We start from the raw sequence: 288,358 nt of genomic DNA on the forward strand, positions 1-288,358 counted from the left end.
AAAGTTTTGATAATTAAAGATCAAAGAGCTTGCAGGATAATTCTACACTCTGATATAAAGTTCATAGCAGCACAGACAAGGTTGCCAAAACAATGCAGAGTTCTGTAGAAGCTATTCTAAATGAAAACTTAACATCAGTTAAGTCAACAAGCATTTTGGATGATAATACATGAAAATTAACAAATGAAATAGTTTATTGTTGTTGTATTTAAAACAAATGTCTTAAATAACAAAGCATTGAAGCACCAATAAACACAGTAATTATTGTTGTCACTTTTTATGCTATACTTAATTTTGATATTGTGAAATGATTTTGAAAATCCCGGTGAAGACCCACAGTGTGCCTGCTGAGTCAGCTTTGCTGGCTAAGTTTATATTACTTTCATTATTATATATATATATATATATATATTTTTATAAGAGTTCATTATAAATATTTTGACCATAATAATGGTCAATACATTTAGCACAGACCCATACAGTTTTAGAATTCTTATTTTACTTTATGCAGATTATTACCAGTTGTAGTTTGAGGCCTATGCTGTTTGTAGGCTTGTTTCAATTGCTATCTGTATTGTAAGCAGATTTATTTTTTCTGTTAGCTCATTTGCAGTTTAAGTCTTCTCATCTAGACTAGTTACAAGGCTATGTCCAGGTTTTCAGTTTTCTCATCTGCGGTTTACTAATTTCTTAGTTATTTTATTTATTTATTTATTTTTACATTTACATTTCATTATGTAGAGGTATCTAGATTTATTTTTCACTTTTACAAAGAGGGTGCACCATCTGGAGATATATAGTGGTCTATTTTGAAGTTTTAGGTTTGATGTTGAAGTCTGTCCAGGCAAAATATTGTAATTCAGCCTGTCATAGTAGAGGGCTATAGACTTTCAAACTCTGACCAAGTGGTGAGATTTCAGAGTTATTAAAATGCTGTGCCCCTTTCTTTCACTCACTAAAAGCCTTGTTGTCTTATAAGATGGAGGAGGAAGGAACCACTGCTTTGGATGAAATTCTTTTTAAAATTCCTGCGTAATTAAGGTTTGGCTCAATTTTCAATTAGGCCTAGAATGTAATATTGAATTATGATGTGACTGAGTGTTTATTAGTAATTGGCAAAAAGAGAATAAGTTATTTTGACAAGTTCAGAGAATATTCTATCAGTGTGTTTCCTTTCATCAGTGATTTATGCTCTTCAAATGTGCTTAGTTGACAAAAGAAAGCAAATTTTTTTGCATACAATGTCCCTTCACTGGTGCCTTTCAAATGTCCCTTTTCAAAATCCTTTCATAATACAGAATGCAGTGTAGTGCAGAAATACAATATGATCTTATAGTATGAAGGTGGTGTAATTTCAATCCTATGTGTAATCCAGGCTAATTGGTTAAATCTTATGGCTGGTGTGCCTTAAGTTTTTACTTTTGCATTTTAGTTTTTCTTTAAAGCATAAGTACAGATAAATTAATCTGTATTTTTTTCTTCTTATTTCTTTGTTTTCTCTTTGTCAGTTAACCTTTTTACTGCACTTTCAAGCTCAACTAAATGATCATCACAGACATGAGGAGCCAATGTTTTCATGGCTTCGGCCAGTTGAAAAAGGTAATCTTTATTTTTCCCGCTTGGTCCCTCTGCTTCATGTATCTGCTGGGCCATTAACTCTTTTGGTGCTGGTCCAAGGAAAAATGAATTTTCCTTATTTCCTACATAAGTCAACAAATCAAATGGTACATCATTCTCATTCCAGGGATAAAATTTAATGGATATTGCATCATAGCCATCTTTTTCTCGGTGATCCAAATAAGCCTTCACCTCACTGACATGTGCTGAAGGAATTTTGTATGCGACTCCCCATACACAGTCCTATGAAAAGGAAATGCATTAAAATTATTTTCAAATTAAACATTTAAAATAAGTGTATATATATTTCAGGAATATCATCTTATTTTAAGTTTATTATTTTAATGTAATGTTCTAAGCTATAATTCCATTATTTTATCGAAGTGTCCAGGCATCTTTGGTATTTCTTATTTTGATGCTTCACTTTAACTATAAAATAACTATTTACACTCATTGGGAAAAATCTTTCACTGGACATTGCTAGCCTCAAAGGATCAGCAATGCCTGATGAAATAATTCAGATGAGAACTTTGAATTTATTTTAATAAATGTAATCTGTAGTAGTACCTTCAGCCTGGAAATCAGAAAAGGTTCCCACTCTCCCCATTCATTATTTTTTGGGATGGGATGCATAACATGCCTACCAGAGTTTCTGCTTGAAAGTTAAAATATTACCGAAGTTAATATTCAGTCTTTCTCTGAACAGAGTACAGTAAACCCTCAATTTAATGGATTTCGGATTTAACGGACCAGACAAATAATAATACAGTAATGTACATATTAATCTCGACCATATTATTTTTTTCAGGTTATACAAAACTTCAGTGTTATTATTATTTAAAAATTAATAATTACTATTTCCATTATTGTTTTGATAATTACCTACTTTTATTTTTATAATCAAATTCAGGAAATTGTTTTTTATTCTTTCTGGAAACGTGTTCAAATAACTGTTTTCCCAGATTACAGATATGAGCAGGCTGTGACTTGCGAGCTGAACGTGACTCAGGACACTAAGCTGCAGGTTTACCGACTCGCTTTGTTTCGGTCTCAGTCTGCCTCAACCTATCATGCGGTCAGGTTGTATACAAAGTGTTTCTGTGATTTCTGAATTGTGACTTTATTTATTAAATAATTTTGCAATCCTTACAATTTAAAATGGCATCAATTGATAGAGGAGTTAAAAGAAAGTGTGTGAACTTAAATGTGGCACAGAAATTAGAGCTAATTAAGAAATTAGAACAAGGTGTCTCAGTAGCACGTGTTTGTGAAATTTACGGTGTAAAAAAACAAACTGTTTCTGATATCCGTAAATCAAAGGCCAAATTGCAACATAATTTTATATTAGAGTACTGTATATTGTATTAAAGCTTTTTTTACATTAAAAACAATAAAAAATGCTCTCCCAGATTACATTCGATTTAACGGACTTTCAGTATTAATGGACACCCTTTCTCCCCTATTAGTCAGTTAAATTGAAGGTTTACTGTATGTAGAATTTTAAATAATGAGATTAGGCCACAACAAATCTGATTACTACACCTTCACGCTAGCAAACTAAAATCACAGAGAGAGAGAGAGAGAGAGAGAGAGTTTATTTCAACTAGATGAGTACAATATAGAATTAATTAACACTGCAACTGTCCCATAATGGCCAAAGACCAGGAGCATTATCAGAATGAATTAATTAGTTACACTATTTATAAGATTATAAACTAAATTAATATAACACAGATAAAAGATGTTAAGCCATCAATGTCCAGTCTACTAGAGGAGACCAACCTTTGCTTTCACGAAGGTGACTAGAGTGGTCTCAGATAGTTTTTAAATTCTATGCAATGGGATCAACTGATGATGTTACCAACAGCAAATTCTAAGTGGGAACCATTCAGGGAAGTAATCTTGAAAGCTACTAGGCTTTTTATCTCAACTAAGAAATACTGTTCACTGTTTAGGCCTAAATGGATGTCAGATGAACTAATGAGACTCGTGGCAGATAAGAAAAATACAGGGGGTGCATAAAAATTATCAGGTGACACAGAAAGCTATGGTAGATATAAGCCAGTCTGTAATCAAGTCACAAAGGAGGTTAGACAAGCAAAGTCAGATTATGAGAAATCTTTGGCAAAGGATGCAAAGACGTCTTTACTTATGTAAACTCTAGAAGGAAGGGGAAGAATTAGATTGGTCCGCTTGATATTGATGGTTTAATTGTTGATGATCCTACTGAGGTAGCTGACAAACTGAATGAGTAATTTGCACCTACATTCACACATGAGGAATTCTGTATGGAAGTGGAGGGCAGAAGTTTACCAAACTAGCAGGGAGCTAAATGATTTTATAACAACTCAAAAAAGAGTGCGAAGTGGAGAAGAAATTATTGAAGTTGAACATAAGAAAGGCACCTGGTGTGGATGGGAACTATCGAGTTATATTAAAGGAGGCAGCAAAGAAAGAAGCAAGATGTATCAAATAATGGTGTCACTGGTTAAAGAAGCACTGCAGGATCGTCTCGACAACACTGCACAGTTATAGTTCAGAAACAGCATGGGTTTATTAAGGGGAAATTTTGTCTGACCAATTAGATTGGACAAAACGTTAGAGAGGCAACCAGAGAGGGTAATACTCTTGATCTGGTTATCAGCAGTGATTATTCATGCATTAAGAATTTGCAGATAAAGGAGACACTGGGTGGCACTGATCACAGTGTACTGATGTGGGATTTACTTAAAGATATTACTACCATCAGGGATAAAGGAGAAGGGTTTTTGCTTCCGTAAAGGTGACTACAGTGGGACCAACTGATGATGTTACCAGCAGCAAATTCTAAATGGGAAGAACTCAAGAAAGTAATCATGGAAGCTACTAGGCTTTTCATACCAATTAAGAAATACTGTTCAAGGTTTAGGCCTACATGGATGTCAGATTATCTAATAAGACTCATGGCAGAGAAGAAAAATGCATGGGATGCATATAAATTATCAGGCGATGCAGAAGCCTATGATAGATATAAGCTAGTGTGTAATCAACTCAAAAAGGAAGCTAGGGAAGCGAAGGCAGATTACGAGAAATCTTTGGCAAAGGATGCTAAGAAAAACAGCAAGGACTTCTTTAGTTATATAAACTCTAAAAGGAAGGGGATGAATCAGATTGGTCTACTTGATATCAATGGTCCGACTGTTGATGATACTGCTTAGATAGCTGACAATCTGAATGAGTATTTTTCATCTGCATTCACACATGAAAAGTTATTAAGGGAGGAAAATGCCAGATGTTTATCAAATTGTAACAGGATGTTTAATGATTTTGTAATAACTGAGAGCAAAGTGGAGGAGAAATTGTTGAAGTTAAACGTAAGAAAAGAACCTGGGGTGGATGGGATCTATCCAGTTATGTTACAGGAGGCGGAAAAGGAAGTAAGCAAACCCTTAGTCATAATTATGAGAGTATTCTTGGACTCTGGAAGTCCCCACAGACTGGAGATGTGCAAATGTATCCCCAATACGCAAAGGGGGATCTAAGGGTGTTACAGACCAGTTAGTTTAACTTCTATTTCGGGGAAAATAATGGAGTCAGTGGTTAAAAATGCATTGCAGGATCATCTAGACAAGACTGCAGTAATAATTCAGACACAGCATAGGTTTGTTAAGAGAAAGTCTTGTCTGACAAATTTAATTGAATACTATGATGTGGAGGCGCCTCCGTAGCCAGGTGGGAAGGAGCAGCAGTGCGTAGCACACGCTTCTTGATTAGACCGGGGTTCGAGCCCGTCACCACCAAATACGGAGGATGTGGAAAGGTCAGGGAATGACCACCGCATATCCCGGAGCAATATGGCCTTAGTTGCTAATGCTCCTAAAAACCAAATAACAACAACAACTATGATGTGGTTACAAAGGAACTGAATGCAAAAAATAATTTTGATATCATATACTTGGATTTCAAGAAAGCCTTTGACACTATCGCACATGGAAGACTACTGTACAAATTGGAGCAGTATGGTATTAAGGGTAAGTTGCTACAATGGAAAAAAAGGTGGTTGAGTGAGAGAAGACAGAGAGGGGTAATCAATGTATGCTGCTCTTCGTGGACTAATGTTATTAGTGGAGTCCCACAGGGTTCGTTGTTGGGTCCATTGTTCTTTTGTATATTTATCAATGATATTGATGAAGGTACATCAGGCTTAATGTCGAAGTATGCAAATGATACAAAGGTTAGCAGGGTTGTTAATGACAGTAATAGCAATATGCTACTGCAATAGGATCTAGAAAATTTGGGCAGATGGGCTGAGAAGTGGCAACTGAAGTTTAAAATTGACAAATGCAATGTATTACATATGTGTAGAAGTAACCCCAGAGAAACATACCAGCTGTTTGGTAGTACATTTAGGGTTGTAGAAAATGAAAAAGACCTGGAAGTAATTGTGAAGTCAGATATGAAATTTTACTGAGCAGTGCAGACAGGCTGCCAGAGCAGGTCATGGGGTATTGTCAATGATATACAGAAATTTTGCTAGTAGGGAAAAGGAGATGATTATCCTTTTGTATAAGGTAATGGTCAGGCTACACATTGAGCACTGCGTTCAAATCTGGAGGTCTCATTTTAGGAAGGATGTAGAGTTGCTTGAGCGAGTACAGATTTAAGGTCTGCAAATTGCAGCGTCTCGAAACTAGGCACCTGCGAGGTGATCTAATTGAGGTGTATAAAGCCTTGAATGGGTTGAGCAGGCCCAATTCTGATGGGATTCTTCCTCTTGCTCACATTACGAACCTGAAGGAGCATAAATTCAAATTAAGGAAAGACAGTTATAGGAAAGAAGTGCAGAAATTGGCCTTTAGCCAGTGGTTAGTTGATTGCTGGAACAAACTTCCATCTGTCGTCATGGAAGTTGATAGTTTAATTAATTCAACAAGGAAATGGACAAACGTTTAGAGAGAATGGATGTGTGAAATGGTTGTTTTTTTTTTTTTTTTTTTTTTTTTTTTGGCTGATGCTACATAAGCTTGCTTTCTTGCATCACATGCCTCTACTATGATGTGATCACAAAGGAGTTGGATGCAAAAAATAATTTTTATATCATACACTTGGATTTTAGGAAAGCTTTTGATACTGTTACACATGAAAGACTGCTGTACAAGTTGGAGCAGTATGGCATTAAAGGTAAGTTGCTGCTATAGATAAAGGGATGGTTGAGTGGGAGAAGACAGAGAGTGATAATCAATGGACACTGGGTAGCAATAACCCCCAGAGAAACCTTACCAACTGTGGTACTAGACTCAGGGCATTGGAGAATGAAAAAGACCTGGGGGTAATTGTGCAGTCAGATATGAAGTTTTCTGAGCAGTGGAGATAGGCTGTAAGAGTAGCTCATGGTGTCTTGTCAATGATATACAGGAATTTTTCTAGCAGGGATAAGGAGGTGATTATCCACTTGTATAAGGCAGTGGTCACGCCACACCATGAGTACTGTATACAAGTCTGGAGGCTTCATTTTAGGAAGGATGTAGAGCTGCTGGAATGAGTACAGAGAATGGCAATAAGATTGGTGAATGGAACAAAGTGTTACTGTTACCCAGAAAAGCACAAGTTCTACAAATTGCAGCATCTGGAGACTAGGCACTTTTGAGGTGATCTGATTGAGGTGTATAAGTCCTCAAATGGTTTGAGCCAGCTCAATGCTGATGGGATTCTTCCTCTTGCTCAGATTACTCACCCGAGGGAGTATAAATTCAAATTGAGGATCGATAGTTGTAGAATAGATGTGCAGAAATTTGCCTTTAGCCTGCAGGTGGTTGATTGTTGGAACAAACTTCTATCTGTTTTAGTGGAGATCGACAACTTAAATAAGTTCAAGGAAAACTAGACAAACATTTGGAGTGAATGGATGGGTGAAATATGAGATGGGAAGGGTTTTTTTTTTTTGCTGATGCTATATAAGCTTTCTTTCCTGCATCATATGCCTCTACTAATGCTGATGCTAACAGAGTGCAAAACATATGCAGTAAACTCTGTATAATTCAAAATTCTTTAAAATCCAGCATATTTTACAAAAAAAGAAAATCAATATTTTACAGTCCAGAAATATTAATAAAACAATCCAACACTCTTATATTAACATTTGCATGTCTTTAAAAATCCATGCAAAAAAAAGCACTATTTCAAAACTGTGTGTGTGTGTGTTGGCAAGAAGAATTTAAACTGCATAAATAATGCAGTGGTCTAATTCTCACAGCAGAAAAACTTGTCTTTGCACTGCTTTCAAACATATTAACTTCTCCCAAAGTTTACTGGTCTGTCATAGTAGTCCTATTTTAAATGAGACTGTTATGAGAGCCTGTTTCAGGATTAACTGGGCTCTCGTTAGATAGCAGGTGATCACTAGTGATAATCACCAACAAAACAATTGTAAAGAAGTTGTTCAAAACAGATGTAAATAAGTTGTCAAGAAGTTGTTGAAGCTGCCATGCAGTGAACAAAGTCAGGTTTCAAATTTGTAGCATAGCTAAAGCTATCTGTTAAAAGTAGTGCAATAGCAGAGCAACTAGTTAGAAAGGCAAGTTTGTTCTTCTCTAAGAATTAAGACCATTGCATTATCTATGCAGCTTAAATTGTACTTCATGCAAAAACACATAAAAGGATAAGACAGAGACAGTCATTATATATGTTTGAAGATGTAAATAAGTTTGATTGTTTGTGCTTAATATTTATTGAAATTTGCTCCTTTAAAACTTCTCAATTACTAGGTATTCTTAATCCCCGAGGGTACTGAATTTTGAAGAATTTACAGTATATAGGAAATCAATTGAGTATGAAATGCTGTCCTTTGGTTTGTCATCTATACTAATAAAGAAAAGGCCAAACGCATCTGTGGCATCAAGCAATTCCTAGCAACAGATGAGCTGGTCCAGGGTGGATTAAAGAAGCTAAAACCACATTTGCATAAGTTATTTTGGAGATTATTATATCCTGAAGAGAGATCTTGGATTCTGCAGAATTAAAATGCAATCAATCAACACTTGCCTTCATTTCTAACAGCACTATATAATCTGTATATACAGTAATAATAATGATCCAATTTTTCCATTTCACTAAACTTTGCTAGCAATTTACATTCTTTTATATAATGGTCCTTAAATTATAAAAATAAGTGGTAATGTATAGTAGTGGTGAAACTATAAATTCAGAATTTATAGATTTGAAAACTATAAATTGGATAAATAAGTTATCCAATCTGGTTAGCTTATTCCCACAGGAAGCTCATCCTCATTTGTTTAGTAGCCATACAGCTGGCTACCTACTAAGAGGTTACACAAGGTGAAGAGTGGGTGGGGACTTCAGTTATTTCACCACAAAAGTAGCTTAAAAGATGGAGATCTCCACCTGGTTAGAATAGCCTCAGGGAATAAACATATTACCTTAATTCCCAAGCTCTATTTAGAGTAATGACAGGTAGCAAACAAACAGTTCTGAGCCTGAGTACAAAAAGTTGTAAACGTATTAGTTTATAAATTTCCTTTTTTTAAAATTAAGTACAAAGTGTTCCAATAGTTACATCTAAAAGCTTTCCACAACTGAGAAAATTATCACTGCCACTTGCAAGTTTGAGCACATTTATAATTAAATATTGCATCCAAATATGAGAACCAATGAGAATTAGTGTATAATATTTGTATGCATTGGATAAACTTTTGATCAAAAAAAAATTAACCTTGTTTTATTATTAGCATTCATATGTCAGCATTCTGGTTGTTAATATTTTTAAATTTGAGCAGTTAAACTTGAGTGGTGTGATTTATCAGCTCACACACAATTCAGAGACTGATACTGCTGAATGGTAGGAAATCTCTCACTTGCACTGTTTACAGAGTTGGATCCATACTGTTTTTTTTGGGAAGGAGGGTGGAGAAATTATACGAAAATGATGATTATGTGAATGACAGTAATACAGTTTTGTATTATAAAACCTAGCATTTGTTCCAGTGACTGGAACTCTGTGTGAGAATTCCCCCATGGATTCATTGCTAATTGTTTAATATTTATACTCTACCAATTTATTTTTTTTTTACTTTAGTGGCAGGTTCAGTTAATAGGTGCTTTCTTCACTGAGTTTCTACTACATATAAAACTTTGTCTTCTCTTAGTGATGTACTGTACAGATTTGATCAGCTGTTGTCTCTCCTAGTTCCTGCCTAAGAGTTTTCTGTGCAGTTCCATTCTGGTTGTTAGATTATATCATATTACAACTATTTTCTGTGAAGTGCCAACAGGTGATAAAGAGGACATAGTAACCTTCAATGATTTATCAAACAATCATTTGTAAGAATAAAGAGTTTAATTCTACTATATAAGACAACTGTGAAGACAGACTCGAAGTACTACATCCAGATATCAAGGCCACAAATAAAAAAAAAATAATAAAAAACACACCTTCTTGAAAGAGTTGAAAGGTGAGCAACATACTTTGGTGAAATTCAGAGCCATGATGAGGTATTTTTATACTTGAGGTAACTATTCTGAAGTTTGCAGCTATTCAGAAGTGTGCCACCTAACTACAACTAATTATATCATATTATAGTTTACAGCTATTAAATCCTTTAAAATTTTGTGCCTTTTCAGACTTTGTGCCCAAGACAGGTGCCTCATTTGCTATGCCCTCATTCTGGCTCCGGGCATCCATTCTGCATCCATCTCTTTGTATGGATGCAGAACAGCATCCATACAGATTTAACGGTAGATTTACTGTTCATAACTTGCCGCCATTGTTATACGACACAACGTTATATCCCGAACAAGATAGCTTAAGCTTAGTATAGTACAGTATATAATATAATATTGTAAATTAATCAGTAAAATCTATTAATTTTGTTAAACTTCGTTGTCAATTAAATTGTACTTTTAATTAAATACATATAATGACTTAGATTACAAACGTAACATAATTAATTAATATATAACTTGATACAGAAGATATATAAACGAAACTCATAGATAATACTTGATACTGAAAAACATATATAGTGTTATAACTGTGTTGGGATACAAGTTTAGGGTTATAATTTTGTACTGAAATTGAAATTAAATCGAAATCATGACTCAGACCATAGTAGTAAAGCAAAAGGCTCAAGCTAATGGGAGTGCTGTGGCTCAAGGAAAAACTAAGGGGGCAGTTGCCCTCTGAATCACAGTCTTTTAAAATGCACTGCTTGCATGTTTGTGGAGAAATCGGGTACGGGACATGATATTGCCATGGGGGATGTCTTTGTGTGTGCGCGATGCAAGGAGTGTAACAAAATCAGGCAACAACTCAGCGTTGTTATGGGCCTATATGAGAGCTTGAAGGACAGAGTGGATGCCCTGGAAGGATCTAAATTGAGGGGCCCCATCAAGCTCTCAGCTGTCCACATTAACGCCAGAGCTTGCACTTGCCCATCACGCAACACAGCGGCAACCCCCAAGGCAGAATGCACTGGTCCTACCGGAACTAGTAGTGGTTGGTGACTCTATTGTCAGGGAAACGGGGAACATGCTTTGTAAAAAGGATAGGTGGAACAGGACCAGGGCATGTCTGCCAGGGGCAAAGGTTGATGACTGTGTAGAGCAGATATCATCTTTTAAGGGCACAAAAGGTGATATAATTGTACACGTTGGCACTAATGATATTAAGAGTAGGAGACTCTTAATATCATTAGTGCAATACAGGTCACTGTTGAAAAAAAGCCGTGAATTAGGGTTGAATTTGAAAGTGTCTGCAATTCTGCCCAGACACGATAGGAGGGAGTATATGATGACAGCCTTGTCGATCAATTTGGCCCTGGAAAGATTGTGCAAGGTTCAAGGGGTAGAATTTTTTTCAGCCTGATCTGTACTTGTTAACAGGAGAGACTGCTTCTACAGGGATGGGATACACTTAAATAGAAAGGGTACAAGAATATTTGCTGATGCTATCGAGGCATTGTTAGGTGGGCCAGAAAACTACTAGCTTGGGGGATACAAGGGCTAATAGATTAACGGTAGCCACTGGCAGAGGTGAAAGTGATTCTTGCACTGCTTCTATTGGTATGAGCAGAAGCCTGGAAAACAAGATGCAGGACATTTCAGAGACTGCTGGGAGTCATTGTGGTACAAGTAAACACATGGGTTGTGTTAGGGTAGCTAAGAATAGGAACAGGTGCATGTATACTTGTGTGTGCACCAATGCTAGGAGTTTGGTAAATAAATTTGATGAATTTGAGGTATTGCTCAAAGCATCAAAGGCGGATATTGTTGGGATATCAGAGATGTGGTGTCACACAGATATAAGGAATGCAGAACTGGAATTTGGAGAGTACAATGTGTACAGAAAGGATAGGAAGGGAGGAGGGGTTATTTTATTTTTTTTTATGAAAACCCCAAACACGAAAGGTATCAAAAACATATAGTACTTAGTACCGTGCATGGGTTGAAGGAGAAGTATGGGGGGGAGGGGGATGCAGGAAACTTTGCTCTAGAGACTAAACATGGGTTTCACCAATTCAAGCCTCCAATAAGTAAAGTGGTGGTATTTCACCGATTGATGAACGTCATCTACCACCTACAATGCTATTAGTTAAGAAACACAAAAAATCCAAGGAAGTGAAGCCAGTCGACATCGCTGGACAGTGCAGTGTCGAGTCAGTTTGGTGTGACACAAGCATTGGGAGATCAAAATTGAGAGTAGGAGTGTGCTATAGGCCTAATGACTCTGATGAGTATAATAAGAAAATGTACAGGGAAATAGAGTGGGCCAGTAAATCAAAGAGTCTTATAATAGGGGATTTTAATTTCCCAGGTATTGACTGGAATTATTTCTTGGATTTATTGGATGATTGTTTTCTACATCAGCATGTTCGGGAGGCAACTAGAGGGAGTAATATTCTTGATTTTATTATCAGTAGTGATTCTTCATGCATTAAAAATCTGCAGATAAAGGAACCACTACGTGGCAGTGATCACAGTGTGCTGAAGTGGGATTTACTCAAAGAGATAACTACCTCTTTGAGAGCTTCCTTGGACTCAGGGGAAGTACCCATGGACTGGAGATGTGCAAATGTGACCCCAATTCACAAAGGAGGATCAAAGGGCGACACAAGTGATTATAGAACTGTTAGTTTAACTTCTGTTCCCGGAAAATTAATGGAGGCACTGGTTAAAGAAGCACTGCAGGATCATCTAGACAAGACTTCAGTTATAGCTCAGACACAGCATGGTTTTGTTAAGGGTAAGTCTTGCCTGACCAATTTGATTGGATACTATGATGCAGTCACAAAAGAACTGGATCCAAGTATTATATACTTGGATCTTAGAAAGGCTTTTGATACTGTTGCACATGGAAGACTGCTGCACAAATTGGAGCAGTGTGGCATTGGAGGCAAATTGCTGCTATGGATAAAGGGGTGGTTGAGGGGGAGAAGACAGAGTGGTAATCAATGGACACTGCTCATCGTGGACTAATGTTATTAGTGGAGTCCCTCAGTGTTCAATACTGGGTCCATTATTGTTTTCTGTATTTATAAGTGATATTGATGATGGTATATCAAGCTTAATGTCCAAGTTTGCAGACGATAGGAAGGTTGGCAGGGTTGTCAAGGACACTACTGACACTATGCTACTGCAACAGGATCTGGAAAGGTTGAGCAGATGGGCTGAGAGGTGGCAAATGAAGTTTAACATTGACAAATGTAAAGTACTACATATGGGAAACAGCAACCCCAGGGCAACGTATCAACTCTACACTGACAGTGGTAGAGAATGAAAGGGACCTGGGGGTGGTTGTGCAGGCAGATTTTTCTGAGCAGTGCAGATGGGCTGCAAGAGTAGCTCATGGTGTATTGTCGATGATATATAGGAATTTTTCTAGCAGGGATAAGGAGGTGATTATTCCCTTGTATAAGGCAATGGTCAGGCCACACCTAGAGTACTGTATACAGGTCTGGTGGCCTCATTTCAAGAAGGATGTAGAAATGCTGGAACAAGTACAGAGAAGGGCAACAAGATTAGTGAATGGAACAAAGGGGTGCTCTTACGAAGAAAGGCTTAAATTTTGCAAATTACAGTGTCTGGAGACTAGGCACCAGCGAGGTGATCTGATAGAGGTGTATAAAGCCTTGAATGGTTTGAGCATACTCGGTGCTGATGGGATTCTTCCTCTTGCTCAGAATGATCGCCTGAGAGGGCATAAATTCAAATTGAGGAAGGACAGATGTAGGATAGATGTGAGGAAATTTGCCTTTAGCCAGCGGGTGGTTGATTGGTGGAACAGACTTCCATCCCTTGTCGTGGAAGTTGATAGCCTAAATAAGTTTAAGGCTCAGCTGGACAGGTATTTCGAACAAACAGAGGGGTTAAGTGGAAGTGGTTATTTTTTATTTATTTATTTATATTTTATTTATTTTTTTTTGGCTGATGCTGCATAAGCTTGCTTTCTTGCATCAAATGTCTCTACTAATGCTACCATCAGGGGTAAAGGGAAGGGTTTTTGCTTTCGTAAAGGCGACTACGATGGTCTGTGACAGTATTTAAATTCTATACAGTGGGACCAACTGATGATGTTACCAACATCAAATTCAAAATGGGAAGCATTCAAAGAACTTATCTTGGAAGCTACTAGGCTTTACATACCAACTAAGAAATATTGTTCAAGGTTTAGGCCTAAATGGATGTAAGATGAACTAATGAGACACATGGCAGAGAAGAAAAATGCAAGGGATACATATAAATTAACACATGACACCATGAAGTGGAAGTTTTTTTTTTTTTTTGGCTGATGCTGCATAAGTTTGCGTTCTTGCATTATATGCCTCTACTAATGCTAATTTCAGTTTTAAGGCATTTTAGTTTTGCACTCCACATGCCCTTGATTTTTAAGTCCTCCAACTCCATTTCAAATTTTGCTTCAAGTGAGCTAAAAGTTAAACAGCCGCAGTTACATGTTCAAAGAGCGGCATGCAGCTTGCAGGCTGCAGGTTGCCGACCTCTGACCTAGGCATATCAACCAAGGAGGGTAGACAAAGCAGTGGCATCTGCCAATTACTGCTTTCTTCCTGTCCAGTTGTTGAAATATGGGAATCACAACTTGTCAATCACTGCTTTCCCACTGTTTTGCTTGCCGTCATGTTGGAGGGTGTACACCGTTCTGGAGTTTTACAGTGATATTTATTTGATCTTGAGCGTGCCGTGCACTACAAATACACAGGTAAATAATTACATAGTTCATTTCCTGATTAGATATCGACCAGTGTGTTTTGACAGGCGTGTCTTTTACGTATAAAGGATTTGACTTACTCCATATACCTCTACATTTTATGTAGAAAAGGGTGCATGGGGGGTAGGCGAAGCCCCTCCTAGTAGATATTAAAGAAATTCAACATTGGTCCTGCAATGGAGTAATGTTGAATGATGATAAGCAGTTTCAAAAAGAAATGATTAATAATACCCATATAAGTAGCTTTTAATTAATATATGTGCACTGACAGTGGTAGAGAATGAAACTGTCTTATGTAAAATTGTGTTTTTTTTTTTTTTTTTTAACTAACCTTCATGTTGACTATTTATCCTGTGTGATATGAATGACATTATTTTACTTAATGCTTTGCCTTTGTAAATCCCTCTGGTCTTGGCCATACACAGTTTATTCTGAATTAACATTATGTCCCATAATATTTCTGTTACTAATAAATGGATATTTATTTGTATTAATGTTGTCCTCCTGTCTCTTCTATTGCAGACTTGAGATTGTGCAGGCCTTTGACTGTGCAAATGATAATTTAAAGTAATGCAAATAAAATGGGATTTTTTCTCATTATTTTCCACACTTTAATGCTAGATTAATGAAAAAAAATTGAATCCTACAATCCTATAATATTTCTTCATGCCGTTAAGGAATAAATTAGCATTGCTAATGCATTCCTTGTTGGCATGAAGAAATCCTTTCTGTTAATTGTAGGAATCAATTTTTTTCATTAATCTAGCATTAAAGTGTGGAAAATAATGAGAAGACATCCCATTTTATTTGCATGACTTTAAATTATGATTGGCACAGTCAAAAGCCTGCACAACCTGAAGTCTGCATTATGCAGACTTCGCAATAACAAGCCGACTATTTATTTTTACTACATCGTGAGACTCAAGTTTGATGTGCATGCACATGTAGAATTAATCCGAATTAAAACCTGTCCTTGGAAATCTTTCAATAGTTTAATACATATAGGCTATTGATTTATCGGAATATTCAAGATAAAGAAAAATGACATGCATTTGTTTATTATTATTATTATTAGCCAAAAAAAAAAAAAAAAAAAAAAATTTAGCTACCCTGAGTGAGAGAGAAAGAGATGATATCCATCTCAGGACCTTGGGTGTGCCAAGCACATATTCACCAGATGTGAGCCCCTGGGATTACGTGATATTTATTTAATATTTTTTGAACTGAAAGAAAGCAAGAAAATAAAAACACAAAAGAGGAAAAGAGAAAATAAAAAATGTAGGTTAGGTATTATTTGTACAACTATTACTACAAAGTATAACAGAATATACAGTGAAATCTCGTTAATACAAAGTTCAAGGGATCTAAATTTTCACGTTTTGTAATAACGAGGTTTGAGTGACAAGGTCCCCCAAAAGTGTCAAAATTTTACCGTTTATTTTTTTATTTTTTTGGTACCTTTATTTTTATTATTCTTAGATATACCTACTGTATATCTAAGAATAATAAAATAAAATAAAAACAAAAGCCTTGTCGAACAATACAGTAATAGGAAAAACATATTTTTTAAAGATTTTATTTTATTTGTAAGATAAACTAAGAGAAAAGCAATATTAACGGAAATAAAAATATTGTACAGTATATATTTTGATGTATACAATATTTTAGTATCACAGTAAAAAGAATTACAATCTTAATATAAAAGGAGACATACAAAACCATTAACTTTTTAATAAATTAATTAATTTAAAGAAAGAATCCAATGTTCTTTGCACAGTTTTTGTCCTATATGCATTTTTAACTACAGCACAGACATTGTTTGTTTGTTTGTTTGTTTGTTATTTAGTTTTTAGGAGCATTAGCAGCTAAGGCCATATTGCTCTGGGGGGATATGTGGTGGTCATTCCCTGACCTTTCCGCATCCTCTGTACTTGGTGGGCACGGGCTCAAACCCCAGCGCCAGCACAGACATTATCAAATGCAATAGTTGTTTCTTTATCAATGTTACTGCAGGCCAACACATTCTCTATTATGTTCAATGCATTTTGGGTATCTTTTTTGGATGGCAGTATGTGTGCTTCTTCACTTTCGCTGTTGCTGGTAACAAAAACATCATCGTTTTGTTTGGTACCCAGCAGCTCTTCTGTTGTTGGCATTGCAGTGGTAGCAACTTCATCATCCACCTTCACAAACTCCTCAACTTTGCCAATAAAATCCATATGCTCCTTCAAATTCCTCCATTCCTCACTGTTGCTATCACATTCGTCTGCTCGACCATGTTTTTTGATGATGTTCTCTCCAAAGTCACTCTTTCTGAAGCAGTTGATTATTACACTTGATGTAATACTTTCCCAAGCAATAACAAGATTATGGATAGCATCCAAGACATTCCAATTTGGCTGAAAATTGTTCCCTCCTATGTTGTGGATCAAGTACCTTATCAGGTGGGTTCTATATGCTCTCTTGAGGTTATAAATAATGCCTTGATCCAGCGGTTGCATTAAACTGGTGGTATTTGGGGGAGGGGGTTAAAAACAACAGCCATATATTTGTCAACTTAAGTGTGTCGGCAGAATGTGCTGCCGACACACTTAAGTTGACAAATTCTAGTTGGCTAGAATCATCAAAATGTTCCTTTTTTCTGAAACCATTTTTCTGTCCAATTTTGATAACCAAGACTGAAAAATTTTGACCATAAGCCAAGCACTTCTATTGGCCTCATAATCACAGGGAAGTGGTTAACTGCTTTAAAACATCTTGGCTTGGAAAACTTACCAATCTTAAGTGGGCATAGTTTTGTACTGCCATCTGAATTGCAGAATAACAGAACAGTGAGTCTTTGTTTACTTAATTTTCCACCATGACAAGACTCTCTTCGAACAGCAAATGTTTTGTTTGGCAGGAAATTATAAAATAAACCTGTCTTGTCAAGATTAAAAATATCCTTTGCCTCATATTTTTCAAGGATGGACCGTATGGAACACAACCAGTCTGTAGCCTTTTCTTTGTCGACTAATCCAGACTCACCACAAGCATTTTGCGAAACCAAGTTATTCCTGTCTTTAAATCTTTGGAGCCAGCCACTGCTGCATTTGAAGTTGCTAATCCCATGTTGCTGAGCTAGATAATTTGCCTTTTCTTGCAAAATTGGACCCAATATTGGCAAATTGGATGCATGCATTTTTTGATACCACTCGAAAAGTTTTGTTTCAAGCTCCTCGCGTTTTGCACCACAAATTCGTTTCCTGTTTTTCATATCTGCTCCAGTGTCATGCACTTCTTCAAGTCTTTTTCGATTTTTCAGTATTGTAGATAAAGTAGGTAAAAGGACGTTGCATTCCTTTGCAATGTCCATTTTGCTTCTTTCCATCCTATCAGCCTCTTGTATAATTTTTAGTTTAATTTCCAGGCTTAATTCTGTCCATCTACGTTTTGTCGCCATAACACTGCTAGATAAGATTTAATATAAACAAAAGACATCAGCTCAAATAAAATGACACAAAAAATAGATTGCTGTATATGGTATGAAAACTCTTTGAACTGGGGTAACAATTGCAACTGACCTTATTCCCGTGGGGAACGGGGGAGTACATGTAAACAACTTAGAAAAACTTTTTATTATTTTGTTAATTTAACAACTCATCTTTCAGAAAGATGTTTCTCAGAGTGCACTTGACATTGTAACTACCATAAACTGCTTTTGTTTACACAAAGCTAATTTCTAACAAGTCAGTTCCATCTTTAAGGAAGTAGGGAGCCAGGTGGCCGGGGGCAATAATCGGATTGCACTGCCAAGATTTGTATTAAATATACAAAATGACAATATTTATTTCTCACGGGGTGAAAAAGAACTTTGTAATACATATTAACCGAATTTTGTAATAAACGAATATGTTTACATAGAAAAGCCTATCCTTTCGCAGGAGAATGTTGTGTGTGCTTCATATAAACGAGTACTTTGTATAAACCGAGTTTGTATTAATGAGATTTTACTGTAATTAACAAAGCATTATTAAATGAATAATTGTAATTTATCCCCTCAGTAATGTATACATTAGAAAAAGTACATAACTTTTTTAGGAGGAAAAGTTATATTTACCTCAGGATTAGATGAAGGGACTAGTGTGACTACTCTTCCAGGCTTAAAAACAAAAATTATAAAAATTAATCAAAAATTCAAGTAAAGTATGATATGTATTTTCTGAATTAGAGCAATATAATAATTGAAAGCAATTTCTGGAAAATGTCATGTAATTAACAAAACATTTCCAACTGAAGTGCAAGTTTTCCATTACATAAGTCAACTTTTATAATACAAAAACTATAAGAAAACATATTATATGGACAAAGATGAACCTACTAGGTAACAGAGGAAGAAATCATTCATTCATTTTCTTATACTTAATAGTACAAATAGGCAGCAAGTAAAAAATATATTTTTTCAGGCCATTAACTAGTGGCTTGTTCATCCGTACATATGCAACTTTTTTAAATTGTTATTTTTTAAAGTTTGTAAATGAAATCAAATCCTCTTGTATACTTTTGCACCAGTATTCTCTAACTGGTTACACACTATTTTCTGCATTTTTAATTTCATTTTGATACAGTATACTCTCAATTATCTTGACTAATGGAGGGGAGGCTAATGCATGGGGGTTAATGCTTGGCTAATGCATGGATAATTGAAGAACATGAATAATCTGAACTTCTGCTTAATCTAACCATAGTGGATCCTACTGTATATTCATACATGTTATTTAATCAGATAATCTATAATTTTTGCTTGTTTTTGAGACTCCCTGAGCGTTTACCTAATGTCAGTAGTGCTGTGCTGTGATTTGATGTGCCTGTTAAATTCTTTTTCTTCACTTCTTCCTCTTGGGGTTGATTAGCAGCAGAGGTAACAATATCTGCATTGCTCAACATATTGAAATCCTGATTTATGTGAATTAGGATTTCTTTGTCAACATTTTCAAACCTTCTAAATCTAACAGGATGCAAATCGGGTTAAATCCATTATCTCAGATATTTCACTTGCATATTCTTCATTAGAACTTGATAAATCTTCTACATTTAGAATTTTCCTCCAGGATCAAGTGATACTGGTTTTAGTATCACTAGAGTCACACCATAAATAGCAATCTAGTACTGTAATTTTTTTCCAGAATGCTATTGAAGTTGTCATCTTCATTAGCAAGAGTTCCGAGAGACCAGCATGATAATGTCATTTCATTGATGAAAATACTCCTTGATCCATGGGCTGATTTATGGATGTAACATTTGGGGGCAAAAATTTTACAAGCATGAGACCATTGTCTGATTTCAGTATGCTTTCATTTGGATGCAAACAAGCATTGTCTAATATTGCTTTTTGTGACAATCCTTATCTTTCAGAAAAGACTGAACTTGTGAAATCCATTTGCTTTAACAAAAAAAATCTTCAAAAATCTCTCTATTTATGCAAACTCCTTTCTGATTATAATAATGCACAGGAAGATTTTTATCTTCTTCATTGCCCTTAAATGATCTTGGGTTTTTTTTTTTTTATTTTGCTTTTCCAGTCACCAAAAGTTGTTTTATGGTTTCCCGATGCATTTCCCACCACAAGACTGTCAAACATTCTTTAAATTACTTATGTCCTGGAGTAGATTTTTCTTTTGCAAAAGAAAGTTTTTTGTAGGAAAGAATTTCCAATATAAGCCTGTCTCATCAGCATTATTGATTTGACCAGGCTTCAAATTTTATTCATCCACATATTTCTGAAATTCTAGGTGAAATGCATCAGTTGCTGCAACACAAGCACTGAGCTGTTCCCCCATGCACAGAAAGTTCATCATTGCTTAAATCTGGTTAGCCATCCAGATGAAGCAAAGAAGTTACCTTCCGATCTCAGTGCTTCGTGAAATAACTTGGCTTCATATGTACACATTGTACTGGAGACAGGTATTCTGCTTGTTTTTGACTGAACCATTGAATTAGGACTAAATCCAAGCTTTCAGAAGATGACTTTTTCATGTTCTTTTTCTTGAAAGGACCTACACCACTATCACAGTCTTGTGAAAATTCCTTTAACTTCCTTTTGTTAATGTAGCAAACAAATGTCATATTTTTTTGCAAGTTTTATTGCAGATTTTCCCTTTTCATATTTTTCATTTAACTGAAGCATTTGTTTTATACTGTGCACAGGTTTCTTCCATTTTTCAGAATATTTACTCTATTTATATTTATTTACTCTATTATGTCATTAAATTACCATGCTAAGAAGTACACCAGCTGCTCCTTTAGCTAGAGAGAGACACTGAGAAATGTGCTCTATTCACACACTTCCGACTCCCTGTGTGTTAGTACATGTTCCAGGAGATGAGTCACACAGGGACATATCCGCTTTTATGAACCAAATAATCTGTGTCTATATATAGTGTGTAATTTTAAGAATCAAAGACTCGGTAAATAAAGAATGAATCATGCACAGATAATCCGCAAACCAAATAATCAAGAGTAGATGCCAGATGAGCAAAGGCATCTATCTTTCTTAGGCAACTCCCATTTCCACCTGGCATCTGTGAAACACCAGTAACAGGCATGTAATCTTTCTGTCGAGTTTTGGTTTTATCGGCTAAACAAGTGACAGAAATACAGATGTTCACATTGCATCTGCCAGATACTATACAAGCATTATTATTATTAGCCATATTTTATCCCAGGAGCTCACATCTGGTGAGTATGGGCTTGGCACACCCAGGGTCCTGGGCTGGATATCATCATTCTTCTCTTTCTTGGTGATTCCTTTCTACTTCTCTCTCTATCAGGGTAACCTGGGAATTTTTTTTTTTTTTTTTTGGCTGGTGCAGCATAAGCCTCAGACTTCTTTGCACCATATGGCTAATAATCATAATATGGTGCAAGGAAGCCTGAGGCTTATGCTGCAACAGCCAAAAAAAAAAAAATTCCCGGAGTTACCCTGAGAGAGAGAGAGAGAGAGAGAGAGAGAGAGAGAGTGTCAGAAGTAGAAAGGAATCACCAAGAAAGAGAAGAATGATGATATCCAGCTCAGGACCCTGGGTGTGCCAAGCCCATACTCACCAGATGTGAGCCCCTATTTATTTCATTCCAGGGGAGGGGATGAGTAACCTTCTAACATATTTTAGTAGGTTATATCTATCCAGATTTAATTTAATGCCCAAAAAATTGCTCTTTGTGTCAAGAACTGATCACAATCTTTCTGCAAAATAAACCTAAATGTTTTTGTTTCAATGCCATGGAGAAAATCTGAAGGCTTTTAGTATTACCTGCTGCAAATTATCTGCAATGGTCATCTATAATAGCCACCACCTGAGAGTTGGTGCTAGGAAAAAAATAGGTACCTTGACAAAACAAACATCACTCCCCCCCCCCTTTTTTTTGTTTAAAGCTGTTGAAAGTAATTGAACAGTATCTATATGCTTATTAGTGCTTTATTCAAAATAATCAAGTAATATTAATAAAGAACTAAATAAAACAACAGAAAAATAATCGAAATTTATGTATAATCAAATATTTAATCATAGACTGCACTCTTGTATTTTATTTTTTGTTATTGCATATGTGAGATATTAGGGAATTGCAATAGTTATTTTGTTAAATAAAGAACACTTTAATTTTGTTTAATTCTTTTGAATTTTAATCATGCGTGCCTTCATATATATCAGCAATATGGTAAAAAACACAGTGAGGAGAGCACCCTAGAGTTTTTTCTGCAACAATATTGGTATGAACCAACTTGTTGACATGGTGACTTATCCTTTTGTTGCATAATAAAAAAAAGTGAATTACTTCAAACTTCATCACTGTTTCTTTTTTTTTTTTTCCATAAGCACTGTAGAAATTAAAAAAAAATTCATCTCTCTTCTTGCAGTAATTTGATCTTCTTGCAACAGTTTTTTGATCAAAAGCCAGCTGAGATGATCACTTTTTTTTTTTTTTTTTTGTTTTGTAGAGGGCTATAAATATCCAACGATGGAATCTGCAAAGACTCAGAAATACAGATATTAACCAGCAGATTCTTAAACAGGGGACACCCCCTTGCTACAATAAACTGAATTGGGGTACAAGCTAAGGATAGACTGTTAATGGTTACCTGTAAATGTTAATGGTCAGATACACTGTTAATGGTTACCTGTTGTGTATCTTGCTATTAATAAAATATAATAAAATAAAATAAAAAGATAGGATACAAAAAACTACACCAACCAACAATAGTAACATCAAAAAATACTTTATTTCTGTCCCATACGTTGAACAATGGCACAAGCAGCTTAACAGATTCTTTAAAGATACTGAATTTAAGATTGTGGCCAGACCAATAAGGAAATTACACGCTATACTGAACAATCGCTCAGTCCTTTCCTTTTTCAGCAGTGAAGTGTACAAATTAAAATTTGTACACTTCACTGCATCTGATTTCAATCGAATGCAGTAAGGCCTTTAGGCTCACACTAAAGACCCAAGCCCTGAATACTTCACTAAAGTTTTGGCATATGTTGAACTTAGAGACAAATACCATTGTCTATGGTTCTTCTTAAGTTTCTGATATCCTTTTAAGTTATACAGCATCATCACAACAGGTGATGCTATACACTTAAAAATCTGAGACATCACCAGGACTGGTGTTTCAAAGCTTACTGGTTTCTCATCAGCTGGCAAGCATCTCTAAGTGAACAGCCAAACAGCACACAGCAATAAAGCTTCAATTAAAAACATAACCATTATGTTTTTAAATGGAAACGTTAAGCCATAGAATTGGACTGTGTTTGCCATATGCATTTAAACAACAATCTTGCAATACAAGTTTGCAAGATTGTTTAAATGCATTAGTTGAAAAATTAATATTTATATGCTTTCATCATCAGCCATTTTCAATCCACTACAGGTTAAAGGCCTCTCCAGCAACTTTCCAGTTCCTTCAGTTTGTGCAATGGCCATCTGTATTTACTACCCACAAACTCATGAATTTCATCTGTCCATTTCAATTGTTGTCGTCCAGGTTTTCCTTTAGCACCTCTTGGGTAACATTCTGTTATTTTCTTAGTTGATCTGTCATGTCTTTGAGCTATGTGTTCTGCCCAAGTCCATTTCAGCTCTTTAGTTTTGATAAGAATGTCCATTACTCATGTTTGCTACTTAATCCACGTTTATCTTCTTATCCAACAGTCTGATTTCTAATATAATTCTTTCCATTCTTCACTGTGTAGTTTCCAGCTTCTCCTCCATTCTTTTGGTGAGTTTCACTTCCATAAATCATGGTGGGGAATATACATTGGTTCGTTCTTTTACATTTCAGACAAATTGGGATATTGCTCCTCAGTATACAACTATATTTCCTGAATACTATCCATCTGAAATTTATTCTTCTCTTGACTTCCAGCCATTTATCATTATTACAGCTAATGACTTGTCCAAGATAACGATATAAATCTGCATTTTCAATTTCTGCTCCTTCAATGATTATATCCCTTCCTGTGGCATACTTGTTCGTCTTTAGTCCGAAATCCTTATTAACTCTGCATAATTGATTATGATTTTCCTCTAATTCTTTTTCTTGTTTCAGCCAAGCTGATGATATTCCAATTCATTTTTGTTTCTTCATTTTCTTCAATGAATGTTCTACCTCATCAGGAAGGTTATTGGGTATGTCATATGTGTGTTGTCTTTTATATACTTTACCTGTGTTCAATTTTTATCATGGGGAGACTTTCTGCTCTTACTGAAAAGGTTGTAATGTTCAGTCTTGCTGTACTTTTGTTAAGTAATGGTGTAATATTTTGTTTTCAGTAATGACTAATGTCTTGCTATACTTTTGTTAAGCCAAATACTGTTATCCACAGTTCTGCCTAAAACCCAAGTGGTAAGTACTTGGTCTTCACAGATTGACATAAATTCACTCAGAGAGACTACCGGACAACTAATGAGAAGCCAGTAAGCTTTGAAACAGCTATCCTAGGTGTCTCAGATTTTTAAATACACAGTGGATTTGCCAATTCTAGTAATGCTACACAAATTAAAAAATGTTGGAAACTTATGCAGAATCATGGATAACAGTACTTGACTCTAACTTGAACATGTAGGATTTAGGACTTAAAACCTCAGACTATGGGAAGAGTTTACTGTCATATTAAGTCAATGCATTAGCATCATTTCTAGAAATGATGCACTAACTTACATGGCTCTAACATGAACATGAGCCCAATCTTTAGCACTGAGTACTCTGCACTCAATTTTCAGCAAGAGCGTAAAGTCTCCTTGTGTTCAACATCGAATGCGGGTAGTATATGAATTTTGATATGCACGTGTAACAGTCAATTATTTATATCAACAATTCCAGTTTTCAGTGAAAAACTGAAATTGATATAAATCTTCATTTTCATGTTTGTGTTTCATTTAAATTTTAGTTTAATTACATTTAAAGTGCAAATACACTTAAAAGAGCAAGTTTTTCTTGAATTTTAATTGGCATGCAATTTTATGTTATAGAATGCATCTTAGGATATTTTTATTAGTTTCATAAAATAAATTTTTTGTTTATACTCCAGAATGACTACATGGTCAGAGGCATTCACAAGATATGGAGGGAATAAGCACCATGTTTAGCAGTCATGCTGGCTTGAAGCACATACTTTTGCATCCTTGAACTTGATCACTCTAGTTGCAGTGGCCACTCTTGCTAATGGAGTAATATTTCAGAAGTTAATGAGTTAGTGACTTACACATCATTAGGACAAGAATAAATGTGTCTAGGGGTTAAACAGGCATTAACAATTCATTTAAACCATTATCTATTGGGTTTATCGAACGATTATCGAAGGGCTAACTGTAAAAATTGCATTTTTACAGTTTGCCCTTCACAGCACAGAACTATAAGGAAATTAAATTTTCTGTTTGTACTCCACAGTGACCACAAAGTGTGGAGCTCATAAGACAAAGAATACACATAACAATACTGTATTTATTAGTCGTTTGTGCTTGAACTGCAGTCACTCAAGTGCATATACTTCTACACATATAGCATATGTTAGGTTGTTATGGGTATACCTGTATATCTGCCATCACTGTTAATGGGATAGTTGCTTGTTGTAAAGAAAACCATTTTGTTTTTGTCCTGCAGACCACTTTCATAAGTTACATGGACCTTAAGTTTTCATAGACAACAGGTTGGGAAACATTGGCCTAATGCACTTGATTCTATTTCCTTTTTCCTTTTTTTTTGTTTATTATATATATATACACCTCTCCTTCAATTCAATTCTTACACAATTTTTGTTTTTAATAGGCAGTCACATCATATCATAAACTGTGTTTAAGTGAAATCTGAATTGTGTTTCACCAATAATTCTGCTTCCAATGTATAAAGTAGGAGTGCCACATTTTAAAATCCAAAAAAGGCAATGCCTACTCTACAAGTTACTGTTGATGGTAGTAGTTGTACAGGCATATGACGCAAGAAAGCAAGCTTATGTAGCATCAGTAAAAAAAAAAATAAAATAAAATAAAAACTATTTCACACATTCAGTCCCTCTAAACATACATCCAGTTCCTCCCGGGTGCCTAGTCTCCAAACGCTGCAATTTGCAGAACAAAAGCCTTTCTTGGAAAGAGGACCATTCATTCCCCTCACCAATTTTGTAGCCTTAATCTGTACTCACTGAAGCAATTCTACATCCTTCCTAAAATGAGGCCTACATACCTGTATGTAGTACTCAAGGCGTGGCATGTCAATTGCCTTATACAAAGGGATAATCACCTTTTTCCCCACTAGAAAAATTCCTGTATATCATTGACAACACCCCATGACCTGCTCTGGCAGTTTGTCTGCACTGCTCAAAGAACTTCATATCTGACTGCGCAATTACTCCCAGGTCTTTTACATTTTCTACCACCTAAGTGTAGTACCCCACAGTTCAGTTGGTATGTTTCTCTGGGGAACATCCTTTGTAAAAAGGATAGGTGGAACAGGACCAGGGTATGTCTGCCAGGGGCAAAGGTTGATGACGTTGTAGAGCGGATATCATCTTTCAAGGGCACAAAAGGTGATATAGTTGTACACGTTGGCACTAATGATATTAAGAGTAGGAGACCGGCGGAATTACTCAACAAGTACAGGTCACTGTTGAAAAAAAGCCGTGAAATAGGGTTGAATTTGAAAGTGTCTGCAATTCTGCCCAGACACGATAGGAGGGAGTACATGATGAGAGCCTTGTCGATCAATTCGGCCCTGGAAGGATTGTGCAAGGCTCAAGGGGTAGAATTTTTTTCAGCCTGGACTGTACTTGTTAACAGGAGAGATTGCTTCTACAGGGATGGGATACACTTAAATAGAAAGGGTGCAAGAATATTTGCTGATGCTATCGAGGCAGTGTTAGGTGGGTCGGAAAACTGCTAGTTTGGGGGGATACAAAGATTAATAGTTTAACAGTAACCGCAGGCAGAGGTGAAGGTGATTCTTGCACAACTTCTATTAGAATAAGAAGCGACCTGGAGCGAGGGGTGTTGGGGGTTTCAGGGACGGATGGCAGTCATCATGGAATAGTTGGGTATATGGGATGTGTTAGGGTAACAAGGAATAGTCATAGGAGCATGTATGCTTGCATGTATACCAATGCTAGAAGTATAGTAAATAAATTTGATGAATTTGAAGTGTTGGTCAAGACATCAAAGGCGGATATTGTTGGGATAGCAGAGACGTGGTGTCACAAAGATATAAGGAATGCAGAACTGGAATTTGGGGAGTACAATGTGTACAGAAAGGATAGACAGGACAGAAAGGGAGGGGGTGTTATGCTGTTAATTAAGAAAAACATAAAATCAAAGGAAGTGCACCCAGTTAATATAGATGAACAGTGCTCTGTTGAGTCAGTTTGGTGCGAGATAAGCACTGCGAAAGGAAAAATAAGGGTAGGAGTGTGTTATAGGCCTAATGACTTGAATGAGTACAATGAACAATTGTACAGAGAAATAGAGTGGGCCAGTAAATCTGAATGTCTTATAATGGGGGATTTTAACTTCCCAGATATTGACTGGAACTTGTGGGTTGGTCACTCACACACCAGTCAGACTTTTGTGGATTTATTGGATGATTGTTTTCTGCAGCAGCATGTTCGAGAGGCAACCAGAGAAAGTAACACTCTTGATCTGGTTATCAGCAGTGATCATTCGTGTATTAAGAATTTGCAGATAAAGGAACCACTAGGTGGCAGTGATCACAGTGTGCTGAAGTGGGATTTACTCAAAGAGGTAACTACCGTCAGGGGTAAAGGAAAGAGTTTTTGCTTCCGTAAAGGGGAGTACAGTGGTCTCAGACAGTTTTTAAATTCTGTACAGTGGGATCAACTGACGATGTTACCAACAGTAAATTCTAAGTGGGAAGCATTCAAGGAATTAATCGTGGAAGCTACTAGACTTTATATACCGATTAAGAAATATCGTTCAAGGTTTAGGCCTAAATGGTTATCAAATGAACTAATGAGACTCGTGACAGAGAAGAAAAATGCATGGGATGCATATAAATTATCAGGTGACGCAGAAGCCTGTGGCAGATATAAGCTAGTCTGTAATCAGGTCACAAAGGAGGTTCGGCAGGCGAAGGCGGATTACGAGAAATCTTTGGCAAAGGATGCTAAGAAAAACAGCAAGGATTTCTTTACTTATATAAACTCTAAAAGGAAGGGGATGAATATGATTGGTCCACTTGACATCGATGGTTCGACTGTTGATGATCCTGCTCAGATAGCAAACAAACTGAATGAGTATTTTGCATCTACATTCACACGTGAGGAATTATTACAGTTTGAAAATGGAAGAAGGTTATCAAATTGTAGCAGTGTGCTTAATGATTTTGTAATAACTGAGAGCAAAGTGGAGGAGAAATTGTTGAAGTTAAACATAAGAAAGGCACCTGGGGTGGATGGGATCTATCCAGTTATTTTAAAGGAGGCGGCAAAGCAACTAAGCAAACCCTTAGCCATAATTATGAGAGCATCCTTGGACTCAGGGGAGGTTCCCACAGACTGGAGATGTGCAAATGTGTCCCCAATTCACAAAGGTGGATCGAAGGGTGACACGAGTAATTACAGACCAGTTAGTTTAACTTCTGTTCCGGGTAAAATAATGGAGTCACTGGTTAAAGATGCATTGCAGGATCATCTAGACAAGACTGCAGCAATAATTCAAACACAGCATGGGTTTGTTAAGGGAAAGTCTTGTCTGACAAATTTGATTGGTTATTATGATGTGGTCACAAAGGAACTGGATGCGAAAAATAATTTTGATATCATATACTTGGATTTCAGGAAAGCTTTTGACACTGTTGCGCATGGAAGACTACTGTACAAATTGGAGCAGAATGGTATTAAGGGTAAGTTGCTACAATGGATAAAAGGATGGTTAAGTGGGAGAAGACAGAGGGTGGTAATCAATGGGTGCTGCTCTTCGTGGACTAATGTTATTAGTGGAGTCCCACAGGGTTCGGTGTTGGGTCCACTGTTGTTTTGTGTATTTATCAATGATATTGATGAAGGTATATCAGGCTTAATGTCGAAGTTTGCAGATGACACAAAGGTTGGCAGGGTTGTTAATGACAGTAATGGCAGTGTGCTACTGCAACAGGATCTAGATAATTTGGGCAGATGGGCTAAGAAGTGGCAACTGAAGTTCAACCTTGACAAATGCAAAGTACTGCATATGGGTAGAAGTAACCCCAGAGAAACGTACCAACTGTGTGGTACTACACTTAAGGTGGTAGAAAATGAAAAAGACCTGGGAGTAATTGTGCAGTCAGATATGAAGTTTTCTGAGCAATGCAGACAGGCTGCTAGGGCAGGTCATGGGGTTTTGTCAATGATATATAGGAATTTTGCTAGCAGGGAAAAGGAGGTGATTGTCCCTCTGTATAAGGCAATGGTCAGGCCACGCCTTGAGTATTGCGTACAAGTCTGGAGGCCTCATTTTAGGAAGGATGTAGATTTGCTTGAGCGTGTACAGAGAAGAGCAACACGATTGGTGAGGGGAATGAAGGGATTCTCTTACCAAGAGAGGCTTAAGTTCTGCAAATTGCAGTGGCTGGAGACTAGGCACCTGCGCGGTGATCTGATTGAGGTCTATAAGGCCTTGAATGGGTTGAGCACGCTGAATTCTGATGGGATCCTTCCACTTGTTCAGATTACGAACCTACGGGGACATAAGTTCAAATTAAGAAAGGATAGATGTAGAATAGATGTGCGGAAATTTGCCTTTAGCCAGCGGGTGGTTAATTGCTGGAACAAACTTCCATCTGTCGTTGTGGAAGTTGATAGGTTAAATAAATTTAAGGAGGAACTGGACAGGCATTTGGAGGGAATGGTGTGATGATTTTTTTTTTTTTTTTTTGGCTGATGCTGCATAAGCTCCTACACTTGCTTTCTTGCATCATGTGCCACTACTACTACTACTACTACTACTTCTACCCATATGAAGTACTTTGCATTTGTCAATGTTAAACTTCAGTTGTCTCAGCTCATCTGCCCAACTTTTCTAGATCCGTCATCATTATCATTGATAAATATACAAAACAACAGTGGTACCAACACAGAACCCTGGGGGACTCCTCCACTAATAACAAAAGTCCACAAAGAGCAGTGTCCATTAATTACAACTCTGTCTTCTCCCACTCAACCACCCTTTTATATATTGTAGCAACTTGCCCTTAATTCTATACTGCTCCAATTTGTATAGTAGTCTTCCATGCACAACAGTATCAAAAACTTTCCTGAAATCCAAGTATTGGTCCCAGGGACTCACATCTGGTGAATATGGGCTTGGCACACCCAGGGTACTCAGCTGGATATCATCATTCTTTTTCTTGGTGATTCCCTTCTCTCTCTCTCACACACACACACACACAGGGGGGTAACTCAGAAATTTTTTTTTTTTTTGGCTGGTGCAGCAAAAGCTTCAGGCTTCCTTTCACCATATAGCTAATAATAATATCAAATTTATTTTTTGCATCCAGTTCCTTTGTAATCACATCAAAGAGCCAGACAAGACTGTCCCTAAACAAATCCATGCCTGTTTGAATTATTACTGCAATCTTGTCTAGATGATCCTGAAGTGCTTCTTTAACTAGCAACTCCATTATTTTCTACAAAACAGAAGTTAAACTAACAGGTCTGTAATTACTCTTGTCACCCTTTGATCCCCTTTTGTGAATTGAGGATACATTTGCACATCTCCATTCCGTGGGGACTTCCCCTGAATCCAAGGATGCTCTCATAATTTATGGCTAAGGGTTTGCTTACTTCCCTCACTGTCTCCTTCAATATAACTGGATAGATCCCATCCACCCCCAGGTACCTTTCTTATGTTTAATGCCAACAATTTCTCCTCCACTTTTCTCACAGTTATTACAAAATCATTGAGCTCCCTGTTAGAGTTTAATAAGCTTCTGTCCTCCACTTACCTACAGAATTCCTCATATGTGAATGTAGATGCAAAATACTCATTCAGTTTGTTAGCTATCTGGGCAGGATCATCAACAACCGAACCATCAATATCAAGTGGACCAATCTGATTCATCTACTTCCTTCTAGAGTTTATAAGTAAAGAAGTCCTTGCTGTTTTTCTTATATCCTTTGCCAAAGATTTCTCATCTGCATTCACTTGCCAAACCTCCTTTGTGACTTGATTACAGACTAGCTTTTATCTACCGTAGGCTTCTGTGTCGCCTGATAATTTATAAGCATCCCATGCATTTTTCTTCTTTGCCACGAGTTCCATTAGTTCATCTGACATCCATTTAGGCCTAAGCCTTGAACAGTATTTCTTAATCTGTATGAAAAGCCAGTAGCATGACATGTGATACTGCTTGCAACTCCCACAAAAAGCTAGCATGGAAACTATAAAAAAAAAAAAACAACTAAACTCTGCAAAAATAAACTTTCACTTTGTGCATACTAAAAATAAACTTTGTTCTAAACAGAGAAGTTTATCTCTCTGAAGTTGCCAAAAAAGAACAAGAAACAAGGCGAAGGCAGATTACGAGAAATCTTTGGCAAAAGATGCTAAGAAAAACAGCAAGGATTTCTTTACTTATATAAACTCTAAAAGGAAGGGGATGAATCTGATTGGTCCACTTGACATCGATGGTTCGACCGTTGATGATCCCACTCAGAAAACAAACAAACTGAATGAGTATTTTGCATCTACATTCACACGAGGAATTATTAAGGTTTGAAAATGGCAGAAGGTTATCAAATTGTAGCAGGGTACTTAATGATTTTGTAATAACTGAGAGCAAAGTGGAGGAGAAATTGTTGAAGTTAAACATAAGAAAAGCACCTGGGGTGGATGGGATCTATCCAGTTATATTAAAGGAGGCGGCAAAGCAACTAAGAAAACCCTTAGCCATAATTATGAGAGCAACCTTGGACTCGGGAGGTTCCCATGGACTGGAGATGTACAAATGTATCCCCAATTCGCAAAGGGGGATCGAACGGTGATACAAGTAATTACAGACCGGTTAGTTTAACTTCTGTTCCGGGTAAAATAACGGAGTCACTGGTTAAAGATGCATTACAGGATCATCTAGACAAGACTGCAGCAATAATTCAGACACAGCATGGGTTTGTTAAGGGAAAGTCTTGTCTGACAAATTTGATAGGAGATTATGATGTGGTTACAAAGGAACTGGATGCAAAAAATAATTTTGATATCATATATTTGGATTTCAGGAAAGCTTTTGACACTGTTGCGCATGGAAGACTATTGTACAAATTGGAGCAGAATGGTATTCAGGGTAAGTTGCTACAATGGATAAAAGGATGGTTAAGTGGGAGAAGCCAGGGTGGTAATCAATGGGTGCTGCTTTTCGTGGACTAATGTTATTAGTGGAGTCCCACAGGGTTCGGTGTTGGGTCCACTGTTGTTTTGTATATTTATCAATGATATTGATGAAGGTATATCAGGCTTAGTGTCGAAGTTTGCAGATGATACAAAGGTTGGCAGGGTTGTTAATGACAGTGTGCTACTGCAACAGGATCTAGATAATTTGGGTAAATGGGCTAAGAAGTGGCAACTGAAGTTTACAAATGCCAAGTACTGAATATGGGGTAGAAGTAACCCAAGAGAAAAGTACCAACTGTGTGGTACTACACTTAAGGTGGTAGAAAATGAAAAAGACCTGGGAGTAATTGTGCAGTCAGATATGAAGTTTTCTGAGCAATGCAGAGAGGCTGCCAGGGTAGGTTTTGGGGTTTTGTCAATGATATATAGGAATTTTGCTAGCAGGGAAAAGGAGGTGATTGTCCTTCTGTATAAGGCAATGGTCAGGCCATGTTTTGAGTACTGCATACAGGTCTGGAGGCCTTATTTCAGGAAGGATGTCGATTTGCTTGAGCATGTACAGAGAAGGGCAACAAGATTGGTGAGGGGAATGAAGGGATCCTCTTACCAAGAGAGGCTTAAGTTCTGCAAATTGCAGTGGCTGGAGACTAGGCACCTGCGCGGTGATCTGATTGAGGTGTATAGGGCCTTGAATGGGTTGAGCACGCTGAATTCTGATGGGATCCTTCCACTTGTTCAGATTACGAACCTAAGGGGGCACATTCAAATTAAGAAAAGCCAGATGTAGAATAGATGTGCGGAAATTTGCCTTTAGCCAGCAGGTGGTTAATTGCTGGAACAAACTTCCATCTGTCGTTGTGGAAGTTGATAGGTTGAATAAATTTAAGGAGGAACTGGACAGGAATTTGGAGGGAATGGTGTGATTTTTTTTTTTTTTTTTTTTTGGCAGATGCTACATAAGCTTTGCAAAACTTAAGCCTCACTTGCTTTCTTGCATCAGATGTCACTACTACTACATCCAGTATCGTATAAGCTAAAATCTTTCTGGTAAGAAAAACAGATTCTTGTAAACTTCTCTTGGACAATAACAAGTCCAAGTCGGCCACCTGTTCAAAAAGTAGGACTGATTTAATGCCAGATATGTGGTTACACTAATATTAAAAGAAGTTACCCTATTTCTTTTACTTTTTCCACACAATTTTCATGAAACTAAAGATTCTATCAGTCACAGCATTAGAATATGGTACTGACAGAATGAGTTCTGTTAATCAAATTAGCTAATGATATATATAATTAAAACGCTGAATGCAAAAAGAAGAAAAAAAATGGGTGGGGGAAAGAACTGTACCACTTAACGTAACGCGGAAGTGGGATTTGCATTTATAAATTGGGACGGTTGACCACCCTAGTTCGCACCGTCATACCACGTGTTCAAATCCATATGATACCACGATGTATGGTAGCTTTCCTGTAATCTATATGGGAAATTTCATTGACCTTATATCAAACTTGGAGTATAAACGGAAATTTTATTTTTAAATTGTTCGTCAATTCTTCTATAAGGCAATTCTATTACATTATCGAATGCTAATGTAATGCTCTCAAGCACTTAAAGCTGCTTTGCCTTTGAGTCACTGTTACTAACAATTTCCATAGCAACGTGGCTAGAGCAGAATAACATACGGTAAGCATAAAATGCTTTATGCTATTTACATACTTTTGCATGATTTCAAAAACAACGATGTAAATAAGAACCCAAAATTATGAGAAAATAAAAACTGAAAATTATTTGTATATGGTTCTGACAGACTACTGAATTTAGAATATTATTCCCAATAATATTCTAAATTCATAATCAATTCGTAATCAATTTTCGAATATCGAAATTAGTTCAAAAAAGAATTTACCCTTCCGGGTATTCCTCGATGATCTTCGCTACCTTGCCAAAATCGTCTGATAAAACCTTTAATGTATCCTACTATTTTTCTTTCGTAAGGAAAATCGACTTTCCACATTAACGATCCATAACCAAACACCCACATCTGCGTTGATTTATATTCCCAAGATTACAGCTCCTACACTTATTACTGTAACAAGTCAGAAAAAAAAAAAAAAAAAACACGATCTAATCGTATTTGCTATTCTTTTTAATACAAACATAAAAATAATAGATTCACTTTCGACCTAAATTTAAATACCCAGAAAACAGCTGGTATGTTTACATTTTTTTGATAAAAATTTATTGAAGCGCCCTCTGATATATTCTGTTCGGAATTGAAAAATACCCTTAGATATGTCAATAGTGCAGCGCAAGGAAAGGTGTTTACTATTTTTAGCTAAAGAATCAGAACACGGTCGGACACATTTCTTTCTTTTTTTTTTTTTTTTTTTTGGCTGATGCTACATAAGCTCATACGCTTGCTTTCGTGCATCACATGCCTCTACTACTACTATTAATTCGGAAGCTTGAAAAATAATAGGTCTTTTGAGCTAGAGGATATATCACTAATATGTTCTTGTATCTCACGGAAAGTAAACGAATCCCAAATGTGAAACATATTTTAAAATATTCGCTTTTCCAATTTTTTCCCAACAACCTTGGGGAAGTGGAATACACACATATGTCCTTGTTTAAGAATAGGAGAAATTATCGCTAAAAAAAGATATCACTAATAATAGGCTCTCAGACTATGTACAAGCGAGCTTTCTGTTAATACAAAAAGGTGTTCAAACGTGTTGCCTTCTTTGGTCCAAACGCGATCCGTTTTGAATCAAAACAACCTTAGGGTGGAGTGACCAGATTTTAAAAAATAAGGGGGCGGGAGAGAGACATACTGAAAATGTAAAACAGTCGCAAGTGAGGGTGGCATTTTTTTTTTACTACCGGAAACTCTGGTTTTTTTCGTCCAGAAAGCTGACTGAAGAATACACTGAAGAAAGAAGACTGAAGAGTTTGCACAAGTGCAGATATACGCCTCATAGCCTTAGTTGCTTTGGTTCTTAACACACATGATCCATCTAATCTGACAAATGTGTGTGGTATGAATGCGAATCGCCAACACGACTGCCACGCAAGTTATTTCGGAAACGCGAAGTATCTATCACAGATGATTTTTCTTTGATTTACGTTGCTGTTGTACTTTATAATATAAACTTTTTGTGGGCGGGAATAGATAGCGAATCAGTACACATTATTTTACGATGAATGTTTTCTTTAAATAATTTTATTAAAGCGTAAATACTTCAAATAAAATTACTAATTACGAAATACGTGTAATTTTTTTTTTTTTTTTTTTTAGGAGCATTAGCAACTAAGGCCATATTGCTCCGGGATATGCGGTGGTCATTCCCTGACCTTTCCGCATCCTCCGTATTTAGTGGTGACGGGCTTGAACCCCCGGTCTAATCAAGAAGCGTGTGCTACATACTGCTGCCCCTTCCCACCTAGCTACGGAGGCGCCTATGTGTAATATGAAATTTTCATGTATGCGACTAAATAAAATATCACTATTGGAAAAACGAGACTTCTTGGTTATTTTTCATCCTCGCAGGGTTTGTTTGTTTGTTTTAGTTAGTTAGTTGTTGGCGCATCGGCTTCTGTGGCCATAATGCACCTCCCAAGGTTTTTGCAGCACTCTGATCCAAGCCCGAGGCGGGATTCCAACCCGCGACCTTTAGGTTGCCAGGCAGGCACTTCACCCACTCGGCTAGCCCGGTCGACTCCTTGCAGGGACGGTGGAGGGACACCCCACTGAAAAATCTGGGCCCCCTTCCTTAAATCAAAGCGAGTAAGATATTGAATCCTGCACTCCTACTGACATATATATACAGCAGATTCTCGATTAACCGGGACACTTCAAGACTCCAAGTTAAAAAGAAAGACTTCCAAATTAAAAAGAAATAAAATAAATAATCAATCAGAAATCAAAAATTTCAAGTAATAGCTAGAATAGGAATAAACAGATATTTTGCAAGTTGTACATAAGCGACGCCTCCGTAGCCAGGAGCAGCAGTGCGTAGCACACGCTTCTTGATTAGACCGGGGTTCGAGCCCGTAACCACCGATATACGGAGGATGCGGAAAGGTCAGGGAATGACCACCGCATATCCCCGGAGCAATATGGCCTTAGTTGCTAATGCTCCTAAAAACCAAAACAACAACAAAAGCGACAAGCGGCATTATAAGTCGTCATTGGGGTTATTATTGTACCTATTCTCTTGCAATCCCTGCTGTCTTCACACCCGCCGCTGAAGAAAAAAAAAAAGAGAGACCAAAGTTTAGTTTGTTTTAGTGTATCGCGTCGATTGTTGTGTTCCATTGCAGCGCAAAAGGACAAATTTTGTTTCGTTGTTTATGTCAGAGATGTCAGAATTTTTTTATAGTATTTATTTATTTTTTTTTTTTTTTGTTTAGAAATCGCGAAAATGATGGGTAAACACAAAAGAGTTGCGTTTTCAGTTAAACAAAAACTTGAAATTATTCAAAAGTTTGAAAACGGTGCATCTGTTAAATCTCTAAGGAATCATTATAATAAGGATGTATCAAAATGGCCAAGCATTAACAAGTATCGCGCGGAATTGAGATTTGTTATTTTATTTTATTAGTCATTCCCGAGTTACATAAAACTCGACGAAGTAAGAAGTCCTGGAACGTTCTCTTACATATGTCGGGGACTTGTATTTTTGGATTAACCAGGAAAAAGTTGAAGAGAAATAAAGATACAAGTCTCTGAATTGTTATTACTCTTGTAGAGATTTGAGACCATCAACAACTTAGACCATACTACGCCGCACATACTTGCTCTATATTGTGCGTATTTTGTGGTCGATTGCTGTTTTCTGGAAGAAAAATTCGAGATTCCAGGAGAAAAAAAAAAAAAACCCTCCCCTGAGAGGTCTCGGGAATGCTGAGCCAGTTCGCTAGAGGCATCAGTAATGTTATATATATTACATGTATACAGTATATACAGGTAACCCTCGTATAATACGGTAGTTAAGACTCCTATAAAATTTCATGTAGTACGAAACCGTGTTATACAGGACTAAGAACCAATGCAAAAAAAAAGGGGGGTTATGTTCCAAAAGTTAACAAAAATACACAAATTTTTTTATAATTATTGGAAACTTAATTATTAAAAATAATAATAAATGCCTTACAAACTGTGATACATATATGTCAGATAATATAAGTTCATCTATTTTTTTCCCTCTTCATTGCTACTAAGCACAATATCTTCACCTTCTGAACTTTCTTCTGCAGCATCTAGATTTCGTGTATCTTCTGCTCTTTAAAAAGTCATTTATCTGGGTTTGTTTGATTTTCCTTGATAGATACATGGTATTTGTAAAATTTTAAGCTTAAGCTTTTTTATTTGCTTTCCAATATACCGATAACGAGTTTTTATTTATATCATTCATTTCACGAGAATCAGAGGATCTACACTGGTGTTCAAAGAAAGTGCATCACCTAGGAATTTCACATTTCTAACCCTTTTTCGCGATGGTATGTTACATTAATGACTAGTATCACAAATAGAAATATAAACAAAAGATATTAATTAATAATTAAGGCAAAGCTAAGTAATAATATATGACAGGTACTCTCAAAATATTCCAAAATGAGCATTTGCAACCTTTATACAACAGTTTTGGTAAACACGACAATTATGGCTGAAATGTTATCAGAAGCCCTCAATTTGCTTAAATTTATCATTTTAAATGAAAAACAAAATGAAAAGTTCACCAGTTGCAAACTAATATTTAGTTGAACCGCCTCTGGCCCTGATGACAGCAGCACACCATCCAGGCATTGAAAAGATCAATTTCTGAAGATCAACTGATAGTTCGTGTTTCCAAACACGAATTATGGCTTCCTGAAGTTCACGAAGGGTCTTTGTTTCTTTCTGCCAACTGCAGATTCCACACAATACCAACAGTTCTCTATAGCAGGAGTAGCCTACTTAATTTGTGATGTGATCTACTTTTTTCCTTCAAAATGTGCCAAGATCTACCATCTCAAAAATTACATTGCACAAATCGAGGAATAACTGTATATTAAAAATTCGTCGTGATCGACCGAAATTAAAATCCTCGATCGACTTGTTGGCCACACCTGCTCTATAGGATTCAGGTACAGGCTGTTTCCTGGCCAGCTAACAGTTGTAATGGACCATTCTTCCAACCACTTTTTCATCTGTAACAAATGTAAATACATTACTGCCGAACCTTTAATACAGAAATGAAGCTAAAGTAACTACAGAAGTACCTACTTACACTTTTCGCCCAAGGACAAGGAGTAGAGTTATTTATTAGTTATTTATTTTATTTATTTATTTTTTTTTTGTTTTTGTTTTGTTCGGATTTTTTTTTTTTTTTGGCTGGTGCAGCATAAGCCATAGGCTTTCTTGCACCATGCGGCCGTTACTAATACTAATTTACGGAACCTTTTATAAACTGCAGGTGACCTATTATTATTATAATTATTATTAGCCATAAGGTGCAAGGAAGCCTGAGACTTATGCTGCACCAGCCAAAAAAAAAAAATTTCCACGTTACCCTGAGAGAGAAAGAGTCAGAAGTAGAAAGGAATCACCAAGAAAGAGAAGAATGATGGTATCCAGCTCAGGACCCTGGGTGTGCCAAGCCCATACTCACCAGATGTGAGCCCCTACTCCGCGATACGAAATGCACGCCCATATCATTTGGCTGGTAGAGAATTTCACTGTACACACCATAGTCTGGATGGTATTCTTCACGTCTACGGCCAATCCTTTGTTTCCATTCAGAGCTATGCAGGTTGAATTTTTTCTCATCCGAGAAAATAACTGACTTCCACTGCTCGGTCCATTTGACATGCTCCTTACACCAAATTAATCGGACCCTTTTCATTTTTTGTGTGAGGATGGGCCTCTTCTTACGACGACGGGCTACAAGTCCATTTTTGAAGAGGCGTCTTCTGACTGTTACTGCACTTGCTACCACTCCAGTATGTTCTTCCCATTCTCTTTTCAGCTCAGACAAAGAAGCTTTACAATTTTTAAGGCATACGCGCTCCAAAACACGGTCCTGTTTTGGCATAGAGACTCGTTTGCATACGGTTCCTCTTTTCCTTTCAGCAGAACTAGTATTCTTGAGTTTGGAAAGAAATCTACTCACTGTCGACTGATAACAAGACACTCCATAAGTTGTATGACAGGAAGAACATCCTTCCTCACATGAAGCAACAATAGCACTCTTTCTTCGTGGCGTCAACTGCACATAACTCGCCATCGTGACACAAGCAAGGAATCACTGCAACTCTTGCAGAGCGTGCTTATATAGCCGAAAGTAACAGCTGACGCAATATTACGTCATCATCTACGCGTGTCAATCTTATCTGATGCAATCTGTAAGAAATATTGCCATATACTTACGTTATTCGGACGATAATTACAATTTTAAGAGGGGACGTACTTTCTTTAAACACCAGTGTATAAACTAGCATAGGTTTTATCATGCAATCGCCTGATGCGTTACTGCACATAAGTGACCTTATACGATCTTTTGATGCCTTAAAACCTGGTACAGTTTTATCTTTTTTTTGAAATAAACGCTCTGCTGGGCATTTTTTTTTTTCCACCAAAAACCTGTCTCATCGGCATTTAAAGCTTGATGTGGTGTGTATTCGTACTCTTGAATAATTTTTTGAAATTCCTCTACATACTTCTTGGCAGCTTCATTACCAGCCGATGCATTTCCTCTTGAATTCTTATGTTATGTAATGAGAAGCAGTTTTAAAATCGCTCAGACCAAGCTTTACTGGCAACAAACTCCGGGTTAACAGAAGCTTCTCCATTTTCTTTTAAATGGTTATAAATATTTAGTACCTTTTGTTTAATTACATTGCCGTCTAATAAGATTCGTTTTTTACTGCGATCGTCAATCCAAATACTGAGTGCTTTTTTTTTTTTTTTTTTCATTTTCTGAATTATTAGCGCTTGGGGATGAGCTGTTATATTTGGTGAAACCAAAGATCCTGCAGCAGTTCTACTTTTCTGTTCATTTTTCTTTATGGACCACATTGTTGCTTCATTTAAATTTAAACTTTTTGCAACGTAATACCTTTTCCCCCTTTTTAAAACGATCTAAAATGTGTATCTTTGATTCTAGTGAAATAAAGTTTCTTTTGAGCGGTGCTTTTTTACTTTTCTAGGCGCAGAATTTAGGCCTGCAATTTAATTCACAAAAAAGAAATTATTCCAAAACGGTTCTTAAGAACAAAGTTTAGTAATACATCCCAGGAAAAATTTATAAACGATCAAATAAAAACCAAAATAACCTTACAAAAATCTTAAAAGTCACGAACCGCACAGTCAATTTTTTATCGTCTGAAACAAGCACAATTTCAATTGCACAGAACCTAACACGGGGATTTCCCAATCATTTTTTTTTTTTTTTTTTGCATAACGACCAGCGAGTTATGCAGTTTTGCATAACAGCAGAAATTCACAAAAAAGAATGGAAATCGAAAAATTACATCCAACATAATAGTAGGGCTTTCTCCGCAAAAATACTGTGTTATGCGAGGTTTGCTGCATTCTCTAACCGTGTTCTGGAAGTACCGGGTGACACTCAAGTCAAGTGGACCCAATTTCGGCAAAGTCCGGACGATCTGTGACAGTCAAATCCTCACCTTGCACCTTCACGATGGTGGGACTGTTAGTAATCCTGGGTATAACCTCCATTCACAAATACATGGTGAGTGACCACCCAGGTGTGAACCAACGTAAGCAGGGGTCGCCCACACCACATGGAGGAACGCCATCCCTCTATGTTACCAGGCAGTACTATGTGGCAGATGACTCATCAACCGGTGCAATATCACCACTTTGCTTATTGGAGGCTTGAAGTGGTGGAACCCATGTTTAGTCTCTAGAGCTAAGTTCCAGTCAATCCTTCCCTATCTCTTCCATCATGCAGTATGATTGATGACTTTTGAGGTTATGATGAACATCGTGGCGAGATCCAATATTCCTTACATTTCGAGGGTACAGCTCTAATACGGTTTTCGCAGGCCGGCCGCTAGTTAGTACACCGGACCGAACCTATTGGTAACTCTCTAGGAGGCTTCCGGATCAGCTAGTGTATAATTTTGTTACCTCTACTCTGCCAGATAGTGAATGGAGGGAGTCCGAGTAGTGTGTATGTGGGGAGCATTGTTGAGGCCACGTTATGTCAAGGATCTGGGTATATATATATATATATATATATATATATATAAACCCCAGGGGCTCACATCTGGTGAGTATGGGCTTGGCACACCCAAGATTATTATTATTATTAGCTATATGGTGCAAGGAAGCTTGAGGCTTATACTGCACCAGGCAAAAAAATTCCCGGGTTACCCTGAGACAGTGAGAGAGAGTCGAAATAGAAGGGAATCACCAAGAAAGAGAAGAATGATATCCAGCTCAAGACCCTGGGTGTGCCAAGCCCATACTCACCAGATGTGAACCCCCTGGAATCTCAGCTGGATATCATCATTCTTCTCTTTCTTGGTGATTCCCTTCTACTTCTCTCTCTCTCTCTTTTGGGGTAATTCCGAAATTTTTTTTTTTTTCGCTGGTGCAGTATAAATTTCCGGCTTTCTTGCATCATATGAATAATAATAATAATAAATAATATTCTTACCATGTGTACGCCATATCCAAAAATATCACTACTTCATACAGCATGTCCCACCCACTTTTTCTTACTATTGAATACACCATGAATTGTCAAACTAATAGAGCAAGCTTATCTGCGAAAAGATCTAAACCACTTCCTAATTCATTTCACAACTATACGTGGTCTCAATTCTAATCTCAATGATGTCCATTTCCACTTGAAGTCTGCCAAACCCCATGTAATTTTTCTGACAGAATCTGTTATCGGTTGATTCAACTACTGCTCATCTCAGATGCCCAAATTATTCGCCGTATGCCTCAAAGGTGGTACTTGTGCATACGTCCGTTCTGATGTTCCTTGTCAGAGACTTGGCAATTTGGAATCTCCTCTCCTTGATCTTCTCTGGCTTAAAATCTCTCTACCTCATTGTGTTAAATTCATCTGTTGTCTCTACCGTTCTCCCAACTCCACTAATCACTTGGAGCTCTTTGACGTCCACTCTTTGCAACTTCACTTTTTTCCAATCCAACTTTCCTAACAGTGAGGTAATTTTCCTTGGTGATTTTAATGTTCACAACTCCATGTGGCTTCCGTTTTCTAGTTCTTATCTTGGAAGCTACTAAGCTTTACATACCAACTAAGAAATATTGTTCAAAGTTTAGGCCTAAATGGATGTCAGATGAATTAATGAGACATATGGCAGAGAAGAAAAATGCATGGGATACATACAAATTAATGGGTGACATGGAAGCCTATGACAGATATAAGTTGATCTGTAACCAAGTTACAAAGGACGTTAGGCACTTGATATCGATAGTTTAACTGATGATCCTGCTCAGGTAGCTAACAAACTAAATGAGTATTTTGTATCGACATTCACACGAGGAGTTATTCAGCGAGGAGAACGCCAGAGGTGTATTCAACTCTGGCAGTAAGCTAGATAATCTTGTAATAACTGAGAGTAAAGTGGAGGAGAAATTGTTGAAGATAAACACAAGAAAGACACCTGGGGTGGATGGGATCTATCCAGTTATATTAAAGGAGGCAGCAAAGGAAGTAAGCAAACCCTTAGCTATAATTATGAGAGCTTCCTTGGACTCAGGGGAGGTACCCATAGACTGGAGATCTGTAAATGTGATCCAAATTTACAAAGGAGGATCAAAGGCTGACACAAGTAATTATAGACCTGTGTGTTTAACTTCTGTTCCAGGAAAATTAATGGAGGCACTGGTTAAAGAAGCACTGCAGGATCATCTAGACAAGCCTTCGGTTATAGCTCGGACACAGCATGGTTTTGCTAACGGAAAGTCTTGCCTGACCAATTTGATTGGATACTATGATGCAGTCACAAAGGAACTGGATGCAGGGAATAACTTTGATATTATATATACTTGGATCTTAGAAAGGCTTTTGATACTGTTGGTTGCAAATGGAAGACTGCTGCACAAATTGGACCAGTATGGCATTAGAGGGAAATTGCTGCTGTGGATAAAGGGGTGGATGAGGGGGAGAATACAGAGAGTGGTAACCAACGTACACTGCTCATCGTGGACTAAAGTTATTAGTGGAGTCCTCTCAGGGTTCAGTGTTGGGTCCATTATTCTGTTTTCTGTATTTATAAATAATATTGATGATGGTATATCAAGCTTAATGTCCAAGTTTGCAGATGATACAAAGGTTGGCAGGGTTGTTAAGGACACTACTGACGCTATGCTGCTGCAACAGGATTTGGAAAGGTTGAGCAGATGGGCTGAGAAGTGGCAAATGAAGTTTAACATTGACAAATGTAAAGTACTACATGGGAAACAGCAACCCCAGAGCAACGTATCAACTCTGTGGTACTACACTGACAGTGGTAGAGAATGAAAAGGACCTGGGGGTAATTGTGCAGGAAGATATGAAGTTCTCTGAGCAGCGCAGACGAGCTGTAAGAGTAGCTCATGGTGTTTTATCAACAATATACAGGAATTTTTCTAGCAGGGATAAGGAGGTGATTATTCCCTTGTATAAGGGAATAATCACCTCCTTGGTCAGGCCACACCATTAGTACTGTATACAGGTCTGGAGGCCTAATTTCAAGAAGGTTGTAGAGCTGCTGGAACTAGTACAGAGAAGGGCAACAAGATTAATGAATGGAACAAAGGGTTGCTCTTAAGAAGAAAGGCTTAAGTTTTGCAAATTACACTGGAGACTTGGCACAGGCGAGGTGATCTGATAGAGGTGTACAAAGCCTTGACTGGCTTGAGCACACTCAATGCCGATGGGATTCTTCCTCTTGCTCGGAATAATCACCTGAGAGAACATAAATTCAGATTGAGGAAAGACAGATGTAGGATAGATATGCGGAAATTTGCCTTTAGCCAGCAGGTAGTTGGTTGGTGGAACAGACTTACATCCCTTGTTGTGGAAGTTGATGCCTAAATAAATTTAAGGCTCAGCTGGACAGGTATTTTTTGAACAAACGGAGGGGTGAAATGGAAGTGCTTTTTTTTTTTTTTTTTTTTGGCTGATACTGCATAAGCTTGCTTTCTTGCATTATATGCCTCTACTAATGCTAATGCCAAGAACACCAATTCATCATGGAGGAGGCATTTTACAAGACCTCAAAGTATGCTCAACACTTTTTGAAATTTGCCAAAACTTGCAGAGACAGGCTCTTCAACCAGTCCCTGTATCAAATCAATAGACCAAATATATAACCAACCCATTTCCCTCCCCATGCCCAGTGAATAGCAAAATCTCTACGTGACTGAACATACCTGAATTGACTCAGAAATTACCAGGCTTTACCAGATTTGACACCGTGCCTCTGGCTCATTGCCAGGGGACCATAGAGGTAGGAAAATAACTAAATGTGTCTGATGGAAATATATCCAAAATAGACTGAATTCCCTAATTTGCCAACATTCACGGAAAGAACTTTAAAGAGACTGGATATACATGCAGCCAGGGTTACCTGTCAGCTGGAAAAAACTGGTAAACTACAGGTTTTTGAAGTATGCTGGTATGAATGAGGATGATGACTAACATTTAATTATTTATTTTATTTTAATGGTGATAACTTCTCTTTTGGCCTAACCAAGTTCTGAGATATTTGTGAATGAACTTTGGTCTGGGGAGTGGCTGTAAAATGTAATTTAGACGGAAATGGTAGTGCTGAATGTAAGGTAGCACAGTGGTATTGTCAGCATCCTCCTCACACCAGTGGAAAAGGCCCAAGTTCGAATCCCGTTGATGACGCGAAGAACTATAATGGGCTTTTTTTACTCTGTGGCTGACTTAGTCGGTCTTAGTTGTAGATAGCAAGGTTTTTTCCTCCAGAAACTGGAAGTTTTTGTCCAGCAAAACAGGCAAATCGACCAGAGAATTTGCACAATTTACAGACAACACATATGGGTATAGGAAATAACTTTCTTGATGACCCTAATCTAATAGGTTTTTTTTTTTTTTTTTTTTGTCAGGAGTCTATCCAATGTGTTTGTTATTTCATGGGTCTAACGTCACGAGTGTTTGTAGTTACGAAAATTAGGAAATGTGTTGGTTGGCCAGACCAAGGACTATATGCAACCATAGTAGTAAAAGGATACAGATTATCGGCCTGATTGCTGAAATTGGGAATTATAATGTCAGGACTCTGCTCTTGTGGAGGAGTTAAAAGTTCTGATCATATTACAATGAAATGTGTACTATATAAAGATCTAAGAAGACAACTCAACATAGAAATGGGAGTAGGGCGGACTGGCCATAAGACTTACCGGGGAAACCCGGGTGGGCCAGAGGCCGATGTCATTTGGGCCATAAACACTAGTATGAGGCTGCTACAGGTTTTCCCCATTAAGAATTTTTGACCCAATCCACCTCTGAATGAGAGTTGCTGAATTAGGAGCATCGGACTAAGGCCATGTTGTCTTTGTATATTGTCTGTAAATTGCACGTGTTCTGAGGTCGATTTTCTGTTTGCTGTACAAAAATCCCGAGTTACTGGGAGAAAAACCATGCTACCCTTCCCTGAGACTGACTAACTCAGCCACATTGTGAAAAAGACGCATAGAAATTCCTCCCGTCATTGATGGCATTCGAACTTAGGTCTTTTCGACCTAGTGTGGGGAGGACAGTGATTCTGCCAACTGTGCTACCCATGAGAGCATATTTGAGTGCACTGAGAGTTACTTCTTAATGGGAGTTTATGCTACTGACGACAGTAGTTGGTTTAATCAGGAGTGGCGGGAGGCTCCTGTAATCCACCTCCTAGGTCTTTTTGTTTGATATTTATATATATATACGTTGTCATGCATTGTGGTGTGTTGTTAGTAGAGGCCTGCCTCCCCGATGGTAGTGGTGGTAACCTGGTCAGTGAAATCTAAGTTTATTAGATAAATTTTAGGAATAAGTGGCCAAATAATTTTATTTAAAATTGTGTTAAGAGTTTTATAATAAAGTCCTTAACATGTCCATCCTCATGGACTTTAGTGTTTCTTTTCAAGCAGCAGCGGGGTCTCCTCAACTCTACTACCCACATGGCCTTACGGTTCAGGTTTACAAGTAAAGCAGCACTGGGGTTTATGCACAACTTCGTGTATCCACATGTACAAGGGCTAACATGAGTTAGTCAAATTTGAAAGTAGCTGCAACTCCACCCAGATACGATAGGAGGGAGTAAATAATGAGAGCCTTGTCGATCAATTCAAATTCAACCCTGGAGAGATTGTGCAAGGTTCATGGGGTAGAATTTTTTTCAATGTGGTCTATGCTTGTTAATAGGAAAAACTGCTTCATCAGTGATGGGAAACCCTTAAATAGAAAGGGTGAAAGAATGTTTGCGGACGCTATGGAGGCAGCATTAGGTGGTTAGGAAAACTGCTACCTTGAGGGTTACACAGACTAATAGATTAACAATAGCCACAGACAGAGATGAACGTGATTCTTGCACTGCTTCTGTTGGAATGAGCAGCTGCCTGGAAAGCAAGATGCTCAGGATTTTAAGGAATGTTGGGAGTCATCACGGAAAAAGTAAATACATAGGCTGTATTAGGGTAACTAAAAGTAGGAAAAGCTGTATGTATACTTACATATACACCAATGCTAAGAGCATAGTAAATGAACTTGATGAGTTGAAGTGCTGTTCAGGATATCAAATGCAGACATTGTTGGGATATCAGAGATGAAGTGTCACTCAGATATAAAGGATACAGAATTTGAATATGGGGAGTACAATGTGCATAGAAAGGACATTGTGTATATTGTCAAATGGCACCGGGGGTTTCAGCTACTAACCACATATTATTCCAGAGAATAACCACATAATTCCAGAGACATTGCAAATTTCAGTGAAAGTTAGCATTAGCATTAGTAGAGGCATATGATGCAAGAAAGCAAGCTTATGCAGCATCAGCCAAAAAAAAAAAAAACTTCCACTTCACCCCTCCATTCGTTCGAAATACCTGTCCAGCTGAGCCTTAAATTTATTTAGGCTATCAACTTCCACAACAAGGGATGGAAGTCTGTTCCAACCAACTACCTGCTGGCTAAAGGCAAATTTCCGCACATTTATACTACATCTGTCTTTCCTCAATTTGAATTTATGCCATCTCAGGTGATTATTCTGAGCAAGAGGCAGAATCCCATCAACATTGAGCATGCTCAAACCATTCAAGGCTTTATACACCTCTATCAGATCACCTCGCTGATGCCTAGTCTCCAGACACTGTAATTTGCAAAACTTAAGCCTTTCTTCTTAAGAGCAACCCTTTGTTCCATTCACTAATCTTGGTGCCCCTCTCTGTACTCGTTCTAACAGCTCTACTTCCTTCTTGAAATGAAGCCTCCAGACCTGTATACAGTACTCAAGGTGTGGCCTGACCATTGCCTTATACAAGGGAATAATCACCTCCTTATCCCTGCTAGAAAAATTCCTATATATTATCGACAATACATCATGAGCTACTCTTGCAGCCCATCTGCACTGCTCAGAAAAATCTGCCTGCACAACCACCCCCAGGTCCCTTTCGTTCTCTACCACTGTCAGTGTAGTACCACAGAGTTGATAGTACCACAGAGTTGCCCTGGGGTTGCTGTTTCCCATGTAGTACTTTACATTTGTCAATGTTAAACTTCATTTGCCACTTCTCAGTCCATCTGCTCAACCTTTCCAAATCGTGTTGCAGCAGCATAGCGTCAGTAGTGTCCTTAACAACCCTGCCAACCTTTGTATCGTCTGCAAACTTGGACATTAAGCTTGATATCCCATCATCAATATTATTTATAAATACAGAAAACAATAATGGACCCAACACTGAACCCTGAGGTACCCCCACTAATAACATTAGTCCACAATGAGCAGTGTCCGTTGGTTACCACTCTCTGCCTTCTCCCCCTCAACCACCCCTTTATCCATACAGCAATTTGCCTCCAATGCCACACTGCTCCAATTTGTGCAGCAGTCTTCCATTTGCAACCAACAGTATCAAAAGCCTTTCTAAGATCCAAGGATATATAACATCAAAGTTATTCCCTGCATCCAGTTCTTTTGTGACTGCATCAGAGTATCCAATCAAATTGGTCAAGCAAGACTTCCCCTTAACAAAACCATGCTGTGTCCGAGCTATAACTGAAGGCTTGTCTAGATGATCCTGCAGTGCTTCTTTAACCAGTGCCTCCATTAATTTTCCTGGAACAGAAGTTAAACTCACAGGTCTATAATTACTTGTGTCAGCCTTTGATCCTCCATTGTGAATTGGGGTGACATTTGCTCATCTCCAGTCTATGGGTACTTCCCCTAAGTCCCTGCTTACTTCCCTTGCTGCCTCCTTTAATATAACTGGATAGATCCCATCCACCCCAGGTGCCTTTCTTGTGTTTATCTTCAACAATTTCTCCTCCACTTTACTCTCAGTTATTACAAGATTATCTAGCTTACTGCCAGAGTTGAATACACGTCTGGCATTCCCCTTGCTGAATAACTCCTCATGTGTGAATGTCGATGCAAAATACTCATTTAGTTTTTTAGCTACCTGAGCAGGATCATCAACAGTTGAACCATCGATATCAAGTGGATCAATCTGATTCATCCCCTTCCTTCTAGAGTTTACATAAATAAAGAACCAAAGATTTCTTGTAATCTGCCTTCGCCTGCCTAACCTCCTTTGTAACTTGGTTACAGATCACCTTATATCTATCATAGGCTTCTGTGTCACATGTTAATTTATATGTATCTCATGCATTTTTCTTCTCTGCCATATGTCTCATTAGTTCATCTGACATCCATTTAGGCCAAAACCTTGAACAAGAGATTAACAGTAGCCACTGGCAGAGGTGAAAGTGATTCTTGCACTGCTTCTATTGGAATGAGCTGGAGCCTAGAAAATAAGATGCAGGATATTTCAGAGACTGCTGGGAATCATTGGGGTACAAATAAACACATGGGTTGTGTTAGGGTAGCTAAGAAAAAGAACAGGTGCATGTATACTTGCGTGGACACCAATGCCAGAAGTTTAGTAAATAAATTTGATGAATTTGAGGTATTGCTCAAAACATCAAAGGCAGATATTGTTGGGATATCAGAGATGTGGTGTCACACAGATATAAGGAATGCAGAACTGGAATTTGGGCAGTACAATGTCTACAGAAAGGATAGACAGGATAGGAAGGGAGTAGGGGTTATGCTCTTAGTTAAGAAATATATAAAATCCAAGGAAGTGAAGCCAGTCGACATTGCTGGACAGTGCAGTGTCGAGTCAGTTTGGTGTGACATAAGCATTGGGAGATCAAAATTGAGAGTAGGAGTGTGCTACAGGCCTAATGACTATGATGAGTATAATAAGACACTGTACAGGGAAATAGAGTGGGCCAGTACATCAGAGAGTCTTATAATGGGGGATTTTAATTTACCAGATACTGACTGGAATTTGGGGGCTGGTCACTCACACACTAGCAAGGCTTTTGTGGATTTATTGGATGACTGTTTTCTGCATCAGCATGTTCAGGAGGCAACTAGAGGGAGTAATACTTTTGATTTGATTATCAGTAGTGATTCTTCATGCATTAAGAATCTGCAGATAAAGGAACCACTAGGTGGCAGTGATCACAGTGTGCTGAAGTGGGATTTACTCAAAGAGGTAACTACCATTAGGGGTAAAGGGAAGGGTTATTGCTTTCGTAAAGGCGACTACGATGGACTGAGACAGTATTTAAATTCTATACAGTGGGACCAACTGATGATGTTACCAACAGCAAATTCAAAATGGGAAGCATTCAAAGAACTTATCTTGGAAGCTACTAGGCTTTACATACCAACTAAGAAATATTGTTCAAGGTTTAGGCCTAAGTGGATGTCAGATGAACTAATGAGACATATGGCAGAAAAGAAAAATGCATGGGATACATACAAATTAACATGTGACACAGAAGCCTATGATAGATGATCAAGTTGATCTGTAACCAAGTTACAAAGGAGGTTAGGCAGGCGATGGCAGATTACGAGAAATCTTTGGCAAGGGATGCAAAGAAAAACAGCAAAGAGTCCTTTCCTTGTGTAAACTCTAGAAGGAAGGGGATGAATCAGATTGGTCCACTTGATATCGATGGGTCAACTGTTGATGATCCTGCAGAGGTAGTTAACAAACTAAATGAATATTCTGCATCGACATTCACACCTGAGGAGTTATTCAACGAGGGAAATGCCAGAGGTGGATTCAACTCTGGCAGTAAGCGAGATAATCTTGTAATAACTGAGAGTAAAGTGGAGGAGAAATTGTTGAAGATAAATACAAGAAAGGCACCTGGGGTGGATGGGATCTATCCAGTTATATTAAAGGAGGCAGCAAAGGAAGTAAGCAAACCCTTAGCCATAATTATGAGAGCTTCCTTGGACTCAGGGGAAGTACCCATGGACTGGAGATGTGCAAATGTGACCCCAATTCACAAAGGAGGATTAAAGGGCGACACAAGTAATTATAGATCTGTTAGTTTAACTTCTGTTCGCGGAAAATTAATGTAGCCACTGGTTAAAGAAGCACTGCAGGATCATCTAGACAAGACTTCAGTTATAGCTCAGACACAGCATGGTTTTGTTAAGGGGAAGTCTTGCCTGACCTATTTGATTGGATAGATACTATGATGCAGTCACAAAAGAACTGGATGCAGGGAATAATTTGATATTATATACTTGGATCTTAGAAAGGCTTTTGATACTGTTGCACATGGAAGACTGCTGCACAAATTGGAGCAGTGTGGCACTGGAGGCAAATTGCTGCTAAGGATAAAGGGGTGGTTGAGGGGGAGAAGACAGAGTGGTTATCAATGGACACTGCTCATCGTGGACTAATGTTATTAGTGGAGTCCCTCAGGGTTCAGTATTGGGTCCATTATTTTTTTCTGTATTTATAAATGATATTGATGATGATATATCAAGCTTAATGTCCAAGTTTGCAGATGATATGAAGGTTGGCAGGGTTGTCAAGGATACTACTGGCACTATATTATTGCAACAGGATCTGGAAAGGTTGAGCAGATGGGCTGAGAGGTGGAAAATGAAGTTTAACATTGACAAATGTAAAGTACTACATATGGGAAACAGCAACCCCAGAGCAACGTATCAACTCTGTGGTACTACACTGACAGTGGTAGAGAAGGAATGGGACCTGGGGGTGATTGTGCAGGCAGATATGAAGTTTTCTGAGCAGTGCAGACGGGCTGCAAGAGTAGCTCATGGTGTATTGTCGATGATATACAGGAATTTTTCTAGCAGGGATAAGGAGGTGATTATTCCCTTGTATAAGGCAATGGTCAGGCCACACCTAAGAGTACTGTATACAGGTCTGGAGGCCTCATTTCAAGAAGGATGTAGAGATGCTGGAACGCGTACAGAGAAGGGCAACAAGATTAGTGAATGGAACAAAGGGGTGCTCTTACGAAGAAAGGCTTAAGTTTTGCAAATTACAGTGTCTGGAGACTAGGCACCAGCGAGGTGATCTGATAGAGGTGTATAAAGCCTTGAATGGTTTGAGCATGCTCAATGCTGATGGGATTCTTCCTCTTGCTGAGAATAATCACCTGAGAGGGCATAAATTCAAATTGAGGAAGGACAGATGTAGGATAGACATGAGGAAATTTGCCTTTAGCCAGCTGGTGGTTGGTTGGTGGAAGAGACTTCCATCCCTTGTCGTGGAAGTTGATAGCCTAAATAAGTTTAAGGCTCAGCTGGACAGGTATTTCGAATGAACAGAGGGGTGAAGTGGAAGTGGTTATTTATTTATTTATTTATTTATTTTTTTGGGTGATGCTGCATAAGCTTGCTTTCTTGCATCAAATGCCTCTACTAATGCAAATGCTAATATTTCTTAGTTGATATGTAAAGCCTAGTAGCTTCCAAAATAAGTTCTTTGAATTCTTCCCATTTTGAATATGCTGTTGGTAACATCATCAGTTGGTCCCATTGTATAGAATTTAAATAGTCTCAGATCAACGTAGTCGCCTTTTCAAAAGCAATAACCCTTTCCTTTACCCCTGATGGTAGTTATCCCTTTGAGTAAATCCCACTTCAGAACACTGTGATCACTGCCACCTAGTGGTTCCTCTATCTGCAGATTCTCAATGCATGAAGAATCACTACTGATAATCAAGTCAAGAGTATTACTCCCTCTATTTGCCTCCCAAACATGCTGATGTAGAAAACAATCACCCAATAAATCCCCAAAAGCCTTTCGTTGTGTGAGTGACCAACCCACAAATTCCAGTCAATATCTGGGAAATTAAAATTCCCCATTATAAGACTCTCTGATTTACTGGCAAACTCTATTTCCCTGTAGTTTCTTATTATACTCATCAGAGTCATTAGGCCTATAGCACACTCCTGCTCTCAATTTTGATCTCCCAATGCTTATGTCACACCAAACTGACTCGATACTGCACTGTCCAGCAATGTCGACTGGTTCACTTCCTTGGATTTTATGTGTTTCTTAACTAATAGCATAACCCCTCCTCACTTCCTATCCTGTTTATCCTTTCTGTAGATGTTGTACTCTCCAAATTCCAGTTCTGCATTCCTTATATCTGTGTGACATTATGTCTCTGATATCCCAACAATATCCGCCTTTGATGCTTTGAGCAATACCTCAAATTCATCAAATTTATTTACCAAACTCCTAGCATTGGTGTACATGGAAATATACATGCACCTGTTCTTTTTCTTAGCTACCCTAACACAACCCATGTGTTTACTTGTATCGCAATGACTCCCAGCAGTCTCTGAAATATCCTGTATCTTGTTTTCCAGGCTTCTGCTCATTCCAACAGAAAATAGTTTGTGTAGTGTAGGGCTGTGTTGGCCTGTTGTTCCACCGGCATTTAGCTGGAGGCTCCTAATTGAGCCACACGTTGCCGTCCTTGCCTCGGGGAGGCAGCTGGGTGCAGTACAGGTAGAAAGTTCTCAAGCAGAGGCAAATCTTGTACTGTGCCTGAACTTGCCAGAGTGCATTTCATTATGTACTCATTATTTCGTTGCATAAAGTTGCATAATTAAGACACGTTTATATAGCCATAGATTTATAGTTTATAGGCCTGTTTTGATACTGCTTACACTACTATAACAGTCATGGCAGAATTTAAACATTATTACTGATACAGAACTGTGGTGGCAGAATTCGAACTTCTTGTTGATACAACACAATGGTAGCAGAAATTGGCTAGTTTCTTAGGAAAAAAGGGGTGTAATCAAAGAACTATAAATAATAGCCACACTACTAAATTTAATCAAAAGTTACAAAAAACCAACAATACTTAAGCAATGAAGAAAGCCCCACTTAGTGGCTTCCAAAAATGCTATGCATCCAGTTGCGCTTTTTCAAATTTTCTTAAAATTACATAAAGCATGTTGACCTAATGCATTCATTGAGCACTTGAAACAAAACCTTGCTGGTAGTACCATCCTTCCACACCAGGTGGAAAAAGCTACAGTTCAATTCCCATCAATGATGCAAGGAATTTAATATTACTATTAGTAGTGGCATATGATGCAAGAAAGCAAGTTTATAAAGCCTTAGCCAAAAAACCCTTTCTACATCATCTACCTACCCCCTCCAATTTGTCTAGTTGACCTTTGAGTTTATTTAAAATATCCATTTACACAACAGATGGAAGTTTGTTCCAACAATCAACCACCTGCTGGCTGAAGACAAATCTCAACACATCTATCACGCATTATGCTTCCTCAATTTGAATTTATACCAAACTGATGTGTTTAGTCTGAGCAAGAGGAAGAATGCCATTAGCACTGAGCTTTCTCAATCAATCCAAAGCCTAACACCTCAATCACATCTTGTCATATATGCCTGGTCTCCAGCCAGTGCAATTTGCAAAACTGAAGCCTTTCTTGGTAAGTCCACTTTTTTGTTCCCTTCACCAATCTCATTGTCTTTCCTACATTCCGTTTCAGACTTACAAGTTTTCTAATGTGAGGCTTCCAGACCTGGATGCACTACTCAAGATGAGACCTAACTATTGCTATGTACAAAGGGATAATCACCTCCTTATCACTGCTAGCAAAGTTCCTGTATATCACTGACAAAACCTCATGAGCTATCCTGGCAGCCTGTCTGCAATACTCAGAGAACTTCATATATGACTGCACAATTACCCACAGGTCTTTTTCATCTTCCACTATCCTGAGTGTAACACCATACAGTTGCTACATCAATCTTGGATTACTGCTACCCATATGAAATATTCTCGTCCCTAATACTTTTTCTAAAGTGTTGATACAAATAACAATCTAGTTTAAAAAGTTTTTCTCCATCGTGAGTGTCCCTCCCAATTATTCCAATCAACTTGGGGCAGATTAAGGTCATCCATAATAAGATATTCACGCTTGCCTGCCCATTTCATTTGCATGTAAAGACTCATCATATTCTTCACAACCTTCTGGTCTGTAGATTACTCCCACTGTCATTGTTCCTTTGTTTCAGACTAACTCACACCACACTGATTCTGCTTTGACAGATGTAACTTCAGACGCAGCAAAAGCTCTTTTTGTGCTCAGGCTGCTTCTGATAAGAAGCATGACCCCTCGAAGCTTCCTTAAATACATTATACATGTATTTAGTGAAACTCGTCATTGCCAATTTCTTGGTAGCACCAAGTTTCTGTTAACTTTGTTATATCAGCATTAGTTGTCCTAACCAGGATTTCAAATTCAGCTATTCCTGCCATTACTGTAGACACAGTTCAGACTAAGTAATCTTCTCTAATTTAGTACCCTAACACACTCCTTTAATTTATTTCAGTGTGTCCCAAGCTATATCTTCCCTCTCATTTGAAACAATGCTAACCACAGAACATCTTATCAACATTGGCTGATGTGGCAACAAACAAGAATTCTTGAAGCGAGTGCAAGCAATATTTTAACCTGTATCATCAGATAAACATGGATCTAAATTACCCTTCTTCCCCTTAACTACAGGTTTCCTGAATCCTTAGGGTATTCTCAATGATACTGGCAAAAATCCTTGCACCACTTTTGTTCAAATGAAAATATTTCTAGAAAACAGATTCCTACTACCTATAAATGCATTTCACGCTAATAAAAAATTCCCCCCCCCCAGAACCTTGCAGATTCCCTCAAGTCTCACAAGGCTTTCAGAACATAATCCCTCCTATCCTGGTGCTGGCCAGAATTGCAGACACCTATTCTGATTCTGAACTTGTGGCATGCATTTTATCAGCATAGCCCTGTTATTTCTCCAACTGATGGTCAGGCTGTTTACATTTAATATCATTAGTCCCCAAATCCCTTAAAATCTGACAACCTGGTAACATCATCAGTTGTTGGTCCTGGCAAATGCACTCTGGTTCTGGACGACTTATCTTTATTAAAAAGAATATTACCCGTTTCCCAGACAATAGTTTCTCAATACTCGACCAGAGAAGTCTGCACTTAAGTATTCTTTTCTGGGATCTGAATTGGGGTGCATCATTTGAAAATATCACGAGATACTTGAGTCTCCAATGAGCTCCCAGATGCATCTGTTTCTGGGGAAAGCACTCATTTCTGCAGTGACTTAAATTCTTCTCGTAACACACCAAGTTCTAATTTGAGGTCGGTACATTCCTTACATCAGTTACAAAGAAAAGAATCATCAGTTGAGCTAAGTCAGTCTACTACACCAGCCTTGAATACATGCACAGGCTATACAAATGACAAAGTTGTGACTCACAACGGAAATACTCACATTTCCGTTTGAGTCCCAATATCCTTGGACTTTGTATTGCAAGCAGATCTTGTAGCAACTATTATTGAAGTAAAATTTGAACTTTAGAAAGATTATGAAATTTACAATTGTGATGCCTGACATGTAACACTTACACCAACTTTCTGCAAATTAACTGCCAGCCATGTTAGAGGACAATTCTCTGAAAACACAATGAAAAACATTTCCATTTCACCCCTCTGGTCGTTCGAAATACCTGTCCAGCTGAGCCTTAAATTTATTTTGGCTATCAACTTCCACAAGGGATGGAAGTCTGTTCCACCAACTACCTGCTGGCTAAAGGCAAATTTCCGCACATCTATCCTGCATCTGTCTTTCCTCAATCTGAATTTATGCCCTCTCAGGTGATTATTCTGAGCAAGAGGAAGAATTCCATCGGCATTGAGCATGCTCAAACCATTCAAGGCTTTATACACCTCTATCAGATCACCTCGCCGGTGCCTAGTCTCCAGAAACTCTAATCTGCAAAACTTAAGCCTTTCTTCGTAAGAGCAACCCTTTGTTCCATTCACTAATCTTGTTGCCCTTCTCTGTACTCGTTCCAGCAGCTCCACATCCTTCTGAAATGAGGCCTCCAGACCTGTATACAGTACTCAAGGTGTGGCCTGACTATTGCCTTATACAAGGGAATAATCACCTCCTTATCCCTGCTAGAAAAATTCCTGTATATCATTGACAAGACACCATGAGCTACTCTTGCAGCCTGTCTGCACTGCTCAGAGAACTTCATACCTGCCTGCACAATTACCCCCAGGTGCTTTTCATTCTCTACCACTGTTAGTGTAGTACCACAGAATTGATACATTGTTCTGGGGTTGCTGTTTCCCATATGTAGTACTTTACATTTGTCAATGTTAAACTTCATTTGCCACCTCTCAGCCCATCTGCTCAACCTTTCCAGATCCTGTTGCAGCAGCATAGCGTCAGTAGTGTCCTTAACAACCCTGCCAACCTTTGTATCGTCTGCAAACTTGGACATTAAGCTTGATATACCATTATCAATATCATTTATAAATACAGAAAACAATAATGGACCCAACACTGAACCCCGACGGACTCCACTAATAACATTAGTCCTGGATGAGCAGCGTCCATTGATTACCACTCTCTGTCTTCTCCCCCCTCAACCATCCCTTTAGCCATAGCAGTAATTTGCCTCCAGTGCCACACTGCTCCAATTTGTGCAGCAGTCTTCCATGTGCAACCGTATCAAAAGCTTTCTAAGATCCAAGTATATAATATCAAAGTTAGTCCCTGCATCCAGTTCTTTTGTGATTGCATCAGAGTATCCAATCAAATTGATCAGGCAAGACTTCCCCTTAACAAAACCATGCTGTGTCCGAGCTATAACTAAAGGCTTGTCTAGACGATCCTGCAGTGCTTCTTTAACCAGTGCCTCCATTAATTTTCCTGGAACAGAAGTTAAACTCACAGGTCTATAATTACTTGTGTCAGCCTTTGATCTTCCTTTGTGAATTGGGGTCACATTTGCACATCTCCAGTCTATGGGTACCTCCCCTGAGTCCAAGGAAGCTCTCATAATTATGGCTAAGGGTTTGCTTACTTCCATTGCTGCCTCCTTTAATATAACTGGATAGATCCCATCCACCCCAGGTGCCTTTCTTGTATTTATCTTCAACAATTTCTCCTCCATGTTACTCTCAGTTATTACAAGATTATCTAGCTTACTGCCAGAGTTGAATACACCTCTGGCATTCCCCTCGTTGAATAACTCCTCATATGTGAATGTCGATGCAAAATATTCATTTAGTTTTGTTAGCTACCTGAGCAGGATCATCAACAGTTGAACCATCGATATCAAGTGGACGAATGTGATTCATTCCCTTCCTTCTAGAGTTTACATAAGTGAAGAACTCTTTGCTGTTTTTCTTTACATCCTTTGCCAAAGATTTCTCGTAATCTGCCTTCGCCTGCCTAACCTCCTTTGTAACTTGGCTACAGATCAGCTTATATCTCTCATAGGATTCTGTGTCACATGTTAATTTATATGTATCCCATGCATTTTTATTCTCTGCCATATGTCTCATTAGTTCATCTGACATCCATTTAGGCCTAAATCTTGAGCAATATTTCTTAGTTGGTATATAAAGCCGAGCAGCTTCCAAGATAAGTTCTTTGAATGCTTCCCATTTTGAATTTGCTGTTGGTAACATCATCAGTTGGTCCCACCGTATAGAATTTAAATACTGTCTCAGACCATTGTAGTCACCCTTACAAAAGCAAAAACCCTCCCCTTTACTCTTGATGGTAGTTACCTCTTTGAGTAAATCCCACTTCAGTACACTGTGATCACTGCCACCTAGTGGTTCCTTTAACTGCAGATTCTTGATGCATGAAAAATCACTACTGATAATCAGATCAAGAGTATTACTCCCTCTAGCTGCCTCTCGAACATGCTGCTGTAGAAAATAATCATCCAATAAATCCACAAAAGCCTTGCTAGTGTTTGAGTGACCAACCCACAAATTCCAGTCAATATCCTGAAAATTAAAATCCACCATTTTAAGACACTCTTATTGACTGGCCCACTCTATTTCTCTACACAATTTCTCATTATACTCATCATATTCATTACGCCTGTAACACACATCTACTCTCATTTTCCTTTCCCAGTGCGTATGTCACACCAAACAGACTCAACATTGCATTGTCCACCCATATGAATTGGATGCACTTCCTTAGATTTTGTGTTTCTTAACTAATAGCATAACTCCTCCTCCTCCTCCCTTCCTATCCTTTCTGTACACATTGTACTCCCCAAATTCCAGTTCTGCATTCCTTATATCTGTGTGACACCACGTCTCCGATATTCCAACAATATCTGCCTTTGATGTTTCGAGCAATACCTCAAATTCATCAAATTTATTTACCAAACTCCTAGCATTGGTTACACGCAAGTATACATGCACCTGTTCCTATTCTTAGCTACCCTAACACAACCCATGTGTTTACTTGTACTGCAATGACTCCCAGCAGTCTCTGAAATATCCCGCATCTTGTTTTCCAGGCTTTTGCTCATTCCAATAGAAGCAGTGCAAGAATCACTTTCCCCTCTGCCACTGGCTACTGTTAATCTATTAGCCCTTGTATCTCCCCTCACAAGCTAGCAGTTTTCTGACCCACGTAACACTGCCTCGATAGCATCAGCAAGTATTCTTGCACTTTTTCTATTTAAGTGTATCCCATCCTTGTAGAAGCAGTCTCTCCTGTTAACAAGTACGGACCAGGCTGGAAAAAATTCTACCCCTTGAGCCTTGCACAATCTTTCCAGGGCCAAATTGATCGACAAGGCTGTCATCATATACTCCCTCCTATCGTGTCTGGGCAGAATTGCAGACACTTTCAAATTCAACCTTAATTCACGGCTTTTTTTTCAACAGTGACCTGTACTTGTTAAGTAATTCTGCCGGTCTCCTACTCTTAATATCATTATGAACCTGGCTGATGGATCAGCCATAGCAGTACACTGGATTGACTACAGTTGCTCAGATTACCAGTATGGGTAAAAGCCTGTTATAAGAACATTAGATAGACAATAGGAGATAAATTATTACAGCAAATTTTTGATGTCCAATAATGTAGAAGTTCTTCATAAAGTTACACATTCCCTACTCAAACAAGCCAAACGGTGCACCAAAATATGTTCAATATGTCCATGCTAATGATGGACATTTTGAACAATCTGTAGGTTAAACTATGTAAACTTATATATCTTTTAATCTTTTTCCCAATAAAATGTGTTGTCCAACATGAGACTTCCTCAAATCAAGCCACATATCAGATAGCCATAGCTCAGTATTCATTGAGAATCCAGTGTTGCATTTATTATTTTTACTCAGGAAGCTCTCCTGAAGACATAAAGTTGCAGGATGCCCTGTAAAACAGTAAGTGATCCCCATGAAAATATATGAGCCAGACAGGGGTGGAAATGGCTTTTCAGAACTAGGTTATCTCCAGAATCATATGAAAAGCTAAGACATTATGAATATCATTTTCGCAATTATCATAATAATTTAAGGGCACAAAGGTGATACTGTTGTACATGTAGGGTCTAGTAATATTAAGCATAAGTGATCTGTGGATTTATTTCACAGGTATGAGGTAATGTTGAGAAAAGCTACTAATTACAGTAAAATTTGAAAATATCATAGAATATGCCCAGGAATGATAGGAGGGATTGAGAGCCTTGTCACTCAAACTAGTCTGGGAGACTGTGCAAGGCTTGTGAGATAGATTTTACAGGGATAGAATATGCTTAATATAAGAGGTGAAGAATATTAGTTGATGCTACTGAGACAGTGTTAGGAGGATCACAAAACTGCTAATTTGAGGGGGGGGAATATACACAGACTAACAGTTTAATTTCAGCCATAAACTGATCCTTGCAGTAGTCTGGAATCAAAGAGGGAGGAGCTTGTTCCATGAGGAGTCTCTTGCTAGGAGAATCCTTATGGAACAAGCAATTATGTGGGAAGTCACTACAAACACAGACAGGCATGCATACTTGCCTATTCACTTATACTAGGAGCATAGTAAATAAAAATGATGAATTTGAATTACTGGTTGTCATCAAATGCAGAAATTACAGGAAAATCAGAAACATGGTGCCTTTGAGAGGATGCACTGTACTTATTGAATTTTATTTAAATACAATAAGTGCAATGTGTATAGAAATGAAAGACAGGTTATACCATAAGTAGATAGATGAGGAGTGAACATTGGGTTAGGATTCCAGTTGTTTCCCACAAGTGTAGCCAGGGCCAGCCCTTGAATTCAGAGTACCTGGATGCAAGAATTAATGTTTGGTGATATCTGGTCCTCCTTGCTGAAGGGGATCCCCCCATTCATTTGGATTTGGACCCTTTTCAATCAGAGACCCAGGTGCATTGCATTGCATGAGAGGAGATCAGCAAGTTACTGTTTACAAAAATTTGAATCATTCCTTTAAATTATTGTATACCTAAGAACATACTTTATGAAATTTGCAACAAATGGATATACAGTATATATGAGATTACAAAATAGGGCAAAATCAACAAACAGTAACTATCTTAAACTTACAGTAAATATTTTGATTGAATACCAGTGTGGCATGCCTTAAGTAAAAGCATTTATACATGTACATTAATGATTTTTTGCAAAGACATCAACAAAGAAATCCAAATGTTAATTTTATGCCAATGATATCAAACCCTTCTTGACCATCCATATGGAAAATGAAGCAATGTCTCACTGGCATGCACATCAGTCCTGAGAAAATGCTAACTGCCATTCCTTTCTCAACTTACTGAATGGAATGGCAACACTTTTCTTTATTCATCCCTTCTTGTCTTCTCAGGGAAAATCACTAGAAATTCAAACCTGATTTTAGTAAATACTTTGATAACACTCTTCCCATCCATGGTACTAATATACTATAGGCTTTTTAACATTTCATATTTGGGATTACCATCAAAATCTGAAATAAAAAAAAAAAGCATAAAAAATATGCAAAATTTTATTTTTCTTCAGAAGTTACTTCTTAGTATAATTTATTACCGAAAAGACCTTAACAATTGTTATACATTAAAATCTAACCTCTTTAACAGACACAGTTTGACCACGTATGGTTACCATAATTATTTCTTTTATCATTCTAATACCAAAGGTAGGAGACGAGAGACATCAACAATAAATTTAATAAAGATGCAGTTAAGATTCTTTTAAATGTATGAACCTCGAAGAAAATATTTATGCACCTTTAAAAAGATAAAATACTGTACAATTTTTGCACAATTATGTAGTATTATATCATTAATTTATAACTTGTATTTCAAAAAATGAGAATGTGTAGGCATTCTCAATTTTTTGTATAGGCATACTGCAAGTGTAATTAAAAAAAAAAAAAAAAAATAGCCTGCCCTTTGACTAATATTTCACACACCAAGCAACAAATGCTAATTATTCTCACTGTTGAGACATGGTATGTGTTTTGTTTGCATGGTAGTTATAGGACATGATACTGGTGTTGCTTTAATAAACTATTTACAGGTAAACTTGTGACCCAAATCTAGCAACAGTGTAGACTTTTTGTTCTAAATTATCTTTGCACTGTCATATTTTAATCACTTAGAGCTATTTAATATATATAAATATTTCTATGTATATATACAGGGTTAGTTTAGTCAAAATGTTGTCAACAACCTTGACAGTTTATTTGAAGGTAACTACATATTTTTCTCTAAAAAAAAGCTATCAAGACAGCATAAATATTAGGTTTTAACTTTCACCTTACAGTCCTTCAATATGGGCCTCATGTGTGACCCTGCACACAATGCAGTAATAAAATTTAATCCACACTTTTTCCACTGCATTGTCCTTGTAACTCTTGCACAGTGACAGGTGGGGGGGGGCCTCAAATACCAAATTGTTCACAAAACTCCACAGATAAAAATCAAAGGGAGTAAGGTCCAGTGATCTAGGTGGCCAATAAAGTAAAGGTTTGTCATCACAGGAAGCATGGCCAATTCAGTGATGGGATAATTGCTATTCAGAAACTTTTGCACCTACCTATGTGGCAGAGCCCCATCCTGCTGCAAAATGAAGTTATTTCCATCTCAGGTGTCAGCAATCATTCAATTAGCATGTCAAGGTAGGAAACACCATTCAATGTCGTCAGCAAAAAAGAAGGGCCATAAATCTTTTTTTTCACGGATGTTGCACAGAAAATGTTTACTTTTGGACTGTCCCATTCATGTTCTGCAGTTTCATGTGAATTCTCACTCCCCCAGATATGAATGTTGTGTCAGTATACTTTACCACTGAGAAGAAACATGGCTTCATTGGTAAACACTAATTGTCCTTAAAAGTTTCAACAGTAGTAGTAGTGGCATGTGATGCAAGAAAGCAAGTGTATGAGCTAGGGCTTGCATAAAACCGAGAAATTTCAAAACCGAGTTTAACTGAAGTTTACTCTTAAAACCGGTTTTAAAACCGATTTTCTCAGACTTAGGGAAAATAAATAAAAGCTTATAACACAGGTATTTATTTAATCTTGGATAGATTGTACAAATCGTAATCAAATCTTTTAAACAAAATCTATCAACTCTTATAGCAAAAAAAATAAAAAAATTAAAATGCTCCAAAAAAGTAACCGGCTTGAGATTATACAAAATTACAAACACCATGGTTCAAAAACAACACTATTTTAGGGGAGTAGAGCACAACTGAGGGAAGGCATTATGAAAAGGTGTGAACAGGCTGTTAAACCAGCTTTGATCAAAATATGCTATACCAGGGAACATCTGTGTATCATAGATTTGAAGTGAAAATTAGCCTGCATTAGGGCTTGCATAAAACCGAGAAATTTCAAAACCGAGTTTAACCGAAGTTTACTCTTAAAACCGGTTTTAAAACAGATTTTCTCAGACTTAGGGAAAATAATTAAAAGCTTATAACACAGGTATTTATTTTATCTTGGGTAGATTGTACAAATCGTAATCAAATCTTTTAAACAAAATCTATCACCTCTTATAGTAAAAAAAATAAAAATGCTCCAAAAAAGTAACCAGCTTGAGATTATACAAAATTACAAATTGTATTCAAATCCTTTGAATAAAAACTATCTTCTCGTATAGTAAACAAAAAAAATAATAAGCCCTATAATAATAATAAATAAAAATAATGTGAAAAAAGACAGCTTGGGAAAATTACTTTACTGTTTATTGCTCAGCTTTTTTCTGAAAATGATCCTTAAAAAAAACACAGTATATTAAGCATTTTCCCTGATAGACTTGACCTTAATTTTGTATTAAAGAGACCAGTGATCGAAAACACTCCCTCAGATTGGACACTTGTTGGTTTAATGGTCAGCAGTGCTCTATAAACTTTCTCCAGCTTTTCACTTCTACTGCTAGTTGCCTCCAAAATTTTAAATTCTTTGCTGATTTCCAATTCACTCGGATATTTTGAAGGCTCTTCAGTTAATCTCTTTATTACACTATCATACTCTCGCATGAGTGTATCTCCAACATTGGAACTAGACGAGTCTTTGTTTTCTTCTAAAAGAACAGTTCGTTTATTTTCAGTTACTTCATTCAACGCTAAGACTCCTTCGGAATGTTTTGCAAATAATCTTTGATAAATCTCTTCAGCATGCTTTTTCAAAACTTGCTTACTTGGAAAATCAAAAGTTCTTGAACCTGAATCTTCTTTCCTTAACTTTTTGGGGTCGTGTAGATAGCTCAGCAAAGCCACAGTTTGGCAATTTCGTCTTGCATTGTAACGCTGCAAAAGGCTTTGGTGCAACTTTGAAGCAAATGGGTTTTCTGCTGTATCAAGCTTAGCAAGCAGAAATTCTATTGAAAACTCTACTTTAAATAAGTCTGTATCTTCTGAGGTTACAGTCTTCAGAATCATTTCAACTGGTTGCAAAGTTTCATGTAGCAATCCAAGTGTTTTCCAGTCATCGTCAGACACAGCTTCAGTTGACAGTACTGCACATAGAGCATTTGGAATGCAATTTTTCAATTTCAATAATCTCTCAATCATACAGAATGTGCTATCCCATCTAGTCTTGCAATCTAATATAAGTTTATATTCTTTCCAATTAAATTTTGCTTTAACAAAATTTTGTAATATGTCATTTTTGTAGGCGATTTTCGAAAAAGCTTGCAAATTTTTCTGACTTTGTTAATAGTTTGTGCAATATTGGCCATTGGATTGAAGAAATAAATGAGCTCATCGGTAGTCGGTTTGATGAAGCATGCCTTGCTGTCTTTCTTCAACTTCTTCATAATCACTACTTTCTTCATTATTTTCATTTTCTTCATTATCTTTGGGAGACTCAGAGACTGTGGCACCATAATTGATTGCTTTTTCATAAAGTACATATATAACTGACAGATGTATACAATGGGCTATACATCGTTGATGATTAGGCGTAATTTGCTTGCCAAACTTAATCATCATTGCTGCTCCATCGGTGGTGCAGGCAACAATATCCTCATCCAAGTTCAAACCAAATTCCTTCAACTGTCCATTCACAATTTGCTCAGTTCTTCTGCTATCAAGTGAACCATTAATCTCAATAAGATCTAACGACCAATGATTGTCTTTTGAATGCACATTTATATTCATATACCTTTTATTTTGTATAGATGTATATTCGTCTAGAGTCAATGAATACCGTGCACCCAAAACCAATGAATTTTTGAAATGCTGAATGAGTTCTTCTTTCTCAGTTTTATAATAATTCAGAACCATATTTTTAATTCCATTCACAGGCTGGTGATAATTTATCGTATTTATTTCTCTGAAGGTGAAGGCTTGATTGTATAAACTCAGTCTTGGCAATTGAATTAAAAGAAAATCCATCTAAAGCAGCTAATTTTGAAATCTCTTCTTCCATAGATTTTTTTTAACGATAAAGTTTTCTAATGTTCTTACCATTTTTACGGGAGGTTCACTGTTATCTTGTTTAATGTCAATCTGATGCATTTTGTTTAAATGCAATATCAAAGATGGTGTAGATCTTCCAGATGACTTCATTATCTTCAGACATTTCGAACATTCATCTTTGCTTTTTCGAGCAAAATAATTCCACACATTTGATTTCATCTTAGATATTTCAGAGTAATAAATATTAATTAGTATGAATTTATATCACCGACAAATTTAAATAAAAATATTAAAGATAACAAAGGCACAATACTATGTGTCACTCCCGCAAGCACTGAATGAAGAGTCTAAACGAGGCAAGTCGCTAAATTTTCACGAAAGAAATTTTTTATTTATTTACTTGCAATTTTTTCCCCCAATTAAATCTATTGTATTTTAAAAATTACATAAAAGCTAAATTTGGTGAAGCTGCTTTTTGGAGAACATTTTTTCGCAAATTTAATAGGAATAAAGAAGCAAAAAACTTTCTACGATTGAAATTTGATGCAATATTCAGCGAATCTGTTTCTAGTGGGTAACCACGAATAAGGCGCGTTCCATAACTTGCCTGGCGAACAAGATAGATGGAACAGAGAAATGTTGAGCATCTTCTTTTACGCTATCGCTCCGACTCACTCAGTCGTAAATGAGTACACCTGCATCGTGCCATGATGCAGGTGGGAAGATAAAAGGTACCCCACCTAGATTTGGGCCACTTGCCCATGAGATTCGTACCTTAAAATAAAATAAAATAAAAAAACATGTTTAAAACATAAAGCAGTTGAACAATCCAGACAAACGAACAAACAAAAGAAAATGTGCGTAACAAAAAAACTACATTCGAGGGCTAACTAAAAAAAATATTTGAATCCGGTTTCAGAAGCTCGGTTTCGGTTTTAACAACTCAATATGAAAACCAGATTTAACCGGTTTATAAAACCGGTTTGCAAGCCCTAGTATGAGCTTATGCAGCATCAACTAAAAAAAAAAAAAAAAATCACACCATTCCCTCCAAATGCCTGTTCAGTTCCTCCTTAAATTTATTTCATCAATAAATCATCAATCGTGTCGTTGTGGCAGTTGATAAATTTATCAACTTCCACAATGACAGATGGAAGTTTGTTCCAGCAATTAACCACCCGCTGGCTAAAGGCAAATTTCCACATCTATTCGACATGTCTTTTCTTAATTTGAATTTGTGCCCCCTTAGATTCGTAATCTGAACAAGTGGAAGAATCCCATCAGAATTCAGCATGCTCAACCAATTCAAGGCCTTATACACCTCAATCAGATCACCGCACAGGTGCCTAGTCTCCAGCCACTGCAATTTGCAGAACTTAAGCCTCTCTTGGTAAGAGGATCCCTTCATTCCCCTCACCAATCTTGTTGCCCTTCTCTGTACACACTCAAGCAAATCTACATCTTTCCTAAAATGAGGCCTCCAGACCTGTACGCAGTACTCATGGCGTGGCCTGACCATTGCCTTATACAGAAGGACAATCACCTCCTTTTCCCAGCTTGCAAAATTCCTATATATCATTGACAAAACCCCATGACCTGCCCTGGCAGCCTGTCTGCATTGCTCCGAAAACTTCATATCTGACTGCATAATTACTCCCAGGTCTTTTTCATTTTCTACCACCTTAAGTGTAATACAACACAGTTGGTACGTTTCTCTGGGGTTACTTCTACCCATATGCAGTACTTTGCATTTGTCAAGGTTAAACTTCAGTTACCACTTCTTAGCCCATCTGCCCAAATTATCTAGATCCTGTTGCAGTAGCAGACTGCCATTACTGTCATTAACAACCCTGCCAACCTTTGTATCATCTGCAAACTTCGACATTAAGCCTGATATACCTTCATCAATATCATTGATAAATATACAAAACAACAGTGGACCTAACACCGAACCCTGTGGGACTCCACTAATAACATTAGTCCAAGAAGAGCAGCACCCATTGATTACCACCCTCTGTCTTCTCGCACTTAACCATCCTTTTATCCATTGTAGAAACTTACCCTTAATACCATTCTGCTCCAATTTGTAGAATAGTGTTCCAAGTGTAACAGTGTCAAAAGCTTTCCTGAAATCCAAATATATGATATAAAAATTAATTTTTGCATCCAGTTCCTTTGTAACCACATCATAATATCCTATCAAATTTGTCAGACAAGACTTTCCCTTAACAAACCCATGCTGTGTCTGAATTTTTGCTGCAGTCTTGTGTAGATGATCCTGCAATGCATCTTTAACCAGTGACTCCATTATTTTACCCGGAACAGAAGTTAAACTGGTCTGTAATTACTCGTGTCACCCTTCGATCCCCCTTTGTGAATTGGGATACATTTGCACATCTCCAGTCAGTGGGGACCTCCCCCTGAGTCCAAGGATGCTCTCATAATTATGGCTAAGGGTTTGCTTAGTTGTTTTGCCACCTCCTTTAATTTAACTGGATAGATCCCAACCACCCCAGGTGCCTTTCTTATGTTTAACTTCAACAATTTCTCCTCCACTTTGCTCTCATTTATTACAAAACCATTAAGCACGCTGCTACAATTTGATAACCTTAATAACTCCTCATGTGTGAATGTAGATGCAAAATACTCATTCAGTTTGTTTGCTAACTGGGCAGGATCATCAACAGTCGAACCATCAATATCAACTGGACCAATTAGATTCATCCCCTTCCTTTTAGTTTATATAAGTAAAGAAATCCTTGCTGTTTTTCTTAGCATCTTTTGCCAAAGATTTCTCGTAATCTGCCTTTGCCTGCCTAACCTCCTTTGTGACCTGATTACAGACTAGCTTATATCTGCCATAGGCTTCTAAGTCTCTTGATAATTTATATGCATCCAATGCATTTTTTTTTCTCTGTCACGAGTCTCATTAGTTCATTTGATAACCATTTAGGCCCAAACCTTGAACAATATTTCTTAATAGGTATGAAACTTTTAGTAGCATCCACGATTAATTCCTTGAATGTTTCCCACTTAGAATTCCACAGTTCTTGGACGTTACAACAAAATTCGTATATATCATTGAAACTTTATAATGTGGTTTTAGGGCTTTAACAAATGAATTTTGTAAGGACGTATGGAGAGACACCATCTGAGAATATACCAAATACTTTTTTGTGGAATCCCAAGCTCTCTACTGGCTTTGTTAGTTGATTTGTGGGAACTCTTGAGGTACACCTTCTACACACTTTCTACAAACGTTCTTGCATTGTCTGTGCTGAGACAACCTGTGTTTTAGCCCTTGCAGATGCATCCACACTCCATAAACTAACTGCCTATACCATTTAATGATTGAGTTGTCAGGTTTCTGTGAAATTTAGTTCGGAATGATTGCTGCACTGGAACACTATATTTCGTGATAACAGAGAACGCAAAATGCAAGTTTAATTTTATATTTTATAACTGTTTTTTTTTCCAGCAGAAAATAATAAAAACTGTTTCATTTGTAAATGCTTTCTAACATTTTTTGGAATATTTATTTAAAAAAAAAAAAACACATTTAATAAATATCACAATCCATTAGAGAAAGATCAAGCATTCACATACTTCAAGCAGAATTTAAAAAAATCAAAACCTTTTTCCAGAAATAAAGCAAATTTGGACACTTGTCATGTGACATGCAAATGTGTTTGTTACAATTATAGGCACAATCTCTGTCAGGTTAAGATATTACGCTAAAAATACTAGTTATTTTTAAATACTACTAGTTAACGATCAAGGCCAAAACTCTTAACAAAGCTCTTAAATATCCTCTAATGACACAATAGATAAGCAAACAAAACCAAGGCCCTTTGTGCTGCTATTTCTGACATTTCTACTCTTGAATATTGAATATCCTTTGCATGTTTGTTTCACTAAAAATTGAACCATCTATAGAACTGCAATCATATGGTATGTGGCATCCCTAATGGTTAGATACAGATGGCTGGGACTCAAAAGAAAACCTGCTTCAGAGATTTAGTTCCCGAATAATATGTGGGAATGCCGAAGTTCAAAACTGTTGGGAAATCCAACCCTAGAAGCTATTTCCTCAATTCCCAACTTCTTTTAGAAGGGAATGTCTCCTTCGCACACTTTTAGGACCTGTAATACATTGGCTCTGATGCCTGCCACTTCATGTAAAATTGTCTTTGGTCAAGGAACTGACAAGTGCACAAGCAAGCATGAAATATAACAAGTTAACTTAAGTCATTCTTGGCATTTTAATAATTCCTCATAGCAATACTGAGTTGTTAAAATATTCAGGTCACACTTGCATACATGAACATCCTATAGCTAGATTTGATTATGACTATGTTTCAGAGATTGGTACCATCAAGAAAAGGTAATGATTGGCTCACTTCTATCTCTATTTTGAATTTGATATTTCGGTGAATATTGTTGAAGTCTTGAAAGAAGTTAGGAGGGCTTCATGGTTCACAAACGCTTTCCCTGTGAATGTAAAGTTCACTCCTAACACCAGCACATGCTAAAACTTTACCTTTTGCTTCATTTTTGTTTAAGCTTTCACAAGACAAGTGCTTCATTTATCAGTCATTTGCAGAGCACAAAACCACAGCCTTTCAAATTCAGCCTGTTGGCAGGTTTAGATTTTAATAAAATGCTACATTCCTTATTTGTTTCAGATTCCAGTACTTTGTGGTTCCTGACAAGTTGGAGTCCAGCAGATGAACTCCTTTACTGTAGTGTATTTTTTTTTTTTTTTATTGCTTTCTATCTTTATCTTCTGGAATTTTAATTCAAATGTCTAGCAACTTGAAAGCAAATGCCACAAAAGAGACAAGGTCTTCTGTAAGCATAATGATTACATGGCAGCTCAAACTTTTCAAATCTCATTTGTAAACGCTAAAATTAAAATTCCAAGGGTTATTTTATTTCTTTTTCATATCATGCCATCTGATGTATTGTCAAAAGGACACTGTGACAAGGTAAACTAATTCACTTACTCTAACTTATCCCAAGTGTCCAATGGATTTTGTGAAAACAAAATCAGATTGTTGAAAAACAATCTGATTTTCTGATATTTTAGTTAAATGTTATTGTTTCTTTTTTACTTTTGTAAACAGTTCTAGAATTCATTTCATTTTCAATGCAGGGTAATGTTATGTGAGCAAAATGAAAACTGCTCCATGAAGAAACATTTCTACAAACCAAATACAGACGTGAGCAATGATCTTTGGTGCTAATAAAACTTTTTTTTGTAACCTACATGCCATTGATAGTAAACTACAAGCAGAGTACTACATTGCATACTGATGGTTTAAATAAGACTTCAATTTTAATAGAAAATCATTTCCTTGGAATAAGTTGGAAAGTACATTTCTTAAGTTGCTTTCGTAAGGTATTTAAATAACTACTTTAAAGTTCTTCCCTCTGACTTGCATAATGGTTATATGGGGAAGCCTTTTTTTTTATTAAAGTTACAGCATGTTTAACTGGTTTGATTCTTAATAAAACAGATTTTAATTAATATTCAATCTGTTATATAATTTTGGTCAGTTAATATTTAATCTTAAATTCAATTGTTTATTTAAGAGTTAATTATTACAGTAATCCTTCAACTGCGGATGTTTTATTATTATTATTTTTTTACATATACCAAGTTCAGTCCAGTCCCCTTAAACAGAAGAACACTAATTCACACACAGATAATGGATGCAGACCTAGTGGGTAGTGTGCAGCAGGAGATATCTGCTTACACTTATCCCAGTGGTTCAAAATTGCACTTGTCATTACTTGCATTTAAAAGATACTATGGACAGCCCATATAAGGAGCAATTACCATCAAAATCAATGGAATTTTTTCCCTAATCTTGCAGTGTATTTGGTGGATTGTAACCCAGTTTGAGAACCACTGCAGTCTATTCTCCATTACATACCCATCAGTATCACACATGGATGTTTCACTGTTTTCTACTGATTTGTTTTTGACTAATACTTTAACTCGGATGTATTTTGGACTTGTTTTTGTAATTCTTCAAAGTTCGAGAAGCGTTTTGCTATATCTAAAAAGGTGGCATTCTAAGTGTTGTCTTTTTTTTTATACAATAAATAAAATAAATTTCCATTTATACACTGTACTGATATATGGTCAAGGCTAGAGATGTTCAACATTCGACTAACTCTTTTAATGTATCCACTAGAAGGTTAAGGTAAGAACAAATGAGTGAATAACTTTCTCTGATAGTTTTTTAATAGTTTCCACTTGCCCTTTGAAGCAGTATTATGCTCCTTTGTAAGATCAAGCAAATACAAAAGAAATGTGGGCGCCTCCGTAGCCAGGTGGGAAGGAGCAGCAGTGCGTAGCACACACTTCTTGATTAGATTGGGGTTCGAGCCCATTACCACCAAATACGGAGGATGCGGAAAGGTCAGGGAATGACCACCGCATATTCCCGGAGCAACATGGCCTTAGCTGCTAATGTGCTCCTAAAAACCAAATAACAAACGAGATGTAACAATGTCATTAGTACTTCTTGATACTGTACATCGTTGCTGCATTTGATAGTATGAACCAGAGCTATAATGCTCAATACATTCTACGTTGATATCAATATTTGTAAAAGAATAAGAGAAGTTTACGTCAATTGATACGTAGAACACTTCTGTACGATACTCTCCAGAAATTAAAACGAAAACAATTAAAAAATCAAAAATCTTACATTACAGTAAGAAATAATTAAAAATCAATTGAACACTATTAAAAATCCATTTAACACAATTAAAAATTAAGTAAAAAATTAATTTAATGAAAAAATTGCAGAACAATTTTCCTTCCTGAAGCTGACAATGCTTTGACCGTATGTCATGATCAGAGGAATGAAAATTACCGAATATGGGTGAGCATGGAACTTAAATGGGGATTATTTGTCTTAGTGCATGCGCATAAAAGACCATGAATCGAAGATTAGATATGGCCAGCAAACATTAACAGAATCCTCATGTAATTTATTTTTGACGGTTTCAGCAATTAGTCTTGTATAATTATGTTGGACACTAAGTATTTTGGCCTCATTAAATAAGTGTTTTTCATTACCGATACGAGAGGCTAATTCTGACGCTGCTGAACAAGAATCACGAACTGAGGCCGCATTGTTGATTAAAACGAAAATTCAGAGGAAACCACGTAGAATGTTGGTAAGACAAGTCGCAATCACCGCAAAAAAAAAAATGTTGTATACCAGGTCATTTCTTGTGTTACAAACGAGGAAAGGACTGAGTAATTGTTCAGTATAGTGTGTAATTTCCGTATTGGCCTAGCTACAATTTAAATTTGGTATCTTTAAAGAATCTGTTAAGTTGTTTGTGCCACTGTTAAACATATGGGACAGAAATAAAGTATTTTTTGATATTACTATTGTTGGTTGGTGTAGTCTTTTGTATCCTTTTGTAGTTTTTTGTATTCTAAGCAGATTCCATTGTTGAGTATTTATAAGCATTGAGAAACTGATCTTTTGTAGGGTGGACAGGTGATAGCTGTTATAATGCAGAAGAAGAATACCAGTTTGTTGTTTGTTTGTTATTTGGTTTTTAGGAGAATCAGCAACCAAGGCCATATTGCTCCGGGAATATGCGGTGGTCATTCCCTGACCTTTCCGCATCCTCCGTATTTGGTGGTGACGGGCTCGAACCCCGGTCTAATCAAGAAGCATGTGCTATGCACTGCTGCTCCTTCCCACCTGGCTATGGAGGCACTCAAGAATACCGGTGTTTGTAGGTTTACGATAGGTGTTAAATTGGATTTTATTCGAGTCCCAAGTAAGTGTGAAATTTAGAAAATTTAATGACTTAGTATCCATATTCTCCCTTTCCAATGTAAATTGGAGTCTAGATTGAATATTATTAAACAAATGTAAAATGTCTTGGATAGTGCTACTATAAGTAATAATTAGAACATCTAAATACCTCCCATAGTATGCGATATGGGTCAGAAACGGCATCAAATGTATATGCTCAATCGTTGAGAGATAGAACTCCAATATTAGGCTGCTCAGGCTTAACCCCATTGGCAAACCAAAAATTTGTTTGTATACTTTGTCTCGAAAGGTGATATAGTTGGCTTCAACTAAGAGTTTAAGTGAAAAATTTCCTTAATAGGAAGCTTCGTATAATTGATCGGTATCGAGTTATTTAACATATCCCAAAGAATATCTAATGTGTATTCAACGTTTACATTCGTATATAATGAGGTAACATCTAGTGAGAATAAATTATCATTAATCGCAAAGTCTACAGTCCTTAAGGTTATTAAATAATGTATCGTAGTTCTTAATCCCAGATTGTATCGCCTGTCTAAAGGATTTTTGTAATGCTATAGACGTGTGGCCAAGGATGAAAATGCTGAGTTTCAGTAGGAAACAAACAGGCTTGAATAGGAAATCTGGTCTTATGTAATTTTACCTGACCAAAAAGTGCGGGAATATTGTATGTTCTGGCCTTCAATTCCTTTAACTGAGCCATAGTAATGTAGTCATTTTTTTGATGCATGGTTAACATTTTATTGTATTGATTGACCAAATTGGTAAATAGTACCAGATCTACTTCAAGATAAGTGGAAGTATCTGATACAACTAACTAACTTATTAATATAACCAGGTTATCGATGATGGTTATAATGATGTCTTTATTTTCTCAAAGTTCACGTAAAGCTGAATCGTCATGTGTATCCAATTTAGGAAGTCGCATTTCTCTTATGTTATTCACCACTTGGTTAACTTGTTGAATAAAAAAATCTTTTTGTGGAACATCAGGAAGGTCCAAATTCAATATCAATTACACTGTTTTTAGGTAGTCTTTGAGGTGGTAAATTATAATTTAATCCTTTGGATAAAAGTGAAATCTGGTCCTGCGATAGCATATCAATTGAACACAATTAAAAAATCAATCAATTTTTTAATTGCATTAAATTGATTTTTAATTATTTCTTACTGTAATGTAAGGATTTTAGATTTTTTAATTGTTTTTGTTTTAATTTCTGGAGAGTATCATATTGAAGTGTTCTACGAATCACATTGAGGTAAACTTCTCTTACAAGAATTGTTGCTCCATATAAATAGATTTTATTGCAAATCCAAGATGAAATCAATACAGTATGTTAATATTACACCTTGGTTTACATCTTGAATTTACTGTAAATACTGAGATAAAATGTGTACTGGTTATATTGGTTAAATGGCATTGTCATGGCAACAAGAATAGAATTGCCATTACACTGAAGTAATTTTCTCATCAACTTTGAAAAAATAAGCAGTTATAAAATTTCTTGGAATATTTAATTAGACATTAATAATATTTAATTAACACTTATTTTCATATATAGCAACAAAACTAATTCCAGTCACTGAATTCAGAAATTTTATTGACAGTATTTCCCATAACAGAGTGTTAACACACAAACACTTTAAATGTACATGATTAATCAAATAAAACTTTCAGGAAAAAATGACATGCAATTGCTGTAACACTCCTGACTGGGACTGATATAAATACAATTGAAAAGCACTGAAGCTTATTGTTTGATGTATGTATATAGTAACTTATTGCTTACAGTGCTATAGAAGGTAAGTCAGACATTCAAACTGATATGCTGTAATGTTGAAGGATCATGAAATGATGAGCTTTAAAGGTTTAAGAACACTGGGGAATGTTCAAGTATGAGGAACCTTTTATACAACTACAGGAGGGAGAAAACATTTAACAAAACAATAATTAAGAAAATGTACAACCTGGAACAAACCTAACAACAACAAATTAAAAAAAAATTAACAGTGTTAATTGCACACATTATCTTGAAAAAAATCTTGCAAAATATGGACTAGTAGTAAATAACATTAGCATGAGGAAAATGTGCACAGCTTTACAAAAACAACACGATGCACCGTCGGTAGAAAATGTGAGAAAATGTACAGTGAAAGTAACATGCGGTGAATTCCATGGCATAATAAGTCAACTTTTTTTTTTTTCTTTTTTTTTTTTAAATCTTAGAATGAGATTCAATGCAAATTAACTCCATGATAATGAAAAAAAGTCCCACACACATTCCCAGATACTACTTAGACTTCAAGAAAACTTTTATAAACAATATATATCATACAAAACATTAATAAGAAAGTCAAACAAATGTTACAAGAAAAAACAAAATACATAGATGTGACCACTTGTGTGGACAGAGATCAAGGTTATTTAAGTGATCAGAATTTAAGTAAAATTTAATACTTAATTAAACTAACTTTTACATTATCTGAAGCAAAATATGGTAAACATACAGCTATCAAAAATAACAGTTTACTAAATTATGAACTTCAATCAACACCATGTTCTACCAATTATAAAATTTATATATTAACATGCACAAAGATCTCCAACAAACTTTAAACACAACCAGTGAGGAATATAACAGTTACTGTTTCATCAAAATCAATAAATGCACTTATTTTCACTACAAATACATACATATGTATATGTATAGTGACACATAAAAAGACAAGACTTAAATTACTTAGTTCAGTATTTCAAATACTGTAAGTATAATATAAGTTTAGGTGCCCATGGAGCCTCCTCTTTATTTTCATTTAGTTCTGAGTATACCACAAGCATTTACTTCCAATTAAAAGATAACAAAATCAATTTAAATAACCAAGGACAGTTTGTTAAAGCAAGTCCCGCTAATAACACATGATTTTTAGGTTTTGGTGCTCAGTCAATACAAACAGAATATATATGGGGGGAAAAAACAAAAAACTGCAACCTGTACATAAAAGATGCATATTGTGAAATTAACGATCATTTCTATGAAGATTTATATTTCTGCATCACCAGGATTCCACTAATGCTTATCAAGATCATGGAATTCACCATGTCATCAGGGAGATGAAGCCTAAAGTAGACAAGCAAAATTCTTCACTGTTAAACTGTCCAGAGTATTAATAAGATTAAATAAAATTTATTAAACATCCACCACCATCTTCTTGTGAATGTCTGTGTTTCCTACAACCTGAAAAATAAAATTCAAAAACCTTGAGAATTTATTCTATGAACTATAAAATAAAGTAAATCAGTATAAAGGCTGACTCAACATTACAAATTATAGTTAAAATATGACTTAAGTAGCTATGCCATCATTGTATAATTATGTACCTTTTTCTCAGGTATTTTTTTTATTATAATTGGTTCCTCTTACATGGGATTTGGTAAGAGAGGTGAAAAGAATTATTGCAGCATTTTTAACTTTAATTATTTAAGAGTTTAGTAAAAAGGTTTCAGTGTCAACACAACGGAAATCAACCTAGTTTATTTAATTCACAGTTAAATTAAGTGTGTTAAAGCAATAATGAAAAGTACAGGTTGGTTGGTTGGTTTAGTTTTTATTGGCGCATCAGCAACTAAGGCTATAATGCGCCAAAACCTTGTCATAAGAAAAGTACAGGACTACTAATATTCCATTGTATTACTTTTAAATAAATTATGTCCCCAAAAGGGTAGGATCAAGGTAGTCCCATTATTTCAACTAAGCTGAAGAAAATCATGAAGCAGCTGAAGCTGTTTTATGATATTAGTCTTAAATTTGTTTCATTAAATTTGACATTGATTAAAGCCATATTCAAAAGACCTGTCCTATGTTGTTACAAATGCAGCTAACTCAGCAGCCATTCTTTAAGCATTATTCACCAAAACCCCATCTTTGTTCACTTAATCAAATGACTATTTGACTATTGATTTTTAAGGAGTCCTTATGTGCTGTATGTATAGCTTAGCCTTAAGCTAAGCTATACATACGATCAAATGACTATGTAAGAAAACGTAAGCAAAAAAATGATCCCAACAGCTAAACCCCCCCCAAACAGCTGCAAATTTACCAGAGGATGATTAGAGCAAGAACCTCTAAACAGAGGGCTAAACCAACAAAGTTCAGACAAGAGCTAAATAAATTAATATGATACAAAAACCTTCTGTAAAAATATGGGTCCCCCATGGGAAGTTTCTGGTTTTTAACAAGAGTTTTGTACTATAATACAAAAACAAAGTTTTTGTATTATATATTTTATACAACAGTATTTCATTTACATTTATTGTCAATTTAAACATTCTGTATCAATATTTTTATTTTAATTTGCTTCCGAAAGAGCGAATAAAGAACATATCTCTGCTATAACACTTTAAGAAATGAGTTTGAAAATGAAAGTGGGAGGGGGGGGTGAGAAACAAAAACATTTTTCCTCTAAAGAGAAAGTAAACAGCTCCTGTTATTGGTAACGAGCAGATAACTCAGTTCATTCACTTTTATTAAGTAACACATAGATCAAGGACTGTTTGTCTACAAGTTTCATAAGAGAATACTTGAACAAAATGACAATCAGAGAATTTACTGAATGAAAGACATTACAAAAAAAAAAAAAAAAGTTTTTGTTTATAATATAGGCTTGAACCACAGTCCACTCAGTGAGTATGTGTTACTGCACTCTTGCTCAGACTTTACTATGAGGATGAATGCTCAATTTATTAAGCATTTGCTTCATATATATTGATTTTTTTATATATGTAATTTTAAATTTAGTTTATTGAAACTCTGAAGTAGAAATCAGACAACCCTATTTCCTATAAAAAGACACCTAGGAAATAGGTTTCCTACTCACTCAATATAATAAATAATATTCCAAGTTTGATGCCCATATCTGAAATGTCAACAAGAATGCAATATTATTTTGCTATATAGTATCTGTGTAAATACACCATAGTTAACCCATAAATTTAAACTACGTAAGTAGTGTAGAGGGCATCGTTTTAACTGTATCTCATATTGTGCTTGCCTTTACAATGAGATAGCGGTATTGCACTACTTTAAATAAATAACGTTTCTCTAGTAGAGAAGACTACTGTTATTTATTTTCAGAGGATACCCATAAGAATTATGCTTTTTGTGAAAAATGTAAAAAATAAATGCACGCACAGTAGTAATGTATTGTATGCATATAGCTATGCATATGGTTTGAAATGCTGTATTTATGAATGTTTAGCATTTATTTAATGAAATTAATGTTCATATTTTTGATTCTGTTGATACTTGATATTTGGAAAAAAAACTTGTAAAGTGGGAACTGCCTGTATTTATACCTTTGGATTAGTAATACCTTCGGTATTGAAGGTACTACTAACCCATTTCTATGAAAATAATTACTCCAGTATATACATAAAAGCGTTTATATTACATATTCATAGATACAGTTGAGGTAATTAACATAGGTGCATCACTCACACATTTTTCTTAATTGTTATTTTATACTGCTTTCTTTCTTTGTTTTGATAACAAATACCCAAAGCTGAATCAGAAACATTCAACAAGAATGCAATATTAATTAGTATATTGAATTAAATCTTTTGGTAGGAAATAGTTTTAAATTTTTCTAATATCTACTTCAGGATCCCAATAAACAATTCAAAACTGCATATTAAAAAATGTGCTAATTGTATCAAAATTTAACTTTTGAAAATTGAGGAATTTTTAAAGGAGAGAAATTTAAATTAAACAAATATTTTTAGTACTGCAATTTTTGACAATTTAACCAAATGCATGTTGCCACATGTAAAGTAAATATTATAATTAAAAATATTCAGAGTAAAACAATGTAAAATAATAATACTTCATACCATGGATCCACATAAGTAGTGTATTATTTTCTTCTGTAAAAAATATTTTAAAGTTTTATCTGCAAGTTCAGAAATATACCTAAATAACAGATCTAAATTTCTCTTTTTTTTTTTGTATACCAATACTGGTTTTCAAAACCTTGTTTAACCTAGCAGCAGCAACACTCATAGGAATAACAAAAACAGTCAACTGTCATCTAGCAAGTGATCAAATTTATTTTTTTGAATTGTTTTAGGTATGCCAGTACCTGATTTTTTATGAATGGATTGCAATACAATAAAACCTGTAGCCGAGTGGTCAGGGGCGGGAGTGAAGTAACACACACTCTTTGAGTAGACCGGGGTTCAAGCCCCTGACTGCTGAATACGGTCGAACTGCCAACCTGTACTGGACCAGCGTGGCAGATTATGGTCCATTTCCCTCAGCATGAATTGTTGAGGAGGCTTCCATCCTGCAGTGGGTTGATAATGGCTGCACTTTACCTTTTTTGTTATGGTTGGGAGGGGGTTCTGTCTATTATATATTCAATTGTCTGTTAAACTCAAAAGAAATATAGTCTCTAAAGTTTCTAGAATACTAAGAAAATATGTCGTACAGTGAAATAAACAATTTTGTAGTACTGTATTTTGCTGCACTTACCAGTTAGGTGGAGTAGAAAGGCTTGAAATTTCACCATATTGTATAGTAGCAGTGGACACTGAAAAGTGTATTCAGATTTGATGAGTTCTTGGGTACTCTTGCAGGAGTTGCAGATCATGCCCTGCTTGTGTCTTGCCTGCTCAGCAGGCTTGTGGAAAGTGGTGATGAGGAAAATCCTGGTGCACTGCTTTATTGTCAAAATATTTTAAATGATGGTAAATACCATAAGACTGAGGCAGTTATATCACTGGGTTCCACACACACACATTTTCATTTCCAAAGTATGCTAAATTGAGGTTCGTTAAATCGAGGGTTTACTTTAACTTAGTAATATTATTATTTTTTTTTTTACTGAAACATTTGAAAATTTTCAATGTTTTTAAGCATTCTCAAAGAAACAACTTCCATAATTCTATTGGGGGAAAAGAAAAAAGCATTATAGCAAAATATATAAACACGAAACTATTAGACAGACACTCCCATTTTTCAGTTCAGAAAAATATTAGGTACGCAAAAATTCAAATTTACACACGAGCATATATTAATGGTTTGTTAAATAACGAAATAAACAGCTAAATAATACTTGATAAAAGAACACATTTCATACTATAATTAAACACAAAAAGCATATTTAATTTCTATAGCAGATGCACCTATGAGTGATATGCAATCTGTAGTCAAAATTAGCATGAAGCAAAGGCAAAAATAGAAATGTTATGGCATTGGACAGATTCTTTCCATATCTTATTTCAAGTACACAATTATTTGCTTCCAAAACAGATCAAATAAACTGTATATTTAGGAAGGTACTGAAAGGTTTGGCCATAACTTTGAGTCAATAACACTAGCCAACAAAAAATATTTTTTGTCATACCTCTGCAATGAAAATGTGATTCTGGAAGAAATAAACGCGCTGATTCCGAAAATCACCATAAATGGTCTATCACGTCTACATCAAAAGATGTACCAATGTTTAATGTTAAAATTAAAAAGATATATATGTATAATTCAAGTTTGTAATACAAGTGTAAAAAAAATTATATGTTCTCTATAACTCATTTAACTTTAGATTTACGACCCTGAGATCATGTCATGATCAGTTAACAGGGCCAGAACTAAGCAATCCTGAGAAAGATTATAAGTACGCCCCCCATTATTATATGCAGGTAGCTAATATTTCAGTAGCGTATCTAGGGTCATCGATTGCCGGGGGAAACATCGTCCTGGTGCCCCTGATTGTGATAGATAATTCTTTCAGCTTGCAACCCTGAAGCTCGGTGCCTGGGGGAAATTCTCCCCTGCATCCCCCCCCTCTATGCCTTTGCAATCTCTATGAATTTATAAAAATTCATACTGCAAAGGTCTACGATTTGCATATATTTATTAATAAAATAATTTAAACAATATAATGAATATAACAAAACAAAAATATCAAAGAAAAAGAAACTTACAAATATTTGTTTATATATACAGAGAATTTAATTCTATATAAACTACAAAGAAATTAGAAAAATGATAGTTTATGTATCTAGCATAAAATCATAGAAACAAAATATTGCAAAATACAGTACTTTTAACATTATAACATAAACTAAAAATATGCAATAAAGGTGTATTACTTTAATTGAATTTTTCTGGCTTTGAAGGACCTTTCCGAAGACACTGCTGTTACAGGCAGGGTAAGAAAAATTCATAGCACTATATTTCAATAAAATTCTATTAGACAATACTCATGAACGAATTGGAGAAGTTGTAAAGGGATTACAGATTTTATATCCTGCAGAACTGATAAAACAATTTTTCAAATATCATGTTGAAATATCAACAGATATTTGAAAAATTGTTTGTCCTCCAGTGGTTAGCTCTGGAGGACAAACCAAAAAGCTCAGAAATGTGACATAACAAAACAGGCCATACTTTTTAGTAGTTCGTAATTGGAGTTTCTCTGTTATTTTCAAAATTTGTAAAACACTGTTATTCCCCGATTTTTTTTCCCGTAAGTGATTATAAATCCCGAATTTATAATTTTTTTTCACTCTAACAAAAATTTCTGGAATCATAAGCAGCATGTACAAAGATAATGCAGTATTTCTTCTAATAAAATTTTTATAGGTGGCTGCATACGTCTTACGTTCCACTTATATTTTGGAATGGTAATCCCTTTAACCCTTAATTTGCGCTTTCTAATTGCTTAAATTGCCTAAAGGCAAGAGGTGGAAAGTCTCTTAATCCATTCGTTATATGGAAATTTTCTTCATTTTACAGAAACTTTTAAATGTAATTACCAAAAGGAATTCAAAAAATTTGCTATAAAGAAGTTTGTTAAACAAAAGTCTGACTGTAATTAAATCAAAAATGAAGCAATTTTAAAATATATAACTGGTCGAATGAGCCCAAAATGCAGCACCTGGGGCTGGTGCCCCACTCGTCCCGCCTTAGTTACAGCTCTGTCAGTTAATACTTGGAAAAACCCTGGCACAGCCCACAAAAATTCCCACCAAAAACCTAAGTGTGTTCTCTTCAAATTGTAAATTGTTGCATTGGAATTTGAATGCTAAGAACCATATGTAGAAGTTTGATTATGTTTATCACAAGAAAACTGAGGCCAGAACTGATTGCTCAAATAAGACATTTAGCTTATATCTGTTAAAATAAATCAGTATGTCATGCATTACTGGCTAGATTATGCAAAATTGGCATAATTTTGATAAAACATAACTCCCTCTATATTTAATAACTGTGATGTGACGTGAAACTATAATGGTGATTTTCGAAATCTACACACACAAATCTGGTTAAAAAATAGAATTTAAGTTCTCGGAGGTAAAAATTGTTGGCTAGTGTAATTAACACAATTGCTATTTTCAGTGTTATCGGTCATTGGTCCTGTATGAGTACTACCATAAGAAGTTAAATAAAAATATACGAAATGACAACAGAAAAGTGGTACACTCTAGTATGCAATATTACATGAATAAAACTTCTTGAAAAGTTATGTGCTCTAGAGTCAGAAATGATAAAAAAATGGCTAATATTTTCCAAAAAACAAAATGATTAAAGTAGTATACACAAAGAAAAATGGGCTATTCTACAATCTACTACAGGACAGGACCTTAAATATAAAAATTCATTACCACAGCAGTAAGGGAAAGGAGGCTGTTTTAAGTTTCAGGAGCAACAGCAACTGAAGGCAACAAGTTGCTGTTGTGTCACAAAATGACACAACAGCAACTGTGTGTCATTTTGTGACAAAAATGGTAGAAAGTAACAGGTGCCATTAAAGGTCAGATATATATGTATTATGTAGGATTTAGCATCAAATCCTGTCGTAGCATTGTATCTTTTTTAGCAAAGTGAAAAATGCACCAAGATTAGATCTGTTGTCGAAAATTCATTTCAAAGTAGGGATGGTTTGAGCTTTACGCCTTAATAAGGATTTGGCTGCCATACTCTATTACAGAGAGGACAGTCAATTACACTATGTTGGATTGTGAGTTGATATTACAATTTGGACAGAAAGGTGGATTTGAGGCAGAAATAAGATAAAAGTGAATAAGGTGTGTATATAATGAGCATTCAAAATGTTTTGTCAAACATAGTTCCTGTAATCCCAAACTCACAAAATTTGGATGACATGTTAAGATTTCTCCATGTAGGCACCACTAACAGTTAAGCATCTTTACCATCTGCGTTTCAACTTGAAAATCCCATTCTTTTAGAAGTCTGTATTTTGCTCATCAAACCACACGGTTACTGCCTGTTTCACATGTTTGTTGTCCACAAAATGCATTCCATGAAGATGCTGTTTCAATTTTCGAAACAAATAAAAGTCAGGCAGGACCACATCAGGTGAATAAGGTGGATGCAGCAAATATTAATCCCAATTTAGCCACTGTTGTTGCTGTCAGTTCACACGTGAGGTATTGTTATCCAGTAACAGCACTCCTTGGAACAGCATTCCTCATCACTGCTGCTTAATGTTTTCTCGTAATTTGGTTAATAAATCCACATAGTACAGTTTCACCCTTTTCAAGGAAATCAGTGAGCAGTACTCCCAAACAATCCCAGAAGACATCAACAGAAACTTCCCAGCTGAGGCTTGCACTCAAATTTTTTTTGGAGTACGTGGCCCATCATTTTTCCACTGCATGGTGGCAACTTTAGAATCTGGATCAAAGTAGTGAACTCAACATTCAATAGTGGTAACAATTCAGGCAAAAAAAAAAAAAACCCTCTTCATTCAGAGTAGCATGCTACAAACCTCTTGCTTCTTTGTGACTGTCACTCAGCATTCTCAGAATCTACCAGCAAGACACCTTTGTCATGCATAGCTGCTCATATAGGATGGCATATACTGACCCAAGGCTAATCTTCACTTTATTGGCTATCTATTCATTGTACGTTTGTTTATGGGTTTTACGGCACAAGGGCGGCAAGGCCACGATGCACCTAACTATGGTGATGTTAAACACAGTTTATGTATATAAATGTTAAAAGTTCACACTGCGCTGTAAAGTTGTATCTGAATGAAAAAAAAAATAGACACGTGTGGGATATCTGCCAGGAGGTCAGCAATACTGAAAGAAGTGTTCGTCCTGGAAAAAAGAGGTAAACATAGCTTGTCGGTCACTATTGTATTTGGGGCAATAAATAAGTACACTATCTGTTCAATGTTCATGTTAGAGTCTTCCATAACTAATTTATACACCTTGTTGACCATCTCACTCACTCATTCCAAAAAGAAACAGAGTAAGTTATGTGGCTGATTTTGTTCAGAAATCACTTACCCTATCTCATATTACTATGCCTATTTGTGCCTAAATTTAGAGTACGTGTCTGACGAAACTTTATTAATGCCCTTCGTATCAGGGAAAGCATTTTCTGTAAAAATTCTGTAATATAGGAGTAAAACATGAAGTGACTCTTTACTGAGCTCTTTTAACATGGAATAGCAAACTCCATCAGGTCCATGGCACTAGTCCTGAACTGTCAAGAGCAAGTCATAGTTTGCTTATTGTGAAGGGAAGGGACAGTTGTAAGATTGATGGAGACTGGTGCTAAAATTTTGGGTCTATTTTTCAGCATGGAACTTTCATTTCTGGAAGGCTGGTGAGTATGCAAGGATATGGCAGAGGCTTGAGCAAAAGCTTCAAGCTTTTTGGCCATGTCTTGAAGTAGCGAAAGGTCATTTTGCTACTTCAATTCAGTATGTGATAGATGCAAAGGAGGATATTCATTATACATTTTGCCAATATTTTTCCAGATGGTTTGTTTTAGTGGACCTGGTAATCATACAAGCAAAATTTTTCCATAATCTTCTTTTGCTTGCTCACTAAATGTGCCTGGCACTGGCTCTGGTTTTCTTAAACTACACTAGATTTGCAGTAGGGTTCTTGTGAAAGTTATTCCTGGCTTAATTTTTCTCGTTCGGCTTGGTTGCATTTGTTGTTCACCCAGATTTTGGCCACCTGTGAGCTTTCCTGGTATTGCTATTTTGGTGATCAGTTTGTTTGTTTGTTTGTTATTTGGTTTTTAGGAGCATTAGCAACTAAGGCCATATTGCTCCGGGAGATGCGGTGGTCATTTCCTGACCTTTCCGCATCTTCCGTATTTGGTGGTGACGGGCTCGAACCCCGGTCTAATCAAGAAGCGTGTGCTACGCACCGCTGCTCCTTCCCACCTGGCTACGGAGGCGCCCCTTGGTGATCAGTAATATTTGATTTGTTTGGAGCATCATTAATTGAAAAATTTGATACAACTGCTTTTTCTAGAATTGTTAGTTGCCTGTAATTTTCCCAATCAACTTTTACAAAGTTCTATTTGACTATATAATTAGGGCAGGCAGGTTGGTAAATTTGCCTCTATGTGACAGACTATTGGGTAGTGATTGCTATCCAGAAGACTTTCACGAACAGACCAGTAGAACAGCAAAAAAAGAGCCAGTAAGCATGTGGAGAGGTTGACTGCTGCTTTGGCTCCAGAAGACAGGTAAAAGGGGGTAATCCAAAATTCATGTGTGTCACATATAGCTTATCAAGAAACTTTTCTAAAATATGTCCCCATTTATCATGGATCTTATTATCCCATAAAGGTTGATGTGCACTGATGTCTCCCATACTGTAAAAGGGAGGAGATAACTGAGATAAGACTTCCAAAATCACTACAAGAGATGTCTTGGTTAAGAGTAAGATATAAGGAGATAATAATAAGAACAAAGCATGATATTTGAGCAGCCACATCTAGATTTGTTTGTAACATTAACAGTCAGGGACGGAACACTACAGCTGATTAGAAATGCAACACCTCCATGAGCAAAACTGGTCACATGAAGAGATATGTTTTCTGTAGATGACATGATTTTTAAGTGATGTAGTAACTTATGACATAAAGTTAGTTTCTTGAAGACAAAATGCAATTGGGTTGTACCAGAGAGGAAGATCCCAAATGTCATCAAGGTTGCTGCAACATTCTACACAATTCTATTCATGGAAACTGGGCATTATTTAGGTATAGTGCAGCACTCAGTTTGTGCCCAAGGGACTGATGGCTTCTGACAATCAGACTTTTTTTTTTTTTGAGAAATATGGTGTTCCCATGTCCATCTCTTCCTCTGCAAAGAGGAAGAGTACTGGATCTTCTTAGTGAGCTTTTCCTTCTATTTCCACACCTGCTGAGTCAATTTTGTCTAATCACCAGCAGTGCTTTCTGAATATTTTGGATAAGTATTAGTATGTGAAATAATGATTAATGTGTTAACAGCTTTGTTTATCCTAGTTGTTTTATTAAGTAAGAGTACACTTTCCAAAAGTGACTAAGCCCAGTCTGACACTGATCTATTTGGGAAAATAGTTACTTCTGTTTGGGTATCAGTTGATTTTGTTCCTTGCACAGTAGTTATTGGTGCTGACTTCTGAATTACTTAAGTAAAAGCAGGCCAAGTATTATTTTGAGCATGTACTGATTTTTTGGCTTCATGGCATTTGTGTTGCTCGGCTTTAATCCACTGAATCTGTTTTTTCAGAGGTGATAATCCCTGCAGTAGTGTGTAGCAGACTACAATCTGAGCATTTATGCTGCTCTGCTTTACAGTCTGTACAAATGTATTCACATGCACAGCAAGGAGTACAAGTGGCTAAACTCCTACAGACATTTTGGGAATGGTCAAATTTTTGGTATTTGAAATAACATGTTGAGTTAGGAATCTATAGTTTTATTTGATAGTTGAGATACCCTGATCTGATGGATGCTGGAGGTTTGAGAATGTCAAATGTTAGTGTTATGTTCTGGGTCAGGACTAGAGTATTCTCATTTAATATATATGCACAATTCCCTTTGTAATTCATTTTTCAATTCTTTTTATGAGATATTTTTGAGATTCAATCAGCTATCACCCCCAGAGTTGTTTAGAGTAGCAGGACAGAAAACACATCCATCACAGCATGAATTTGTTAAGAGGCGATCTTCTCTAACCAATCACATTGGATACTATGATGCAGTGACCAAGGAACTAGATGCAAAAAATAATTTTGATATCATATACTTGGATTTCAGAAAGGCTTTGATACTGTCGCACATAAAAGACTGCTGTATAAACCGGAGCGAGCAATATGGCATTAAGGGCAAGTTAATGCTATGGATAAAGGGATAGTTAAGTGGAAGAAGACAGAGTGGCTATCAATGGGCAATGCTCTTCATGGACTAATGTTATCAGTGAAGTTCCCCAGGGTTCAGTGCTGGGTCCATTGTTGTTTTCAATATTTATCAATGATACTGATGAAGATATATCAGGCTCAATGTCTAAGTTTGCAGATGATACAAAGGTTGGCAGGATGGTTAATGATAGTGATCAAGGTGAGTTACTTCAACAAGAGCCAGGAAAATTAGGTTTATGGGCTGAGAAATGACAGCTGAAGTTTGAAATTAAGAAATGCAAGGAACTGCAATGGGTAGCAAATAATCCCATAGTAACTTATTAACTATTTGGTACTGCACTCAGGGTAGTGGCAAATGAAAAAGACTGAGGGTGTGCAGTCATATAAGAAATTCTCTGAGCAGTGCAGACATGCTGCTAGGACAGCTCGTGGGGTTTTGTCAATGATATACAGAAACTTTGCTAACAGGGATAAGGTGGCAATTATCACCTTGTACAAGAGCATGGTTAGGCCACACCTTGAGTAGTTTATACAGGTTTGGAAGCCTCACTTAAGAAAGTGATGCAAATCTGCTGGAATGGGTGCAGAGAAGGGCAACCAGATTGGTGAAGGGAACAAAAGGGTAGTTTTACCAAGGAAGGCTTCAGTTCTGCAAACTGCAGTGTCTAGAGACTAGGCACACCTGCCACATGATCTGATTGAGATGTTAAGGTTTTGAATAGACTGAGTAAGCTAAATGTTGATAGCATTCTTTTTCTTGCTGAAACTACACACATGAGGGGTACACAAATTAAAGTTGGGTAAGAATGGTTGCAGGACAGATGTGTGGAAGTGAGTGGTTTGAATAAATTCAAGGAAGAGCTAACAAGGAGGGTATGGATGGGTGAAGTGTGCAGTGTTTTTTTTTTTTTTTTTTTGCTGATGCTATATCAGCTTGCATTCCATTTTCATTTATTTGTCACTACTACTACAACAACAATAGTAATGGATAATCCCTCCAAGGGGTCTGATTTTTTTGGAGCCATTCTGATTGATGTTCATCTGAGATCCCAATAAACAAGTTGCCAGATCTCAGTTGCTTGCTTGTTTTTGGAGATCTTATGAGGATTTTCCAAGTACTCTTGAAATTTTAAAAGATAAGAGATTACCTAGGACGGTTCTTGAGTAAAGTGCAATACAATATGCATTGGAGCTCTTGTTTTATCAGTGTTAATTTTTTGGTGTTTATCACTGCATGAGTTAGAATCTATCTCACGAGTGGTCACATTAAGATACTTAGATCTTGTAGGTTTTGTGGAAATACTTTTGGCCCTGGGAAGATGACTTTTATTCCCAGGTTTCCAGTCTATCATGGTGAGACAGGAGCACTGCCACAAGTTCTGAGTGGCTGAGTTAGTTTGATTAATACTATTAATAAGAAATAGAAAGGCAGATTTCCCTTCTGGAACTCTGGCTACTTCTTGTAGTGCAAAAGAGTTATGCTATATTACTAAATAAAGAAAACTATATTTAAAACCAAGAAGAAACTAATTGCTCTTCATGTGTATGGACATGCATAAACACTTAACTATACAAATCATTTTGAATTGCTTGGCACCCAAGACCAGAAAGGAGGAATTCAGACCCAGAAGTGCAAGGATTAATTTGTCTTCTCTTTATCTTCCATCATAAATTTGATTATGGAAAGAAACTGAATCTTCCACCCCCATAATTGTGCTAAGGGCAAGTACCTCTATTTCTCTACTGTTTCTAAATGTCCCACGGTTTTGCTTTCTACAAAATCAGATGAAAGTGAAAAATTTAAAACCTCTGATGATTGGAATATCTACAAGGAAATTATGCCACAATAGAAGTTACTGGTAGAAAATAAAAATAAATAATAATAATAAAAAAAAAAAAAAAAAACTGTCAATAGGTATGCCTTTTATCCACAAAACACAAATCCTTAAAAAAAAAAATTAAGATTATTGCCCATGCTGTAATGTTGAAGGCTTTGATCTGGACATTCATTGCTTAAAACAAAAGTAGCAGAAGGCAATTATACAGAAGACCTTAGATGTCTTGGAAAGAAAAGGAGCAGAGTGAAGGTGAATGTTTTCTGGAGAACAAACACATTCCATGATGATACATAATATCATCATGGAATGTTGTGATCTGTCACTAATAACAGTTCCAGAAAAGCTGAGCTTAATTTGACCTCCAAAGTTGACAGTACAGGTTAAGGACTGCAAGAAGAGGAAAAGACGAAGAGGAATGAAGGCAGTTCCAGAGGAAACACTGTTTCAGAACTTCGCATGTGGAATCATAAATCTTTATGAAAATTTTATTAACTTGTTTACACAGTTTGCAGTGGTAATTTCTCAGCACATTTGCAAGCTTAAGCTGGAGAGTTTATTCCAAGATGACCTTAGGCTCTTCACAGCAAGATTCTGAGGAATTTGGATTTTTTTTTAAAAGTGAACACAGTACATAAATGCTTTTATATATTACTTTGTTCTTATTTTGACTCTGACCAACATTAGAGTGAACTCAGTATCAAAAATCATAAAATATTAAATTTTTATTTATTTTTTTATTTTTATTTTAAAGTAATATCTTCTACATCAGTTTATGCATCACTTGATTCAATTTCAACTTTTGTAAGCTGAAATGGAAAAGCTGACATGAGCTTCTCTTCCAGTCTTCAAAGCCATTTTCTTACTGCCATTTATCCAATTACATTAAAATAAGCAGCAAAAGAGGTAAGCAAACCTTTAGAATAATTATGGGGGCATCATTGAATCCAGGGGGAAAAGTTCTTATAGATTGGAAATGTACAAATGTCTCTCCTTTTCACAAGGACTTCTGCATAAATCATATGTACACACATGTGTGCATGCACACATATGCACATTTTGCACACATTAAGAAAAATAATGCTGAACATAAGAGTTAATGCAAACATGGTGCCCTCAGAAATTGAGGTGAATGAGTTCCAGTATTCTATCTACAATGTATTTAAGAAGGATATGGAAAACAGAAAGGGTGGGTGGTAATGGATCTTAGCAAAAGCAGCTTGAGCATGAAAAGAGCTTTTGTTGAATCAGGAGCTATGCCTGCCAGCACAGAAATTTAACCCCAGGGGCTCACATCTGGCAAGTATGGGCTTGGCACACACAGAGGCTCCCAAGCTGGATATAGTCATTCTTCTCTCTCTCTCTCTCTCTCTCTCTCTCTCTCTCTCTCTCTGAGTAATTCAGATTTTTTTTTTTTTTTTGGCTGGTGCAGCAAAAGCCTCATGTTTCCTTGTACCGTATGGCTAATAATAATAATAACTGTAGTAAGAGTTAGCTGGAAGCAAAGGCAAAGGTATTATGAGAGTGTGAGTAATCTATAGACTCAAAAAATTGTGAAGAGCATGACTGGTCCCTACATGCAGGTGAGCAAGCAAGTGTGAAAGTCTTATGGGCGATTTCAATTTGTCCACAACTGATTGGAATAAGTGAGAGGGAACAATTTTTATATGAACAAGATTATTTTTACCAGCTCATCACAGAAAATATTAGGGGTCAGAATATTCTAGATATCATCATTACTCATGAATCAGATGGCACCACAGGACTTACAGGCAGGTAATGATCATACAATTGTCAGATGGAAGATGAAGAAAGATGTTGCAGTAGTTAAAAGTAAAAAATGAGCACAAAAGGCAAGTATAGAACAGAAACAGCTTATTCAGCAAAATTTAGATTTGGATTTTAAAATTAACAGTGTAAGAGTAACATCAGTCCAATTCCATTAAATTCAAATATTCCAGTCCAAATAAGACAAAAAAGGTCCAGATAGCCTGAAACTAAAAATAAGCAAGCAACCCTGGTGTCTTAACTGAAACACCTGTACATTAAAACTAATCAATAAATAACTTCTGATAAATGTTATTTTTATCCAGAGTATTTTAATATGCATAGTAGGTTATATAATACAGGGCGATTCAAAAGTCCTTTTGAATCACCCTATGTGATAAAAACATATTTACTTAGGTAAGATCAAGTATCGGAAATGAATAGTCATATGGATAGTCATAATGTCTTTATCTGCATAAATAATTTATTTTTGATTTTTTAATGTGCACTAGCAATTTAGGCCATTGTGCACCAAGTCCAACTACCCAGATGCACAGAGATTTTTGAATCATCCTCTATTTTGAATCACCCACCTTACGACATTTCTTAACAAAATTGAGACAAAGTACCTAGCTGTAATAACCACTAAGTAAAAATTCTCAGAATTTCAGAGATATTCTCTGTAAAATACCAAACATATGAATTATGGGTTACATACTTACAGAAGAAAGTTATAGCTATTCATTGTACTCATTATAATCTGAACAAACTAGTAGTAATAGTTTTTGGTTATTCTTTTTAATGATTTAACAGTTTTGAAGAAGCAACAATACTTACAGAACAGAATTCCTCAAAAGAGATCCTACCATCTTCATCTTTATCAGCAAAAACAATAGTCTTGTCCACAATCTGCTGTAGTTGCGTATCTTTTAGGTTATTACCCACCATCATCTTTAATACTTGGAATAGCTCTCCATTAGATATATAGCCATCATTATCCATGTCATAAATACGGAAAGCAACTGCAAAATACAACGTTTAACGTAAAACAAGTGTACAAATGATTTCACTTTTTCTGTGCGAATTCAGGAAATGGCAAAGTACAGATTAAATACAATTCTGTTGTTACTCTGTACCTTATTTACATCCTTGTTTCACATTTATTGATAATGAGGGATGTATAGTATTAAAACTAATCAGACTAGTGGACAATACCATCCAGCCTACTCTCTACACCAAGTATTTAATTATTGGCAATAGATTTTTGTCTTCAACCACCTGAATGTAACCCTCATAGCAGCAAGTTTACACTGCTTAAAGTGGTTACACGTGGTCCCTCAAAGTGAATTTTTATAGCTCACTGAAGTGAATTTGTGATATTTTTAATTTTTTAAAAAAATGAACTTTATACAAGAATACTTTAAAATATGAATATGTTATTACTGTTACATCAGTGCCCCATAACCAGAGTAAAACTGTCAAAAATCAAATTGGAATTTTAAAAAAAATTTTTTGTCAAGAAAGAAAAAAATTTTAACAAAAAAAAAAAAAAAAAAAACACCATTTGGACAAGAAGCAAGTTTTCTACTTTTAGCCTGTTTAAACTTGAATTTGTATTGATTAACAAAAAAACTACTGTTTTATCTGTTGCAAGCTTCAGTGTAGACAGAAAATGAAGATGGAAATTTGGATTCAAAACCAAGCGCAATATGCTATACTCTTATCATGCCTTAGCACATTTATTGCAAAACCAAAGTTCTGATAAAGAACAAGGTTTTAGAATAAAATGTGTCATAAAGGATTTCATCCCTACAAGAATAATTTCATATATGTTCTGTGAAACATTGGGGTCAGAAGATTTAAAACAGCAATAGAATCAAAAGGGGGGGGGGAGAAAACTAAATCATGTGGATCATACTATTTGGCATTCCTGTAATGACAGACAGAGCGAGAGAGAGACCATTGCCAATTTGGGATCTGAAGTGTTTCATAGGCCCAGTAACACTGACTGTGTACCTTGAAGGGTTGTTGGTTAGAAAATGTTGTTAGATGTGTAATTAAGATTGTCTGGTATATTCTAGTAGGTAAATGAATAAGCTGTGCAAGATCATTAGGATTGCAAGAGCCCCAGCATCATGACCAGCTGGGAGAAAATTGAAACCAGCTGGTGTTGTGAACATTAAATTGAAGAGAGTTTGAATAGGGAATTCAAAGGGTTCTGATGATTAATGGAGTCAAGGAATGAGAGAGAGAGAGAGAGAGAGAGAGAGAGAGAGAGAGAGAGAGAGAGAGAGAGAGAGAGAGAATAATTAGGACAACAGATTCTGTCAGAAACAACTAGGATTCTGTCAGATATAACTGGGATTCTGTCAGAAAGAGCCAGCAAGTGGAGTTTTGCAGATAGATGGAAATGGACATCACTGAGATTGGACCTATGATCCCACATATTTGAGAAAAATGAATAAAGATTTTTTTAGGAGGTTTAGGTCTTTTCACAGATAAGTTCTATTAGTTTTACTATTCACAATGCATTCAGCAGATAAAGTAAAGGTGGGGGAGGTATGAATTAATGTAATTGTTAGATATGGTGTACAACAAAAAAAAAAAAAAAAAAAAAACACACCCAGCTCCCTGAAAATGTCTCTTGCATACACTATTTGGACTCCCTCCCTTGTCACTAATTGGCAGAGTAGAGGTGCTAAAATTTTACACTGAATGCCTCAGAGAGTTAACAGGTTTGGTGTGGTGGACTATCTAAAATTCAGATTGCAATAACCATTTCAGAATTATACACTCAAAATATGAGTATTACTGGATTGCTCCATGATTCCCATCATAACCTCAAAAGAAATCACTCACTAAAAAAACGTTTTACAGTGTTGTCTGGTTTAGCAGAATTACAGTCACTACACTGTCCAGTACTGTCAAACTTCTTCCTGACTTCCATCTAATATTATTTAGCTCCAGGGGTATTAAAAACAAGCATGGACCCCTACAACAAAACCTCACCAAGTCTATCTTTCTGCTCCAAATCCTTTTTCTGTAACCTGGGACAGTAGTTTGCTTGCCAACTCAACATTCAGGACCAGAGTATCCGACTAATTGCCTCCCTCTCAGTGCCATTATTTAGTTCAAATTCTATACATTCAGTAGTAAACTAAGTTTACTGGTAAATATTTTTTATTATTATTATTATTTTTTTTTATGAAAACCCCAAACGAGAGGTTATTGGAACCTATAGTACTTAGTGCCGTGCTTGGGTTGGCGGTTGAGAAGACAAAAGAAGATATTTGTTGACATTGGACTTGAACTTCTATAGACTGTAATTTTCAGGAAGTGCTTTTGCCAAGAGAGATTAGAAGTCAGGGTAATCCCCAAAAGAGATATATAATTTTGCCTAAAAATTGGAGTTTCACCAAAGATAAGCATAGGAACAGAAGAATCCTTTTTGTGAGATATAAGGCAAGACTGAGTTTTAGAAGGATTGAAATCAACTAAGCTGTCTTTGTCCCACTGGAGAATTACCTGGAGATCGGCATTTAAGGAATTCATAGCAGATATTTGAGAAGTTGAAGGTGATTGAGCAGGGCAATTTTTCTCAAAATCGAAAGTGGAATGCAATGTACTATCATCTGCAAAACTATAGATAGGATTTCCAGTCGATGGAAGGTCATAACTATACAAGAGGAAAAGAGTGGGGGAAAGAACTGAACCTTGGGGATATCAGCATTAGTGGTGAAGTTAGAAGACAGAGAGCCATCTACCATCACACTCAGTGAGTGATCAGAGAGAAAACTGGATAACCAATTACAAAAAACAGTTGGCAAACCATAAGATGGAAGCCTGTTTAGAAGACCTTTATGCCAAACATGATCAAAAGCCTGAGATGTCAAGAGCAACTGCTTGTTTCACCAAACTTTTCCACTGAATTTGTTCATAAATGAGTAACATAAGCCAGAATATCACCAGGGGATCGAAACTGATGGAATCCATGCTGGCGATCATTGATCAGACAGAAGGTTTCTAGGTAGTTTAACAGTTGGCGGCTAACTGATTTCTCCATTACTTTAGAAAGAGTAAAAGAAGTAATTGCAGGACGATAATTGGATGGGAGGGATTTGTCACCCTTTTTTAGAAACTGGCTGAATATGAGCAAATTCCCAAGCAGAAGGAAATTGAGCCTTCTGCTTGGAAACCTTCAAAAAAAGAAAGTGAAAAAAGGTGCCAAAGAACAGCAGTAAGTTCAGGAGCACAGGACCTGGAGCTTTCTTAGCATCAAGATTCGTCAAAATCCTTCTGACATCCTTTTGACAGAAGACCACAGGAGGCATTGAATGGAGCGTGCTAGGAATGGTAGGTGTTTTACCTAGATCATTAATACGTGAGTTGGAAGAAAAATGGGATGCTAGCAGGTCAGCTTTATTCTTGGCTGAAGTGACAACAGAACCATTTGGTTTTGACAGAGGTGGGAGCAGAGATGGACAAAAGTTGCGGCCAATAGCTTTGGCAATATAAAAGGATGCTTGGCTACCATTAGGGCAAGAAGCAAGTTTTCTATCCTTAGCCTGTTCAAAATCTAGTTTGGTATTATTAATAACTGCTTTACAATTGTTTCAAGCTTTAGTGTAGGCAGAAAATGAAACTAAGAATTGGAAACAAGACACTTATGATATGTAACATTCTTCTCTTGAACAGCCTTAGCACATTTATTGGAAAACCAAGGTTTAGATAAAGGACAAGATTTTAAAGTGGAGTGTGGGATAAAGGATTCCATTCCTTCAAGAATAATTTCACTGAAACGATCTGAGCGAAAATTGACATCAGAAGTTTTGAAACAGTAATCTGACCACGGAAAAGAAATCTCGCAGGTCATCCCACTTTGCATTCTTGTAATGCAATCGACACTAGGTTGGGTATAGCCATGAGATAAAGGCTCCATTGAAGAGACAACACCAAGTTGTGATCTGAGGTGTCTAAAGGACCACTCACTTTGACCGTGTACTTAGAAGGGTTGTTTTGTGAGAAAAAGAACAAGCGTGTTGGCTGTATGGTTAGGATTGTCTGGTAGATAAATGAACAATCTGTACAAGGTCATTAGTAATTGCAAAAGCCTCAGTATCTAGACCAGTGTGACTAGAAAACGGAAGCCAGCTGGAGTTGTGAACATTAAAATCACTAAGGAAAATTACCCCACTGTTAGGAAAGTTGGACTAGAGAAAGTCAAGTTGCAAAGAGTGGAAGTCAAAGAGCTCCAACTGATTAGTGGAGTTGGGAGAATGGTAGAGACAACAGATGAATTTTTAACAATGAGGTAGAGATATTTTAAGAGAAGATCGAAAAGAGGAGATTCCAAATTAACAAGTCTCTGACAGGGAGTATCGGAACGGACATATGCACATGTACCACCTTTGAGTCGGAAGGAATCATACAGCGAATAATTTTGGCAACTGAGATGAGCAGTAGTTGAATCAACCAATAACTGAGATTCTGTCAGAAAAAGTACATGGGGTTTGGAGACTGCAAGTGGAAATGGACGTTGTTGAGATCAGAATTGAGACCACATATATTTGTGAAATGAACTAGGAAGTGTTTGGATGGTTTAGATCTTTTTGCAGATATGCTTACTCTATTAGTTTGACAATTCATGGGTGTATTCAGTAGTAAGAAAAAGTGGGGAGGACGTGCTGTATGAAGTAATGAAATTTTTGGATATGGCATACACATGGTAAGAATATATCCAGATCCTTGACATAGCGTCGCCTCGACAATGCCCTCTGCATACACACTACTCAGACTCCCTTCAGTCTCTATCTGGCAGAGTAGAGGTAGCAAGATTATACACTAACTAATCCGGAAGCCTCTTATACAGTTACCAATAGGTTCTATTCAGTGTACTACCTAGCGGACGGCCTGCGAACACCGTTTTAGAGCTGTACCTTGAAATGTAAGGAAGATTGGATCTCACCATGATGTTCATCATAAACTCAAACTTCAGTCGTACTGCATGATGGAAGAGATGGGGAAGGGTTGATCAGAACTTAGCTCTGGAGACTAAACATGGGTTCCACCTCTTCAAGCCTCCAATAAGCAAAGTGGTGGTATTGTACTGGTTGATGAGAGTCATCTACCACCTAGTATTGCCTGGTAACACAGAGGGGCAGCATTCTTCCATGTGGTGTGGGTGCCATACCTCGAATCCTGCTTACGTTTTTTCACACCTGGGTGGTCACCCACAGTGTGCTTGTGCATGAAGGTTATACCTAGAATTACTAACAGTCCCACCATCATGAAGGTGCAAGCGAAGGATTTTGCTGTCATAGACTGTGCCGAAATTGGGTCCACTTGACTTGAATGTCACCCGAATATCAGTTTCATCAGCGTTTTAGACTCCTAGGTAGCAAGTACAGCTTGTCTGGCTTATCTGAGAGGAATGTCTGTGACAACCTCAAGGACCACGAATGTGTTTAATAGTAAAATTTCCTACATTTAATTCTTTTACAATGCAAAATTGTCACACTGTAAATAAATTACAAAGGAGATGACTACAGTAGGTGATTACACAACAGCAACATTGGAATATAGAATCAAAACTAATATCAAAATACTGAGATCAGAATAAAATAACTGCATAATTACCCAGTGAACATGAATGCAGCAATCTGAAACTAGGGTGGTCAAATGAAGAATGGTTGTTCTTCAGCTCAATTTGGGTCCAAATTACTTGGCCTATTGATCCACAGTAGATCTCAATCAGACATAAAATATGAATTAGGGTAAGTTAGGAAGGTACTGAGAGCTCAGCCCTGTAGGTGCAAGCACTAGGGCTCACAATACCAGTCAAAATCTGAATATCAATATTTTGGTATTTTTAATTTATAAAACCATGATACTGGTATTCCAAAAACAAACATTTTTCTCAATAAATTTTGAGAAAATTGATGAAAATTAGGAGCAATAAAATAAGGGAGAAAAAAAAAAAAACAAGAAATTACCTGAATTCATGTTTTAAATCAAAACTTTTATTACAATAATAAATATTCTGACAAATTTATTAAAAATAGTTATTCTATAAACAAAAATATATACGTATTGATACAGCAAATTTTAGTTATGTTTAAGCATCCACACTACCTGTCTGAATAAAGTGAGCTCTTAAGAAACATAAGCAATCAATAGTGCTAGCGTTTAAACTGGATTTAATTTTGGTTCATAATTTGATTAGCGGCAGAAAACGCCCTTTTGGATTCTATGCTAGATGATACTATTGTACTGAGATAGTAGTAGATGAGTTGCAGATTTACCCCATTTATTCCCTATCTTAAAAAAAATGTTTCCTTTTTAACCATATTTTCTAGACTTTGAACTTTTTTTTAGCAGAAACAGTTAAGTTTTTCATTAATTGTCAATTCAAGTTTATTTTTTAATGACTATCTCATTAGAGTTGGGCAGTTTCTTATTTTGGAAAGAATTTGCATGGAACAGAACACTGATGCTCTGCTCCATATTGGTCTTCTAAGGTTGAATTCTGTTCATTTTCTGAAGGAGGAAAGAGAAAGACGTTTTATCAAGTAAAGTATAATTTTCACAACAGTATCTTTACTGAGTCTGGGAAATAATTTGTATCATCTTGTCCCACTTGCTTTGCAAATACTGAAGAACCTGTGATAAATTTATACGCTTCTGTGAAATATGGAGTTTCAATGCCATATGCCAGTGTTTCTCAACCTGTGTGACACGAGTGTGCTGTGGAAAATTCAAATAAAAAAAAAATAAATAAATCCAAGTTTTATGATAAAAATTAATTCAAACAAAAAATTTGTTTATTTATGCTGCGCTGAACTGAGCACCTTATGGCAGTCAATGTGATGACACGTTTTGATTCCTAATACTAGATCTGTTCACCTATACTACACAATAAGTGTATTATTAAATATGCCCAAAAGAAATAACTTCCCATTTGTGAATATAATATATTCACAAATGGGAAGTTATTCATACAAATAGTTGTACAATCACTACTATACTCATATTATGAGTATAGTAGTGATTGTACCGTGTAGTGTGCCGCAAAATTTTAGCATCTTTAAAAGTGTGCTGCAGTAACGAAAAAGTTCAGAAACACTGCCGTATACAATTAGTTTGCATCATAAAAACAGCTCATGGAACTTCAAAAATCTACAGGAACTTTGCTAGCAGGGATAAGGAGGTGATTATCCCATTGTACGGCAATGGTTAGGCTGCATCTTGAGTACTGCACACAGGTCTGGAAGGCCTAATTTTAGGAAGGATGTAGATCTGCTAGAACAGGGGCAGGGAAGGGAAATGAGATTAGTCAAGGGAATAAAAAGGGTGGTCTTACCAAAAAGACCAGTTCTGCAAATTGCAACATCTGGAGACTTGAGGCCTACAAAGTGTTTAAGTCTTTGAATGGAACGAGCAAGCTCATGCTGATGCCATTCTTCCTCCTGCTCAGACTATACGTGTGAGGGAGCATAAATTGAATTGAAATCGAGGAAGGATGGCAGAAATTTGCCTTTGGCCAACAGGAGTTTTATTGTTGGAACAAACTTCCACCTGTTTTTCTGGAGATTGTTAGTGTGCATAAATTCAACAAAGAACAAGATAAATTAGCAGAGGCGATGGATAGGTAATGTGGGGAGAAGTCTCTCTCTCTCTCTGCTACTTTATAAATTTGCTTTCTTGTATCATTTGCCACTACTAATATTTACCAGATTTAGCACCAGCGGACTTTCACTTATTTCCTAATTTGAAAAAAAAAAGAAGGAAAAAACCCAGCTGACAACTTTCCTATTAACAGTGAGAACAGTTCTGCAGTGGATGCATTCCTGAAGGCCCAAGAGAAAACTTTCTTCACAGCTGGAATAAACACATTGCAGAGTCAATGGACAAAGTGTAGACTCCAAAAAGGACTATGTTCAAAAGTAACAAGTTTCCAGACTCCTCAAATAAACCCTTCATAATCAGGCCACAAATTTTTCAAATGCTCCTCATACTAACCATTATTAAAGTAAAAATTGCAAAAATATCACAACACATTCATACTACAACTAATTACAATACAACAATGCAATTTTAAAAATATTTCTGGCTATGATTTATAATTCAGAATTGCATACTAATTTAATTAGTGTGCAATTATGAAAGTTACATAGTACTTTTTATAACTGGTTCATTTAATAGGTACTTACACCTCAACTTTGATTCTTTATCGCCTTTGACACTGAACTGAGATACTCCCTGAATGAACTCTGAAAAAAAAAAAAAATAAATAAAATAAAGTACACATTGCTGTTATGTCCAGTACATTCAATTTTCTTTCTTAAATTTGTTGAAAAAATTCAATTAATTTAAGAGAGAAATTTGCATTTTCATTTACAGAGCTGATTATTAGAAACCAAAGTAATTTACCACATAAATTAATTTATTATTTCCTTAAATATTACATGTTCACTAAACATGTGGATGTTTAGAGAACATGTAATGTTTTAAGGTATCATCTACTGATAATCCAGCAACAGTCAAACTGATTTTGATCCCTGAGGTTATTTAATTGATAATCAAAAAAAAGAGCCTCGCATGTTAATAACTTCTATATACCATTCTTAGGTAGTGTTCATTGCACAATATTCATGTAATAGGTAGTTATGAGGTGGGATTTGTGTAGCAGCACTTCAAATTATTTCTGAATTTATGAATTCAGTAAATGAAAAAAAATTAAGAGAATAAGTAAAGCAGAAAAGAGTGTGGAATGATCTAAAGAAGCATATGCATAACCAGGGCTGTAGTGGAGGGTATATGCCATATATATATATATATATGCCATATATATATATATATATATATATATATTTTTTTTTTTTTTTAGATGAATAGCGTATACCTTCTGGTTTTTGAAAGACTTGAAAAAACAAATATAATTAAAATATTTACTAAAAATTAAATTTATTAGAATTTGATTCTTAGGCAAAACTTATAGTTTAAATTTTGCCTAAGAATAAATCTCTCTCAACAAAATAAATTATGTTGTGAGAGATTTGTGAAATTCAGTAATGTGCATTGAAGAACAGTCTTTACATGAAAATAAAAAAAGAGAATAAGTAAATCAGGAAGTTGAAGCCACTTAATTTATTTTGATAAAAATAAATCATCCAAAAGACAAAATAAGCTGTTTATGAGAAGCCAAAGCCTATTTTTAACTTAGAGCTGACAAAATAAAGGAAAAGATTAAAAATTTGAATATTCAGAAATGAGTATTAAGATATATAAATGGAACTAACATACAGAAGAAATGGCAAGACCATATTACAAATAAAGAAACAAGAACTGGGGTAAAGTGTTGTTTAGTGTCAAACGGCACCAGGGGTTTTCCCCATCTCCACATTAACTTTCATTGTAGGTGTACCAGTTTGGTGGGAAGGAGAGATTTAAAAGTGCATGGATATAGTATAAGTATAATATAGTTGTGTATCGTTGTTCATTTGGTCATTTAGCCACTAGACCCCTGATGGGGCCCAATGTTGCACACACTTTGCCTTGTGGAAGCAGACCAGGTACCTAGTAGTTTGAAATTTTTACTCTGGCAGGCCCTGCCACCTAGTTTCCTGAGATTTCAGTGGCTAGGGGCTATATAAAAAAGAAAAGAAAAGAAAATGCTCGAGTTGGAAAGGCCAAATACGGCAAGCACGGTTGAATTTTGTCATAATTAAATTTGGACGTGTGGGGGTGTATGCTAGTGTACAGACAGTAGAGGGAGAGAGACTGAAGACTAGGGTGAAAGACAGAAAGATGGGGATGATAGAGAAGGTAACCCCAGGTAGTCAGTGGGGCATGCCCATGCCAGACCGAAAGGAAAAGGGGATGGCGAGGAGACAGGAGGGTTGTCACCCCCCTCCCCCACACTGGGAAACTTTGAGTAAAGGGGAACTGCGCAAGGGTGCCGGCCTAGATTGCCAATGAGGCATACGTTACGTGCAGCATGGAGCTGCTTTGTCAGGTCAGTAGTCGTTCCTGGGACTGCATCCTGTCCAAGAAGTGTAGTCATACCAATCGTGTGTCAGACACGGTTGGTTTGGACAGTCAACCAAAAGTAATTTAAATGCAAACTGAAAATGATATGGATGTAGAAAGGATGGGATATTAGCTAGCCAGATAAACAAAAATGAAAAGGTAATAGGGGTTGGGAACAGACCAAAGAAAAGGATAAACTGATGATGTCAAGCAGGACAGCATTCAGGAAAATAGCAAATGGAAGGCTGTTAGTTCAGAAGAACTAACTTGTACTATTTTAGATGAATGAATGAATATACAAAGTGAAAGTCAAAAGTATACGGACTAGCCACATGGAAACACTAACCACAGTGTACTATTAGGTGCAATGAACTGATTCAATGCAAATTAGTGCTATTTTCACACCATTAGCACATTGCTTTTGTGCAATTGACATTTCTGTTGAGTATCTTGCAATTTTTGTAGATGAGCAAAATGGCAGACATTAAGGAACAGTGAAATTGCATCAAATTTTTGTCATAAATTATGATGGATGCAAATTTGCTAACTTCAAAGACTTTCAGAATGTTTACACAAGTGTTTGGTGATGATGCTACATGCACAACAAACTTTTCAATTGTATTTGCATTTCCAATGTGAACAAACTTCATTTGAGGATTGTGAACTCAGGTAGTCCATCAAGTCATTCATCACAAGATTGCATAAAATTAATGATATCTGCTACATTCTAGGTGGCATGACTATCAACATGACATGCTGACACATTTTGAATGAAAATTTAAACATGAGGTCAATTACTGCAAAATTTGTGACCTGTTTGCTGAGCAACAAACAGACACAGAACTCGCTTTCTGTGTGCAGAGTTCTGCAAGCACAGGCCAGAAAATACAGAAACTTTCCTTTCAAACAAGGGATGAAAGCTGAGTTTATGTTGACCCATACACAAAGCAGTAGTCCTGTTGGAAAAGTACATCAACCCAGTGTCCAAAAAAAGGCAGGGCAGGTCAGATCAAACATTAAGAATGCTGACTGTTTTCTTCAACAATCAGAGTACAGCAATACCCCGTATAGCACTGATAATTGGTACTGAAACTATTCTGTGTTATGTGAAACCGTGCTCATTGAGATATAATTATAATGGATTTTAATAGAATGTGTACCTTAGAAACAAACAAACAGTCTATAAACAAATTATAATTAATCTATAAACAATTTGCACTTGATAGCCGATTAAAAGGATTTGAAATTTAAAATATTGCAAAAATTTTATTAATGAAAAGGTAACATCATGAGAAATGAGAAAAAAAAGCTTTAAAAAAGCGGTTGTTTATTTAAGTATAATGAAGTCTGGTGAAGCCGTCTCTTCTTTTTCTCGGCATACAAGTCTTTGTATGCATCAAATCCCATCTTGTAAAATTTGCCATATCTTGATGCTACGTTCAACATTCGGATCTCCATTCGTAATCGCCTCACAGGCCATGTCAACCCCCCAAAAAACTTTCTCCAGTTCTGTTGAAAATTGCCTTGGTGGCACTTCAGAATTGTTTTCCTCTTCTGCATATGCAGTTTGCTCATCAATTTCAAGGAGAGTTGCATCATCTAAGCCGCACATGAGTCAGTGCAATCACATACATTGGCAGTGTCCAAAGTTTCAAATCCCAAGTCTTTTCCGACCTTCACAATGTCTTTGAAAATTATTTGAACTTGCGATTCAAAACCCAGTGAAATCATTTACCAACTGATGCAAAACATGGTGCCAAACAGAATGCATGTTGTTGGCAGTGACTTCTAGCCAAGATGCAGATATATTTTTGATCGTATTTAAAGGGATAAAAAATAAATTTTGAAATGAAAAGTTTGAAAAACTATCATGTTGTTTGTTTGTTATTATTTGTTTTTAGGAGCATTAGCAACTAAGGCCATATCGCTCCGGAAAAACTATGTCGTCTTTTCATAATGGAATTAAGAATACTCAACACTGTTGCACATTGCAGCTGACTGCCTGAAGAGCTATTGTCACATGTGCATGGTAGACAATAGAGTTGGCACTGCAGCATATATGTATAGTACCTGTCTATGACAACGCAACATATTTGTATAGTACCTGTCTAGGCTATTGAATGAGTTTTAATATGTACAGTAAATTTGACTTAAACTTAATTGAAAACTGTTTTCAATTAAATTTAATTAATAATTAATTGAAAACCGTGTTTTCAATATAATGAAACCCGTGCTGTTTGAAGCCATGCTAAGCGAGGTATTGCTGTATTTCATCAGAAGTTCCTTCTGCCAGGCTAAACTGTAAATCACCAGTTCTATACTGGAGTCCTAAGGCATTTGAGGGAGGATGTTAAGAAAAAACACCCAGACAAATGGTACAGTCAGAATTGGCTTCTGCATCAAGACAATGCACCAGTCAACATGCCTTTGTCAGTTCAACAGAGGACAAAATGGCAATGATCCTATACCCTCCCTATTCTCCCAATGCCTGGCCCTTGTGATTTCTTTCTATTCTTCCTCAAAATAAAAATCCAGCTAAAGGGATGATTGAAGTTGCAGAGATTCAATCTGAATTGCAAAAGTGTTGGATAGTAATATCAGAAAACAGGGAGGTTGATGTATAAACTTTAGGAGAAGACAATAGCTGTTTGTTTTTTTTTAGGAGCATTAGCAGCTAAGGCCATATTGCTCCAGGGGGGATATGCAGTGGTCATTCCCTGACCTTTCCACATCCTCCGTATTTGGTGGGCACAGGCTTGAACCCCGGTCTAATCAAGAAGCGTGTGCTACGCACTGCTGCTCCTGCCACCTGGCTACAGAGAAGACAATAAGGTGAGTGCGCACGCACTCACTTTTTGTCCAAAAATTATACAAATGAAGTCATTCATTTCTAGTGTTTTAAAATATTTCTTACCTTTGAAGTCCACTTCTCCATTACCATCTGTGTCAAATATATCTATTACACGTTGTACTAAAGGATTTTGTTGTAGTTCAGGCAATGACATGAACTCATCAACACTAAGTGATCCAGAGTTATCTAAATCAAGTTTTCTAAACCTTTTGCCCAATCTTTTGATTTCATCGGCATCAACTGAGGGTGAAAAGAAAATTCAGAAATCAGTAAATTAAAATTAGGTTTTATATTTTCATAAAAAAATATTAAATAAAAAAAATAATAAATAAATAAAAAAAAAGCTTTATTTTGAACATAAAAAATTCACCATATGATTTTTTCCCCCTACCCATCCAAGCTATCCTCATTGCTGCTCAAATATTTTTCCACCAGGATTTTAAACAGGTGGTCTTGATTTAATCATTTTCATATTGTAAAAACCAGATTCTCTTACACATGAATTCAATCTGAAAATGGCAAATTTATGAGTTGGTATTTCTCAATGAAATACTAAAGATCAAAAATAAGGCAGAATTAAAATAAAAAAAAAATTCTTTGCATAATTAATGAATATGTAACATTCTAAATTGTCATATTACAGCTGTCAGCAGCATGACCTGCATTGTGTAAAGGTAACCTTCCTATTCCACAAGCCAAGTTTAGCATAAATGTCAGGTAAGTCACAGTTACCCAAATTTACTGCACTGGTGCACAGATTATTTTGTCACTTTCTACAACTGAAGTAAATCTAAGAGGAAATGCACTGCTTGTTTAAAGTTTGAAAGACAGCACTAACATCTCCCCATACCAACAAAGGAGATGGGCAACAATAGACCACTGAATTTAACTTCAGTAGTGAATAAGTTCGTGAAAGAAGATTTTACTGAGCAATCTAATTAATTATTACGAAAAAGTCAAAATAATTAAATGCAGGAAACATCCTCAGCACTGTTTACCTTGACTTTAGAACAAGGCTTTTTTATATAGTTCCAAAGTGACAGGCTATTACATTAACTTCAGAAAATTGGGACCAATGCGAAGATCCTTCAAGGTATACCACTGCATGAAGAGGACACCCTGAAGTGAGTGTCCGTGTTGGGTCTTCCTGTTTCTAATCTTTCTTAAAGACATTGACAAGGAGAATAGCAGAGAACTTGAGAAGGTTTGCTCATGATTTGAAGGTAGAAGGCCAGTTAACAAGAAAATCATACCTTGATTTTAGGTCCTTGAGGTTGTCACAGACATTCTCTCAGATATGCCAGACAAGCTGTACTTGTTACCTGGGAGTCTAAAACGCTGATGGAACTGATATTCGGGTGACACTCAAGTCAAGTGGACCCAATTTCAGTGAAGTCCGGATGGTCTGTGACAGCCAAATCCTCTGCTTGCACCTTCACTGGGTATAACCTCCATGCATAAGTACATGGTGGGTGACCACCCAGGTGTGAACCAACGTTGTTTTTAATGTTGTTTTGGTTTTTAGGAGCATTAGCAACTAAGGCCATATTGCTCAGGGAAATGCGGTGGTCATTCCTTGACCTTTCCGCATCCTCTGTATTTGGTGGTGACGGGCTCGAACCCCGGTCTAATCAAGAAGCGTGTCCTACGCACTGCTGCTCCTTCCCACCTGGCTACGGAGGCGCCGTGAACCAACGTAAGCAGGGGTCAAGATGTGGCACCCACACCACATGGAGGAACGCCGCCCCTCTATGTTACCAGGCAGTACTAGGTGGTAGATGACTCTCATCAAGCGGTGAAATACCACCACTTTGCTTTTTGGAGGCTTGAAGTGGTGGAACCCATGTTTAGTCTCTAGACTAAAGTTCCGGTCAACCCTTCCCTATCTCTTCCATCATGCAGTATGATCGATGACTTTTGAGGTTATGATGAACGTCGTGGCGAGATCCAATATTCCTTACATTTCGAGGGTATAGCTCTAAAACGGTGTTCGCAGGCCGACCGCTAGTTAGTACACAGGACCGAACCTATTGGTAACTCTCTAGGAGGCTTCCGGATCAGCTAGTGTATAATCTTGCTACCTCTACTCTGCCAGATAGTCACTGGAGGGAGTCCGAGTAGTGTGTATGCGGGGAACACTGTCAAGGCCACGTTATGTCAAGGATCTGGGTATATTCTTATCACATGTACGCCATATCCAAAAATTTCATTTCTTCATACAGCATGTCCCACCCACTTTTTCTTACTATTGAATACACCATGAATTATCAAACTAATAGAGCAAGCTTATCTGCGAAAAGATCTAAACCTCCCAAGGACTTCCTGATTCATTTCACAAATATACCTAGTCTCCATTCTAATTTCAACGATGTCCATTTCCACTTGCAGTCTGCCAAACCACATGTACTTTTTCTGACAGAATCTCAGTTATCGGTTGATTCAATTACTGCTCATCTCAGATGAGCAGTAGTTGAATTATTCGCTGTATGATTCCTTTCGCCTCAAAGGTGGTACTTGTGAGTATGTCCATCCTGATATTCCCTGTCAGAGACTTGGCAATTTGGAATCTCCTCTCTTTGATCTTCTCTGGCTTAAAATCTCTCTACCTCTGTGTCAAATTCATCTGTTGTCTCTACCGTTCTCCCAACTCCACTAATCACTTGGAGCTCTTTGACTTCCTCTCTTTGCAACTTGACTTTCTCCAGTCCAAATTTCCTAACAGTGAGGTAATTTTCCTTGGTGATTTTAATGTTCACAACTCTAGCTGGCTTCCGTTTTCTAGTCACACCGACCCAGCAGGTCGAGATGCTGAGGCTTTTGCAATTACTAATGACCTAGCACAGATTGTTCATTTACCTACAAGAATACCAGACAATCCTAATCACACAGCCAATACGCTTGATCTTTTTCTCACAAACAACCCTCCTAAGTACACGGTTGAAGTGAGAGGTCCTCCAGGCACTTCAGATCACAACTTGGTGATTGTCTCTTCTCCAATGGAACCTTTATCTCATGGCTATTCCCAACCTCGTGTTGTTTGGCATTACAAGAATGCAAAATGGGATGACCTGCGAGACTTCTTTTCTTCTTTTCCTTGGTCGGATTACTGTTTCAAAACTTCTGTCAACGTTTGTTCAGATCGTGTCAGTGAAATTATTCTTGCAGGAATGGAATCCTTTATCCCACACTCCACTTTAAAATCTTGTCCTTCATCTAAACCTTGGTTTTCCAGTAAATGTGTTAAGGCTGTTCAAGAGAAGAACGTTGCATATCGTAATTGGCTTGTTTCTAATTCTTCAGTTTCATTTTCTGCCTACACCAAAGCTCGCAACAATTCTAAAACAGTTATTAATCAGTCCAAACTAGAGTTTGAACAGGCTAAGAGTAGAAAACTTGCTGCTTGCCTTAATGGTAGCCGAGCATTCTGGTCTCTTTCCAAAGCTATTGGCCGCAACTTTTGCCCATCTCTGCTCCCACCTCTGTCCAAACCAGATGGTTCTGTTGTCACTTCAGCCAAGGATAAAGCTGACCTGCTAGCATCCCATTTTTCTTCCAGCTCATGTATTAATGATCTTGGTAAAACACCTCCCACCATTCCCAACACGCTCCATTCAATGCCTCCTGTGGTCTTCCGTCAAAAGGATATCAGAAGGATTTTGATGAATCTTGATGCTAAGAAAGCTCCAGGTCCTGATGGTATTTCTCCACTTATTCTCAAAACCTGTGCTCCTGAACTTACTCCTATTCTTTGCCACCTTTTTTCACTTTCTTATTCCAAAGGTGTTTTTCCTTCTGCTTGGCAATTTGCTCATATCCAGCCAGTTCCTAAAAAGGGTGAGAAATCCCTCCCATCCAATTATCGTCCCAGTGCAATTACTTCTACTCTTTCTAAAGTAATGGAGAAATCAATTAACCGCCAATTCTTAAACTACCTAGAAACCTTCCGTCTGATCAACGATCGCCAGTATGGATTCCGTCAGTGTCAATCCACTGGTGATATTCAGGCTTATGTTACCCATTTATGGACTAATTCAATGGAAAGGTTTGGTGAAACACAAGTAGTTGCTCTTGACATCTCAAAGGCTTTTTATCATGTTTGGCATAAAGGTCTTCTAAACAAGCTTCCATCTTATGGTTTGCCAACTGTTTTTAGTAATTGGTTATCCAGTTTTCTCTCTGATTGCTCACTGAGGGTGATGGTAGATGGCTCTCTGTCTTCTAACTTCTCCACTAATGCCGGTGTCCTCCAAGGTTCAGTTCTTTCCCCCACTCTTTTCCTCTTGTATATCAATGACCTTCTTCCATTGACTGGAAATCCTATACATAGTTTTGCCAATGATAGCACATTGCATTCAACTTTCCATTTTGAGAAACCTTGTCCTGCTCAATCAGCTTCAACTTCTCGAAAGTCTGCTACCAATTCCTTAAATGCCGATCTTCAGGTAATTCTCCAGCGGGGCAAAGACAACTTAGTTGATTTCAACCCTTCTAAAACTCAGTCTTGTCTTATATCTCGCAAAAAGGATTCTTCTGCTCCTATGCTTATCTTTAGTGACACTCCAATTTCTAGGCAAAATGATATATCTCTTTTGGGGATTACCCTGACTTCTAATCTCTCTTGGCACAAGCACATTACAAATATTGCTTCCTCTGCATCTAAAAAACTTGGTTTTCTCTTTCACTCTCAGCGTTACTTTTCTTCCAAACAGCTGCTCACTCTGTATAAATCGCAAATCCGCCCTGCCATGGAATATTGTTCCACATCTGGGGTGGTGCCCCTAAAACCTCTCTCAGGCTTCTTGATTCCATTCAGAAGAGGGCAGTTAGGTTAATTAATGATTCATCTCTAACAGAGTCTCTCCACTCGCTTTCTCATAGACGCACTGTTTCTGCTGCATGCCTCTTCTACAGATACTTCCATGGGCACTGTTCTTCTGAATTGGCTTCTATAATTCCCTCTCTCTCTTTCAAAACAGTCCGAACATGTGCCGCCACCAGCCAACATCCATTTACTGTCCAACTTCAAACCCACAGAACCAACTTTTCATCTTCCTCATTTATTCATTCAACTGCCGTTTTCTGGAACAACCTTCCTTCATACATATTTCCTGAAAATTACAATCTACAGAAGTTCAAGTCCAGTGTCAACAAATATCTTCTTTCGTCTTCTCAACCTCCAACCCAAGCACGGTACTAAGTAGTATAGGTTCTAATACCTCTCGTGTTTGGGGTTCACATAAAAAAAAAAAAAACCCAAGTTGCTTTAAAATGGCAACAAAAGTTTAATGCTTATAAATGTAAAGTTTCAAATATAGGCAACAGAAATTCAGGAGTTACTTATGAAGTAGGGGATGTAGAGTTAAGTGGTTCTGGGTGAAAGAAACCTAGGGGCTTATGATACAATCAGATATGAAATTTACCATGCAGTGTTTAGGTTTACAGTTTTATTGGTGCATTAGTGACAAAGGCTCCAAGACAAGGTTACCTTGTAAAAAGGTAATATAAGTATAAGGGTACAAAGGCAGTATACGGATTAAAAAAATACATGCAGTATATAAAAAAGTAATATACAGGCAATATGGATAAAGCGCAGAAAAAGAGCAAAGAAACAAATAAGAATATAGAAGCAGAAAAGGAAGAAGAGTGGAAAGAATATAACTGAAAATTTAAAAAATAAGGAATGTAGCTAAATTTATAAGACAATAAATAATAAATTTAAACTGGCACCACATGACTGTGCCAAGGCAAAAAAAAAAAAAAAAAAGTGAAATATCACAAATATGATATGATAAACAAACCACAAAAGAAAGATTGATATAGGACAAACAAATAACAGACAACTGTTGTATCCAAACTAACTCATAGGAGGGTCCCGTGGATACTACCAAGTTCTGAACATAATGCAAATTACTGCAACAGACATTCACTCAAATGCCAGCCCACCAAAGCAATAACATCACACCACAGAACCCTAATGCAGTAACGAGAGAGAGAGAGAGAGAGAGAGAGAGAGAGAGAGAGAGAGAGAGAGAGAGAGAGAGAGAGAGAGACTTAAGTGCTCAACTGTTGCAAAACAGACTGCCACCAAAGTAGATAACAGAAAATAAAGTGAAAAATTTCTTGCTTTGTTTGTCCAATATCTATTTTTCTTTTGTGGTTGGTTTATGACATCATATTTGTGATATTTCACACTTTTTTTTTTTGGTCTCAAGCATGGACACGTGGCACCTGCCAAAATTCATTGGCTTATAACTTTAGCTATATTTGCTGTATATTTTACATTTAAAAAATTTTTTAGATTCATATTCCTTTCACTCTCCTCCTATCCTCATTTGTTCATTTCTTTGTTCTTTTTCTGCACTTTTTCCAAATTGCCTGTATATTGAGTATAATGAGTAATTGTGCAGAGAAATAGAGTGGGCCAGTAAATCAGAGTCCCACAGTGGGGGATTTTAATTTCCCAGAGATTGACTGGAATTTGTGGGTTGGTCACTCACACACTAGAAAGGCTTTTGTGTGTGGATTTATTAGCATTAGCATTAGTAGAGGCATATGATGCAAGAAAGCAAGCTTATTCAGCATCAGCCAAAAAAAAAGAAAAAAAAAAAAAAAACAACCACTACTCCCATTTCACCCCTCAATTCGTTCGAAATACCTGTCCAGCTGAGCCTTAAATTTGTTTAGGCTATCAACTTCAACAACAGGCGATGGAAGTCTATTCCACAAACCAACTGCCCGCTGGCTAAAGGCGAATTTCCGCACATCTATCCGACATCCGTCCTTCCTCAATTTGAATTTATGCCCTCTCAGGTGATTATTCTGAGCAAGAGGAAGAATTCCATCGGCATTGAGCATGCTCAAGCCATTCAAAGCCTTGTACACCTCTATCAGATCACCTCGGCGATGCCTAGTCTCCAGGCTCTGTAATTTGCAAAACTTAAGCCTTTCTTCGTAAGAGCAACCCTTTGTTCCATTCACTAATCTTGTTGCCCTTCTCTGTACTCGTTCCAGCAGCTCTACATCCTTCTTGAAATGAGGCCTCCAGACCTGTATACAGTACTCAAGGTGTGGCCTGACCAATGCCTTATACAAGGGAATAATCACATCCCTGTCCCTGCTAGAAAAATTCCTGTATATCATTGACAAGACACCATGAGCTACTCTTGCAGCTCGTCTGCACTGCTCAGAGAACTTCATATCTGCCTGCACAATTACCCCCAGGTCCTTTTCATTCTCTACCACTGTCAGCGTAGTACCACAGAGTTGATACGTTGATCTGGGGTTACTGTTTCCCATATGTAGTACTTTACATTTGTCAATGTTAAACTTCATTTGCCACCTCTCAGCCCATCTGCTCAACCTTTCCAGATCCTGTTGCAGCAGCATAGTATCAGTAGTGTCCTTAACAACCCTGCCAACCTTTGTATCGTCTGCAAACTTGGACATTAAGCCTGATACACCATCATCAATATCATTTATAAATACAGAAAACAACAATGGACCCAACACTGAACCCTGAGGAACTCCACTAATAACATTAGTCCACGTTGAGCAGTGTCCATTGATTACCACTCTCTGTCTTCTGCCACTCAACCATCCCTTTATCCATAGCAGCAATTTGCCTCGAATGCCACACTTCTCCAATTTGTGCAGCAGTCTTCCATGCGCAACAGTATCAAAAGCCTTTCTAAGATCCAAATATATAATATCAAAGTTATTCCCTGCATCCAGTTCTTTTGTGACTACATCATAGTATCCAATCAAATTGGTCAGACAAGACCTGCCCTTAACAAACCCATGCTGTGTCTGAGCTATAACTGAATTCTTGTCCAGATGATCCTGCAGTGCTTCTTTAACCAGTGCCTCCATTAATTTTCCTGGAACCGAAGTTAAACTAACAGGTCTATAATTACTTGTGTCAGCCTTTGATCCTCCTTTGTGAATTGGGGTTACATTTGCACATCTCCAGTCCATGGGTACCTCCCCTGAGTCCAAAGAAGCTCTCATAATTATGGCTAGGGGTTTGCTTACTTCCTTTGCTGCCTCCTTTAATATAACTGGATAGATCCCATCCACCCCGGGTGCCTTTTTTATGTTTATCGTCAACAATTTCTCCTCCACTTTCCTCTCAGTTATTAGAAAATCATCTAGCTCACTGCCAATGTTTACTTCACCTACGACATTCCCCTTCCTGAATAACTCCTCATGTGTGAATGTAGATGCAAAATACTCGTTTAGATTGTTAGCCACCTGAGCTGGATCCTCAACTGTTGAACCATCAACATCCAGTGGACCAATCTGATTCATCCCTTTCCTTCTTGAGTTTAAATAGGTAAAGAACTCTTTTCTGTTTTTCTTTGCATCCTTTGCCAAGGATTTCTCATAATCTGCCTTTGCCTGCCTAATCTCCTTTGTGACTTGGTTACAGACCAACTTATATCTATCATAGGCTTCCACGTCACCCATTAATTTGTATGTATCCCATGCATTTTTCTTCTCTGCCATATGTCTCATTAGTTCATCTGACAACCATTTAGGCCTGAACCTTGAACAATATTTCTTGGTTGGTATGTAAAGCCTGGTAGCTTCCAAGATTAGTTCCTTGAATGCTTCCCATTTTGAATTTGCTGTTGGTAACATCATCAGTTGGTCCCACTGTATAGAATTTAAATACTGTCTCAGACCAGCATAGTCTCCTTTACGAAAGCAAAAACCCTTCCCTTTACCTCTGATGGTAGTTACCTCCTTGAGTAAATCCCACTTCAGCACACTGTGATCACTGCCACCCAGTGGTTCATTTATCTGCAGATTCCTAATGCATGAAGAATCACTACTGATAATCAGATCATGAGTATTACTCCCTCTAGTTGCCTCCCGAACATGCTGGTGTAGAAAACAATCATCCAATAAATCCACAAAAGCCTTGCTAGTGTGTGAGTGACCAACCCACAAATTCCAGTCAATATCCGGGAAATTAAAATCCCCCATTATAAGACTCTCTGATTTACTGGCCCACTATTTCCCTGTACAGTATCTTATTATACTCATCAGAGTCATTAGGCCTATAGCACACTCCTACTCTCAATTTTGATTTACCTATGCTTATGTCACACCAAACTGACTCAACACTGCACTGTCCAGCGATGTCAACTGGCTTCACTTCCTTGGATTTTATGTGTTTTTTAACTAATAGCATAACCCCTCCTCCCTTCCTATCCTGTCTATCCTTTCTGTAGACGTTGTACTCCCCAAATTCCAGTTCTGCATTCCTTATATCTGTGTGACACCACGTCTCTGATATCCCAACAATATCTGCCTTTGATGTTTTGAGTAATACCTCAAATTCATCAAATTTATTTACTAAACTCCTAGCATTAGTGTACACGCAAGTATACATGCACCTGTTTCTATTCTTAGCTACCCTAACACAACCCATGTGTTTACTTGTACCGCAATGACTTCCAGCAGTCTCTGAAATATCCTGCATCTTGTTTTTCAGGCTTCTGCTCATTCCAATAGAAGCAGTGCAAGAATCTCTTTCACCTCTGCCCGTGGCTACTGTTAATCCATTAGTCTTTGTCTCCCCCCAATCTAGCAGTTTTCCGACCCACCTAACACTGCCTCGATAGCATCAGCAAATATTCTTGCACCCTTTCTATTTAAGTGTATCCCATCCCTGTAGAAGCAATCTCTCCTGTTAACAAGTACAGTCCAGGCTGAAAAAAATTCTACCCCTTCAGCCTTGCACAATCTTTCCAGGGCCGAATTGATCGACAAGGCTCTCATCATATACTCCCTCCTATCGTGTCTGGGCAGAATTGCAGACACTTTCAAATTCAACCCTACTTCACGGCTTTTTTTCAACAGTGACCTGTACTTGTTAAGTAATTCCGCTGGTTGATTGTTTTCTACAGCAGATTGTTTATTTGTTTGTAGATGATTGTTTTCTACAGCAGCATGTTCAGGAGGCAACTAGAGGGAATAATACTGTTGATCTGATTATCAGTAGTGATTCTTCATACATTTAAGAATCTTCAGATAAAGGAACCACTAGGTGGCAGTGATCACAGTGTGCTGAAGTGGGATTTATTCAAAGCAGTAACTAATCTACCATCATGGGGTAAAGGGAAGGGATTTTCCTTTTGTAAAGATGATTACAGTGGTCTGAGACAGTATTTAAATTCTATACTGTGGGACAACTGATGATGTTACCAACAGCAAATTCAAAATGGGAAGCATTCAAAGAATTAATCTCAGAAGCTACTAGGCTTTTCACACTAACTAAGAAATACTGTTCAAGATGGATGTCAGATGAACTAATTAGACATGTGGCAGAGAAAAAAAAATGCATGGGATACATATCCATTAACAGGTGACACAGAAGCCTATGATAGACAGAAACTGGTCTGTAAGCAAGTCACAAAGGAGGCTAAACAGGCAAAGGCAGATTACGAGAAATCTTTGGCAAAGGATGCAAACAAAAACAGCAAAGAGTTTTTTACTTATGTAAACTCTAGAAGGAAGGGTATGAATCAGATTGGTCCACTTGATATCGATGGTTCAACTATTGATGATCCTGCTCAGGTAGCTAACAAACTAAATGAATATTTTCCATCTACATTCACACATGAGGAGTTATTCAGGTTGATTTGATTGATTTGGTAGTTGTTGGCGCATCGGCTTCTGTGGCCATATTGCACCTCCCAAGGTTTTTATTATTATTATTAGCCATATGGTACAAGGAAGCCTGAGGATTATGCTGCACCAGCCAAAAAAAAAAAATTCCCAAGTTACCCCCCTGTGCGTGTGTGTGTGTGTGTGTGAGAGAGAGAGAGAGAGAGAGAGAGAGAGAGAGAGAGAGAGAGAGAGAGAGAGAAGTAGAAAGGCATCACCAAGAAAGAGAAGAATGATGATATACAGCTCAGGACCCTGGGTTTGCCAAGCCCATACTCACCAGATGTGAGCCCCCGGAGTTGCAGTACTTTGATCCAAACCTGAGGCGGGAATCGAACCCGCGACCTTTGGGTTGCCAGGCAGGTACTTTACCCACTCGGCTAGCCCGGTCGGCTTGGTTATTCAGGGAGGGGAATGCCAAAGGTGTATTAAACTCTGGCAGTAAGCTGTAATAACTGCAAGTAAAGTGAAAGAGAAATCATTGAAGATAAACATAAGGCACCTGGGGTGGATGGAATCTATCCAGTTATATTAAAGGAGGCAGCAAAGGAAGTAAGCAAACCCTCAGCCATAATTATGGCGGCTTCCTTGAACTCAGGGGTACCCATGGACTGGAGCTGTGCAAATGTGACCCCAATCCACAAAGGAGGATCAAGGGGAGACACAGGTAATTAAACTTCTGTTCCAGGGAAATAAATTGAGACACTGGTTAAAGAAGCATTGCAGGATCATCTAGGCAAGTCTTCAGTTATAGCTCAAACACACCATGGGTTTGTTAAGGAAGTCTTGTCTTACCAATTTGATTGGATACTATGATCTAGTCACAAAGTAACTGGATGCAAAGAATAATTTTGATCTCAGAAAGGCTTTTGATACTGTTGCACAGTATCAAAAGACTGCTGCACAAATTGGAGCATCGTGGCATTGGAGGCAATAAAGAGATGGTTGAGTGGGAGAAGACAGAGTGGTAATCAATGGCACTCCTTTTCGTGGACTAATGTTATTAGTGGAGCCTCCCAGTGTTCCATGTTGGGCCCAATGTTGTTTTCTGTTTTCATTAATGATACTGATGATGGTATATCAGGCTTAATGTCCAAGTTTGCAGACGATACGAAAGTCGGTAGGGTTGTTAATGACACCTGTTGCAGACAGTACACTGCTGCAACAGGATATAGAAAAGTTGGGCTGAGAGGTGGTAACTGAAGTTTAACATTGACAAATGTAAAGTACTGCATATATGGGAAGCAGTAACCCCAAGGTAATGTATCAATTGTGTGGTACTACACTGACAGTGATAGAGAGTGAAAAGGACCTGGGGGTAATTTTGCAGGCAGATACAAAGTTTTCTGAGCAGTTCAGCGGTCTGCAAAATTATAGAGCATGGTGTCTTGTCAATGATATATATGAATTCTTCTAGCAGGGATAAGGAGGTGATTATTCCTTTGTATAAGGCAATGGTCAGGTCTGGAGGCCTCATTTTAAGAAGGATATAAAGCTGTTGAACAAGTACAGAGAAAAGCAACAAGATTAGTGAACAGAACAAAAGGTTGCTCTTAAGAAGAAAGGCTTAAGTTTTGCAAATTGCCGTGTCTGGAGACTTGGCACCTGTGAGGTGATCTGATTGAGGTGTATAAAGCCTTGTATGGTTTAAGCACCCAATGCTGATGGGATTCTTCCTCTTGCTCAGAATAATCACCTAAGAGGGCATAAATTCAAATTGAGGAAAGACAATTGTAGGATAGATGTGCAGAAGTTTGCCTTTAGCCAGCGGGCGGTTGATTGCTGGAACAAACTTCCATCTGTCATTGTGGAAGTTGATAGCTTAAACAGATTCAAGGCAGAATTGGACAAACATTTGGAGCGAGTGGATGGGTGAAATGAGAGGGGTCTATTTTTTTTTTGGCTGATGCTATATAAGCTTGCTTTCTTGCATTATGTGCCCTTGTTAATGCTAATTACTTATAATTTATTACAATTTGATAATTGTAGTTTTCTTAAAATACTATTTATAATTGACTTAATGATAGCATAGCTTAATTTATTATGGTACTCACATTTTTTTATAATCTGCAATTGATGTTTGAATAGGGTAGATGATAATTTTAATTTAAATTGGAATAAGTAAGCTGGGGTTTAAAAACAGAAGTTAAAATATGCGCAAGGAAGTAGAAGTGCACATCTTCGTCCTTGGTTGTCAATATTAAAGTTGAAAATAAACGGTTAACACCGGTAGGCCAATAGCCATAACAAGTGGCTTTCGTTATCCACGTCTTTTAGTTGGCAATGATGGGTTGAGAGTAAATGCGTGTATTTAAGAAAGCTAAGTTCCCGTGATGCTCCTGGTTACATGTGGAAATTTCAGGTGCATGAGATTCCAAGCCGGTGCGATACTGTAAGGTAGTTTGGTTCCGCCGCCGCCATTCCATTCTATAACTAGGGCTTCATATCGGAAAATTTTAAAAATGGATTTTAATTTGATAATGGCTGAGTCTACTAAGGGGGTGTGATTGTGAGATTGAACTTGTGATGCTAGTTCTGTATTGGTTTGACCTGTCGTAAAGCTGTTGTAGTGGTAATACGCCCGTGTGTTTGATGTTTTAATAGAACCATATTTTGAAGTTGTGCTTACAATGTAACATGCATTGCAGTTAGGTTGACATTTTATTAGGTAAATAATATTGTTCATATCGCTGATATGATATTTTTGTGTGTCTTTGTATGAATTAAATAATGAGCCAACTTTATTATAAGTTGCGAATGTGAGGGTGATGTCAGTACCTTTGAATATGCGGCAAAACTGATTGCAAAAATTACTATGGTAAGGTAGGATAATACGTAAATTATTATTAGAGGTGTGTTTGGTTGGATTGTTAATATTATTTTGGACGGTGAAAATGGCTTGTTGAATTAATTGAGTAGGATACTTCCTAGATATGAATTTTGTTGTAAGGTATTGAAGTTCATGGTTAAGATCGTTTTGTGTAGAACTGTATTTTATAGCATTGTAAATCTGATTATAAAGAACGGCTTTTTTTATGTTAAGGGGGTGGTGCGAATCAAAATGTAGGTACTTTCCAGTATGGGTATTTTTTCTAAAAATTCTTGTTCCTAATTTGGTGTCATTCCTATATATGGTGAGGTTCAGAAAATTAATTTGTCCGTTTTCTTCAAGTTCTAGGGTGTATTTTAATACATGTGTACTGCATTAAATTTAATGAAAAGATAGCCTATTGTGGATTTTGGTGCTATTAAAAGGATGTCATCTGCATATCTTATAAATAATTTTATATCTGGGGTTGTAGTACATAGTTTTCTATTGAAGCTAGGTAAATTTCAGAGAGGGGGGCTGAGATCCCTAATACCATATGTAGTCCGTATATTTGCTGGTATATCTGGTTAAGAAATCGGAAATATCTAGCATCTAATAAAAAAGGTCGTAAGTTCTAATACTATTAATTGAAAGGGAAGTGCAATTGGATAAGGTATCGTCATCTGTTAAGAAATTACGTAGAGTTTGTAATGTTGAAGGTAAATGTACATTAGTGTACAATGAGACTACATCGAACGATGCTATTATGTCATTGTTGGTTATTGTAATGTGTTTTATTTTATCAAATGTTTGGGAGATATTGTTTACTTTGAATTTCGAAAATCTGGTGAGGGGGGGGGGGGGGAAATGATTTTAACTAGAAAAGAAAACATTTTAACACATATGTTTGGAATTACCAAACTTCATAAACCCAACAACCCACTACGACCTATAATATCTTTCAGTAAATCAGCCTTCACTAATTTATCTTCTTTTCTAGTTAAAATAATTTCCCCTCTCACTAGATTTTTGAAATTCAAAGTAAACAATACCTCCCAAACATTTGATAAAATAAAACACATTACAATTACCAACAATGACATAATAGAATCATTCGATGTAGTCTCATTGTACACTAATATACATTTACCTTCAACATTACAAACTCTACGTAATTTCTTAACAGATGACGATACCTTATCCAATTGCACTTCCCTTTCAATTAATAGTATATTAGAACTTACCACCTTTTTATTAGATGCTAGATATTTCCGATTTCTTAACCAGATATACCAGCAAACGTACGGACTACATATGGGATAGGGATCTCAGCCCCCCCCCCCTCTCTGAAATTTACCTAGCTTCAATAGAAAACTACGTACTACAACCATACTCCCCAAATATAAAATTATTTATAAGATATGCAGATGACATCCTTTTAATAGCACCAAAATCTACAATAGACGATCTTTTCATTAAATTTAATGCAGTACACAATAGATTAAAATACACCCTAGAACTTGAAGAAAACGGACAAATTAATTTTCTGAACCACAAATTAGAAACAAGAATTTTTAGAAAAAATACCCATACTGGAAAGTACCTACATTTTGATTCGCACCGCCCCCTTAAAATAAAAAAAAACCGTTCTTTATAATCGGATTTACAATGCTATAAAATACAGTTCTACATAAAACGATCTTAACCATGACCTTCAATACCTTACAACAAAATTCATATCTAGGAAGTATCCTACTCAATTAATTCAACAAACCATTTTCACCGTCCAAAATAATATTAACAATCCAACCAAACACACCTCTAATAATAATTTACGTATTATCCTACCTTACCATAGTAATTTTTGCAATCAGTTTTGCCGCATATTCAAAAGGTATTGACATCACCCTCACATTCACAACTTATAATAAAGTTGGCTCATTATTTAATTCATACAAAGACACACAAAAATATCATAACAGCAATATGAACAATATTATTTACCTAATAAAATGTCAACCTAACTGCAATGCATGTTACATTGGAAGCACAACTTCAAAATATGGTTCTATTAAAACATCAAACACACACACATATTACTACTATAACAGCTTTAGGACAGGTCAAACCAATACAGAACTAGCATCACAAGTTCAATCTCACAATCACACCCCCTTAGTAGACTCATCCATTCCTATTATCAAATTAAAATCCAGTTTTAAAATTTTCCAATATGAAGCCCTAGTTATAGAATGGTTCCACCGCCATTCCAATCTCCAAGTATTAAATACCAAACTACCTTACAATATCGCACCGGCTTGGAATCTCATGCACCTGAGATTTCCACATGTAACCAGGAGCATCATGGGAACTTAGCTTTCTTAAATACACGTGTTTACTCTCAACCCATCATTGCCAACTGAAGACGTGGATAACGAAAGCCACTTGTTATGGCTATTGGCCTCCAGTGTTAACCATTTATTTTCAACTTTAATACTGACAACCAAGGACAAAGACGTGCACTTCTACTTCCTTGCGCATATTTTACTTCTGTTTTTAAACCCCAACTTACTTACAATTTAAATTATCATCTATCCTATTCGAACATCAATTGCAGATTATAAAAAAAGGTGAGTACCATAATAAATTAAGCTACGCTATCATATTATTGTTTATTATGCAGTGTTTTGTTGGATATTGATTATGCAGCTACTTACGTTTTCGTTTCTACTTCTTTATTGCTTTATTTTTACTCTTCTTTATAATATATTCAGAGCAAGAAACAAACAGACATAATAATATTCAGTTTATATATACATATTAATAAGTTGTAAGAATTTAAAAACAGCTGACAAGTCATCGCTGGATAAAATCTGACTGAGTATACATGGCTCAGTCAAATTGTTAAGAAGCAGTAAAACATGCATCAATATTATCTGTACAGTCAATTAAGATATGTCTGAGAGATAAATGTGATAAGTGTCACAATATTCACACGTAGGAGGGTCATTGGGCCTCAGCAAAAAGGAATGTGTCAGATGATAGTGTCCTATGTTGAGCCAAGGAAGAACAACTTTCAATCTACAATTCTTGTGCAGACTAGACTGCCATGGTTAAATGAAAGAGGCCTTATCTGATGTAATTTATTGGTAGTCTGTTTATTTCATGAATTTATTTGCCTGTATAAGGGACTGATGGGCCATGATTATTAGTGGGAATTACTGATTTGGCTGCAGTATCATCAGCTATATCACTTTCCCTAATCCCAATGTAGTTAGGAATCCAGCAGAAGCAAATATCAAATTTGTGTGTGTGTATGTGTGTGTGAGTGAGTGAGTGAATGTAAATTTTCTGAATCTGAAAGAGGACTGGATGAAAATTGTATCTCAAAGCTAATAAAGCCTATAATGCACTCAAAGAATCAGAATGATAAATTGTTGGTATTGGCAAGTTCTGATATGATCCCAAGACTAACTTTACAGCATGCAGCTCTGCAGTGTATATGAGGTATAGTGTTAACCATAATGCAACTCGGGGCCCCCCCTCCAACTTTGTGCCAGGCAATGCGATGAATACAAAACTCTGTAAAGGCCAGCTTTATGTAGGTTAGTGAGTGTTCGTGTGGGGTTGTGTTGTTCATCTGGCCTCTTAACCTAGGGGCTTGTGTTTTCACACATAAACCTTTTATTTTCGGTCCAGTGCCACAAGGAGGCAGGCCAGGCAATATGAAAGCACTACTGGGACAAACCCTGTAGTGCCAAGCTACAGACAGCAACACCATCCCTATGTTGGAGTGCCTGCTTGCTGCTTATTCCCACACCAGTCAGAGGTAAGTTTTGCTGACCAGTGTGTGCATCCCACACAACACTGGCTAATTAGCTACAGCATGGTTCTGCTTGGATGGATGGGGGGGGGAGCTATATGGCCATCTGCCCTTCATCCTATCCAGGGAGAGGGAAATGGGGAGAGAATTTAATTCACTTAATCCTCATTCACACTGTTTTGTATCTTTTTCTTACTGCAGGTAACCCTTGTATAACATGGCAGTTAGGTTCCAATAAAATCTCGTGCAGTGCAAAACAGTGTTATACAAGACTAAGAACCAGTACAAAAAGGGGTGTTACGTTCCAAAAGCTAACAAAAAATACACCATTTTTTTTTAATAACTATTGGAATGTGATACATATATGTCGGATAATGTACGTTCATTTAATTTTCTTCCTCTTCATCAGTGCTATGCACAATCAAATGAGAACATTTTCTCTGCTGCAGAAAATTTTCACCTTCTGAACTTTCTTCTGCAGCATTTAGATTTCGTGCATCTTCTGCTCTCTTAAAAAAAATCAGTAATTTGGGTTTGTTTGGTTTTGCTCGATAGATCTTTGCAAATTTCATGATATGGAGCTAAGCATATTTAAAGCTCCCTTTAGAACTTTTGCTACTTTCAGTCAAAGAATCTACATTCAAAAAATAAGATTCTAATTGCACAGCTATTTATGCCTTCCCAAATGCATTTTAGTGTAAAATTTGGAACTCAGGAATTTATCTGTGCTATCACCCTGATGTCATTTTCACCATTTTCGGTTTATCCCTGATGTCATTTTCACCAAATCGGCTTCGCCAGACCCTTTTTCTACCAGTAATCCTTAAATGTCTTCAGTAGTCTTATCATCAAAACCACCCCCTTCTATTGACTTAGCAAGTTCTACTATCACATCGCTTCCATTTTCTGCCAGTTTGATCGTGTTTCTTGAATGAACCGACTCTGGCTATACATTTTTCCAACACCCATTTAATGTAACATTTTTACTTCTTTGAGCGATAAAGCTATGATTCCGATACAGTCCACAATTGAAAAAAAAATGTTTCGATGCCGCTATCACTTCAAATGATTTGGAATCAATGTTTTCAAAATACATTGTAACGATTTTCTAATGTAATGAGTTTTAAAGGTAGATATAATGCCTTGATCTAATGGCTGAATTAAAGCAGTTGTATTAGGTGGTAGGAACATTACTTCAACATTTGGATGACTTAAATCTTTTGGATGGCTTGGTGCATTATCCAATATTAATAAAAAACTTTTAAATCTAGATTTTTCCACTTTAAATAGTTTTCCACAGCTGTCACAAAACAATTTAGAAACCATTCTTTAAATAAATAGAAAGGACGAGGACGAGGGTTTCCTGTGCGGCTGTGCCTTTCTGCCGCTCTTGGAACAGAGAAGTTTTTTCTGATTTATTTTCTGCTTTATTAGTTTAAATTGACATATTAACTTATTTCTAGAGTAGCTTAATATTCCTATTTACGGTACTTAAAGTTAAAACTTAGATAGAGACTTTGTAGGTATTACTTAGTATCGGAAAGGGTATCAAATCCACGTGTTTACTTCATAAACAGCCGCCATTGTTACGTGAAAATTAATCAGTAAAATCTATTAATCTTGTCAAACTTCATTGGCAATTAAATTGTACTTTTAACTATACATATAACCACTTAGGTTACGGAACATAAATAATTAGTAAAAATAAATATTTAATACATAACTTGATACGGAAGTTATATAAAGGGATTTCGTAGATAACACTCGTTACTGAAACGCGATACAGCATATCCGGAATTCGATAGCATTAGCTTTGTATAGTATAGTGCATAATATAATATTGTCAATTAATCAGTATATCTATTAATCTTGTTAAACTTCATTGTCAATTAAATTGTACTTTTAACTATATATATATAACGACTTAGAGTACAAACGTAACAAATAATTAATACATACTTGATACGGAAGTTATATAAAGGGAACTCGTAGATAACACTCGATACTGAAAAATAAATATAGCGTTATAACTGTGTTAAGATACAAGTTTAAGGTTTTAATTTTGTTCTGAAATTGTAATTTTATTGACATTTAAATCGAAATCATGACTCTGACCAGAGCAGCAAAGCAAAAGGCTCAAGCTAATGGGAGTGCTGTGACTCAGGGGAGAACTGAGAACTGAACACAGCCTTTTAAGATGCACTGTTTGCTTGATGTTTGCGGAGCAATCGGGTACGGGACATGATACTGCCATGGGGGATGTCTTTGTGTGTGCACAATGCAAGGAGTGCAAGGAAATTAGGCGACAAATCGGCGTTGTTATGAGCCTATATGAGACCTTGAAGGACAGGGTGGATGCCCTCGAAGGAAATAAATTGAGGGGCCCATCAAGCTCTCAGCTGCCCACATCAACGCCAGAGCTTGGACTTGGTCATCTTGCAACACAGAGGCAGCCCCCAAGGCAGAATGCGCTGGTCCAACAGGAACTAGTAGTTGTTGGTGACTCAATTGTCAGGGAAACGGGGAACATGCTTTGTAAAAAGGATAGGTGGAACAGGACCAGGGTATGTCTGCCAGGGGCAAAGGTTGATGACGTTGTAGAGCAGATATCATCTTTTAAGGGCACAAAAGGTGATATAGTTGTACACGTTGGCACTAATGATATTAAGAGTAGGAGACCAGCGGAATTACTTAACAAGTACAGGTCACTGTTGAAAAAAAGCCGTGAAGTAGGGTTGAATTTGAAAGTGTCTGCAATTCTGCCCAGACACGATAGGATGGAGTATATGATGAGAGCCTTGTCGATCAATTCGGCCCTGGAAAGATTGTGCAAGGCTCAAGGGGTAGAATTTTTTTCAGCCTGTAATGTACTTGTTAACAGGAGAGATTGCTTCTACAGGGATGGGATACACTTAAATAGAAAGGGTGCAAGAATATTTGCTGATGCTATCGAGGCAGTGTTAGGTGGGTCGGAAAACTGCTAGCTTGGGGGGGAGACAGACTAATGGATTAACAGTAGCCACTGGCAGAGGTGAAAGAGATTCTTGCACTGCTTCTATTGGAATGAGCAGAAGCCTGAAAAACAAGATGCAGGATATTTCAGAGACTGCTGGAAGTCATTGCGGTACAAGTAAACACATGGGTTGTGTTAGGGTAGCTAAGAATAGAAACAGGTGCATGTATACTTGCGTGTACACCAATGTTAGGAGTTTAGTAAATAAATTTGATGAATTTGAGGTATTACTCAAAACATCAAAGGCAGATATTGTTGGGATATCAGAGACGTGGTGTTACACAGATATAAGGAATGCAGAACTGGAATTTGGGGAGTACAACGTCTACAGAAAGGATAGACAGGATAGGAAGGGAGGAGGGGTTATGCTATTAGTTAAAAAACACAAAATCCAAGGAAGTGAAGCCAGTCGACATCGATGGACAGGGCAGTGTGGAGTCAGTTTGGTGTGACATAAGCATAGGTAAATCAAAATTGAGAGTAGGAGTGTGCTATAGGCCTAATGACGCTGATGAGTATAATAAGATACTGTACAGGGAAATAGAATGGGCCAGTAAATCAGAGTCTTATAATGGGGGATTTTAATTTCCCAGATATTGACTGGAATTTGTGGGTTGGTCACTCACACACTAGCAAGGCTTTTGTGGATTTATTGGATGATTGTTTTCTACACCAGCATGTTCGGGAGGCAACTAGAGGGAGTAATACTCTTGATCTGATTATCAGTAGTGATTCTTCATGCATTAGGAATCTGCAGATAAAGGAACCACTGGGTGGCAGTGATCACAGTGTGCTGAAGTGGGATTTACTCAAGGAGGTAACTACCATCAGAGGTAAAGGGAAGGGTTTTTGCTTTCGTAAAGGCGACTATGATGGTCTGAGACAGTATTTAAATTCTATACAGTGGGACCAACTGATGATGTTACCAACAGCAAATTCAAAATGGGAAGCATTCAAGGAACTAATCTTGGAAGCTACCAGGCTTTACATACCAACCAAGAAATATTGTTCAAGGTTCAGGCCTAAATGGTTGTCAGATGAACTAATGAGACATATGGCAGAGAAGAAAAATGCATGGGATACATACAAATTAATGGGTGACGTGGAAGCCTATGATAGATATAAGTTGGTCTGTAACCAAGTCACAAAGGAGATTAGGCAAGCAAAGGCAGATTATGAGAAATCCTTGGCAAAGGATGCAAAGAAAAACAGAAAAGAGTTCTTTACCTATTTAAACTCAAGAAGGAAAGGGATGAATCAGATTGGTCCACTGGATGTTGATGGTTCAACAGTTGAGGATCCAGCTCAGGTGGCTAACAATCTAAACGAGTATTTTGCATCTACATTCACACATGAGGAGTTATTCAGGAAGGGGAATGTCGTAGATGAAGTAAACATTGGCAGTGAGCTAGATGATTTTCTAATAACTGAGAGGAAAGTGGAGGAGAAATTGTTGACGATAAACATAAAAAAGGCACCCGGGGTGGATGGGATCTATCCAGTTATATTAAAGGAGGCAGCAAAGGAAGTAAGCAAACCCCTAGCCATAATTATGAGAGCTTCTTTGGACTCAGGGGAGGTACCCATGGACTGGAGATGTGCAAATATAACCCCAATTCACAAAGGAGGATCAAAGGCTGACACAGGTAATTATAGACCTGTTAGTTTAACTTCGGTTCCAGGAAAATTAATGGAGGCACTGGTTAAAGAAGCACTGCAGGATCATCTGGACAAGAATTCAGTTATAGCTCAGACACAGCATGGGTTTGTTAAGGGCAGGTCTTGTCTGACCAATTTGATTGGATACTATGATGTAGTCACAAAAGAACTGGATGCAGGGAATAACTTTGATATTATATATTTGGATCTTAGAAAGGCTTTTGATACTGTTGCGCATGGAAGACTGCTGCACAAATTGGAGAAGTGTGGCATTCGAGGCAAATTGCTGCTATGGATAAAGGGATGGTTGAGTGGCAGAAGACAGAGAGTGGTAATCAATGGACACTGCTCAACGTGGACTAATGTTATTAGTGGAGTTCCTCAGGGTTCAGTGTTGGGTCCATTGTTGTTTTCTGTATTTATAAATGATATTGATGATGGTGTATCAGGCTTAATGTCCAAGTTTGCAGACGATACAAAGGTTGGCAGGGTTGTTAAGGACACTACTGATACTATGCTGCTGCAACAGGATCTGGAAAGGTTGAGCAGATGGGCTGAGAGGTGGCAAATGAAGTTTAACCTTGACAAATGTAAAGTACTACACATGGGAAACAGCAACTCCAGAGCAATGTATCAACTCTGTGGTACTACACTGACAGTGGTAGAGAATGAAAGGGACCTGGGGGTGTGGTTGTGCAGACAGATTTTTCTGAGCAGTGCAGATGGGCTGCAAGAGTAGCTCATGGTGTATTGTTGATGATATATAGGAATTTTTCTAGCAGGGATAAGGAGGTGATTATTCCCTTGTATAAGGCAATGGTCAGGCGACACCTAGAGTACAGGTCTGGAGGCCTCATTTCTAGCAATTTTTCTAAGAAAGGCTTAAGTTTTGCAAATTACAATGTCTGGGGACTAGGCACCAGCGAGGTGATCTGATAGAGGTGTATAAAGCCTTGAATGGTTTGAGCATGCTCAATGCTGATGGATTCTTCCTCTTGCTCAGAATAATCACCTGAGAGAGCATAAATTCAAATTGAGAAAAGACAGATGTAGGATAGACGTGAGGAAATTTGCCTTTAGCCAGCGGTTGGTTTGTTGGTGGAATAGACTTCCATCCCTTGTCGTGGAAGTTGATAGCCTAAATAAGTTTAAGGCTCAGCTGGTCAGGTATTTCGAACGCACAGGGGGTGAAGTGGAAGTGGTTATTTATTTATTTATTCATTATTATTTTTTATTTTTATTTGGCTGATGCTGCATAAGCTTGCTTTCTTGCATCAAATGCCTCTGCTAATGCTAAAGTGAGTGGAGAGACTCTGTTAGAGATGAATCATTAATTAACCTAACTGCCCTCTTCTCAATGGAATCAAGGGGGCTGAGAGAGGTTTTGGGGGCACCACTCCAGATGTGGGAACAATATTCCATGGCAGGGCGGATTTGCGATTTATACAGAGTGAGCAGCTGTTTGGAAGAAAGGTAACGCCAAGAGCGAAAGAGAAAACCAAGTTTTTTAGATGCAGAGGAAGCAATGTTTGTAATGTGCTTGTGCCAAGAGGGATTAGAAGTCAGGGTAAACCCCAAAAGAGATATATCATTTTGCCTAGAAATCGGAGTGTCACTAAAGATAAGCATAGGAGCAGAAGAATCCTTTTTGCAAGATATAAGACAAGACTGAGTTTTAGAAGTGTTGAAATCAACTAAGTTGTCTTTGCCCCACCAGAGAATTACCTGAAGATTGGCATTTAAGGAATTGGTAGAAGATTTTCGAGAAGTTGAAGCTGATTGAGCAGGACAAGGTTTCTCAAAATGGAAAGTGGAATGCAATGTGCTATCATCGGCAAAACAATGGATAAGATTTCCAGTTAATGGAAGAAGGTCATTAAGATACAAGAGATAAAGGGTGGGGGAAAGATTTGGTTTGGTTTTGTTTTTAATGGCGCATTGGCAGCTAAGGCCATAATGCGCCAAGTCAAGTTTAAAATGCTATTAAACATTCTGGTAGCCGAGGCTACCACGTCAAACAATTAATTATGTTAAAACGGTATAAAATTAAAAGCATAAAACTTAGATCTTTGTATAAAAATTAATAAATTGTAAAAAGTTAAAAACGTCAGACATTGTGTCTGTCACCTATAATCTGACTGAGTGTAAATGGCTCGGTCAAATTATTAAAAGCGGTAAAATACAAGCGTCGTGCTTCTATAAAAACAGGACATTCTATTAAAATATGACGGACGGTTAAAATAACATTGCACATCTCGCACATAGGTGGGTCATCCGCCCTCAGCGAGTAGGAATGGGTTAGATGACTATGACCTATGCGGAGCCGAGCAAGAACAACTTCCTCTCTTCGGACCCTGCGTAGACTGGACTGCCATTGCATAATTACAGGCTTGATGTGATGTAATTTATTTGTGGCTTGTCCATGCCAAGAATCTTGCCATTGGGAAAGTAGTTTAGAACGTATTATTTGCCTGTAGTCTGTATAGGGGACTGACAGGCAATGATTACCCAGGGAAATGGCTGATTTGGCAGCAGCATCAGCCGATTCATTTCCCCGGATCCCAATGTGGCTTGGGATCCAGCAAAAGCGAATTCTAATTTCTTGAGAGAAAAAAGAATCTGCTGGATCCTGGACAGGATCGGATGAGGGTTAAAACCCACCGATACCAGAGCCTGTAACACGCTCGATGAATCGTAATAAATCATATACCTCTGGTAGTCACGATTTTTAATGTGATCTAGGGCTGTTTGTATTGCATGCAACTCTGCAGTATAAATGCTAGTTTCTTGTGGGATCTTATAGGATAATGTTTTGTGAGGGAACACAACAGCAGATCCCACATGACATTCTAACTTTGAGCCATCTGTATAGATTGGCAGAAAGTCAGAATACTGCTGTCTATGTGATGCAAAGAGTTGCTGGTAGACAGATGGCGGTGTAGTAGCCTTCTCCCAGATCTTAAGGGAGAAGTCGCAAGTTGGAAAATAAGCATGCCAGGGTGGAAAGAATTGCCTTGGTGACTGGGCAACATTGTCTACCGTCAAGTTCAGCTCATTCAGCAGCCCTTGAATGTGAATACCAAAAGGTTTGTTGGCAGTCCGATGGGTGGTGTAGAGGTTTTCCCAGCGCGGCTCAAAAATGGATGGCCACGTGGGATGATCGGGCAGGGATTTTAATTTGAAGGCATACTGTAAGGACAACTGCTTACGTCGAAGAGACAGAGATGGTTCATTTGCTTCAACGTAAAGGCTTTGGACATGAGATGTGCGAAATGCTCCAGTGGCTGTCTGGATGGCTTGATGGTGGATTGGATCTAACCACTGAAGTGCACTATCTCTAGCAGAACCATAAACCTGAGACCCATAGTCGAGTTTGGAGCGGACAAGTGCTCGGTAAAGACGAAGAAGGGTAGAACGATCTGAGTCCCATGAAGTTGACGAAAGGATGTTAAGCCCTTTGACACATCTTGTCCTCAGCTGATGAATATGTTGTAAAAATGTCAGCCTTTTGTCGAAAATAAGTCCAAGGAATTTGAATTCTGCTACAACTGGGATGTTATTTTGCCCAAGACTTAATTCTGGCTCAGGATGAAGATTACGTTTGCGACAGAAGTGTACACAAACCCATTAGCCAAAGACCAAGCTGTAAGATGGTCAATGGTTTTCTGCAGTTGCCTTTCAATGACCCTCAATATTGCATGAATGACAAAATATAGCAAAGTCATCAACATAGAGGGCATTGTTTACAGTGGGTGGAAGTTGTTCTGCGATAGAGTTTATTTTGATTGCGAAAAGCGTGACACTTAGAACGGATCCTTGTGGGACTCCCTCTTCCTGAGAGAAAACTCGAGAGGGTGGATCCTAAACGGACTTGAAACTGGAGATTCGAAAGAAAGTTTTTAATAAAAAGAGGAAGGTTACCTCTAAGACCAAAGTTATAGAGGTCTTTTAAAATCCCAAATCGCCAGGCTGTGTCGTACGCTTTTTCAATATCAAAGAAAACTGCTACCAAATGCTCGGATTTAATAAAAGCATCACGAATGGAAGTTTCCAATTGGATTAAACGATCCAGAGTGGATCGATTTCTTTGGAAGCCACACTGTGTCCTGGAAAGCAGACCATTTGTTTCTAAATGCCATACAAGGCGTGCATTAACCATTCTTTCCAGGACTTTGCACAAACAGCTTGTCAGAGCAATAGGACGATAGTTACTTGGATTGCTAGGGTCTTTTCCTGGTTTTGGGAAAGAAAGGACGATAGCCCTTTGCCAGGAATCCGGAAATTGTTTGTGAATAAAAATTCTGTTAAACAGAATTAAAAGGTGATCCTTAGATTGTGGTGAGAGGTGTTTTAGCATTTCGTAGTGGATGTCATCGGGACCCACAGCACTTGCATGCATGAGAGAGAGTGCTGCATTTAACTATTCCTGTAAAAAGGGCTTGTTATACGATTCAAGCCCTTTTGAAGAGAAGTTCGGTGGGTTTTTCTCAATTTTCTTTTTCAGGGCCAAAAACTCTGCAGGAAAAGATGTTGTTGCAGAGAATTTTGCAAATGTTTCCCCTAAAGTATTTGCAACTGCAGTTCGATCTGCAATTGGACATCCGTTGTGCTTGAGGATCACTGAAGGGCATGGTGAATATTTTCCCTTCATTTTCCGGATCTTATCCCAGACTACTTTTGAGCTAGCAGCCTGAGTTATGGAAGATGTAAAACGAATCCAAGATTTCCTTTGGCTCTGACGTCGTACATAACGTGCTTTCGCACGTGCACGTTTGAATGATATTAAATTGTCAGTCGTGGGATATCGGCGGAATATCCCCCACGCTTTGTTTTGTGCTTTTTTTTCCTGCCGTGCATTCTGAATTCCACCAAGGTTTGGGAAATAGTGGGAACCAGCTGGATGATTTTGGGATTGCAATTGCAGCTGCTTGGATAATCGTTTCTGTGACATACACGACTGCTTCGTTGATTGGCTCCTGACTGACTGTAGCAATGTCAAAGTTTGCCAGATATTGAAAGGCATTCGAGTCAGCCTGATCAATCTTCCACCGCGGTAAACTAAATGGCAGACAGGGTCTACCACTAGTTAGGGTTGTTATCACTGGGAAGTGATCGCTTCCATATGGATTTTCTTCTACCTCCCAAGTAAGTGAAGGAAGGAGAGAAGAGGAGCAGATAGAAAGATCAATGGCAGAGAATGTATGGGTAGGCATGTGGAAGAAGGTGTTTGTTCCCACATTTAAGAGGGAGAGGTCATTGTCAGTGAGCATACGCTCTATGACTCGTCCCCTTCGATTAATGTTAGCACCACCCCACAGAGAATTATGTCCATTGAAATCCCCAAGAATTAAACAAGGGGAAGACAATTGCATGATAAGATCATCAAGGCCTTTCTAGGGGGATCCAGGTGGCAAATAAACGGAGCAGACAGTTAATAAGAACCCCACTGAAAGGCGAATTGCTACAGCCTCAATGCTAGTTGTAAGCTGCAAAGGCTGAAATGGGATCTGGTTGCCGATGAGAATTGCGACTCCTCCGTGAGCAGGACCATCCACAATTCTATCCTTACGAATGATGGTAATGTTATGCATAGTGGGGTCATCATTTGCCTTTAAATAAGTCTCCTGTATGCAAAAGCAAGCTGGTTTTTGCTTTTGCAGGAGTGCCTTGATGTCATCAGTATTTTGCCGGCAGTTCCACTGTAGGAATTTAGCTATTATTTTGGCTTGGTGGGTCCATCAGGCGGCTTCCGAGGTGCTGAGGGCTTACCTTTTTCAGTTCTGGCTTTCTCCTTCCTGGGGAAGTTTTGCCGGCAGTTCCACTGTAGGAATTTAGCTATTATTTTGGCTTGGTGGGTCCATCAGGCGGCTTCCGAGGTGCTGAGGGCTTACCTTTTTCAGTTCTGGCTTTCTCCTTCCTGGGGAAGTATGGACGCTGTCCAGTGTCCATTTCCTCCTCAGCAAAGAGCTCCAAAACTGAGTCTTCTTGTACCTCCTTCTGCTCGACATCCATGTTTTCTTGGGTACTAGGTGGTATTTCACCTTTCTTATTCTTTTCTTTTGCATTTGTTATTTGTGGAGCATTAGGAGGTACCGATATAGGAGTGGCAGCTGATTGGTCCTTCTGTGCAGGTTTTTGGGAGCTTAAAAGATAACGTGCGATGGGAGTAAATGATTCTTTTGGAGGGACGGACATGTCCGTCTGAGTGTCCCAATCGAACACCTCCCTGCTACCTTCTGGGCGTAGGTAGGTTTTTTGATGTTGAGAGGTTTCACTGCTTTCCTTGCCTCCTAGTACGATATGTTTAGCTCTGCCTTCAGCCGTTGAATTTCTTTTTCTTCTTTCCACCTCTGACATGCTCGTGAATAGGCTGGGTGTTCTCCCTCACAGCTAATGCAGGTGGGTTTCGTGGCTGAACATGTTGTTTTGTGGTCCTTTGCACCACATCGAGCGCATGCAAGGACTCTACAGCAGGCCATTTGAGAATGTCCATATTTCTGGCATTTAAAACACCATAAAGGGTTTGGAACATATGGACACTGGACAGTTGATGTAGCCAGCTTTAATCTCATCAGGAGGTTTGGGAGAGTTAAAAGTCAGGATAACACTCCTGGTTTTAACAAGTTTCCCATCCCTACGTGCACTAATTCTCTTGACGACAATAACTCCTTGTGACTTAAATTCTGAGCAGATTTCCTCCTCGGTAACGTCAAGAAGGTCCCACTCCGAAATGACACCTCTCGATGAATTTAGTGTTCTGTGTGGTATCACTGTTATGGGTATTCCTCTGATTGATGTTACTCGGAGTAGATGTTCAGACTGCCTGTCATTTTTTGTTTCAATCAAGAGGTCCCCAGAACGGAGCCTCTTAACTGACTTGGGTGTACCTGCTAACCCATCCAACCCTTTTTGTATAAAAAAGGGTGACATTTTACCAATCGGTGTTTCATTGGTGGAATGCATTATTAAGAACCTTGGGACAGGCCCTGATGGTAGTTCGGTTCGCTGCCTCTTTGTAGCAATAATGCTATCTGCCTCTCCGTCAATATTTTCAGATAGGGACCGGGTTGGGGCCCCTGAAGGAATATGTTTATCAGGATTCATGAAGTTTTGAAGTGGTTCAGTGCCCGGGCTCACCACCCACCACGGAGCCCAAAGGGACGCCCACTACCCGGCATGCAATAAATGCGCTTGGGAGTGGAACGCCAGGGCTACCCAGACACCATACCCGCACCGCCGCCAGCCTGAATCCTGTCCCTCGGACCACGAGGGTAGGGGCGTGGCATTGACAAGGTTGACCCTCGCAGGAGAGCCTACTAGCCGATTGATCCTAGCCGGGCCTTCCAGGACCTCCCGTCTTGTCGAAGCAGGGGCCAAAGTGGCGTATTGAAGCTGGGCCCCTCAACCACCAGGATCCCCCTTTCCGAATTTCCACGGGTCGCAGCGCACGGCAAACACGCCGGATTCCATTGATGTAAGCCTGAAACCTGGGCTGTGGGCGTTGGATCCCAGTGATGCTAGTCTGAAAGTCCAGCAGCATCACTGGGAGGTCCCCTCACCACGTACAGGTGCCCACGTCGAGGGGTGGGGGAAAGAACTGAACCTTGGGGGACGCCGGCATTAGTGGAGAAGTTAGAAGACAGAGAGCCATCTACCATCACCCTCTGAGCGATCAGAGAGAAAACTGGATAACCAATTACTAAAAAACAGTTGGCAAACCATAAGATGGAAGCTTGTTTAGAAGACCTTTATGCCAAACACGATCAAAAGCCTTTGAGATGTCAAGAGCAACTACCTGGGTTTCACCGAACCTTTCCATTGAATTAGTCCATAAATGGGTAACATTAGCCAGAATATCAACAGTGGATCAACACTGAAGGAATCCATACTGGTGATCGTTGATCAGACAGAAGGTTTCTAGGTAGTTTAAGAGTTGGGGGTTAATTGATTTCTCCATTACTTTAGAAAGAGTAGAAGTAATTGCACTGGGACGATAATTGGATGGGAGGGATTTGTCACCCTTTTTAGGAACTGGCTGAATATGAGCAAATTTCCAAGCAGAAGGAAAAACACCTCTGGAATAAGAAAGTGAAAAAAGGTGGCAAAGAATAGGAGTAAGTTCAGGAGCACAGGTTTTGAGAACAAGTGGAGAAATACCATCATGACCTGGAGCTTTCTTAGCATAAATATTCATCAAAATCCTTCTGATATCCTTTTGACGGAAGACCACAGGAGGCATTGAATGGAGCGTGTTGGGAATGGTGGGAGGTGTTTTACCAAGATCATTAATACATGAGCTGGAAGAAAAATGGGATGCTAGCAAGTCAGCTTTATCCTTGGCTGAAGTGACAACAGAACCATCTGGTTTGGACAGAGGTGGGAGCAGAGATGGGCAAAAGTTGCGGCCAACAGCTTTGGCAAGAGACCAGAATGTTCGGCTACATTAGGGCAAGAAGCAAGTTTTCTACTCTTAGCTTGTTCAAACTCTAGTTTGGACTGATTAATAACTGTTTTAGAATTGTTGCGAGCTTTGGTGTATGCAGAAAATGAAACTGAAGAATTAGAAACAAGCCAATTACGATATGCAACATTCTTCTCTTGAACAGCCTTAGCACATTTATTGGAAAACCAAGGTTTAGATAAAGGACGAGATTTTAAAGTGGCATGTGGGATAAAGGATTCCATTCTGCAAGAATAATTTCACTAACACGATCTGAACAAACGTTGACATCAGAAGTTTTGAAACAGTAATCCGACCAAGGAAAAGAAGAAAAGAAGTCTCGCAGGTCATCCCATTTTGTATTCTTGTAATGCCAAACAACACAAAGTTGGGAATAGCCTTGAGATAAAGGTTCCATTGGAGAAGAGACAATCACCAAGTTGTGATCTGAAGTGCCTAAAGTACCTCTCACTTCAACCGTGTACTTAGAAGGGTTGTTTGTGAGCAAAAGATCAAGCGTATTGGCTGTATGATTAGGATTGTCCGGAATTCTTGAAGGGAAATGAACAATCTGTGCTAGGTCATTAGTAATTGCAAAAGCCTCAGCATCTCGACCTGCTGGGTCGGTGTGACTAGAAAACAGAAGCCAGCTGGAGTTGTGAACATTAAAATCACCAAGGAAAAATACCTCACCGTTAGGAAAGTTGGACTGGAGAAAGTCAAGTTGCAAAGAGAGGAAGTCAAAAAGCTCCAACTGATTAGTGGAGTTGGGAGAACGGTAGAACAACAGATGAATTTGACACAATGAGGTAGAGAGATTTTAAGCCAGAGAAGATCAAAGAGAGGAGATTCCAAATTTCCAAGTCTCTGACAGGGAATATCAGAACAGACATATGCACAAGTACCACCTTTGAGGCGAAAGGAATCATACAGCGAATAATTTGGGCACCTGAGATGAGCAGTAGTTGAATCAACCGATAACTGAGATTCTGTCAGGAAAAAGTACATGGGGTTTGGTAGACTGCAAGTGGAAATGGACATCGTTGAGACCATGTATATTTATGAAATGAATTAGGAAGTGCTTGGGAGGTTTAGAACTTTTTGCAGATAAGATTGCTCTATTATTTTGACAATTCATGGTGTATTCAATGGTAAGAAAAAGTGGGTGGGACATGCTGTATGAAGTAATGAAATTTTGGATATGGCGTACACGTGGTAAGAATATACCCAGATCCTTGACATAATGTGGCCTCAACAATGCTCCCTGCATACACACTACTCTGACTCCCTCCAGTCACTATCTGGCAGAGTAGAGGTAGCAAGATTATACACTAGCTGATCCGGAAGCCTCCTAGAGAGTTACCAATAGGTTCGTACCAGCAGGCCGACCGCTAGTTAGCGGTCGGCCTGCAAACACCGTTTTACAGCTGTACCCTCGAAATGTAAGGAATATTGGATCTCGCCACGACGGTCACCATAACCTCAAAAGTCATCAATCATACTGCATGATGGAAGAGATAGGGAAGGATTGACCAGAACTTAGCTCTAGAGACTAAACATGAGTTCCACCACTTGATGAGAGTCATCTACCACCTAGTACTGCCTGGTAACATAGAGGGGCGGCGTTCCTCCATGTGGTGTGGGCACCAAACCTCGACCCCTGCTTACATTGGTTCACACCTGGGTGGTCACCCACCCTGTACTTGTGCATGGAGGTTATACCCAGGATTACTAACAGTCCCACCATCGTGAAGGTGCAAGCAGAGGATTTGGCTGTCACAGACCGTCCGGACTTCGCCGAAATTGGGTCCACCTGACTTGAGTGTCACCCGAATATCAGTTCCATCAGCGTTTTAGACACCCAGGTAACAAGTACAGCTTGTCTGGCATATCTGAGAGAATGTCTGTGACAACCTCAAGGGCCATATGATAATCTTTGGAGTGATTTATCTGGACACTACTGCAGCCATTCTTAGAGATCTGCAACCATAGCATCCAACATTCCAGGCTTGCTCCTATGCAGTTTGCTAGTTGCATAGATAACCTCATGAAATTTTTTGGGTCATCAGTCAACTCTAAGGAAGGTAGTCTTGCCTTTAGGGAGCTGTGACCTATCAATATGAAGGTTTTAAAAAGTCCAGGTGGCATACCACTTTGATGGCGTTGGACTAACCATTGCCATCTGAGGCAGACAGCTTTTGGTAACAGCACCTCTGATTTCCTGCTCCCAATTTGATTGCCATTGCTCATGAATCTTTGTGGCTATTTTCTTTCTCTCAGCCTTGATGTTATTTGCTGTGTCAAGGACTATCCCCAGAAATTCAGTGGGTAAGCACTTCCTGAGTCTATAATATAAGTCTCTTTTGGCTATTTCCAAATAGAGTGGGGCAGTGCCAGCCAGCACCTGCAGTGCTAGTGTGCTCACAGTGCAACATGCCTTGGTGACAGTGAGTATTGTTCTCTGAATTATCTCTAATTTGTTTCTGTGTCTTCTGATTATGACAGGCAAGAACACTGCTTGGTATATAATTTCCAGGGTCTTTCTTTTGAGTCCCCAGTCAGCCATGACAATCACACCTGCATAGTTTCTCACTTTTTTTTTTTTTTTTTAATTATAAGTATGCCAAATGGGGTTAAAAAATTAATTTTGAGTCAAAAACAATACCCAGGTATTTTAGTTCAAATACCATTTTTATGGTTATTCCATTAATTTTAATTTGAGGTGGGTCTCCTTAGGTTCCCATTCAAAAGTATAGATTTAGTTTTTTCCAGTGATATCCTGAGCATGTGTGCCCTCTTCTGCAGTTGCATGAGGGCAGCATTTGATCTTTGCTCTACAACCAATCTTGTGTTTCCTTTTACAAGGAGAATCAAATCATCCATAAAGGCTAAGCGTTCCAAGGCCAGAAAATCATACAGAACAACCGTCCAGAAGAAAGAACAGAGAATTTAGCTCTGCGGGCAACCTTTATTCACAGAACATGTCAACACCTGGAACCTTGTATGAACTAAGATGCTTCTGTCTTTGAGGAAGCTGTTTATTACCTGATAGAGGTTTTGTGGGGCATTTGTCTGGCAGAGTCTCCTAAGGTCACTATGCTACCAGAGTGAGTCAAATGCCCCATTGAAATTGCAAACATATATATATATATAAACAGGGTAGGAAGGGAGGATGGGTTATGCTGTTAGTTAAGAAACAAAATCTTAGGAAGTGCATCCAGTTGACATGGGTGGATAGTGCAATGTTGAGTCTGTTTGGTGTGACATAAACACAAGGAGAGGGAAAATGAGACGTAGTGTGTTATAGGCCTAATAACTCTGATGAGTACAACAAACAATTGTGCAGAGAAATAGATTGGGCCAGTAAATCAAAATGTCTTTTAATAGGGGATTTAACTTTCCAGATATTGACTGGAACTTGTGGGTTGGTCACTTGAACGCTAGCAATACTTTTGTGGATTTATTGAAGGATCATTTTCTACAGCAACATGTTCGAGGAGCAACCAGAGGGAGTAATACTCCTGATCTGTTTATCAGCAGTGATTATTCATGCATTAAGAATTTGCAGATAAAGGAAGCACTAGGTGACAGTGATCACAGTGTGCTGATGTGGGATTTACTTTAAGATGTAACTACCATCAAGGGTAAAGGGAAAGGTTTCTGCTTTTGTAAAGGTGACTACAGTGGTCTCAGATAGTTTTTAAATTCTAAAAAGTGGGATCAACCGATGATGTTACCAACAGTGAATTCTAAATGGGAAGCCTTTGGGAACTTAATCTTGGAGGCTATTAGGCTTTTCATACCAACTAAGAAATACCGTTCAAGATTCAGGCCTAAATGGATGTCAGATGAACTAATGAGGCTCGTGGCAGAGAAGAAAAATGCATGGAATGCATATAAATTATCAGGCAACACAGAAGCCTACGGCGGACATAAGCTAGTCTGTAATCAAGTCACAAAGGTTAGGCAGGCAAAGGCAGATTACGAGAAATCTTTAGCAAAGGATGCAAAGAAAAACAGCAAAGAGTTCTTTACTTATGTAAACTCTAGAAGGAAGGGGATGAATCAGATTGGTCCACTTAACATAGAAGGTTCAACTATGTTAAGTAGCTGATAAACTGAATGAGTATTTTGCATCTACATTCACACATGCAGAGTTATCCACATGTGTGAATTACTCCACATGTGAATTCCAGAAGTTTATCAAACATGCCAGAAATTTATCAAACTTTAACAGGAAACTAAGTGATTTTGTAATAACTGAGAGCAAAGTGGAAGAGAAATTGTTGAAGTTAAACATCGAAAATGCACCTGGGAAGGATGGAATCTATCCAGTTATATTGAAGGAGGCAGTGAGGGAAGTTAGCAAACCCTTAGTCATAATTATGACAGAATCCTTAGAGTCATGGGAGGTCGCCATGGTCCGGATATATACAAATCTATCCCCAATTCACTAAGGTGGTTCAAAGGGTAACAAATAATCACAGACCTGTTAGTTTAACTTCTGTTCCAGGGAAAATAATGAAGTCGCTGGTTAAAGAGGTGATACATGATCACCTAGACAAAATAATTTTGATATCATATACTTGGATTTCAGGAAAGCCATTGATACTGTTGCAAATGGACGACTGCTGTACAAATTGGAGTGGTATTTTTTTTTTTTTTTAATTAAATTAAAAAAAAAAAATTGTGGGGGAATAATCGCTGAAAAAGGTTTAAGCAAAAATAGTTTTGCTTGCATGGTTTGAATTTGGACATGATTTAATTTTTGGCACTGTGTGGGCATGCGCTGGTGTATAGACAGAGTATGGGAGGGAGACTGAAGACTGGGGGGGGGAAGTCAGAAGTATGGGGACAATAGAGTAGGTGTCCCCAAAAGCAGTGGAGCAGGCCCATGCCCCGCCAGGAGTACAGAAACGGAGGGTGGGAGGGAACAGGAAACTGTCTCCCTCTGCCAGGGGATTGGAAATTAAAGGTGAATAGGACTAGGGAGTCCTATTCAGACCGCCATATGGCATACCGCAGGCAGCTGCTGCATTTATTTTGATTTCCTCTTGCTCTTTGCAGTCTTGTGGGGTGGTCAATTTGCTTCGAGTATACATTTTCCTTTTATCCATTGTTGTATGTTTTACGGCACAATGGCAGCTATAGGCCATTATGCGCCAAACAATGGTAGGAGGTAACAGGCTTTATTAAAAGTAAGATATATTCTGTGCATTATATTCTGTCATAGCATTTTATCCTTTTTAGGAAAGTGAAAACTGCATCGATATCAGATTTGTTGTCTAATATTTGTTGCAAAGTAGATTTGATAAGAAGGTGGTTTGCCGTACTCCATTATAGAGAGGACAGTCAACAATAAGAAGGTTGGTCTGAGGAAGAGAGAAGATAAAGGTGAGTAAGGTGTGTATGTCCTATTCGTAATCTTGCAAGTGTGACTTCTTCCTTTCGGTTCGAGCGGAAACTAGATGGCCAAGACTGGAGTTTCGGTTTAATCCGAAGGAGTTTGTTGCCTTCTTGGTTTTGCCAGATGGTTTGCCAGTAAATCATACTTCGCTTTGTTATAAGACTTTTATAATCGGTGAAAGGAATTTTGAAAGATTCATCAATTGGTTGCACAGTAGATTTGGCTGCATGGTCAGCACTCTCATTGCCAGGTATGCCAACATGGCTAGCGACCCAACAAAATTTTATTACTTTTGTGTTCTTAGCTAGATGAGCCAGCAAGTTTTGAATATTACCAAGTAGATAGTTATGATGCTTTCTTGGTTGCTGTAAAGCGAGAAGGGCACTCAGAGAGTCGGTAAAAATAATACTATGGGTAAACTGCTGCAACTTTATAGTTTCTAGCGCCATTCGAATGGCATGAAGTTCAGCAGTAAACATACTGCATTCTAAAGGTAACTGATTAGAGATTATAGATGATGGAAGAACAACAGCAGCACCAACATGGTGATCAGTTTTGGAACCGTCTGTGTATATCCTGGTATAAGATTCATATTTCTCAAGTAGAGATTTATGAAGCTGGTTTACATTCTGTGAAGAAAGAGTACTTTCCCTCATTCTTGAAGAGACAGATCACAGGTGGCAGGGCAAAAAACCCACGGAGGAGTCGTGAAACTAGTGGTGGCTATTTTAGAAAGGTCAAGCTACCAATTATCAAGTAGTGAGCAAAGACGTATGCCAGTGGGTCGATTTATTGATGAATAAATGGCATACAAGTTCTCCCAATCTGGTGTAAATAGATGTTTCCACGATGGATGCAGGGGTTGGCTTTTTATTTTGATAGCATAATTTAGCAGTAAAATTTGTCTTCATAGAGAGAGTGGGGGTTCGTGAGCTTCAGCGTACAGGCTCTGCACAGGAGATATGCGGTAGGCTCCAAGAGCAATGCAAAGGCCACTATAGTGAATAGGGTCCAAAGCCCTCAAAATGCTAGGTCTAGCAGAGTTGTAAACTGGTGACGCATAGTCTAACCTTGATCTTACAATAGCATGATATAAATGAAGGAGTGTTTGATGGTCAGCACCCCATGTTGTAGCTGATAATACTCTCAAAATGTTTAATTTCTTGAAACAAATGGTTCTAAGTTGTTTAATATGGTCAAGAAAGGTCAATTTTTTATCTAAAGTTAACCCAAGGAATCGAATGGTAGGCACAACAGGTATATCATGGTTCTCCAGCTTTAGAAGTGGGTCAGGGTGGAGATTACGTCTTCTACAGAAATGAACTGCAACAGTTTTTTCAGGTGATATGCAAAACCATTATCTGTAGCCCATGCTGTAATCTTATTAAGGGCTCCTTGCAGTTGTCTCTCAATCATTCTCATGTTCTGTGAGTGACAAGATATACTAACATCATCTGCATATAAAGTAGTAAATACGGTGGCTGGAATGACCTTGGTAATTGAGTTGATTTTTATAATGAATGGAGTGGCACTTAAAACTGAGCCCTGTGGAACACCTTCTTGGATGAATTTTCAGGAAAGAAGCCCCTGAAGCCTAATGCATATAGATCACGGAGAATTCCGTATCGCCAAGCTGTGTCAAAAGCTTTCTCAACGTCTAAATAAACTGTAGTCAAATGTTCCTTCCATAAGAAGGCATTGCGAATCTGGTTTTCCATTTGTATCAAGAGGTCTAAAGTTGATCTACCTGTATGAAATCCACATTATGATGAATTGATGAGGTTGTATTTGCTCAGCACCCAGGTGAGACGAGAGGTTACCATTTTTTCCATACAGCTGGTGAGGGCAATAGGTCAATAGTGACGCGGGTTGATTGGATCCTTGCCAGATTTTAATAATGCTATGACATACGAGTGTTGCCAGTTATCAGGTAAAGTATTTTCTGTGAAAACCCGGTTATATAGCTGGAGTAAGACATGAAGCGACTTTTCGCTCAGCTCTTTCAACATGACAGTGAATTCCGTCAGGTTCAGCAGCAGCACTGTGTTTAGAGCTGTTAAGAGCAAGCCGTAGTTCAATTATGGTAAAGGGACAGTTGTACATTTAATAGTGGTCTGTGTTAAAATTTAGGGTCTGCTTTTCAGCAAGGGACTTTAATTTCTGAAAGTTTGGCGAGTACGAGGATATGGCAAAGGTTTCAGCAAAGGATTCTCCGAGAGTGTTAGCTACATCTTGAGGTAGTGAAACATCATTGCCGTTTATATTCAGTATTGATAGATGCAAAGGAGGATATTTATTATACATTTTTCTAATATTTTTCCAGATGGTTTGTGTTTTAGTGGACCGTGTAATAGTTGAAGCAAAGCGTTTCCCATGACTCTTTTACTTGCACGCTGAATGCGTCTAGCATTGGCTCTGGCTTTCTTAAAGTATACTAGATTAGCAGCAGTAGGGATTTTGCGAAATTTATTCCAGGCTTTATTTTTCTCTCGTTTAGCTTGATTGCATTCATTGTTCCACCAGGGTTTTGATCTTATTCTATGACTTGTGGACACTCTTGGTACTGCTGCTTCGGTGGCCAGCAATATTTGATTTGTTACATAATCAACCGCATTATTTATTGACACATTTGAAACAGCTGTTTTTTCCAGGATGGCTAGTTGCCTATATTTTACCTAATCAGCTTTGGCAAAGTTCCATTTGGCAGCTTCATTGTGACAAGGTGGTGAATTTGATTCTACATGACAGACTATTGGATAATGGTCACTACCCAGTAAACTGTCATGAACAGACCCATCAAATAGCAGAAAAAGGACTGGTGAGCATATGGAGAGATCAGTTGCTGAGCTTGACCCAGAAGGTAGATGAAAATAAGTGGGTAAACCAGTATTCAATAGTGTCGGATTAAATTTATCTAAAAGCTTTTCTAGTATTTTCCCTCGTTTATTGTGTATTTATCACCCCATAGAGGATTATGTGCATTAAAATCTCCCATGATGCAAAAGGGAGAAGGGAGCTAAGATACAACAGTTTCAAGATCAGTGTAAGAAATGTCTTGGTTAGGGGAAAGATATAAGGAGAATGGTAAAAGGATATTTGAGCAGCTACTGCTTCTAGATTTGTTTGTAACATTAATGGTCAGGAAGGGATATTGGTGCTGACAACCCCTCCGTGAGCCGAATTGCTTACATGAGAAACTCGATCTTTTCTGTAGATAACATGATGTTTAAGTGAGGTAGTAGCAGACGCTGTTAAGTTAGTTTCTTGGAGGCAGAAGGTAACTGGGTTATACTAGAGAAGGAGATCCCGAATGTCATCAAGGTTAGTGCGATACCCTCTACAATTCCATTGAAGAAAACTGGGCATTATTTGGGTGAAGTGTGGTCCTCAGTTTCTGTCCAAGGTACTGCTGGCTTATGGTGACCAGATTTTCTTTTCGGGAAGTATGGTCTTCCTGTTTCCATCTCTTCTTCTGGGAAGAGATCGAGAACGGAGTCTTCGTGGTCAGTGTTTCCTTCCATTTCTATCGAATCAGTTTTAGTAGTATCACCACTTTTTGAGTACATTTGGTTATTGGTAGAATGCGGAACAGTGATTGGTGTGTTAACAGCCTTGTTTGATTTATATGGTTTACCAGAAAGGGGCATAGCTTCCAAAATTGACCGAGCCCAATCTGACATTGATCTGTCTGGGGGAAACGTTACCTCAGTTTGAGTACCAGTCGTTATTGTTCTTTGCACAGTACTGGTTACCGCAGTTGGCTTTTGTACTACTGGGTCGAGTGTTAAATTGAGCCTGTACAGATTTTTAATCTCTTACTTCTTGGTACGAGATTTTTTTTCGGCTTTGACCCGTTGAATGTTTTTTTCCTTTTTCCAAAGGGGACAATCTCTGGAGTAGGTAGTATGTGGACCATTACAATTTGAGCAGTTGTGTTGCTCTGCTTTGCAGTCGGAGTGATTGGCACAAGTGGCTGAACCTCTACATACGTTTTGGGAATGCCCAAATTTTTGGCATTTAAAACAGCGTGTGGGGTTAGGAATGTACAATTTTATTTGACAATTCAGATAACCTGCTTTGATGGATGCTGGAGGTTTGGGACTATCAAATGTTGGTATTATATTCTGAGTTGGAACTAGAACATTGTCTCGTTTTGTGTATATGCACTTTACATGCACAATTTCCTGGTCTTGCAATTCATTTTTCAATTCTTCTTCTGAGAGATTTATGAGATCCCACTCAGATATCACACCCTTGGATGTCTTTAGAGTAGCATGAGGGGAGACAGTAATCGATAATTCTCCAAAGGATGTCAGTTTTTGGAGCCGTTGTGATTGCTGTTCATCTGAGACCTCAACGAGCAAGTCGCCTGATCTCAGACACTTAGTTGTTTTCAGAGATCCTATTAGATTTTCTAGGTATTTCTGAATTTTAAAAGGCGAGAAACTACCAAGAGAGTTCTTGGTAGTCTCGAGTTCTTGAGTCGAATGCAATACAAAGTGCATTGGATGCCTTCTTTGTACACTGTCAGTTTTTTGATGTTTAGCACTGCATGAGTTAGTCTTCTATCTCATGAGCAGCCATATTAGGATCCCTATGTCCTGTAGGGGAAATCATTTTGCTCCTTTTAGTCCTGGAAAGATAGCTTTTCTTTCCAGGTTACCGGCCCTGCCACGGGGAGGCAGGAGCAGTGCCACAAGGATAACCAAGCGGCTGAGTTAGTTTGGTTAGTAAGATTAACAAGAAACAAAGGTAAATTTCCTTCCTGAAACTCTGCCTACTTTTTGTAGTGCAAAAAGTTTCTCAATACAAATAAATAAAGAAAACTGTGTTTAAAACCTAAAGAAAACTATTTGCTTTGCACACACAATATATAGATCACTTGGCTACACTAATAATCGCTTGGCACCCGGGGCCTTATTCATTGTGGATGGCAATTTCTGTTCTTCTCCGGTCGAAGACTTCTAGTGCAAACCAGCTGAAAGCTGCATAGTTGTCTTCTGTGTCCAAGAGATGGTGTTCTTGGTTTTTTGGTGTGTACTGTATTTTAGTTATTAGCACGCTTCTGTGTTCCTCATAGTACTCACAGTCATGCATTATATGATGCCATGTTTCAGGCTCACCGCAGGTGCAAGTTAGCTCCTCTGTTATGCCCAACGGGTTCAGTTTTGCCTTGAATGGGCCGTGGCCCATCAGTAAGTAGGTTGCATTTAATCCCAGGTTAAACCACAGTGTGACTTTTGGATACATCTTGGCAACCAGTGGTATGAATTTTTTTGTCACTTCGCCTTTGTTTGATGCTGTCCATCTGTCCTGCCACAGCTGTAGCAGGTGAGCCACGATGCTATGCTTTTCTGCTTTGCAGTTGTTGTTTGGTTCTAGGGCGAGTCCATAGATTGTAGCGAGTTAGATAGGTGGTACATCAGCCCGCAGCGAGTCACCTACAGGTCCAGTGGGAGGACTCCTGTCAAGACCTGGAGGGTGTGCGTGCTCACTGTTGTGCATGCACGAGAGATGACAATAATGCTACGCTGGATTGTGTCCAGGTGTGTCTTTTATTTACTACTGTTCCTGCTTTTTTGTACCATATCAGGGAACCACTGGATGAAAATTGCTTTGTAGTACAGAGACAGGGTTTTTCTATTTAATCCCCAGTCCCTGCGTGAGACTCTTGCTATTAATGCTGCGTAATTCCTTAGATTTTATTTCAGGTGGATGATGTGAGGGTGAAGGATAAAATACTGTCGATTGTAATTCCTAACTATCGTATTTGTTTTGCAAGTTTGATGGTTGCTCCTGCTATCTTTATTTGCAGTGGTCTGTGGATATCAAGCATCCCTTTCAGTAGAACAGAATTCGTCTTCATAGGTGAGATCTTCAGCATGTGTAGCTTTACCCAATCCTGTAACAACTGTATTGCCTGGTTTGCATGAGTCTCCAGGCCTGATCTGGAGTCCACCTCCACCATCAGGACCAAATCGTCAGCAAAGGTCTGGCAGTTCACTTCGCCCAAGTCCTGAGTCAGGAAGTCATCAAAGACAATGTTCCACAAGAGCAGCCCCAGGACTGAGCCCTGGGGGCAGCCCCTGTGGATCCATCGAGACACTTTTCGAAAAGGTGTTACACCTCGATTCTTCGGTCAGTTAGGTAATCCTTTATACACTTGTAAAGGTTTGTTGGGAGCGCTGCCTCCCGGAGCTGGCCGAGGACGCTTGGCCACTACAGGGTGTCAAACGCCCAGGCGAAGTCCACTGCGATGACTAGGAAGTACTTCCTGTTGCATTGGGTTGCTTTGAATATAAGGTTTTGGACTGCTTCTATGGTTGATAATCCCGGTTTGAATCCATGTTGTTTTGGTGATTCTAGGTTTGCGGCTTTGTAGCCGATCATAATTCTTTTATGCAACAGCCTTTTGTATAGTTTACTCAAGGTAGTCAGTAAAGCTATCGGTTGGTAGGAATCCGGTTGTTCTGGTGGCTTGATAGGGTTCTTCAAGATGAGTTTCAGATTTGCAGTTTTCCAGGAGGTTGGAAATTTCCCAGCTTGCAGGCAGCAGTTTAATAATTTGAGCAGGAGGCCAGGTATATGTTTCACAGCTTCCTGCTTGTCAGTGAGGATTTTTGATCAGCTCCGGCTCCAGGTCTGGTCCCGGGCATTTCCTATTTCGCATCTGTGCCACAGCATTTTGTAGCTCCTCCATTTGTTGCGATGTGTATGCCTCATTCGCTTGGGAGATTTCTTCCTGCTTGTCAGTGAGGATTTTGGGGGATTCTAGAATGATTGCAGTGAGAATGTTATTAATTGAATCCTTGAGGCGTTTTTGTTGACGTCGTTATTTCCCCCCTGGGGAGCTTATGTGGTTATTTTGTATACCATCCAGGGGTCTTAATTTCCAGTCGCAGAAACTAGTCGCTCCCAGGAGGCTTTCTTATTTTTCTTTATTTTTTCAGTGTAGGCATTGCGTAGTTGGTATTGATGTCTCAAATAGGCTACCTCGAAAGGTGGCCAGATTCTTCGCACCTTCTGGTATTCTTTTCTCTTTATTTGGACTTGCTTTCGTAGTCTTTGCAACTCCGGGGTCCACCACAGCATGGCTCCTACACAGGGTGCCTTCCTTTTCATTGCCATTTCCACTGCACTGGTTATAATGTGGGTGACTTTCTCCTGCATCCTGTCCATGTTTTCCATCCTGTCACTCTCCCATCTGGTCACTTCCTCCTGTGCTTTTTCCTTGCCTTTTTGATGGTGAACCTGCTCGCCATGTATTTGCCATTTGTTGGTCTTGGCATTGTTCTCTTGATATTGAAGGTGATTGTGCAGTGATCTGATGTGGTTCAGGCGTTTTGCATAGTCCAATCGGTCACATGAGCTTTTTTGTTTCTTGTGGTTAGTGTGATGTCTATGGCTGATTCCCATAGGGTGTTGCAGTATGTCGGTAGATTGAAGGGTTGATTCTTTACAGTGAAGATAGAATTTCCTAGGAACTCCTCAAGCCTCTGTCTATTCCTGGTACCCTGTCAGTCCGGTGTAGTGCTGCCAGACAGGGAAGTGGCAGTTTACATCAGTGCCGATTAAGATTCTTTGTCCTATTAGGGTTTCTTGTACCGTTTGTAGGTAAGTGAAAGTGAAAGCTATTTCTATTCCAGGTCTGCAGTACAGCGAGATCATATACAGGCTGTCAACAGAGCTAATAATATGGGCACATGCTGCCCATGGCGTGCAGAGTTGTGGTTATTTCCGGGTTCCGTACTACCACCGCCGCTCTCGGAGTGTCTTCGTTGCATTGTACAACTTTATATCGGAGCAGGTAGCCCCTAATTTGCCCTGTGTGAGTGTAGGGCTCCTGTATCAGGATAACATCTGTGTTAGCCTCATCAGTGTTTTGCCGTAACTGCTCTGCCCTGCTGCACGTTTATTTGGTGCACCACTAGGATTCTGTTATTAAATTTCTTATGGTGTATCCCCATAATTGATTCGTGACTGGTACGAACTCAGCTTTCTGGTAGATTGGGCAGTTTGTGTCGCGTGAAGAATGGGCATGATCTAACCTCAACGATTTGCAGTTGGTGCAGATGGGATCTTTTTCTTTATTTGGGCAGCTGTTGTAATTGTGGCCTATTTCAGAGCAGTGGCCACACATTGCTTCTTTTAGGCGCAGGTGTGTGTTGTGTGGCAGTACTTGCAGCATTGGAAGCACCTTGAGACATCCACACGTTCTCCAAATCTATGACTACTTCACTCTATGTATATAGTGTTTTGCATTCGTAGGATCTGTCATGCTTCGGGGGCCAGCTCTACCACCCATTTGCAGTTTCCACTATTTCTAGATTTTGTTCTGTACTTGGGTATAATCAGCTGTTTTTCATTCTTGTCAGGTAATTTGTTTCGGAGGTTTTTCCTGTATATCTCTTCCCTTAGACTTTCAGACGTCATGTCCTGGTCAATAACAAAAATGATTACAGATGGCCCTTTTCCTTTGGGGGCCTCCGTGGTAAGGCCTAGGGTGAAGATCTTGGGGTTTGTTATTATCTCCTGTGCTTCTTCTTTGGTTGCCGTTTCAATAACTATTCTGGGATTCCTGGCTTTTCGGATAGCTTTGATTCTAGTTGTGCCAAAGTCCTCTTTCAAGTTCTCTGTGACTTTCTTCTTTATTTCCTCACTGGTGGATTTTTCATTACCTACTGGTCGTACAACCAATATGTTGGGTGTGGGCAGAAGGGTTTTTCTTTGGACCAATTGACTTTTGGTCGGTACATTTGTAGGTTTCCTCAGTGTTTCTGTGTAAGTGGGTGCCTGCTGTGGCATTTGTTTTGCCCCACATTACATATAGGCCTCCAATTTGGCCTTATTTGTTACCGCTTCTACGTGGACCCTCTGTAGAATTTTTTCCAGCTTGGTTCAGATGGTCACGATTTCTCCTCTGAGGACAGTGGTTATTCTGCTAGAGAATTCCTTCAGCTTGTTTTCGAGCTGCACCCGGAAGGCCAGCATCTGGTCCAGAACATGACCAGCGTGGGTTTACCTTCTGGTATTCCTACCCATAAAATTTACCAAGTACAGTAAACCCTCGCTATTCGCGGGGGTTACGTTCCTGAGAAATGTCGCGAATACCGAAAACGCGAATACTGAGTTATGGCTCCCATAGTAATAAAGTGATTCCGTTCCAAAGTATGAAATATATAAAAAAAACTAGTCTAAAATTTTGTCTATGTATGTATTATATGTACCTTCATAATATGACTATGCACATAGTGAAATGCAAGCATATGGCATCGAAATGAAAATAAGAAACAATTTAATATTAAAATGTAATATTTATTAGAAATTTCAAACAAATCTTTCAAACCAGCGCCTTTGCTAGCTAAAAAACTTATCCCGCCAGTGCTATCACCAGTTTCGCTAAAGTGTTGATAAAGGAGTTTTGCCTTTTCACGAATAATGAGTGAACTTAACGGAATTTTATTTTGAGTTCGGTTTTCTTTTGAGTTCCACATATTTAAAGCCTTTTCCGTTTTTTCTAATTTAACATCACGAGTTACAGAGTAAATTTTTGAAGCAATTAGCGCGTTTTCACGGACACCACGGCGGATTTTTTCTTCCGATTTCTTGATTGATCGTACTGTTGACTCATTGATTTTATAATGTTTTGCCACTGAGGAGACACTTTCTCCATTAGAAATTTTATCTAATAACTCAATTTTATTCGCTAATGTCATCACCTTTGATATTTTCACATTTCTCTTGTTATTCGTAGCCATATTTTTGTAGGGGTTAGAAAGAACTTGTCCACAATAAAGTCACTTTCTTCCGTTAACACACTCGAAAAAGTCTGTTTTACACTGCAAAACGGTAGATTTATCATTTTTTAAGCATATCAATTTATAAATTGATAAATTTATTCAATTTATAAGCATATAAATTAAAAGCAAACGATGAAACCTTCCATGACAAGTGCATACTGAACAAGGATTAGCGAGAAACATCCACGCTCACGATTTTGTCACCCCTCTCCACCCACCGAGCGCTGTTTTGACCGGGAAAGATAATTTTAGCCATGCCCATGTTTCTTTATGGCGAAAAATATTCACGGTACTTTAAAATTCACATTTTTTTAGGTTTCATTTTATATTAAATCGGCGATCGCGAATACAGATACCGCGAATAGCGGGGGGTTTACTGTATACCAAATTATAAACTGGGAGCTAAATGATTTCCTGAACTGAGAAAAAAGTGGAAAAGAAGTAGCAAAACAAATAAGCAAACCTTTAGAATTATGATGAGAGCTTCAATGGCTTCAGGGCATATAACAATCCCTGAATGGGAGAAATGTGCACTTCCATTTAAGGTATGCATATTATCTGCCCTGAATGCCAGAGTATGGAAGAAACACTTGCCTCTCCCATTCACAAAAAATGATCAAAAGGCAAAGTCAATAATTGCAAATCTGTAAACTTAACTTCTGTTCCAAGTTAAATAATGGAGTCAGTTGTTGGAAGCATTGCTGAATCATTTTGACAGATATTCACTTATACAGAAATCGCAATGCTGATTTTTTTTTTTTTTTTGTAAGGGGAGATATTGTTTGACCTGAATCTGATTAGTTGCTATCATGCAGATTTTTAACAAAGCAACTGATTTCAAAAAAGTAATTTTGATATCATACAGTAGTATTATCATTATCATCAGCCATTTTCAATCGACTGCAGGATGAAGGCCTCTCTAGCAACTCTCCAGTTCCTTCTGTTTTGTGCAATGGCCATCCATTTACTACCCACAACCTCACGAATTTCATCTATCGATCTCTGCCGTTGTCTTGGGTATCATACTGTTATTTTCTTAGTCCATCTGTCATCATGTCTTCGAGCTATGTGTCCTGCCCAAGACCATTTTAGTTCTTTAGTTTTGATAAGAATGTCCTTTACTTGAGTTTGCTGCCTAATCCATGTGTTTCTCTTCTTCTCTAACTGTCTAATTCCCAATATAATTCATTCCATTCTTCACTGTGTAGTTCTTAGCTTCTCTTCCATTCTTTTGGTGAGTGCCCAAGTTTCACTTCCATAAGTCATGGTGAGGAGTATACATAGGTTCATTATTTTATATTTCAGACAAACTGAGATATTGCTCCTCAGTTTGTAACTATATTTCCTGAATGCTATTAAAGCCAAAATTTATTCTTCTCTTGACTTCCAGCCATTTATCATTATTACAGCTAATAACTTGTCCCAGATAAGTATGTGACTCCATCTTTTCAATTACTGCTCTTTCAATCATTATGTCCCTTTCTGTGGCATACTTGTTCATCATTACTTTTGTTTTAGCCATATTCATCTTTAGTCCAAAATCCTTACTAACTGTGCAGAACTGATTAACATTTTCCTCTAATTCTTTGGGATCGTGGCTTATGACCACAATGTCATCGGCAAATCGTAAATGGTTTAGGTACTCTCCATTCACATTGACTCCTTTCTGTGACCAGTCTAATCTTCTGAAAGCTTCCTCAAGGGCAGCAGTAAACAACTTCGGAGATGTCTCCTTGTCGAACTCCTTTACGAATTTTAGCGTTCTCGTATTTTCTTCAAAATCAATATATGGGGTATCTAATGCCTTGTCTTTCCAGTGCCCGAAACATTTCCTTATGCTGTATGGAGTCAAATCCCTTTTCGTAATCCACAAATGCCAGGCATAATGGTGTTTTATATTAATTTGCTTTCTACATTAGCTGTGATATTACATGAAGGTGATCCATAGTTGAGAATCCTGCCCTAAAGCCAGCTTGCTCTTCTGGTTGTTTCTCATCAAGTATTCTTTCTAATTTGTTAGTAATGACCCTTGTGAACAACTTGTACATGTTGGATAACAAGCTAATTGGTCTATAATTTCCGATTTATCTTCTTTCTTATGCAGCAAAACTATGATTGCATTATTCCACTCTTTAGGCGTCACTTTTTCTAATGCATTTTGTGAAGAGTTTTGCCAATTTTTCTGTCATATCTCTTCCTCCCAATTTTAACAACTCTACAGTAACTTCATTTTTCCCCGGGGCTTTCTGATTCTTCATTTTCTTCAATGCATGTTCTATCTCACCAGGAAAAATATCGGGTATGTCATAAGTGTTACTAATTTGCGATCCATCTTCCTCACTGCTGGAATCATTCCCTCGCTCCTAGTAGTCTTCTGCTATTTGAATTATGCCTTCTCTGCTATTTATCAGTACACCATCGTATTCTTCAGTTTCAGTATCATTTGTCTTTCTGTATTACTGCTCATGGCTGCTGATTTAAGTCCTTTGTTTTCCCTTAATGCCTTTTCTAGTTTTCTTGTGTTAAATCTTCTTGTGTCCTCTGAATCTCTTTGTAATGGCTTTGCATAGCTCAGTATACTCAACTGTCTCCTTGTCAGTGTTTATCTTGCTCTTCAATTGTCACCTTCGGTTCATCATGACAAGTGTTTCTTGACTAATTTTTTTCTTCTTTGGATTTCTTTTTACCTATAGGTTTCTCGAACTTTATCACTTTCAGAAAGTTGTAATATTCCTCATCAATATCTTGGTTCTGAGCAGTCTGCAGAAGCTCAAACTTGTTCTTAAGTTCCAGAACATACTGCTTTTTCTCCTCTTCTGAAATCTCAAAGACCTTCGTATTATTTACTCGAGTCAGTTTTTTCCTTTCTTTTCTTACATCTATATCAAGTGTGCATCTTACCAATCTGTGATCACTTCCAACACTTACCTTTTTCAGGACGGTAACATCATTCACGATATATCTTCTGTTAGTGAGGATGAAGTCGATTTCATTAATTGTTAATCCATTTGGACTCTTCCATGTCCACTTACTGTTCACCCTTTTCTTGAAAAAAAAAAAAAAAAAAAAATCTGACAATCCTCGAGATTCTGCAAATTCCACATGTCATTCACCAATTCCAAAATTTCCTATAGTTTCCCTTTCTGCACTGTTTTGTCTTTTTCCAACCTTAGCATTGAAGTCCCCCATAATGATAGTGTAGTGGATTTTCTGCTCATCTAGAAGACTCCATTTCGGTGTACATTTCTTCAACCTCTTCATCATCATGGCTCGATGTTGGTGCATAAATCATTATAACCTTTAAGCTTGTACCTCTTAGAAATCCTGAGTATTAGTCTTAACACCCTTGGTGATGTACTTTTGAATTCCAAAATGTTATTTTTTATATCTTTATGGACCAGAAAGCCAACTCCACCTTTGCTCCTTTCACTGTTTCCACTGATGTACAGCAGATTTCCACTTGATAAACTTATAAGTGATTAATTTCTTCTTCTTGTTTCAGCCAACCGATGAGCGATCTTACGTTGTAACATGCCAAGTTCAGTTTCCGTGCATGGCAGCCTGGTCATACCCAGAGATTGTTAGGACCCTCTGCTTCCACTCTGATCCTCTTGCTGCTGTAAGAGGGGGAGCAAGAGCCACTGGTGTGTGTGTGTGTGTGTGTGTGTGTGTGTGTGTGTGTGTGTGTGTGTGTGTGTGTGTGTGTGTGCGCGCGCGCGCACACTGTGTCAGGGTGGTTCCCAGGCAAAAGCACATCTCCACCTAAATCATTTTAAACAGAAAATCTGTAAAGTGGACCTGATAAATAAAAAGATAGCTAAGAAATAAGAAGACAAAAGCACAATTTGGAAGAGGAATGGGAGGGAAAAAATTTTTTAAATTAAGTTCGTAAGCTAAGTCAAGTGTATACATAATTTTTGTATAGGAAAGAATAAAAGTATATATAAGAGAGATATGTTTGTGAGTGTAGTGTGTTGTTTATGTCAGGTGACTTTGCCATCAGAAAGCAGCTAGACTTTTCAACTGCAATCTGATGCCCGTCCCTGGCACGAGGAGCCGGACCTGATACTACATTTAAAAGCTGGAGTACCGAAGCACAATTCAACACTAAACAGAGCAAGTGCAATACTATTGAGTGCCAGCTGTCCAGACTTGGGCTGCCCAAACCCAAGAACTGAACAAAAAAAAAAAAAACCACTGCAGTGGTCCATGCCCAAGAGCCCCAGACCCGACCAAAGGCTTCCAGGTCTGAAGCTCCCAAGCCCAGATGCAATCAATGAAGATTCTGGTTGTAAACAGCCAATTCAATGTCCATAAGGTTTCTTATTATAGATCTTCTGGAAAACACAGCATTTGCATACACCTGTAAGGCCTGAAAGTTGTTAACTCCTTGCACCAATGTATGTACATTATCTTCATCAAGATTAGATATCTGTTCTTCCAAACAGATATAGTAAGGACAAGAAAATAGAATGTGTTGCCAAGTCTCTACCGCTCCACAAGAACACCATGGATCTGGCTCCAACCCCCTAGAATACAATTTATCCCGGAACAACCCGTGCCCTGTTAGCAGAAAACTGGTATACATAGTGGGGCAAAACCACGACGACACTGGTTTAGAAATAGCGAAATCTGCCTCTGGAATAATCTTTCTAGTTATCACTCCCACCTCAGAAGAACTCCATCGGGCTCTCCATATTCCAACCAAACCAGTCCAAATTCGAAGTTTCTCTTCCTTAACGGTAGCCGTCAAATTTAAAGACATCCCTAGATATTGAGCAGGGATACCCTTCCTCATCGCGTACAACATTCCTCGGTAAACCACATATAAATCCAGAGGTAACAAGCCAGCTATCACTTGTAGCGCAACTGTAGACACAGTCTGTGGCGCATTCAAATAAGTCAGCATCATTGATCGCTGCAGCGTAATCGCCAGCAGCATACGCGATAACTGGCAGAAAGATCGTTTTGTAATACAAGCTCATAGTTTTTTTGCTAAGTCCCCATTCTCACCTTGAAATTCTTATAACTGAACAGATAAACTTCTTAATTTTATGGTTAAGGTGTGAAATGTGCAGATGAAAACCCATCCTGTCATCCAGAATTATCCCTAAATACTTGTTATTAGACACAAAAGGAATTTGTTTCTCGTTTAACACAACTCTAGGTGGGCAGTTATAATCAAAATGGTTTTTAAACACCATGAATTTGGTTTTAGTAGATGAAATTTTCAATTTGTTCAGAGTAGCCCAATTAGAGAGATCCTCCAGGACATTCTGTATTCTGTGCTCCAACACGATTCTAGACCCACCTGGGATCCCCACAATCAAATCGTCCACATATGCCACTTGTATGCAGTTTATAGCTTGAGCCTTATTTAACCACTGGTCCAGCACGGCATTCCAAAATATCGGACCCAGAACTGATCCCTGTGGACATCCACGACCTACGTATTTGCTGTATATCAAGTGCTTCGCACATACTTTAACCAGTCTGTCCCTAAAGTATGAACATATAACTCCGTATAAATAACTGTCACAACCAGACCTATTTAAAACATTTACAATGCTCGCCCACCACACAGTATCAAAAGCACCTTCAAAATCCACAAACACAACCAAAACATACTTCTCAGGAGAAGACCTCACATAATTAATTAATGTCAATATCGCCTCCTCGGTTGAATGACCCTTCTTAAAGCCAAACTGAAAATCCGACATAGCATGACCAGCAGTCAGGACCTTGACTATTCTAGGAAGCAATAACCTCTCAAACAGCTTACCCAGGTTAGACAGAAGCGAAATTGGCCTGTAAGCTAGAGGACTCTCACGAGGCTTACCCGGCTTGTGTAAAATCTTGAGAAGAGCTACTTTCCACGATCTCGGAAATACACGCTCCAACAAATATTTATCAAACATATTTAACAAGACATCTGGGCAAATCTCGAAAAACTTCAATAGTATTTTGTTTTCTAGCAAATCCAAACCTGGACATTTTTTAGTATTCAACCTCGCAATAGCTATACCGAGCTCCAACCTCGAAAACAAACCTATCTCCGACGAACCATCATTTTCCAAATTATTTCAACGTATTCCAGCCTGATCATCTGTATCCAACTCTGGCTCATATTCAGGAAAAAAGCTCCCCAACTATCCGCTGAACAGTACTATACCAATCATCAGTCTCTTCCTCGTGAGTCACCACGGTATTGTAGATTTCACCATGTACTAACTTATCCCGTGATAATTTGTAAATCAGACCCCAAGGGTCCGAATTACCCACCTCCTTTACCAATTTCTGCGAGCATTCCATCTTGGCGCGAGCAATTTCTCTATGATACTGTCGTCTTAAAGAACGATAACTCTCAGCAAGCAACTCTACATCCTGTCCAGACAAATGCCTGCCTCGCTGCAACATTTTTCTAGCCCTCATCACCCTAGACCTCGAAGCAGACAATTCTACTGACCACCAAGGCACCGGGACCACCTTAGACTGTTTTCTTTTAGCACTATGTAGCATAGCTTGAGATAAATGGTATTCAACATGAGCTACCAACTCATCCGCATTCAAGTTATTTAAAGATAATACAAAATCATCATTATATACTGATTTTAAATAATTACAAAATTTATCCCATTTAACTCTTTCCATAGAAAATCTCAAATTACCAATTCCAAAATCCCTCTGCACAGGGTTAGGAGCAATACAAAAAGTAATAGCGTTATGATTGCTGTTTACCAGATCAGAATGCACGTCCCAATTCAACATTCCCTCAGCATACCCAGAAGAAACAATAGTTGTATCTATATTAGACTGTCCATGACAGCCACTGGGGACAGGGGGCCATTTGTTTCGTTGTGCTGTCGGGTTTGATTTTTTCCTCTTCACACCGACCAAGCGCCGACCGGGCTAGCCGGACGGGTAAAGTGCCTGCCCAGCAACCCAAAGGTCGCGGGTTCGAATCCCGTCTCAGGCTCGGGAGGTGCATTATGGCCACAGAAGCCGATGCGTCAACAACAACAAAAAAAAAAAAAAAAAACTGACCAGGCGTCTTGAAGAGAACCATTCTACACGTTTGTGGCCACCTAAGTGACGTAACAGGGCTTACCATTGAGAATGTGCGCACGAGTGGATTTTAGGGAGGCAGGCCAACCAGACTTCTCCTAAATCTGTAATAGAAAGATATTGGATCCATCAGTGTTTTAGACTGAGTGTCTGATAACGCACAGAATACCTGTTCCCTCTAAACCCATATAGTATTAGTAGTGTGGTAAATGATGCAAAGAAGCAAGCTTATATAGCATTAAGTAATGGCCATAAGGTGCAAGGAAGTCTAAGGCTTACGCTGCAGCCAAAAAAGAAGTACAGTAAAAGTCAAAAAATCCAGACTGCTCGGAGACTGGGTCAATCCGGATTTTCAGGCAGTACTTTTAAAATTTAAATTTAAGATGGAATAAAGAAGAGATGACCAGGTAAATTTTGCCAGTTTATTCATTAGTAAATAAAGCATGCTTCATTTATCGAAAGGAGCAGTTTTAAAGAAAAATAAAGTCAACACCCGACAAAGATGTAAACAAAAAATTTTCACAAAAAAAAGAAAAAAGCGTGTAATGCTTGAAACCGTGTTTAAAAATGAACAATGCAAAAGAAAAATACAGCACATAAATGAAAGCAGAAAATACATATTTTATATAAATTATTTCTTTTTAGTTTATTAACGAAACATTTTCACATAAAATACAAAGTTCGAAAAACAAACAAATATTTATTTGTTCTTTTCCGCAATTTCTGCTGCACTGCTTGTGGATGGAACACTTGCAACTTCTACTATCTACTGCACTGCTTCTGTTGCGTTCTTTAAATACTTTCGTATATCATCTTGTTTACGACTTGGTAATTTCTTTGTGATTAAATTATTATGCACCATGTTCGCTTGCATGACATCCTGAAGACTGAAACTATGGTTCTGTTCCATAAATTTAATAACTGTTTCAATGGACTTTTCTACAGTAGCCTGAGATATCTTTTCTTCTTCAACTTTGTTGTTTTCTTCACCAGATTCTTCTGAATAATTCTCTCCTATCTTATGAGGAGTTATAATGCTTTGAATAATTTCTTGATCACTGAAAGTCGCTGCAACTTCATTCAACATCATTTTCTATGCGTATCCACTCTTTTTTGTCATCAGCATTAAGTTTGCTTAGAGGGTTGTCTTCTGTACATAATTTAACACTTTCCATCAGTACTTTTACTTCAGAGCCTTCAGCTTTATGTGAAATTCTTCAAAACCTTCGTTTTGATTAGATTGTAGATCTGCAAACAACACGTTCAGCCATAATTTTCGCCACGCTCTTAAAAGATTTACAATGCAACATTTTTACTCCCAACTACATTCTATGCAGTTGGGAGTGAAAAATGTTGCATCTTTGATTGTAAAACTGCATTGAAATTCTGAAGGGTCAACATTCTTATGCCTCATTTTCATTATAAAATCATTTTTATAGTGACATTTAAAGTTCCTAATGACTCCTTAATTCATGGGGCGAATTAATGGCACTACGTTTGGTGGCAAGTATTTCTGCAATCAGACACTAATTCTGATTCATGCAGGTGGGCTCTACAGTTGTCAGGAAGTAGCAGGCACTTTGTATTTGCAGGCTTCCACAATTTTCTCAAGTTCTGATGAACTTATGGAACAAAATCATGAACAAACCAATCACGAAACATATCTTTGCCCATCCAAGCATTTTTTTGGGCTTTATAGGCCACAGGTAAGTGCACAATTCCTTTAAAGGCCCATGGGCACTGAAATTTACTAATCACCAAAAGCTTAATTTTATGCTGACCTGAAGTTTTAGCATACATAAGAACGGTTGCTCTTTCCTTATTAAGCTTAAACCCTGTTGCATTTTGTTCTTGGTTTCCAGCCAAAGTTTTTGTGGGCAAACACTTACAGTAAACCGCTGTTTCATCAGCATTATAAATTTGATTAGTTGTAAGGTCATAGTCAGATACAATTTTTTTAAATTGTTGCACTATATTCTGTTGCTGCTTGTGTATCAGCTAACTGTTTTTCTCCAGCAATATCTAACTGTCAAATACCATTAGAAGTCTTGAAATTTCTAAGCCATCCATCACTAAATGTGCACTCTGATTCAATGTTCATTTGCTACTTAAAGACCTTGCTTTGGGATTAAGCATCAATTTCAACGTGTTCTTCTTTCACTTCACACCATGAAGTTTATCTATTTTAGGAGCCATTATTATGTGCTTGTAAATATGTATGCTATATATGGTAAATGGAAGGAGCAGGACAAAAATTACAGCATTGCCATGGTCTGATTGCTTGTTTCAAAATGGCGACCGCGAGCTTGCTTGTTATCGCTGGGCATCTGTGGCACTCACGCATGTACATTCACACACACACACAAGTCCACTAAATTTAAAAAAAAAAAAAAAGTCTCGAGTTTTCAAAAAGTCCGGATTTCTGGCATCTGGATTTTAGGACTTTTACTGTATATAAAATTAATAATAAAAGAAAATGAAATAGACAACCTATGAATTTCCCTCCTCCCATAGTAAACTAGCCAGCTGACCTTTTAATTTCCACAAACTGTGAACCTCTACCACCCAGAGAAAGACTTAACTTTGGGGGCCCTGCACTAACACTGCTTGAGGCCTACCAAATTAACCCAAATTTGGGTTAGTTGTGGCGACTCATTCGCCATTTTGTCGGAAAAAAAAAAAAACTGTTTTTTTACCCTTTTTTATTTTATTTGATGCACTTGGATATACAAACTTTTATATACAGTTACAATGAAAAAAGGTTTTGTATACATAACAAACATCAAACATAAATAAAAAATAAAATTTATTAGATATTACTTTTAGTAACAAACAAAAAAAACGAAACAACAAATTCTCAGGTCAAGAATAAAGACTAAGAAAAAAAACAAAAACAATACTTATTCTTAAAAATAAAATAAATAAAACATTCTAGGAGTTATATGATGTAAGTATTTTTAATACATTAAAGACATTTAAAGAGCAACTCTTCTGCATTTTTTCACTGCAAATTCTTTTATTTGATCATCACATTTGTAATTCCTTGGTTAAATCACAGTTTATGGAAGGAATTTATAAATAATTTAATCTTTCATTCGTCATTGTTGCCCTATATTTGTTTTGTATACAGGACATCCTGGAGAAGGATCGCTCTGCCTCACAGCTAGTGATTGGCAACGCCAGAAAAATTTTTAAGATTGTATAGCAATTTGGAAAAACATGGACAAGTTTCTTTTCATAAATTAGCTTGAATATATCACCGCATGAGTACAAGTCTGGCTTAGTCTGTAAGTAGTATTTTAACTGAATGCATTCATTGACTAAATGTTCATCTATGTCATCCGATAATAATCAACAACATTACGTGCACTATCCAAGTCAATATTTTCGATATTAATGTCTTGCAAATCCATTAAAAATTTGAATCTTTTGCTAAGTTCCCCATAGACATGGCCTCTTCTGTATAAATCCATAATCAACTTATCTAATGCAACGTTTAGCGTATCCCGTTTAAATTTTCTGCTCCATTTAGCGAAACCTTCTCTGTAGATTTATCCAAAAATTTTGAAGTAATACGTCTCTTTTTTAAATCACTGTATTCTTTTTCCACACTAGTACTTAATTTTTTGGCTGTCTCCTCGTATTTGTTTAGTTTCTGATCTGATTGTTCTCATATGTTGCTCACGATCGCTTCTAATGACGTAATTAATTTCTCACCTTCACATATGTCTAAGCCTGGGGTCTGCACTTTTTTGTTAACTAAATTGAATCTCTCTAAAATTTCTTCCCAAAAACCATTTAAAAATCGCAGTTTCAAGTTTTGCCAAATTATTATATAAATTCTGTGCCTCTCTTCGAAAATCAAGTTTCTCATCCATATTGTCACTAAATATTTTTAGTATGTTCATGATATCACCGTAACTATTTTTTAAGGCTCTAACTGCATCATAGTGACAAGACCATCTAGTCTGGCTTACTTTTTATCAAAAATTTTAGTTTTGTTTCACGATTTAGAAGCTCCCACCTATGGGTAGTTGCAGAAAAGAAAATATATATTTGTTGCACTACTCCAAAAAAGTTCACAATTTGAATCACAACTTTAACTGCTTCCCCACCAACTAGATTTAGGGAATGCGCAGCACACGGCACATAATCAGCACATTTATTTTTTTGTTTGAAATGTTCTTGCACACCATTGTATCGGCCGGACATATTTGCAGCATTGTCAAAAGGCTGTCCTCTACAATTATCCAGTAGCAGTCCATTTTTTCTAGAAATCCTTGTAAGGAATTGAATAAAGGTAAGCCACTGTGACTACTAATTTTGATGAAAGATACACATCTTTCATACACTTTTCCCTCAAAACAATACTGTGCTATAATAGCTAGTTGGTCATTGTGGGACAAATCTGGTGTCGAGTCCACCACAATTGAGTAGTACTTTGCATCGCCGCTATTTATTTCAGCTATAATTCTTTTTATTACTTGTTTTCCCATAATCTCTATTATTTGTTCATAAACTGTTTTTGATAAGTATGAAGTGAAAGGCTTTGGTCGCAGTTCTCATTGTTGGATATGTTCACGTATGAATGGATCGAAGTCTGCTAGTAATTCCAGAGTCCCCATAAAATTACCATTGTGCGGAGAGCCAAATATTTCCTCGTGACCTCTGAATGCTAAGCCCCTTACACTTAAATATTTCACCACTGCAATAACAAGTTTTAGGACATTGTGGTAATATTCCGTTATCTTTTCTTAGTTGCTCCTGCAACTGCTTATCAATAACAGACTTATTTTCTTTACGTGTTAACCATACTAACAATGATTTCTTACGTTCATTAGAATTTGTGACTTTCTAAACAAGGTCCTATGTTTCCAGTCAGAGAATCCGGTTTTGTACTGAGAAGGAACTTTAGAGAAAAGTTTGCAGACTAGACAAAAAACACTTCCCATACTGGTAGAATAGCACAACTAAGACCTTTCCGGTAATTGACCATTTTTAATTCCTTATTGAAACTGGATATATATTTTTTGCATCTTTATTTTGGAAATAAGTAATTTCATGTGAGAGACGGTGATTAATAAAATTATCATTTAACTGTGTAGGCCACAAACCTACGTCAACTTATTTAGCAAGCAACTGGGCATTTTCTAAAGCCTCTTCATCACTATCTTTTTGCAAAACAGCAGCAGAGACTTCAGAGAACTGGTCGTCGTCTAGGTCTTGTATATTTTTGTCTGGTACTGAATGTCTGTCAACATTGTTTTTAGAGGTTCTCGGTTGTGATTCTAGTTTTAGTAATTCTTCGTTATTGTTATATACATTTCGTTGTTTTTTTCTGTTTCTCTTCGGTTAAGTTATTCTCTCTTTCGCTTATTACTGCACCTATATCGTTCAGATTCTCATTTTTATTTTCCAATACAAAAAATTTTTGAAACATTTACTTCTTTCTTTTTCTCTACTTAATTGTATTTTTTGTTTTTCAGCTCCGCTTTTGTATTTTCTACCAGACTTTTTTTTTTTTTTTTTTAAAAATAGGTATTTACTTAATCTGAAAAGAAATTAAAAAAACCTAAAAAAAACAATCCACCACCATATTAGGTTAGTTGTTGTGGGGGGGGGGTATTTTTTATTATTCACTTAAATTTTCTTATTAACTATCTAAAAATTTGCAATTCGCTGAACACACTATTGACCTCTTTATCAACCCCCACCTACAACATTTACATAAAAGAAACAAATAATTACATACAAGCTTCCTAATTTCATATACATATGTAAACCATGCTATAATACATCTCTCTCTCTCTCTCTCAATATGAGAATTATTAACATCAGCTTGTATCAGTTGTATTTTACATAAAATTGACTCCACAATGATTACTCAATCATTCTCTTACCTTACCATTTTTTTTTCTTTCTTTCTCTTACATCAATATTATTTACTTCCGCTCTTATTACTCCTTTAGAATCTTTGTTTTAGCCTCTCACACATGTTGTTGTTTGTTTGTTATTTGGTTTTTAGGATCATTAGCAACTAAGGCCATATTGCTCCGGGGATAGGCGGTGATCATTCCCTGACCTTCCGCATCCTCCGTATTTGGTGGGCACGGGCTCGAACCCCGGTCTAATCAAGAAGTGTGTGCTACGCACTGCTGCTCCTGCCCACCTGTCTACTGAGGCGCCTCCTCTCACACATAAAACGTATTATGTTTTATGTGTGCGAGGAAGCTTAAACTGCTTACTAGTACTTCCTTATAACATTCCTTATAGGTCACCCATTCTACCTTAATTAATATCCTAGCCACCCTAGTTATCACCTCAGTCATCCCTCTTTACTCATGATGTTTATCTATTAATAAAATTTATTTCTCTTTGCATCTCATCTGATATGTTACCTTGTTTGGCACTTGGCCTAATTTAATGACATAGGTTAACCTATCCTTACATTAACCTATACTACCCTTATAAATATAATTTCTTTACTAATTCCTTTACATTACTACTTTGATTTTGCTACTCCTGAACCACCCTTACATTTTTTCATAATCATTAACAACAGGAATGTTCCTTTCTTTTACAAGGACTATCACTCAATGGCTTACAGAGCTAGGTTATGAGTCCTTGAGTTCAGGATACAATAAAGAACCAAGGAACAGACTTACTTTCCGACTTCGCCGCTACTTCCAATGCCCTCGCATTCAGGTTTCCACGCAGCTGACAGGCTTACTTCAGTGGGCTCTCCGGTTTTCCTTCAAGGCAGACAGGCTTACTTCAGATCCTTGGGCACTCCGGTTTTCCTTCGAGACTGCTGGGGGCACTCTGGTTTTCTTTTGAGCCTGACAGGCTTACTTTCACTTCTGGGGCACTCTTGACATGATGCACCTTCTTGTGTAGACGATATATTCACAGGTGTACATACCTGGCTCATTGTCTTTACAAGGGCCTACATTACCAAACTCACCTACCTCCACTTCAACCTGCACTCATGACCTTCTTTCTCCCCTTTGACACACCACACAGAACGCTCTTTTCTCTCAATTTTTCTTTCCCCGAACTTCACTCTTCCCCTCAAGTTTGGCATGCCTCCCCCAACCAATCCTTCCCCTCTGTTTAAATTTACGTTCCCTTTCCATTTGCCAACACAATTCTCCCAAGCTGTCTCCCTAGTGTGCAAACCAACCCTTTTCTCGAACTTCCTTATTTTTTTTTCACAGGCAGTATGACCTTTTCATGTCCACCGGCAACCTCCAAAAACACTCATTTTCGTTTCACACCTTTCTCTCTAAAAGTATCCCAACACCCAAAAATCAGTCAACCGGACGCCGTTTTTAATTTGACGCAAACACTGGATGCCCACTCATTTCCTGTTATGGCTCCAACGGTGTCATAGATCAAAGGAGACGTCTCGCATAATTCCGCTTCACGTCTTATTGTTCTTCCTTAACCAACCCCTTCACGCCCATTCTCAAATGGCACCCTTTAATTAGTCCTGATGTCCCTGTTTGCTCTCTCATATTATTTGAATTACTTGTTTACCACTTTGCTACTATTCTCAATTCTCACACTTAACCTATCCCATCACTAAATCTAGCATTCTTCAAACTTTAACATTACTTCTAGAAAAACAATTATTTTTATTTTAAATTTGTAGGATTTTACATTGTCACTGTCAAGTAGGCAAGCTTATAGCTTATGCTGCTTACTAGTGCCTACCGCTTACTTCAAATAAACGGTGTCCAGTTATTTTTATTATGGCTCATTTCGAGGAAATGCAAAAAACAATCGAATTTACGTGCCAACAAAAGATTTCCAGAAAGTGATTTAACTTATATTTATTTAGTATTTAGTAAACTTTGCCAATACTTACCAGTGAAGAAACTAAGCACATGAACAGTTAAACTTCATTCGTTCGGTGAAGTACACTTCACCGAACGAATTTTGTATAAAAATTCTGTATAATTTATTTTTTCTTAAATTTTTAATTTAAATTGTTTATTTTTTTTTGACCGCGAAGGGGCCCTTTGATTGAACGGGGCCCTGGGCTGCAGCCCATAAAGACCATGCCTAAATCCGCCCCTGCTACCACCCATGTAGGTAACTTATTCCAGTAACTCGCTGGCTAAAGTAAACCTTACTGCAATCCAGTTTAAACTTCTCTTCTCCACTCCCATAACTTGAATTTATAGCCCCTAGTTCTAGAATCATTTATAACCATGAAAATTTCTTCCTCATTCATTTTACTTTTGCCACTCAGAGCCTTAAATACCTCAATCAAGTCTCCTGTAAGGTGCCTAGTTTTCAAGCCATGCAACCCACATATTTGAAGTCTTTCCTCATATGGGCACCCTTTTGCCGATCACACTGGGCGAGTTACCAGTCTTTGGACTCTTTCAAGAAGCTGTATATCTTTTTTTAGGTGTGGTGTCCATACTTGAACACAGTATTCAAAATGTAGTCTAACAATTGCCTTATATAATGAGATTATAATGTCCTTATCTCTACTAGATAATGTTCGATTAATCATTGATAGTATACCAAGGGCCTTCCTTACATCTGTCTACAACAGTCAGAGAACTTCATGTCCAACCACATCATAACACCCAAGTCACTTTCTTCTGCTACCGACTTTAGCTCAACTCCACTAAGTGTACAAGTTATTTTAGGGTTATTGTTTCCCAGGTGCAAGATCTTGCATTTTGCTGAATTAAAGCATAGCTATCACTTTTGTTGTTGTTGTTTAATGGCACAAGGTCTGGCTGCCACTTTTCTGACCATCCCTGAAGTCTATATAGGTCACTCTGCAGAAGCACTGCTTGGCAGTAATTATTAATTACTCTGCCGATCTTTACATCATCTGCAAATGTAGACATCACACCCTCTATCTCTTCATCCATGTCATTTAAGAAAATGAAAAACAACAGTGGTTCCAATACTGATCCTTGGGGAATCCCACTTCTTACATTAACCTAATCTGAGGAATAACCACATATCACAACCCTCTACTTCCTGCTCCAAAGCAATCCTCCTATCCATCTAAGGATTTTCCCCGTGATTTCAACCTGTTCCAGCTTTTAAAGTAACTGCTCATGTGGGAATGTGACAGATGCTTCGCTGAAATCTAAATAAACACTGTTGAAATTATTTCCTAAATCCATCTTATGAGTAGTGACCCTGTCAAAATAGCTAACCATGCTGTGTATCTTTCAGAATTCCATTTCTCTCTAAATGATCTGGAATTCTACTCTTGATCATTGCCCCAATGATATTTTCCCCCCACTATTGCAGTTAGACTGACCAGTCGGTAATTTCCCACTACAGACTCTTACAACTGCGTTTATGTATTGGCAATACATTGGTACTTTTCCAATCCAATGGAATCTCTCCTGCATCCGGTGATATTCTCTTAATTAGCCTTAATGGTTAGCATTAGTTGAGGTATATGATGCAAGAAAGCAAGCTTATACAGAATCAGCCAAACAAAAAAAAAAAAAAAAAAAAAAAACCCTTCCCATTTCACCCATCCGGTCACTCCAAATGTTTGTCTAGTTCAGTCTTAAATTTAATCAAGCTATCAACTTCCACAACAATAACAGATGGAAGTCTGTTCTAGCAATCAACTACCTGCTGGCTAAAGGCAAACTTCTGCACATCTATTCTACAACTGTTTTTCCTCAATTTGAATCCATGCTCCCTAAGGTTCATAATCTGAGCAAGCGGAAGTATCCCTTCAGCATTGAACCTGCTCAAGCCATTCAAGACCTTATACACCTCCTTGCAGGTGCCTAAGTCTCCAGCTGCAGCAACTTGCAGAACTTAAGCCTTACTTCATAAGCACATCCCTTTGTTCCTCCCCAATCTTGTTGTCCTTCTTTGTACTCGTTCTAGCAACTCCACATCCTTCCTAAAATGAGGCCTCCAAACCTGTAGGCAGTACTCAAGGTGTGACCTGACCATTGCCTTATACAAAGGGAAATCACTTCCTTGTCTCTGCTAGCAAAATTCCTATATATCATTGACAAAATTCCATGACCTGCTCTGGCCAGTATGTCTGCACTGCTCAGGGAACTTCATATTTGAATGCACAATTACCCCACAGGTCTTTTTCATTCTCGACCACTGAGTGTAGTACCACACAGTTGATATGTATTTATTGGGTTACTGCTACCCTTACTTTGCATTTGTCAATGTTAAACTTCAGTAGCCACTGCTCAACCCATCTGCCTAACTTTTCTAGATCCTGTTGCCGTAGCATACTTTCTTTACTGTCACCCTGCCAACCTTTGTATCAATTGCAAACTTTGACATTAATCCTGATATACCTTCATCGATATCATTGATAAATACACAAAGAAACAATGGGCTCAGCACCGAACCCTGGGGACTCCACTAATAACATTAGTCCACACAGAGCAGTGTCCATTTATTACCACTCTCTGCCATCTCCCACTAAACCATCCTTTTATCCATTGAGGGAACTTGCCCTTAATGCCATACTGCTTCAATCCGTACAGCAGTTTTTCATGTGCAACATTATCAAAAGTTTTCCTGAAATCCAAATATATGATATCAAAATTATTTTTTGCATTCAGTTCCTTTGTGACCACATCATAGTATCCAATCAAATTGGTCAGACAAGACTTCCCCTTAGCAAACCCATGCAGTGTCTGAGCTATTACCGCTTTCTTGTCTAGGTGATCCTGTATCACCTCTTTAACCAGTGACTCCATTATTTTCTCCGGAACAAAAGTTAAACCGACAGGTCTATAATCATTTGTATTACCCTTTGAACCCCCTTTGTGAATTGGGGATAGATTTGCACATCTCCAGTCCATGGGGACCTCCTGTGACTAAGGATGCTCTCGTAATTAAGCCTAAGGGTTTGCTTACTTTCCTTGCTGCCACCTCCATTATAACTGGATAGATTCCATCTGTCCCAGGTGCCTTTTTTAGGTGTAACTTCAACGATTTCTCCTCCACTTTGCTCTCGGTGATTACAAAATAACTTAGTTCTCTGTTAAAGTTTGATAAACTTCTGGCATTTCCCCCCCCCCCCTTGAATAACTCCTCATGTGTGAATGTAGAGGCAAAATACTCATTCAGTTTATCAGCTACTTGAGCAGTATCATCAATAGTCAAACCATCTATTTTAAGTGGCCCAATCTGATTCAAATCCTTCCTTCTAGAGTTTACATAAGCAAAGAACTCTTTGCTGTTTTTCTTTGCATCCTTTGCCAAAATATTTCTGAATTTGCCTTCACCTGCCTAACCTCTTGTGACTTGATTATAGACTAACTTATATCTGCCATAGGCTTCTGTGTCAGCTGATAATTTATATTCATCCCATGCATTTTTTTCCTCTGTCACAAGCCTCATTAATTCATCCGACATCCATTTAGACCTGATCCTTGAACAGTATTTCTTAGTTAGTATTAAAAGCCTAATAGCCTCCAAGATTAAGTCCCTGAAGGCTTCCCATTTAGAATTCAATGTTGATAACATCATCAGTTGATTCCACTGTACAGAATTTCAAGACTGTCCGAGACCCCTGTAGTCACCTTTACGAAAGCAAAAGCCCTTCCCTTTAGCCTTGATGGTAATTAAATCTTTAAGTAATTCCCACATCAGTACATTGTGATCACTATCACCCAGTGGTTCTTTTATCTGCAAATTCTTCAATGCACTCGCTTGCCACCTCCCTTAAAATTATAGTGTATACATGACAACCCTAGGAGCCTTACTCGCCTGTAGGCTTGATAGTTTTTCATTAAATAATCATGTGAAATTTCATTATCATTAATTATATAAAGGGTTTTTCTTCTGTAAATATTGATGCAAAGTAACTGTTGAGTTCATGTGCAACATCAGCAGGGGTATCTAATACTACACCACATTCATTACACAAGTGCCGATTTGTCCTCTTCGTTGCATTTATATATGTGAAGAATTCCTTATCCCCCACTCTTTGCCAGCAATTTCTCATAATCTGCCTTTGCCAGCCTAACCTTTTCTGTGGCACTATTACAGATTAATTTGTAGTCTTCAGTGCTTTTTATTGCTCTAACTTTTCCATGAGGTCTTTTTCTGCTCAAGTAATCTTGTAACTTCCATTATTCATCCAACTTTGAATCTTCCTCGCGGAGTATTTTTTTTTTTTTTTTTTTTTAAAATGGTATATAAGGATCCAAGGCTTCTGTGATTAATGTTTTAAAGGTATACCATAATTGAATCGTATTTGCTCTCTGTGAGATATCTACCCAGTTAATAGAGGCATGTAACATCTTGAACCATTGTAATTTCCTTTCCTGAAATTATAACCCTTTCCTATGCCTTTTACTACTGCTACCTCTCTCTTCATCACCCACCACAGAACTCCATGATCACTTCCTGCTACTGGTTCTTGTTCTGTCAGCCTCATGGGCTATGATCAGGTCTAGAATAATCCTTTCTGTAGTACTTTCCCTGACATGTTGATACAAATAACAATCATCTAGTTGATTTTAAAATTTTGTCCCTCATGTCTACTTTCCTTCCCAATTTGCTCTAGTCAATTAGAGACAAATTAAAATCACCCATAATAAGACATTCACACTTGCTTGCCCATTCCATTCCATTTGCATGTAGAGGCTCTCATCATAATCTTCACCTTCAATCCTAGCCTATAGATTATTACCACTCTCATTATACCTTTGCTTCCAACTATCCCATACCATAGATTCCATACTGGCATGTGAAACATCTGAATCTGGGAAAGCTTTCGTCGTGCTCAAGCTGCTTTTGATAAGAAGCATGACCCCCTTCTATTTTCCCTATCCTTCCTAAATACATTGCACATACCACACTGAAACTCATCATCCCCTATTTCTGGGTGGCACCACATTTCCATAAGACCTATTATGTCAGCATTATTTGTCCTAACCAGCAGTTTGAATTGATTCATTTTATTGACGACACTTCTGACATTACTGTATAAACAATTAAGACAGTGTTTTTGTATAGTTACCTACCCTAACACACCCTTTAAAGTTATTTAAGCTTGCTTCCCTGGCTTTAGTTACCGGCTCATTTGAAAACGTTTCTGCCCTTGGAACACTTTGCTAATATGATGTTGTGGTAACAAACAAGAACGACGAAGTAATGCAAGAGTTACTTTGACCAATAACATTTGATAAACTTGTATCTATATTACCCTTGGCCCCTCCCACCCCTAACTAGCAGTTTCCTTTAAGGTATCCTCAATGATACTGGTAAAAACCTTTGCACCACCTTTGTTTAAATGATTGAAGAGAACTAGGATCATAAAAAATAAAATAAAATAATAATTAAAAAAAAAAAAAATTTCCACATTACCTGTCCATTTCTCTAAGATTTGTTCTATCTATTTCGACAATACCAGGTGAAAGTTTGTTTGAATAAACCAACTACCTTCTGGTTAAAACAAATTTTTACACATCCTACAACCATCCCACCCCAACTTAAATTTAAGCCCCCTCATGTCATCTGAGCAAGAATAAGGATGCCATCAGCATTTAGCTTAGCTATACAAATTGGAGCAGTATGGAATTGGGGGCAGGTTATTACCATGGATAAAGGAAGGGATGGTCACGGATGTAATTAGAGTATGCTACTCCTATAAGATCTGGATAAATTAGGGCATATGAGCTGAAAACAGAACTCAAGGCTGAACATTATTAAATGTAAGTCACTGCATTTGGGTAAAAATCCCAGAATAACATACTAATTGGGTGTTACCACACTGGAAGTAATGGAGAATGAAAAAAGACCCAGAGATAATAATGCAGTCCAATATGAAGTTCCCTGAGCATTTCAGACAGACTGCTATGACAGCTCAAAAGGTTTTTGTAAATGATATACAGAAGTTTTGCCAGCAGGGACAAATTGGTTATCTCATTGCATAAGGTAAAGGTTATTCTTATTGCAGTTTGAAATTTTAGGAGATTTATTTGCATAGCATTGCAGATAAGAGTCAGGGTACTCGTACGAAGAATGACTTCAGTATTGTAAATTGCAGCATTCTGGAAACTAGGCAACTGTAAGGAGTCCGACTGAAGTGTTTCAGGCTTGTAGATGACTTTCATCAACCGGTGAAATACCACCAACTTTGCTTATTGGAGGCTTGAAGTGGTGAAACCCATGTTTATTCTCTAGAGCAAAGTTTCCGGCATCCCCCTCCCCCCATACTTCTCCTTCAACCCATGCACGGTACTAAGTACTATAGGGTTTTGATACCTTTCGTGGTTGGGGTTTTTCATAAAAAAAAAAAATTATTATTAACTATATTGGTGCAAGGAAACCCGAGGCTTATGCCGCACCAGCCAAAAAAATAAAATTTTTGAATTACCCTGAGTGAGTGAGTGAGTCAGAAGTAGAAGGGATTCACCAAGAAAGAGAAGAATGATGATATCCAGCTCAGGACCTTAGGTGTGCCAAGCCCATACTCATCAGATGCGAGCCCCTAGGGGCAAATTAAATGGGTTGAGTGAACTATGTGCAGATGACTTCGTTACTCTTTCTCAGATTACTCACACAAGAAAGCAAATTTAAATTGAAAAATGTACACATGCAAGAAAATTTGCTTTAAGCTAGCCAGGCAGTAAGCAGTTGTTGGATCAAACTTTATGTATTACAGAAGTCTGTAGTTTAAATAAATTTAAAGAAAAATTAGATAAATTAAAAAGGAAGGTCAATTAGGTGGATAGTATTTTTTGCCTCATGCTGTGTAAAATTGCTTCCTTGCATCATTTTGCCACTTCTAATACCATTAGTCTAGAACAGTTCAATTACCATTAATTAATTGAAAATTAAGTAATATTATAAAAATTATGAATTTCAATATGAAAACATGATACAAAGCTCTTCTTCATTAAACAATATAGAATTTTCAGAATACTTGGGGTATAAATTAACGAAATAAATCTTAATTTGTTTGTTCAAGAAACTTACAATTTGAGCACATTTCCATTGGAAGAGAACTTTCGTTACCCTGAAAATAAATTAACTTGATGATGTATGTATTTTCAATAAATTACTGAGATTATTTTACATTTATAAGAACTTCTGGCAGTTGATTAAGACATTAAAAAACAGGGCATGAAGGATAAGGAGTAACATATCCCGCTATACAAGAATAAATATATTACAATTCATTCACTCTCAAACAATTTTAAATATTGTTCATTTTGAGAATTATTTAACAAAGTTTTCTAGTCTAGGAATTATACTTGAAATTATGGATAATGGTACATGCCATGAATGCAAGTACAGTTAAAGCAGTTTATAAAAGCACAACTGTATTTAAACAAAAACACTAGTTCTTTAATGAAATGGCATGCCAAGGTACTAGTAGTGATATTAAAAAAAAATATAAGAAAAGAAAAAATACTAATGAAACAAATTCAGAATTACAGATGCAACTCAGTTCTTTCAATTGGCTTCCTCTGTTCCTAACTGCAACTTATTTCAGAGGTGAAATAAGTTGCAGCTGGAACAGAGGAGCGTTTTTTTATTATTTCATAGTCCATTGTATCAGTCACATTAGTATACTCTAAACCATTGCCCTACTCTTGCCACTCTGTTTCCTTCCAGAAAGCATGATTATTTTATCAAAACAGTTTAGCACTCTCCAATGATATGAACAGGGAAGAGAGGTATTGCAGTTTGTCAAATGCTATTTATCACATTCTTCATTCAAGAAGTCAAGGAGGTAATATGTGTTTTGATGAGCAGCGCTCGACTGTTTTGTAGGAAGGCAGTCCCAATAACCCACGTTTGGATTTTTAAGATTGGTATTTTCCAACATGGACCAGAGGAAACTAAAAGGTAAGTATTCATGAAGAATCACAGGCAAGTGCTTTTATTATTATAATATTAGTCTTTTTTTACATTCCTGACCCATTTACATTGATACGCAATCAGCATATCACTAGTGGTAGCAATTGTGCAGTAACCACCTACTATTTTGTCAAGGCTCAGAACTGTGGAAATAAAAATATTACCATTATAAACTGCGAAATAATAATATTATTATTATTAGCCAAATGGTGCAAGGAAGCCTGAGGCTTATGCTGCACCAGCCAAAAAAAAAAATCCGAGTTACCCTGAGTGCGAGAGAGTCAGAAGTAGAAAGGAATCATCAAGAAAGAGAAGAATGATCATATCCAGCTCAGGACCCTGGGTGTGCCACGCCCATACTCACCAGATGTGAGCCCCTCGGGTGGAGCTTATCTGTCATATTGAGTACAGTAGTATAGTTTATTCAGGGACATTACACAAAATTAAAATATAGTTTTCTTTGTTATAAGAACTAGAAATTCCAGAAACTTCCATACTCCCCAAAACTTTAAATGCTAATATCTCTAGTAATTCTGTGAATTTTAGCATAAATTTAGTATCACTGCATAGCTCTCACAATGTCTCCTAACACCTTATAAATTAAAAGATGCAGAAATCCAAAACAGACAGGGGAGGGAGTGCGAAACCATGCAAGATGCCGATTTTGAAACCAAACTAAAAATGCACTAGAAACAGACAGCAATTGCAAAACATGGGAAAACAACCCCCGCAAGTAAAACTAATGACAAGATAGAAAAACACCCACCTGGGCCTCTTTACTAAGGAAAACAGAAAGCCAAAAACTCAAGAAGCAATTGAAATATAATAAATTCTGGTCAAAGAAGTTGCAGAAGAGCTGGCCTCTATAACAAACAAAGGACCTGGTAAACCGAACAATAACCACCAAAATAAATTTGGAAGACCTCATGGCTGCTAGCACAATCACAGTACACTTACAAATATTCCAATACTAGAAGATATTAGAGAGCACAGCAAACAAACAAATGTTGAAAACAAAGTGCTAAAAGCTAGAGTTAAAGCTTTAAACTTTGTAAAGGAAGCATTTAAAGTATAAATGTACAAACTTATGCACAGGCTGTAAGAGTTTCCACAAACAAAGACCAGACTCAACCTAAAGAGATAATAACAAGGACAAAAAAAGACTGAACCCCCAAAAAGGATGCAAATGTAATAATAGTAAAGGCCACAGAGAAATCCTCATTAAAAAGTAATAATCAAAGAAACTTCACCTGAAGCAAGTGAAAGTTAATTTGGAAAAATAATGTTGTAATTGAGCAGCCTCAGAAGAGGATATAGAAATTATACAAGAACATCTTGAAATCCAAAAAAACTAGGATTACAAGCTGAAAAGCCAAGGGTTGAAATACAAATATCATTATCTTTGACATGTCTAAAGACCACCCCCATTAGAGAGGTGATGGACTTTTATTATAAAAAAAATAATAATAAAATTTCAGTGAGATTAGCCTTAGATGAAATGGCTAAGGAATTCCAAATCAAACAGGGGACAACAAATCAGAAAAATGGCCAATCATGAAAAACCAGCAGAGGATCTATGCTGATCAATGCTGGCTGGATCAGCCATAGATTCTGGGAATACTTTCCAGTTAAAAATGTTAAGACTGCCACAGTTGGTCATACAGCAAGGCAGTGCCAGCAAAAAGATGCAATCTATGGCCACCATGCAGTCACTGGCCATGACTATAAAAACTGTAACATAGATCCACACAACCTAAATGTGCTACATGTAAGTTGGCACAAATAGGCTATCACCATAGTCTTAGAGACAATAATTGTTTCAGCTATCAAAAATTGGTAAAACATCTTAAATTGGAAACAATTATGGGCCTTAATTTAAACCAAACTTGACAGGGCTCTAAAGCTCATCCAATTAAATGCTCAGAGATCATATACAGTTGTGGATCAAATCAAGCTTAAAGCAGAGAAAAATAATATAGATATATATAGATATCCTGGTAGGACTCAAGGATAAGCTAGAACATACAGAATAATAGAATCTTCACACAAAACCTCACTAACTGCAATAGTAATTAGAAATCCTTCTCTTACAATTACAAAGGTTAACTCTGATCATATATTAAGGATTCCTTATGTACTGTGATGTAACAACTAGATATAGTTTAGCTTAATTTTCAGCACTCACCGCATAATAATCCAATTGGTTTAATGAAACTTATAACGGGTACATAGTAGTTATAAAACTTTTAAATTCCGATTAGTAGCTATTTGTAACTTATTGTAATTATGAATTTTAAAAATTCGCTAAATTATGAGCTTTAAAATGTGTTAAAATTTGCCTAAGAAAGGTAAGGTTGTCTTATTAAATTCATTCTATGGTTGTCTATTTATGTATTAAAAATTTAAAACGAAATGGAAGCTAATAGTCACGCACGAGCAACTTTCCTCAGTTAGCTTTTGTTGCCACTAAGGCTAACTGAGGATGGTTTCGAAAGTTGCTTGTGCACGACTATTAGCTTCCGTCTCGTTTTAAATTTTTAATACATGAATTTAAGAAGACATTTTTTAACACGTTTTAAAGCTCATAATTTAGTAAATTTTTAAATATTCATAATTACACTAAGTTACAAATAGTTACTATCCCCAGGGGCTTGGCACACCAGGGTCCTGAGCTAGATCTCTCAGGACAACAATTTTTTTTTAGGTGGTGCAGCAAAAGTCTCAAGATTTCTTGCACCATATGGCTAATTGTAATAATAATAATCATCATTGGAATTTAAAAGTTTCATAACTACTATGTATCTGTTAAGAGTTTCATCAAATCAAGCGGATTATTGAGGTGAATGCTGAAAATTAAGCTACACTATACAGGCAGTTCCCACTTTACAAGTTCCTGGTACAAGTTTTTTTTTCTTTCAAGTATCAACAAAATCGAAAATATGAACATTAATTGCAAAAAATGAATGTTAAACATTCATAAATACCACATTTCAAACCACACGCATAGCTATACAATACAGTGTACCCCGCTTTACGATATTAATCCGTTCCAGAGACACCACCATATCGTAAAAATATTGTAATGTACACCTAATAACACATTGTTTTTTGGTAATTCATTCCACGACCTCGGAAGTTGAAATTTTTGCTATTAACTCTCTAAAAGGTAGTTTTTTATATTCTTGTTTATACTCTGGCACCACCACCAGGTCAGTAGAGTTTACAATAAATCAATCAATACAAATGTTAATCATATATAGCAGTCACGGGCTCAAACACCGGTCTACTCACAGAGCATGTGCCACTGGCACCTGTGCTCCTGACGACTGCTACTTCAGGCCTGATTTTTTTTTTTTTTTTTTATATAGTGTAAATTGTATTAGTTAAGAGAGTGTGGTACTACACTTAAGATGGTAGAAAATGAAAGACCTGGGAGTAATTGTGCAGTCAGATATGAAGTTTTCTGGACAATGCAGACAGGCTGCAAGAGCAGGTCATAGGGTTTTGTCAATGATATACAGGAATTTTGCTAGCAGGGAAGAGGAGATAATTACCTCTCTCTCTTACCAAGAGAGAGTACGTTCTGCAAATTGCAGAGGCTGGAGACTAGGCACCTGCGAAGTGATCTGATTGAGATGTATAAGGCCTTGAATGGGTTGAGCATGCTGAATTCTGATGGGATTCTTCCACTTGTTCAGATTACGAAACCAAGGGGGCATAAATTCAAATTGAGGAAAGACAGCTGCAAAATAGATGTACGGAAATTTGCCTTTAGCCAGCAGGTGGTTAATTGCTAGAACAATCTTCCATCTGTTGTGGAAGTTGATAGGTTAAATAAATTTAAGGAGGAACTGGACAAACATTTAGAGGGAATGGTTGTGTGAATTTTTTTTTTTGGCTGATGTTACATAAGCTCGCTTTCTTGCATCACATGCCATAATTACTATTACTAATGTTAATCGTATTTAGCAGTCACAGGCTTGAACGCCGGCCTACTCAAAGAGCGTGTGCCACTGCACTCATGCTCCTGACCACTCGGTTACGTCATGCCCGATTTTTTTTATAGTGTAAATTGTATTAGTTACCAATTCAAATCATTAAAATCCACTACACTTTTGTTGTTATTTTATGTTCCGTTATAAGAACCAATTTTGATCAGCTTTGTGGCATTTTTCTAAAGCACATTTCTGGAGGGCATGACCATAAAACTAATAAAAATAATCTACACTTTCCAGTTTATTGTGCTTTTCTGTTACTGCAAGCAATTATAAATGGATAGTAAACTCAATGTTATTGCATTTGGGAAAATACCAATAGCTGGAATTGTGTGGTTTTTTACGTTATTATGGTGAAATATTTCTCCTTTACTGAAATCTTCAATCATATAAAAAACAAATAAATTTTCCGAATCTTCTCTTCATTCCTTTTTTTTTTTAAGCTTCGTAAACTTGTTACTCTGCACAAATAGTATTAGTTGCAATTTGTGCGTGCCGTTAAAAAATGCTTATGAATGCTATTGAAATTTATAAAGAAAAGATTATCTTGGAAACAAATGCCTCTTTAAGCATTTCTGAAGACGACGACGACTCCTCATGCAACAAACCAACGAGTATGCATTTAGTCAATGATGATAATGAATAAACATTCTTTAACATTTGTAAGTCAAATAATTTCTTTATAATTAAGATTTGCTTGATTTTACAAGCTAAGTTTTCATTCTTTGGATGAATCAATCATTGTTTAAACAAACTAATTATCTAACTAATTTCATTGTTGAGAATGTAACCCCTATTTTTAACATTAGGCCTATGGGAAATAAATTCCCTCTTTAAGAGTTTGCTTTACGAGCACACGCTAGGAACGAATTAACTCGTAAAGTCGGGAAATACCTGTACTTATGATCTAAAGGTTAACTCTATGTTCTCCATTAGCAGTTTGTGCTCAAATAATTAGTCAAACAAGATTCTTTCACATTGTATCCCTCTACTGCAGGCCAGAAGAGAATATAAATAAATCCCAGCATTCATTATCTTCAAAATGTACTGACAATTCTTCCAAATTATAAGATAATAGTCCCCATGGATGCCAACTGTCAGTCAAGCTTCTGGCCCAGCCGTACAGATGACAGACCAGCAACACATAATGGCCAACTACCAACAGACTACCTAATCACTACTACCGTACAGGTAACAAATAGACCCCACAACCTACATACCTAGAGTAGCACGCTGGGAAAGTGATATAGATATAATTTTGGCTACTACTTCCATATCCACCAAAATTACAGATTGGATGTCTAGGAAGCTTGGACCACCTCTAGAGCTATAACTTTTACCTTAATCAAAGAGACAAATAGACATCCAGATACAGCAACCCAAAGATACAACCAGATACAACTTAAAGAAAGGCAACTGGCAGATCTTCACAAATGAAATCCAAAAGCAAATAGAACAGCAGCAGATACAGATCAATAACAACAAATACAGCCCAGATGAACACAACTTAAATGTGACAACTATACTTTAAAAAAGCATCCAACCTAGCAATACCCAAAAGAAAACCAAGGAAAAATGCTGTTTCCTGGTAGTGTTCTGAAATTTATTACTGCAGTAAAGAATGCACCCAGCCAGAAAACACTTCGAGAGAGCAAGGGAAACTTGGCCTTAGAATGAGTTTGATGCTCTGAGAGATTCCTATAGGGAATCTCAAACTCATATACTGCTCTAATAAGGACAAAAAAGGAAGGAATTTGGTGGGCATTAGTGGGGACATCTGCAGTAATGCCGACCCTTGTGCCTACAGGATTGTCAACAATAAACTGCCAAGAGGTGACATGGTAACTCCACAACTAAGGCAGATGGAACTCCAACTCACACTTGGGCAGACTGTAAATAAGATATTAGATTATTTATTCCAAACTGAGAACAGGTGTTAACCCAGGCTCAGAGTGACATAATAGCCAGCAACTAAAATTATAGTAATATGTCAACAGAACCACCCTTCAATATGGAAGAACTGCAAGCAGAACTCTTAAAAACCAAAAACAATAAGTGCCCTGGACCTGACAATTGAAATAGAAACCATTAAAAAGTTAACATAAATTTCTCCTGATGCCCTACTGAACTTATTTAATCACTGCTTGGCTGAGGGTTTATTCCCACATTAGCTATAATTAGATTAATCTTAAAGAATACAGGAAAAAATTCTATTAAAGAATACAGGAAATACTTTCCTGTATTCTTTAAATTCTTAACACCTACTCTTCTACAGACTTAATTTATATTATACTGAAGCCAACCTGAATTCTGAGCAGAAATTTGGTTTCAAGCAAGGGTTCTCAACTGAAGATGCCATGCACTATATCCTAACAACAGTAAATAATAGTGATCAAAAGTACATGCTGGCAATATCTATTGACTTTGCCGGTGCATTTGACACCCTCTGGTGGCCAAGTATCCTCAGGAGATTCTGCCAGACAAATGTACCACAAAAATCTATATCATGGTAACAGACATGGCAGTACACACACAGTTCCAAGAAATAAAATGTCCAGTTACAAAAGGCTGCCCACGTCGTTCAGTACTAGGTCCATTCTTTTGGACCTCAGTACTTGATGAATTCCTGACAAGAGATTTAGGCCCTACAGATAGGGGCGCCTTAGCCGACAACCTTGTCTTATTGGTCAAAGGTAACACCAGAAGCTCTTTCTTCTACCAGATGGAAGAAAGAGCAAATGCGGCACTCAAACTGCAGGAATGGGCACTAACCCACATGCTCAATATTTCGGTGGAAAAAACTAAGTGTATCCTACTTAAAGGAAATCTAAATATAAGATGACCACCAGTGATAAAAATAGATGATACCTCAATTCACATGATCTAAGAATTGAAATACTCAAGCATAATTCTAGACTCCAAATTAATATTCTATCCACACTTGACATACTTGGCCAGAAAAGTCCAAAACTATGCCAGAATGATTGTCACAATCAGCAGAGCCGATTGGGGTCTCAAATGCACAACTCTGGCATTCATTTACCAAGCAGTGTTTTTACCTGTAATCTCCTATGGAGCTGGCATATGGTTCCATTGCACAGCCACAGTTAGAAAAAGGACAAAATTAAATAGCATTCAAAGAACAATCTTATTAACAATAACTAGCACATGCTGTACAGTTAGTATTCTGGCTGTGCAAGTTTTGGCCGGTACCCCACCACTGCACCTTGAAATTACAAGGGGAAAAAAAGGGGGGGGGGGCTATATTATAAACTTATCCCCTCCACGTGCCCAAGTGAATGACCAAATTCTACATGACTGAACATATCTGAATTGACTCAGAACTTCCGGATTCAACTATCAGATTTGACACCCTGCCTCTGAGGATTCCCTTGGCTCATTGCCAAGGGACCATAGAGGTAGGAAAATAACCAAATGTGGCCAATGGAAATAAAGGCAGGCTGGTACTGACCCCATCATAGCACATGTCTAACCAAAATAGACTGAATTTCTTAAATTGACAGGGTTACCTGTCATCTGAAAAACATAGTAAGTTGCAGGTTTCTGAAGTATGCTAGGAAGGGTGAGTGAATGATTACGTATGACTCTGGGGATGAATGTGTGAGAAAGGGTGAGTGCTGAAAGAGTAAATATGGAAATTGAATGAAATTGGTTTGTGAAAGCAAAGGGTGAGTGTGTTGAGTGAATGACTGTGGAGACCGAGTGCAATGGATATGTGAATGAAAGAGTATGTGTGTGCCTGGATGAGTGAATGATTGTGAGAAATGGTGTACATGAACTAAGAGAACCTCGGGCACTCTGCCCCATTGCTCTCTTACCAAACCTTGGTAAAATTCTGGAACAACTCATAGCGGTAAAAATTGTAAGCATATTTCAAGACAAAGGACATTTCTCCTTCACAACATGGATTCACACATGGTTGCTCCTGTGAGGATGCACTCTCAGAAATAATACTCCATCTGGAAACCTCCAAGGCCAAGTACGAACTGGCCATCTTTATAGGCTTTGAGGGGGCCTTTGACCGAGTATGGTGGGAGAGTGCTCTTGAGAGGCTGCACTCTGCTGATTGCCTACCACAACTCTACTGGTTAATCAGGAATACTTCAGACAGAACCGTTACAGTACATAAACAACTAACATGACCAATTCACAGAGCATGCCAACAGGGCTCCGTATTGGGCCCCTTAATCTGGAACTTGGTTCTTCAGGACTGGCTTTGCCGCAGTTTCGACAGTACCAGGATCATTGCATTCACAGACAATCTCACCATCACCTTCTCGGGCTGCTCTTGGTGAGCCCTTGAGACTACCGCAAAGGAGCACTCTTGCCGACTGGACTCAAACCAATAAGCTCCAAATCAATTCAACAAAAACCAATATAATGATCTTTGGAGCCAAACTCGACCTTCGAAGGCCTTCCCAGGTTAAAATCCAAGGCACACAGTTACCTCTTATGATCCAAACCCAAGTCCTAGGGGTCATCATTGACCATAGATTCACTTTCCACCCTCATCTTCAGAATGTCAACATAAAAGTAAGAAACTTCTCAGCCTGAATAGTCAAGATCTCCAGGAGTGATTGGGGATTCTCCAAGCACACAATACTCCATTACTACAAGGCGGAGTTCCACCCCCATAGTCACGTTCACTGCAGGGGCGTGGTTTCACAGGGCAATTAAGTGCAAAATTAGAGAGAAGCTGAACTCTGTCCAATGGGCACTTCTCCTGGCCACCCATCAGATCTGCAGAAGTCTCCACGGCAGCAACACAAGTCACTGCAGTGCTCTTTGTAGTTTATAGGGGACTATGCTACAGAATACGGAGGGGGATTCCTGCAGCAATCCTAGACATCCACCTTAACTTAGACACGGATGTGAAAAGAGAGAAGCTGCGCTGCTATAATGAACTAGTTCATATATGGCAGACACGATGGGACACAACCAACAAGGGACTAGTCACGAAACACTTCATACCGGATATTACCCTTTGCAATGGCAAAATCTGTTATGAAATGGTTTACTCTCACGATGGAAACCTCCTATTTAGTCACAGGACATGGGGCCCCTCAGAGAGAAATTGTTTCAATTTAGGCTTTCAGAATCAGACCTTTGTTTTTGTGGAGCGAAGGAGAACTGGTCTCGCATACTCTTCAACTATGCAATATATAATGAATCCAGAGAAAAGAAGAGGAATAATATCCAGGGATTCTCCTCAACTGCAGTGGAACAGCTAATCAAACAGCACTCCAGACCTTTGCAAAAGAAGTTTTTGCTCAAAGGAAGAGGCCTATTCTGGGGGCGAACCTGGTTCTGCCCCAGATCAATCAAGTCTGAAGATAAAATTGGACAATAAGATTCATTTCACCAAGAAGACCTGGATAATACTTAGAGTTTAAAAGTCTGTTTTTGATGTTAGAGTTCTTGATATCCACAATTGTTTAAGATACGGATGAGTTGCTAGTGTAAATTTTATGCTTTTTTTTAAAATTAATTTAAATATTTTATGTTTTTAATTCGTTGTATTTATTTATTTATTTTATGAAAGATGTAAAATACTCAGTTAAGAGTTGTTAGGCAGATTTGAACTTATGTTCTGGGTGCCACCTTTATTTTTATTAAAAAAAAATAAATAATAAAAAATAATAATATATGTTGAATGAATAAGTTTCAAAAGGAGAAATATGACAGGAAGTATGACAGGAAGTTTGTTTAAATTTTTAGCATTAGTATAATAGTTGTATAAATGTGAGTGTTTTTGTTTCATTGTTCAATTAGATATGTATATAAATATTCTCCTAATTATGATTATTTGCAATTAAGTTTAATTAAAGTTTAAAGGAAAGGATTTCAGGAAAGTTATTAGTGGTTCGGCAGGCAAAGGCGGATTACGAGAAATCTTTGGCAAAGGATGCTAAGAAAAACAGCAAGGATTTCTTCACTTATATAAACTCTAAAAGGAAGGGGTTGAATATGATTGGTCCACTTGACATCGATGGTTCGACTGTTGATGATCCTGCTCAGATAGCAAACAAACTGAATGAGTATTTTGCATCTACATTCACACGTGAGGAATTATTACAGTTTGAAAATGGAAGAAGGTTATCAAATTGTAGCAGTGTGCTTAATGATTTTGTAATAACTGAGAGCAAAGTGGAGGAGAAATTGTTGAAGTTAAACATAAGAAAGGCACCTGGGGTGGATGGGATCTATCCAGTTATTTTAAAGGAGGCGGCAAAGCAACTAAGCAAACCCTTAGCCATAATTATGAGAGCATCCTTGGACTCAGGGGAGGTTCCCACGGACTGGAGATGTGCAAATGTGTCCCCAATTCACAAAGGTGGATCGAAGGGTGACACGAGTAATTACAGACCAGTTAGTTTAACTTCTGTTCCGGGTAAAATAATGGAGTCACTGGTTAAAGATGCATTGCAGGATCATCTAGACAAGACTGCAGCAATAATTCAAACACAGCATGGGTTTGTTAAGGGAAAGTCTTGTCTGACAAATTTGATTGGTTATTATGATGTGGTCACAAAGGAACTGGATGCGAAAAATAATTTTGATATCATATACTTGGATTTCAGGAAAGCTTTTGACACTGTTGCGCATGGAAGACTACTGTACAAATTGGAGCAGAATGGTATTAAGGGTAAGTTGCTACAATGGATAAAAGGATGGTTAAGTGGGAGAAGACAGAGGGTGGTAATCAATGGGTGCTGCTCTTCGTGGACTAATGTTATTAGTGGAGTCCCACAGGGTTCGGTGTTGGGTCCACTGTTGTTTTGTGTATTTATCAATGATATTGATGAAGGTATATCAGGCTTAATGTCGAAGTTTGCAGATGACACAAAGGTTGGCAGGGTTGTTAATGACAGTAATGGCAGTGTGCTACTGCAACAGGATCTAGATAATTTGGGCAGATGGGCTAAGAAGTGGCAACTGAAGTTCAACCTTGACAAATGCAAAGTACTGCATATGGGTAGAAGTAACCCCAGAGAAACGTACCAACTGTGTGGTACTACACTTAAGGTGGTAGAAAATGAAAAAGACCTGGGAGTAATTGTGCAGTCAGATATGAAGTTTTCTGAGCAATGCAGACAGGCTGCTAGGGCAGGTCATGGGGTTTTGTCAATGATATATAGGAATTTTGCTAGCAGGGAAAAGGAGGTGATTGTCCCTCTGTATAAGGCAATGGTCAGGCCACGCCTTGAGTATTGCGTACAAGTCTGGAGGCCTCATTTTAGGAAGGATGTAGATTTGCTTGAGCGTGTACAGAGAAGAGCAACACGATTGGTGAGGGGAATGAAGGGATTCTCTTACCAAGAGAGGCTTAAGTTCTGCAAATTGCAGTGGCTGGAGACTAGGCACCTGCGCGGTGATCTGATTGAGGTCTATAAGGCCTTGAATGGGTTGAGCACGCTGAATTCTGATGGGATCCTTTCACTTGTTCAGATTACGAACCTACGGGGACATAAGTTCAAATTAAGAAAGGATAGATGTAGAATAGATGTGCGGAAATTTGCCTTTAGCCAGCGGGTGGTTAATTGCTGGAACAAACTTCCATCTGTCATTGTGGAAGTTGATAGGTTAAATAAATTTAAGGAGGAACTGCACAGGCATTTGGAGGGAATGGTGTGATGATTTTTTTTTTTTTTTTTTGGCTGATGCTGCATAAGCTCCTACACTTGCTTTCTTGCATCATGTGCCACTACTACTACTACTACTATTATTACTGCTTTGGTTTACATTAACTACATACCCCTGGTGTGAATGAGAATGATAGATGAATGGAAAAAAATAATAAAAAATTCTAAATGTAAGACTGTTGTCTTTGAAATGTGAGGAAAAAACTATAAAACAATGTAAGAAAAAGTATAAAATGCAAAAAAATTTAAAACAAAAATGGTATGTGAGAGAGAATGATGAGCAAATGATTAATTGCATGTTCGATTCCAGTCTCTCCACCCGATAGACTGATGGCCATGGGTACCTTATGGACACAGAGGTCATCCATATTGACACCATGCTGTTCGCTTTTCCTAGCCGGCATGGTGTGGGATGCTGACACTGGCCACTTGGGCTAGCCGAGGCCAGTGTGGGACTAGTGTCTGATGCAGACCCCATACCACAGAGATCCCTTTCCCCATGTTCTTTCATTCCTACTAGCTACAGTAGTTGTCTCCTCCTCTCACACTGAGTGGCCCCTACCCCAATTTGCCTGGTGGCTGACCCCACCATCCTCTTTCACTTCCTGCTGGACCAGGATGGCTTTCCGATACAGGGAACCCTTTGTCACCCCTTTCCAACCAGGCTGACTCCTTTGCTACAGCCCCCCCCCTCTTTCTCTTCCCCTTATCCCACTTTTGTCTATCCCTCCCCATTTCCTTTCCAATACCAACTTTATCTTCCTTGTTTATTCATTCAACTGCCATTTTCTGGCACAACCTCCCTTCATACGTATTTCCTGAAAATTACAGTCTACAGACGTTCAAGTCTAATGTCAATAAATATCTTCTTTAATCTTCTCAACCTCCAACCTGTGCATGGTACTAAGTACTATAGGTTCTAATACCTCTCTTGTTCGGGGTTTTCATAAAAAAAAAGAAACAAACCTTGCCTGCCAAATTGAAATCACCACAGTGAAATCACCCTCCCAATCAAGCTTCAATCATTTTTTTTTTCTTATCTTGCCCCTTCTGTTACTATTGAAATGGTTCTACTACTGTTTATGATTGGGTTGTCAGTTTTTGCAATCCTTCTGATAAGATACTGTTGATAGACAAATTTAATTTTGCTGATCCCCCCCCCTCTCTCTCTCTCTCGAAAAATTCATATTTTAAAACACTGATTTTAAGAAAATGCATTTTTAACCCAAAAGCTATTCAGATTTATTACTGATTTTTTCCCATGCTTCCCACTCTACTTCTAAATAATGTACTGTTTTAGTTTTCTCATTGGCTTATACTAACTGCAAGATTATCCACACCCAAAATTTGCACTGCACCTCATCACTAAGTCTTGATGAAATGCTAATCTGACTACCAAATTGAAGCAGTTGTTATTTCAGCTCTTAAAAATATCACTCTCTATATGTTGCCACTTAATCAAGGAGTCTGAACACATGCTATTGCTTCCTATTAAAGAGTAAAATTTAGGAAAATTATTTTTCTACAATTGCTTTTTCTAAGAAGGTTATTTAACAAAGCAATCATAACTTTGTTATTCCTCAGTGTATTCAGGAATATGGCCATTCTGAAGAAATCCAAACCCTCACCTCATCTTTATCCAATTTCTAGACATTGGTTTGCACTCATTTCTTGAAGTTATTGGTACAGTTATTACTCAGACTTTTTGACAGACCAAATTTTTTCTTGCTGGTTGTTTTCTTTAGTGCATTATAGTTTACTCATCGATATGTCTCAAAAGTTGACTTAAAAATATATCAGGCATGGAACTGTAAGATTTATTTATACTCCTTTTACTTTTGATGTTGCTACAGAGTTATTTACTCCTCTATTAAAGGTTTTGGATCAGAAGTCTAGAATTCAGGGCTCCATTTTTTAAGCGAATGTAGAATAAACTAGTAGGAGGTATGTTTTCTCAAATTAATGTAATGCAGAGCTATATACTGTCAGCTGAAATTCCACAAGGAAGCTTGTAGTTAGCATTATTTTTCTCAGCTTACATCGGTACATTTGTTTTTTTTGTAGTAACACTGACTTTTTTGCATATCAGTTGCCATGTTAATCATTGCTAGTCCTCTGCAATGTCGTGTGCTTCTCCAGGATCTAACGATTATGTCGTGTCAGATTGGTCACTTCTGTGATTACTTACAAGAATCTAGTTTATATATTAATCCTCTAAGAACTAAATTTCTTATTTTCAGTTTGTCTCCCATGGTTCCCAGGTACTCTGTGGAGCTTTACTGTCAGAAACGGCACTACTGTTTATAGCACCCGAGGCAAATCCTTGTCAAGGCGCCCAATTTATATCGTATCTTAACAAGCATATATGCAGTAGCACACCTAGCACCACCTATGGCAAGTGCCTCACTTATGCAACTCCTAGCACAGGGCCTGTTCACTGTCTTCTTACAGTCCAAATCTGTCCCTGGTTGATTAGGCATCAAGCTCAGATTGTACCGAATGCCATCAAGGCAAGAGCTGTTTAGTAAACAACTTGGGCCTTCCATCACCATAAAATGTGGTGCTTCAGTCTGGTGCATCCTGAGGAATCACTTATGAGCAATGCCATGCTTACTAACTTTAATGAGAAAGTTTTTGGGGAGGTTATAGTATCGATTACTCTGAATAAAAAAATTCATATAAACAGATGCCCAATTCTCAATGGATAAGGAGATACAGCTGTTTGAAACTGGCATGCACAAAGCCATTATGAGATGTATTAAAGAATAATAAATGACTTATTGTTTGTATTTATAGACTTTCTGAATGATACAAAACACAAATAACTGACAATTTTTTGACAAAGTACAGTTCACAATAAACGTTCAAAAATCCCACCGCCAACCTCACTGCAATTTGCAACTCTTATGGTAATATTACGTGTTGTTCTTCTGAGGTCGTCTTGGCGTTCCTTTATGAGGGCAGCAGTATCAAATGCAAGCGAGCAGTTTGTCTCTTGTATTCAACTTTTCTTTGTATACTCTGCTTTTCATCCATCCCCACAAACAAAAATCTAACAGAGTGAGGTCTGGAGACCTTGGTAGCCAATGAGCAGGACCACTGCTGCCGATCCATTGTTCAGGAAAAGTTCAATTTCTATACTGTATCACTAGATGGGTAAAAATGTGCAGGAGCTCAGTCATGCTGAAAGTACATACCAATCCTTGTATCCAAGGGAACGTCCACAAATAGTGCTGGAAGTTCATTTTGCAGAAATTCTAGATAAATGGGCCCTGTAAGATGATTCTGTAACACAACAGGCCCAATCAACTGATTGTCAATGATACCGCACCACACGTTTACAGAGAAGCAATGTGAAAATTGGTTCCTACAGTGGCACATGGATTTTCATCTGACCACCTATGAGAGTTACAAGTGTTGCTGATACAGTCACGGATAAAAGTAACTTCATCGCTGAACAGTATTAATCGGCGATTAGCATTTACCCACTGACAAAATTCCAATCGCTAAGCATCATCTCTTGATTTAAGGCAGTGGTTTTCAACCAGTGCTGTGGCATCTTAGGGTGCCGCAATAACATTCCAGGGGTGCCACGTAATTTGGGTTTAAGTTACTTAAAAACTTATTATTTTTTAATTTATATGTTTGTTTCATTATAAAAAGGTGTACAGTATCTTTTTAATTTTGTGGTGATCTATAATTGATGTTTACTTAGTACCTCTATATAAAGAATAAAATTATATCCTGTATATATATAGTTTGTATTATGAAATTAATTTTATAATTATATTATTGTAATAAATATCATATAACATATATATATTTTTTAAATAATATATATATATATATATATTTTTTTTTTTTAATAATATATATATATATGTGGATATATACAGAGAAAGAATCGAAACTAACACACAGAAAACTGAGTAGGGATGCCACAAAATAAAATAAATTACTCAGGGATGCCGTTATTAAAAAAAAGGTTCAAAACCACTGGTTTAAGGTGTTGCACCCGGTGTATGTGAAATGGATACAAGGCATGCTCACGTAATGTTCGCCATACTCTTGTCTGTAGAACACCAATACATGTAGAAATTCTTCGTGTGCTAATAGTAGGACTACGTTCTATTGACTGAAGAATGTTCTATTTCATCCACATTTTGTTCATTAGCACATTCAGAAGAATATGAACACTGAGAACTGTACCAGCCGCAGGCAGTTTGGTGTTGGTGTAAACACTCTTGAATCCAGTATTCTGAGGTTAGGAAACCACAACTGGTGAACAAAATTATCAACACATTGATAATTAGCAATCGGAAACTGAAGGGTTTCTTCAGTCCTGCAGTTCGTACATAAAGCATTAGGTACACAAAACAATTTAGATTGCATTTGTACACAATGCCAGTTGTTTGTTTGTTTGGTTTTTAGGAGCATTAGCAACTAAGGCCATATTGCTCCGGGATATGCAGTGGTCATTCCCTGACCTTTCCGCATCCACTGTATTTGGTGGTGACGGGCTCGAACCCCGGTCTAATCAAGAAGCATGTGCTACGCACTGCTGCTCCTTCCCACCTGGCTACGGAGGCACCCACAATGCCAGTAGAAATAATTTCATCCATTTATATTCAACCTGGAGAAATAAATATAAAAAAATAATAAATTAAGACTGTTCATTCACAACAGCATTATATTATATAACATACTGCTGTTCATATACAAGTTTAAGTCAAGTGTGTGATCCAGTAATTTTTCATTCCCTTGTATCTTTCTTTCAACGTGTTACTACGTTTGCAATAATTTATTTATATTTATAGTTACTGTAAATATCTAAGGTATCAAATATTAGCAGCTTGCTTGTATCAGTCAGTCATAACAAAAACTAAATCATACTTTTTAATTAAAATTTATGCATCTAGGGAAAAAGTAGTTTAAAAATAAATTTAAAAGCTCTTCATTTTCTCATTTCAATTATCACTGGAGTGTTCTGTATGTTTGAGTTTTAGTGACGCATTAGCAGCAAAGACTAACTTAAGTGTAGTACCAACTGTGTGGTACTACACTTAAGATGGTAGAAAATGAAAGACCTGAGAGTAATTGTGCAGTCAGATATGAAGTTTTCTGAGCAATGCAGACAGACTGCCAGGGCAGGTCAGGGGGTTTTGTCAATGATATATAGGAATTTTGCTAGCAAGGAAAAGGAGGCGATTGTCCCTCTGTATAAGAGAATGGTCAGGCCACGCCTTGAGTACTGCGTACAGGTCTGGAGGCCTCACTGCGGAAAGATGTAGATTTGCTTGAGCGTGTACAGAGAAGGGCAACAAGATTAGTGAGGGGAATGAAGGGCTCCTCTTACCAAGAGAGGCTTAAGTTCTGCAAATTGCAGTGGCTGGAGACCAAGCACCTGCGCGGTGATCTGATTGAGGTGTATAAACCCCGGGGGCTCACATCTGGTGAGTATGGGCTTGGCACACCCAGGGTCCTGAGCTGGATATCATCATTCTTCTCTTTCTTGGTGATTCCCTTCTACTTTTCTCTTTCTCTCTCTCTCTCTCTCTCTCTCTCTCTCTCTCTCTCTCTCTCTCTGGGTAACTTGGGAATGTTTTTTTTTTTTTTTTTTTTTTTTCCTGGTGCAGCATAAGCCTCAGGCTTCCTTGCACCATATGGGTATTAATAATAATAATAATAATAATAATAATAAGGCCTTGAATGGGTTAAGCACGCTGAATTCTGATGGGATCCTTCCACTTGTTTAGATTATGAACCTAAGGGAGCATAAATTCAAATTAAGAAAGGACAGATGTAGAATAGATGTGCAGAAATTTGCCTTTAGATACTTGATCTGGTTAATTGCTGGAACAAAACTTCCATCTGTCGTTGAGGAAGTTGATAGGTTGAATAAATTTAAGGAGGAACTGGAGGGAATGGTGCGTGTTTTTTTTTTTTTTTTTTTTTTGGCTGATGCTGCATAAGCTTCCTTTTGTTGCATCACATGCCACTACTACTACTATAATGCACTAAAACCAAACCATACATGATGAAAGACAGATAAAACGATTTGTGACCTATTATCAAAAGTCATTGAAAGGCTAAGTCAGGAAATAAACAATAAGTGGCAGTTATCTATAAAAAGAGAACATTCACAAAGAAGTTATAGATTATTAAAAAAAGGTGTTATTTTTGCACCTAAAAGGTGCCACCAAACCTCAACAAAAAGGAAATATGTAAGATGACTGTGTCCTGTGCAAAGGACAAGCAAGAACTTCCTTTCTTTGATTCATGCACAGACTATGCTGCCACATGTTGATTACAGGCTTAATCTGATGTAGCTTGTCTGTGATCTGCCTATGTATGGTTGCTGGCACTGAAAGTGTAATTTACTACATATCACTGAACTGCAGTCTATATAGAGGACTAGTAGTCTAACTATTCTGGGTTGCACTGATCTGAGAGCAGCATTTGCCCAGTCACTATTCCTGATCCCAATATAGCTTGGAACCCAGCAGAAGATGTTGAATGTTGATTCATACAGGGAATGAAACTTCTGCTGAACACTGGACGGTATTGAAATGAGGATTAAATCTCATTCCTAGTAATGCTTGTAGTACACTTAACAAGTCTGTATTAACCATAACACATTTGATAATTGTGGGTTTTAATATGGTCCAGAACAGTTCTATATCATAGAACTCTTCTATATACATGCTGCAATCACTGAGAATTTTCTCAGATACAGTACCAAGTGGGATGTCAGCACATCCCACAAATGAGTCTGATTTCAAGCCGTATGTAAAGACATGCAAGGAGTCAGAATATTCAGCTCGATGGGTAGCATAAGAGTTGCAGATAGACAGAAGATGGATTGCAGGTCTTCACCCACTTTTTAATGGAAAAATTGCATGATGGCGGTGGATAGGCAAACCCAGTGACTGGGCAACATACTGTAATACTGTCTATTGCAATGCTAAGATCTTTGAGTAGCTCTTGCACGTGAACACTAAACAAATGCTTGGTAGTGATAGGTGTTAAGAGATATTTACATTGCTGCTGAAAGATGGATTATGGAGCAAATGGCAGGAATTTCATTTCAAAAATATATTGTAAAGATAACTTAGGCATATGCCCAAGCAATAAAGCCGGTTCATTTACAACACATACAGATTTGAATGGCAGACATTCTAAATGCTCAAGTAGCTACGTGGATGGCCTGCCAGTGGATTGGGTCTAGCTATCATGATACAATTTTTCTAGCTGATGCTTAAAGCTAAGACTGGACAAGTGCAAGATAGATTCTAAGTAGCATGCAACAACCTGCACCCCAGTTGGTAGATGAGATGGCATGCAAGAGATTCAGGTCCTGTTGCACTTTGTCTGCAGTAAACAGATGTGCAGGAGGAATGTTAACTTCTTATCATATATAAGCCTTAAGAATTTTATCTGGGGTACAACTGGAATGATATTTTGTCCAAGCTTTAGTTAGTATTAGTAACGGCCGCATGGTGCAAGAAAGCCTATGGCTTATGCTGCACCAGCCAAAAAAAAAATCCGAACAAAACAATGATAAAAAAAAAAATAATAAATAACTAAATAATAATAATAATAATTAATAAAAAAAAAAGGAAATTAAACCTATCATCCTATGCGCTTCCCTTACCCGAAAGTACTATCCAGATGACCTTTGAATTTCCCCAAACTGTCGGCCTCTACCACCCATGAAGGCAACTTATTCCAGTAATTTATAACTCGCTGGCTAAAATAAAACTTCCCGCAGTCCAATCTAAACATTTCCCCCCCTGTAACTTGAATTTATGTCCCCTAGTTCTAGCATCATTTATAATCTTGAAAATTTTGTCCTCATTCATTTTACCGATGCCTCTCAGAGCCTTAAACACCTCAATCAAATCTCCTCTAAGGCGTCTAGTTTCCAAACTCTGCAACCCACATATTCGAAGTCTTTCTTCATAAGGACGCCCTTTAGCCAATCTCACCAGGCGAGTTACCCTTCTTTGCATCCTTTCAAGAAGCTCGATGTCTTTCTTTAGGTGCGGTCTCCATACTTGAACACAGTATTCCAAGTGTGGTCTAACATAAGCCTTATATAATGGAATTATCACGTCCCTATCTCTACTTGCAAAAGTTCGATAGATCATCGATAGGACACCATGGGCCTTCCTTGCAACCTGTTTACAATGCTCAGAGAATTTCATGTCTGACCGTATCGTAACCCCCAAGTCACTTTCCTCCAGTACTGGGTTTAGTTGAACTCCACCAAGTGAATAAGTTTTTTTGGGATTACTGTTTCCCAGGTGTAATACCTTACACTTTGTTGCATTAAAGCACAGCTGCCATTTTTCTGACCATTCCTGAAGTCTATCTAGGTCTCTCTGAAGAAGCTCAGCTTGACAGTGATCATTAACTACTCTACCAATTTTAACATCATCCTTCATCAATGTCGTTTATGAAAATTAAAAACAACAGTGATCCTAATACTGATCCTTGGGGAATCCCACTTCTTACATCAACCCAATCTGAAGAATAGCCATTTATCACAACCCTCTGCCTCCTGCCCTGAAGCCATCCTTCTATCCATCTAAGGATTTTCCCAGTGATTCCAACCTGTTCCAGCTTATAAAGCAACCGCTCATGTGGGACTGAGTCAAAAGCTTTGCTGAAATCTAAATAAACAATGTCGAAATTATTCCCTAAATCCAGCTCGTGAGTGACCCTTTCGAAATAGCAAACCGGATTTGTTAAACATGATTTTCCCTTTACAAAACCATGCTGAGTATCCCTGAGAATTTCAATTTTATCCAAATGATCCTGAATTTCACCCTTGATCATTGCCTCCATGATTTTCCCTACTACTGAAGTCAGACTGACAGGTCGATAATTTCCAACTTCACTTTTAGAGCCACCCTTATGTATGGGAGATACATTTGCACTTTTCCAATCCAAGGGAATCTCCCCAGAGTCTAGTAATGCTCGCATAATTAGCCTCAATGGTTCAATGCACTCGCTTGCCGCCTCTCTTAAGATTATAGGGTATATTTAATCAACTCCAGGAGCCTTACTGGTCTGTAGGCTCGAAAGTTTTTTCATTAAATAATCTTGCGAAATTTCAATATCATTAATTACATATTTTTTAACTTCACTCTCACAATTTCCCATTGCCACAAAAGGCTTTTCATTTGTAAATATCGATGCAAAATAACTGTTGAGTTCATCTGCAACGGCAGCTGGTGTATTTATTACTATCCCCTTTCCCTTACGTAAAGGTCCGATCTGGTTTGTCCTGCTTAAAAAGTTCTGGTTAAAGGTAAAGGTTTGGTTTAGCATAGGCATACAATGCAAGAAAGCAAACTTATATAGCAAAAGCAAAAAAAAAAAAAAAAAACCCTTCCCATTTCAACCATCCATTCACTCCAAATGTTTGTCTAGTTCTGCCTTGAATTTATTTAAGTTGTTCACCTCCACTACAGCAGATGGAAGTTTGTTCCAACTAGCAACCACCTGCTGGCTAAATGCAAATTTCTGCACATCTATTCTACAATTGTTTTTCCACAGTTTGAATTTATGTTGCCTCAGGTGAGAATCTGAACAAGAGGAAGAATCCATCAGCATTGAGCTTGCTCAAACCATTCAAGACCTTATACGCCTCAATTAGATCACATCACAGGTGCCTAGTCTCCAAACGCTGCAATTTGCAAAACTTAAGCCTTTAAGTTGCCCTTCTCTGTACTCACTGCCCTCCTTGCCCTTCTCTGTACTCATTCCAGCAGCTCTACACCCTTCCTAAAATGAGACCTCCAGACCTGTATGCAGTACTCAAGGTGTGGCCTGACCATTGCCTTATACAAGGAGACAAACACCTCCTTATCCCTGTACAGCACCGACAAGACACTATGAGTTACGCTTGCAGCCTGTCTGCACTGCTTAGAAAACTTCATATCCCACTGCATAATTTCCCCAGGTTACTTTCATTCTCCACTACCCTGAGTGTAACACCACACAGTTGGCATATTTCTCTGGGGTTACTGCTACCCATATGCACTACTTTGCATTTGTCAATATTAAACTTCAGTTGCCACTTCTCAGCCCATCTTCCCAACTTTTCTAGATCCTGTTGCAGTAGCATACAGTCATTAACAACCTTTATTGTTTGCAAACTTCAACATTAAGCCTGATATACTTTCATCAATATCATTGATAAATATACAAAACAACAATGGGCCCAACACAGAACCCTAGGGGACACCACTAATAAGATTAGCCCACAAGAAGCAGTGTACACTGATTACCACTGTCTTCTCCCACTCAACCAATTGTAGCAACCTCAATGCCATATCGCTTCAACTTGTACAATAGTTTTCAGTGTGCAACAGCATCAAAAGCTTTCCTAAAATCCAAGTATATGATATCAAAATTATTTTTACATCCAGTTTCTTTGTGACCACATCATAGTATCCAATCAAATTGGTCAGACAAGACTTCCACTTAACAAATCCATGCTGTATACAAACTATAACTGCAGTCTTGTCTAGATGATCCTGCATTGCTTCTTTCACCAGCAACCCCATTATTTTCCCCAGAATAGAAGTTAAACTAACAACTCTGTAATTACTCTCACTACCCTTTGATCCTCCTTTGTAAATTGGAGACACCTTTGCACATTCCCAGTCAGTGGGGACTTCACCACAAGTCCAAGGATGCTCTCATAATTATGGCTATGCGATTGCTTACTTTCTTTGTCACCTCCTTTAATATAACTGGATAGATCCCATATACCAAGTGCCTTTCTTCTGTTCAATTTCAACAATTTCTCCTCCACTTTGCTCTCAGTTATTACAAAATTATTTAGCTCCCTGCCAGACTTTGATAAGCTTCTGGCTTCCACTTCTCTACAGACTTCCTCATGTGTCAATGTAGTTACAAAATACTCATTCCATCAGCTACTTCAGCAGGTTCAACAACAATCAAATTGTCAATGTCAGGTGGACCAATCTGATTCATCCCCCTTCCTTCTAGAGTTTACATAAGGTAAAGAAGTCTTTACTGTTTTTCTTTGCATCCTTTGCCAAAGATTTCTCGTAATTTGACTTTGCTTGCCTAATCTCCTTTGTGACTTGGTTACAGACCAACTTATATCTACCATAGGCAACTGTCTCCTGATAATTTATATGCGTCCCATGCATTTCAGTTGGATGAACTAATGTGACCAAGAGTCTCATTAGTTCATCCGACATCCATTTACGCCCACATCTTGGACAGTATTTCTTAGGGGGTATGAAAAGCCGAGTAGTTTCCAAGATTAATTCCTTGAATGCTTCCCATTTAGAATTTGCTGTTGGTACTATCATCAGTTGGTCTCACTATGTAGAATTTAAGTTCTCTGAGACCACTGTAGTCACCTTTATGAAAGCAAAAAACCTCCCCTTTACCTCTCATGGTAGTTACATCTTTAAGTAAATCCCACACCAGTAGATTTTGATCACTGTCACCTAGCAGTTCCTTTATCTGCAGGTTCTTAATGCATAAAGAATCTGTGCTGATAATCAGATCAAGAGTATTATTACCTTTGGCTGCCTCTTGAACATGCTGCTGAAGAAAACAATCATCCTATAAATCCACAAACCAACTAAGAAATACTGTTGAAGATTCAGGTCTAAATGGATGTCAGATGAATTAATGAGGCTTGTGGCAGAGAAGAAAAATACATGGGATGCATATACATTATCAGTGAAACAGAAGCCTATGGCATATATAAGCTAGTCTGTAATCAAGCCACAAAGGAGATTAGGCAGGCAAAGGCAGATTACGAGAAATCTTTGGCAAAGGATGCAAACAAAAACAGCAAAGAGTGCTTTACTTATGTAAACTCTAGAAGGGGATGAATCAGATTGATCCACATCACCCAACATAGATGGTTCGATTATTGATGATCCTGCTCAAATAGTTGATAAACAATGAGTATTTTGCATTTACATGAGTTACTCAAAGAAGGGAATGCCAGTTGTTTATCTAACTCTAACAGGGAGCTAAATGATTTTGTAATAACTGAGAGCAACGGGGAGGAAAAATTGAAGTTAATAATAAAAAAGGCACCTGGTGCAGATGAACTCTATCCAGTTATATTGAAGGAGGCAGCGAGGGAGGTAAGCAAACCATTAGACATAATGGGAGCATCCTTAGAGTCAGAGGAAGTATCCATAGACTGAAGATGTGCAAATGTATCCCCAATTCACAAATGGGGTACAAAGGGTGACGCAAATAATTATAGACCAGTTAGTTTAACTTCTGTTCCGGGGAAAATAATGAAGACATTGGTTAAAGAGGTGATACAAGATCACCTAGACAAGACTGTAGTAATAGTTCAGACACAGCATGGGTTTGTTAAGAGGAAGTCTTGTCTGACCAATTTGATTAGATACTACGATATGGTCACAAAGGAACCGGATGTAAAAAATAATTTTGATACCATATACTTGGATTTCAGGAAAGCCTTTGATACTGTTACACATGGAAGACTGCATACAAATTGGAGCGGTATGGCATTAAAGGAAAGTTGCTACAATGGATAAAAGGATGGTTGATTGGGAGAAGACACAGTGGTAATCAATGGATACTTCTCTCCGTGGACTAATGTTATCAATGGTGTCCCTCAGGGTTCTGTTGGGCACATTGTTCTTTTGTACACAGCCACTCCCCGTCTTACGCGAGGGTTGTGTTCCGCAGATCTCTACATAAGTTGGAATTTCTCTAAATTCTTATGCAGCACTCGCAAATTTGATTGAGGCAAAAAATAAATGTTCGACAAACGTGTAAATAGAATTGTTTATTAAATTTTTTTTTTTTTATCTCATGTGCACGAAAAATTACAAAGTGTACAAAATTACGACAATTTCAAAATTATAAAATTACAAAAAGAGAGAGGAGACAGGCATAACGTCAGCAAGTTTTACGAGAGATGCAGCCAAAGCTGTTCAGGATTGAAAGCTAACTCAGTGATCCTATTATTTACAAGACTGGTAATGTTAGCTGGGTCAGATACTGGCAGGATGGAAGTCAGTATCTTGATATCATTAGCATAAACCAAAATATCTTCCTCAGAACTAACGAAAGGTATAAGCACAGCTGTGAAGAGCAATCTAGACAAAGCTCCTCCTTGTGGCACCCAAGCAGTTATTTTCTAATGTAGACTGATCTGCTGTTCTTGAGGTATACAGTTCTGCTTGCAAGGATCTTATATAAAGACCACAATCAGATCTGGAGGCCTCATTTTAGGAAGGATGTAGAGCTGCTGGAATGAGTATAGAGAAGGGAATGAGATTGGTGAGGGGAATAAAGGGTTGCCCTTACCAAAAAAGGCTTAAGTTCTGCAAATTGCAGCAATCAGAGGCTAGACACCTGCAAGGTTATCTGATTGAGGTGTATAAGGCCTTGAATGGTTTCAGCAAGCTCAATGCTGATGGGATTCTTTCTCTTGCTGAGATTATGCATCCGAGTGGGGGCATCAATTTAAGTTGAGGAAAGACAGCTATATAATACATATGTGGAAATTTGCCCTCAGCCAAGGAGTAGTTAATTGCAGGAACGAACTTCCATCTGTCGTGGAAATTGATAGTTTAAATAAATTCGAGGAAGACTGGATACAAACTTTTGGAGCAAATGGATGGGTGAAATGGGAATTTTTTTTGGCCGACACTGTATAAGCTTGCTTTCTTGCATCATATGCCTCTACTAATGCTAATTTCCCTGAAGATGTAAAAATTACTCCAGCAGCATAAATGTTTTGACGTCAATGCTATCAAAGACTGCCTCCAGTTCAATGTACAGAATGACTAATTCTGCTTTATAATTGAAAGTTTTGAGTGCAAAGTTAGATATTGCCTGGAGATTTTGCTTTGTTTGTTTGTTTTTGTTATTTGGTTTTTAGCAGCATTAGCAACTAAGGCCATATTGCTCCGGTATATGCGGTGGTCATTCCCTGACCTTTTCGCATCCTCCGTATTTGGTGGTGACGGGCTCGAACCCCAGTCTAATCAAGAAACGTGTGCTACGCACTGCTGCTCCTTCCAAGCCAGGAGATTTGTCACAGTGGAATGGTTAATGACTGTGTGGAAGTTGTAGTAGGAGATATTGTGTTAACAAAGGTAGAATTTCTTTTCACAATATATTACCTGAAGCACTTGGGTATTGTAGCAGTATACGTCTGATGGAGTATGTTCCATATGTGTGGAAATGCCTCTGATAAATATTAACCACAGGCCTTCTGAAGGTTTACTTGATGATTATGAGAAAAAAGCCACTAGTTAGAGCTAAATAACAGTGTTAGTTCTAGAATTTTACCCAGGCATGATATCACACAAGTTCATAAGAGCCTTGCCAAGTAATTCAGGATTGGACAGAATTAGCAAGGTTCATGGTAGAATTTCTCTGAGCATAGCCTGCACTTTTAATTTATGGCAGTCATAAGAAGATGTGGAGCTGATCACTATATATTGCTCTTATTCAATACATCTGAAGAGCTGGAGAACAATTACAAAGCATGCTATGGTTTCTCCAGCAACGAGCAATCATATGGGCTACCGTTAGGAGCGCAGTAATAAATTTGAAGTATTACTTAAAACAACACACAGAGGGATGATGAATTGTATTTGTCTACAGGGGAGAATCAAGAACAAGAATAGATTAGCCCAGGGCAAGAAGGTCATCTGTGGCAAATGGATTTAATGATGGCTTAATTGTTGTTGTGAGATGCAAATTCCATTTATCATTGGACTATTAATCTTACTGAAAAGCAGCAATAGATAATCAAATGGTCTTTAATAACTTACCTAATGTTATTAAATAATTAAAGCACAATAAGAATTCATAGCTCTAAGATGAAATGTCTGCTTCATGTATAATTTTCTGATCAAATTTTTATGAAAAATCCCATCCCCAAGATGCACTTCCATAAATGTTGTTAACCTTTCTTGCTTTTTTTTTTTTTTTTTTTTTTTTTTTTTTTAACTGCAAGAGTATTGAATTTAACATTTTTCATTGCAAATGTACAGTATTCCAACCATGGCCCAATTAAAAGCAGCTAAGGAAATGCAAACTGGGAGCTCCAGATGCAACAGGGAAACCCTAAATGCTTATTTAAGGATTCTCCAAACCATAAGAATGCTAAAATGAGCCGATTTTAGCAAATTATGGATTAAATATCCTTAACTCAGACTTCTAAGGAATCAAATACTACGCCGGTGTGCAAAACTTAAGGACCAACACTATTTCTAAAGGTTACAACCACAAAATCTTTACTTAAGGTACTCTTTACCGATGAGAGTGGATTCAGTCTCAGCAGCGATTCTGGACGTCAGCTAATCTGGCGAGAGGCTGGCACACAGTATCACCCAGCAAACATCACTGAAAAGGGATCGATATGCCGGTCAAGGTGTTCTCGTCTGGGGAGGCATTATCTTGGATGTACATACACAACTCCAGAAACTGGAAGGTGGTACTGTAACTGGTGCACACTACTGTACTGAGATAATCCTTCCCCATGTGCATCTGTTCCAAGGTGCCATTGGCCCAGAGTTCGTATTTATGGATGATAACGACACACTGCAGCTGTTCATATGCTTTTGGAAAGTGAGGACATTGTTCGTATGGATTGGCCTGCCCGTTCCACTGATCTAAATCCCATCAAACACTCAGGGGAGATGCCTAGCGGTACGTCCACACCCACCAGAAAATGTTCACCAGCTGAAGATGGCACTGACAGAGGAATGGACAATGTTACCGCAAGAACTTATCAACAACATAGTTCTACGCATGAACAGGCGGTGCAAAGCCTGCATCAAAATTAGAGGCAGCCATATCTCCTACTCAGGACCACCTCTTCCCTTTGTTCCATCTTTAGCAGTGATACATCTGTATCATGGCAGCCAGTGCTATGTTGCCATTTTTGAATAAAGTTCCTCTGTACTGTTTTGTTTCCGTTGTTATGTCGGTGTTGTTTCCTTCATTTCTGTACCTCATGAGGTTCCTTTGGTATGCTTTTCCCATATCCAGGCCACTCCTATGAGAAGCTATAGGTGAAAACCTGACTGGTCCTTAAATATTGCACACCAGCGTATTTATGATATTGTTTCTACAGGAAAGTACATTCAGAACAATTTACTTCGTGAATGAGTTTCTGAGAAAGACCCATCCACAAATTTTATTACATTAAATGTAAATGAAATACAAAATCCATGACAGAATAAAAATTCTCAAATATTTAAGAAATTCTAGAATAAGAAATATAATCTTCCCTAATTTTATGGCAAATTAATGAGTACTTTAACAGCTAAAGAAATTTCCTAGGAGAAAAGTAAACCAAGGCAATCACAGGAACAACAGCAAATAACAAGGTTATTTGGAAGGGGGGGTTATGACTAATTTAACCACTTGAGATGATAAAATGCACATTCACAATTATGTTGTTACCATTTAACAATTAACTTCGGGTAAAACAATAATAAAAATAATTTCAACTCAATGACTGTTTCTATTTTGAAGAGGTGGGCCCCAATTTTGTGGGTCCCAGGGAACTGCCAACCACAGTTTCACCACTGCATTTTGTTTAGAAGCAGTACAAAAAACAGATACAAGTTGTCTGTGTAATATTGAGGCAGTGACTTAATAAAAATGAGTATTATAAGCCAAATGACCATGACAAGTACACATCGGATTATATGCATAATTACTAGTAACATTTCATAACTTTCATTTTTTTTTTCAGTCAAACTCAGAAATATGACTTCAATCATCAAAAACATGTATGTTATTTCAATATATTAGTATGAGAAAACATTTCAATTAGGGTGGCAAAAGCATGTCTGCATTTTACTTTAATTCTTGAGCAATTAATGATGGCAGATGAAATTACATTCGTTGAATATAATGTAACAATTAAGTGCAGCTTGCTATTAAAAAAAAAATTTGCAGAATAAGCAGTTATAGCTTTCATTCAAAATGCCAAAAATCAAATCTGTTGCTAGATTTATGAAAATGTAGATCACCAATCACTAACATTTTACTATAAATGGTAATATTGTCTTTTGTGATATTTAAAAAAAAAAAAAAAAAAAAACTAAAAATTGCCTCATTTTAGGAAGGACACAGATCTACTAGAATGAGCACAAAGAAGAGCAACAATAGTTATGGCACTCAAAAAAAAAAAAGAAAAAAAAAAAGAAAAAAAAAAAAAGAAAAAAAAAAAGAAAAAAAAAAAGAAAAAAAAAAAGAAAAAAAAAAAGAAGAAAAAAAAAAAGAGTTCGGTTCTGCAAACTACAGCATTTGGAAATCAGGCAGAGCCAACATATGCACGTCTCTCTCTCTCTCTCTCTCCCCACCCCCCAATAATTGATATTCTTTCAAAAAAGGAGACAGCAAACATTAGGAGGAAATTGGCATAACTATGAGTGGAACAGAGCTCATTTATAGTTCATTCCAATAGGTTAATTATTCATGATGCAGATAAGGTAAAAGTTAGAGGGAAGGGGAGATCATCTGTGAATTGATTAAATTTTAAGATAAGGCATACACATTCTGAAACATATACAGTTCCTTCAATGCATAGCAAAATATAAATGGTATATAAATATAAAAAGCTGGGAAATTATTCTTCAACTAGGCAACAGTTTTATTAATTTATCTCTTTCTAAATTATTTCATTTTGTAACAGTCTGCTTTAGACAGTCAGTGAAGAAGTCTCACTAACATTCTAGAGTTTCCACTTCTGAAATTTCTTCCATTTATTCGGGTTTCTTCATTGGGAAAACAGTAAACCTACAAAGAAACATACTGACTCGCTGGCTTTTTACTTCTTTTCTCTACTGTAGGTAAACTTTATTTCACCACTTTAAAGAAAAATTTTCCAAGCTACATTTTCGTTTGGTTGGCATCATCAAGAATTGTTGATGTCAACCAAACAAGAAATGTAAATATCGTATGTAGTCTATGTATTATAAGTATATGTATTATAATGTTTGGATGATGATGCTTCTTGCTGTGTATATATGCCTTTTTTGCTTTTAGTTCTTTTCCAATCTGATTTACATTTATGAGATATCCACCCCTATCCCCTTAGAAAAGACAGAGATTTTTTTTTGCAAACATTTTTACAAAAACAAATGCATAATAAACATACCGAAACAAATCTTGTAACTACAAGCAAAACGTAAAAATATAATATAAAATTTATTAAAATATAGTGAAAAATAAAGTATAATATAATGGAAACTTTATAAAGAATAGAAGCCACGACAGATAGAAATAAAATATACCAGTAAATAGTAAAAGTGATAAAAGTATTAAAAGTGATGAATATAAAATATAATCAAGAAGCTTTCAGAGCAATTTGCTACTTCATCAAATTTACAGACAAGTAGTACGGCAATCATCATCATATTTTTCAGAACAACATATACACATGCACTACAGCAGACCAATGCAGATCATGAACAGTGACGGGAAAAAAAAAAAAAAAAGGAGAGAAAAGAGGAGGGAGAGACTACACAGTAGTAGGACGATGTACATTTGCCATATTATAAGCTCACTATCTCACATCACACTAGAAAATAACCATTTTCATAACAGGGCATATGCAAGTTCTATGATTGCAATTAATGTTGGAACCTTCCACAACTATATGGGCACTTCCAACTAGGAGCAATGATAAGAATCATGTGTGCAGTCCAAAATTTCAGCATTGGAACATAGGTTACAATTAACACACTACACACACCAGTAATGCTCAACAACAGCAGCAGAGTGGGTGAAAACAGCCTGGCAAATAGCTCTCTAATTCTCTGAGGCATAATTGCAAAGCCTGCACTCTGTCTCGCCAATATAACACACCCCACAATCCAAGCAAGTGATCTGATAAATGTTTGCACACTGCAGCAAGGGAATAACAGATTTAACTCTGCAAACAACCGACAGCAACTTCCTACCAGCTGGCATGACATGCAGAGATGCCTGAATAGTAGGAGTATTCAACTGCAATAGTGAGTTAATTGCCACTGCTTATATTTCCCCATTATCTGGGCATTTCTGCATGTCTTGCTAGGGTGTTTATGGTTAAAGTTTTAATTAAGCAAAAGAAAAAACATTGGGTAGTTAAAAACTACAACAATAAACTGATTTATGTTTTATATAAGTGTAGTAAAACCATGAAGGGGTAAGACAAGAAAAAGTTGAATATGACACATCACTAGCAAAGAGCTAAAAATGGAAATAAGGAGCTCTCATATGTGAATACAAAATGGAAGAGAGTAAATCAAATAAGCACCTTACTTTGGAAGGGTCACACAAAGCCACACAGTAGTGGCAAATGAGTATTAGAAACTCTGCGACAATATTTATTCAAACCATGGGAAAACAGCAATAAGGAGGCAGATTGCTGTAAAATAAGTGATGGGAAATATGGAGGCAAAAAAAGCAGTGGAAGGTAAGGGCTCCAGGAGGGGATGAGATACATTATATTATACTAAGCAAGACTGTATCAGCCTGTTGGGGATGTTAATGAGATCATCATAAGATATCCCCTGGACTGGAGAAAAACTAATATCTCCCCAATCCACAAATGAAGTACAGAAAAACAAATCCAGGAAACTATTGACCAGCAAGTCTGACTTAAGGTGGCTAAGATAATGCAACCACAGTGAAGGATAACATGTAAGACCATAATGACAGGAATGGTATCATTAATGGGTACATAGGGCAGGGGTTTCATGAAGGGGAAAGTCATACTTGACCAATCCAAGTTAATTATTCTGATAAATACATAATATAATTGGATGCAAGAAAAACGCTGGATGCCTTTCTAACATCATTTCCCCATGAAAGCTATTATATAAACTGGAACACATGGGGATTACTTTTGGCCAGCTCCTGATCAAATAAAATCCTTATTTGGTTCAGAGTATGGCCATAGGAGACAGTCATAAATGGTCATTCCTCCTGATGGAACAGTAAAATAGCAATTGGATCCTTCAGAGGGTTCCTCCTATTTATAAACTTCCTAAATGAAAACAGGGAGTACAGAGGAAGTTGCCAAACCGTGCTGACGATTTAAAAAGGTACGAAGAGTGATTAACTACTAGAACTAGTTTCAAAATGAAAAATTAATTACAGATATGGTCCAAAAAATTGCAATTGCAGTTCAATGCTTCTAAATATAGGTTTTACACTTGGAAAACAAAAATCTGGGAGTAACTGATAAGATGGGAAGAAGAGTTAAATGGTTCTGAACAAAAAAAAGACCCAAGGTCATGAAGCAATCAGATTTGATTTCTTCATAAATAAAAGGTATCTCTATAAGCCGACCGGGCTAGCCTAGTGGGTAAAGTACCTGCCCGGCAACCCAAAGGTCGCGGGTTCGATTCCCGCCTCGGGCTTGGATCAAAGTACTGCAAAAACCTTGGGAGGTGCAATATGGCTACAGAAGCCGATGCGCCAACAACTACCAAATCAAAATCAAAAAAAAGTATCTCTATAACAACTCAATATTACATATATTAAGTATGATTGCATGACAATCTATTTAAAAAAATACAAATAAAAAGTTGTTTGTATATAGTTTAATATTTTTGTTGTCCATGGCTTCTACCTCAAATATAAAAGCCATGAATTAGGGTTGAATTTGAACGTGTTTGCAACTCTGCCCAGACACGATAGGAGGTAGTATATGATGAGAGCTTTGTCAATCAATTCAGCCCTGGACAGATTGTGCAAGGCTCAAGGGGTAGAATTTCTCTCAGCCTGTTCTGTGCTTGTGAACACGAGAGACTGCTTCTATAGAGATGGGATACACTTAAATAGAAAGGGTGTAAGAATATTTGCTGATGCTATGGAGGCAGTGTCAGGTGGGTCAGAAAACTGCTAGCTTGGGGGGGGGGGGGGATACACGGACTAACAGTAGCCACTGGCAAAGGTGAATGATTCTTGCACTGCTTCTATTGGAACGAGCAGTAGCCTAGAAAACAAGACGCAGGGGATTTCAGAGACTGCTCGGAGTCATTGCGATACAAGGAAACACATGAGTTGTGTTAGGGTAGCTAAGAATAGGAACAGGTGCATGTATACCTACGTGTACAAAAATGCTAGGAGTTTGGTAAATAAATTTGACAAATTTGAGGCGTTGGTCAAAACATCAAAAGCAGAACATCAAAGGCAAATGCTCCTGAACTTAATCCTGTTCTTTGCCGTCTTTTTTCACTTTCTTATTCCAAAGGTGTTTTTCCTTCTGCTTGGAAATTTGCTCATGTCCAGCCAGTTCCTAAAAAGGGTGACAAATCCCTCCCATCCAATTATCGTCCCATTGCAATTACTTCTACTCTTTCTAAAGTAATGGAGAAATCAATTAACCGCCAACTCAAACTACCTAGAAACCTTCTGTCTGATCAACGATCGCCAGTATACGGATTCCATCAGTGTCAATCCACTGGTGATATTCTGGCTTATGTTACCCATTTATGGACTAATTCCATGGAAAAGTTCGGTGAACCACAAGCAGTTGCTTTTGACATCTCAAAGGCTTTTGATCGTGTTTGGCATAAAGGTCTTCTAAACAAGCTTTCATCTTATGGTTTGACAACTGTTTTTTTTTGTAATTGGTTATCCAGTTTTCTCTTTGATCACTCACTAAGGGTGATGGTAGATGGCTCTCTGTCTTCTAACTTCTCCACTAACGCTGGTGTCCCCCAAAATTCAGTTCTTTTCCTCTTGTATATTAATGGCCATCTTCCATTGACTGGAAATCCTATCCATAGTTTTGCCGATGATAGCACATTGCATTCCACTTTCCATTTTGAGAAACCTTGCCCTGCTCAATCAGCAGTGTGCAAATGTGACCCTAAAAATTTACAAAGGAGGATCAAAGGGCAATACAAGTAATTATACACCTGTTAGTTTAATTTTTGTTCCAGGGAAATTAATGGAGGCACTGGTTAAAGAAGCACTGCAGGATCATCTAGACAAGACTTCGGTTTTAGCTCTGACACAGCATGGGTTTGTTAAGGGGAAGTCTTGTCTGACCAATTTGATAGGAACTATGATGTGATCACAAAGGAAATGGATATAGGGAATAACTTTATCACACACACACACACACACACACGGTGTCTCAAAAATATTGGTACAAACATTTAGGGCAGGTAGGTAATATCGTGAATCACATAGGAACCCATAACCAGAAACATCACCGTAAGTTGGCGCTGTTCATCAGTTAGCGAGAGGGAAAATTTCTGGATTACTCATTCAAGCAGTAGTTAGCATTAGTAGAGGCAACGCAAGCTTATGCAGCATCAGCCAAAAAAAAAAAAAAAAAAAAACCCCACTTCCACTTCACCCCTCTGTTCGTTCAAAATACCTGTGCAGCTGAGCCTTAAACTTATTTAGGCTATCAACCTCCACTACAAGGGATGGAAGTCTGTTCCACCAACCAACCACCAGCTGGCTAAAGGCAAATTTCCGCACGTCTATCCTACATCTGTCTTTCCTCAATTTGAATTTATGCCCTCTCAGGTGATTTTTCTGAGCTAGAGGAAGAATCCCATCAGCATTGAGCATGCTCAAACCATTCAAGGCTTTATACACCTCTATCAGATCACCTCGCTGGTGCCTAGTCTCCAGACACTGTAATTTTCAAAACTTAAGCCTTTCTTCGTAAGAGCAACCCTTTGTTCCATTCACTAATCTTGTTGTCCTTCTCTGTACTCGTTCCAGCAGCTCTACATCCTTCTTGAAATGAGGCCTCCAGACCTGTATACAGTACTCTAGGTGTGGCCTGACCATTGCCTTATACAAGGGAATAATCACTTCCTTATCCCTGCTGGAAAAATTCCTATATATCATTGACAATACTCCATTAGCTACTCTAGCAGCCCGTCTGCACTGCTCAGAGAACTTCATATCTGCCTGCACAACCACCCCAAGTCCCTTTCATTCTCTACCACTGTCAGTGTAGTACCAGAGTTGATACATTGCTCTGGGGTTGCTGTTTCCCCAAGTGTAGCACTTTACATTTGTCAATGTTAAACTTCATTTGCCACCTCTTAGCCCATCTGCTCAACCTTTCCAGATCCTGTTGCAGTAGCATACTGTCAGTAGTGTCCTTGACAACCCTGCCAACCTTTGTATCATCTGCAAACTTGGACATTAAGCTTGATATACCATCATCAATATCATTTATAAATACAGAAAACAATAATGGACCCAACACTGAGCCCTGAGGGACTCCACTAATAACATTAGTCCACGATGAGCAGTGTCCATTGATTACCACTCTGTCTTCTCCCCCTCAACCACCCCTTTATCCATAGCAGCAATTTGCCTCCAATGTCACACTGCTCCAATTTGTGTAGCAGTCTTCCATGTGCAACAGTATCAAAAGCCTTTCTAAGATCCAAGTATATAATATCAAAGCTATTCCCTGCATCCAGTTCTTTTGTGACTGCATCATAGTATCCAATCAAATTGGTCAGGCAAGACTTCCCCTTAACAAAACCATGCTGTGTCCGAGCTATAACTGAAGTCTTGTCTAAATGATCCTGCAGTGCTTCTTTAACCAGTGCCTTCATTAATTTTCCTGGAACAGAAGTTAAGTTCACAGGTCTCTAATTACTTGTGTCAGCCTTTGATCCTCCTTTGTGAATTGGGGTCACATTTGCACATTTCCAGTCTATGGGTACCTCCCCTGAGTCCAAGGAAGCTGTCATAATTATGGCTAAGGGTTTGCTTACTTCCTCTGCTGCCTCCTTTAATATAACTGGATAGATCCCATCCACCCCGGGTGCCTTTCTTGTGTTTATCTTCAACAGTTTCTCCTCCACTTTACTCCCAGTTATTTCAAGATTCTGTAGCTTACTGCTAGAGTTGAATACACCTCTGGCATTCCCCTCGCTGAATAACTCCTCATGTGTGAATGTCGATGCAAAATATTCATTTAGTTTTTTAGCTACCTGAGCAGGGTCATCAACAGTTGACCCATCAATATCAAGTGGACCAATCTGATTCATCCCCTTCCTTCTAGAGTTTACATAAGTAAAGAACTCTTTGCTGTTTTTCTTTGCATCCCTTGCCAAGGATTTCTCGTAATCTGCCTTCGCCTGCCTAACCTCCTTTGTAACTTGGTTGCATATCAACTTGTATCTATCATAGGCTTCTGTGTCATGTGTTAATTTGTAAGTATCCCATGCATTTTTCTTCTCTGCCATATGCCTCATTAGTTCATCTGACATCCATTTTGGCCTAAACCTTGAACAATATTTCTTAGTTGGTATGTAAAGCCTAGTAGCTTCCAAGATAAGTTCTTTGAATGCTTCCCATTTTGAATTTGCTGTTGGTAACATCAGTTGGTCCCACTGTATAGAATTTAAATACTGTCTCCGTCCATCATAGTCGCCTTTACGGAAGCAATAACCCTTCCCTTTACCCCTAATGGTAGTTACCTCTTGGAGTAAATCCCACTTCAGCACACTGTGATCACTGCCACCTAGTGGTTCTTTTATCTGCAGATTCTTAATGCATGAAGAATCACTGCTGATAATCAAATCCAGAGTATTACTCCCTCTAGTTGCCTCCCGAACATGCTGATGTAGAAAACAATCATCCAATAAATCCACAAAAGCCTTGCTGGTGTGTGAGTGACCAACCCACAAATTCCAGTCAATATCTGGGAAATTAAAATCCCCCATTATAAGACTCTCTGATTTACTGGCCCACTATTTCCCTGTACAGTTTCTTATTATACTCATCAGAGTCATTAGGCCTATAGCACACTCCTACTCTCAATTTTGATTTACCTATGCTTATGTCACACCAAACTGACTCGACACTGCCCTGTCCATCGATGTCGACTGGCTTCACTTCCTTGGATTTTGTGTTTTTTAACTAATAGCATAACCCCTCCTCCCTTCCTATCCTGTCTATCCTTTCTGTAGACGTTGTACTCCCCAAATTCCAGTTCTGCATTCCTTATATCTGTGTAACACCACGTCTCTGATATCCCAACAATATTTGCCTTTGATGTTTTGAGTAATACCTCAAATTCATCAAATTTATTTACTAAACTCCTAGCATTGGTGTACACGCAAGTATACCTGCACCTGTTTCTATTCTTAGCTACCCTAACACAACCCATGTGGCAATATTTCTTACAGATTGCAACATATTACAGATTACAACTCCGCTGAACGAGAAGTTTTTTTAGCCAAATTTAGCCGCTTATTGAATATCTTTTACATCAAATTATTTTTTGTAAGTAGCTTATAGGCCTAGTAAGGATCGTTGGTTTATTCTGAATTGGGACAGCGAGATTTGAAAATTAATTAATACTTAAGTGTCCATAGATTACCGTTCGTAACTTCCGCCTTTGTCTTTGTCATACGATCGTTATATATCGAACCTAGATAGCGTTAGTCTAGTATACGTTATAATATTTTCAGCGATCGGTAAAATCTATTAAACTTGTTCAACTTCGTTGGCATTTAAATTGCACTTTTAACTAAATACATATACCAAATTAGATTACAAACGTAACATAATTAATTAATACATAACTGATACGGAAGTTATATAAAGGGAACTCGGAGATAATTAATACTTGACTGATTAATTAATACTTGACGCTAAAAATATATATCCCGTTATAGCTGTGTTGGGAGATATGTTAGGGTTATAAACTGAAATTGAAATTTTATTTAAATTAAAAGTAATCATGACTCAGACCAGAGCAGCAAAACAAAAGGCTCAAGCTAATGGAAGTGCTGTGGCTCAGAGGAGAACTGAGGGGGGCAGTTGCCTTCTGAGTCACAGCCTTCTAAAATGCACAGCTTGCATGATGTTTGTGGAGCAATCAGGTACGGGACACGATATTGCCATGGGGGATGTCTTTGTGTGTGCACGATGCAAGGAGTGTATCGAAATCAGGCAACAACTCAGCGTTCTTGTGGGCCTATATGAGAGCTTGAAGGACAGGGTGGATACCCTCGAAGGAACTAAATTGAAGGGCCCATCAAGCTCTGAGCTGCCCACATCAACGCCAGAGCTTGCACTTGGTCATCGTGAAACACAGCGGCAATCCCCAAGGCAGAATGCGCTGGTCCCAAAGAAACTAGTAGTTGTTGGTGACTCTATTGTCAGGGAAACGGGGAACATGCTTTGTAAAAAGGATAGGTGGAATAGGACCAGGGTATGTCTGCCAGGGGCAAAGGTTGATGACGTTGTAGAGCAGATATCATCTTTTAAGGGCACAAAAGGTGATATAGTTGTACACGTGGGCACTAACGATATCAAGAGTAGGAGACCGGCAGAATTGCTTAACAAGTACAGGTCACTGTTGAAAAAAAAGCCGTGAAATAGGGTTGAATTTGAAAGTGTCTGCAATTCTGCCCAGACACGTAGGAGGGAGTATATGATGAGAGCCTTGTCGATCAATTCGGCCCTGGAAAGACTGTGCAAGGCTCAAGGGGTAGAATTTTTTTCAGCCTGGACTGTACTTGTTAACAGGAGGAATTGCTTCTACAGGGATGGGATACACTTAAATAGAAAGGGTGCAAGAATATTTGCTGATGCTATCGAGGCAGTGTTAGGTGGGTCGGAAAACTGCTAGCTTGGGGGGATACAAAGACAAATAGATTAACAGTAGCCACTGGCAGAGGTGAAAGAGATTCTTGCACTGCTTCTATTGGAATGAGCAGAAGCCTGAAAAACAAGATTCAGGATATTTCAGAGACTGCTGGGAGTCACTGCGGTACAAGTAAACACATGGGTTGTGTTAGGGTAGCTAAGAATAGAAATAGGTGCATGTATACTTGCGTGTACACCAATGCTAGGAGTTTAGTAAATAAATTTGATGAATTTGAGGTATTGCTCAAAACATCAAAGGCAGATATTGTTGGGATATCAGAGACTTGGTGTCACACAGATGTAAGGAATGCAGAACTGGAATTTGGGGAGTACAACGTCTACAGAAATGATAGACTGGATAGGAAGGGAGGAGGGGTTATGCTATTAGTTAAGAAATACATAAAATCCAAGGAAGTGAAGCCAGTGGACATCGCTGGACAGTGCAGTGTCGAGTCAGTTTGGTGTGACATAAGCATTGGGAGATCAAAATTGAGAGTAGGAGTGTGCTATAGGCCTAATGACTCTGATGAGTATAATAAGAAACTGTACAGGGAAATAGAGTGGGCCAGTAAATCAGAGAGTCTTATAATGGGAGATTTTAATTTCCCAGATACTGACTGGAATTTGTGGGCTGGTCACTCACACACTAGCAAGGCTTTTGTGGATTTATTGGAAGATTGTTTTCTACATCAGCATGTTCGGGAGGCAACTAGAGGGAGGAATACTCTTGATTTGATTATCAGCAGTGATTCTTCATGAATTAAGAATCTGCAGATAAATGAACCACTAGGTGGCAGTGATCACAGTGTGCTGAAGTGGGATTTACTCAAAGAGGTAACTACCATTAGGAGTAAAGGGAAGGGTTATTGCTTTCGTAAAGGCGACTACGATGGACTGAGACAGTATTTAAATTCTATACAGTGGGACCAACTGATGATGTTACCAACAGTAAATGCAAAATGGGAAGCATTCAAAGAACTTATCTTGGAAGCTACTAGACTTTACAGATGAACTGATGAGGCATATGGCAGAGAAGAAACATGCATGGGATACATACAAATTAACACATGACACAGAAGCCTATGATAGATACAAGTTGATCTGTAACCAAGTTACAAAAGGAGGTTAGGCAGGCGAAGGCAGATTACGAGAAATCTTTGGCAAGGGATGCAAAGAAAAACAGCAAAGAGTTCTTTACTTATGTAAACTCTAGAAGGAAGGGGATGAATCAGATTGGTCTACTTGATATTGATGGGTCAACTGTTGATGATCCTGCTCAGGTAGCTAACAAACTAAATGAATATTTTGCATCAACATTCACACATGAGGAGCTATTTAGCGAGGGGAAAGCCAGAGGTGTATTCAACTCTAGCAGTAAGCTAGAGAATCTTGTAATAACTGAGAGTAAAGTGGAGGAGAAATTGTTGAAGATAAACACAAGACCTGGGGTGGATGGGATCTATCCAGTTATATTAAAAGAGGCAGCAAAGGAAGTAAGCAAACCCTTAGCCATAATTATGAGAGCTTCCTTGGACTCAGGGGAGGTACCCATAGACTGGAGATGTGCAAATGTGACCCCAATTCACAAAGGAGGATCAAAAGCTGACACAAGCAATTATAGACCTGTGAGTTTAACTTCTGTTCCAGGAAAATTAATGGCGGCACTAGTTAAAGAAGCACTGCAGGATCATTTAGACAAGACTTCAGTTATAGCTCGGACACAGCATGGTTTTGTTAAGGGGAAGTCTTGCCTGACCAATTTGATTGGATACTATGATGCAGTCACAAAGGAACTGGATGCAGGGAATAACTTTGATATTATATACTTGGATCTTAGAAAGGCTTTTGATACTGTTGCACATGGAAGACTGCTGCACAAATTGGAGCAGTGTAACATTGGAGGCAAATTGCTGCTGTGGGTAAAGGGGTGGCTGAGGGGGAGAAGACAGAGAGTGGTAATCAATGGACACTGCTCGTCGTGGACTAATGTTATTAGTGGAGTCCCTCAGGGCTCAGTGTTGGGTCCATTATTGTTTTCTGTATTCATAAATGATATTGATGATGGTATATCAAGCTTAATGTCGAAGTTTGCAGACGATACAAAGGTAGGCAGGGTTGTCAAGGACACTACTGACACTATGCTGCTGCAACAGGATCTGGAAAGGTTGAGCAGATGGGGCATATGGCAGAGAAAAAGTTCACTGTCCAGGGAATCACATGTGATGCACAATCGTTTTTTGTAATAAGTTCAGGCATCATATGTGATTCCCAAGTGTCTTGCCAGCTTAAACATTTTTAAAAAATTGGATTTCTGACCTATGTTTTTAATCTTTTGTGGACTTATTAACAAGAAAATATTTTTTTAGAAAAGTTAATGAACCTGCATAAAAGTTTCCTAGTTTTTACACATAGCTACATCAAATATTTCAAATTACATGCAATGTTAGGAGTAAATAAAACAGATTTAAAAATGTTAAGAAAAGTGTATTTTATTTCAGAAGTACAAAAAACTGAAAAAAAAGACTAATTTTTATGTTTATTTTCAAAACATTTCATACAATATGGCTTCTCACATGATTTACATTCAGTATGAACTTGTTTGGCAGCCAATTTGGGATTTTTCCAGCAATTTTTGCTTCTTCGTAACATCCGTGACACCTTTTCCTGTGAATTTTACCATGGGAAAGCCTCTGAATTTCTGACAGAAAATGCTGAGATGAAGATTGACAAATGGTTGTACTAGAGGTTGGTTCCTTTTTGATTCCCATCAATTCTTTAGTGATTGCCTCTCTCACTTCTAAAAGAGACATTTTGTCTTTCTTCTCTTGCTGCAATTCATTGAAAATTATAAATGTGTTCACAATTGCTGTCCCAAAAACTAATTCTATTGCAATTTTTTTATACCATATCAATGATTTTCTCATTGGTGACTGGTAACTTGAAAGTTGGTCTGATACATCGATCCCCTTTTTTGCCTTATTGTATTCAGTTATCATTTCTGGTTTTACTTGTTCATTTCTTCTTCCACACTTCTTCATTTCATCACCAAAACATGTTGACAACATCAAAACATCTCTCTTATCATGCCACTTAGTGATCACAATATTATCTTTTTGCATTGTTATTTTTTCACCCCTGCGTAATTTCTTCTGGATTATTTCCTTAGGAACTCCCAATCTATTACTACGAAGTGTACCACACAAATCTGTTTTATTTGATTTCAGGTAATTTGCAAGAGGTATGCTAATATAATAATTATCTGCAACTAGAAGTCGCCCTTGGTTTATTAGTCTGTCTAATAGCTTTATAACCACACATCCAGGTTTATCGATTCCTGGCAGGGTTTGCGGGGTTTGACCGTTGTAAACATCGAAAGACCAAACGTAACCATCTTTTGTACACAACTTGTATACTTTCAATCCATATTTGTTACTTTTTGAAGGGTTATATTGCCTGAATAGAAGCCGACCTCTGAACGGTATCATAGATTCGTCGATAACAACAACATCCCCGGGAAAGTATAAATTACGTAAATTTGTAATTACTAGATCAATAAGGGGTTGAATTTTATACAATCTATTAGAATGTTCTGCTGTGTTATCTGCAAAATGCCAGCATCTTAGTAGGTTAGTAAAACGATTGTAAGTCATTCCAAAATTATGTAACAATGGATGATAGTACATAGGGTCTGTTTTCCAATAATACTCCCATCTTGGATATGAAACAATACCTGAGAATAAGATGAATCCCAAAAACTTTTTCATTTCACTTTCATTAGTATCTTTCCATCGTTGCATTCTTCCTTTCGCTGTTACTTGACTATTCATAACCTGATGAGCATATAAATTTGTCTGATTCACCATAAGATTCATGACGTCTTCATTTATAAATTTATAATAAATGTGGGTTATAGAAGCTTTACCATTTTCCATTATACTGTCAATATTTTGGATACCGGATGAACCTATGAAAGTTTCCTTCTGAGGTGGAGAAATGTTGTAAGTCCAAGGACTTTTACTAACACTAGCAGAACCTTCATGTTGCCTTGATGTACCTGCCATATCCGTAAATTGTGTCAATATTTGTTTCATTTCATTTCCACTGTCAATATCAGGCTCTGAAACTGCCTCTGGTACATAATCGTCGTCGCTATCACTAGAAATTGGCTCATAGTCACTTTCCTCCAATATTCTTTGCAACTCCTCGTCACTAAGTCCACGACTACCCATTTTCACACTAGAAAGTAACTAATAACTTGTGACCGTGGCCGAAACACTTCAAGGTCAACAATATAACCTCAAAAGTAATAAAATTGGCGGGTAGTTGTAAGTGAATCATACGTGATTCATGGACGTGGAGGAGTAAATTTGTATTCACAAGTCCAGGCATCACATATGATGCATAGTAAAAAAAAAAAAAAAAAAAAAAAAAAACACATAAAAAACATTACATACAATATACAAAATAGCTATATGTACATATTTACGTACACTTTGATTAATCTGATAGTTTCATATCTGGACTTCTCAGGTCACGCAAATGTAATATATGGGGACAGTGAACAACGTGTCAATTTGTCAATGTTAACAACGTGTTAACATTGACAAATGTAAAGTACTACACATGGGAAACAGCAACCCCAGAGCAACATATCAACTCTGTGGTATTGCACTGACAGTGGTAGAGAATGAAAGGGACCTGGGGGTGGTTGTGCAGGCAGATATGAAGTTCTCTGAGCAGTGCAGACGGGCTGCTAGAGTAGCTCATGGTGTATTGTCAATGATATATAGGAATTTTTCTAGCAGGGATAAGGAGGTGATTATTCCCTTGTATAAGGCAATGGTCAGGCCACACCTAGAGTACTGTATACAGGCCTGGAGGCCTCATTTCAAGAAGGATGTAGAGCTGCTGACATGAGTACAGATAAGGGCAACAAGATTAGTGAATGGAACAAAGGGGTGCTCTTACGAAGAAAGGCTTAAGATTTGCAAATTACAGTGTCTGGAGACTAGGCACCAGCGAGGTGATCTGATAGAGGTGTATAAAGCATTGAATGGTTTGAGCATGCTCAATGCTGATGGGATTCTTCCTCTCGCTCAGAATAATCACCTGAGAGAGCATAAATTCAAATTGAGGAAAGACAGATGTAGGATAGATGTGCGGAAATTTGCCTTTAGCCAGCGAGTGGTTGGTTGGTGGAACAGACTTCCATCCCTTGTCGTGGAAGTTGATAGCCTAAATAAGTTTAAGGCTCAGCTGGACAGGTATTTTGAACGAACAGAGGGGTGAAGTGGGAGTGGTTTTTTTTTTTTTTTTTTTTGGCTGATGCTGCATAAGCTTGCTTTCTTGCATCAAATGCCTCTACTAATGCTAATGCTACTAATGCTAATATAAGATTGACACACACATAGGTGATGACGTAATATTGCATCAGCTATTACTTTCAGCTGTATAAACATGCTCTGCATGAGTTGCAGTCATTCCTTTCTTGTGTCAGGATGGCGAGTTACGTGCAGTTCACGCCACGTAAGAAAGGACGTTCTTCCTATCATATTGCTTATAGAGTGTCTTGTAATCAGTCGGCAGTGAGTAGATTTCTTTCCAAACTCAAGAATACTGATCCTGCAAATAGGAAAAAAGGAACCGGATGCAAACAAGTCTCTACGTCAAAACAGGACCGCATTTTGAAGTGAAAATGCCTTAAAAACTGTAAAGCTTCTTCGTCTGAGCTGAAAAGAGAATGGGAAGAACATACAGGAGTGGTAGCAAGTGCAATAACAGTCAGAAGATGCCTCTTCAAAAATGGACTTTTAGCCCATCGTCCTAAGAAGCCCCTCCTCACACAAAAAATGAAAAAGGCCCAATTAATTTGGTGTAAGGAGCATGTCAAATGGACCTCCCCCGAGCAGTGGAAGTCAGTTATTTTCTTGGATGAGAAGAAATTCAACCTGCATTGCTCCAATGGGAGATAAAGAATTCACCATAGACATGAAGAATACGATCCAGACTGTATGGTGTCTACAGTGAAATTCCCTACCAGCCAAATGATATGGGGGTGCATTTTGTATTACGGAGTAGGTCACCTGCACTTTATAAAAGGTTCCGTAAATGCCAATGGATACCTGGCTATACTGGAAGGCAAATTGCTGCCAACCATTAGAGACCATTTAAACATGCCAAGTAACTGCATCTTTCAGAACGACTCTGCTCCTTGTCATCGGACGAAAAGTGCAAGTAGGCACTTCTGTAGTTATTTTAGCTTTGTTTCTTCATTAGAGATTCGAGAGTAATGTGTTTACATTTGTTACAGGTGAAAAAATGCTTGGAAGAATGATCCATTACAACTCTTAGCTGGTCAGGATCTATAGGATTCAGATCCAGGATACCTGAATCCCATAGAGAACTGTTGGCATCGTGTGGAATCTGCAGTTGCCGGAAAAAAACCAAAGACCCAAAGACATAATTCGTGTTTGGAACCACGTGTGTCCGATTATCTTCAGAATTTGATATTGTCAATGCTTCAACAGTGTGCTGCTGTCATCAGGGTCAGAGGTGGTTCAACTAAATATTAGTTTTCACCTGATAACTGTTGTGTTTACCAAAACTGTTGTATAAAGGCTGCAAATGCTCATTGTGGAATATTTTGAGAGCACCTCTCAAATATTACTTAGCTTTGCCTTAACTATTAATTAATATCTTTTGTTTATATTTCTATTTGTGATGCTAGTCATTAATATGACATACCATCACAAAAAAGGGTTAGAAATGTGAAATTTCTAGGTGATACACTTTCTTTGAACACCAGTGTATATAAAGAAGTAAAAAACAGGGCTGCTATTTTAGTAGCAGAATTTAACATCAGATCACAGTTAAGAGTAGACAAAGTGTGGTTACAATTACTGCTCATTCACACAGAGAAAAAGGCTGGCTTAAAATACCATCAACATGGGAACAGTTTTTATGGGCATTTTCACTATAGGGTTTCCAGGTTTCATTTCCTCCGCCCATACAATCCCCAAAAACTAGTGTTTTTCATCTCCAATGAAATATGGAAAATTAACCAATATCCACAGCTAATTAAAACAGAAGGATGAGCAAGCCAGAATGGAAGCTCATAATAAAATTGGGACTGCATACCAAAATCAAATATTTAAAACCACCCATCTTGGCACTACCTCACTATGATATTCTTCTAAATAAAAATGGAAAGCAAATTATTTCAATTAAAACACAAAAAAGGCTGAGATTTCAAACAAAAAGAACATTTTCATTCCACATTTTTAAAGAATATCTTTAAAATACATGTTCTTTTTATTAAACTTGGAAATGTGGTTTTTATTGAAAAAAAAATTGTACCCTAGTGATGTGATAAATGTTATTTTGCAAACTACAGTACATTGTTTATGCAAGCAGGCCATGTTTCACACTTATTATTTTGGGCCATAGAATTTCCTCATGTCCTAGGAAACTGCCTACTGATAAGTGTAACTAATACCTAAAAGTTTAAACAGAACCCTTATTGCATTAATTATCAATTGAAAAAAAATAAAAATGGATGTGGAACATCAAATGCAATGGTAACAGATTACCATATTACATCCTTTTGTATTTTATCTGATTTACACAGACCGACCAAAGATGCAAACTGTTGGAGAGATCTGTATGAACATGTTAACTGGGTTCTGTATTGCTTACTCTCTCTCTCAGAAATTAGTTTTATGATTATAAAAAAGAAATTAAACCTAAAAATTCAGTTTTATTCAAGGATTCAATTTTATTAAGCTGTAAGAACCGGCATCTACCACAGACATCACAAACAACTGAAATGTTTGCTTCCCACGTCAACATACAAATGAATGAAGGAATCGGAATTGCAAGGAAATGGTTTCTGATTAAATGTAATGAGCTGGAATGGATGAGAAATAATGTGATTGAATTTCATTACTCCACGTCGAAATGACAGCGTTTATTTGTGCTGGTTACATATTGATTCTCTGATTTTCGTTAATCAAATAAGACAGCCTTGAAGTGATCTGAAAACCTCATACACAGCCAATACAATTTGATTTGCTGATTAACCTGACCTACCATAAATTCTGAAAGGCTAGCATACCCTCAATAAGTTACTGGATCGGATTAGAATATCTCATTCAATTGTAGATGTCAAATGATTTATAATATGTAACCGACTACTTTCTCAGTAAAGTTCTTGGGAAACTCAAATAAATTTGACTGTCCAATTATTATTTGTAACACAAGACCTGCAAAATTAATTAAATTTTATGTTTATAATATAGTGTTTATGAATACGATTCACAATTGAGACCAACGGCTGAACTCTTGTCATAAAACTGATGTTTAACTGAGTAAACGTGCTACGCATACTACTCAGTTAAATAGCAGCTCGCACGATTAGCATACGTCTAATTGCGATCCAAAAGACGACCATCAATTCAGTAAATCAAGATGAAAATTTACATATTCTTCTCTCAAAGTAAAAATGGATAAATGTATCGCATCGCAACACATTTTTAACGAACATTCAACACATGCAGGCTTAACCAATTAAGTCAAGGACATATATCAAAACAGTAGCTGACATTTAAAAAAAAAATTGAAATGGTTACCACAATTTATTACTCACCATTTTTAATGCTAATAATTTCTAACGGCCTGTACAATTCAAGTTCAGTTCCTAGTCTATTACTCCACCAGTAACGTCCCAAAGGACTGCCGTTCAAACAGCTCAGATTTCAGATGATCACAACTCGTTGCTAGCATTCACGGCACCGCAACCAAGGTAGCCCACATCCGGGATCTATAACATATTTTCTTAGTGTCATCGAATTTATCTGTTTGCCTTTATCTTTCTAGTAAGCACTACTAATAATATTAAAAGTCACAGAACTATCTGCAGAGTATCTTTTCTAAGACTTTTCAAATTAAAGAGCAATAGCGTTAATCTTGGCGAAACATTGATTATTCGCCCCTTTTATAAGAATCCTACCCCAAATAAAAAGTGGCATATCCCTTGCGGGGATTGATGGGATAGGCTGCAAAGGCTTTTACGGCACTGCACTCCCACCCTTGTATCGGTGCGTTGTGTCGAAATACGATGCGCAAAGTTATTATTTCTAGTATAACAACACTCTGGCATCATATATTATGTGTAATATATATTGCATATATTTAAAATGTCATATATTGTGTCTGCGTGAAATGTAATTAATACTGTTTGTTCTTATTTTTTTTTAGCTGAATAAACAAGACAACTAAATAAGATGTAGAAATCTCAAGGCTAGCCGCCTCCTCTGAAGGAAGATTTATTTGTAATCTATTCTTTACATAATTTTAAATTGACATTTTTTAAAGAAATCCTTGCTCCTCTTTTCGTATTTAATTCCTCACATTTATGTTTTTCATGCATTCCAGAAATAAATAAAAACTTTGTCAATTAGGCAACATTTGATATCAATATAGTGATAGAAAATAATATCACACGAACTTTTTCGGTCTGGATCCATTTTGAATCAGCTTTATCAGGGCATTCCCCAAAATGATTTTCTTTTATTGTTCTCAATAACAAAACATTCTGATCGACAAACAAAAAATATTTTCTAACCACTTTTAAAGAGTTGTTTTAAACAACGCACATTGAAAAAAAAAAATAATAATAATAACAACAAATTAAAACAAAAATCGATCCATCTGTTTGCATGCAGTGGGTTCAATTCTCGACTTGTAAAAATGATAGAGAAAAAAAAGGCGCCCAACAATTTACGTCTCATAATTCGTTGAGTGTTAAGCGCCAATGCACCTAAGGTTATAGTTACGGCTAATTGCGTGTATTCTTCAGTAAGTTTGTTGTTTTCTGGGGGGAAAAAAAAAAAAAAACAGTTTCCCGGCATTTCATCATCAGTGTAATAGGTAAGCTGCTTGCATCTTTTTTGCTACATAACTAATTTGCGCACGTGATGAGCCAAAACGTTCACCTTCACAAAAACTTTTCCCCAGACCACAAATTATATTATATTAGGGCCACCCATTATTTCTAATATACTGTATACCCATATATGTATTTTGTCTGTAAATTACATGTGCTGTCTGGTCGATTTGCCTGTTTTGCTGGAGGAAAAAAACTTGCTATGTACGGCTGAGACCGACGTGGCTGACTGAAAAATGAGCTTTTCACTCAGCCACGGAGTGAAAAAAGCCCACTAAAGTTCCTCGCGTCATCAAGGAATCGAATCCGAGCCTTTTCCACCGGCGTGGGGAAGATGGTAACGATACCACTGTGCTACCCGCGCAGACTGTCCTCAGACCACAAAGAGATCCGCGGACCAGTATGCGTACCATTACGATTTCCGTTTAAAATACATTTGATAGCCACTCTCCGGAACGAAGTTCATTCACAGATGTCTCAGAACTTTGTTAGGCCAAAAGAGAAGTTATCACCATTAAAATAAAATAAATAATTAAATGAACAATTCACTTAATTAAATGTTAAACAAGATCAGACAGAGGATAAGACCACTTAGCCCTGATATAAGAATTATTGAGCCTATCCATTTCTTAATAAAATCATCATTTGAAAACATTATGAAGGAAATTATTCAAATATTAAACACCTTTTATAAACAAACATCAAACACAAAGTTTGGCGATCCTAACTTTCAAGTGATAACTCTCTAACTGCAATCTTAAATCAGCATACTCAGCACAGTCAACCATCACATGTATTGATACCCCTTCCTCGCCAGAAGTACATCAATAATATCTACTCTAATCATAAAGATATAGGTTCTTCTGTACAATCGACTTGCATCAGGACAATATGTCATTCTCAATACAGTGATAGATATATTTTTCTTCGATAAATACATAATACTAGAAAGGACAAGTAACAAATTCACAGACAAAATCCCTGCAAGCAACTGTAGTATTTCTATTGATACTGTTCTACACACTCCAGTTGCACCTAGAAGAGTAATTTTCTCTGCCTCTGATTTATTTGTTTTTGAATAATATTCTTATTTACTCTATGCAGCTAAGCCACAGAAGCATATGTGATTATGGTGATAAATGCGCAATCATATAAAAGATTTATTGATCATCTCTTTCTACCCCAGTCAACTCTCATAATTATTCTGAGCTTGGCATACAATGATCTTATCTTATTTTTAAGAAACCTAACATGCTCAGTAAAGAACATGCAGTCTTCCAGGTATAAATATAAACCCAAGTGGCTAAAAACCTTAACATAACGCAGGGATATTCCCTGCCTCTAACTATGGGATTCATATTCATCATCGGCCGTCCTTTAAGCAAAATAAAGACTGTTTTCCTAAAAAATATTTGAAGTTTATACATACACTCTACTGCAGTCTATTAACTTTCCTAATATATCACCATCAGATGACTCTTTTCAGACATTGAATGTAGCATTAGCATTAGCAAACGCATACGATCAAGAAAGTAAGCTAATATAGCATCAGCAAAAAAAAAAAAAAAAACCCTTATTTCACCCATCCACTCGCTCCAAATGTTTGTCAAGTTCTGCCTTGAGTCTATTTAAGCTATCAACTTCTACAACGCCAGATGGAAATTTGTTCCAGCAATCAATCAACCACCCGCTGCTAAAGGCAAACCTCCGAACATCTATCCTACAACCGTCTTTCCTCAATTTGAATTTATGCCCTCTCAGGCGATTATTCTGAGCAAGAGGAAGATTCCCATCAGCATTGAGCATGCTCAAGCCATTGAAGGCTTTATACACCTCAAAGAGATCGCCTCGCAGGTGCTTAGTCTCCAGACACTAATTTGCAAAACTTAACCCTTTCTTCGTAAGAGCAACCCTTTGTTCCCTTTACTAAACTTGTTGCCCTTCTCTGTACTCGTTCCAACAGCTCTACATCCTTTTTAAACGAGGCCTCCAGACCTGTATACAGTACTCAAGGTGTGGACTGACCATTGCCTTATACAAGGGGATAATCACCTCCTTATCCCTGCTAGAAAAATTCATGTATATCATTGACAAGACACCATAAGCCACTTTTGCAGACCGTCTGCACTGCTCAGAAAATTTCATATCTGCCTGCACAGTTACCTCCAGATCCTTTTCATTCTCTAACACTGTCAGTGTAGTACCACACATCATCATCATCATCATCATCATCATCAGCCATTTTCAATCCATTGCAGGATGAAGGCCTCTCCAGCAACTTTCCAGTTCCTTCTGTTTTGAGCACTGGTCATCCATTTACTACCCAAAAACTCATGAATTTCATCTATCCATCTTCGCCTTTGTCTTCCAGGTTTTCTTCTAGCTCCTCTTGGGTACCATTCTGTTATTTTCTTAGTCCATCTGTCATCATGTCTTCGAGCTATGTGTCCTGCCCAAGACCATTTTAGTTCTTTAGTTTTGATAAGAATGTCCTTTACTTGAGTTTGCTGCCTAATCCATGTGTTTCTCTTCTTATCTAACAGTCTGATTCCCAATATAATTCGTTCCATTCTTCGCTGTGTAGTTCTCAGCTTCTCTATCATTCTTTTGGTGAGTGCCCAAGTTTCACTTCCATAAGTCATGGTGGGGAGTATACATTGATTCATTATTTTACGTTTCAGACAAACTGGGATATTGCTCTTCAGTATGTGACTATATTTCCTGAATGCTATCCATCCAAAATTTATTCTTCTCTTGACTTCCACCCATTTATCATTATTACAGCTAATAACTTGTCCCAGATAAGTATGACTCCAACTTTTCAATTACTGCTCCTTCAATCATTATTTCCCTTTTTTTGGCATACTTGTTCATCATTACTTTTGTTTTAGCCATATTCATCTTTAGTCCAAAATCCTTACTAACTGTGCATAACTGATTAAGATTTTCCTCTAATTCTTTGGGATCGTGGCTTATGACCACAATGTCATCTGCAAATCGTAAATGGTTTAGGTACTCTCCGTTCACATTGACTCCTTTCTGCGACCAGTCCAATCTTCTGAAAGCTTCCTCAAGGGCAGCAGTAAACAGCTTCGGAGATATTGTGTCTCCTTGTCGAACTCCTTTCTCGATTTTAAATTTGCTACTGTCTTTGTCTAGTCTAATAAAGGATGTAGCACTCTCATATATTTTCTTCAAAATCATAATATATGGAGTATCTATGCCTTGTCTTTCCAGTGCCCGAAACATTGCCTTATGCTGTATGGAGTCAAATGCCTTTTCATAATCCACAAATGCCAGGCATAATGGTGTTTTATATTCATTTGCTTTCTCCATTAGCTGTGATATTACATGAAGGTGATCCATAGTTGAGAATCCTGTCCTAAAGCCAGCTTGCTCTTTCGGTTGTTTCTCATCAAGTGTTCCTTCTAATCTGTTAGTAATGACCCTTGTGAACAACTTGTAGATGTGGATAACAAGCTAATTGGCCTATAATTTCCAATTTCTGATTTATCTCCTTTGTTATGCAGCAAAACTATGACTGCATTATTCCACTGCTTAGGCGTCACACCTTTTCTAATGCGCTTTGTGAAGAGCCTTGCCAGTTTTTGTGTTATGTGTCTTCCTCCCAATTTTAACAACTGTACAGTAACTTCATCTTCCCCCGGGGCTTTCCGATTCTTCATTTTCTTCAATGCATGTTCTACCTCATCAGGAAGAATATCGGGTATGTCGTATGTGTTGCTACTTTGCAATCCAGCTTCCCCACTGCTGGTATCATTCCCTCGCTCCTTGTATAATTCTCTATAGTAGTCTTCTGCTATTTGAATTATGCGTTCTCTGCTGTTTATAAGTACACCATCACTATTCTTCAGTTTCAGTATCATTTGTCTTTCTGTATTACTGCTCATGGCTGCTGATTTAAATCCTTTGTTTTCCCTTAATGTTTGTTCTGTTTTTCTTGTGTTAAATCTTCTTATATCCTCTCTGAGTCTCTTTCTAATGGCTTTGCATAACTCAGTATACTCAATTTTCTCCCTGTCAGTGTTTTTCTTGCTCTTCATTTGTCGTCTTCGGTTCATCATGACAAGTGTTTCTTGACTAATTTTTTCTTCTTTGGATTTCTGTTTCCCTATAGGTTTCTTGGACTTTATCACTTTCAGAAAGTTGTATTATTCCTCGTCGATATCTTGGTCCTGAGCAGTCTGCAGAAGCTCAAACTTGTTTTTAAGTTCCAGTACATACTGCTTTTTCTCCTCCTCTGTTATCTCAAAGACCTTTGTATTATTTACTCGAGTCAGTTTTTTCTTTTCCTTTCCTACATCTATATCAAGTGTACATCTTACCATTCTGTGATCACTTCCAACATTTACCTTATTCAGGACGGTAACATCATTCACAATATATCTTCTGTTAGTGAGGATGAAGTCGATTTCATTAGTTGTTAATCCATTTCGACTCTTCCATGTCCACTTTCTGTTCACCCTTTTCTTGAAAAAAGTGTTCATTACTGACAGTCCTTGAGATTCTGCAAATTCCACAAGTCTTTCACCTCTTTTATTTCTTTCACCAATTCCAAAATTTCCTATAGTTCCTCTTTCTGCGCTGTTTTGTCTTTTTCCAACCTTAGCATTGAAGTCCCCCATAATAATAGTGTAGTGGGTTTTCTGCTCATCTAGAAGACTCTCAAATTCGGTGTACATTTCTTCAACCTCTTCATCATCATGGCTCAATGTTGGTGCATAAATCATTATAACCTTTAGCTTGTACCTCTTAAAAATCTTGAGTATTAGCCTTGACACCCTTGGTGATGTACTTTTGAATTCCAAAATGTTGTTTTTAAAATCTTTATGGACCAGAAACCCAACTCCACCTTCACTCTTCACTGTTTCCATTGGTGTACAGCAGATTTCCACTTGATAAACTTATAAGTGATTCATTTCTTCTTCTTGTTTCAGCCAAACCGATGATATTCCAATTCACATTTTCTAATTCCTTTTCCAGCTCTAATATCCTGTCTTCACCAATGAGTGATCGTACGTTATAACAGACCAAGTTCAATTTCCATGCATGGCAGCCTGGTCGTACCCAGAGATTCTTAGCACCCTCTGCTTCCACTCTGATCCTCTCGCTGCCGTAAGAGGGAGAGTGAAAGCTGCTGGGGACTGAGGGCCATTTGTATTGTTGTGCTCTCATGCTGGAGGGTTTGGTCTTTTCCTCTTCACGCTGACCAGGCGTCTTGAAGAGAACCACTCTACACGTTCGTTGCCACCTAAGTGACCTAACAGAGCTTACCATCGAAAAGGTGTGCATGAGTGGATTTTAGGGAGGTAGGCCAACCGGACTTCTCCTAAATCTTCTGTAATAGAGAGATATTGGATCCATCAGTGTTTTAGGCTGAGTGTGTGATAACACACAGGATACCTGTTCCCCTCTAAGTACCACACAGTTGATACGTTACTCTACGGTTACTGATTTCCATAGATAAAGCAGCCAGATCATCAGCATAAGTTATAAATTCAAAATTAGGATATTGTTGTTTTAGAAAGTCAACCATTACTATATTCCACGTGAAGAGGCCAATCACCAAGACTTCAGGACATCCTCTACTTGCTATATTAATTATTTCAGTGTATCTAGTTTTAATGACTATACTTCTGTTTGAAAAACTACTTTTAAACATCGAACAAATTATCTCTACATTGAGCCTGCTTAATACGAGCAAGAATACCTTTCACCAAGCATATCAAAAACCATACTGGTTTTTTGAACACATATTTTTGTCTTCATAAGTAATCATCAATCGGCTAATGCATAGCCTTTCACAGACTATTGCTAAAGCTTTTGCTATCGCTCAATTGTTTTTAATAAAGCAATTGGGCGAATCGAACCAGGTTCATTAGTTAGTCGACCAGGACTCTTTATAATCATTTTCAACTGGGCGACCTTCCAAGTCTGGGGAAAGACACTTTCAGTCAAACAATTATTACACATCTTTAAATATAACATAGGTCTCAACTAGATGTTCTTTTAAGCACTACAACTTTTATCATATCCAAACGCGGCGATTTACCCTCCTTAGCATGGTTCACTGCTTCTGCAATTTCAACAAATATAAATGAACGTTATATTCTACCATTACTAAATTTTTTCTTTTGTCTTAATAGCTCTTGCTGAATATCACTATGCTGTTCACTATCATCCCGTGGGAAAAGTGCGTCTTCAATCTTTTGTGTACCATTGCTCAATTATGACAGCAGTCCCAGCCTCGTGGTACTTTGCGTGTATGAAGGATGGTACATCGTACAGCTGGTCCAGCTAACATTATGTCACAAATATATGTTATAAAAATGATTGGCCATTTTCACCACTGATCACGAAGAATATCTGGTATCAGTCGTTCCCAGCGTGTGGAACACACCACACTGATAAGTTCGACCATTTGCATTGTCCACATAAATTTTTACGAAGTTGTTTTTAAGGACAGGATCTATGCCTTACAGAGAGAGAGAGAGAGAGCGACCATCGTCTGTTTGATCTCAGAATAAGGCTTATTCTGTACTTCACAGACCACTGCAATTACGATATAAACGTCTTTGATAGCACATCAGAATACAAACAGAAAGATTATACAGTAAAATATAGTAAATGGAATTCATTTTATGTTATTGTTGTAGGCGTTTTAGGGACATCAGCAACTTAGGCCATATTGCGCGGTATGTAATATGTAAAAAACCAAACTATCATATTTAGGCCACCCGAATAATTAAATTCTTCTGCCGTGCTGTGTCTTATGTCTATTAATTGCGTGTGTTCTATGAGCGATTTGTCTGTTTGCTGGACGAAACACCTCAGTTTCTGTGGGAAAAACCTTACTATCTATGGCTGAGACCGACTAACTCAGCCACAGAGTGAAAAAGCCCATTAAAGTTCCTCGCGTCATCAATGGGATTCGAATCCGAGCCTTTTCCACCGGTGTTGGGAGGACGGTGACGATACCACTGTGCAGACATGTAATATGTCTGTAAATTGCGTGTGTTCTCTAGCTGATTTGCAGTTTGCTGGAAGAAAACCCGACTTTCTAGGACAAAAAAGACCATGTTACCGTCGCATAAGACCCATCAACTCTGTGCTACCCACGATGGAAAAATCTATTTAGCCATACAACAATTAAAATCATCATGACAACAAGTACTTCACACATAAAAACTATCAGATCTGGGCCACCCAAGACGGAACTTATAAACCCATGTGTATTATAGCCATAAAATGCATGTGTTTGCTGGTCGATGTCACCATCTGGAATTTCGCGAGACCTTTTACATGGTACTTCTCCTGGAAACTCTGGTTTCTTGTCCAGCAAATAGGCAAACCGCTCGAAGAATACAATTAATACAGACATAATATAATTAATGTCTCATGGTTTTGGCGCGTAACAAACCAACGCGTCTTTGGGCAGATGCCACATCCAGTTGATACATTTCCTTTTATATTTATTGTGTTTAGGCTGTGCAGCCAATCTTTTGCATCCCACCCTACCCTACAGATTACTTACTAAGGCAGTACAATAATCACTGTCCAAAATAAGGCACTAAAACCAACACTGCATTTAACCACCTGGGGTAATTACCACGTTAATGCAATGGACCGGAACCTGGAATGAGTCACTAGGTAACGCAATCAGCCACCATCTAGAATGAGTCACTCGGTAGCGTAATGAGCTACCAACTGGAATGTCGCTAGGGAGCATTGCATTCAGGATTATCACTAAAGTAACAAAGATCAGCATAACGAACCACAATCTAGATCAGTCAATAAAGTAACACAATCGCCACCATCCAGGATCAATCACTAAGATAGCCTTATGACAAACACCCTCTCCCAATCACTGATGACACTGAATCACCTCTGATTATTTGTTGTTATTGTATTTTAGGAGCACGGCGACTAAGGCCATGTTGCTTCGTGTGTATTGTCTGTAAATTCCGTGTGTTCTGAGGTCGATTTTCTAATTTGCTGCACGAAAAACCCCAGTTTTCGAGATAAAAAACCATGGTGCCCTCGCCTGAGACCAACTAATTCAGCTACGTTGTGAAAAAGACCATCAAAATTCCTCACGTCATCGACAGGATTCGAAATCGGGTCTTTTCCACCAGGTGTGGGGAGTACTGCGATCCTACCAACTGTGCTCTCCACGAGGGCTGATTATTTGTTCAGACCAACTGTTTACTTTCCCACGTTATATGGCATTTTGAGACTTGATTTAGTTAGCCCGGCAAAGTTTACAGCCAAAGCCATGATGCAATAGAAGAAAATTCGCCACAGTACTCTAACGACCTCCAAAATTTCTCCAAAATAAAACAAAATTTCTCCAGTCCCATTATTTACAACATGAAATCTCTGACATGCAAACTCTACGTAACTTGTCAATTCACTTCAACAGTTCTCGCTAATTCCTGAAAGGCAAAGTCCTCAACTCGCTTAAATGATTTGTTGAATAAATGATAGCCGAATGGGAATGATATCGAAGGAGTTCCGATATGATCGGACTATAGATAATATCGCATCTCGTCCGATATGACCTGTAGTCAGTTTTCAATAGGTTCATAACATAGTAATATTCTCTGCCTATTAACAGCTCCCACAAACTTTTCAATCTTTCTCTTTATAATAATCCTCATTATAATCAATAATTGTTCATCTTCCTCTGTCAAACTATTCAGAATTTGCGCTCTGGAAATCAGTTTCCACCTGAGTCTGCAAATATCTGACAGTGATATTACATGTGACCGATTCTAAGTCTCCTCAGGACTATAAAAAAGCATTAAATTCATTCAGATGTGCCCAACTGATTTAACTTTGTGAAAATGGAGACTTGATTTAGTTAGCCCGGCAAAGTTTACAGCCAAAGCCATGATGCAATAGAAGAAAATTCGCCACAGTACTCTAACGACCTCCAAAATTTCTCCAAAATAAAACAAAATTTCTCCAGTCCCATTATTTACAACATGAAATCTCTGACATGCAAACTCTACGTAACTTGTCAATTCACTTCAACAGTTCTTTCTCTTTCTTTTAACCGATCACATGATCGGTTAAAAGAAAGCTACTTTGCATGCCTATAGCAAACCATGGACATCCCAGATAAGCGGCATTCTTTATATGTGTAAAGAACTTTTGAATACTGCATCATTTTATTGACTGGCTCCAATGTGTTTGCCTCTCCAACATTAAGGGTTCCCAAATTCTCACCTTTTCCTTCTTGGGATCATTTGAAACATCTATCTGCAGATCGAGAATGCTGTGTGGTACAAAATGGCTCAAATAGAAGGACTGTCCTCTGTAAATTAAATGTAACTAATTGGGAAACTTTCCATTAATTAGTTGTAAAGCTGACATTGAAACAATTGTGCATGCTGTGATTATCCTCAGTATTATAGTATGGTATGAGGAAATTATCTTTCTTTAGATGGAAGATAATTTCCTCACAACAGCTTTTTTATTGAATCTCTGAAATCGAAGAAGTATAGAAGTTGCCTAAGTTATCAACAGGATAAAAAATACAGTCATAGAGGAGGTGCAAGACTTTGCCCTTTATACTCCATTCTGTTCTCGATATTTTGGAAATCATAGATACAAATTTCCTTATATAACTGAATAACCCATCTAGTGGGATTCCCAGGATTTTAATTTGTTCTACTGATGGTAAACTAATACTCTTTATTCTTGACACTGATAGTCTATTCCTGGCCAGGCATCCTTTTATTGATTTGATCTTTATTTTTGTAGTTGAAACTCTTAGTTTAAGAAATGCATTACCAGCGGTTAGTTTTTGCATTAGGTTCCCTGATCTGACCTCAATTTGGGTTCTGGACTCGCCATCAACATAATAATACAATGTTATCAGCACAGACAACTATGTTTACGTGAGGAAAGCCCTTCCAGAGCTAATGTTCAAAAACCAGCCTCCACGTGAGTAGAGACTGAACCCTGAGGACATCCCTGAGGACATACCTCACGCACAGTACTGTCAACTGAAGACAGCATGTGCACCGTTATATTCCTGAAGTATTCCTTAACAAACACTGAAAATTGCAGATGAACATTATGAATAAATAAATAAATAAATCTTTATTGTGAAGTAGATTTACAGCACAATATCCCATCACGGCGACGAGCGCCAGGGGTTCACATATAGATAACATAAGTACAAATTCAAATGGCTACAAAATATAGCGAACACATACAAAAGGCTACAAAATACAGATTACAAATGCAAAAAGAAATACAAATACATCATAAAAACAAGGAGCTGAACACAAATAAAGAAAAACAAATACAAGTTGGAAGTGATTCAGGTTTCAAGAGCTTTGATAAACTTGTGTCTGTCCTTCTTTTTACTTATTATGGTGTCGATGTCGGCGTCCACACGGTTGAGGGCAGCGAGCATCTGCTTGGGCAGAAATCTTTCGGTGAGTACAAGCCTGTTGTGGTGAGCCACAAGTGCTGGTACCGACCTTAGGCTTGGCTGTGGAATCCTCCAAGAGCAAGCATTCCAAATATTTGGAGATGATATTTGGCCTGAGATGAGTTTGGCTGTGAAGACCAGCCTCTTTTCAACGATCAGGAACTTCAACCTCGGGATGTCGAGTGCTTGTGCCATCATGGTAGTTATGGTAGCGGGAGGTAGCCGAAGCTTGTTATTCGCCCATTTCAGTAGCCAGTATTCAGCAGTGTACACCCGCTTAAGGTTTGTATGTGCAGCAGAGGCCCATATTTCTGCACCATAGAGAATGGCAGGGTAGACGGTGGAGGTGATGAACCTTTTAACAGTGGCAGGATGTCGGACGTGTAGCAGCTGCTGCTTTGAGATCCACCGTAGACGAGAAAATCTGGTACTGAGTTTGTCGATCTGGTGGACAAAGGACATCTTTTGGTCGAACAGAACGCCAAGGTCTGTGTGCGAGGGTACGTTTGGTATTCGTACCCCTGCGAGTGAAACGTTGAGTACTGTCGGCATGGATTTAAGGGAGAATATAACCTGAGCAGACTTCAGAGGATTGATTTTTAGATTGAAGTTTGCCAGGTACAATTCTAGATCCTTAAGTTGGGAATTGATCCTGTTGCTAAGCTGGGCGGGGAATAGACTCAGTATCATCAGCATATTGCTCCAGTTTATGGTATCAAATGAACCATAGAAATCCTCGAAGATCCCCAGCCAGGAACGTTCCTAGGGTATGTGGCGCCTGGGCGCCAATCGCAATTTGGCTCCTCCTTTAAAATTTTCTTCATTTGTGCATATAAGTTTCAGGTTTCCAGGCCCCCCCTTGAACGTTGGAGTCTAGGTGCATGGCACCTCTTGCACCCTTGGGATGGCCCACCCCTGAACCCAGCATATAATACTTGCACAATGTTTAGTGAAGGCTAACACTGATTGAAGAGCATCTTCAATGCCACGACCACGCGTGAAGCCATACTGCTTAGTGGATACTGGATGTTCAAATTAACATAGCTCGTAATCCTGCCTACCATTATCATAAATCCTATAGACCTTTCCCAGCCAAGAGTCTATTGAGTGATAAGAACCTAAATCATTTCTTGGTTTTTCAGGTGACTTATGCAGTATCTTTAATAAGGCATCTTTGCAAGTGTTCTCATGTTTTGAATGTATCGATTTAACCCTACACACCACATTCTGGCACTGCATTAATGTCTAATGTTTCCGTTAACTATTCCAATTGAACCCGTGTGCTTACAGAGAAGACTGCTTCAGTTTATGAGCAGTTGTCAGACTAGGATAACCCATTCTGTAAAGTGTTTTCTTGATGGCCACTTACTTCGGTTCTGTCGAATCAACTCATGAAGCGTCCGTTTGTAATTCCTCCCACTCTCCTTTTCAGTTGTCAACATACTGTTGGGATAGACCTAGTGGTAACACAGTTTATAGGATCGCTGCCATCCGCACACCGGGTGGAAAAGACCTGACTTCGAGTCACGAGATGACGCGAGGAATTTTTGTGAAACTTTTTCACAATGTGGATGAGTTAGTCCGTCTAAGGCGCGGGTAGAATATAGTTTTTATCCCGGACACTCGAATTTTTCACAATGTGGATGAGTTAGTCCGTCTAAGGCGCGAGTAGAATATAGTTTTTATCCAGGACACTCGAATTTTTCGTCCATACAGCAAACATAAAAATCGACCTCAGAACACATGCAATTTACAGTCAATATACACGGACCAAAATAGCCTTAATCGTTGATGGTCAAAACCATACACAACAGCTGTGGAGAGTCATGGTGGCCCACCTAGCTCGGGATGAACGCTCGCGATATCTTCTCTCCTTCATTAGCGTACGATATTTTCAACAGTTGATGGAACGTTATATTTCCAACGGGACTTTATGGTGTAACATTTTCGATTTCGAGCCCTGCACTTCATGCCATTAAACATGCATGAAATGCTTGGTGTGTGTGTGTGTGTGTGTGTGTGTGTGTGTGTGTGTGTGTGTGTGTGTGTGTGTGTGTGTGTGTGTGTGTGTGTGTGTGTGTGTGTGTGTGTGTGTGTGTGTGTGTGTGTGTGTGTTGGGGGAAGGGGGAGAAGAGAATTTCGCGCAATCAGCTTTGTGTCGGAACTTTTCATGATTTAACTGCTCTTCTAGGAGATAATTGGTAGAGGAAAATGTTTCTCTTCGCGAAGTCTGTGTCATACGTACTGAAAGGGTTCAAGCCTGCAGACCCCAGTTTAAATTCCGAAGACCGCCCCCGCACCTATAGCCTCAGAGAGACGCTGTTAGATGTTAAGTCATTAATTAACCTAACTGCCCTCTTCCGAATGGAATCTAGAAGTTTGAGAGAGGTATTGGGGGCACTGCCCCAGATATGCGAACAATATTCCATGATAGAACGGATTTCGATTTGTACAGAGTGAACAGCTCTTTGGAAGAAAAGTAACGCCCAGATCGAAAGAGAAAACAAAGTTTTTTAGAAGCATAGGAAACAATATTAGAAATGAGCTTCTGCCAAGAAAGATTAGAAGTCAGGGTAATCCCCCAAAGGAGATATATCAACTTGCCTAGAAATCGGAGTGTCACTGAAGATGAGCATAGGAGCAGAAAAATCCTTTTTGCGAGATATAAGAGAAGACTGAGTTTTAGAGGATCGAAATCAACTAAGTTGTCTTTGCTCCACTGGAAAATCACCTGGAGATCAGCATTTAAGGAATTGGTAGCGGATATTCGTGAAGTTGAAGGTGATTGAGCAGGGCAAGGTTTCTCAAAATTGAAAGTGGAATGCAATGTGCTATCATCGGCAAATTTATGGACAGGATTTTCAATAGATGGAAGAAGGTCATTAATACACAAGATGAAAAGAGTGGGGGGAAAGAACTAAACCTTGGGGGGACACCGGCATTAGTGGAGAAGCTAGAAGACAGAGATAAATTTGCTATCACCCTCAGTGAGCGATCAGAGAGAAAACTTAATAACCAATTACAAAAACCATTTGGCAAACCATAAGATGGAAGATCTTTAGAAGACCTTCTTGTTTAGAAGATCTTTATGCCAAACACGATCGAAGGCCTTTGAGATGTCAAGAGCAACTGCTTGTGGTTCATCGAACTTTTCCATTCAATTTGTCCATAAATGGGTAACGTAAGCCAGAATATCACCAATGGATCGACACAGACGTAATCCATAGTGGTGATCGTTGATCAGACGAAAGGTTTCTAGGTAGTTAAAGAGTTGGCGGCGGTTAATTGATTTTTCCATTACTTTAGAAAGAGTAGAAGTAATTGCAATGGGACGGAAATTAGATGGGAGGAATTTGTCACCCTTTTTAGGAACTGGCTGAATATGAGCAAATTTCGAAGCAGAAGGAAAAACACATTTGGTATAAGAAAATGAAAAAAAGGCAGCAAAGAACAGGAGTAAGTTCAGGAGCACAGGTTTTCAGAACAAGTGCAGAAATACCATCAGGACTTGGAGCTTTCTTAATATCAAGATTCGTCAAAATCCTTCTGACATCCTTTTGACGGAAGACCACAGGAGTCATTGAATTGAGTGTGTTGGGAATGGTGGGAGGTGTTTTACCAAGATCATTAATACATGAGTTGGAAGAAAAATGGGATGCTAGCAGGTCAGCTTTATCCCTGGCCGAAGTGACAACAGAACCGTATGGTTTTGACAGAGGTGGGAGCAGAGATGGGCAAAAGATGTGGTCAATAGCTTCGGCAAGAGACCAGAATGCTAAGCTACCATTATGGCAAGAAGCAAGTTTTCTACTTTTAGCCTGTTCAAAATCCAGTTTGGACTGATTGATAACTGCTTTACAATTGTTGCGAGTTTTAGTGTAAGTAGAAAATGAAACTGAAGAATGGGAAACAAACCAATTACGATAAGCAACATTTTTCTCTTAAACAGACTTAGCACATTTATTGGAAAATCAAGGTTTAGATAAAGGACAAGATTTTAAAGTTGAGTGTAGGATAAAGGATTCCATTCCGACAAGAATAGGTTCACTGACACGATCTGAGCAAACACATCAGAAATTTTGAAATAGTAATCCGACCAAGGAAAAGAAGAAAAGAAGTCTCGCAGGTCATCCCATTTTGCATTCTTGTAATGCCAAACAACACGAGGTTGGGAATAGCCATGAGATAAAGGCTCCATCCAGGCCACACTTAGAGTACTGTATACAGGTCTGGAGGCCTCATTTCAAGAAGGATGTAGAGCTGGTGGAACGAGTACAGAGAAGGGCAACAAGATTAGTGAATGGAACAAAGGGGTGCTCTTACGAAGAAAGGCTTAAGTTTTGCAAATTACAGTGTCTGGAGATTAGGCACCAGCGAGGTGATCTGATAGAGGTGTATAAAGCCTTGAATGGTTTCAGCATGCTCAATGCTGATGGGATTCTTCCTCTAGCTCAGAAAAATCACCTGAGAGGGCATAAATTCAAATTGAGGAAAGGCAGATGTAGGATAGACGTGCGGAAATTTGCCTTTAGCCAGCGGGTGGTTGGTTGGTGGAACAGACTTCCATCCCTTGTGGTGGAGGTTGATAGCCTAAATAAGTTTAAGGCTCAGCTGGACAGGTATTTTGAACGAACAGAGGGGTGAAGTGGAAGTGAGTTTTTTTTTTTTTTTTGGCTGATGCTGCATAAGCTTGCTTTCTTGCATCAAATGCCTCTACTAATGCTAATGCTAATGCTAATGCTAATAGACAATCACCAAGTTGTGATCTGAGGTGCCTAAAGGACCACTCTCTTCGACAATGTATTTAGAAGGGTTGTTTGTGAGAAAAGAATCAAGTGTGTTGGCTGTATGGTGAGGATTGTCCGGTATTCGTATAGGTAAATGAACAATCTGTGCAAAGTCATTAGTAATTGCAAAAGCCTCAGCATCTCGACCAGCTGGGTCGCTGTGACTAGAAAACGGAAGCCAGCTGGAGTTGTGAACATTAAAATCACCAAGAAAAATTACCTCACTGTTAGGAAAGTTGGACTGGAGAAAGGCAAGCTGCAAAGAGAGGAAGTAAAAGAGCTCCAAGTGATTAGTGCAGTTGGGAGAACGGTCGAGACAACAGATGAATTTGACAGAATGAGGTAGAGGGATTTTAAAACAGAGAAGATCAAAAAGAGGAGGTTCCAAATTACCAAGTGTCTGACAGGAAATATCGGAACGGACATATGCACAAGTACCACCTTTGAGGCGAAAGGAATCAATCAGCGAATAATTTGGGCAACTGAGATGAGCAGTAGTTGAATCAACCGATAACTTAGATTCTGTCAGAAAAAGTACATGGGGTTTTGTAGACTGCAAGTGGAAATGGACGTCGATGAGATTAGAATTGAGACCATGTATATTTGTGAAATGAACTAGGAAGTGTTTGGATGGTTTAGATTTTTCCGCAGATAAGCATACGCTATTAGTTTGACAATTCATGATGTATTCAATAGTAAGAAAAAGTGTGGGGTGGGGACATGCTGTATGAAGTAATGAAATTTTTGGATATGGCGTACACATAGTAAGAATAAACCCAGATTCTTGATATAAAGTGACTTCGGCAATACCCCCCCCCCCTCCCCGCATACACACTAAATGTACAATTGTACTCGGACTCCGTCCAGTCACTATCTGGCAGAGTAGAAGTGTAGCAAGATACACTACGTAGCCCAGTGGTCAGGAGCGAGAGTGCACAGCACGCGTTCCTTGAGTGGACCGGGGTTCAAGCCCGTGACTACTAAATACGATAAATATTTGTATTGACGATTTATTGTAAACTCTACTGACTTGGTTGTCGTGCCGGAGTATAAACAGAAAATTTATTTAGCTGATTCGGAAGCCTCCTAAAGAGTTACCAATAGGTTCGGTCCGGTGTACTAACTAGCGGTCGGCCTGCGAACACCGTTTTAGAGATGTAGAAGATTGGATATCACCATGATATTCACCATAACTTCAAACGTCATCAGTTGTAGTGCATGATGGAAGAGATGGAGAAGGGTTGACCGGAACTTATCTCTGGAGACTACACGTGGGTTCCTCCACTTCAAGCCTCCAATAAGCAAAGTGATGGTATAGCACCAGTTGATCTATCACCTAGTATTGCCTGGTAACACAGAGGGGCGGCATTCCATGTGGTGTGGGTGCCACACCTCGACGCCTAGGTGGTCACCCACAGTGTGCATGTGCATGGGGTTTTTACCAGGATTACTAACAGTTCCACAATCGTGAAGGTCCAAGTAGAGGATTTGGCTGTCACAGACAGTCCGGACTTCGCCGAAATTGGGTTCACTTGACTTGAGTCTTACCCGAATGTCAGTTCCATCATTTTAGACTCACAGGTAGCAAGTACAGCTTCTTTGGCATATCTGAGAGAATGTCTGTGACAACTTCAATAGTAATATGGTAATATTGCATATATTACCATATTATCAGTACCGTAAAGTGCATATATTACCATATTACCATTACCATAATTTGCATCTATTATCATTAGCATTAGTAAAGGCACATGATGCAAGACAGCAAGCTTATATTGCATCAGCCAAGAAAAAATAAAAAAAAACTTCTCATTTCACCCATATTCGCTTCAAATGTTTGTCTAGTTCTGCCTTGAATCTATTCAAGCTATCAACTTCTACAACGACAGATGGAAGTTTGTTCCTGATCAACCACCCGCTGGCTAAAGGCAAACTTCGGCTCATCTATCCTAAAATTGACTTTACTCAATTTGAGTTTATGCCCTCTGAGGTGATTATTCTGAGCAAGAGGAAGAATCCCTTCAGCATTGAGCATGCTCAAACTATTCAAGGCTTTATACACCTCGATCAGATCACCTCGCAGGTGCCTTGTCTCCAGACACTGTAATTTGCAAAACGTAAGCCTCTCTTCGTAAGAGCAACCCTTTGTTCCATTTCAAAATCTTGTTGCCCTTCTCTGTACTCGTTCCAACAGCTCTACATCCTTCTTAAAATGAGGCCTCCAGACCTGTATACAGTAATCAAGGTGTGGCCTGACCATTGCCTTATACAAGGGGATGATCACCTCCTTATCCCTGCTAGAAAAAGTCCTGTATATCATTGACAAGACACCATGAGCTACTCTTGCACACCGTCTACACTGCTCAGAAAACTTTATATCTGCCTACACAATTATCCCCAGGTCATTTTCATTCTCTACCACTGTCAGTGTAGTACCATACAGTTGATACATTTCTCTGGTGTTACTGCTTTCCCTATCCAGTAATTTACATTTGTCAATGTTAAACTTCATTTTCCACCTCTCAGGCCATCTGCTCAACTTTTCTAGATCCTGTTGCAGCAGCGTACTATCATTAGTGTCATTACGAGCCCTGCCAAACTTTGTATCATCTGCGAACTTGGACATTAAGCCTGATATACCATCATCAACATCATTAATAAATACAGAAAAAAATGGACACAACACTGAACACTGGGGTACTTCACTAATAACAATAGTCCACGAAGAGCAGTGTCCATTGATTACCACTCTCTGTCTTCTCCCACTCAACCATTTCTTTATCCGTAGCAGCAATTTGCCTCCAATGCCACACTTCTCCAATTTGTGCAGTACATGTGCAACAATATAAAAACCCTTTCTTAGATGCAAAAATATGATATCACAATTATTCTTTGCATCCAGTTGCTTTATGACCACATCATAATACCCAATCAAATTAGTCAGACAAGACTTCCCCTTAACAAACCCATGCTCTGTCCGAGCTATAACTGAAATCTTGTCTAGATTATCCTGCAGTGCTTCTATAACTAGCGTCTCCATTAATTTCCTTGGAACAGAAGGTAAACTGACAGGTCTATAATTACTTGTATCGCCATTTGATCCTCCTTTGTGAATTGGGGTCACATTTGTACATCTCCAATCCATGGGTACCTTCCCTAAGTCCATGGATGCTCTCATAATTATGGCTAAGGGTTTGCTTACTTCCTTTTCTGCCTCCGTTAACATAACTGGATAGATCCAATCTACCCCAGGTGCCTTTCTTATGTGTATCTGGAATAATTTCTCCTCCACTTTGCTCACAGTTATTACAAAATCATCTAGCTCACTGCCAGAGTGTAATTCACCTCTGGCATTCGCTCCCTGAATAACTCCTCATGTGTGAATGTAGATGCAAAATACTCATTTAGTTTGTTAGATACTGAGCAGGATCATCAACCATCGATATCAAGTGAACCAATCTGAGTCATCCCCTTCCTCCTAGAGTTTTTATAAATAAAGAACTTCTTGCTTATGAAAATCTTTGCATCCTTTGTCAAAGATTTCTAGTAATCTGCCTTTGCCTGCCTAACTTTCTTTGTGACTTGGTTGCAGACCAGCTTATATCTATCATATGCTTCCATGTCACCTGTTAATTTACATGTATCCGATGCATTTTTCTTCCCTGCCACATGCCTCATTAGTTCATCTGACATCCGTTTAGGAATAAACCTTGAACAATATTTCTCAGTTGGTATGAAAAGCTTAGTAGCTCCCAAGATTAATGGTTTGAATGCTCCCTATTTTGAATTTGTTGTTGGTAACATCACCAGTTGGTCTCACCGTATAGAATTTAAATGCTGTCTCAGACCACCGTAGTCACCTTTACGAAAGCAAAAACCCTTCCCTTTACCAATAGTTAGTTACCTCTTTGAGTAAATCCCACTTCAGAAAATTGTGATAACTGCCACCTAGTGGTTCCTTTATCTGCAGATTATTAATGCATGAATAATCACTACTGATAATCAGATCAAGAGTATTACTCTCTCTAGTTGCATCCCGAATATGCTGCTGTAGAAAACAATCATCCAATAAATCTTCCATAACCTTGCTAGTATGTAAGTGACTAACCAACAAATTCCAATAAATATCTGGGAAATTAAAATCCCCCTTTATAAGACACTCTAATTTACTGGCCCAATCGATTTCTCTGTACAGCTGTTTATTATACTCATCAGTCATTTGCCTATAACACACTACTATTCTCTATTTTGCTTTGCCAGTGCTTATGTCGCACCAAACTGACTCGACACTGCACTGTCCAGCCATGTCGACTAGCTGTACTTCCTTGGATTTTGTGTTTCTTAACCAAAAGCATAACTCCCCCTCCTCCTTTCCTATCCTGTCTATCCTTTCTGTACACATTGTACTCCCCATATTCCAGTTCTGTATTCCTTATATCTTTGTGACACCATGTCTCTGATATCCCAAGAATAACTGCCTTTGATGTTTCAAATTCAGCAAATTTATTTACCAAACTCCTAGCAGTGGTCTACATGCAAGGATACATTCACCTGTTCCTCTTCTTAGCTACCCTAACACTGCCCATGTATTTACTTATTCCACAATGACTCCCAGCAGTCTCTGGAATCTCCTGCATTTTCCAGGCTGCTGCTCATTCCAATAGAAGCAATGCAAGAATCACTTTCACTTCTGCCAGGGGCTACTGTTAATCTATTAGTCTGTGTACCCCCCCCCCCCCCAAGCTGGCAGTTTTCCGACCAACCTAACACTTCGTCGATAGCATCATCAAATATTCTTGCACCCTTTCTATTTAAGTGCATCCTATCCCTGTAGAAGCAGTCTCTCCTGTTAACCAGCCCAGACCAGGCTGAGAAAAATTCTACCCTTTGAGCCTTGCACACTCTGTCCAGGGCCAAATTGATCGACAAGGCTCTCATCATATACTCCCTCCAATCGTTTCTGGGAAGAATTGCAGACACTTTGAAATTCAACCTGAAGTTTTTATAGTACCATATATAAACCTATATGTTTATATATGGTAATATATATTACCATATATAAACCCCCAGCATTGTCACTGTTATGGGCATTGGATCAGGCATCCATATAACTAGTCACCGATTGCAATAATGATACCGTATGAAGAATGACATTTTATTCTTTAGGTTCACACCTGGTGCTGTTGCCAATTACCATGGTTTCGATAATTTTCCTCATTTAATTTGAGGACTATTGCACTTTTTCAATCGTTTCCTTAACTTTTATCCGTCAACGAAGTTCAATTTTGGTGAAAAAAAAAATATATATCGATCATTTATTCCTTAGTCAAGCAGTTATTGGGGTAATGAATAGAGTGTTCTTATCTCATACGACTTCAACGAAAGAAGTACTCTTATCAGCGTGTACTTCATGTTACTAATGTTTTATACACAAATAAGGTAAGATAGCAGGTTTACATAATGTTGTTTGCCGAAGCGTTGTTGCAATATGTTATAACGAAGTACTGGCTGCAGTGCACAGCTACGTAAAAGTAACAAAATAATTAGTACCCGGTTGGGGAGTAATTATTCTGACACCTCAGCATAAAGCTTTTGTATGAATGAATGCTTAAGCGATTCTTGTCTTGCTCACAGATATCAGAAGTAAATAGTGTACGTTTGTATTGCTACCATTAGATATTTTTTTAAGCATTGGCATTTATTTTTATTTTTTATGATAAAGAGCCCTCTAAAATCTATTTCTTCTGCCTCCGATGATGTGCCATGCTAAATCCATCCATTAAAAATTGGACCTTGCCAAAACGCACGAAAAGTATTTAATTTAGGGTCTTAAAATTCATTACTTGTAAATTTGAGCAAGAATCTTTTATACTTTGTGTTCTAGCTTAATAGTTTTCTGCGTATATTTGGTTGCCATGCTTGCACATTCTAGGTCATAAGGGGAAGAATTTTATGGATATCTATCCTGGAAACTTCGCTTTTTCACCTTGAAAAACAAACAAAGCGACCACTCCATGCAGGTAATTTATAGACATGAAAGATTTACGCCGTGAGGCGTAAATCTTTCATGTCTATAAATTACCTGAGCACAAATTCCTAGCACCACACCCAACATATTCTATGAACTTGCGAGACCACAACCACATTGTAGTAAACAGCAGTGACGAATTTAGGACGTCTGTTGCCCTGCTGTACATATGTTAAGAGGCTGTAAAAGATCGGGCGAGGAGGTTGGAGCAAGCGTAATTGCATTGTTCAGGGGTTTCACGCTACCTTTGAGCAATGACCCAGAAAGTTCCTGCCTCAAGTAGCATTGTCCGCCCCAAACCATTATCTTAGTTCACCCCTGGTCTTTATACCACGTTCTTCTTAACCGGTGACATATCCTTTAATGCGAAATTCAATAGCCAATAGAATTGACTGAAGACCACAAACTATACGTGTGGCAACAGAGACTGCACTCACGTGCTATATGACTGTACGTCAATCATGAAAACCAATGGAGAATACTCATCACTAAGATAGGCTCCTTGCCAAGGAATCATGAACGTCAGTTTATTATGGAGGAGGCTTACTATAAGGCCTTCACCCAATTCGCACAATCAGTGTCCGAAATCCGAAGAACACTTCAACACCAAGCGTTGAAAAATACCCGTTTAAGTTTTATAAGGTCTAGGTTCAGTCTGACTAGGAATCATGAACGTCAGTTTATTATGGAGGAGGCTTACTATAAGGCCTTCACCCAATTCGCACAATCAGTGTTCGAAATCCTAAGAACACTTCAACACCAAGCGTTGAAAAATACCCGTTTAAGTTTTATAAGGTCTAGGTTCAGTCTGACCAAGTCAGACTGAACCTAGACCTTATCTTCAGTCCCAGCGAATCTCTCCGTCATAGTTTCCAATGGTAAGTTACAGTCATTCGCCTAGCGAATGACTGTAATTTACCATTGGAAACTATAACTTACCTTGATGTAGCTAGGACTCTCCTCCTTGGTATGGGATGGCTCCGGGGACCACTGGTGTGCCCTCAGGGCGGCTCGTCACCTGGAAGAGATAAAAACCAGACGCTGATTGTGTGGAGGTATACAGGGCGCATTTGTGTGAGCGAGCCCATGAATATGTGTGCTTATAAGGAGTGTGTGTCGATGTCAACTGGGTAAGTTGGAATGTGTATAATATGAAAATGGAGTACGTGCTTGTGTGAAGTTTACTGTATAAGTATGTCGTATGTGTTCATGTATGTCAGTATGTATATACAATATATGTGTATTCAGGGGCGGACTGGCCATAAGCCTTACCGGGAAAACCCCGGTGGTCCGGAGGCCGGAGGACACCGACGTTATTTTCAATATTATACTCTGACCTCAGATACATTTTATTTGTTTTCCCCGATAAGAATTTTTGACCCAGTCTGCCTCTGTGTGTAAGTATGTGTGTGGGGATAAATGTGAGTGCATGATACGTGGGAGTGTGTGTATGTGCATTTTTATGTGTATGTGTGGGTGGATATTCATATACATGTATGAGTATATAGGTGTATGCACGTATATATGCACATGATTGTGTGTGTGTGTGTGTACGTACAATTGAGTGGTGGGCATTATGTGTATATGAGGGAGCACATAGTTACTATGCATGGACATGTGATTGTGGGCATTAGTATTTAGTTGTGTACATATGGGGTTGTCTGGATATTCTTGCCTAATTAAGAAATGTCTGCGTGAAAAAAAGCGTGTTTCTGTCTAAATGATTGTGTGTAGGATGGAGGGGTAAGTGCGATCCGGTTGTCGGTGTTATATTATGCGCACGCGCGTGTGTGTGATTTTTAGGATCTTGTGTACCCCACATTGAACATGACCCGATGGACCATGAATGGAGAGCCCTGCCATAGGGCTTTGCCTCCAATGAGCTGCCTTTACCTTGCCTGAGACTGTCACTGCTGACGTCATGCTGATCACTCTTCCTAGTCAGCATGACTTCAACATTGATGGTCTCAGTAACCTCAACCCTCCTCTTCCCCATCTACACCTTTCTCTCAACCCCTCTGCTGTTTGTCCCCTCTGTAGAGGGGTGGACTCCCCCTCCAGGGTACCTTTCTCTTAAAACCTACTCAAACTGTTGGGCAACCCCCCTCTCTTCCTCTCTCTCTCTCTCTCTCTCTCTCTCTCTCTCTCTCTCTCTCTCTCTCTCTCTGTCAACCACCTCTATATTCTTCTTCTTTACTCCCTTCTCTCATTCTATCTCGCCCCCTTAAGAAAATTATACTTTTCTGGGGCCCTTCCCAGTAAGTTTAGGCAACAATGAGGTTTGCCTCGCCAGAATTTTCATATCTAGTGACCTGGCCCGCCTCTCCGTGGTGTGGACGCTAACTGGCCGAGAGTGTTCCTATGGCAGCTTCCTTAAGTGGCTAGATGAACAACAGTTCAACACAACTTTCATTAACACTGCACAAACATAATGCTAACTAACTCACTCTACCTGTCCTCTACAGAGTTCTGTATCTGATGCAAATTTACTACGCGGAGTTGGGGGGGGGTTACTCCTGCTGCCGCATGATAAGAAACACTATAAACTATAAAGCTACTTGGAGCCAGCTTGCCCAACCCTCTCTCCACCTCCCAATCTACACTTTTCGTCCGGTGGGCCCTACCATCCCAAAATTTTCACTGCTTTTAACAGTCTCCCCACTGTGTGGGTTAGGCTGCCCCTCTATTCCCTTAACTTCCGAATTCCTGGTGGAAGTCCTTCAATTATCCATCTCCATTACTTTCATCTATATTCCACCATTTTCACTATCTCCTCAGCGCTCCTTTCCAAGAAACACTTCTGATTTTTTTTATCTCAGACGATGCCAGGGTTTTGCCTAACCAGAGAACTTAATCCCTACTACCTGGCCCCGCTCCCAGCGCCTGGCATGATAACTAGGGATCAGTGATTTCCCCTGACCCCATAAGCTAAAAAGGTCAGATGAACAACATAATCCTACCCTACGCTACACTACACATGGCCCCTGTAGCTGAGTGGTCAGGTGTGAGGGTACATAAATTGATATGCTTTGAGTGACCGGGATTCAAGCCCGTAACTGCTAAATACGGGTGCTGTTTCTCATATTCTTTCGATCTTGTGAACCTTTCTGACCGTGTGGTCGTCCCTGAGTATAAACAGAAAATTTATTTTATTTTATACAACAAATCACTCACAATATCTGGCCTTTATAGGGCACTGTTTTCAACGCAAGAAGAAAATATCTTTATTGTACTGTTTTGTGTATATGGTATTTACGTTACAAGTATCATCCATAAACGGCACAGCAGAGCAGGACCAAACTATTTCCGCGCCCCGGCCAGAAAGGTTTTTCAGCGCCCCGGGCCAAGGCCCTACTGGCCCGTGCCTTAATTCAGCACAGATACAATATGTACCCACCACCTGGCTGTGGTGGGTACATATTGTATGTTCCCACCCTTCACAAAGGTTAAGGGATTACATAACACCGCATACAGTCTGGCTGTATGTTATAGTCCCAAATTCTGCCATTAAAAATGATGGTTTTGAGGATCGAATGTACAAAATATTTTCGACTGAGAATATGTCTTTTGAAGTCATTCTCTAGAAGGAACGTATTAAGAATTATAAAATATTTACACTTTACTTACTAAATCCTACATTGTAATCAGTTATACAATGAAGATGGTGTAGAACAGTATTGTCAAACTTAGCACATGGGCCCATTCTGAGGTTCGAAGAATTTTTATACTGCCTCAGAAAATTCATAGCAATATTCCGAACATTTTGTTTTCTTCCAGGGCTCTCATTTGCCTATAGCAAACGTGGCCAAACTGCAGCTCTTTAATACCTTATCTATAGTTTACAGAGAAATATGGACTGAAAAAATTTACCCTTTAAAATAATACTTTAACGTACAAAAAAAAAAAAAAAAAAAACCGACAAAAAACTTGCCAGTAGAATCCGAATATTTGATGATTTTAATATCATTTGGCATTTTTAAAGAAACTCACGTACTGTTTTTAACTTTTATCCATACAAAAATAAGTAGCAGATGTGACTTCCTTTGAAAAATACCCAAAAATTCCCAGAAACAATTATTGTGCTTTTATTATTGCGAAAGACACGATCCCAAAAATATTCCTACTTCCTTTAATTCTTTAAAGGAAGTAGGAATCCTCTGATTACAGACTTTAATGAGAACTGTAAGTGAAAATTACCATAAAAAGTCAACTCTATTTTTTTGCATTTACAATATATTTACATTTACATATTTATATTTGCATTTTCAATACTGTCATTTTACGATTCTTTATACGACAGTATTTTCATAATATGCTACTTTATTTTTTAATGAGCATGTTAAATATAGTTAATACGAAACAATTATTTGGGGGATATTCATGTGTTGTTGTGGCGGACCCCAGGGTTTCCCCCATTAGCCAATTAATTGTAATTTTGAAATTACTTCATCTGTTGTTGTTGTTGTTGTTGTTGCAAACTTTAAAGTGCATCAACGATTTGACCATATTGCGCCGTGTATATTGCATCTGTAAATTGTGCGTTTTTTGGTCGATTTGCCTGTTTACTGGACAAAAACAAAAAAAAAAAAAAAAAAAAAGAGAAACGCACGCTACCCTCGCTTGAGATAAAAATGCCTCACGTCATTAATAAGATTTGAAAGCAAGTCTTTTCTTTCCCATGTGGAGAAAACGGTGATTATACCAACTGCGCTAACGTGAGGACTGTTCGAGCTAAAACGAAAATTTTTATTTGTTAAAAGTAACGTATGCACTTGCTGCTATGAATCTAATAAACTGTCTCGTGCGGCTGTCAGAGTTATTAAACTTGTTCACCCATGGCGAAATACTAGCATTCTTGGTTTTCCAGGCCTTTTCAACTGATATTTTTGTTAGGCGGAAGACATTTCTCCATCTGGAAGCCTTGGATTGGTAATGTGGTATGGTGTTGTGATGGATTACCTGAAGTTCTGTGCAACGGATCTGAATGGCTTTGCTTTTTGGTGTAGGCATGAGTCTGCTATATCCACTGCAGCTCCAGCTCCTTGTGCTGGCAGTTCTGTTCTCGGCAGCAACTTGTGCTGCTAGTTTTCCTAAACGTAGTTCCTGCTACGGAAAGACTCTGAGCAGATATAGGTCTTTGCGATGAATTTTGGACTTTGTCTGATATTCAACTATATTTATTTATTTAATTTTTATGTAATTTGATTATTTTCAGTTTTTTTATATGTGTCTGTTTTGGTCGTGGCAGTCTTTCCCTCCCTGTACTTGGCAAACAGGAGAGGGAGTATATTAGAGTACTGCTAAATTATGTATAAATTACAGCGGGGTTGGCATAGATCGGCTAGGACCACTTTAATTAATAAATAAATTTAAAAATATAATAATGTTTGGTCGTAGCCATAGAAAATATGAACTGGTTGTTTAAGTTTCTTCGAAACCAATCAGTGGTTGTATGATCTTTCTTTAGTTTTATTTCCTACATTTCTGTAAGAAATAAAACAGAAGAAAGAATTTAAAAATGAATAACAATCTCCTTAATTTTGATATGTGTAGCCAAATCAAGACTGCAAAGTATTTAGTAAACTGAAGCAGACTTGTGAATTGAATGTTTTAAGAATATGGAGACAATGAGGAATGTTATAAATCGATATTCTTCAGAGTAGATCACAGTAGAGTCGCCAGTGTGGTTCCTTATAGGGCAATGTTCTCCCCCCCCCCACTCTTGTTTATACCTTTCTTCGCAGATGATATGAAGCTCTGGAGAGTAGTAAACGATCATAACCAGTCCATGGTACTTCAAAACGATATGGAGCTACACAGAGAGCCAGGAAAATGGCATTTATGGTATAGGTATAGGTATGTTGAGGGTCAGACGGCTCCGGGGATTTCTCCCATCTCAGTGTATGTTCTATGTATCGAGTGACAGTACCCTGTCTATGCCAGAGGTTTAAAAGTAATGTATGGATCATGTGGTATGTAGTTTGTTGTGCCCATTGTTCATCCGGCCTATTGGCCGCCGGGCCCCTAGTGGGACCCGGCGTTTCCATACCTAGCGACGGGGAAGCCGGCGGAGTATACCAAGAGACTAATTATACTCTGGCAGGTCCTGCCACTTACTTTCCTGGGATTTCGGTGGCTAGGACCTAAAATAAAGGTTGGAACGATCGCGGTTGATTTCGGTAAAACAGCATTTAGAAAGCGCTGCGTGAGGTTTTACGCTGAAAGAACTATTTCTACAGAGCTTAAAAGGTCGGACAAAATTTGATGTCATTTAAATTTTTTTTTTTTTTTTTATTATTTTTTTTTTTTTGGCTGGTGCAGCATAAGCCATAGGCTTTCTTGCACCATGCGGCCGTTACTAATACTAATACTAATACTAAAATTTGAACATGTGGGGCAGTCGCTGTACAAGAGAAAGTGTTGGGAGGGGAGGGTGAAGACTGGGGGGTGAAATAGGAAGAAGAAGGGTCGGATAGGAAGACGGGAACCGTCCACTCCCCCCTGCCAAAGGGTTGGGGATTTAAAGAAACCAGGTTAGGGCACCCGGTTTAGATCGCCAAATGGCAGAAGGTCAGATTTGGGATGTGGCTCTTCCTAACACCCCGACTAGGGGACTAGAAGATCGTTCCATTAGTTAGTTCTTCCATTTGCTAGTGGTAGGGAATCTTATACTGCCACTTGGCGCATTGTGGGTAGTCAGTTCTGGTCCATCAGACATGAAGGCTGATTTGGGACTTATCCATCATCAGTGTCGTGTCGCCATAGGCATCCTCCTCTTTGTTCATTGCCTTTTCTATTTAATAGCGTCAAGTTTAGGTGTCATTTTTGGGTGTTCAGTCAGTAAGGATTTGTTGATAGGGGTACCATTCCCTTACTTAGGTTCCCTGTTGCTGCTCTTTTCTTGCTCTTTTGGTGCGGGTCTATGGTCTACTTTTTTAATCTCCTGCGTTGTTATGCAGTGAAATCAATGTCCTCCTCCTTGCGAAAAGATCCTGCGCAAACTTACTGAACTCTTTGTATTCTTCTTCCGTGTCCAGTAAAAGGTGTTCCCGGTTACGAGGAAGGTATGTAGTCTTGGTTATCAGGATGCTTCGAAGATCCTCATAATATTCACATTCATAGATTATGTGTTGCCTCAGTCTATGAAATTTTCGTTGGAGTTATTATTTCCCAGCTGCAGGAATTTACATTTAAGCATTTAACCGGCATTTATGGTTAAATGCTTAAATGTAAGTTCCTGCAGCTGGGAAATAATAACTCCAACGAAAATTTTATAGACTGAGGGCAGATGGTAAGACCCCGCGGAAGGAGCGAAAGTCCGAGGTGTCAGTATATCTGTCTATAAATTGCGTATATTGTCTGTTCGGTTTTCTCGCTTAGAGGATGAAAAACCTGTTTTTACTCGAAGACAAAGTTGAGATCGACTAACTAAGCTACAGTTTGGCTCTCCTGCAAAGTTCCTTCCGTTCGTGTGAAAGGAGAGCTCGTCAGCCTTGGAAACCAATAAATTAAATTAAATGTCTGAAAATTTTTCATTATTCTTAGACTTCGTATAATGTGAGTCTCTAAGATTTATATGAAAATTCAGCCGTAATAAGCTGTAGATCAAATAGTTTTATAGATTTTAAATCGTCCGCAAAAAAATTGTGCACTCCATAATTGATAAACTGAGGAAATAAGTCATAATTAAAAATTATAAATAGTAAAATAAATTATAATTATATTAACTACTGAACAATAGCTTGCAAAATATTAATTTGTCGTAGACAGTACAAAAATTACATAATACCGGACGCATTCAACGTTAAGCGGAAGTCCTTCATTGTACAGTTGGTATAATCATCTTCTTCCACGCTGCTGGAAAAGACTTGAGTTTGATTCCTGTCAATGATGCGAGGAATTTTTAAGGTTCATTTTTTTTTAAATGGCAGAGTTAGTCAGTCTCAGGTGAGGGTAGCATGGTTTTTTTCCTGGAAATTTGGAGTTTTTGTCCAGCAAAACAAAAATAAACCACAAACACATGCAATTTACAGACATTATACACCCCACAATATTTCCTCAGTTGGTGATGTGTCTTAATATAAAAAGCGCATCACAAAGAATTTATTGCTAAATCACCTTAAATGGGAAATGTGCGTATACAATAGTTATTTTATATGTTTTTAAAATTACAGTTCATCATTTATATTTTGAATATTTGAAAAAGGTTATTCAATTTTAATTTATGTTATTATGCCATTCAAGTTAGCATTTTGCTTAAAATTTCGTTAAATTACTTATCGTATTTTTAATCATATTTCCCTATACATTGCTAGCTGTTGTTTCTTGGGATTTTAACATTGAATTGTAATTAATAAGAAAATTTAATAAAATAAGTAAATTCGATAATTTACTTATTTAATTAGACAATTAAATAAGTTAATTAGCATTAAAACTTACAAGACTCTATCACATTTTGAATATTCCCAATTCAAGTGAGGTTCACGTGACCATTCTCAGAGAGAAGTCGATGAGTAATAGACCGCGCAGTTTAATAGTGAATTCCGCCATGACAGTAGTGAATATTCATCGTATCGTTCTTCAATTATACTTTTCTACTGTTGTCTCTAGAAGTGCATGAAAACACCGTATTTCAGGTAGGCAGATAACTCTAGCATATTTCAAAATTAATTAATATTGCAGTAGTCTGATTACATAACATAAAAATTTATGGATATTCTTATGTTTATATACTCGCACATTATAGAAAAAAATCACTTATTTGCCATCATTGCTTTCCTGTATAACACAGTTTACATACTGAATACTGACGATTCAAACCTTCGTTATTGATGCAATTGATGTGAATTCTGAAAGTAAAATTTAATTTATAAAAATTATTAAAAACTTATAAAAAATTTATGAAATTTATAAATAAAATTTATAAAAATCATGAAATGCCGAATGGTTTACAGGATATTGCTTCCTACATTTGGTCTGTAGGAAGAGAGGGGCAGGTCCCAGCAAAAACTTGTGTTTGTTGACTGATAATGAAATTATTATTCATAATTTAAAAAAAAATTCACACTTGTCGTCATAAAAAATACGTGAGTTTTGAACGTAAACAATTATGGAGGACGCCTTTGCTGAGGTACTAATGTTTGAATGTTGACGATGTAAGTTTTTTTACTCTTGGAAACCCAGTGCGATGCGTATTGATAAACAGTTTCTTGGTGTCTTGATTAATGTTAGGGTTTCTTAATAATTTAATGACACCTTTGAATAATTTTGGAATATTTTAGTCATTTTAGCACATGTTTGAAAAGTCTGTGCGATTGGCAGACAATAGGAAAGTAATTTATGAATTTAAATGTACCGCAAGTACATTAAAATACTAAGTATATGTTAATTTTGAATGCAAATAATACCATATAGATTTAAAACAACGCATCTGGTTAAAATTTGTTAAATACAGAACACAAACATGCAATACAAGCAATAGAAGCGTGCGCATGTTGGCAAGGCTCCATTGTGAGCGAATCCAGAAAGAGCAAAGGAATTTCTGCAATTGCGATTAAAGCGAAAAGTTAAAATGTCAAGTGTAAATCCTTTAAAGCAATGGTGAGCAAAACGCGGCCCTCGGGCCCCATTCTTCTTGCCTAGGTTTATTATGATATGCAGCATTATGATATGCAGCGCACAATCTAATTCAGGAACAAGAAACAAAAATATATTAAAGTTGACGTTTAATTATTATGTTAAACGTCAATATAAATAAAAAAAACGAAAATATAAATCAAACAAAATTTCATTTCTGGTAAAAATAACTATCGCTCTGTTTAGTTTTGTTTCTTTGGTTTAGGTATTACAACAAAACAGTGACATAAATATAATCACTTTTAACATTTTCGCAAATCGTATTTTATATATAATTGTGACCGCCTCAACAAAGGCACTCGTATAGGTTGACGCCATTGGTCATTTGTAATATCATTAAAGGAATGCCAAAAAAAAAAGGCTTGACATCAAAGATTTGCATATAGGTTTACATATAGGGAGACAAACCTAAAAAGCCGAATACAGATATATTTTTATTATAATACAAGTACTGCGTAAGTTACTAAAAATTATCTTCAGAAGTTGCCCCGATTTTTGTGTTTGCAGTATTATGATATGCTGTTTTGCAACTATGAGTGCTGTTCAGTAAAGAATGAGCATAATTTTTTTTTTTCACAACATACCTTTATTGATCATCCATATTTTGTCGATCCTTTTCAAATTAGTCCCCATTTGGTGAAGTGCACCTACTTAAACGTTTCTGCCATTTTTCGAAAACATGGTGGAAATCATTTTGTGATATGCTTTTGAGAATCGCGTCCGATATATTTACAAATTCTTCTGACGGCTGGAAACGTTTTACTCGTTCTTTAACTTTGCTCCTTCAAAGTTCTTTAACTCAGCTCCTTTAACTCTGGAATAAAAAAAAAGCATGACGCAAGGTCAGGACTTGTAGGCCAGATGATGAACACATTTGACATTAATGCGGGCTAAGTACTCGATGACAGTATGAGCAGAGGTCTCGCATGGTCATGATGCAGCATCCACCCACCTTTGTGCCGTTGTGGTCGTTTGCGACGAATGTGATCCCGAAAAGTGTGCAGTACAGTTCTGTAGTAAGGTTCCGTAACAGTCGTATGACGTAACGCGCTCCAACGTAGGGATCCCTTTCCCTATGATCTTTTACCCTAACCACCTGGGTTGGTTGTTCTCTCACTACCCCCATCCTGGGTGGCCTGGTGGGTAACCCCACTGTAATATAACTCCCACCCCAAGACAGGATGGGCATCTGGTCTTGGGGGTCCCTCTTCTGCCCCCCTCTTTAACCTAGCTGGCGCTTTCACTACTTCCTCCTCTTTCTCCCTATCACTTTAACCCCCTCCCACTTTCTATCTTCGAACTACTACCGTCTAATTTTCACCTTTTTTTTTTTTACTGAGCTCTCCCTGTCTGTAGCTTTGGTTGTCATAGGGTTTACTCCGCCAGTACTTAATATTCCTTACTGCCCGGCCCGCCTCCTCATGGCGCTGGACGGTAAACTTTCTGTTTCTGTGAAAAAACACAAGCCCGGGTGAACAACACAACAGCCTAACCCACTAACATTTCACGAACACTCACTAACCTACATGAATCTGACCTTTACAGAGTTTGTATTTATCACATTTCTTGATGCAGAGTTGAGAGAAACCCCTCGGAGCCTCATTACAATTAACACTATACACTATGTGCAGACCCTCCGGCGGAGTTGGAGGGGGACCTCCGGAGCCGCATTACAAATGATACAAATAACACTATGTGCAGAACCTCACTATCATCACTAACCATCCGTTGCAGTTCCTGACAAACCTCCATGCGAACTTGGTATTGCTCAGGTGTGAGTCTTGGAACCCAGCGTGCACAAATACTCTGCAAATGGTCATGGAGAAGTACCATGCGTGCTACCTACTGATATTCTTATCATCTCTGCCAGTTTCCTTATTGTTATACGACGATCTTCTCGTACTGTTACAGAAGCAGTGTTTATGGTTTCTGTGGTGATTGGAGCTCCAGGCCGCCGATTTTTGTGATTCAATCACGTCCACCTTTAAACATTCTAAACCATCTTGGAGCTGTGTTATATAGGAAGCTTAATTCACCATAAGCCTCTTAACATTTCATATGCTCCAGGTGATGTTTTCGTTTTCTTGAGACTGAAACAAAATTTGAGAGCAGCATACTGTTCCTTGCGTGTCACGTACATTGTTACGAAGGCGAAACTGAACAAGCATAAACTTGACCGACTGCCAAGGTCACACCGTGCCACAAGTCAACTGCGGAGTTGCTATGTGATGCAGCTTGGTTTGGTCTTAAATAACGCAGCTGAGCTGGAAATAGCAAGCAGTACGGTTGTTCATGAAACATTATCCTCATTTTTTATTGAACAGTCATACTGGTTGGTTGGTTGGTTATTTGGTTTTTTTTTAGGAGCATATTGCTCCGGGAATATGCGGTGGTCATTCCCTGACCTTTCCGCATCCTCCGTATTTGGTGGTGACGGGCTCGAACCCCGGTCTAATCAAGAAGCGTGTGCTAGGCACTGCTGCTCCTTCCCACCTGGCTACGGAGGCGCCTGAACAGTCATACCTGAGAGCTATAGAACACACACACACACACACACACACACACACACACACACACACACACACACACACACACACACACACACACACACACACACACACAGAGGAAACCTAGCTGTGTGTGTATATGTCCTAATTTCGCCATCTGTTAGCTAAACTGCTTTACATTGCCTGTGGCCACCAAATCAGTATTTATTTACTTAACTCTTTAATTAACATCCTTTTTAATCTTTTTCATTCTTCTTTACTATTACCTTCTAGGCTTGGCAACCTAAGTAATGAGTAATGCATTCTTAAATTTACAAGCACACACAATACCTACCTAATTATGCCTCCTATTAGCTAAACTGCTATATCATTGCCTGTGACCACAACAGACACAACGTGTACACAAAATCAGTGTTTATTTCTTTATTTACTTATTATTTTATTAACTTCCTTTTTCAGTCTTCTTTTTTTATTACCTTCTAGGTTTGGCACCCTAAATGAAACATTGTACCTATTTACATGCACAAAATTACAAAATACAAAGTTTACATGCACACACTTCAAATAATTACTTGATTCTGTAAAGCAGAGGTTCTCAGTTATAGGGGAAAGAAAGAAGGGGGAGGCTCAGATTTTTTAAAAATTTTGTCTGAGGTTTTAAATTTGATTGTTTTGTCTATATCCAATGAAATGGTTTTATTTTGTAAAGTTGTCAAGTTCTATCATAGTTTTATTTGATATATAGGTAAAAATTAATTTTTAAAAGTAGATGGTATATTTATTCTTCGCTCAACTTAGTGAAATCATTAGTTTTATTCGTGGGGATAGCGCAACTCCCCCATATGAATAAAACTAATCGCTTTTCATTTTAGGGCATTGCAATACCTCAAACCCCTTGCTGTAAATGGAATGGTACTGTATATGGAAAGTTTACTTTAAAAGTTTTAATTTATAAATTACTATATTTAATCAGTTTATCAATAGTAAATTTGCAATCACTTCCAGAAACAGCCCAGTGGATGGGAGGGCTGTAGATTAATAAATAACAAAATAAGTAATCAATTAATGCTTTTACTTAATATATTTATAAATATATTAATAAATAATAATACAAATAATATAATTATTTATAAAATAATTTATAATTTATTAAAAAAATTGACCATACTCCAATATACGGTGCACCCTTGTAATTGGCTGTCAGAACGGGGGAAAGCAGTGATTGCTATTATTTAATTAATAAATAATAGCAATCAATTAATGATTTCATAATAGTGTATATCATTGTGAAGAACCAATATTTTCTTTGTGATAACTATTTATTGTTACTGGAGAATATGTGTCACTAAGTCAGTTTTTAATATTTGCATGTAGATCTCCTATACACTATAGCATAATTACCCCCTACTTTATCAACACATGTACTTGTAATAAAAATAGTTCTTTTTATTTTCTATTTTTGTAATAAAATAGTTATTTTTAATTTAATTTTTAATAAATTTCATATGAAATTGAGATTTACTTTTGTCTTTCTGATAATCTTTAGAAAATGATTTCTTTAAAGATTGGTTGAAGTAATGCAAGTTTGATATGCTTCTGTTGAAATTATGCTTTTTTTTGTTATATTTAAATTGCTAAAAAAGATCAAGTGTTCATTAAACTTATGATTATTTAATTTAGGAGAAAATCCAAACACGAACTTAGGTTTCATAATGCGACTATATGTTCTTGCGATGATATGGCTAAACTGTTACCTGAACTTCTTTTTTTTTTTTTTTTTCATACATGCATGACTCTGAATTCGTTAGTTAAATTATAAGAAGTTCACCCATTGATAAATGTGGGGAAAAACTATCATTGCATTCTGTAACGATTATTTTTTTTTTCTCTCTCTCTCTTTTATACATAGAGTGGTTCAGTTAAAAGGCACCGTAGTCTATCGTTCTTATTTTTAGATTTAGGCTAATTGTCATCTGACCTTTTTTTATTGCATTTGAACTGAAATTTTTGAATTTTTGTTAAAATTGGACTAAGCACTATCGTTTCAATTTTGCGCTTTCTAAATTTTTACTGATCAGCTGCTTTTTTTTTTTTTTTTTTTTTTTTATATCAGTGAGAAAGTTATTTCCCATCCTTGATGTACTTCTGAAATTAACCGACACTATCTGAAAGGAAGAAAAAAAGGTTTTTTCCCTTCAAATAATTTTTAATGAGTAGTTAGCCGTAACGAGGTCAGTTTCCGTCGCGTTTCCTCACATCATAAGATGTGAGGAAACGCGACGTGTATTTCCTGTGAAACGATTTTATTTTATAAAGTTATCAAGTTCTATCATAGTTTCATTTGGCATATAGATAAAAATTTAATTATTAAAAGTAAGTGGTTCCATCAGCACGAAACAGCAGGAACCGAGATTCGTCAGGTCAGGTAATGTTTTTTCAGTATTCCATTATCCATTATTGTTCCTGAGCCCACTGTAATTGTACCGTTTGTTTTTTTTGCTGAAAAGAGTGGACTAGGTTTGGTTGTCGGCTGCGATACCCCATCACATGACACGGTATGACGAGTTGTACATTCTGAAATGTCTCTTTGGTTACTGCAGTTGTAGTTTGTTATTTGACTGACGGTAGCCTTTCTATTATTTTGCACACGTCTTGGCAACTCTCGTTAGGATTACCAGGTGACCTCCTCAAAAAACCCGACTGCTATCGAGTCCACATATCTGCAGCTTCCGGTTTTGTTCTTTACCGTCAGTACTTCAAAGAGGGTAGGCTTGCTGGATAGTTTCACTGAAAATACTGGACAGACATATGTTCGCGCGTACGGGAGTTTTGCCGTAAAAAAAGTTCTCACTGGAATTGGATAGATTGTAGTAAGAAATACTAATCCAAAATGTAATGGAACTAAATTAAAAATTTATTCAATATAATAATTTACAACTTATAATTTAAAACCTACTACACAGCTTTCATAATGTTTTTTTTTTTTTTTTAAGAAAACATCTTTCACAACTACAGAATTGAGACGTATATTAAACACATACACACACGCACGCACACACGGAAAAAAAACAAAACAGAAATTTAAATTTCATTGAAGTATTATTCTGGTTATACAGTTTGACCTAAATAGCAACAATAGTTGCGAAATTTATATAAATTGAATATAACTAAAATTAAACACTAATAAAAGTATAAAATGATAAAATAATTTACTTAATTAGAAAAATACCAAATGTACGGTATTTTCTCAATTTGTCGGTTATCCTATATTAGAGAATAATTTTTAGAGTTGCATAGCATTCATTTAGTAGGTATCAGCTGCAGAGTTATACAGTTATAAATTTAAAACATCTAAGCATGAATGGTGAAATTTTAAGTTACGGAACGATGTCGTTTGTAGTATAAGTACCCCACTCAACTAAGCGAGGAGTCCCCTCCTGCCCAGACGGCACAAACGAAGCTAGGAAGATGGGCAGACACTAAAATGTCCTTTATCAAGATCACATAGATAAATGGCTTCCAATGCATGCTGACGAGCGGGACGCTCTTCCCTGAGAATGAAGGATTCATGCTCGCCATCCAAGACCAGGTAATGAACACCAGAAACTAAAGAAAATACATCGCCAAAGGGCCCGGAGTGTCAGATAACACATGTCGACGATGCCACCTGGCCTCAGAAACGATCCAACATATCACCGCGGGATGCAAGGTGATCACCCAGACTGAGTACGCTCGTAGACATGACCAGGTAGCCAGGATAATACATCAGAAGCTAGCGAGAAAATACCAGTTGATCAGAGAAAGTGTACCGTATTACGAGTACGAACCCCAGACAGTATTATTATTATTATTATTATTATCATCAATTTATTTCTCTTATGAGAACACCCGGTTACAGCCACAGGCTAGAGGGTGAACATACATATACAACTATGTTACAAAACATACATCTATGTTACAGTTATGAAATACATGAAATACATAATATCTGATTTATAATTATCTGGAATATAGAATATTTCAGTTATTAATTACTTACTACCGTAAACTGGTAAGAACTTAATACCATGACAATTGAAGCATACCTTTTGCTTAAACAGACACAAGTGATAGTTTCACCGTATTTACACAAACACAAATATTACAGCATTTGTAACCACAGGAATGACTGCGATACAGTAAAAAAAAAAAGGAGACTAACCCACAATCTGTACTGGGACCACGCCATAATAACGGGCAAGGCAATCCCGCACAATATACCGGACATAACCCTTGTCAACAAGAAGGAAAAGGCTATCTATCTGATTGATAGATAGATTGATAGAGAACCGAGCAGGAAAACCCGTGAGGAGAAAATCAGAAAGTACACGAACCTAAGACTGGAGATTAAAGAGATGTGGCATATGCAACAAATAAGGACCATCCTGATTATTGTGTCAATCACCGGTATGGTGCAAAAGACCTTCCATAACAGCCTAGCAGCAGTATGTCTCCCAGAGAACACCTACAAGGAAACAGAAAGTCGCAATCCTGAACACCTGTAGAATAGTCAGAGAGGTCCTCGACCAGCAGTCCTCTGCCTGTGAAAAAGTTCTGGATCCCGACTTCTGGCCCCCAGGCATACTTATCAGAACGTTTTCTGAGGAAAAACAGCCATTCCTCCGGACCCACACTAACTCGTCCTCTACAATAGCAGTTATATCGATCCCAAGCAATGAAGGCGTGTCCTGCCGTCAGAAAGAAGGTTCCCCTCAAATTTTTTTGTTCTCATCTAAAAAATGTTCGTAGTGTACGTAACAAGAATGACACTATGGAGATGATCCTCCTTGCAAGAAAAATCGACATTCTTTTCATTACCGAGACGTGGTTAGAACCCGATCAGAAGTGCATTGCCGTTGCTGCACCTGCAGGATTGCAAGTTCAGTTACCTCTAGAGAGTCAAAGTTTAAGTAAATTAATAAGTCCAGTGATTCCACCAACTTTGAAGCACTAATCTTAACCCTAGCTCACAATAAGGCCTAATCGGATCTTAAATCACCTCCACCCATCCGCAGGTCATGTCGTGATATGCGATTTCAACATACCAACTCAGTATGAATCTCTAAGGGAACGCCTAATTGAAGATATGAAATCCGCTCAAATTCTCCTCGTCAATAACATGCCCACTAAAGGAACTAATCAGCTCGACCTTATGTTCTCATCCACACGATGCACATTGTGGACCCCCTGAAATATCTTTTAACTCTGATCATGACCCTCTTGTTTCGCAAATTTTACTGCCTCCATGCAAAGAGAGTGTCCATAAGTCTTGTGAATCTATGTATAATCGGAGTAAAACGTCCACAATCATCAGCCCAAATTTTCGAAATACTGAAAAATGCCTTATGGCTGCTACACTCATGCCTTGGCATGTCCTCGAAGGGTGCAAGGTCACGCTTACAACAACCATTCTTACAAACTGGATTAATACTGTCGCAAACTTTTCCGCCTCCAATAAGGTTAAAATCACCCCCCCCACTCGAAGGCGTGGTGGAACAAGGACCTCAATGCAGACTTTCAACTGAAACAACTGCACAAAATTTGGAAGGAAACAAACGGTGTTCGTGATCGAATTTCGTACTCAGAAGCACGGGCCCATTTCAACAGACAAAAATCATCAGCGATTGCTAATTTCTTCAATGCTCAGCTTCATATAGGGAAAATCCCCTATCGTCATATTTGCCTCAGCAACCAAATCCTTGTCGATCCTGACTAATGGATGGACCACATTACCAGATTTCAACCGTCAAGTGTGCTGGCCCTAAAACTTGACATGCCAGATTACATGTCTTATCTGGATATCCTTCAGAGCTATAATTTCACTTCACCTCAACTTATAAAAGCCATCAACTCCTTGGTTCCCACTGCTGTTGCAGGAGCTGATAATGTTCCCCAATTCATAGTTAAGTGCCTCAGCCCTTTTATTATTCAACCACTGCTACCTATCTACAATGACATCCTGAAGACCCACTCCTTTCCAGTTGAGTGGAACAGCTACACTGTTAGACCTATACCCAAGATCCGTAACCCATCGCTAAGTAAACATTACCGCCCAATCTCTAAAGCCTCAACACTTCTGAAGTTATTGGAAAAAATGCTGCCACCAGTCCTCACCAAACAAAAACTCGCAGATAAGCCTCCCCAGATTCACTACGCTCTCTCACAGCGATCAACAACTACAAACCTCCTCGCAACCATGCCACACTAGCAGCGTTCGAGAGCAATTGCGATCTTGCCATAACTTACATAGATATTGAGGCTGCGTTTGATGCTGTGAATGCCCCTCTCTCTTGTGGCTTTCAAAATCATACTATAACATCAAGGGAGACATGCTGTGCCTTCTTTCTGTTCTCCTTAGCAAGAGGTTGTTGCGACTTGACACTGGAAGAAGACGCTATTGGAGAGCAGTTACCGCTGGAGTACCACAGGGGTGTACCCTTTCTGGATTGTTGGTCGCAGCAATTATTGCCCCACTGGTGCGGAATAACCAAAAAATCATCTCCTACGCAGATGACCTTAAAATTCATACCCCAATCGGGCCCTGTCCCAACCTCATCACGACCACTAACCACATTAATAATAGTCTTTTGGAAATCGCATCCTTTCTACAGCACTTTGGCCTGACGATCAATCCCGGGAAGACCAAGATAATGATGTTCTCTCTGAAGACCAACCCTTTTGTAATTGCTCCCACTTTTGGAAACGCCCAGATTCTTTTTGTTACTTCACATTCTGACTTAGGTGTAATCTTCGCGCGTAAACACCGTTTTCAGTACGCAGCTGGATAAACTCGCCTCACGGGCTTTTAGTCTTTGTTGGATAGCAAAACAAAATCTGTTGCACATTAAAGATCCCAAAAATAATCAGGAAATACATCAGAACGATTATCTACCCACCATTACTGGTGGAAGTCACATCGGAAGTCTGGGCCTCAGCCACCCAAACGACTAAAAAGCCTCTCATTTCATCTGAATACTGGCTACTCAAAAATGGCCAATTGGAAATCCAATCTGCCGTCACAAGCTAGAACTACAGCATTAGCAAATGCAATGGAGGTTCTCCGTCTCTCCGAGCTTATTGATTCCTGGAGATTGGATATCACAGTGAAAATGGTTGCCGGACTTATCTCCGTTATGTTATGTTATTTGGTTTTTAGGAGCAACTAAGGCCATATTGCTCCGGGGATATGCGGTGGTCATTCCCTGACCTTTCCGCATCCTCCGTATTTGGTGGTCACGGGATCGAACCCCGGTCTAATCAAGAAGCGTGTGCTACACACTGCTGCTTCTGCCCAACTGGCTACGGAGGCGCCTACTTATCTCCGAGCCATCGATTTGGGTTACATGCTGCTGGAGAATCCCGATCTCTGCCCTGCGGACTATTCCAAGTCTGGCCGCCAAGAGACTGTTCCTGACAGATCGATTGCTCCCTTTTCAGATGCTCTCCAAGGTCTACAAAACATGATGCTGATCTCAACAAATTCGCATGTGATAAAAGATATCGAAAGAAGGTGCTTTCTATGCAATGACATCAGTTGGACGGTTTCTTATTTTTATTTTTTTGTAACTTCACTTTGTATCATTGTTAACCCCTGGGCTGCGTGCCGTGACGGGTCGATTGCAACATTAAGTCTATGTGACCACCTTTTCTTTTTCTTTTCATAAGTTGCAATAAAGATTTTCTCTCTCTCTCTCTCTCTCTCTCTCTCTCTCTCTCTCTCTCTCTCTCTCTCTCTCTCTCTCTCTCTCTCTCTAGGCATAATAACCACCCTGTGTACTTGGTAGCAATACCCGTCACGGGATGCAACCCTCCAATCCGGGAGAAATAATATAAGAGCAATAATAATAATAATAATTATAATAATATTCTTATTATTAACTGGGAATTATAGCAACTATGTGAAGTGCTGTTGTGAGACAAAACGAGAAGGTACATTATGGGCTCATCGAAAGTCTAATAAAATTGTGGGCTTATTAAAAGTTCTGTGTCGTAAATCCTATCATCATATACCTTTTATTTTCGACTTGGTTATTTATCTTTTGAATATCGGAGTAACTCCTACGGCATAACACGGTGGAGGTTGGATATGGTTGGTTCTGACACGTTGGAGGTTGGTTCTGAAACGAAACATATACTATAGTTTTATGTCTGCATTTGTCAAAAAAGTGAATATTTTTTCTGTCCATCACAAAGTGGCAGTTCCTCTTTTTATAGTATTTTATGTATTGAGAATAATGACCAGAGATCTGTTTTCCCTTATGCTCTTAATATTTCATGTATGTAGTTTCCTACTATGTCAGCACGCGACACCACTAAAATAACCTGCACGCGACACCACTAATTATCCCTGTTGTACTAAAACATCTTATTAAAAGCCATCTACCTATCATCGATATAACTGTTCGAGCCATTATCAGAAATACTAAAGCTGAATAAGCAACTACCTCCTTTTCGAAGTAAGGAAAATCTCTCTCTCTCTCTCGCTCGCTCTGCTGTAATAAGTTTCCAGTAGTTCCTGCAGCACGTGCCAAAGAATGAAGGTCGAATGGATCATGTAAGAACGTGACTATCGTTGTAACAACTATTGCGTTGAAATTGTCGCATATAACACTAAGCTGATTTTCATGTGTTGTTTAACAATGTGAGGTATGCAATAACGAACTGGCTTCTAAATCTTTTAATCTGTTTTAAAATTTTGTTTCAGAGTTAATAGTTTTGTGTATTAGTATGCTTAACATAAAAAAGGCGCCTCGGTGGATGGGATCTACCCAGTTATGGGAGGTAAGCAACCCTTACCATAATTATGAGAGCATCTCTGACGATCTTTGGCCTCAAGGAGATGTACGAATGTATCCCCAATACAAAAAGGGGGGGGGGATCAAAAGTGACATGAGTAATTACAGATCTGTTCCGAGTGGTCAGAAACGAGAGTGCGGTAACACACGCTCTTTGAGTAGACCGGGGTTCAAGCCCCTGACTGCTAAATACAGTCGATCTTCCAATCCACGCTGAACCAGTGTGGCAGATTATGGTCCATTTTCATCAACATGAATTGTTGAGGAGGCTTCCATCCTGCTGTGAATTGATAATGGCTGCTGCTTACCTTTTTTTTTTTAAGCTTAATTTCTGTTTCAGGTAAAATAATGGAATCTCTGGTTAAAGAAGTAATGAGGACTATCTAGACAGGAACGCAATTATACTGCAGTCACAGCATGGATTTGTTAAAGGGTGATCTTGTCTGACCAATGTGATTGGAAATTATGATGGCGTAACAAGGGAACTGGATGAAAAAAATAATTTTAATATCATATATTTGGATTTCAGGAAAGTTTTTGATCTGTTGCACACAAAATACTGCTGTACAAATTGGAGCAATGTGGCTTTAAAGTCAAGTTACTGCTGTGGATTAAGGGATGTTTGAGTGGGAGACGTTGAGAGTTGTTATCAGTGGACACTGCTCTTCGTGGACTAATCATGCATGTTTCGGTGCTGAGCCCATTTTTGTTTTCTGTAATTATTAATGATATTAATGAAGGGATATCAAGCTTAATGCCTAGGTTGGCTGGGTGGTTAATGACGTTAATGGTACTGCAAAAAGATTTAGAAAAATTGGGAATTTGGACTGAGAAATGGAATAATGAAGTTTAACATTGAAAAATGCAAAGTACTGCATATGGGTAGCAGTAATCTCAGATTAACGTACCGACTGTATAGTATTCAGGGTAGTGAAAATAAAGACCTTAAGGGGGGATTGTGCAGTCCGATATGAAGTTCTCTTAGCAATGCAGATAGGCTTCCGGGCCAGTTCATGGGAGTCTTGTCAATGATATACAGCAACTTTTTTTTAGCAGGAACAAGGAGGTGATTATCACATTCCCAATGTACAAGGAAATGGTCAGGCCGCATCTTGAGTATTGCATAGATCTGGAGGCCTTATTTTAGGAAGGATAGATTTGCTGGAAATGGAGCAGAGAAGTGCAACATGAAGGGAACAAAAAGGATGGTTTTACCAAGGATGGTTTCAGTTCTACAAATTGCAATCTGGTGGCTAGGCACTTGCGAGGTGATCTGATTTTGCTTAACGCTTTGAATGGATTGAGCAAGCTCATTGCTGATAGCATTCTTCCTCTTGCTCAGACTCACACACGAGGAGGCATAAATTCAAATTGAGTAAGGATGATTGCAGGATAGATGTGAGGTTTGCCTTTGGGCAGTGGGGTGGTTGATTGTTGGAAAAAACTTCTATCCGTTGTTGGGAAATGGGTAATAATTTTTTTTGCTATGCTTTATAAGCTTGCTTTCTTGCATCATATGCCACTACTACTACTACTTTACTTCTACTATTACTTCTACTACTACTACTACTAATAATAATGCACGAAGGTGATCAAAAGTTTTGTATTCTGAGTCCGAAAGCTCAAATATATTGAAGTGATTTTTATTTTTCAATGTAACTCCAAGAATTGAAATGCATTTGTTCCAGAGATGATCCAAAGCTTGGATTCCTCAGTATTCTAGAAAGCTTTAAACATGATCTGGCCTGCAGAGATAGCTGCATTAAATTGCTTTGGAAGTGGAAAATGTGTTTCATAAATGATGCTATGTGGGATTTTTTCTCTGGTTAGAGCGAGATGAAGTCCCTAGGATTTTTTTAATGAACTCTAAAAGTTGATATTTGGTTTTTTTTTCTTCTTCCATTAACATCCTTCAGACAGTGCTTTTTTAAGACTTTTCACATTCTATGTACAGGTCAAAAATAATTGAAAACCTCATCTAGAATTTTATAGTTATGCGCCACTCCACCGAGAATTTGGCAATTATTCGACACTCCACCCCGTTTTATCCCTTATATTCATTTTGATGATAAATGAACAGTACGCATCTTCCTTTGTTTTGATTCAAAAACAGGTGAACAAGAGTAAAAGAAAGAAAAAATGTGCAGTATTGATTGCATTACCATCCGAAATCTATTACGTCAATTATTAGCTTTCAAAGAGAAATAGCTGTCCAGAATTCATCGCCCGCCGAATGCCAAGCGTGGGAATAAATAAATGTAAATTTTTAATGTATTTTTTTTTTGTAGTTGTTGGCGCACCGGCCATAATGCACCTCCCAAGGTTTTTGCAGTACTTTCATCCAAGCCCGAGGCAGGATTCGAACCCGCGACATTTGGGTTGCCAGGCAGGCGCTTTACCCACCTGGCTAGCCCGGTCGGCTTTTAATGTATTATTAACATCATTATATACAGTGAAAGGAAACTAGAGAATGAGAACAATGTTGATATGATGCCAAAATTTGGCGATACCTTTTCAGACATTACGCGGCACCCTCCTTGGAAACCTTTAGTTTATATAAATGAAAGGCGCTTTAGGAAAACTATTAAACTTGAAAAATAATCCTGAAGAGCTATATTTACTGCACAGAAATCTTTCCTAACTAGTCAAAACACAAACTTTGAAAACGCCGGTTATATTTGCGTTTACAGGATGTTTCTAGTAATTACCGACAAAATTGTAGTACTACCAAAATAATTAAAACGTTCATATAATCACGTGTTTGATTATGTAGCTCTGGCTATTCAAATTTTACAAAAATAAGCAGATACGTACCTAGTAAAATGTTTTTTCATACTCGATATGTGTTCGCTTATTTTTATTTATTTTTTATTATTTTTTACATTAAAAACTTCATATCCTTTTTTTTTAAATTGAAACAGCCATAGCTATTCAGAATTTAACGTATGTCTGTCTGTATGAATTTTTTCCCCTTGTTTTTGTCGTAGAACTGTTAACTTTGTTGATATAATTTAGAAACACTGTATATACGTGGTGTTCTGCAAAATAATAGTCAAACTTCTTGAGATTGCTAATTTGGTGATTTTGAGTCAAAATGTTGTATGAATATGTATCCCATTCTCAGTCATTACATTATGAGAATTTAAACTTTTTTTCATATTATGAGTTCCCTTCCTCCTATCTCCACTATCTGGTTTTATGCTAGTCCAGTAACAGTGACTAGTAACAGAATACCTAAATCGCTATCACCTTATTCGCTGGATTGATCATGGCTGTACATTATTATTATTATTATTATTATTATTATTATTATTAGCTATATGGTGCAAGGAAGCCTGTGGCTTATGCTGCACCAGCCAAAGAGAGAGAGAGAGAGAGAGAGAGAGAGAGAGAGAGAGAGAGGGGGGGGGATTCACCAAGAAAGTGAAGAATGATGATATCCAGCTCAGGACCCTGGGTGTGATCATACTCACCAGATGTGAGCCCCTGGGATTACAGGCAAGTGAAGAACTTTTGCATCGAATAATGGATGGTTTTATATACTGAGAAGTGCTGGAAGTATTAAAGTCAACAACGCATGTTTAGAAACGTGTATATAACGAGGTTGCGCATATACAGGGTGATGACGACCATTTTGACCAGTAGCCGACATAATTAAAATACATCTTGGTAGTATTGATCTTAAAATTACTCTAAAAACATTGTTACAAAATTTGTTGCCATTTATTATTATTACTTACTGTGAATTATTAATTAAAATAACAAAATCAGAAATGTTAACGAATTCCTGTGATTCCTTTTTAATTTACTTGAATTGCAGCAGTCCTCTTTACATTATAATGGTCTCGCCACTTATCACTCGTTTGGAGAGGTCTGAGCTCAAATCTCGTCGGAAATAGGAGGAATTCCTGAAGCCGTCTTCAATCGGCGCTTGTAGTTAGCCGATCTCAGGTGAACGGAGTAGGGTTCTTCACTTGAGTTACTCTGGGTTTTTCAGCCCACATGACTTGCATATCGGCTCCTGAACACTAATATGGACATAATACACACGCAATATGGCCTTAGATGCCGATGCGCTATATAAATAACATCTTTTCAACAACAGCCATGAACTTAACTTTCATAGGTCTGTTACTTTTGAGATTCGGCGCATTATGGCCTTCGTTGCCGATGTGGCATTATAGCCCAAAGTAAGCAACCAACCAACTCGTGGCGCCTCCGTAGCCAGGTGGGCAGGAGCAGCAGTGCGTAGCACACGCTTCTTGATTAGACCGGGGTTCGAGCCCGTGACCACCAAATACGGAGGATGCGGAAAGGTCAGGGAATGACCACCGCATATCCCCGGAGCAATATGGCCTTAGTTGCTAATGCTCCTAAAAACCAAATAACAACAACAACCAACTCTTGACAATGGAATACATGTTCATATGACATTTTATTTGCAAAATGTAGCAAAATCACCTAATTAAAAAACTTTTGAAGTATGGTTATCGTATCATGCAACGCCGCGCGTTTCAGGATACTCGATTTAAGAGAAAATAATTATTAATTTAACCATTAATAATTTAAGTTATTCATTACATTAATTGAAACTAGCACGAAATAAAAATGTGTAAAGAAATAATATCGCGGCGCCTCCTGTTATTGCAGTTTTCATGGACAGTTAGCTTGCGTATTATTTAGTCTACGCTAAATACTATTTTAATAGTTAATGTACCGGTAAGTGCGAGATGGAAAACCAGCACATTTGAATGTATAGTAAATTCTGTAAAATCTAGCACATTTTACAAGCCGGAAATATCAAGAAATACATTTATTTCTTTATAAGATGCTCGCAGGACTGTCTTCTCCTTTAATATGCTTGTGCTGCCAGCCGGATTTCAATTGCATAGATAATGCAATGGTCTCAATTCTCACAGCATAACAAACTTGCCTTTGCAACGAGTTGCGCTGGTATTGTACTACTTTCAAACAGATGGTCTGCCCAAAGGTTAATTGGCCATTTGTTTAAAAGATGAGTCTGCCTTGAAACCCTGTTCCAGGATTAATTTGACCCTCATTAGTTAGCATGTGGTTTCTAGTAGCAACACGCAGACACCTCTGTCGTATATCCATACCTTTATATTCGTTTGGGCACCACCGGCAACATGGACATCCGGTTCGTACTGCAACGCATAGTTTCCAATACTGTTGGTCTTTACAGTCACTATCAACAAGTCGCACGGTTAAAGTTAGATACAGTGGTTACTTGTGAAAACTCCTCCGCGTATGGGCAGCTCTGTGTCGTTGTCGAGGTATTGGTCATACAACGGCATCAAAACTTCAACACACCAGAACGTTGTATTGAAAGAAATTATGCACCTGGTTGGAACAGTAGTAACAAGGGGGCCCAGGAAATGTTTTGAGAGGCTCCTCAACTTCTTTTTAGTTACAGATCTCCTCACCGACCGCGAACTTAGGGAATGGCAGACCCTCGCAATCGGTAAAATCGCGAACCACAACTTGAAGTAATAATAAGAAAAAAGTTCCAGGAAATTATAGAAACGAAATTTTAAAATGATAGAAACAAAAACAATTACTACCTTAAATTATTTGTATAAAATATGTAAGTATTTAACTAACCAGTAATCCAAAAAACATCATATATGAGTTTTGACAATGTGGGAAATGACTAAGGGTGTTAATCCTGCCAAGTCGTTTTGTCCCTACAAAGAAGCTTATAAAGATGGATTGAAGAGCTCGGCAACTAGCTCTAAAGGGGCTAGAAGAATTATTGAGGTATATATAAAGTCCTGAAGGGAGCAGTATAATTAACGAAAGAGATACTGTATATTGTTTTATAATTACTTCCCGAAGTGTCCATGGCAAAGTTTAGTAACCTTCATGGCGGAATTCAATGGTTACTTTTTTGTGGGAGGGGCATGAACAGTATGAGCGATTGGTGATTATTTTAGTTTTTATTATTTAATTAAGGATTATTTTTTTGCTAGATTAAAAAAAAGGTTCGTTTCCTTGCATCATTTCAATACTGCGGAGATGAACTGACGTCCAGGTGCCGTCCTACATAAGATACTATACATGTCTACTACTACTACATCATTTCAATACTAATACTAATGTTAATTGTGCAGCCGAAAATGGCCAAAACTTCAGCTTTGTTATTTTAATTATTTTGCAAGATTTCTATTGATTTATACCATATTTAACATATTTTTCAGTTAGAAATAACTTCTCAATTCTCAATAACTTCTCAGTTTCAGTTAGAAATAACTTCTAAATTCGGCTGACATGTTCTACAGCCGGTCCTGCCTCTACGCAATTCTAGAGGACCAAATGACAGAAGCGCAGAGCGGGACTGGAAATAGGAATCTTTGGAATTACTGTATGATTAGTTCTAGATTCCGAGCACAAAATGTAATGATAAGTTTACAGCTTAAGCTCTGTTTAAGGCAATAATTTGCCTCTGCGAATTTTTTTTTTTTTTTTTTTTTGATTTGTAAATTATGTTGATCAGCTCACAGCTTTGATATGAATCAAATTGAACCATTCTGAGACTTGTTTAAATGTATAAATACTGGGTATCTATAAATTATTCACCTGATTATGAAGCTCGATTAAAATTTTATTTTAATAGTTAATGTAAAACGGTTTGCTGCATTTAATAAAGCGACTCAAAGAATTTCTTATCACAAAACCGCACTTCAGTAAACCCCCACATGGTTACCTTTGGTAGCACTTAGATTGTTATAATGGTAGCCGGTTTCATTACCAGTGTTTTGAAGCGAAGACAATGGAGGTCATTGTCTGTTCACTCCAGTCCTTTAACTTTGTGATATTGTTAACTTTTTTGCATATGTACCTTGTCCTTTACGTGGCCCCATACAAAAACATCCATAGGTGTGAATCCGGGGAACGAGTAGGTCATGGAATGGGACCAACCCAGCAGATCCATCGATTAGGAAATTTTTAAATGAGGAATCGCGCGCATGCAAGCTCCAGTCTGGTGGTACCTCACTTTGCTGATAGAACACATGTGGCTGCATATCTTCAGCTGAGGTGCAGCATATAATTCGAGCAAATCTAGGTAATTTGCAGAGTTCGCAGTTTTAGTGAAGAAAAATGGCCCAGTCACCCGGCTGAAGGACAGTGCGCACCACACCTTTACCTTGGGACGCTCATGCTCACGAATTGAGTGGGGATTTTCAGATTCTCATATGCAACATTTGTGTCTGTTAACTTTTAAAAGTCGCTTCATCACAGAAAACGAATCACAGAAAACATTTCCCAGAAAGTGCTCACCTTCGTCTATACAATTGAGAATGTGAACAACGAATTCCTCTCTTGGTTTGCCTTAAAGCTTAATTTCCTGGGCGATTTGCACTTTGTGTAAGCATAAAGTTTCAATCTCTTGCGAATCACCTGTGCAATGTATTTGCAGCTGCAGGATTGCCCAGCAAATAGATTTTGTAGGATTTCGAGTAAACGCTTCCTGAATTTTCCCAACTCGTTAGAGTTTATGCTGTGACTGTTGTCTAATATGGACAAATGAATGATCCATTAGAATGGTTTCAGGGTTGATAAATGGTAGCAGTTGTTAGATTAATAATCTAAGGAAATGAAATTTCAGTATATGTCTGTAAGTTACGTATATTCAATGGTCAATTTACCTGTTTTGCTGTATAATAAAATGAGTTTTTGGAAGAAAAAACGCGCAACGCTCTCGAAACCAATTCAGCCACACACACACAAAAAAAAAAAAAACAATAAAAAATTCATCATTACTCTCGCATTTGATTCGTACACTGGTTCCTTTTTCTGCACATTGTGAAAGAACACCAATGGAAGAGGGAGTCTCGATTCTTTTTACTGAGCATGTTCTTTTTTTTCTAAATTTCTAAACCCCTTTCCAGTCGTGGCCTTAGTAAGCCAACATTAGGCGGATGGAATATAGTTTTCCCCTTGGGTTATTCTTCTCGCGCAACGAACAAATCGTCGTGCGAACACATTTCTGCAAACAAAATAAAATACGGATATGAGCGACAAACTCCGGCGCCGTTAAAATAATAATTTGAACTTGTTTACTGAATACACTTTGCTTCAAACATAGTACACTATGAAAGAAAGGATGATTACCTCGTATTTAAATTACCTAAGTTCTAAAAATCACAACAGAAGTAAAAGTAAATTGGCTAATTAATATAGCATTTCATTAATATAGGACCACAAATGTCGGTGAGTTTCTCTGCATTGTTGATGTGCTTCTCTGGTATGCACATTCCCCAATATGTCTGATAGTAAATATGTCTGGGACATGATGGAACAACTTAGAGCAGTGTTTCAACCATACAGCACATAACAGCCTAAGATGCACTTGCGTCGCTGCCAGAGGGGAAGGGGTTGTTAATATTTTTAACCATTGTTTGCTGATTTTTCTCATCAAATGACGGTCCTTTCTTCTAATATTTTCATAATTTTTTGCTTTACCAAAACTCTCATATAAAATAATCTGTATTTTTAGGACGGTGTAATTTTTTCAGACAGTGAGTTGTGTATTTTTTGCTGAGATTAGATAGGAGGCACTTGCATATTTTGATATCCAGTCTTGGACACCTTATTTCAGTTCGTCACTTATGTGGTAAACCTTGTGGGCCACTTGATTTAATCATTCATTCATTCTACTGTTCCGTTTAGCATGAGTTCGAGTCCCTATTTGGATATCGACCTCCACTGTTGTCGGTCTCTTGAATCTCTGATCATTTGTTAATAGCTCTGAAAGCCTGTATTCTCCTTTAGACATTGCCGTCATTCTCTTTTGAGCCTTCCTAGTGGTCTCTTATCTCCAATTCTTCCTGTCAATACTACATTTGGGAGCCTTTGTTGTTTCATCCGATTTACATGTCCAAACGACTGAAGTTGTTTTTTGTAGATTAGTTTTTGATTTAATACACTACATAATCACATTATAATAGATCTGAACTTCTGATCAGCCAGTATGGAGGGGCCAGTAAAATTCGGGAGCCACGGCCAATTCATTTGTCTCAAAACACTTTGTTGAGGTGAGGAATTCCTGCACACTGGTAGCAGAATAAGTTAAAAGTCCTATCTTGAAACCACGGGGCGTTATTAAAATTATTGAAATTACCCTTGAGTTATTAAATTTTCTAATAACACTGTAAAACGATTTCCCCCCATTTTTAAAGAGAAGTAAATTTGAAAGTATGTAATTTTAATCAAGTAAATATGTAATTCAAGTAAATTTGAAAGTATGTAATTTTAATCTGAGCTTGAAAATATTTTGTATCACCCATTATTTTCAAGGGAAAAAAATAAAACATTTATTTATGAATAAAATTTTATTGTAACTAATAATAAAATTAAATATATTTTTAAAATTAACTGTTCAATTTTTATCTTTTGTAACTTACATCCGAACTTCACTGATCGAATCGAGCAATAGCATATTTGGATTCCACCTTCTCTGGTAGTGCTTTTCCATATCAGATATCTCCGGATGAAACATTTTTTTGTGTTTATAACTTGTAGTGTCCAGATCTTATGGAAAAAATCGAAAGCAATAAATTTACCGGACTGGTGCAATAACAAGTAATATAAAAAAAAAATTTTAAAGTCAATTCCTACTTAGGTCAACAAAGAAAAATTTTATTTTAGTTACTTTTTATTAAATAATTACAATTAATATAAATATGTATATACATATGACAGAATCACAATATTAAGTGGCAAAATAGAAAGCGAATTTCCTTGCAATTTTCCATTTTCCTTTCTATATATGGTGTTGGACATATTATTTTTATGGTGCCTCCGTAGCCAGGTGGGAAGGAGCAGCAGTGCGTAGCACACGCTTCTTGATTAGACCGGGGTTCGAGCCCGTCACCACCAAATACGGAGGATGCGGAAAGCTCAGGGAATAACCACCGCATATCCCCGAGCAATATGGCCTTAGTTGCTAATGCTTCAAACAGTTCCAATTATTTTTATTCACATGTTTCATTTTCCATTTTGTTCCCTCCTTGACTCAGACTAGAACCCAGAATAAAAAAAGAATCTGAAAAAGAAATTTTTTTCCAGCCATCTACACGCTTCGCCACTGACGGTATTTATTCCTAAATTTATATCCTGCTAAATATCTTATATAAGAGAATTTTTTTCTCCCATATAAAACTAAAATTAATTAATTAAATTTAATTAATGAATTAATATTTGAAAAAACTGTATTAACATCAAGTGTCATCCACTACAAGTTTAAAAAAATTTATTTGAACTTGAGTGGATGAATAAAAAGAATTTTATTAACGATTGAAAATTTGAACAAGATATATAAATATATATAGGGAGAATGTGAACTAATAGTAGGAATTGAAAAATAAAACAAAGTGAAGGAGCTCAAAAATGGTTTTATCTTTATTCAAAGTATTCACCACGTGATTGAATTCACTGATTACACCGTTATAGAAGTTTCTGCAAAGAGTTAGCAAAGGCATCCAAAGAGATTATGTTCAGTTCGGCGATTACGTTTTTCTTTATATTCTTCAATATCCTGAAATCGCCTTCATTTGAGAGCAGTTTTAACCTTGGGAAAGAGGGAGAAGACGTCCGCTGGTGCTCTTCCTGATAACCAGGAAGATCATTCCTGTGGCAGATTTTGCCATTACTAAACCGGTGTCATCGTGGTTCTGTCCGTCTATGTATACCAGTTTTTTGCTAACAGGTCATGGGTCGATCAGAGATAAACTGTATTCTCGAGGGTTGGAGCCGGATCCATGGTGTTCTTGTGGAGCGGCAGAGACTTGGCAGCATATTTTGTTCTCTTGTCCTTATTATAATTCTGAACGGTGTCTTTTGGGAAAACAGATAGCTAATTTTAATGAAGATAACGTACATAGATTGGTGCAGGGAGTTAACAACTTTCAGGCCTTACAAGAGTATGCAAATGCTGTGTTCCCTAAAAGATCTATCATACGAAACCTCACGGACATTGAATTGGCCGTCTACAACCAGAATCTTCATTGATTTCATCAGGGCTTGGGAGCTTCAGACCTGGAAGCTTTTGGTCGGGTCTGGGGCTCCTGGGCATGGACCACTTAAGTGGTTTTTTTTTTTTTTTTTTTGTTCGGCTGTTGTTCAGTTCTTGGGTTTGGGCGGCCCAAGGCTGGACAGCTGGCACTCAACAGTCTAGCACTCTCTCTGTTGAGTGTTTAATTGCGCTTTGGCGCTTCAGCTTTTAAAGTCAGAACCAGGTCCGGCTCCACGTGCCTGGGACGGTCATCAGATTGCAGTTGAAGAGTTCAGCTGCTTTCTGATGGCAAAGTGACCTGACATAAACAACATACTACACTCACAAACATCTCTCTTATATCTACTTTTATTCTTTCCTATTCAAAATTTCTTGTTTATACACTTAACTTAGCTTAGATTATGAACTTAACTTAACTTAATTTTTTTTTTTTTTTTTTTACTTTACTTCTCTTTTCAAAAATATGTTTTGTCTTCTTATTTCTTAGCCATCTTTTTATTTATCAGGTCCACTTTACAGATTTTCTGTTTTAAATGATTTAGGTAGAGATGGGCATTTGCCTGGGAACCACCCTGAACCCGTACACACACACACACACGCACACGCACACACACACACACGTCCGCTGGTGCTAGATCGGGAGAATAGACTGGATGGTTGATCTGTACAATGCCATGTTTCGTCAGAAATGTCTTCACAAGTGCTTAATGGACGGGGGCATTGTCATGTAACAAGCACCAGCTGCCTTGCTCTCGAAATTGCGGGCTCACCCGGGAAATGCGATTGAATAGTTTTCGAAGCACCTGTACGTAGAAAGTAACATTGACTCTCTCCCCTTCAGGTACAAATTCCTTATGAATTACACACTATTTGTCGAAAATCAGCATAATTTTGATACTGGACTTCAGTATCAAAATTATTGGGCTTTGGTGATGATTTTGAAGTTAATTGCATGTTTTCAGGCTTAATCTCTGGGTCATATTGAAACAACCAACGCTCAGCTCTAGTGACAATACAGTCGAGGAAATTGGGATTGTCTTGACAAGTCTGGATGAATTCTTCGCATGATGACACAGTTCGGTTCGTTTCTTCTGCTCATCCGTGAGGCTGTACAAATTTCTCATAGACCTTCCTTTTCTATAAATCTTCATGCAGAATTTGATGAATCGTTTCCTTAGTTCATATCCTGCTCATCGTGTAGGTCAAACAACGATATCTTGCCACATTTCGAGAGGTTTGACGGACGCTCTTTCTCCGGTCATCTCGAACATACTCATATCCGTCTTTGAACCGCTTATTTATCATTATAATTGCTTATTTCATTGCCATTAACAGTTTATAACATTTCATGTGTTTTGGTTGCGGATTTTCTCAGTTTAAAGCAAAATTTGATCGTTCATTGTTCCGTTGCAAAACCGTGACACGAAACGTTAACGCTGCTAACGATACTGGTTGTTACTTGCAACCTGTTAGCCTATGGGACAATCTCTGTACCACTCTCTCTGTTGGAGGAAGTATGAACTACAACTTACAACTTCCGTTTATTTTCAAACTCATCGAGCATGATCGCAACAGCACCAGTCTGGGGTCTTTATTTCCACACCTCGTGTTTCAGATCACCTTTTAAAGGAGCTCAGTATTTCTTTAACAATATCAGTTTACTGCTCTAGCATTGCCTGGAAGGTTTCCAGGATTATTTTAAGAGTTCCTTGCTGCTTTTTCGATAGGCTTTAACGGCTTCTAATGTATTATTCTGCATAATCGTTTTAATTTTTTGGCTAATGAAAATAACTTGTTTGATTTTCGCATAACTTATTCTTGAGAATTCATATTTTAAATATAAAATTCCATTACCCAATTGTGAAATCATGTGAGGTGTAATTGATGTAGATGGCTGAAAGTTGGGATCTCTAAATTGAGACGTTGCAGTTGGTTCATTGCCCAAGTCTTCGCGTGATTTTTCTTTCAAAGGTGTCCTTCAGTTGCTCGAATTATTGGTAGCTTCTAGTTATGACTGGTTGAATAGCAGAAAAATATACGAACCAAATTGAAATGGCAGTCGTATGTATAGGGCTTTTTCATTCCATCGGATCTGCAATCGGCATTGATGAGCGTAAACCCTGTAGTCGCATTAGTGGACTAGTACGTGAAGTATTACATGTGTGGAGAAACCAGCTTCTTGCGTCTGAAGTGTAATGCATAGCCTTCTTAATCAGTAGACAAACAGTTGTTTTTGAGATTTTAAAGTCAGTTTCTCACACACATAATAGAAAAAAATCAAGATTACAGTATTGTCATGTTTTTGAGATATTATGCACGTCATCAATAGCTAAACTATTTCAGCAGCATGACAGAACAAGCGAGCAAAGATCAAAAGTAACATACAACATACAGTAAGATTGCTTTCTGGATATGACATGTCGTTTTTTAGACCAGTCAGTACACGAATAAACCCGACAACCTCCTAATTAATGGCTGAATGACATTTGGCGTTATATTAACCAATAACTACACATTTGACACTCACCCAGCCGAAGCTTTGTGAGATTTTATATTTTCGCATTTTTTCAGAGAAATCACAAATGTATTTTTCCAACAAAAAAGGTAGGTGTGCAACGTTGTCATCATAAAAATACACTATCATCTAGTACTAAATTAGTTTTGTACAGTATTATCAGTAAGAGGGTGCTATTATGTTACATGACGGTTGCGATGAAGTAAACGTCCTCAATAATGAAACAGTTATATTTTGTAATTATTGTTATTTGTATTGATGGCGTATAGATTAAGCAGATTAATTTCTGTAATTCACGCCATATTTGTAATATTCGTGTTAAATGAGAACTCTAAATACATTTGCTTATAAAATTTATGATATTAATTAATGTTATTGCTATAAACGAAATCGAGTGTCATTATTAATCGACAAATATAATAAATATCACTTGATAAAAAAAAAGATAAATAAAAGAAAACTTTCAATCGATTTTCTTGGAAAATTTACAATATTAGTCAGAAAATTAGTTTAAATGTTATTTTTTTTAATAATTAAATACTTTTTTAGTACTTTAATGGCAAAAAAAAAAAGGTTTGAATATATGTACATTTAAATACAGTATTTTATCGTTTGCTCAACGAACAGCTTGGAGTTGCATCTGTATCACTTAAATAAAATTGGATACTGTAATTAGTTTACAGCACATGTATACAACACACAAATGATTATTAGTAATTTTGATTACTATAATCGTACGAAGTCGAGTACTAAAGCTAACGTTATGATGTCTATGAAGGGTTATCACAGATTTTCCTTTTCTCGTTTTTAACCAGGAATCAGTTCCTTCGTACGAATTGCGCTTGTACGTTTAGCATATTAGGCAGCATAAAAGAGTTGCTTTTTTTTTTTTTTTTTTTTTTTGTATTAGCAGTTTCCTTTCATGACCTTAGAGCCGTCTCTTGATCTAAGGCATCTCTATAAATTCTGATCAATCTGAGTGTTATTAGGCTATCAAAATTTGTAATGAACCGCTACTCGGGAGTTTTTCCTTGCACATCGCCACAACAATAGAAGTGTCACTTTGGCCACCACTATCTGCCTTACTTGCCGCTAAACGGGAGAGGGGAGGGTGTAGGAATGTTCGAGGGAGTAGGAATGTTCGTAGGAATGTTCGAGGATCTTCTAGCTCTGCTAATTCATTCAACAAAACAATGTAAGTAAGCGTTCTGGCTTCGCCTCGAAGAACACTGGGTTCTGATGGAAACGATTTCTGTGTTGCAAGCCTTCCTTCCTTTTCTTGATTATATTTTCCTGAAAATATAAAAATCGAAAATAATCTTATCCGATTTTAAAATAATTAATTTGCTTTGAATTTCCTTTTATGGATACAATATTCTCAGTCTAAACAACGAACTTCCAGAATTCGAGACATTGCTGCTTTCAGGTAAATTTGACATTATCTGTTTAAAAAGAAAGCTAACGGCAGGAGGCGGGGGGGGGGGGTTATAAATTTGCTGACCTTAAACAAAATATCCGTACACAGACTCTCCCACAGTGGAAGTTTGAGAAAAAAAAATCACAGGTCCTCTTTCTTTACTAAGCTCATTAAACTAATTCAAGACTTTTTTTAAATAAAAAAAAACTAAAAAAAAAAAACGGATAAATACTGAAACTTTTGCTGTGATCTAAAGCAACTGTTTGCTTCAGGGTTTCCTTCCGACTTTGTTTAAAATCTCTCTGGACATTAGGATATTTATTTAATTTCTTGTGGGGAATCTCGTTGTTAAAAACAGTGAATACTACCAAAAGATTGGTCATTTAAGTAATATCCCAGTGGGCAGTCTGGGCTAATGGAGGTAACCACTGAGGTAACCAATCATTCCACTGAGGCACTGCAACATCCCTTATTGGTTCTTTGTACCACGTTATCAATCATGTAACGTTCTATTTCATTTGCTTACTGTGGTGGGGTGTACTCATATTGGACCTGAAGTATCTTTGGAATGATGGATTGCTTAATAGAAAATTTGGCAGGGCTTTGTATACAAAATCCCGTTTATACACCTGCATGATGTCGGAAAAAGATATAGTTTGTTACTGCCCACTCCGATATCAGGTCTGCCAGTCATCGGATCATCACATGGACCAATTGTTTCTGAACAGACTGGATATAAAATTTTATCGTTATTTGGTCTTACTGTATAATATCTTTACAGTGCTCTAACGTCTCCCTCGCGAATTCGTTCCGAGTCATGTGTTCTGCTTGTGTTGCGGTTTTTTTCTCCAATAAAAAATTCGTTTTTGATTAGCATACCGTTGATTGTTAGTATATATGTAGGCGCGTTAGTATATATGCATAATGCGCTTTTTGTCTTCGCCACTTCTGTCCGTCTGCATAATAACTCGACTCCCAGTGGACGGATTTTCATGAAATTTTATATTTAAAATTTTTTTCCCAGCCATTCCATATTTTATTAATCGGACCAATACAAGATTGACAATTATTATTTCTTTTTTACATTCTAATGTAATAATTGGGCTCCCAGTGGATGGGTTTTCACAACTTTTATGAAATTTTATATTTGGACCTTTTAGAAAGATTTGTAGAGCCATCCCAAATTTAATTACAATTGGACCAATAGAAATCCAACAATTATTATTTCTTTGTCTGTACGTCCACATGTAATAACTTGACTATTTGACGGAGTTTTACGAAATTTTGTATGTTTAGGCCTTTTAGAACGATTTTTTGAGCTTTTTCAAATTTCAGTACGAACCAATAGAAATCAATCAATTATTATTTATTTTTTCCGTAAATATCCAGTGCCTCAGCTAAAACATACGGTATAGTGAGGCACTGGATATTTCTGCTGCTGTGAACTGATCTACAAGAATGAATCAGTATTATGGTAGATGCGCATAAAAGAATTTTTTTCGGTTAGCGCATAAAAATCATTGCTTTTTCTTCATTATTTTTAACGAATTAGAATTTCATAAATTAGAATTAAATCACAAAATTATTACTATTTGCTAACGCACTGCGTAAATTAACTAATTTGCGATTGTGTTCAATGTTGATTTTCGATTTTTGCATACATGGCGGGCTAGATATCTATGGTTCTGGACCTGAAGTATCATTTTCCAGAAGAAATAGTTCTTCTCGTTGGTGGTTTTATTCCACAGTAGACACTGATTGGAGACCCTAGAATTGTGCGCATTAATGCATGGGTAAGTTGGCTATAGCCAGGATCAATAGCCACGCCGCACGACCCCTATCACTGTGTCTTTTGTCATGTTGCTAATGTCGCCTGCGTTTTTCTGTGGTACACCTTTAATCATTCCACTGAGGCACTGCATCATCCCTTATTGGTTCTTTGTACCACGTTATGAAGCATGTCACGTTTTATTTCATTTGCTTACTATGGTGGGATGTACTCATATTGGAATGATGGATCTGAAGTATCTTTGGACTGATGGATTTCTTAATACAAAATTTGGCAGGGCTTTGTATATAAAATACGTTTATACACCTGCGTGATATGAGACAAAGATATGGTTTGTTACTGTCCACTCCGATATCAAGTCTGCCAGTCATCGGATCATCACATGGATCATTGTCACTAGGCTAACTAAGGTAAAGATTAGACGTCCCGATTTAGGCGGACAGTCCCGCTTTTTACCTTCTTGTCCCGCTGCCCTATTGAACATGAACCTATTTGACCCGCATTATGAAAGTTTCATTTATTGTAATATACGATAAAGGTATTTGTAACGTTTAGTTTATTTATTTAACAATATTCCACGAATGGAAGGCCAGCAGTTGCCAGCGAACGGTAACGGTAGAGCGCTGTGGTAGTAGTAGGGATGACTGCATTCGAGCATGCAGAAATAAAAATCGGCTAATTGCTGAATACTGACCGAATTAACTGATCGAACATCTACAGATCTTACACTGAAGCATGCAGTATAAACACATATGCAGGTTCTAGAGCAGGGGTCGGCAACCTTTTTGAGTGAAGAGCCATTTTTGATCTAATTAAAAAAAAAAGAGTAAAATCCGAAGAGCCGCACTTCAGCTCAAGCTGGAGGGGAGGGGGGGGAGTTTTTTAAGAAATAGAATAGAGTGGGAAGGTGTTTTACTAAAAAAATATATATATTTTGAAATATTATTTATTAATAAGATTTCTAATTAATGTGACTTTTGCTGTTGAACTCCTTGAGCAAGTCTCTCAACATCAGGGAAGTATGCCGTAATTTTCATCTTTAAGCATGCTGAGAGACTTGCATTGTTCAGACGGTTTCTTGATTTATTTTTAATATAGTTCATGTTCGAAAATATTTGCCCGCAGAAATTCGTCGAACCAAAAACTGAGAGAAGTCGAAACGCAACTATTTTGAAATTTATATACGTGTTCGGTAAGCTACACCACGCATCGAATACAATTTAGTCTTGCTTTTTCAAATCATCTATCGGCATCCATTTATGTAGAATTGCAAGGACAGCCTTTTGCCTCTCAAAATCCTCAGTTTCAGTTTTAAGGCATTTTAGTCTTGCACTCCACATGTCCTTGATTTTTAAGTCCTCTAACTCCATTTGTGATATTAAAATATTAATTAGATTATTGATTATAATTCATTCAGTTTATTCATTTTTGGAAAGTGAACACAGATATTATTAAAGAATAAGAAATATAAGAAATGTTCATATTTAATAACGTGAAAGAATTTTTCACTACATTTTTTTAAAGGTATGTCTAGCTGAAATTTCAAATCAAATGTGAAAACAGAGTTTTATTCATTATTCATCCGATTATTAGATTTTTACCCAAATAAGACTATAGTTATATTTTAATACCTTTATGTATTATAAAGATAAGGATTGTAATCATTTGTTGACATTTTTTTAAACATTTCATATATCCCGTAATTTTACATATGTTTTACATTTATAAATTATGATAATTATGAAAATATGATAATTATTGGTGTTGTTTAATTTTATTATTTTAATAATTGTTATGATTGTGTATAACGGTATTAATAAACAGTATAAATGGTACGTTTCTTTTTTTTAGTTTCAATTGCCTCACTTTAACATATAAAATATCTGGTCACTTTAAACTAAGGACAATGACGCATTTATGCCAGTCTTGGATACATTGGCTAAATTTGCATTCTTAACCTTAGATAAAGTAACATTTGTGATTCATTAGCTAATAATGCAGATGCAGTTCTGGTTGAACCAGTTTATTAATTTAAGCAGTATATAAATTTACGAAAAAGTTCATTCGCATTTCTCTAAAAAAACAAGTACAGTAGATTGAAATCTTAGGCCGTTTGTGCCAAAGTAGAATTATTTCATTTGACAGATTTTTAACTCTGCCCAACGTGGTTGTGAACATATATCCTCTCTTCAGACAAAATGAATTTTTTGCTCTTATATATATATATATATATATATATATATATATATATATATATATATATATGTGTGTGTGTGTGTGTGTGTGTGTGTGTGTAAGATACTTGCTTCTTTAAAATCGCCAAAGCATGACATGAGGAGAACTTACACTCCAGAGTGTAACAAAACTTCGACTACACTTTGTTTTCACAAAATAGTTGAGGAAACTACACTAAATGACCACTCTATTAGGTACCCTTTTAATGAAATGGGAGTACTCAATAATTGCATCACGTGTTTGTACATCCCAACCTGGATGTGCAGTTCATTGGGAGAATAGGCAAGACGAAAGATTTAAGTGACTTTGAATATAGCGCGAAGATGCGTTGGTATGCATATCTCGGGAACTGCAACTCTTCTGGAAGTATCGCTTACAATTGTGTTTCGAATGTAGCGAGAATCCAGTAATCTGACAAAGTGCCAGAAACAACTACAAACATAATATCACACACATTTCTAGCCTTTTACAGAGATCTGAATTCATCACAGTGTACCACGGAGAAATTGAACTAGTGTTCCGGAGCCACTCTACATGTGATAATATGCATGTCTGCATGGTCCAATAATAATTCATTATCTCAGCTTGCAGATGAGACAGCTTGTTGATGCAAGAGGCCAACGGAGGCTGATAAGACTTTGCAGGATAACAGGATAACAGAAAGGCTACTACAGTTTGTGAAATAATAACCCTGTACAACAGTGGTAACTAATGAACCATTTCAGACCTCACAACCTGTCGTACCTTGTCACGAATCGCAGCAGACAACCGAACCGCGGTTCCACTCCTGTCAGCAAAAAACAAGGAAGGTGAGGTTACAGTGGATTCAGAAACACCAACACTGGACAATAGACTATTGGAAGAATGTTGCCTGGTCCGACGAAACCTTGTTTCTGCTGTTTCACGCTCATGGGAAAAACAATATGGCAAAAACAGCATGAGTCCATGGATCCACCTTTCCAGGCATCAACAAATGTAGGCTGGTAGTAGTGGTGTAATGTTGGGTCACACTGGATCCGTTGTTACCAATGGAACAACATTTGGATGCCACAGGTTATCTGGAAATTGTTTCCAACTAGGCGTATCTTCTCCATGGCTGCAGTGTATATATATTTGCGAATCGATTCTTTATACATGGTAATACACCGTGTCACATGACCAGAATTGACGGAATTGGTTCCAGGAACATTGGGGTAAATTCATCTTACTACTGTGGCCTCTCCAGTTACTAGATCTCAATCCATTTGAGCACTTTTGTGTTGGAACCCTTAGTAGAGATCCCCAACCATCCAGTGTTTAACAACTGTGAAAAAAGGTTGAGTCAACGTAGACCAGTATTCTTGTGGCATGCTTTTGACATTTAGTTGAGTCCATGTCACAACACATCTAGGCTGTTCTGAGGACTAAAGCGGGACCCACTCGCTAATAAGTAGGTGTACCTAATAAAGAGGTCACTCATTTATATAATTGTTCATGCCTAGTAGTCCACAAGTTGTGTTAACTTGCTTCAGTGAAATCGTTGGGCTGCTTAAACCCAACGATACCGACCTTTAACCCACTATCCAAATAACCTTATATGTGAATGTAATGTTTTAATGTAACTGTCTTGCTCTGCTTGTATGGTATTCAGATGTGCCGAGTTTATATGATCACATTTATAATTAGAGTGTGCAGGCTTATAACTAATGCCTATATCGATTGAATCTGTTTTAAGCAATGTTAGTTCTATTTTTTGAAACCCCCCCCCTCGACCTGCTTTATGTACAAGGCGTACAGCGTACGTCACAGGTTCACAATAGTCTCCTTTGTGTGACCGTTAAATTGATATTTTGATTAAAATATGAGTAGCTGTTTTCGAGCCATCGCTTCATCCTAAGCATTCTTTTCTTTCGGTCGTTGCCCTCTCTCTTTCTCTCTGCCCTTACCGTATCGAATCAAAATTAAAGGTCAATATACTCTGCCTCTGGTTAAAAAACGTCTAAAAACAGTGTTAATAATTCTAAATTTGGGATGTGATATATGCTTCTCCCAAGCTTTCATCCTCTTAAAAAACTAAGTTAAACTGGGGTTGCAAGTTCAAAGTATTTTTACGAGCTGAATATATATAGCAACCAAAATAAAACAATAGCATTTATATATTCTCTGCAACAGTCTGCGAGCCTAACGCGTTAATCCACAATCTTCTGGCAAGGGATTTGGAAAAGGTAGTAAACAGGTGAGCAAGACAAGCGCCCACAGTAATTGTTGCGAAATAAAGGAGCTACCATGTGAAAGAGGTTTGGCTGTGGGCCACGAGATGTGTAAAAATAAAACAAATTAGTGAACGAAATTCAATAGCAAGTTTTCTCGAAGATGCTTATCGTGTTATGAGTTATAATGTTGTGAAGCTCACTGTGTTAACGTAAAGTTAATTACTGCGTGCTCTACCAACTTATTTTAAATCTATGGAATTATCGGAACGCCCTTGTGACGTGTTCATTGGAGCTGGCACATGCTTACATATGCATGGATCTTTTCAGAAAATACCAGGTCCTCAGAGGATTATAATACGTAGAGCAATACCCACGCTAGTAATATTAACGTAAAATATATATGTGCACTTCCTTAAATATAAATAATTAGAAGAACCACATCTGAATATCAAAATAAATCTTTATTTTACAGTAATTGCTCTTTACAAATACTCTTCACGGCTTGAGGACAGCAGTTTAGTATAAATTAAATCTTGACAAAGTCAAGCAAAAAGCTATATGAAAGCTGAAAATTAAAAGAAGAGTTATGTAGAAAATGAGGAGGAGGATACGCATGATGATAATAATTCCCAAAATGACAATACCATTAATGAAAGCAAAACTTTAGGCTGGTGATACCATTGATAGACACTGAAGCCAATAGATGTGAATATTAGAATTGTGTGCAATTATGCCGAAAACATCTACATGATCAATCATAAATAACAAGTACTAATTTAATTAATCACGTAGTACGTTACATTTCAAGCGTGTTAAAAATCGAGCTAATTTATGATTTATAAAAAAAAAAAAAAAAGCAGTGACTTTTATGGGCGAACTGAAAACATTTTGTTTTTGCACATCCGCTCTGTTCATACTTCCAACCAGCGCATAACCCCGGGGGCTCACATCTGGTGAGTATGGGCTTGGCAAACCCAGGGTCCTGAGCTGGATATCATCATTCTTCTCTTTCTTGGTGATTCCTTTGTACTTCTCTCTCCCTTTCTCTCTCTCTCCTCCTCTCTCTTCTTTCTTTCTCAGGGGGTAACTCGGGAATTTTTTTTTTTTTTTTTTTTTTGGCTGGTGCAGCATAAGCCTCAGGCTTCCTTGTACCATATGGCTAATAATAATAATAATAATAATAATAATAATAATGGCAACGAACAGTATCCAGTACTTCAGCTAAAATATACAGTATATAGATAGCCTATGTGATATTGTATGAATAAAAAAATATATATAATAAATTAAATAATAATTGCCTGATTTCTATTGGTCCGAATTTAAAGAAATTTGGAAGGCTCGACAAATCGTTCTAACAGAGCGAAATTTAAAATGTCACGAAAATTCATCAACTGGGTGTCAAGTTATTACATGCGGACGGACTGACATGGTGAAGATAATAGGCGCATTACACACGCCTAATATGAAAGAAATAAATCACTGAACCTCAGTTTTCAGGACACAAGACAACAGTGGCTGATTAATCACGGCGTTTCGATAGTTAAACACAAGTGTTACCTATAACACTTGTGTTTAGTTACTTCAAAGCTGACCATTAACTAAAACTAAACCTAAAGCTTTTAGGTAATTAATCTTATTCCATGGCACGCCACGGAGTAAGATTTAAAATACTGCTTTGCAAGGTTTTTAAAAAGAATACTAAACTTATAACTATTACTGTTAGCACACATTCATATCTTTAAATAAAGTCAAACCTTCAAAAATATTTTGTTATCAAATTAACGATACGAGTAATATAATGATTAAGTATAAGGTTTCAGTTTAACGTTCAGCAAATCGTTCGTGCGGTTAATCAGTAATATCCCATTTATATCACATCGTTCTGTTTTTCTATCAAGGGAATTAAAGAAGAATAATTAGGGGGGACTCAACATCTGCATTAGATCATTCAAAATAATAAAAATCACTCGTTCAAACGTTTTCATTCTGCTTATAAAATCCTGAGTGAAGTTAGTCATTTGTTACGCATCAAATACTAGATTGTATTTAAAAATTCATTAAGTTCCAGTTAATATCACGGAGTCGATTCCTGGTTTAGACTTTTAGAATAATATATGATTCATCTTTTTAGATGCAAAACTCGAGGCAAATATAGTGAGCAAACATATTCAAGGACGGATTTGGAAATGAATATATTTGAGTAATTTTTTTCTCTTATACTGTGAAAATACCGAAACAAAACAGAATGATGCATTCGCGAAACAATGCCAACCCGTTCAAGAGACAGGGAATAAATAGTAGCTAAAGAGTGTTGCAACAATGTTATGCCCTTTCAGCTTAGATATGCCTTTATTGCACTCTTCTTTTTACACCCCCCCACCCCCCAATCTTCGGTGTAGTTTTCTTTGGTTATTAGCTTTTTAGTCTTGTCTTTGCTCCTTCCTTGAAACTCGTCTCTCCAATTTCTAATTTAATTTATATTATAATATATTTATTTATTTTGCACTACATACTGTAGAAGATTTGAAATTAAATAGTATACTTCATAGGTTTAAGATTCCCCATAGGTTTAAACTTTAAATTTCTCAAGATCTGATTGTCCAGTCCAGTAATACTCATAAAATCTCGCTTACTCTTTTCAA

At 37.8% G+C, this 288,358-nt stretch overlaps 2 protein-coding genes across 2 annotated transcripts; both read right to left on the reverse strand.

The window, feature by feature from the left end:
• Positions 1–461: 461 nt before the first annotated feature.
• On the reverse strand, positions 462–34,752 carry LOC150088436 (putative glutathione-specific gamma-glutamylcyclotransferase 2). Its single transcript, XM_090370775.1, has 3 exons — positions 34,591–34,752; positions 18,936–18,977; positions 462–1,860 (listed from the first exon to the last, which is right to left on the reverse strand). Exons 1-3 carry the CDS (start codon positions 34,723–34,725, stop codon positions 1,483–1,485), a joined length of 555 nt encoding a protein of 184 aa, XP_090226901.1. The 5' UTR covers positions 34,726–34,752; the 3' UTR covers positions 462–1,482.
• Positions 34,753–76,005: 41,253 nt separating this feature from the next.
• Positions 76,006–221,360, reverse strand: LOC150088437 (calcineurin subunit B type 2). The gene is made up of 6 exons (XM_090369509.1): positions 220,972–221,360; positions 173,120–173,159; positions 105,529–105,705; positions 100,796–100,855; positions 92,424–92,608; positions 76,006–77,041 (listed from the first exon to the last, which is right to left on the reverse strand). The coding sequence occupies exons 1-6, from the start codon at positions 220,972–220,974 to the stop codon at positions 76,994–76,996; spliced, it is 513 nt and encodes a 170-aa protein (XP_090225635.1). The 5' UTR covers positions 220,975–221,360; the 3' UTR covers positions 76,006–76,993.
• Between the last annotated feature and the right edge of the window lie 66,998 nt (positions 221,361–288,358).

The sequence above is a fragment of the Mastigoproctus giganteus genome, chromosome 3, assembly GCF_048544385.1.
Source record: "Mastigoproctus giganteus isolate SK-2022 chromosome 3, ASM4854438v1, whole genome shotgun sequence".
In the NCBI taxonomy this organism is placed as follows: Eukaryota; Metazoa; Arthropoda; class Arachnida; order Uropygi; family Thelyphonidae; genus Mastigoproctus; species Mastigoproctus giganteus.

Coding starts and splice junctions, on each gene's coding strand:
- LOC150088437 (XM_090369509.1), bottom strand. Junction 100,856..105,528: donor TGGAGAAGTGGACTTCAAAG/GTAAGAAATATT, acceptor TTTTTTTTTCAG/AGTTCATTCAGGGAGTATCT. Junction 92,609..100,795: donor TAAAGAATCAAAGTTGAGGT/GTAAGTACCTAT, acceptor TGTATTTTGCAG/TTGCTTTCCGTATTTATGAC.
- LOC150088436 (XM_090370775.1), bottom strand. CDS start 34,725: ATGTGGGTGTTTGGTTATGGATCGTTAATGTGGAAAGTCGATTTTCCT. Junction 18,978..34,590: donor ATCGAGGAATACCCGGAAGG/GTAAATTCTTTT, acceptor TTTGTTTTTAAG/CCTGGAAGAGTAGTCACACT. Junction 1,861..18,935: donor TCCCTTCATCTAATCCTGAG/GTAAATATAACT, acceptor TCCTTTTCATAG/GACTGTGTATGGGGAGTCGC.